General features: G+C 31.3%; 7 protein-coding genes and 3 long non-coding RNA genes across 10 annotated transcripts in view; 7 read left to right on the top strand and 3 right to left on the bottom strand.

Moving 5' to 3' along the window:
• The window catches only part of LOC139487171 (uncharacterized), a 27,056-nt gene extending 2,616 nt beyond the window's left edge, over positions 1–24,440 (top strand). The window contains exons 2-5 of the long non-coding RNA XR_011655778.1: positions 21,415–21,464; positions 22,691–22,773; positions 23,792–23,823; positions 24,382–24,440. This is a non-coding gene — a long non-coding RNA (uncharacterized lncRNA). The remainder of the gene's footprint in view (positions 1–21,414; positions 21,465–22,690; positions 22,774–23,791; positions 23,824–24,381) is intronic.
• Positions 24,441–31,051: 6,611 nt separating this feature from the next.
• LOC139484483 (transient receptor potential cation channel trpm-like) lies at positions 31,052–70,940 on the top strand. Its single transcript, XM_071268215.1, has 14 exons — positions 31,052–31,097; positions 32,901–33,078; positions 38,187–38,329; positions 38,750–38,960; positions 41,646–41,823; positions 42,887–43,031; positions 49,334–49,412; positions 51,061–51,230; positions 57,729–57,887; positions 59,483–59,623; positions 66,055–66,198; positions 67,776–67,916; positions 69,972–70,112; positions 70,881–70,940. Exons 2-14 carry the CDS (start codon positions 32,970–32,972, stop codon positions 70,938–70,940), a joined length of 1,821 nt encoding a protein of 606 aa, XP_071124316.1. The 5' UTR covers positions 31,052–31,097; positions 32,901–32,969.
• Positions 70,941–74,076: 3,136 nt separating this feature from the next.
• Positions 74,077–75,619, top strand: LOC139487170 (uncharacterized). The gene is made up of 3 exons (XR_011655777.1): positions 74,077–74,112; positions 74,449–74,481; positions 75,479–75,619. It is a non-coding gene; the product is annotated as an uncharacterized lncRNA (long non-coding RNA).
• Positions 75,620–80,833: 5,214 nt separating this feature from the next.
• On the top strand, positions 80,834–85,035 carry LOC139484482 (transient receptor potential cation channel subfamily M member-like 2). The gene is made up of 4 exons (XM_071268214.1): positions 80,834–80,958; positions 82,321–82,420; positions 84,538–84,760; positions 85,012–85,035. The coding sequence occupies exons 1-4, from the start codon at positions 80,919–80,921 to the stop codon at positions 85,033–85,035; spliced, it is 387 nt and encodes a 128-aa protein (XP_071124315.1). The 5' UTR covers positions 80,834–80,918.
• A 178-nt stretch (positions 85,036–85,213) lies between these two features.
• Positions 85,214–89,802, top strand: LOC139487169 (uncharacterized). Its single transcript, XR_011655776.1, has 3 exons — positions 85,214–85,397; positions 88,722–88,862; positions 89,554–89,802. It is a non-coding gene; the product is annotated as an uncharacterized lncRNA (long non-coding RNA).
• Positions 89,803–91,417: 1,615 nt separating this feature from the next.
• Positions 91,418–97,751, top strand: LOC139487167 (transient receptor potential cation channel subfamily M member-like 2). Its single transcript, XM_071272144.1, has 5 exons — positions 91,418–91,590; positions 92,591–92,747; positions 93,513–93,688; positions 97,040–97,169; positions 97,459–97,751. Exons 1-5 carry the CDS (start codon positions 91,473–91,475, stop codon positions 97,589–97,591), a joined length of 714 nt encoding a protein of 237 aa, XP_071128245.1. The 5' UTR covers positions 91,418–91,472; the 3' UTR covers positions 97,592–97,751.
• Positions 97,752–118,053: 20,302 nt separating this feature from the next.
• On the bottom strand, positions 118,054–192,246 carry LOC139484481 (transient receptor potential cation channel subfamily M member-like 2). Its single transcript, XM_071268213.1, has 28 exons — positions 192,186–192,246; positions 166,018–166,149; positions 164,574–164,640; positions 163,360–163,537; positions 162,021–162,154; positions 160,631–160,847; positions 159,657–159,840; positions 158,165–158,309; positions 156,423–156,501; positions 155,700–155,869; positions 155,185–155,322; positions 153,118–153,306; positions 152,167–152,307; positions 151,736–151,780; positions 151,237–151,278; positions 145,429–145,470; positions 144,048–144,153; positions 142,554–142,676; positions 140,192–140,291; positions 138,579–138,801; positions 135,652–135,870; positions 133,485–133,625; positions 132,909–133,163; positions 132,227–132,404; positions 126,317–126,467; positions 125,349–125,530; positions 122,811–122,940; positions 118,054–118,816 (listed from the first exon to the last, which is right to left on the bottom strand). Exons 2-28 carry the CDS (start codon positions 166,062–166,064, stop codon positions 118,663–118,665), a joined length of 3,780 nt encoding a protein of 1,259 aa, XP_071124314.1. The 5' UTR covers positions 166,065–166,149; positions 192,186–192,246; the 3' UTR covers positions 118,054–118,662.
• A 5,318-nt stretch (positions 192,247–197,564) lies between these two features.
• On the bottom strand, positions 197,565–238,419 carry LOC139484480 (transient receptor potential cation channel subfamily M member 3-like). The gene is made up of 25 exons (XM_071268212.1): positions 238,357–238,419; positions 236,616–236,762; positions 234,293–234,427; positions 226,691–226,813; positions 226,141–226,302; positions 225,415–225,555; positions 225,000–225,044; positions 223,615–223,656; positions 223,167–223,208; positions 221,975–222,016; positions 219,082–219,123; positions 218,214–218,270; positions 216,279–216,329; positions 213,576–213,681; positions 211,715–211,834; positions 210,862–210,961; positions 207,645–207,867; positions 206,833–207,066; positions 205,932–206,072; positions 204,438–204,692; positions 203,708–203,885; positions 202,615–202,771; positions 202,145–202,326; positions 200,582–200,711; positions 197,565–199,985 (listed from the first exon to the last, which is right to left on the bottom strand). Exons 1-25 carry the CDS (start codon positions 238,417–238,419, stop codon positions 199,835–199,837), a joined length of 3,069 nt encoding a protein of 1,022 aa, XP_071124313.1. The 3' UTR covers positions 197,565–199,834.
• Positions 238,420–246,166: 7,747 nt separating this feature from the next.
• Positions 246,167–261,940, bottom strand: LOC139484479 (transient receptor potential cation channel subfamily M member-like 2). Its single transcript, XM_071268210.1, has 6 exons — positions 261,862–261,940; positions 250,520–250,653; positions 249,805–250,015; positions 248,793–249,021; positions 246,912–247,053; positions 246,167–246,244 (listed from the first exon to the last, which is right to left on the bottom strand). Exons 1-6 carry the CDS (start codon positions 261,938–261,940, stop codon positions 246,167–246,169), a joined length of 873 nt encoding a protein of 290 aa, XP_071124311.1.
• A 14,786-nt stretch (positions 261,941–276,726) lies between these two features.
• LOC139484478 (uncharacterized) lies at positions 276,727–281,377 on the top strand. Its single transcript, XM_071268209.1, has 4 exons — positions 276,727–276,830; positions 278,533–278,753; positions 280,675–280,959; positions 281,315–281,377. Exons 1-4 carry the CDS (start codon positions 276,727–276,729, stop codon positions 281,347–281,349), a joined length of 645 nt encoding a protein of 214 aa, XP_071124310.1. The 3' UTR covers positions 281,350–281,377.
• Positions 281,378–288,358: the final 6,981 nt, after the last annotated feature.

The raw sequence follows: 288,358 nt of genomic DNA, 5'->3' as shown, positions 1-288,358 counted from the left end.
TAACCGATAGATGTAGGTTTAACTGATTCTCTTACGTTTAAACCAGTATGTGTTATACATTATATAGTTCTAAATGAAAGATACCAATAACAAGTTACATCAACGCCATACATATATCATTCACAGAAATCAGCAGAAATTTGAACAATATAAAACAAACCGATTTAAATTATAAAGGAATACATATTAAACAAAAACATCTTCGACGAGTTGATGCGTTTATAACATGTATAATGAGGTTTAAGAATGAGACGACCATAACTTCTGATTCTGATTAACAGTACCCATTTAATACTTTATTAGGTCTTTCCACTTTTCTGTGGAAAGACCTATTGTTTTTCTTCTGATTATTTTTTTTCCGCCTAATTTTGTTCTTGCGATAAACATTTGTTTCGCAATATGTCGCTTTGATATTTGGTATATGATATCGAACAGTTTATGCGCTTTTGAAATTTACCCTGCGTAACCGAATACTTTTTTTTGTAGGAGTTATCTCCCCAAACACTGTTTTCCTTGTGCTCACAACTCCTTTGCAACCGTAAAAGATAACGACAAATTTATTTTACAAAATTGCTCGTTATATCCTTTGCATGATTTGTCCTATTATGACCGAAGCAATATGAATTTGGCTTATTTTCACTTATATCCAAAGACCGTATAAGATATCAACAAATTATTTTTACTAAATTGTTAGTTGCGACATGTCGTAACACATAAATTTTTATTGCAAGGGCACGTTGAACGTAAAAGGGAGTTTTCTCCCCTCTTGTATTTAAAAATACGCGTTTGGTGATATAAGTCATTAACCAAATATAATTAAGACCTATGGTCTTTTGATTTGAGGTCCTTAGTTCATGACCTTGAAATTGATCTCAAGGTCATAGCTTAATTTGACGTTCTAGATTTTGACCTTTGCTTTTATTTTATATGTATACATGATAAAGCGATGAAACTTTTGGAAAAAGGTATCAAACCATTTAACCTTGAAAGAAACAACCGGAAGTGACCTTTTGTAAACCGGAAGTAGCTATTTTTTGTACTTTATTAATATAAAAGTATATAGAACCAGATATTTTTGGAATCAGTGTCAAGTAAATATTCAAATATAATCGTAAGTAACATTTTTCAAACCGGAAGTAACAAATTATCTCCCTTATTTAAAAAAAATGTATGGAAACCAAATATTTTTGGAATCAGCGTACTAGAAGCTATCATTTGACGATTGAAATGACATTTTAAACTTAGTTCACAACTTTCAGATTTGATTTCGTTCAAAGTAATCAGTACGATATTTTATGTTTGAAGTTAGATTCATAACAAACCTGACATAGTTTTATAATATAGTTAATTGCTACCTCAGTTTTATATTAATAAGAATTAAAATGTGCTTTGTTATTTAAATGCAATATCAGTATTTAGTTCAAATATATAATCTTAAATTAATCCTAATTCTATCTTATTCATTCTTATGTGACGTCATTTTTCATTTTTTGATGCTCTGTTTTACTAATTCAAATGACGTCATTTTTTCGTCATTTTTCGGTTTCAAATAGGACGTCACTTGGCGTAGAGGTTTAAACGTATTCGGATGTGTCTACTTTTGTGTTTCAAATGTCTGGTTATGTAAATGTATTTCAGTTGTTTCCTGTAATTAGTTAATACTTCAGCTTTATCATGTACATTTTTTGAATATTCATTTTATTAAATTTACTCTTTGCTAAAGTATAAATTACTCTAAATTATAGGGATTTTCTGGTTACTTAACAGAAAACCCTTGCCGTTTTTGGCACAACCTTTTTGATCTTTTGGTCCTCGATGCTGTTCAACTTTGTACTCGTTTCGGCTTTCAAACTTTTGTATCTGTGCGTCACACATAGGTCTTGTGTGGACAAAATACACTTCTGGCGTATTAAAATTTTGAACTTGTTGCCTTTTGTTGGCTGTTGTTCGTGTGATTCTTTGTCAATTGTGTTCTCCAATTTATTTATATTGTAGTCCTGTGTTGTCATTTTGATGTTATATTTCACATGGCCATAAAAGTGCGAGGTTTGGCATGCCACAAAACCAGGTTCAACCCACCATTTTTTTCCTTTAAAAATGCCCTGTACCAAGTCAGGAATATGGTCATTGTTATATTATAGTTCGTTTCTGTGTGTATTACATTATAACGTTGTGTCGTTTGCTTTCTCTTATTTTTGAGTGTAAATTCACATTGCGATAAGACGTGTCACGGTACTTGTCTATCCCAAATTCATGTATTTGGTTTTGATGTTATATATATATGTTATATTTGTTATTCTCGTGGGATTTTGTCTATGTGTGTTACATTTTAGTGTTATGTCGTTGTTCTCCTCTTATATTTAATGCGTTTCCCTCGGTTTTAGTTTGTTATCCCGATTTTGTTTTTTGTCCATGGATTTATGAGTTTTGAACAGCGGTATACTACTGTTGCCTTTATTCATATCAAAATACATTGTATTGTTTTAATGGAAAGACCTTCAATTGTTCTCTGAACAATTGGTTTTTAATTAGGTCTTTCCACTTTTCCGTGGAAAGACCTATTGGATTTCTTCTGATTATTAGGTCTTTCACCTTTCGGATGAAAGACCTATTGTTTTTGTTCTGATTATTATTATTATTTTTTTTCTTCCGCCAACTTTTTTTTCCTTCGCTGTTTTTTTGTTTCGCAAGATGTCGCTTAGATAAATGAAATATGATATCGAACAGTTTATGCGCTTTTGAGACTAACCCTGCTTAACCGAACACTTTCCCATATAAGAGTTATCTCCCCGAACACTGTTTTTCTTGTTATCGCTTAATCTTCACAACCGTATAAGAAACTGACAAATTTATTTTTCCAAATGGCGCGTTACATCCTCAGAATGTTCTGTTTTATTTTGACCGAAGCCGTATGGAGATTCCATATGAGAGTTATTTCCCCTTTTGTTTTTGAAATTTTGAAATGTATTTTAAACTGGAAAACCATAAGTGATAGAGACCTAGGGTATTTTGATTTTAGATCCTTGGTCCAAAAAAATGAAAATAAGGTGAAGGTCAAAGGTCAAGGTCGTATTTTAGATTTTTATTGGTCTTTGATTTCCCTATAACTTTGGAATGGTTATAGATACAGAAAATTTACATAGTGAAAAATGTTTGGTACCTCAAGGGGCAACTTTGTTACATTTCGACTGTATCGGTTTTACCATTGTGTAAGGGACATAATCCCCATTGATGGTTTATATAAAGCCATTATAAGACAAAACTCTTAAACCAAATGACCTTGACCCATAGGGTCTTTTGAAATGACATTGTGAAGCAATGACCTTGACAAAGGTCACAAGGTCAAAGGTCAAGGTCATGTACATATGTGATTTGGGGCACTACTTGAAGAGTTTTATGTGTGTTTGCCAACCAACCAACCAATCAATCATGATCATGATTAATCAACCAATAATGATCATGATCAATCAATCAATCAATCAATCAATCAATCAATCAATCAATCATGTTTCCCAATCAATCAATCATGTTTCCGTCTCATGTGTTTATCATAGGGTTCAAGATCTTTGTTTCTTTTTCGCTGTTTCAATTGACCCTATCCAACGTGTTTAACCAACCAACCAACCAACTAATCAATCAATCAATCAATCAATCAATCAATCAATCAATCAATCAATCAATCAATCAATCAATCAATCATGATCATGATCAATCAATCATGTTTCAGTCTCATGTGTTTAATATAGGGTCCAAGATCTTTGTTTCTTTTTCACTGTTTCAATTGACCCTATCCAACGTGTTTAACCGTTTAACCAACCAACCAACCAACCAACTAATCAATCAATCAATCAATCAATCATGATCATGATCAATCAATCATGTTTCAGTCTCATGTGTTTAATATAGGGTCCAAGATCTTTGTTTCTTTTTCGCTGTTTCGATTGACCCTATCCAACGTGTTTAACCGTTTAACCAACCAACCAACCAACCAACCAACCAACCAACCAACCAACCAACCAACTAATCAATCAATCAATCAATCAATCAATCAATCAATCATGATCAATCAATCGATCAATCAATCATGATCAATCAATCATGTTTCAGTCTCATGTGTTTAATATAGGGTCCAAGATCTTTGTTTCTTTTTCGCTGTTTCAATTGACCCTATCCAACGTGTTTAACCGTTTAACCAACCAACCAACCAATCAATCAATCAATCAATCAATCAATCATGATCAATCAATCATGTTTCATGAAACATTGAAATTTAATATTGTTCTTGCGTCACTTCTGAAAAAAAATCCACATGAACTCTGAAACTACTAGTACAATCGACCTCAAAATTTGCAGTCAGCAGGGCATACATGTACTTAAAGTTTATAAAAAAACTTGGTGCAGATATCTCTCAAAGCTTTTCCTAGAGAAAAAAAATGGCAATGCCGTAAAAATCGCTTGCTAGGTCCGTAAATCTCAGTGAAATCCTACAATAAAAATGTCCGCTCCTGGATTGAAAAACTTATCTGTTACAAACTGGTGCTGAAAAATGTACATTTTAAGAAAATAATCCTTAAACGTGTTTTAAAGTTACACCGAATCAATTAAATCCAAATCATGCACTGCTGGTGAACTGTGATCAAAATGTCAATTTCCTACAATGACAAAAGAAATTACATTGTGTACATTCCATCTCTATAGATGTTGTCTGTTTAACGTCCCCACCTAAAAAGAAATAAAAAGACTAAGTTTTCGTTATTATATACCCGCGTCACGTGATGTCTCCTCAATCTGGCGCGCGCGCTGGTCCTAAAATAAAAGAAAAACTTTCCAAACTAAACATGAAACTTCTCCGGTAACACAATACTATAGACCCCTTACAGAAACAAACAAACAAACAAACAAACAAACAAACAAACCCCCCCCCCCAATCAATCTATGTTTCAAAGGGGGAAAGACCGTTTACAATTGCTTTTTAAAAGCAATTGATTTATATTTATTATTATTATTATTTTTTTTCTTCCGCCAACTTTTTTTTCCTTCGCAGTTTTTTTGTTTCGCAAGATGTCGCTTAGACATTTGGTACATGATATCGAACAGTTATTACGCTTTTGTAACTGACACCGCGTAACCAAAATCTTATCAATGTAAGAGTTATCTCCCCGAACACTGTTTTTCTTGTGATTGCTTAATATTCGCAACCGTATAAGAAACCGACAAATTAATTTTACAAAATTGCTCGATATATCCTCAGGATGATTTGATTTATTTTGACCGAAGCTATCCGGAGACTCCATATGAGAGTTATTTCCCCTTTTATATTTGATATAAGTGATATGCATTTTTAACTGGAAAACCATAAGTGTTAGAGGCCTAGGGTCTTTTGTTTTGAAGTCCTTGGTCCAAAAAAATGAAAATGAGGTCAAGGTCAAAGGTCAAGGTCATGATTAAAATTTTGATTTTGGCTTGTGATCTCTTATTTCAGAAATCATATAAGATATTGACAAAATATTTTCATAAAATTGTTAGTTACAACATGTAGTAACACATAAATTTTAGTCGAAAGGGTACGTAGACATTTGACGCGAGTTTTCCCCCTTTTTATATCTAATATCATACGTATGGTAATATAACTCATGAACAATATAAATTAGAGGACTAGAGTCTTTTAATTTGAAGTCCTTGGTTTATGACCTTGAAATTGAGCTCCAGGTCATATGCTAATTAAACGTTCTAGATTTTGACCTTTGCTTTTACCTCATATGTACACATGATAAAGCCATGGGACTGTTTGCATTAAGTTGTAAGCATAGTGACCTTAAAAAACACAACCGGAAGTGACCTTTTGTAAACCGGAAGTAGCTAATTTTCGCACTAAATCAATGTAAAAGTATATAGAACCATATATTTTTGGAATCAGTGTCAAGTAAACTATCAAACAATACCGGAAGTAAATTTTTTAAACCGGAAGTAAAAGATTATCTCCCTTTTTTTTTTTATATATAAACCATATATTTTTAGATAAGCGTTCAATAAGCTGTCATTTGACGCTAAAATTGACATTTAAAACCAAATTTTAATATTTTCATATTAAAAAAAAGGTCTTAACTGGTGGAAAGACCATCAATGGTTCTCTGAACGATTGGTTTTTAATTATTATTTTTTTTCTTCCGCCAACTTTTTGTTCCTTCGCAATTTTTTTGTTTCGCAAGATGTCGCTAAGACATATGGTATATGATATCGAACAGTTATTACGCTTTTATAACTGACTCCGCGTAACCAAAATCTTTCCCATATAAGAGTTATCTCCCCGAACACTGTTTTTCTTGTTATCTCGTAATCTTCACAACCGTATAAGAAACCGACAAATTTATTTTTGCAAATTGCTCATTATATCCTCAGGATGTGCTGTTTTATTTTGACCGAAGCCGTATAGAGATTCCATATGAGAGTTATTTCCCCTTTTGTATTTGAAATTTTGAAATGTATTTTAAACTGGAAAACCATAAGTGATAGAGACCTACGGTATTTTGATTTGAGATCCTTGGTCCAAAAAAATGAAAATGAGGTCAAGGTCAAAGGTCAAGGTCAAAGTCAAATTCTAAATTTTGATTTTGGCTTATTTTCACTTATTTTCATTAACCTTATAAGATATCGACAAATTATTTTTACTAAATTGTTAGTTGCGACATGTCCTAACTTATGAATTTTGGTTGCAAGGGTGCGTAGACAATAAATGGGAGTTTTCGCCCCTCTTATATTTAGAATTATGCGTAAAGTGATATTACTCATGAACCATACATAATACAGACCAAGGGTCTTTTGATTTGGGATCCTTGGTTTATGATCTTGACATTGAGGTCAAGGTCATAGGTTAATTGGACGTTCTAGATTTTGACCTTTGCTTGAAATTCATATTTATACATCATTAAGCCATAGGAACTGACATTTTCAACTGAATTTTAATATTTTCATATCTTAATAAATCCTTATTGGTTGAAAGACCTTCAATTGTTCTCTGAACAATTGGTTTTTAATTGACTTTATATTTCGTTTAACTAAAGGTTAAGTAACAAAGAGTTAGATAAAAATACAATATGATATGATCTTCCCATTTAAATTACTTGTTTATACTTTATTATGTTTGATCTTATATCATTTTATAACATTATACGAAAAGAAATGAAACATTTCTATTTTTCAATTAGTTGACGAAAGTAAAATATAATTTTACACACATCGTATATCTTATTGTTCTTAATCAAAGATTGAATTTTACTTAATAGTTTGAATAACTAAGGCTTTTCTGCCTCAGGACTAGACTACCTTAGCTGTATTTGGCTAAACACAATGGAATTTAAGGTCCTCAATGCTCTTCAACTACGTACTTTATTTGGCTTTTTTAAACATTCGAGCGTCACTGATCCGTATTTGTAGACGAAACGCGGTCTGGCGTTAATATAAATTTTCCATCCTGGTATCTATGATGAGTTTATTGTATAGGTTTACAAATATTGCCGTGTAAGCAGTCTCATATTTCTATTTAAGATTTACGAAACGATTGATAAATCTGTAATGTAGGGGATACAAATGTATCATTATAAATTAAGGACTTGTGATTTAAGACAATACATACAATTTTACACTAGTAATTTTGGAGCCCTTTATAGCTTGTTGTTAGGTGTGAGCCAGTCTCTGTGTTGAAGACCGTACATTGACCTATAATAGTTATCAAAGGTACCAGGATTATAATTTAGTACGCCAGACGCGCGTTTCGTCTACATAAGACTCATCAGTGACGCTCATATAAAAAAATAATAGTTTCCTTTGTTAAAATTGTTAATTGGATGGAGAATTGTCTCATTGGCACTCACACCACATCTGCCGATATCTAATAACTTTTTAATTGTTAATTGATATCTTTGCGAAGCCATGCCTCCGATTATCATAAGCTTGTTTAAGGTATATATTTAATGAATATTTCGGTTCAGTTCGTATGACTAAGGATAATTAGGAACTCTTCGAAGATTTATGAATAGCTAGACACATATGATAGGTTTAACATACTACCAGGTACATATTGTTCAGGTTCAACATAATACAAATTATACAACTACTTCAAGTGTAGATTTATATGAAATGCATTCTTATAGATCTTAAAATCAGAATGTAAGTCCTATTTTATGTAAAAGTTAAAGTCAGAGATCAGGGAGAGGTCGATGCTGATATACTCTGAATTGCTGTTTTGGGGTATGCAAACATATGTTCAATTTCGAAATAAATTTCTGTAAAAATTACAAAACATTTTGATATTTTTTTTTATTTTTTTTTTACTCAAAATTCAGTTTTGATGACATTTTGTTGAAACTTTCCCCATTGACTTTTTAAAGGCTACAGCTACTGAACCACTCAAGTTTCCCGTTTTCGCTTCGTTCTTCATTCGTTCCGTCTGCGTGTTTCGTTCATTCCGTTTGCGTGTCATTCATTCCATTCATTTCGTTCATTTTGTTTAAGTTCGTTCCGTGTTCCATTCTGTGTTCCATTCCGTTTATACACGACATAGAATGAGAACAAGCGTGTTGTTCGGTAAACGCGTGAACTAATCATTTCGTTTTAGAACGTTTACAGCGTGTGTGAACGATTATATCATTCTTAAACGAAATGTAATTTGGTTCGTTTTACAGATAAATTTCGTATTTTATAATCACATCATCACATGTATTTTTCTTTATAAAATAAACCGACAACCACATGATGGTCACTGGCTCAGGTCTAAATAGACCGTCTTTATTAATTAAATGATGTGAAATTTAGTTAAAACTTTTTGGTTCGCAGTATAGTCATTAAAAACTTGTTGAGACATGGAAATAGAATATTCTACTTCCATATTAAGATTAAATGTATTCAAAGGTTTATTAATTTTTTTTTTGTAAAAAGGATGTTTAAAATTATCACTATATTAAAGTGTATTATACACATGGCTTACTGGATATGACGAGTTGCAGATATGGTTGAGTAACTAATTTACAATAATCAATCCAAATAACCAGCGGGCGAACTCTGCAGGACATCTTTTGAAAAATGGCCAGACATTTTACACTTAGTTGTTCAATAGATAATTATTCTACTGCCAATCATCCAAAATTTATCAAATGGAAGTTTTATTTTTGTCATTTTTAGCAAATGAGACTGATAAAAATATGTATATATTTACATGGATCTTGATTTTTTTGGTGTTTAAAATTTGTTCTGAAATATGATTCAGTATTTTTATTTCCTTTATTTGAAATGTTTTAGCTTTCAGCGAAACTGACAATAACAGTGAAGTTATAACGTTATACCTGTTATGGTTGGTAAACGGGAAAAAGTCACAGGAAAAAAGTCACAGGAAAAAAGTCACAGGAAAAAAAAACCTACAAGAATAAAGATCACAAGAAAATAACCAAAGGGAGCTCAATGCGGTATGGGCTTTGCTCACTGTTGAAGGCCGTACGGTGACCTATATATATAAAAAAATGTTAATTTCTGTGTCATTTGATCTCTTGTGGAGAGTTCTCTCATTGGCAATCATACCACATCTTCTTTTTTTTATATATGCGTTGTGCCAAAAAAAAACCCACCACAAAACCAGTACAAGTTGTCGATTTATTCAATGACAGTTGCTTTTTCAGTTACCGAAACCTTTACTAAAAACTGATACCGTAATTTGACGTTTAAAACTAATTTGAATAAGCATGATAGCATACCTATAGATACATGTATGTAAGGGCTGTATAGCCAGTCAAGTTCTTTAAAAACTTCCATCATCATCAATGGCTTAATTTGTTTTATTTTTGTTGGGGGGGGGGGGGAGAGGGGGTTGTAAAATTATAGATTATGATGATGTTTCTAAAAACTTGTAATCTTTTAACAAATTTCCATAAACTAGAAATTAATTTTCAGCCCTAAACGTTGCCGATGAAAGCATTTTAGAAAACCATAAATAATATAGTGTAGATATTTCAGCTTTGTCTTTAAATTTGCAATAAAAAAAGTACCAACAAATATTGAATCAAAACTCTTTTGAAACAAAGAAATTTGCCCAGATATATATATATAGAGAATATTTTTTCCGTATTCCATTCCATTTATATACGACATATAATTTTCCTTCCTAATCAATTGTACTCATGACTTAAACAGTAATGTGAAATTTTACAACAAATCATCTAAAAAATTGTACTTTAGTGTCAGTAAGGACAAACAGTCATATTTCGTGTTAAGTGTAAAGTCCCAAAAATGTAGTTAGAGTTTTGAATTTTCGTTAATTCACATAAATATCCCATTTTATAAGAATTATTAATATTAAACCGGGATAAAAAAAATCACAATTATACTAAGAAAAGAATATTCAATGAATATTATACAATATGCTTCGTCGCAAATTTGTGTAAAACCTTAGACAAATAATACAGTTGCATTTTATCGACTGGTCATTGTTCGGAACTTATGATAAATAGCAAATAGGTAAAGCGTATTGAGGACGAGAAACGAATAAAAAAACTATATTTCGCAAGAAACAGCTACCCATCAGAGACAAAATGACTTATAGATGTTAAACTGGTCCGCCGTTCCATCTATACATGTACATCTATACATGTAGCTTCGCACTTCGAAGTGAACACAACAGGGGTCCAGTTTGTATAGATGTGAATTATTTAAGGTCACCGTCTCGAAATCCTCTGCAAGTTTGAGTTTACATTCCGCGATAATTACAAGGGTACATCAAAATGACATATAATTTATATTCGTTAATTTTATATACTAATGGTCACTTACCCGCATTTTACCTAAAAACTATGTGGTATGATTGCAAACGAGACAACTATCAACCAGAGTAAATGACGGATGAAAGCAACCATAAGTCTCTATATCGAAAATCCATACGCAATAGTAAGCTCTAAGGAGGTCCCGACACAAAACAATTCAAACCAGAAAAAAGTCACCCCGTTGCTGTAAAGTCTTCATAACAGTTGTGTTTATCAAGGAGGTTATAGTATGAACATCGTAAAAGTGACTTTCTGTTATGACTGTTGATATTAACATTGACGGCAATGAGACGGATATTCGTTTTATTTCTATTGGTAATAAGTTTACTTTTAACATAAATTTTTAATTACTTAATAAAAGATATCACAAAAAATCTGATTAACATTTCAATAATTGTATATCCGGTCAGTTTATGTTTCCGTTCTTACTCGGGTATGTAATTAGGACAAAATCTCCCTCTGTGACAATCGCAAGCCTCAATTGATTTTTTTTTACAAAAATGTTTTTAAGGAGAATGAAAATTATGAACCCGCACGTATGCATAAATGCTTAAAACATAGAAAATATAACTGTTTAGTGTCTTTATATATCAGCTGTATGTGTACGAGGCTAAGACGCAGGTGTAATGCGGGCTTTAGCGAGCTATTACTCCTGTTTCTAGCCGCGTACAAATACAGCTAATATTTAAAGACACTTAATTGTTATTGTTTTTATCCTGCATTTAATTCTGTAATTTGTTCGTGTTTTGAAAGACACAAAACATCACATTTTGTGCATTTATTTTCGATTTGAAATCCCTTGCGTCCCGCGTAGAAATATTAAAATAAAAAATTCAGCTGAAGACTGATTTTGAAAAATAAGAATCTCGAATGGTCAACAATAATACATCGATTAAGGTAAATAATTATTTATTTTAATATAACAACTAATTTCAATAGCAAAAACAATTAATAAAACATTGTCTTAATTGAAACAGAAGTGTATGAGTTGTAAGGATATATAAACAAAATACGATGTTCATACAAAACAACTTAATGGAATTCTCCATGGCTGGTCATTTTGTAATCAGTTATAGGACAAACGCCAAATTTCATCCTAAAATTTATGAGATATCAAATTGCACAATTTATTGATGTTAATTAATCCATTCAACATATTACAACCTCTTATCAATTCTCCCTGCTGGTAGAGATTAGAATGTCAGATGAATGGGAATGAAACTTTTATCTTTGACCATGGTAATCAGACCTCTGACCATGGTGACAAATAGATTAAATAGAAACAATATATTAGAAAAAAATGAGAAAGGAAATGGGGAATGTGTCAAAGCGACAACAACCCGACCATAGAGCAGACAACAGCCAAAGACCAACAATGGGTCTTCAATGTAGCGAGCATTCCCGCACCCGTAGGTGTATACTTCAGAATTTGTAGAACGCTATTGTATAGAACCTTATAGCATGTATAGAGTGAAATCTGTTCCAGGAATAAAACATATTTGTATTAATATAAATATTTTTTAACGAGTTCTTTGTATAAATATATTTGAAAGGATTTTTAAAGAAATGAATTACTAAGTTAATAAAGGATTTCGAAAAGGGGATCCAACAAGGCACTGTTAGGAGTAACTACATTTGAATATGACCCTGTTTTAGTCTTTAATTTTTTTTTATAAATATCAATAACGGTAGTTAGAAAATAATTCAAAATTATCAAAAAAACCTCAGGGTTCAAACTCTTGATTATGTAGAAGCATGTATAAAAGCATAGATATATAGTTATCAAGGGTACCAGGATTATAATTAAGTACGCCAGACGCTCGTTTCGTCTACATAAGACTCATCAGTGACGCTCATATCAAAATGTTTATAAAGCCAAACAAGTACAAAGTTGAAGAGCACAATAGCTAAATCTATGATCAAAGTTTTTAAAATTTCATGATCGAAGGTTTAGCAAAGTTATTCAAAATCTTTCACAACAGGGGCCTCGGTGGCTGTCAGATTGGTCTAAGTATAACTGTAATGGTATCTCGTCAAATTGCGAGCTATGATTTTCTTCAACTCTATTTTTGTTAACCATGTTAACCATTTGTCATATCTTAAAATCCTTTTCAAAATGTATTTCAAAAAATAATGGAAAATTATTGCATTTATTAGTTTATTAGTTTTTATATTTTTTTCTGAAAATACATGTATTGGGTTAAGAAGATTTTGATTGTGTGGATAAATATTTTTTTCTTTTAAAATTCTCAATTTTTTTTAAAACAAATGTATGCTAAAATGTTTAAAACAACATTCTTCTCACCTCTTGAGTCTCTTTTTCACATTCTAATGGAATATTTTCCCAAGGTCAGATCTAGGTAAGGGCGTGCAAATATTATAATTTCACCGAGGGGAGCAAGACGAAACACACTGTAGCTTTTGTTTATGCCAAAAAAAAACGATACCTCCTGCTTTTCATTTAATCTTTTAAATGTTACAACATTGTATAGTTATGCAAGAATATAAGTGTGTAGGAGTGTACCATCTTTCAATGTATATTAACCTTCTCTATATACTACGTTACAGTAGAGGATTTTTTTTTATCGTAGGCAAATGTTGTACTCTCAAAATGTATGCCCCTTATAAGGTTTCTTCATTAATTGTTCAGTAGCTGTCAAAATTCGTATTCTGTTTTGATGAACACATTTAAGTATTATAGTTGTATTTCTTCGTTATTACTACTATTTCGTCCGGAATATAAGTGAAATATTTACCACTGTACGTGAGAAAACGTAACAAAATAAGCTAAGAATCAATTTACAAAGCTATCATACATTATAAAATAAAAAAGAATATATGATAATTTGTTGCTATTTTAAGTATTTTTTTCGAAGTAATTTGTCGTAAATATAACGTCGTCGTTCAGCTCTTATTTAGGTGCGGGGGGTTGGGGGTTACGGGGTTAGAACCAACTTTTTTTTGACGATCAATGCTTTTGGATGGGTAATATGATTGGAACTTCCCTTTATCCTGGGATGGAACCCCCTTTTTTTACAAAATGGCTAAATCCGCCAATGAATATTTCCTAATTTCATCATAGATATGACCATGATTTAAATATCCTGGACATTTCCAACTTAACATCACACAAAATTGAGAATGAAAATGAGGAATGTGTCAAAGAGACTACAACCCAATAAAGAATAAAACCAGCCAAAGGCCACCAATGGGTCTTCAACACATCGAGAAAATCCCGCACCCGGACACTTGCTTTAGTTTGCCTCTAAACAAAAATATGTACTAGTTCAGTGACCTCGGACACCAAGCTAAACTCCGAAAATTATAAATAAACATATGAACATTTTGGCAATTAATAAGTTTGCTATAACAACTATACCAACGAGTAAATCTTATTGAAACAAGTGTACAACAATTATCAATTTTCTGATTTATTACAATTTAAAATAAATCGTAAATTATCGATGATAAACGTGATTAAACTGTTAAATTATCACGATTTTATTTTGACTGTTTAAACACCATGAAAGTTCCCAATTGTGAAATATATAACGACTTGTTAACTTATTTTAATCCCCAGATGTGAAACTTCAAAGAGTGAAAAAGTAATAGACGGATGCTAAAAATCAACATGTAAATTATATGGACGAGAAATAAAAAGTGAGATTCCGATCAAAGCTTTGTATTTGCAGTCTTCGGAGAACGCAAAAAAAGGGACAAACAAAGAGTGATGTTATAAATGTAAAAGTTCATAAAGTTTATTTTAACATATTTCTATTTCCAAGCTAATGGTCACTTACCCGCATTTTACTTAAAAACAAATATTTTTTAGATATTTTTTTAAGAATATATTGTGTTTCATATTTGGTTTTTTTTCTACTGTCCAAGACAATTTTAATATTTGCATAAGTAAATATATATTTTTTTTAAATATTCAAGGCAGTTTTATTTCTTTTTCAATAACTTTTAGAATGACTCTCTTCTCTTGTTTTGAGCTGATTTTCTGTATTTTATAAACATCTTTTTTATTTGCGTTAGATCTATTTTCTAATTATATCAACCGTTTAATTGTGTTGAGCCATTTAGGTAAACAGAAAACACATTTATTGTCAAAATATAATAAATGATTATTTTCTTCACTGAATATTCTTGCTAAGTATATCAGTGAGCGTAGTTCATCCTGACCATGCATGATATATTTGCCACTGGACTTTAAGAAATGAACAACCAATCATTACTAGTGTTTGCACTTGAATAAAAACAAATACAATGTACATGCATATGATACTGGACTATGCCTGCTCTTGCAGATATATTGACAGATCTTGGAAGTATTTAGTTTGAAAAAGGTTAAATATACCGACCATACGCTAATATAAAAGACGGGAAATGATTACACTGAAGGCATCGTAAAAAATGTTTTCCCTACACGAAACAAAATAAGAAGATTTTTGATCTTTTTTTTTGGAAAAACTTAACGGGCGTTAGTTTAATATTCTAATATGACGTTCTTCTTTAGCTTAGGGTACAGAGCCATGTTCTTATTCGAATAGAACATGGGCTGCACGTGATTGACGTCACAATTGAAATTGCAACGTCAGATGAATTTTGAACAACGCCAGAGATCAAAATGGACATTTGTCTTGTAGTTGCTCGCTACGAAATTAAATAAAAACATTCTAAAAGTTTAAATGTTTCTGTTCTTTTTTTATTGATAAACTGTTGATTTTTTTCTATAACGTTTTTGTTCATCAAATCAAAATGACGACATTTCGAGCGTCTACTATACGTCCGCTTCAAAGTACAAAAGTTCAAAATATTCCTATTAGAATGGAAATAATTCTACCATGCCATGCTCTATGCTCATTTTAACATGGGTAGGCATTATATTTGTAAACATTTAATACCTCGCTATCGCTCGGTATTAAGATATTAACAAATATATTGGCATGAAAGAATTATTTCTTAATTATTTACAAACACGAATAAGGTCATTCATTTCTTTAATAAAGAAAACTATGCAAATCGTTTGGCTTGGATAACGAAAAAGATTGACACACACATGTTTTGAAAGCTTAATATGATATATTCTTTTATTCGCGTCTTTTCCGATATACATCGTACTAACTAATATAAAGATCCCTTAGAAAATAAATAGAAAAAAATGACAACTTTGATAATAATATGGACAATAAATAAAGAATGTACGTGTCCAATTTTTTTTTACAAGTAATATATATATTTTTGAAACTCGTATGACTAGCAGACAAAAGAAGAGAAGGTATTTTGATACTTAGATTAATCTTGTTAGCCTTTCATAATATTTTTTTATGTTACTATTTATCTATTCAATTCAGACTTAACGTTTTTAATTTAAATGCAATAACGAAATTATGTTATGAATTAAACTATTCATAAATAAATAATGAGTGATATCATATACCGATTAACTTAAGTTCATTTATTCGTTTCATTTAGATCTCTGAAAATTAGCATAATCGCCAAACAACCAATCAGGTGAGATAGTATCGTTTCTGAACGGAACATGTTTGTTTACACGGAATATTCTGATCGTTTCGTTCGTTTCGTTCACACACGACTTTGAGCGGCAAAACACGATTTGGCTTCAATAAATGAGTGGAGATACACGATTCTGACTCATTTAACTCGTTCGTTCTCATTTCATTCCATTCGCGTGTTCGTTCCGTGTTCGTTCCGTGTAAGAGGGAACGTTGAATGGTTTAGTAGCTGTAGCTATATCAATAATGACATGAAGTTTATATTGTCTTGCATACTAATGTTTTTCTGTTTGTCTTTTTCTTATAAGCCATGCCATTGTCAGTTTTTTTCCGATCTTTGAGTTCGACTGTTCCTCTGACATCTTTCGTCCTTTTTTTTTAAAGCATAGGACAATGCCAATTTGCTTTAAAATACAGAGAGACAAATATCACGAGATCTCTTTTCACGATGTTTTAGTTGTTGAAAAAGTTTGCGATATTAAACAAATTAATCATGTGCACTTCATGATATACTTACAATATATGCTCGTCGAATTTAATTTGACAAAGGTATGTAGCCATAGGGGTCGTACATAACAGTTTTAAATGCTAATATTATAGACAAAATTAATTTTACCTGACTACTTCTAAAATAATCAATAAATTCTTAATTTACAATCAATACTAGTAGTTGTTTTGTAATATTTATAACGTTTAAATTGATTGGTATAATAAAAAGTTAAAAATATTTTGTATGTATTTTTGCGAACTTCTATGTATACTTTACTGCACAATTATTGTGTTTATTATTTTCTTTGGCGGCATTATGTCCACAGTAGTGGTTGTCTATCTTATATTGTTTTAGATCCCACCCCCTTGTTTTATTTATTTTGTAGGTACACTGAATCGAAATTTATCCGTTCATTGAATTTTCACTTGCTTTTGTGAATATGTATTTTGAATTTGATTGTACTGTCATGCAAGTGAGAGGTAAAGCTAGCTATAAAACAAGGTTTAATCCACCATTTTCTGCATTCGAATTACCTATAACAAGTCAGCAATATTACAGTCATTTTACATTCATTTGATCTGTTTCAGGTTTGATTTAGCCATATATTCTTTTTAAATTTTCCTCGGAGTTCATTCTTTTTGTGATTTTACTTTTGAGTGATTTAAGCCATTTCAAGTACTATTTTATAGTGGATCATTCTTTGCGTTGATGTTATATTACTGTTTTAAGTTTGGTGAAGATTGGAAGGATGTACAGCAGACAACATATCTATATTTTTTGCATCCAAATATCAAAACCTGTTTAATCATAGTTATGTTTGTGTGTGTTGTTAGGAGTTTCCGTCTCCTATTTAGTTTGTTTTCATTACGGTCCTTACATGTTGTTTCTTAAATTTGTAATGCCTATCAAACCTCAACAATCAGACAATATATGAACTTTTGAAAAATAAATATATTTCTGCTATCGTAGGCCTCAAAGAATATCTGTATTTTTCTTTCTTTTTCAACAGTTTTACATTGTCATGAACGATTGCACTGATAGTCAACAAACAATAATCCAAATCATTGAACAGATATTCAATTAGTTTGAAATAAAATCTATTAAGCTGAAATGATGGAAGAAATGTTTAAACTGGCAAAATGGGTTTTTCTCTTTATGATACATCTTGTTAGTTTCTTAAGGGGTACCTAACATTATACCCCAAACACAGCCTGTCTTTTAATTGTTCTTGTTTTCTCGAATTGATAAACTAGGCCAAGCTTAATACCTTGTAAAAATTTTCAAAGATTTGAACCATAGATTTACCATAGGTTTGAAAGATTTTGCAACTCAAATATGGCATCTTTTAAAACTGATATTATCAGGATGCTTGATTTCTTGATTGACAACATATTCGTTACGTTCGGAGGACTGTCGGCATTCCAATGCGAACAAACTGTGGCCCTCTACTTGCCGACTTGTTTCTTTATTATTATGAGGCTGACTTCATGTAGGAGCTTCTTAGGAAGAAAGATAAGAAGTTAGCAATATTCTTTAACTCTAATTTCCGCTATATAGATGATGTTCTTTCACTTAATAATTCAAAATTTGGTGACTATGTGGAACGCATCTATCCCATCGAACTAGAAATAAGGGATACTACAGATACAGTTAAGTGGGCATCATATATTGACTTCCATCTAGAAATTGATAATGAGGGGCGGTAGAAAACAAAACTTTACGAAAAAAGAGATGATTTAAACTTTCCAATTGTGAACTTTGTAGTTTTAAGTAGCAACATTCCAGCAACACCTGCATACGTGGTATATATCTCCCAATTGATACGATATTCCCGTGCTTGTATTTCCTATCATGATTTTCTTGATAGAGGGTTGCTGTTCACAAGGAAGCTATTAAACCAAGAGTTCCAAATTGTGATGTTGAAATCATCCCTTCGTAAATTTTACGGACGTCATCACGAGTTGGTTGACCGATATTGAATAACCGTTTCACAAATGATATCGGATATGTTCCTTACGTCGTAACTACAATCCCCTTCCCTTTCATGAATGTGACTTACCGGATTTTTAATCACATAAGCAACACCACGGGTGCCACATGTGGAGCAGGATCTGCTTACCCTTCCTGAACACCTGAGATCACCCCTAGTTTTTGGTGGGGTTTGTGTTGTTTATTCCTCAATTTTCTATGTTGTGTCATGTGTAATTTTGTTTGTCTGTTTGTCTTTTTCATTTTTAGCCATGGCGTTGTCAGTTTGTTTTAGATTTATGAGTTTGACTGTCCCTTTGGTATCTTTCGTCCCTCTTTTACATGCTACTATCGACCAAATTTGAAAGTTTTCTGAAAAATGGGTATAAGGGTATATATGTTGATATTTATAAAGATTACTCGTTAATTGCAATATCATAGTTAATTATGATAACTGTGGCGAATATTTGTTCACTGATAAAGCCCCACTTAAAAATTAGCTTAATTTCAGAGCAAAATTCATTCTGATAGTACATAATGGCCATGTCTTTTGAACTAGGCCTTACATATCTGGCATGTGGATGTATTTTATAGGACTACGTGTATTGCATCATGATGACCTTCAGATGACCTTCAAATATTACCTCAAGGTCAACTTAACGTTGTTATTTATCCGTTATAAACACAACCAGGCCGCAACTTCTTTGTCTTTTAACCTAGACCTTATATCTTTTGTATGTGGGTCATCACGAGGTGGTATGCCCCTTTAAATTGTTTCCTTCATGTGACGTTTAAGTTTGACCTCAAGGATGATACACGTATTTTTGGTGAGAAACACTTGTGAGCGTCACTATTGAGTCTTATGTAGACGAAACACGCGACTGGCGTACTAAATTATAATGCTGGTACCTTTGATAACTTATTGTGCTGGCCTTGACCTTTTATGCAGTTATGAATTAATATATAGATAAAGAATACATATATCTTAAGCTTTAATCCCCCATGCAACAATACAGACATACATTATGACATCAATACATGCCATGCACGTGGAATACGTAATGGACATGTTGTTACATACGCAGTGTACGTACTGAACCACTGAACAGAATGTTTTATTTTCTTATTTCATACATGGGTTCTGCTGGTAAAAGTACACAATATATTTAAATTATATGTGGTGTAACCGATTTTTGTATTTGCGATTCAAGCTGAGACCTCTTTTTAAATATGAGACGCCAAAAGTACCTAGGATACATAGGGAACAGCTTAAAAATCGGCATATATTTTATATGAGCAAGAAATTTCAATCTATTGGTCTACATATTCAAAAATATATAATTCAAAATTGTACGACAATATCAGTTGTAACCATATTTCTTAATTTAGACTCTACTTTCCCAAAAGTTTGCGGACGGAATAGAAGACACCTGTTCATTTTCTACAACTGTCAGGATAAAGATTGAAAAGTGAGACTAGAAAGATATATGTTTTGTCTTATTCAGATATATGTATTAGATTATGTGTAGTGAGTTGTGTACTAAATTTGATATACATATTTTCGTCTTGAAGTCCTTTTTCCTCGACATTTAAATGATACACTTCAACTTGTGGTTGATTACTCCCTCAGTATCTTCTAACCTCTAACATGTCTTTTGATTTTAAATCATGTAATTAAATTTTTAATTGCAATTACAACTATGCCAGCGTTTTTTTTTTTCAACAGACAAATGCACATGTCATTATAAATTATTCGTAACCTATAATTTTACATTACTATTACCAAGCACACGGTGTATTTTATTCAAAACTACTGTTTCCCCAAAAAAATGGCATGGAGTCAATTCCATTTTAATCGATTTGGTACGAAGATCTACAATCAGCTAGAAGCCTTTATCTTTATAATTGTCTAAGTTTTTTTTATTTATTTGTTTAAAAATTAAAGTGAAGGAGCTATCATTTGAGGAGTGGGACATTGATGAAATTTGAAAAAAAAAACAAGTGAAGAGTTTTGATTTAAAAAAAATAACAGTATATGCAACCTGACAAAAGGAAAGCATGATGACAATTGATGCAGGAGAAAATTATTCATTCTAGTCTCCAACCCCACTTAAATCAAAAAGAAGCTCCATTAGACCTTTGCCTTTCTAAATTTTAATTTATCATAAAGGTAAGGTCTGGGTCAAAAATTGAAAACAGGTATGGTCCTTTTCCGTCTTTCCTGACCTCCTGATTTTTTTTTTGTGAATCTATTTCACTTTCCTATTATGTTTCTTTGAATATAAATAGATGGAAAATGTGTAACTATAAATGGATTAAAGGATTGAATGAATAACAATAGGTGTATAGCTGCTCTTAACAACAATGTTAACATTCGGATCATCATTTTTTAAAAGCTTGCATATTGCTTGTGATTTATAATTTTTGAATCAGACTATGAGTAAAAGTTATCTTTTCTAAGGTGTTATTTTCCCCCTTAAAGGTTGTTTTCATAATCAATTGATTACCAAAATTTGCAATTCATACACTTGTGGCTTTCATTGATCGTGTTAAAACATTGTGATTTACATTGTTGCTGCGTTATTCCTGTTAAATATTGCCACACACATTATAATTTCGTTTTTTTTTTCAGGAAATGACGGAACAAAGTACAAACCATAAGTCACAAGACTCTGAACATGGGTAATGACATTTTGTTTGCTACTGGTACAATATATACATAACACAAAGAATTAAGTATTTGTTTTAACATACTTATTTTTATCAAATGTGTACGGGTAATTGATGGCATTATAATGAGAAATGTGTCAAAAAGACACAAAAATAAACAAAAAATGGTCTTCATCCATGAAGAAAATTTTGCACCTGGTGGTGGACTTAAACTCGCCCCTCAACAACAATGTGTACTAGTTCAGTGGAAATGGACTTCATATTTGAATATAAAACATACAAAGGAACTGAATTCGGCACAACCATGCAGTGTGGTTAAGCATGTTTTGTGAGATCCCAGCCCTCTTCCTATACCTCTAGCCAATGTAGAAAAAACTAACACATAGCAATACGCACAGTAAAACTCTGTTTAAATGACGTTCGCGTCCGATGTCAGAAAAGGTAACAAAATAAACTTGGCAAAATGACAATGATACACAGATTAACACTTGACTACTAAAAGTTACATTATACTGACATGCTAGCTCTATACTTCAATTAAACTAATTGAAGCACTATGTCTTCATCATATTTTGAGAAAAAAAAAACACACTACCTCCATTATAAAGGGTTTATTATCACACCTACCATATTGAAACATGTAAGAAGAACATAACCCATATCATGCAAATAACTGGTTTTGGCACTAATACAATTTATTCTTATATCTATTAAAATAAATGTGTTTATTTCCGATGTATTTGGGTCTAATTTATCAAATACTAATACCAAATACCATATGACATAAAGCAGTATCGGAACTATATCCCTTCTGAATAAGTCTGTTAAAAGGTTTGTTTACTTTTAAGGTAAATCTCGGCATTTTTGTGATTTTTTGTGGTCATGAGATGAGACATGACATATTTGGTATAACGGTTATTAGTTACTTCGTCACTCTTTACAACTTATTCGTTATTATATTGTGTTGTCTACTTGCTTATGTTAACATTTCCATGAAATATATTTTAAACTCTTGTTCCTTGCAAACATATTAATTTGTTGAAAACGTATATTCTATTTGGTTGTCTGCGACAGTGAATATCATTTGTAATTTTTTGAGGATCTTTTTTTTTCCACACCATTAAACAGCTACTGTTTATTATGACTATCTCATGACTTATTGTTGTCGGCATCGACATAAGTGTTAACATCATCATAACATAGAAAAAAAACTCAACTATCGTTTTTTATAATTACAGATGTTTTCCTTTGCCGAGGAAGGAAGAAAAACCGATGAGTTATGAATATATATTTGTGAAAAACTTATTATTATTATAAAATGGTATGTTTTACATACAAAAGATAGACTGATAGACAGTATTGACAACAAAATGTTATATTTCGCATTGTATGATTATATTTGAAATACGCATAAATGGATTTATTTAAAATTGAAACGTTAGCTATGTTTTATTCAGTGTTCATGTCTCTCTGTTTCGATATCTTGTAATATAATATATATATATATATATATATATATATATATATATATATATATATATATATATATATATATATACGGATATACACAGTCTGACTCTTTATTAATTTATATTTAATGTTCGTGTCCATGTGCCCACAGAATTGGTTTCTCATATTTGCTAGAAATTATCAATTAAAGTAGGAATGGAAACCTTAATAAAAATGTCAGAGAGACAACATCAAGAAACTTGAGGAATGAATCAATATTGATTAAAACAGTGTCATCTTTAATGGACAAAACTACAGTATCGTAACTATAATCCTTCTGAATAAGTCTTCCTAAGGATTTTAGGCGAATGACAACATGTTTGTGCTTTGTATTATATTTATCAATACAGATTAATGCAAAATACTTGAACGTATAAGATGTCTGCTTAATGATTTATATTTACAAAAAAAGTCCTTGTATCGATGATATAATTTACTAAATGTTATGACAAGCTTGTGATGTCGAATATTAACCCTGGTGTTAAAGTTTCCCAGCAAAATAGATGTTTCTGTCGTTCAACATGTTCAAGTCAACTACTTTGTTACATATACGTGCAAATCAAGCATAAGTGTTCGCTTTTCACTTGAACGAGAAGATTTTGTTTCTCACATAATATGGTTGGATACATGTTATATCTCATGAACATTGCTAATAAGATAGTTGACGTCAAGTTAAAAACACTGATGAACAATTAAGACAATACCAGACGTCCGTACTACAAACCACCAACATTCTCAGTACTAGCAAGATAAAAATAATTGTTGAGTTATTAATGGAAAATTTTGCAAAACAAAGATTGTTTCTCAAATTTGTAGTTTTTATATTATAGAAAAATACTGACGAAAAGAAGGAGAGATTCGGGTAATATACTTTCGCTTATAATCAGTACAGTGTATTATGCAAATCAAAATAGTGTATGTTAGAACTAGCTTGAGACTATAGTATATAGACTTCTACACGCTTTTTCTTTCGTTTTGCACAGGGTTCGGTATGTATGTTATCCTTCTTTTAACATAATATATGAAATCAATTAAGGAAATGGTATAGATATGAATCCTATGTCAGTATTGAAAATATACTTCCGTTATAATAACATTAAGCAAAGCTTTGTTTTATCATATACATCAATAACTGGCGGTCAACATATTCTGGAACTAAGTTGGATAACTTTTACGACGCTTCTTAAATAATGTGTATTGTCTTCATAAATAGATAGTACTATAAAGTGTTATCAATCAAATATCCAATATTTGCATGTTAGTCACAGCTGTCGAGGCATACATACTCTGTAATTTATTGTTTAAGAGTTATAGTATTTTATAGCGATCTTATGTTTATAATTGTTATTAGCGGAATTGCTCTAATCATTATCCTAAAGATACAACACGAATACTTGATTTATTATCTTTATAATTTCAGAAATCTTCTCCCTCGGTCCTTCTTAGAAGGGAAACCAGAAGCTAAGGAAGTGTTGGTAAGTTTCGATCTTTTCTTCAATTCAATATAACTGTGCTAATCTATATACGCACAGTACTTTATGTGTACGATACATTAACAATAGTATATACATGAACAGAAGAATTGTAAACATAATGCAAAACAGATTAATATCGTTTGCATGTTATGTTTAGATTTCAAGTACAGCTCTTTGTAAGAACCAGACAGAGTGCGATATATGATGGTTTTAGATCTTTTCGATCGATTGCCTGGTAGAAGCATTACTTGAATACTGCTCAAACAATAAATTTGAGTTGGAAAATATGAGTGGCTGCTATGATAACGAACAATCTATTTTTTGGTAGTTAAGCGTGGTAAAATCTTTTAAAAACCAGCTAAATCACTACAATTCAGAGCCTTATTATGAATAAAATCAAACTGTTTTCATTAATTTCATATAGAACATTGATAAAACTTCATATTGCATGCCAACCTAATTTGTATTTTTTTTACTTTTCTGAATTGTGCATTTTTGCAAAATTGTCAAATATGTTTGTTTGTTTTTCAGAAAAGTGCAAATGTGTATAACATACTGTATTTACTAAGTTTGGGTACTACTTTACCGAATTAAGTAGAAAAATGCATGGGAAGTTTTTTATTTTGATCACCATAGCCACCGATTTTTTGCTTGGAAACGGAGTTATTATTTGCAGAACATTACAGTTTAAGAACTTTTAAATGTCCTTGATCTTGTCATAACCGATCGGAAAATACATAAAAGCTAACGCTAACTTAATATTACAATGGTCAAGTGTTGTTGACTTTAATAGTCACCATGGAAACAAATATTATCTGTTGCAACATCTATTTGAAATCTGTATAAATGAAAATATATGTAAAAAATACATATATATATATATATATATATATATATATATATATATATATATTAAAAATTAAATACACAAAAAGAGTTTTAAAAGCAGCATTGTCTAGCGCTTTCATCCATCTTGGGACTTTTCAAGACTATGAACGTCGTTATGGGGAACACATTAGTATTATGACGTAACGTCATTGTTCGTAACATATTAGTAGTATGACGCGACGTTATTGTTCATGTAACTACTAAGCATTAAGCTTGGCGTCAAACACTTTTATGAATTTTCTCTCTAGTTCTTTACGGTATTCTTCTGTTGGTTCCGTACATTTGAAGAACGGGAAAATTTTGAATTTTCCTCCCGCACAAATGTCTAAATGTTCGCTCAACGGAATTTATCTGTACTCTGGTTGCCGTATTTGCTATTTATGGATCCTGACCCGTTCACACACACTATTTCCTGTTTGACCTATGTAATTTTCTTTACAGTTGACACATGTTATACAATATATATATATATAAAGGGTGTTTTCGAATTGGAATATGACTTCATTCTTTGCTTCACTCACAGTCTTGTCTGTTTTTTTTTATCAGAAGGTTCAACAAATGTAATATATACTGTGTATCATTGGGGTTAGAGGATTTGGGGAAAAAAAGGGTTATGTTTTTTTGTTTTTTTTAAATGTTTCATATAGTTGATACCTGATAATTGCGTTTGGTCTGATTTTGTTTAGAATTCACCTGATAATCACTTTTTGAAAGTTGACAGATGACCAATGGATTGCAATACTAAAATCGAAAGACAATTTTTAATATCTTAGGGCACACACAAGTCTGAAATGTTATCCCACCAGCAAAAATCACAAACTTGACCTGTAACAAAATAATAATCTTGCACACCTAAATCATAATAATTTGGTCAAAGCATTTTTAAACTGAAACGGAAGTGTAATATCTGATGGATGGACGGACGGATCAATTGAACACACATAAAATTGCTGAATAGTTAATTGAAGGTCGTTGATATCAGAAGTCCAGTATAATGGTGTCCTCTTAATATATAGATATGGACATATCATTGATAACTCCTGTGTTGTTCTAATTGGAATTCTGGATCTCAGAGATAGACGAATAGTAACTTCTGCTATGTTGAAAATGTGCTAGTCCCGGTAACAAAAATATGCTATTACCGGCAAAATTATATCCAAAAAAATTATTGTACACAATAATTGTATTTTTATTAAATTATGAATCCTTCCATAATATTCACCGTACTACATTTATCTCAATATTTCTTGATTCCAGTAACATAAACAAAAATGTTGGAGGGGGAGGGGGGTTAGCTGAAGTACAAATCCTGCTGAAATCCTTTTCCTCTATTTTAAGATAACAAACTGTATATTGTTTTAGTTTGAATCTTCAAAAAAATCATTGATGATTATTGTAATGTTTCGTTGAATTTCGCCCTGTAGTTTCAATGTGGAAGATTTTTTAGGTAAAAGTTAACAGAAGACATTGGACGACTACGACCGACACCAGGTGATGCGATAAGTTCACTTTGTGCCAGATGAGCTGAACAGGGGAAGATATTGCAGTTTTCAGATAATACTTTGAGCAGTTATTATGAAATTTTGGTTATCTATTAAAATACAACATCCCTTTAGTTTTTCATGAAATTGTGATATGACATTGAAAAGTGTACACTGTTGCTGTGCATTATCCTAATAATAGCACAGTAATAGCAAGGACATTTTACCTATCATGACTTTATATGGTTTTTGTTTGGTCTGTCCGTCCATCTGTCTGTCCTGGTCTCTTCAGTTTCAATTTTGAAATGCCTAAACTAAATTGTGTCTATTATTAATTGTACATATATATAATGAGATGTGGTATGAGTGCCAATGAGACAACTCTCCATCCAAGTTATAATTTATAAAAGTAAACCAATATGCAAGGTACGACTTTCAGCATGGAGTTTTGACTCACTCCGAACAACGGGACAACAAACGGCCGAATCTATATAAAAACGAGAAATAAGAAACGCGTATGAAGTACATAAACAGACGTGAGAGTTTTTGAGCTAGGAAATTGGGAATTATATTCTCAGAGCAATTCTTTAAATAATTATATGAACCCTGACAAAAGCTAGAATGGTCTATTGCAATCCCCACTAAGTCCATCATCTGTTGATTACCAGATTGAAAACTTTGAACAAAACTTGACCGAATGTTGTACCAAAGAGTACAATAACAAATATACCAACTCTTAGCGGAAAGTTCTTAAGCAAATGGCAAAATCCAAAGCTCAAACACATCAAGCTAATGGATAATAAACGGCTTCGCTGAGCGCACCCGGAAACTCTCGCTGAGGTCTAACTTTGAACAGTTCGGGCAAAAAGGGACACACTATTGAAGCTTGATACAGGTCTGAATTAGGATTGCTATTGAATATTATAGGTTTCTGAATAAATGTAGTCAAAGAACCTAAAATTGGTTATATGAATTGAATTTATATTCAATTTAAGGAGCACTAGCTACGAGATATATACAAAATCTAATGTATTATTTATTTCAGTCAGTCATAATAGAAATGCAAATAATGAAATAATAATTCGATTTTAGCAGCCAGTATGGTTCCATTTTGTCAAAATTAGCTAAAAAACATTTATAATGAATCATTCACTTGCAAGTAAATAACTTGACCTCATTGAATCTGTTTTCATGCGAATTTCAATTGAACCCCTATGTGTAAAGTTATTTAAAGGAAAAGAATGTCAACATTGAAAGTGAAAAAAATGTAATTAAACCAATTGATTGACTGATTCGATCCCCAACAAATCATTCTTCTACAGGTAAAAACGATGATAAACATTTAGTTTTCATCTAAAATATGAAATTAAATAGACAATCCAACAGCACGAGTTTGCTTAATCTTCTTATATCTATATTTTTGTTTACATCGCTTATATGGTCTTTGGATGACTTTGAAAGTCAACTCGATATTTAATTTGAAGGCGTATAGACTAAAGAACACACGAAACGAAGCCACGTATTTTCATGCCCGTGCCCCGTTAATTGTTTATTTAAGACTTTAAATAGTTTGTATAAATGTTTTACATTGCTATAAATCAAATATTAGACTTTGATTAAAATCGGTGAACATGAATTGAACAGCTACATGTAGTGCCCCTTTAAATAATGCCTGCTTTTGTGCAATACACTGTGCTGTTGCACAATACTCAGTCCGACTTTAAAAAAAATTAAATCATCTTATAACTCGGAACCGTAAATTCCAAAATTCTTAAAAATCAAAAGTGAGCTTACAAAAATAGATATAAATAATTTACCAAAGTTTCATAAAAAAAATATTGTCCAAAAACTGGTCCCCCTTTTTTAATGAATAAAACCCCATAAATAGGCTACATATTATCTAAAATTTATATAAATCAAAAGGGATCTCATGACTATAGAAATAAATAATTCACCGAAGTTTTTCGCATATTGGTGAAATTGTTTTTGAGTTATTGTTTCGAAAAATGTCCCCCTTTTCTTAATGATAATACAAAAAGAAAAGCAGCTCACGTCATGCACATTGGTGAAATTGTTTTTGAGTTATTGTCCGAAAACTGGAAAATCAACTTCTTTTTAGTGAATAAAACACCAAAACTCAGAAACGGTAAATCCAATATTTATTTTAAAAAAAAATGGAGGCTCACGTTAATAGATATAAACAATTCACCAAAGTTAAACTGCAAGCTTAAGTAAGCTCTGAAGCTTAAACAAAGTTATATCAATGTTATATATGAACATTTCTCAGAAAAAGCTTAATAATACCGAAAAAATAGAGTGTTCATTTCCATGACAACCACTCATAACTAATTATCAGCTGATGAACTCGGAACAAAATCCGACCAAACGTTGCAGCACCTATTTTTTCAAGGATCTACATGTATTCTTATTTGCAAATAAACACCCTCTATATATGTATTTTCTCCATAAATTTCCATTGATGCTTTTAAAATATGATGTTGCTATGAATTATATGTGTTTCCATGGTAACTAACGATTTCAACAACACTTTACGATGGTAATCTATCGTTAGCAAATATGTAGCTTTAATGTATTTCCACAATTTAGAAAAGTTGGAAATTTGCGTTATTTGACATTTTTTTTTCAAAATTTTCAAATTTGCTTGACATGCATTTTTAACTAAAGTGAAGTTTTATCAATGTAATATATAAAGATTAATGAGAACAGCTTGATTCTATTTATCATCAGGCTCTAAACTGTAGTAATTTATCTGATTTTTGAAAGATTTAACCACGCTTAACAACCAAAGAAAAGAGTATACGTTACCATGACAACCACTTATATTTTCCCCAGTCAATTGTTTTTTAATAGTATTCAGTTACTGCTTCTTTAAGGCCATTTATAGTTAAAATCTGAATCCTTCATATATCACATGTATATGGTTCTTATAAAGAGCTGTACTTATATGATGGTTACAATAAATACACACACATAAAAGTTCTGAATAAATTGTCTACCAGCATGGATGTCTAAGGTGAGCGTTGTTATGTTTAACGAGCAGAAAAAAATACAAAAGATACAATTAGCTAGTTTTAAACACACTTTAGGCGTAAAATGTATTTCCTTCTGTGTTTTTGTTAATACTTTATTTATATTGAAAAGATACATTTTTTAGTCTGTACCAGATGTTTTGGAAATTAAAAGTTCTTCGCAGGAAAAACTACTTGAAAGCTGACTAATCTAATTATAAGGTAAGGTATGTCCCAGAGGAATATTTTGTTAATTGTTATCCCTTTAATTTGTATATCAGGAAAAGAAGAAAAGAAAGAAAAACGAAGAGAGACAGGAAAATAGAATCAAGTAATGCACATGTATTTTTAATAAACACACTAGATTTTAAGATAGTATGCAGTACTACCTTGGACACATTTGTATTAGTCTATTATAATGTAACATAGATATTCAATTGGAATTTTTAAGCATAAGTAAACCGAACAGTTATACAAATGAAAAATATTTTTTTTTGTAAATCAAAGACAAATGATCCCACACATATATATAACGTTTTACCTTTTTTAACAATAGTGCAATTAAGTGCAAAAGACACTGCATTTACGTCCTATGTCGTTTGCATATTGATAGAAGACAAAATTGACTATGCATCAATGCTTATACCAGACTTTGCGGGCGACTGGAAATTGATTTGTAATTTAAAAAAAATGATACAGGTAACACTACATGTTCGACCAATCCATTTTAACTCTAATGTTTGTAGGTTTTTTTTTCAATTTAACATGAAATAGTTGTTATTAAGTAATATGAAAACATTAAATGTTCAGGTAAAATGTTGTTGCACGATTTCATAAACCTACCCAATTAATAATAATAAAGATCTACGCACACCTCTTGGTAACATAAATAGAGGTAAAGATCAATGTTAGTACCCCAATACTTGGCTAACATCCAATGTGTTATGTTTCTCAAGAAAGTGTCACATTTTGTTGAACACACTAGAGATTCATCACAATACGTCAGGGGTTTATCTTTACAATATCAAGTATTTTACAATCAATGTGTATAAGTAATTTAAAATGAATACACCATTGCCTTATCATTTACCAGTTACTGTACATCATACTTATTGAAATTGTATTATATTAGAAATATGATTATTATCATCATCATTGCATTAAAACAAAACGAAAAACTAACATGTTTATGTTTACGATTACAGACGTATTCCAAATCCCTCCTTTATATTTGAGAAGAAACCGAATTTCACGGAAGTTTTTGTAAGTAACTTGGTTTTACATTCATTTCAATTCTTTATTCATATATTTTTTACTGTAATTGTTATTTTAGATGCAATATAATTGAATTGAATGTCAACATATTTGTAAAGTATACTAGTCAACAAAAGAAACGGTAAAAGGCAAAGTATTTCAATAAATGATGAAATTGGAAGCACTGAATAAAGGTAGCTAATGCCCAAACAATCTAATATTTACAAAGTGTTAATTTCGTATCAAAACAATTGATTTAAGTCAAAAACTTGAATTGATTTTTTTTTGGGGGGGGGGGGAATTTTAGTTAACAAAAATCTTACTTTTACCCAAAAATTCGATTAAACGTTACACTTAAACATGGTCTAAAGAAAACATCTGAAGGCCTTTGCAGATTTGAAAACTTAATTTTCATTTTAGAAATTAAATCATCTATTTCCGCAAAATAAATTTGACCCTTGTGTAAATAACTCGATATTTTTTAACTATTCAAATTGATTAGATTTTTTTAATCATATGCATTTGCTTTGTAAATGTATATTTTTCATTGGATAATTTAACAGTTGATTCCTATTTTTTTTTAATATGTTTTGCACTTGTACATAGTGTTTTTGTTGTTTTCTAGTACATGAAGTATGCATTGATACACTGGTTAATTAATAAGTCAGAGATTTGGTTTCAGCCATTTTACATAAATGAAGAATGTGGAACTACATAGCTACTATTTATGTACCAAAAAACTATAGTACTGGAAATCTTCTCTTTAAATTCAGTCCTATTTTGTTACTTAATAATTATTGTGATATTGAGATACCTGTATTTTACAGTACTTGATTTGTACTTGAAATTTAAGTACTACAGATTTTTGGTTGCACCGTTACATTTTCATCATTTGAAAAGTTTGTCTTTTTTCAAATCTCATAAAGGTATGATGTTCAAACATGGAATACTGTGAACAATTTGTATTATTTTTGTACTGATATTTTGAATACAAATCAAGTATTGGAAAATACAAATACCTAATGATAAGTACAATAATTCTTAAATAAAGAAATAGTACTAAGAATTAAAAGTAAATTTCATGTACTACAGATTTTCAGTAAAGGAACAGTACCTTTGCAAAAGTAGCTGTGTAGAACAGTTGCAATCAGGAATTATAGATCTGAAGTCGCCGATACGTGTTTGTAGCTGAAAGTTTTAGTTGGAATTAGTTTAGTATGAGTATGAGAAATGATTGGTAAAGACTTATCTTTGAAATAAGGAGGTATTTTCGGTTGAACTAATTTGTGATGAATGATAATACCCAAGTTGATGGCATTCATATCTATATTGGCAATTAAAAATTTAAGAGAGGATCATAATTGTTTTTTTGAATTGAATTTTGGGGCTCCTTATAACTTGCTGTGTGTATTGAAACAAGGCTGCATGTTTAAGGGCGTACTTTGACCAATAGTTTTGTTACCTTTAACACACCATGTCTTTGGTGTATAGTTGTCTGTTGTTCACTAATACAACATCTTCTTATTTATACTCATGATATATATAAAAAATCGACTCTGAGAGCAAAGTCTATATGTCGTTGTCTAATGTAACACTGCAAATGAATATCTGATTGTAATCTTATATCTTGTTCATAACGTTTTATGCATTATACATTATCATATATTTTAAATGTCGTCTGGGAGACATTCTTGCTCTCATGCTTTTGAATGACGATAATTTCGTAAAATGATTGTTTTTTTCTCAGTTTATGTATACCTTGTTTATTGTTTAATCATCTATCAATGCACTGTAAAACAAGTTGTGTTTCAGTATAAAAACATTCCTGACAATAATTGGGGTAAAGAACTCTTGTTACACGATCTGCCTATAGAATGGTCAATGCCTGAACCTGAGGCAGTGATATCAATCACAGGAATAGAGCATCAGTTCAATATAAAAGACAACAGTAAATTAAAGAGAGATTTGATCGAGGCAGTCATTAGTACTGGTAAGCTATTCTATTTAAATAAACGTTTTTTTTATTTCATTCAGTACTTCATATGTCAATTCCCTTGCATGATATGCTATTTTTTCATTGAAAACACAATTTAGAAAGAATTGTAATAGTACTAACATAAAAACTGACACTTTTTACTATGTTTACATTCATTCTCACCTTTAAAATTCAGGATTAAAACAAAAATAATCATCTAGTTAATGTTTTTTTATGTACATTGAATCTTTATATCCTTTAGTCATGATAGTTATATGTTATACATTATTACACATATACACATACATCAATATCAGTTGATTGTTTTGCTGATTCTTGTACCGCTTGACAAATTTTAAAATGATTTTTTTCTCCGTAAAAAAAGGAACGGACAGTTAAGAAGCCCTAAAAGAAAGTAAATGTTATATGTTTAAAACATGAATGTTTTGTAAGTTTTAGTCTAACGAAACATAATTTGAAACAGACAAATTTTCAAAAGCCATGATATTCATTAGTCGCTAAGTTTTTAAATGAAAAGCATTCTTAAGAAACCTGTTTAACCTGTTTTATATAAACAACTGAAATAGTTAAAATGTTCAAACTAAAGCTTTATTACATTATCGTGTTAATAAAAAATTTGGGTAACAAAGTACATTTATTTTTACATGCAAAGTATTAATATTTCTATGGGAAACCATGTTTTACAGTGGTAAATATTAAAATTCCTTTAGAAATAGAATTAACTATTAGAAGTTAGACATTTTTCATGGAGAAATTAAACTTTCCAATGGGAACATACATTTTAGAATTATCTCTTCAAACGTTTTTTTTTTTATCATTGGAACGCTAGCTTTTATCATTATCAGATATGAAATTCCCATAGAAATTTTTTTTTTATTTGTAATCCATTTTTGAACTCTACATGCTCTAAGGTGACAATTTTGAGAAGTGTATAAAGCCATTTCTTCTTTCTTATTATCATTACCATACACATGTGATACACTTGTTGAAAGAATTTTTTTTCTATTAGAAAGTCAGATTGGCCAATACTGGAATAGCAAGATTGTCATGCACAGTAGCAAAGTATACATTTTAGATAAATCGTTTTCAATAAAATCAATAGGATTCATCTCAAATATTATGTACTTTTTCTAGTTTGAAAATACTTATTTTTCTGGAAAACTTTTTCTATGACCTTGTTTGAGTAAACACAATTGGTAACTAAATTTCTTTCATATGACCTACATGTATTTAATAATCATTTGACTTTTCGGTGTTTGCGTATGCGCGAAATTTAACAAAATTCACACATAAAGATTTAAACTAGTTACAATTTACTTGGTGCTTTCGGATTTATAATGATATTATGAATTGGTACGATAACATTTGTAAGGTTATGAAAGAAATGCGTTGATCAGTTTTTGCGCATTTGCAAACTATTCATAGACATACAGTGTGATTTGCACCCACTACCAGTGCACAATGATGTAAATCGTTGTTCATCTAACAGACGAGAATTTGAAAATCGTAAACATATCTGGGACGTCTATGCTCTTCCATACAAGTAAGTGTAACTTCTATGATGTCATTGTTCGAAAACACGCCCAGTTGAACCGATCAAGCATTCGATGGATAAGGTGAAAAAAGTGGTTAACTTTCTAAATCCCGGCCAAATACTACTATAGCTGCAGATCACCAATTTTTGGTATTTGCTCAGCAAATTCAGTGAGAATGGCCAGATATTTACGGAGAAGATAAGTTTATCGTTAAGTTTTGTGGATAGTACAATGAAATGGCTTGTTAAAAAAAGGTGATAAAATGCATGAAGCCAATAATGCAACAACTAGAATGTCTTATTCTTTTCAGGTATATTCAAATGTACCTAGGATTACACGTGCGCATCAGTGATTTGCTTCAATAAATAATGTCAAAACGCAGAAAATATAGCTCTTGACTCATGTGTCTTTCAATTATTTGATATTCTGGCGTAAGGAAAGAGAGTCATCTCGTCCACAGTTTAATGTATGGCGTTCAATTAGGAATCTATAAGAACTTAATGTGCTGTCGGTCGTAAGCACATTTTATGAGACAAATATCGTACCTCACAATCAGCGATATCAAGCTTGTCACCGCATTTTTTGGGTCCAGATCGTTCGTATTATGCTCGGTAGTTACTGATCCATCTCTGAGATATGACTTCCCTTCACGAACATCACCCACAAGGTGGCAACGAAATTTGCAATTTCCCGGTACGTAAGACCAGCAAGTTGTTTTCTTATATCACTATTGATCGTGCACAAAAGCAGAATAATGCAATTGTGAAGGGCAATGTTGGTGACACTACAGACCCCTGTGAGACGATGTATGGATGGAAGTCAGTAGACTGGTAGATGAATTTGAAAAATCTAGTGATTTGAGTCATTATAAAACAGATGAACGACATCATGAAGACTCTCCGAAACACAAACGTTTTTTTGAACGAGTTTGGACGTCCATTTTTTTCTAGAACAGTCGTCATATTTGTACAAAACTGATGCTTTTAAAGAAATTATTGAACCGAAGGCAGGTGAGATATGTATAAACCTCCAAGATATTGGGTCCAAACAATACGAAGATCTTTTGCAGCAAATGCAAAACGACGGAGAATCTGTGTTTTATAACCAGATAAAAAAGAACTAATTCCTATTAAAGCTGTAAAATGAAACTGGAATCGTCTTTGCCAAAAACAAAACTGAGGAACATTTCTTGTCAAAGTAGACAGTCTGACTTGGAAGATTGCTGTATCCGCGAAAAAGGAAATTACTCCTCCTTTTTTTTGTCTACGGATATCACTTTAAACAGTGTTATTAGATCACAGCAAATTGATATATTGGAAACATTGTGCGATTTGCCTTCAACTGATTCAAATTTTGACGCATTTATCGTTGGTTGGCCAGCAATGGTTATTTCCAGGCCACCACGTGCAAAAATATTTGATGATTATGCAAAAAATTTCTTACTGCCTTAGTTAAAATCTTGCACCGATAAGTATTTAAGAGTAGACATTGTGTTTGATGTTTACTAAATTAATAATTTAAAGGCTGGACCAAGAAAAAGCAAGTGCATGTGCTAGACGGGAAGTTGTTGTTTCTTGTAGAACGCCAAGGGTTTGGAGTAGTCTCTTGAAGATGACAACACAACTGAATTGTTCAAGTTTCTTGCCGACATAATTGCTTTTTAGAGATTTATACAAATGTTATGTTACTGAAGGTGAAATATTCTTTGCTATTCCAATACGTGTATTTCCCAGCTATTTCGTTTTAAATAACCATGAACAAGCAGATGATGATACACGTATATTTGTCTCATGATAAGCTTGCTGCTGAAAATAGTTGATAGAAGTAGTTTTTAGTAGTACTGACAAATATTTAGAAGTATTAGGGATTGCAGCTCTCGCAGTATTAGATATGGACACATTTTGGATAGGTTTTTGAAGAAATAAAGACTTCGATGGCTTCATATATATGACATATCAAATGTTTTAGGTTCTCGTGCAGCTGCTATTCTTTCATTCCATGTGTTCTGTGAATGTGACACTGTGTCAACATTTGGTGGGAAAATGCAGAGGTCAGCTTGGCAGACATGGGAAGGATTTTCAGATGTAAAGGATCTTTTTGCTCGTATTCATTCCGAATGAAGACACAGACATGGACATCATAGAAGCATTTGTGTGCATCCTGTATGGCAAAATCAACATTTGCTGTTTACAAGGCATAATTTGAATCATTTGCCAGAAATCAGCACCCTTATGATGTTATCCCACCTACTGTACTAGAGGTTCTCATCCGGAGCACACCAAAAGAGACGCATATCAAGTTTGACTCCACCGGATTTATGCATTCAACAGGTACACGTACCAAGTCATGACCACTGGGTTTGGATGAAAGAAAAAAACCCAATGACAGTTCGAAACCAAAATGGATTTCTTTGAACTGCGGATGCAAAACATCAAGCGATGTTGATAAATGTAAACGCTAGTGTTCTGGTTTTTAATGTACTGGTTTCTATATTTGACATTGTCAGACAATTATAAGAAATGCAAGTTGACTTTTGGAAACAAACAAGGTATTTGAGCTTATTAAAGTGAGTGATATCTCTTGTAAATTAGAAAAAAGTGAGAAAAAAGAGAAAAGTGTATTTTTCAACGTTCTTGTAGCCATTTCGGAACGGGAAATCAATTTATCGTCATGTAATTATTGTATCATCGTACTTTTTGAACAGATATCTACATTTAATCAAAACTTACATTGGATTCTACGACATAGCTTTAAAAGGATTTAGGAAGTGTAGCCATTTTTAACGTTTTTGTCAGCATTTTAGAACCGGAATTCACTTATTTGTCAGTTTTGTTTTGTTTCATAGTAGTTGAGGAACTATAGTGTACGTTTAATCAAACGTTTTCAACGTTTTTGCCGACATTTTGGAACCGGAAGTAACTTTTTAATCATATATTTGTTGTTTAATCGTACTTTTGGAACTGTAATTTACGTTTTATCAAAACTCAATTTTGAATGTATCTATAACACAGCTTTCAAAGGATTTACGAAATATAGCCTATGGGATACCACACCATTTGCAAAATGAGCGGTGCCAATCTTGTAAAAATGATTTTTTTTTGGCCAACAGCTGATTCTTTTTTAGTTATCGTTTAGTCAACCTTCATACCTAATTTCATGCTTCTATCACGATTTGCACAACTATACATAATATCCCCAATATCATGATCCTCTTTTCTTTAAATAAAAATGACTTGAGTACGATTTACCATCCCACTTGTTTTTGTTTATAAACCAAGCTCGATTCATATTAATGTAACTGTTTCAGTTCTGAACGTAAATAGTTTATCGAAGGACGTTATTTTTGTACCACATTCTACAATGTTCAACTACATATTAAATGACTATTTTCATTTTATGTATATCATAGATAGAAAAGTATGTATTACATGCGGTAAGGGTTTACTTATATCATAATTAAACAATTCCAAGGGTATGAAAATCTTAAGATGCTAGTAAACATCTCGAAAAGCATGGAAACGAATATCTCTTCAAAAATGTAAAGAGTGTACTTGTCTTTTTTTTTAGAATCTTGGATTGTTACGTGTGGTACGGAATCAGGAACAGTACAGTTTATTGAGGAAGCAGTAAATGCGCATATAGCTATAAAAAACTGCCACATTCCAATAGTTGGAATACTGCCACAACAATTTTATGATGAGAATCGAAAAGTAAGCGCCCATTAATTCATATCATACATGAACAAAGAAACTGCATGTTCCTTATAAAAATTTCTCAATTTAGTAAATAAAGTCATATCAATGATTAAAAGCCATTGACCGATTGAAAGGGTAAAAAATCAAGGTTACAAACCTAAACCGATAGAAATACGTCATGTATAATAGGAAAACTCAAATGCAAAAAAAAAGCAACATACACATGATACGTGTTATTTGATAACAAGTGTCATATTCCTGACTTGGTACAAGAAATTTAAAGAACAATCGGTGAGTTAAATATTATCTTGTAAACCTGATATAATTCTTCGTGTGTATTCTCAAGTATTGCTTGTCGATTTGAGTTACTGTTAAAAGAGAGCTTAACCAGGAACATAATAATACGGAAATAATTTTTAATTCAATTTTTATAAGGAAAACAAACACCACGAAGTTATTTCGATTAAGAGACTTAAAAAGGACAATTGGGTTAAAATCCCATGCATATCTATGCCAGAGGAATTAGATCCAATTCATACCCAGTTTATCTTCACCAATAACGGCAAAAGAAGTAAAAACGGAAGAGAGACTACATGTAGAGAAGCTTTCGAACATTTCTTATTGAACATCAATATCAAAGAAAGAGGTATTATAAATTAATGTTAATTTGCAACGAACTAAAACAATACACGTAAAACTGACGAGAAGTGAGAAAGAGAGCAGGAGTATTTGAAGAATACATTAGTACTTATTCATTTGATTCTTCTCAAACAGGTACAATTGCAGCATTGAATACTGTCAAATCTGTAAAATTGAAAACACAAGTTTGTAAGTTTATGTTTCTGGTCAAGTTGTACACGTAGGGATAATAAAGTTAAATAGAACATTGAGATAAGTAATACAACACTTCTATAACATTGCGATAATTAATAAAACACTTTTATACTCAACCAATTTAAACAATTCATGACTACAGAAAATCGGTTTTATACATAATGTCGATGTACATTATATGTTTTCTGCAACAATTCTTGAGACAAGAATATATCAATGTAAGGGAATCGTAATTATAAGATCAGTAGTTTGTTTATTCACTGGAAGAACAAAACCATCGTTAGCATGATCCTTTCAAAAAGTTGTTTAACAGGAATCTCAAGAAAATATTTAAAAGACCGTTTAGTAATAGGACTTTACCAATATGTATAATTAGGAGAAATATGTTCATAGATAATGTTACTCTTGTTTTGTTTGTGTAATTTAAAACACAAATTAGCTGACAATTGTGCAGAGTACGTAAGCAGTTAAATTCCAATTGTCTGTGAAAACTACATGCAACATGTTATCATACTACATCTCAAAATTATTAATAAGTTTCACATAAATCAGTTGGTATTCAAGTGACTAGTGATGCCTTAAACATCAACCAGGTTAGATGTCCGCCAACTTATTATGCGGTACTTAAGCCAGTCAAGCGCACAAATCGAACAACACTGACACTTACATAAAATATAAACAACACACACAGTCTTAATTGAAAAAAACGAGGTTTTTTTTCTGAAACAATGCTAGTATGTAAGTTGAATTGACCAACTTCAGCAACAACAAATTATATTTCTCATCCAAAACTAAAATATCCAATGATTAATGATAACCTGATAAGATTAGTTTACAGGCGCGTAGCTACGTTTACGTCAAAACGCCCGGGCGTACACTTGAATTTTGCACAAAAATTATTTTACACAAACTAAATAGAACTGGTTGGAAGCACATGATCTTGAATTAGGAAGATCTTGAAGATAAAAGTGACGAAATTTACTTTTTAATCAAATGGTATCATATGGTATATGTATTCATTTTCGGTTATAGTCCAGGCGCGTATGCAGAAAGCTACTTAAGTTAAGATTTGTTCCGAACGGACTACATGTCCTACGATGAATTAATACTACTATTGGATATCTTAACTTGAGTGGTTTTACGGATATCAGCTCTGAGTCTACTGCGAGATTTAAATGTTTGGCTTTGAGCGTTCCTGATGAAGGTAAAGCCAGAAAAGGGCTTCGGACGCACTAAATTATTTAACGTGTTGTTTTCCATTTTTTAATCATTTCCCTTTGTTTAAAGCTATTCATTCATTATCTACTTATATTTGATGTGTGGTTTGTATTTTTGTCAAGCCTGTAACATTTATGTCGCGAAAACGAGATGGAGCGATCCTAAATTTCGTCGTCGTCGGCTTCAATACTTACGACTCAGTATTAAAAACACTTTAAACACCAATAACTTTGTCAAACCTTCATGAAAATAGAAGTTCGACAGAAGCTTTTTATGATCATAAGAGTATGTAGAGCTTTATGATGAAAAGAAAATATATGTTTTTTTTAATTTTACTAATAAAAGTGTTTAAAGCAATATAAGTATAGAAACAGTCTGGGGATACAGTTTGTTTCGAATCAATTTCTTTTCATACCTTCAACCAATTTTACGGAACCTTTTTGCAAAAGCTTTTTTCACGACTTATTTATAAAGCTAAATTTTGATAGTATATAAATAAAGGCAACAATAGTATACCGCTGTTCAAAACTCGTAAATCAAAATCGGGGTAACAAACTAAAACTGAGGGAAACGCATTGAATAGGAGAGGAGAACAACGAAACAACATTAAAATGTAACACACACAGAAACGGACTAAGTATAATTTTATTTGTTCATTTTTTTAGTATAATACTGACAGATCGATTTGTCTTTTTTTTTAAATTACAATTCTCAGAGGTCTGGGATTATATTTTTTTTCATATGATAAATATAAACGTTCACAGATTGTCATGAAATTTGGGCAGTAGCTGATATTCAAGTAATCAAGAAAAAAAATCTAAAGAAAACGTTTGATTTTTTTTATCCTGTATTTTACTGATGAATGGGATTCACTTTATGCAGTTAACGATTACACTTTTTGACTGAAAGCAATAATTACTGGCGAAACTTAGGGTCCCACAGGATTCTTCATGAATTAGACTGTTAAGTATATATACAATCATATGTTGCTATTGAGTTCTTAATGACAGAAATAATATAATATTCTCAATAACTCGTTATATTCCTCGGGGCTTTGCCCAATCAAACCCATTAACCACACACACCTGTCGAATTTCGGGCGTACACGTAGAAATGGCTTAGCTACGCCACTATTTTGAACTTACACGACCATGTATAATGCATATATAACACTGTTACAACAACCTATGCACTTGCTTTGAATTGCATTTTGGTAGTCTCTGACAAAAAATATTGTCAAATTAACTCTTCGTAATATTTTACTTGTTTGTACATGCAGATCTCGAAACACAAGAAATACTGCCGGTTATTTTAGTGCTAATTGAGGGAGGAATCAATGCACTTAAAACAGCCAAAAGGATACTGAGCCAAGACAATCATGTGGTAGTAATTGGTGGATCGGGAGGAGCTGCAGATTTTCTTGTAACTTATTACTGTCGTAAATCTAGCATGTGTAGGTTAGTTGATCTTACTTTTTCTTTTTTCCATGATAAAAAAACCCTTAATATTCAAATACAGCATATTAACTAAACTGCACTGCTTCATATCGTGAAGACATTTGTACTCTTTAATACTCAAATCGCACTGTTGCTACTTAATCAACCAGATAACTTAAATGCGATGCTTTGAAATAATCACTCAAACAAGTAGAAATGCATGAATAAACAGTTTTTCATCTGATGTTCAGAGATTATCGTCTGTTTGTGTATTTCACGTTTTTATATAAATTAGACCGTTGTTTTTTCCGTTTGAACTGTTTTACACTAGTAATTTGGGAGGGGGAGCTTTTAAAGCTTTTTGTTCGGCGTTAGTCAAGGCTCCGTGTTGATGAATGTACCTTGACCGATAATGGTTTACTTTTATTAATTTTTATTTGGATGGAGAGTTGTCTCATTGGAAGTCACACCACATTTTCCTATATCCATTTTATAAAATATAGATACAACAAAACAAAAAATAGGGCAAAACCTTTCTATTTTCTATCAATCATATTGAAAATAAAGAGTAAACAGTATATCTTCATCAGAGTTATTTTATTGTTAAAGGTGAATCCGATAACAAATGATCCTCAACCAAAGAATAAACTATTATACATAAAATGCGCATAGGGAGCATTGATCTTGAATAAAATGGAGACCAAGTTAATATCAAGAAATAGAAATGTACATATACATGTAACTGTTATCAGTAAATAAAAGTAGTTATTCATAGCCCGTTTAGGTACACAAAAAGCACATGCAATATGTACTGAGAGCCAGTTCTAAGGTCAATGAATCAGAAACAAGGAGAAGTTAAAAAGAAAAAGTAACCTACGAAATTATTTTTTTCATAAAACTAAGACTATTATCAGCAACTTTTTTAGTTTTCCTAAACATATTTGTATGATAAATTGGATCATCGTGCACCCATACATCGTCCCCTTTGTTAACAGGCGGCATGCATAGGTTGGAGGCTTCTTGTTCACGATCTACTGAATATTCATTGAATTGAAACCATTTTTTTTAAATTTTTTTTTCAAAGAGAGGGCAATGGTCTTGATGGTGAGATGACCAAAAAAGATATCACTGATAAAATCAAGGATTATTTTGAAGAGGTCTCCGAAATGTTACTAAAAGACATAGAAGAACTGTCGGAATGGTTTCTGAAGAAAGACAAACAAGAAAAGGTAATGTTCTCGAAAGAGACTTTGACTTGTAAATCAAATCATAAAATGTTTTGTTTGTATATACCGTGGATTCATTTATTTGCTTGTGGTTTCAATTTACGTGGATTGACGAAAACTTGCATATTCGTGGATATTAAATTTCGTTGTTTGACACATTCTGGATACATTCTTTTAGAAAATCTGTATTTCGTTGATCATTTAAATTCGTGGTTTCCATGTTCCAACGAAATACACAAAAATTAGTATCCAACGTATATTACTGAATCCACAGTAAATCTTTCTCATGATTAACATAGATAACACAACAAACAATAACACAACATCCTAATCATGTCACTCAATGTTATATTTCTTATTATTTTCTACATTTAGGACAACTGTATCAAAAATTTCAATACTTGTTATGACATTATAGTATATCATTCGTGTGTTTTCTTTCATAATTTCGATGAATTAAGGAACAAATATACCCCAAACATTACCTTTTTAATAAGTTTTAAATTTCTTTCCAACAAAAATTTTGGAAACGTTTTGTAGCGTTTTTTATCGTTTGCAAAACTCTTCAAATGTTGAAACAAATACATCGTTTAATCAGTGTTTACTGACCCGGTTTGAACCTCCGATAATACATGCACATGTTGTTGGAAAAACATACTTATTACAAAAGTAGAAACAATAACATCGTGTAATCAGGTTGAAGATAGAAACAAATAGATTTTTTACAAACAAACGAAGAATGACAAACTGTAAACGCATGTTTAGGGCGTGTATAGTTTGTCAAAATGTATGTATACTTTGCAAAACATTTGCATGCTGTTTGCATCGTGTGTGGTATAAAGAAATGCACTCATAATAGTCATATTATACATCATTCCTTTTATTATCCCTATATGTGTAGGGACTCTGTGGGATTGCGACGCCAAAGACTTTGTATCTGCTACTGTACAAAATATGGAAAAATGAACTTCCTAAAACATTCCGAATCAATGTTTTGGAGACAGAAAAGTCAGATAAAAGTAGATATCTCTGAAGCAAAGATTGTATTTTGTTTCAAATTGTAATATATGTGCACGAAATATATTTGTCTTACCTTTATTTACGATTACGGAAGCGTGTTGATCGCAACGTTCCAGAAAGACGACCGTTTTTTAGCAGCACTAAGCATATTTCGTCTGGGATCGCTTTAAATATAGCCATCAGAAATACACCAGAGATGACTAAAATGAAAGTCTTTTAACTCATTAAGATTTCTAGGCAGCTATTAAGCTTTAATTTAACCATTAACTACCGTATTTTTGTTAACAGTATGTTATATTTTCTTATCTTCCCGAAGCTTATACTTAGTTCACTCAATTGTATGATTTTTTTGTATTAGAAACCGGTCTTTAACTGCCAAACATTTTTAAAAGATAAAAGCGATTTCTGTTTGAAGTAACAAATGTCACTCTAAAAAATATGAACTTTTTCGCTTTTAACTTCGTCCTGATGCAAACGTAAAAGTTGAAATAAAAATTACGCACTGGGATTACAATATCGAGTTGTTTACGATAGCTAGGCAACCAACAGGCAAACTAAATCTTGCTTTCCCGATCAAGACTATTTATAGACACGGAATACTAAATTGTGTGAACATTGACATTATGAAATAAATAAAAATAAGGAAATTATGGCATGTAAGATTGGTTAAAAACACATTTACCAACATGAAGCAGCTGTTTCTAGACTGAACTGGTCAGTGGTAATTATACCAAACCCATCACGAAGAAAAAGAAAAACACATTTAAAACAAGATCCTGTATTAATGATTATGAAAATTAACATGTTTGCTTTATCCTACATATTGGTCTTTTGATGTTCTCCCTAAAACCTTAAAATTTTAAATTACAATTAATCTATATATATTGTCGAAAAATATAGCAAAATTACTGCGTTTAAGAGAAATAAAGAGTCTGGAAAATGCTCATAATGCACGAGTTTGCGTCATTTATCACAGCTTCTGGAAGCCCTGAGCGACCGCCAGACCCCTTGTCATTTTTTATTTTTCGCGTCGCTCTTGCTTTGCTCGTCTAATATAGTTTGCCTCTTTGCCTCACTTTTAAAAGTGGCGAGTTACGGCTTTGATTGGATTTAATGCTGACAAACATGAAGCATTAGCACTGAATTGAATACATTTTATTCCGATTAAAATCAACTTATTTACAAATGGGGTTTAGTTTAACTAAATTAGTCACGCATGGAGCGTCACTTATCTATCTCCTTAAAAGGTCATTCCAACTTATGTCGATTAAAGACGGAGCTTAACTTTGATTTGCGTAAACTTTACAACGAAAAAATGAACATGTCCAAAACTAGAAACTGTAATTACCATAACAGAAAATAAACAGAGTGAACGTGACCGGGTACATCACAACAACACTTGAAAATACACTAGTAAGTAAAGATCTGAGAGTACTTGCAGTTACTGACAACAAGTTTACCCTTATACGTCTTAAGTCTTCCTGTCATTCATCCCGCAATCGTTTATTTTCTAAGACCATAAGTTAATGAATAATTTGATTTTCTATCTCAGAACCTGCGCATATATGAAATACTTGCCACTAAATTTGAACCAGGTAAAATCAATACCACACATCGATTCATATAAGAAAAATCAATCTACAGATAATTAAGCATTTCTTAGTTGGTTATACTCCCTTGTGTGATAGTTGACGTTTTCATCCACCACCAAACAGATATATTTAAATACAAAATGTGCATGCATTGAATTATTTCACTTGAAATAAAAAAAATAACATCCTTTTTTTTCAACAAGTGTATTTCACTTGAAGGTTACAAATCCGAAGTATTTTAGAGTCTAAATTAATACTTAACTTTTTTAAAATAGTTCACAAACAAATGTACATATTGCATTGTTGGTAACAGCTTTAAAACAATATCCGCGGCAAAATATTATAAAAAGATATTAAAAATTTTCCATTGAAAGATCTATCCTTATAATATGTATCTGAAAATCTAAACGAAGCTTTGCTTTCGGTGTTCATTAAAGGAGTCCAGTTCAAAGAACAAGTACTAATATACATTATTCGTCTTATTTCTGCTATTTAGTCGGATTGTTGTCTCTTCGTCAATTCTCTGTTTTCATTTAATTAGTTTTGGTAAAGTGTGTTATTCTGCTTTATTGTTGTGGTACATGTGAATACCTTTAACAATTTACCCGAGTAGCTGTTATGACCCATAAATAGGTGAAATATCTTTTTAAGAAATGTCATAATGTTGTGGTTAGACCTATAACGTATACTTTAGAAGCTATCATACTTTTTATTTTGTTAATGATGAAGACTCTTTGGAAATAGTCTGGAAGATATTCAGGGAAATTAAGCTCTACCGTTTTCAGAAAAAGATACCGACATCATATTATCTTAACATGGCCATATCAAATAGATTGTAATTCATGACATATAATTGCTCATATTTTGTTCATATTTTGAAATGAATGTAAAAGTGGCTGTGCAGGATGTATGAATATGCAGCCATGTCCGGTCACAATAGGGAAGAGTCAGGGGTCTCGAGAAGAAAGAGTTTCACTCTTACTGCACGTTAAAAACAACTTTTTTTGTGTGGGTCCATGCGTGGTATGTTTGTTTGATGCAAGGGAGACAAATTATATAAGTATTCCTTATACACATGTACTGTCCCTATTCCTTATAGCTGGTGGCTGTTGAAATTCTTCTACTTTTCTCCGACCAATCCATAAAATACCTTTTGAATCTATTGATATTTTGTTCTCCCCTTGAATGTTTTTGAAGTATTTGTCCAACACACCGACCAATGGTAGCCTTACTTATTACTTGGTGCACTTCTTAAAGGAGGAACTGGTATGTGTTTGAGTCATTTGGTTAAGAAGAACATGTAAATAAAAAAGAAATTAAAATTTTAAAAAATCGTTTTTCAATGTTTTGTGCTAACTTGTTCAATTTCTCATATTTCCCTAAGATTTGTATGGACAATGTCATACGCCATAAAAAAGAGTTAATTTTTGAAATCTTTCTGCTCCTTCTGTGTATTACGTGTGCTGTGGTATTTATATTACTAAGTCTTTAAGTATTTTTAATGGTAAATTGAAATGTAAGCAGACGAAATTTATATATTCATGAATACCATGCTTGGGATCAAATGTCAAACATATACATGCAAACTTTGGTCCTTTTATATTTCTACCATCTATATATGTTAAATAATACATGCTTTTTGTGTAATTATTTCACTTAAAAAATCCCACAGAGTCCCTAATATGTGTACAAAGAGCAACCACCTACAGGTATCCGTTGCTTGTTAATGTTTTATAGATATTTTGTTAAATTTTGTTGACGGTCTGATATTACTGAAACATTTTATATCTGACAGAATAAGTAAGTTAAATAAGGTTGGACAAGTAGATGACGATTTGTTTCCATAATTTAAGAATGAATTGTACGATATCTTTAAGGTGAGATTGCCACATATTTTCTGATGGTCTGTTGAATATGAATATTATGTTTACTTATTGCGAGGTTTTAGTCTAAGCTTTTAATATGACCTTGTGTCTTGGTGACATATTGAGAAAAATGTTCGATTGTCTAATATTAGTAAAGAGATCACGTAGAATCATTTTACTAAATACTAGGCTCATTTAAAAAAAATGTATGTTTTTATAGTATATCTTAAGAAAATAAAAAGAAAAAATGGCTTGTTTTCTTGCTTCAAGTAAAAAAAAATCCATATATATGTCCAGTTTAAATTGTCTACTAAAAGAGTTATCACCCTTTAAACAGCTTGAATAGCTAAGTTTTTCTTTACATAAATAAACAGTGTTACTAATATCGCAAATCTGTCTCAAAATATGAAAATTTGGGTCAAGACCTAGACCGATTATTTATTGTGACTGTTCAATTCAAGATGGTGATTTACCCCTGAACAAAACTAACGCTGTTTCATATAGCACGCTTGGCAGTACATCATCTTGTTGTGATATGTCGTGTTCTCATGCTATTTTTTTTTTGTATTTGTTTGAAACAAATGACATAATTGATATGTTACATTGTAATACACACGCCTATGGTATAATTTTAAGATTTGTAGGAGAGTCTTCAATCAGGAACATTGTGAAGTTTATTTTAAGGTCTCAGAATATAATAGTCACTGCTTTTTCATACTTTTTTAGATGCTTTATTAGTCTAGTCGATATTCATGATGACCTTCAAATGATCTGAGTTTTTCAAATCAATGTTAGTTGTCCTACGGAATATTTTGTTGATCGACACATGTAATAATGCTACTGAGAAGTATATGATCTAATAACCTATACAAATTGTATTATAGCAAATTAGACGGTAATATGCTGCCAGGCGAGTATCCCCTTTCGTTTTTGGGGGAAGAATGTTATGATAAGTATTTGTTCGATCTTGTGACGAAAAGAAATTCTTCCGATTAGACCCAAGACCACAATAAATGACATCGCTTTTCGTTTTCCACGAATAAAGTTCCCTTCAATTATAGTGTATTTCTTTTCTGTTTGTTTTTCCTTTCTCATACATTTCTTAGTTTCTATGGAATGGAAATGAAAGAAGAAAGCAAAAATAAACATTTTGACGTCTTATTTGAACTGATTTTGATACGGAAAGAGTGATAAGGTCAAGTAAAAGAGGTTATATTTACACTTTTCGGAACATCTCTGGACTTGCCTATAGGGGTATAGAGGTGTTTTTTTCTAATTATAATAGGTTTTTATGTAAAATAATTTAGGAGGTTCATTTCTATATTTGATGTCTGATCTGTTTTGGGATTTATACATGTAGTATGATGCTACATAGATTTTCTTTTAATTGTCTATCTCCACTTATTATCTATATATATACATATCTCCGTTAATGTAAAGTTTGTCACCAGAAATATATCGTTTACAATTACACAAAATGTAGTTCGCCCAATGCTGGTTGGTAGGTATTTTATTAGTATTCAAATTCATTTACGAATATTTTTTTTAAAGAATTGGGCGATGATTGTCTACTCCATTGTTAGGTGATCAGAAGAATATCACAAAAATACTGAACTCAGAGGGAAACTCAATCGGAAAATTCCTAACCACAGGTGGTTAGGAATTTTTTAATTGAACATTCCTCTGTGTTCAGAATTTTTGTGATTTTACTTCACTTATCACCAAACAACGAAGTCGAAAATCAAATGACAAAACTCATAAAAAACGAATGGAAAGTTTGCAAGTAAAGCCAGGAATTTAAGATCATTATTTATTCTGAATTTTGTAGATTCATATATATTCCCTGAACAAAGACACTAATGGTGTAGACGAGATTATTCAGGATGTTATGTTCGAAATAAACAAAGGTAACTACAATTAGAAACCAATAGATTTAGAAAAGACTCCGTACCCCCTTGCATCTGTTTACTTCCAAAATTAGCGAAACGGGATAAAGATAAAAGTAAAAAAAACGTCACGAATCGTATTCGGTCTATATTCCATTTGACCCTTTTTATATGCAAAACTTAAATCTAAACAAATCACATCCTCGCAAGAATTAATGGTTAACTGTCTCAACATGTCTTAATGCCGCTTAACTGTCATCAATTGAATTGAAATATAAAATCAAAATGATATATTACTCAAGGTTTAATTGTATGATTCATAGATCAGCGATGATTCCGTTTGCATGCTGAAGTTGTTTTTACCATGTAAGTCTAATAGATATATATGTGTGTTTCAAAAAAATAGGTCTAGTTTTCTTTTCTTAATTTTTATTTTGGATTGTCAAATTCGGAAGAAATCGTGTGTTAATATAGGGAGATTTCGGTATAACACAGTTATTACCGGAAGTTCACTTTTTGTCATATAATTGATTGAGATTAATATAGAACTGGTGTGTCGTCTCAGCATACAAATGTAATTTTTTCATTTTTTCGAACAAATGTCTATATCTAATATGTCGTATACCATTTCAATGGTATTCACCATTTACCGTGTCTCTCTCAAATGTTACCATAGAGCCATTGGACGAGTTTTACCATTAAAAATCTAGGATGCAAATTGAGAATCGAATGGCGAATATGTCAAAGCGTAAACAATTCGATCAGACAGCAGATAACAGCCGAAAGCCACTAATGGGTCTTCAAACAGAAAAAAAAAATCCACTGCCGCAGGCGGGCTTCAGTTGACCCCTACATTAATATGTGAACAAGCTCAGTGAAGATGGGCGTTAAACACTGCGAAAAAAAAAAAATAAATGCACTAAAAAAAAAATACAAAACATGCAAGACTAACAAAGGTCAAAGTCACAAAAAAATGCGAAGGGCTTAAATATTTTATTGTGATCTCATATAACATATAAAACATTTAATATGTCAACCCAACAGTGTCGACGTTTAAAAAAAATAGTTCAAAGTCAGATAGAATTGATGTGACAATTCCGCCGTTCTGGACAAACGTCGATTGGTATCACAAAATACGACATACGTTAAGTGAACACAGCATTACGTAACGTCATAACACTTTGAATGCAAAAAGTAAATTCACTAAGAAAAAGAAGTATAAAGGAAAATTCAAAACGAATAGTTCCTAATCAAATATAACAATCACAATGTAAGATGCAACACACGAATATAAACAACTGTCTCATTCCTATCGTGGAGCAAACCATTTGTTATGTAGAACATTGTGGATTTAATCTGATTGTATAGCTAACTCAACGCTTTACTTGTATGACAGCTGCATACATTTCCATTATATTGACTTCGATGTGTGAACGTAGACAACAGACATGATCAGTACAAATGTATAAATACAGACAGTCAGCATTATGTTATATTCTTGTTCACTATGACACAAACAATTATGTTACATTTTAGATATTATTTATTTTGATATTAAAAATCAGTATAAAACCATTTCAATGTATTATATCTAGATTTATTTTGAATGACCATACGTCAGATGTTCAGTATTACTGTGTCCAATATATTTATGTTTTTTGTTTGTTAGAATACCATGAAAATAAAATAAAAAAGAAAACAGGAATAGAAAATGAAAATGCTTTGAAAACCAGTGCAGTCAAGGAACAATTAAAACTTGTGGAAAAATGGAAAAGATGTGACATTGCAAAGAACGAGATTTTTTTAGCAAAAAATAGAAAGCATCTTATCTGGTTACAGGTACACTTAATTGATTGAAAACATGATCATAAAGTTGGTATAAAGTAAGATCACAAAAATACTGAACTGAGAGGAAAATCACATGCCAAAATCAAATAAAAAAACGCATCAAAAACGAATGGACAAGAACTGTAATATTCCTGACTTGGTACAGCCATTTTCAAATGTAGAAAATGGTGGATTAAACCTGGTTTTATAGAGCTAACCCTCTCACTTTGATGACAGTCTCGTCAAATTTCGTTTTATTTACATTGATGCGTAAACTAAACAGACACAATAAATAAAATAGTCAAAATATGGGTACATCAGTCATCATCGTATGACAGTTTTAAAAGAGACAATTATCTAGGGTTGATTCACGAATTTAAAAACCAACGAACATGAAAATGTTGCTCAAACCACGAAAATTGATACCCACGAAATAAAGTACTTTCATAGTATACAATAGATCAATCCATTGGATCACCAATGAATGTAATACACGACTGAAACCGCATTTAATATTCATAAATGTTCTAAATATCAGCACAAAAATGTGAAGCCTGTGAAAATTTACGGAAGCACACTTTTGTTCGTCCTCGTCAGAATTCAGACTCATGCTAACGGGATATAGGGAAAACACCTTCTGTACTGTGTCCAGTGCTCTAGACCAATCGGCCAACTAGACTTATAATATTCACAGTTCGGTTGATTATACACTTTTTTCCGTCAGTAGAATCTATAATTGTATAAATGATATATTAGGTATAAGCAAGGAATTGATTGTAGAATACCTAAATATCTATCGCAATGGATAGTGACATGCAGTCATAGTATGATATAGTTTACATGCCATCTGGACTGATCTGATAGTTTTTAGTGACCTCGTGTTACATTTCTTCGTCAGTAGAATCTACAGTTATATATATATCCTTTGCATTGGTATAAGTGTAACAATTAATTTATTATTCTTTATTTTTGAATCAAACTATTGTGCATTTTGTAAGTGTGAATTTAAATGTTTTTTAACAAAAAACATGAATTGATGGTCGTAAATATTTGTTTTCTTATTTCATATATCAAATAAACATGATTGGGATCCCGCTAACATGTTTAACCCCGCCACATTATTTATGTATGTGCCTGTCCCAAGTCAGGAGCCTGTAGCTTAGTGGTTGTTGTTTGTTTATGTGTTACATATTTGTGTTTCGTTCATTTTGTTACATAAATAAGGCCGTTAGTTTTCTCGTTTGAATTGTTTTACATTGTCTTATCGGGGCCTTTTATAGCTGACTATGCGGTATGGGCTTTGCTCATTGCTGAAGCCGTACGGTGACATATAATTGTTAATGTATGTGTCATTTTGGTCTTTTGTGGATAGTTGTCTCATTGGCAATCATACCACATCTTCTGTTTTATATGAAGGGTTTTGCAGGATTCTTTAAACATTTGATCACTGCTCGAAAAGAAGTCTTTACGTTTTGGTATCATATTTGCAAAAGATCAAACAAAAACATCATATCACTCGAAAAAACTCGATCCCATCTTGAAAATTTATTGCTTTATATCACTACAAACTGCTCAGAGTCTGAATTGACCAGTTTTTGTGCTCGACCAGTAAAATCGAGCACACATTTTACTCGACTAGTCTCGACATTGTCTCGACTGTACTTAACTGTACTTAAGTGTACTCGACCAGGTTTCAACTTTACTTAATTAGTCTGATTCAGTACTTGATGATCTTTGTGTAATCTGAAATGGTCTTGACCAGGGCTCGACCTGTCTCGACCTGTCTTGACTAGTCTCGACCTGTCTCGACTAGACTCGACTCAGTCTCAACCAGTCCCGACCTGTCTCGACTAGTCTTGACCTTCAAATTTAGTTTTGACTGGTGTAAATCAGCCCATCTAACTAAATTAAATATTGATCTTACAAAATTCAAGCTTATTAGGTAGTTTGTTTTATTGCTGTGATATGAAAGAATTTAATTTTACAATATGTAAAAAAAAACAACTTAAAGTGTACTATCTCTATTTTGTTCGAACTGCAAATTCTAGCTTTTTTAACCAAGATTACTTTAATTCTTAGATTTTACAGCAATACAACAAAAAAACTAAATGAAATGAGATTCAGTAAGCTCGATATATATGTAAGATAGCTGTATAGTTTGATGAAAATCCAAGTTGATTTGAAAAAGTTATTAAAAAAATTAAAGTGTACTATCTCTATTTTGTCCGAATTGGAAATCCTAGCTTTTTTTTTAAGAAGATTACTTTAATTCTTAAATTTTACAGCAATACAACAAAAAACTAAAGGAAATGGGATTCAGTCAGCTTGATATATATCTAAGATAGCTGCATAGTTTGATGAAAATCCAAGTTGATTTGAAAAAGTTATTAAAAAAATTAAAGTGTACTATCTCTATTTTGTCTGAATTGCAAATCCTAGCTTTTTTTTTACCAAGATTACTTTAATTCTTAAATTTTACAGCAATAAAACAAAAAACTAAATGAAATGGGATTCAGTAAGCTTGATATATATGTAAGATAGCTGCATAGTTTGATGAAAATCCAAGTTGATTTGAAAAAGTTATTAAACAAATTAAAGTGTACTATCTCTATTTTGTCCGAATTGCAAATCCTAGCTTTTTTTACCAAAATTACTTTAATTCTTAAATTTTACAGCAATACAACAAAAAACTAAAGGAAATAGGATTCAGTCAGCTTGATATATATCTAAGATATCTGCATAGTTTGATAAAATCCAAGTTGATTTGAAAAAGTTATAAAAAAAATTAAAGTGTACTATCTCTATTTTGTCCGAATTGCAAATCCTAGTTTTTTTTACCAAGATTATTTTAATTCTTAAATTTTACAGCAATACAACAAAAACCCAAATGAAATGGGATTCAGTAAGCTTGATATATATCTAAGATATCTGCATAGTTTGATAAAAATCCAAGTTGATTTGAAAAAGTTATAAAAAAAATTAAAGTGTACTATCTCTATTTTGTCCGAATTGCTAATCCTAGCTTTTTTTACCAAGATTACTTTAATTCTTAAATTTTACAGCAATACAACAAAAAACTAAATGAAATGGGATTCAGTAGGCTTGATATATATCTAAGATAGCTGCATAGTTTGATGAAAATCCCATTTGATTTGAAAAAGTTATTAAAAAAATTAAAGTGTACTATCTCTATTTTGTCTGAATTGCAAATCCTAGCTTTTTTTACCAAGATTACTTTAATTCTTAAATTTTACAGCAATAAAACAAAAAACTAAATGAAATGGGATTCAGTAAGCTTGATATATATGTAAGATAGCTGCATAGTTTGATGAAAATCCAAGTTGATTTGAAAAAGTTATTAAATAAATTAAAGTGTACTATCTCTATTTTGTCCGAATTGCAAATCCTAGCTTTTTTTACCAAAATTACTTTAATTCTTAAATTTTACAGCAATACAACAAAAAACTAAAGGAAATGGGATTCAGTAAGCTTGATATATATGTAAGATAGCTGCATAGTTTGATGAAAATCCAAGTTGATTTGAAAAAGTTATTAAAAAAATTAAAGTGTACTATCTCTATTTTGTCCGAATTGCAAATCCTATCTTTTTTTACCAAAATTACTTTAATTCTTAAATTTTACAGCAATACAACAAAAAACTAAAGGAAATTATATTCAGTAAGCTTGATATATATGTAAGATATCTGCATAGTTTGATAAAAATCCAAGTTGATTTGAAAAAGTTATAAAAAAATTAAAGTGTACTATCTCTATTTTGTCCGAATTGCTAATCCTAGCTTTTTTTACCAAGATTATTTTAATTCTTAAATTTTACAGCAATACAACAAAAAACTAAATGAAATAGGATTCAGTAAGCTTGATATATATCTAAGATAGCTGCATAGTTTGATGAAAATCCAAGTTGATTTGAAAAAGTTATTAAAAAAATTAAAGTGTACTATCTCTATTTTGTCCGAATTGGAAATCCTAGCTTTTTTTTTAAGAAGATTACTTTAATTCTTAAATTTTACAGCAATACAACAAAAAACTAAATGAAATGGGATTCAGTAAGCTTGATATATATCTAAGATAGCTGCATAGTTTGATGAAAATCCCATTTGATTTGAAAAAGTTATAAAAAAAATTAAAGTTTACTATCTCTATTTTGTCGGAATTGCAAATCCTAGCTTTTTTTACCAAGATTACTTTAATTCTTAACATTTACAGCAATAAAACAAAAAACTAAATGAAATGGGATTCAGTAAGCATGATATATATGTAAGATAGCTGCATAGTTTGATGAAAATCCAAGTTGATTTGAAAAAGTTATTAAATAAATTAAAGTGTACTATCTCTATTTTGTCCGAATTGCAAATCCTAGCTTTTTTTACCAAAATTACTTTAATTCTTAAATTTTACAGCAATACATCAAAAAACTAAAGGAAATGGGATTCAGTCAGCTTGATATATATCTAAGATAGCTGCATAGTTTGATGAAAATCCAAGTTGATTTGAAAAAGTTATTAAACAAATTAAAGTGTACTATCTCTATTTTGTCCGAATTGCAAATCCTAGCTTTTTTTACCAAGATTATTTTAATTCTTAAATTTTGCAGCAATAAAACAAAAAACTAAATGAAATGGGATTCAGTAAGCTTGATATATATGTAAGATAGCTGCATAGTTTGATGAAAATCCAAGTTGATTTGAAAAAGTTATTAAACAAATTAAAGTGTACTATCTCTATTTTGTCCGAATTGCAAATCCTAGCTTTTTTTACCAAAATTACTTTAATTCTTAAATTTTACAGCAATACAACAAAAAACTAAAGGAAATTGGATTCAGTAAGCTTGATATATATCTAAGATATCTGCATAGTTTGATAAAAATCCAAGTTGATTTGAAAAAGTTATAAAAAAATTAAAGTGTACTATCTCTATTTTGTCCGAATTGCTAATCCTAGCTTTTTTTACCAAGATTATTTTAAATCTTAAATTTTACAGCAATACAACAAAAAACTAAATGAAATAGGATTCAGTAAGCTTGATATATATCTAAGATAGCTGCATAGTTTGATGAAAATCCAAGTTGATTTGAAAAAGTTATTAAAAAAATTAAAGTGTACTATCTCTATTTTGTCCGAATTGGAAATCCTAGCTTTTTTTTTTAAGAAGATTACTTTAATTCTTAAATTTTACAGCAATACAACAAAAAACTAAATGAAATGGGATTCAGTAAGCTTGATATATATCTAAGATAGCTGCATAGTTTGATGAAAATCCCATTTGATTTGAAAAAGTTAAAAAAAAAATTAAAGTTTACTATCTCTATTTTGTCTGAATTGCAAATCCTAGCTTTTTTTACCAAGATTACTTTAATTCTTAAATTTTACAGCAATAAAACAAAAAACTAAATGAAATGGGATTCAGTAAGCTTGATATATATGTAAGATAGCTGCATAGTTTGATGAAAATCCAAGTTGATTTGAAAAAGTTATCAAACAAATTAAAGTGTACTATCTCTATTTTGTCCTAATTGCAAATCCTAGCTTTTTTTACCAAAATTACTTTAATTCTTAAATTTTACAGCAATACAACAAAAAACTAAAGGAAATGGGATTCAGTAAGCTTGATATATATCTAAGATAGCTGCATAGTTTGATTAAAATCCAAGTTGATTTGAAAAAGTTATAAAAAAAATTAAAGTGTACTATCTCTATTTTGTCGGAATTGCTAATCCTAGCTTTTTTTACCAAGATTATTTTAATTCTTAAATTTTACAGCAATACAACAAAAAACTAAATGAAATAGGATTCAGTAAGCTTGATATTTATCTAAGATAGCTGCATAGTTTGATGAAAATCCAAGTTGATTTGAAAAAGTTATAAAAAAATTTAAAGATGCCTATCTGAATTTTTATATAATAATTTTTTTTTTACATATTGTAAAATTAAATTCTTTCATATCACAGCAATAAATCAAACTACTTAATAAGCTTGAATTTTGTAAGATCAATATTCAATTTAGTTAGATGGGCTGATTTACACCAGTCAAAACTAAATTTGAAGGTCAAGACTAGTCGAGACAGGTCGAGACTTGTTGAGACTGAGTCGAAACTAGTCGAGACAGGTCGAGACTAGTCAAGACAGGTCGAGACAGGTCGAGCCTTGGTCAAGACCATTTCAGATTACACAAAGATCATCAAGTACTGAATCAGAATAATTAAGTAAAGTCGAAACCTGGTCGAGTACACTTAAGTACAGTTAAGTACAGTCGAGACAATGTCGAGACTAGTCGAGTAAAATGTGTGCTCGATTTTACTGGTCGAGCACAAAAACTGGTCAATTCAGACTTTGAGCAGTTTGTAGTGTATGTAACCTTCTTATTATTAGCAACAATCTTGTGACGACGACTTTTCTCCGGAGATTATGACTTGATTTCATATTATTTATTTCTATATGTAAACAAATGAAAGAAGATGTTTTTTTTTCGTGTTTTTTTGCAACTTCCAGAGACTTGATAAAAGAAGGATGATCGAATTGCAATCTGAAGTCAGAAAAGAAATTGATATAGTCAAGAAGAGATTAAACGATTTGAATTATCCGAAATATTATAAGACATTCCAAGAGAAAACAAAACCATTTAAGGGGAACAGAAAGCCACACGAGGAGGTATTTATTGTTTAATGTCATACTTATAATATATTTTCTCTAAATCTTCGTCAAATTATCCCTTTCTGCACCCATTGTATAAACAAAAATTAATCAACGTGTGGTTCGTTTGATCTCAGTACTTTATTGGTTAAAATCCGATAATGACGTCGAATTTTCTTGTTTTCCTCTGAATTTTCTATTGTGACGGCATGAAAAAAGGCGACCATGCCTGATGACGTCACATAAAAATAACACATCTGTTTGCAGATCTTTCGAAAAGAAGGAATAAGTTTGCCTTCATAATGTTAGAAAATCATTAGAGAAACAGATTCCACCACCAAATCTCGTGTAATACGATATTTATCCACTCTCGACAGTTAAATTTTAAATATTTAAAACGCTCGGGCAAGCTTCGCGCTTTAAATTTGAAAATTCAACTGTCTCGAGTGGATACACTCGATGCAGTGGTAGAATATATATATATATATATATATATATATATATATATATATATTATAATATCAGAACATTCAAATATGTCACAACCGCCGTTATCGTTGGAATATAGACAAGGCAGAATCAGTGTTTTCATATATTCTTGCCGACTTCCTCATATTTGCATATGAATCGGAGTTCTTTCAGACATTTGTCAAAACTATAAGATAAAAGAAGCCATGTTATTTAATTTCACATTCAGAAACATTGATGATTTTCTTTCCATCAACTATTCGAACTTTTCTGAGTGGATTACTTTAAGATATCCCTAAACCAGAACTTAAAGAAACAATAGAAACGCCTTTCATCGTCCGGCTTCTATCGACTCATTTTAGACTTTTACCTCGAATTTGACATACACAGTCATCTTAGTACCAAAATCAACGGCAAATGAGCCGTGTTTAATTCTAAGATTATCGATTTGACAGAATAGTTATTTCTTAGTTAAGTGCCAGTCTGCCTAAGAATCAGGCAGTGTTGAAAACATGACAAAAAAAAACCCACCCAATTTGACATTGATTTCAGTTCATAAAATGTAGTTATGCACCAAAATAACATTCATTTCTGTTTTCCGTTCTGGTAATAGAAGATACAATTTGGTTGAAATGCACTAGAAATTAACGAATAAGGGGAGATAACTCTGTAATTTGCTATCATTCTAACCAATTTTCTGACCAAGTTGTTTGATATTACCAGACACACACAAACGAAAGACTAATTATTTTTAACTCAGGATGATGATAAGTATTAAATAGCATGATTAGCTCAGTGGGTTTTTTTCTGATCATGTTTTGATTTTTACCTAAATTGCCTGATTCTTACAAAGACTGGCACTTAAACAAGTAAAACAAAGAAAAGTTATTTTAATTGTCAGATATTAGTTATACATATCTTTTAGTGGACTTTGCTCGTGCTCTGTCTGTTCTTTTTTCAACATTCATTATAATTGCAAATATTCTTGTTAAAACAGCACAATGTCAAATAATCGATTCTCTGTGAAAACAATATTTATAGTCATCAAAAGTATCAAAAAGTATATCTGTACCAATTGCATACATAATGACTATAACTGTACAAATGTTGCGGTTTTTATATCAAGCAAAACATTTTCTTTTCAGTCAAACAATGAAATCAAGATACAATACCTGTCATTGTTATCAACTTCCTTTAATGAGCTATTTGACCATCTTCCAATTGGTTATCTTAGAGACAATAATAACGAAGTAAAGGATATCAGATACAAACTAGATGTCTATAGTGTAAGTTCGATACTAAACATTATGTTATTGTATAAATGATTTAAATAGTCTACTGTTAACTTACTTCTTGTTTAACACTTTGCTTTTATGAAATGATATATCTTTTCATATACTTTTATTTAATATATGGAACATAATTTACTTCATCCGGCTTACAGACAATCACATTCAATACCATACGATTGCTTACATTTAACTGAAATTTAAAATCCACGGTTTCTATGAACTTTTCTTTCATAACATTTGGATCCAATAAGTTAGAGGACCTATAACGTCAGTAAACCCTTTTTATATTACAATATTTGTTTATAATTCTTGTACTTTATTTTTAAAATTATTAATTTCATTTTGTCACTGATGAGTTTTTGATCATGTTGATATGCTTTATCATTAAATAAATTACACACTTTTCTACATTAGATCAAAAAACTTATACGTCTAGTCTCACCTGATATTTAGTGTGGTCTTATTTAAGAGTGTGAACGTGATTCTATTCGGGGAGACTGCGCGACAATCTCACTATGACCATCACGTTCTCACCGCGTCCCAACTACGCTTCCACTACGACTATACCACGCTGTTCACGACCATAGTACGATTCTTGCACGCCCGTACCGTCCTCATCACGTTCTTCTTACGACATGACTACGTTAACGTTCATACTACGACTTTCAATCTCATTGTCATTTTCACATAACATATATTAAATCTCTCCAGGTTTTGTCTGTCTGCATGTACTTAGGACTTATTGTCCATTTTCTCCAACCGCTCAAACATGCTTCTCGTTTTTATATATTTAGACCGTTGGTTTTCTCGTTTGAATGGTTTTACACGAGTAATTCTTATGGCCCTGTATAGGTTGTTGTTCGGTGTGGGCCAATTCTTCTTGTTGAAGCTCGTTCCTTGGCCTATAATGGTTTACTCTTATAAATTGTTTCTTGGAAGGCGAGTTGTATCATTGGCACTCATACCACATCTTCCTATATCTATTGACACATCTGTGTCATACCTGCTATCGTTCACTTAAATCTCGCATTTGTGTTTTATGGACCAGCACACAAAAGGTTGTAATTTATGTTGAATTGGTCAGTCCGACATCTCTGCTTGATCAGGTTTCGTTACTATCAGAGCTCCCTCTGTTCTGCCTCTACAATGTCTACACCAATCCCTTCCACCACGCCCGCGTTTTCTAATATATTTTGGTGGCATGACTCTATTGTTTCCGAGAAATCTACGTATTAAGGGCATATGATACAGTTTTGATCCCGTATTTAAATTTTGATTAAAATTTCCATGTAGACTATTCTTACCTGATTAAATCAGATGTGTAATTCAAAATATACCTTCATGTGATACTTTTTGAGTTAAATGTGTTCTAAATTTTGTATATTTGCTCAAAATTCGGATTTGTGGCCGTATTTTCTCTTTCGAAAGAAAGACATACCATTGTTGTTTTACAAGATAAACACAGATTGTTTAATATAAATAATTTGTAATTTCTGTATTTTATAAGTATCCTAAAAAATTATAGATTTTTTATTCAGAAATAACTCATATTTATCAAATGTTCATGAATCTAGAAAAATAACATCTTTTTGTTTTATATTAAAAAAAATGCACTATTTACGTTTTCATGAAAATAGGTGCACATAATCAAACCAAATGGCATTTTGAAAAAGAGGGGTTCATGAACTCGTTTTCAAGTGAAGTTAGTTTGAATGATAAAAACCAGTCGAAAACTAGCAACGTCATAACCTCCCCTGTAACTATATCGTGTGCCCTTATCAGACATAACAAAATGGAACTATATTGATATAAAGCACGATGTTGACGTTATTGCTGAGAAAGTAGTAAGATCGCGGTATGAACGTAGTAGGGTCGCGGTATGAACGTGGTATACTCGTAGTAAGAACGTGCTATAATCGCAGTAGAAGGGTGGTAAGATCGTGTTACAATCGGATAACTCGTGATATAGTCGTAGTGGCAACGTGATGAGCGTAGACAGATCTTGATAAGTCGCATAATAAGCGCGATGAGAACGTAGACGCGTCATGCGGACGTAGCAGCATCGTGAAGGCATACAAAATTTACATTTTCATGCCGCTCCTAACACGACTTCACCACGATCTGAATTTATTTTAGATCGCGGTGAGCGTGACGCGATCGTGGTCTAATGGGACTGGGGCTTTAGAAAACATTTGTAGAATTTATAACTTTTGATAATTGTTCAAATAATTACCATTTCCCGGTTGTTATATCAACGCTTGATATTTTTTAATGTGTAAATCATAACTGATCCCTTTCGTAGTCTTGCCTTCACGTCAAATATATCAAGGGAGAACTAACTAATGAAAACATATTCAACCGTCGGATTGATTAAACACCTTTTTTCTCAACATCCTAAATATTTTGAACGAGTTCTTACGATTTAGTTTTGTCGAGCTCGACATAGGGATAGTTATCCGGAGGAGGCGGCGGCAGTGTTAGCTAACGTCTTTAAAGCTTTATATTTTAAAAGGTGTAAGACCTGGATGCTTCATAGTCTGTATATATATGCCTCATGTTACGAAGTTTTCGTCAGTCACATGTCCAATATCCTTGACCTCATTTTCATGGTTTAGTGAATACTTAAGAAAAGTTTAGATTTTTTGTAATATTAAATTTTCTCTTATCATAAGTTATAGGATAACTATATTTTGTATGTGCGTACCTTGCAAGGTCTTCATGCCCCTCAGACAGTTTTCACTTGACCTCGACCTCATTTTATGGATCAGAGAACAAGGTTACGTTTTGTTGGTCAAGTCCATATCTCAGATACGGTAAACAATTGGTCGTGTATATTTGGTGTATAAAAGGACTGTACGGTGTACATGGCCAACTGGCAGATGTCATCTGACCTTGACTTCATGTTCATGATTCAGTGGTTATAGCTAAGTTTTTGTGTGTTGGTCTGTTTTTATATACTGTATGCAATATGTCTACTATATTTGGTGTATGTAATGATTGTAAGGTGTACATGTCCAACTGGCAGGTGTCATCTGACCTTGTTCCCATTTTCATGGTACAGTGGTTTTTGAATTTTGGCCTTTTCTTTTTTCTAATAATTTATGCAATAGGTCAACTATATTTGGTGTATTGAAATATTTTATTTTCCTTATGTCATTCGTGCAGATTTTATTTGACCGTGCCCTCATTTTCATGGTTCATTGCTCAGTGTTAAGTTTTTGTGTTTTGGTTATTTTTCTTAAACTATAAGCAATAGGTCAATTATTTTGTTGAAGGGTAGAATTGTAAGTCTTAGACATTAATAAGTCTCTAATATAATAATTCCTTTCAATTATACCGAGATTATAGCACTTCAAATAAGGTTTCATACGATATTGTATCTATACAAAATGTACTCTTTAACAAATGTCTTGAAGTAGGACTTAACTATGATTATTAGCAGACTAAGCCAGCTATACTCAAATATCTTGATGCGGCTTGCAATAATAATGTCATTTTTTTCAAAATATTTTGCTCGAATAGCTGTCGTTTTATAACATAAAATACTTGTCCTAAGCTACTTAAAAGATTCTGTCAAAACTTTACAGTAATGATTGCATAACCAGTGTTAAAGATAAATAATATAACTTTCTTCCACACAAAGGTTTTCTTTTTTACCTTATTACATAGTATCAACAAATGAACAACGGAATGTAATGTATATTGATATGTTTTTTCTCTATCATTGTCTATGTCTGTGTTCAACTAAGGTGATACACAAAATATACTCTCATTATATTTATGTTGTTTTAAAGCATATTTTTTTTTATTTGATGTTTGTATAGAATATTTTGGAAATTTGAGGTTACACAGTTATTAAAGCTTGTACTGAGAACAGACGAGACAAAATTTTGATTGATTAACTTCTTGTGACAAAAATTATTTTATATGGAATGGCAAGTTATCTGAAATAATGTTACTATACAGGATAGAACTGTACTCATGCCATTTATTAAATTTGATATGAAACAAAGACGAATTATCCAAATAATATTTTGAAAAGCGCAAATTTATCACAGACTAAGAGGGGAAAACAACGGTTGCATGTTTAACATATGTTTTTGGAGGACCAATACATCAAATCAAAACTCCTAATTTGCTGTTTATCAATTCTGATTTTCACAGATAAGATTTATAAAGACAAAAAAAAGCAGATCATATTTCAGTTTTTCGATGGATATAGCTGTTATTTTCACATCATTCTGATAATGTGAGGAACAATTTAAATAAAAAGAATTTATTTCCACTAAATCTTTTACGGTTACATGCACATGTATGTAATAGTAGAGCTCAATATAAAAACAGTTTTCAAGAAAGAACAGTATTAGGTTTAGTAGTTTTAGTTTTAAAGGATATGAACTGCTTAATTTGTTTTTATCAAATATCGTATCTTACAAATATACATTGTATGTACAATTATACAATAGAAGAACACAAAAAAATGTATAGACAAAATAACATTAATAATAATTAAAAACCAATTGTTCAGAGAACAATTGAAGGTCTTTCCACCACTTACAATATATTTTGATATGAAACATTGAAATTCAGTTTGAATGTCAATTCCTATGGCTTCATGATGTATAAATATGAATTTCAAGCAATGGTCAAAATCTAGAACGTCTAATTTGCCTATGACCTTGACCTCAATTTCAAGGTCGTAAAGTGAGGACCTAAAATCAAAAGACCCTAGGTCCATGATATGTAAGGATAATGAGTTATATCACTTAACGCATTATTCTAAATATAAAAGGGGAGAAAACTCCCATTTACAGTCAATGTCCCATCGCAATTAAAATTTAAATGTGACGACATGTCACAACTAACAATTTAGTAAAGATAATTTGTCGATATCTTTTACGGTTATTGAAAATAAGTGAAAATTAGCCAAAGTCATAATTTAAAATATGACCTTGACATTTGACCTTGACCTAAATTTCACTTTTTTTTTTACTAAGGACCTCAAATCTAACGACTCTACGTCTCTATTACGTATGATTTACCAGTTAAAAATGAATATCACTTGAATCAAATAAAAAAGGTGGAATAAATCTCATATGGAGTCTCCGTTATAGCTTCGGTCCAAATGAATATCCTTATCCTGAAGATGTAGCAAGCAGTTTGGTAAAATAAATTTGTCGTAATATTTTACGGTTGCGAAGGAGTAGTGACCACAAGATAAACAGTGTTTGGGGTGATAACTCTTACAACGTAAAGTACTTTGTTACGCAGTTGTCAGTTTTAAAACTGTATAAACTATACGATATCATATTCCAAATATCTAAGCAACATCTTTTGAAACATCACTACTACGCAAGAAAAAAAATTAGGCGGAAGAAAAAAAATAATAATAATCAGAACACAACCAAAAGGTCTTTCCACGGAAAGGTAAAAAGACCTTATAAACAAAATTTAAACAACGACAAGGTCCAAAATAGGTAATTAGAACACACTCGAAATGACATTTTAATGAATTATGGAAAGACTAAATTGATATCCAATAGTTCACAGAACATTTGTAGATCTTTCCACACTTTTTAATGAAAACAAAGTCACATTGGGTTGACCCAATCTTTTTATTTGCTTTAAACCCTCCTGATTGTAAACATCTATAAAGTTGACACATGGTTACTTCCGGTTTTAAAAAGAAAAAAAAGCAGGTCATTTACGGAAAGGTTGAGAGACAAAATTAAACGAAAAGATCGAATAAATGATGAAACATATTAAAGCAAAACAGAAACGCACATTCAGAACATAAAGACTACAGGCACAGGCAAATATTGAACTAGAAATACATATTAAGGATGAGAAACAAAGAAGCTAGTCTCAATCAAATTTGCATCTAAGCAAACATTGTTGACCTTTATACCTTGACATATTATTTTTTAATTGCTTACTGTATTTGACTGCATATTAAGTATAACATGTCGAAAATGAATTAAAAGGGCGTCATGTGCACTTCATGCCAACGTAAATGCTGAAAAACGTTTTACATTTATTCTGTGTTAGCGTGAAATTTCAACGAGTTTGTTTTGTCATTAGTAAAAGCATGCTGGTACGGAACGTGAATTAATTTAGTTCTACCCCAGGCCTCCTATATCAGTTCACTTCAAATGATCAGTATGATATGATAAATTAATATATTCAGAATAAATAGTTATGAAAGGTACCAAAAACAAAATCATAAGTTATCCAAAAGTAAACATGTAAAACAACCGCTGCATACCTTTGAATTGTTTTCAAACGCATTTGTTTCACACTGCATTTTAAATGTATTTTTTGCCATGCGTTATATCTCAAACAGTAGTGTGATAATTTTTGTCTTGCTTCTATTATATATATTTATTACGTAATTTGGTTTATTATGACAATTATCACGATTGCAGACAAGAAAGAAAAAGACAATGACGGAATTGTATGAATTGGAGATGCAAATAGGAATAGTTATGGTAGATGTTCGGAACAAATATAAATCCATTGGCACAGATTTACCAGACCTTCATCGGCAATTCAACAATTATGTATCAGAGGTAATTGATACTTATTACTTCTAAGAGAAAACACACGTACAGATATGCCAAAACTGATATGATTTTTGGAATTAACCCCAGGCAGAACAATTGTTTACATTTAAAATGCAATATTGACATGATCTGGACCCGAATAATTATGTGATAAAAAAATTGAAAGCCAAAAAAAAAAAAACGACAACGTCCTTAAATAAATTTTAAGATTATTGTTATGCAAGAGGGTCAAAAGATATCAGCGGGGTAGTCAGACAAAAAGATTGAAAATAAACTAACAAAGACAAAAAACAAATAATAGTACACATACCACAACATAGAAAACTAAATAGTAAGCAACACGAACCAAATCTCTGGTGCTCTGGAATAGGTAGATCCTAATCAACATGTGGCATTCGTCGTGTTCTTCATGTTGTAACAAACCCGGTAAAAAGTCTGACTAGGTTGATCAAATTTATGGATAGGAAAGGTGAATGTAGTTATGATGTCAGAAAAATATCCGTTATCATCTGTGAAGCGGTTATTCCATAACGGTCAACCAACTCGACTTTACGGATTACTTAACGAGAGAGCATCATCTGTATAGCGAAAAGTAAAGTGAAAGGATATTACCTTACCTCTTTAGAAGATCATATAGGAAGCCTTACAATAATAAAGTAACACATCTGCAAGAAGAGACACTTTGTTCCTATAGGAATGAAGACCGATTTTTGAAAAACACGTCCTCCAAACATAAAAAAAAAATATGTTGTCAGTAAAAAAAAACAATCATCTTATCAGTTTCATGGATTGTTTTGATTGAATCAGAGTTATCATTTATAAAGTAGGATTTATTTTTCCCTTATACGAAATTGTTCATTCTTCTTTATGCAACAGATTAATTATTGAAGCAATACCACCTCTTTAAAAGTTTGACTTTTAGTTTAGAATAGAAAATACTTGTGTAAAGTGTAGAAAAGTCAAAAGTTTTGATACTAATGCAAAATAAAAGAGCCTTAGATTGTATGTACTCTAAAAGATCTTTGGAATTTTCTGGAATCCACCTCTGATTCACGCTACCTCTAAAATACGCATTTCACAATATCTTTGAAACCCGGCTTTGATAACTGATAATATAAATGTAGATAATTTAGAAAGAGGTTTTGTGGAGCACTTTGAAGACCCATCATTATACCAATATTTGTTAGGACACTTATGTAGTTGAGATATCCAATACAGTGATGGAAAATCCAGTTATTCAACTTTGATGGAAATAATTAAGCTAGGTGTTTTCTTATATGTTCAGGTATAAACTGATAGTAGAAGAAATGTCGTAATAAGATTACAATTTGCTGCCGTATTAGTCAACTACGTAAGAATTTCAAGTAACACTCGACAACCAAGCAATTATTTAAGGGTTAAATTCGCGACAGTTTAGGTCGTGTTTGTCTTTTGTCTATCAATATGTTCAAGTACATTAACATATTGTCAAATTTTCATTTGTGTGTACAACTTCTAGTATCCAAATTCAGCTATGTTTCATGACTATAAATGTGATTAAGTTGCGATTTGTGTTAATTCCAAATTATTTTTTTCTTTTGCAGTTCGGGGAAGTAAATAACAACAAGGCAAAATACTTCTCAAATCTATCACAGTCTTTTGAAAAAATGATTAACCATATAACTGTTCAGGATTTACAAAGACACACACATAAGTTAAAGAAGATAGTAAAAGATATCGTTGATGTAAGTTCAATATTACGCACATTTTATTTATAAGGATTATCTTCTGTTTTATATTTTAATCACATTTTTTGTGCATACAATAAGGCATACGTAATGATAAACAAATACCTGTTCCGTGATGCCAAACAATGAATTAATTGTAAAACGGAAAACAAATTCTCGTTGGTGTGATTTATATATAAAGTCTCTAAATGATTGTAAAATGAAAGGTATAACACAAATTCCCATACGTTTCGAATGATGTAATCTTCCTCCATTTATCTCCAGTTCTAGTGCAAACTCTAAGACCTTCATAAAAAATGTCCCATCTCCTTACACATAATTCATCTGTAAGTGTCGTTGTATATCTTTTATTTCGTTCTCTTTGTTGACAATATTGTCGCTGCTTTGTGCCGGTTTTGTTACCTTTACTCCATCTAAATGAAGAACTGATCATTATAAGATTCGTTAAGTATGAGATCCCAATACTTGCAGTGTCTCATCAAAATTGACTGTGGAATCCCTTTTTTACTTCCCAGATCCACAGTCAGTTTTGTCGGGTGTATATAAAAAAACCTTTCAAATTCGCTGAAACCTTCACGCGATGATGTTTGGTTTCTGACGTTATTTCATTTAAAGTCCTTGTATAGGCTGAGTTGTAACCGATTTGTTTTGCCCAATGGGTCTCTAATCCTCTTTTTGGTAGACTCAGGGGCTATTGCTCATTATTCAGCTGTACTAATTGTTATCATGAACATAATTTTGATTCATTTTTTTAAATGATTTTTCTAGGATGTGTCAATATACTGTTGTCTGATTTAGATGTACAATTACACGTTGTATTCATGCCTTGTTTCAAAACCTTGTTCCATATTAGTTTCTCCTTCACCTTAAAATATGTGTTATATAAAAAGTGTACGCTAATATGAAAAGTGTTGTCAGTTTAGGGGTGAATTACATATTTTCACAATCTAGTAATCATTTATAATTTGGATTACCCTAGCTGTATTTGCCAAAATTTTTACAAATTGTTGGTCCTCAATGCTCTTCAACTTCGTACTCTATTTAGCCTTTGTTCTTTTATTGGAGCGTCACTGATGAGTCTTTTGTAGACGAAACGCGTGTCTGGCGTAAATATAAAATTGTAATTCTGGTATCTATGATGAGTTTATCATCAATACAGTAGAAGTTTTTTCGACGATTTCAATTAAAAATACTTTTTTTTCTTAACGTACATGTATACCCCTTTCTGAATTTTCCCAATTAAATGTATATCGATACTAGCATTTTTTTTAAATGTATCGGCTTCTCATATCATGGTTATAATTGGACGTATTATAATTGGATTAAATGTATCCCGGATTAATGAAAATATTTCGAGAAAGACTAGCTTCTTTAATTTGAATAAACTATGTTTCAGTAAAAATACGTTTTTGATCCATTTATTTCACGCTCAGTTTATAATTCGTCTTGGGTGTCGCGGTGTGCTGTCGATACTCATTGTAGGTGTCTGTTGTCATGGAGGTCGGATATGTGTTTAGCAACATGTTGGGTCTTTAAAGATTGACGTAGCATGGGCATTGATGGACCCATTCAGTTTTTTAATTATGATTTGTATCAACGACCTCACTGCCTTAATCCATTCGAAAAGAGTGTCTTCCTTCTCGCGCTTAGTCCATTGCCTGGCATAATCCTCGACTGAATCCATCAAAATTTTAAAGTTGTATTTCCAATTCATGGAGTTAGGCTCACGATATGTCGGACCTTTCGATAACACATTTCGTAGAGAAGTGTTATTAACAATGTTGAGGTCACCGGTAATAACGTGGCCAGCGGGATTATATGTGAATTGGAAACTAGCACAAGTGCAATCAGGAGGTTTAGACTTGAAGTCGTCAATATCGAGATCCTGCAAAACATTGTGTAATTGAAATTGTAGTTGCAATATGTTTGGTATAGGTATAAGAAATGATTGGTACAGACCGGTCTTTGTAATAAGGAGGTATAACTTTGACAAAAAACAAAATCACAAACATATACATTTACAGAATTTTAATACAGAATTTTAAAATATAGGAATACAAAAAAGACACGGTTTCACAGCTATTCCTGACATCGATTACATCAAACAGAAAAGATTTAGTAGAGTTGACTATGGATAGATTAGAAAATATTGAAGCTTTTGTTTTCGATAAAATAGCAAACATATACTGGAGGGTAAGACACATGCATTTATTTTTAGCATTTATATATAAGTTTTTTTTTATAAGGAAAACGTAATTCAAATTCCAATCTTTACTTTACTAAAGGTATTTCAGAATGGATATTTGTAATGAATATTTAATAGCAGACACACATTTTGAGGCTTGTGGAGCATATATTTTAGCGTTTGATATTGCATATTCAAAGATACACATTGAAGCATCACACATTTTATTTTTGTTGCAGTCCGGTTACAATTTAAATAGAAATTGAATATATTAATAATAATGTTGCAGCTATTTCTTTAAAAACGATTTTTCCTACTGGTGGCCTGATCGTGAAGTACAAGATTCTAGTCAGAAAGCAGTAGTGATTTTTTTATTAATTTAAAATTAAAAATCATGTATATGCTTAAGAGGGTGTCCATGGAAAAAACAGGCAGTGGATGGCACATGACATATTTTGTTTTCAAAATTTGTTCAATATTTCATTTCACAAATTCATTCTTTCTGAAAGTTAAATTTTGGTTTTTTATTAACTGCAACAAATTAAGAGAAAACAAATACATAGAATGCACTAAATATTCAATGAAAAGGGGAGATAACTCTTCATTTTGTAAAAAAAATTGTTGCATCGTTAGTGAACTTTCAAAGTGTTGATTCAAAAATATTTTGACATGTGTATCCTTTGTATGATATAAACCGATATTTACTTGGACAGTCTCTTAATTGTCATCCCGTTGTGAATTGATATTTGAAAAAAATATATAAACACGTATTTCAGTGCATAAAGGAAAGCCCAGAAGATTTACCAATTAAGCTTATTGAACAGGTACATTTATAATGAAAGATATTTCAACTATCCTACTGTTTAATTATTTAACGATTTTTTCTGTATAAAAAGGCATCAAATTTAGTCGTTCAGAGTATAATTTGTTTGTTTGTTTATATGTTTTTCGATTGAGTTATAAAACAGAAGATGTGGTATGATTGCCAATGAAACAACTGTCAACAAAAGACCAAAATGACACAGGCATTAACAACTATAGGTCACAGTGCGGCCTTCAACAATGAGCAAGGCCCATACCGTATAGTCAATTATAAAACGCCTCGATATGACACTGTATCACAATTCAAACGAGAAAACTAACGGGCTAAGTTATATAAAAAAATTAACGAAAAAAAATATGTAACACGTAAACAGAAGACAACCACTGAATAACAGGCTCCTGAATTGGGACAGGCACATATATAAATAACGTGGCAATAATAAAACAATTTCAATTGACATTTCAAAGAATCTCTTTTTGTGTTGTGATGTTACAATATTGTTTAAGTTAAACGTAATACTGGTACACATTAAACCGTTTAATCCCGCGGCTTTCGTTTGTACCTGTCCTAAGTCAGAAACCTGATGTTTAGTGTTTTTTGTTTGTTAATGTGGTTCATAAATATTTCTCGATTTGTGTTTATATATATATGTTTCGGACCATATGAGTATTTGAACCATACGCGTATGATCATCATGACCATATGGGTATTTACTCATATGGTCGGGGTAATTAACATTCTCTGAAAGCTTACTTTTAATACTTCTAAACTCTTCATAGGATATGAACGTTCAGTAAAAAGACAGTATAATATAGGTAATTTTATCATTTTATTATGATAAAAAAAAATTGTCTAAATAAAAGTTAGAAGTTTCACAAAGTTTATTTTACTTACTTGTCAAAACTAAAATAAATACATTTTATACTGATGGTCATTACCGATGATCATTGCCGATTTGTTATTACGGTGTAATTACAACATGTCGACGTAAATAATTAAATAATGATATGTCCGAACATTGTTACTTCTATGCATAAAAATCTTCTTTGTGTGACAAATATGTTATTCACCTTGATATGCATTATTTACTTAGCCTGTTAGTTTTTAAATTTGTGTATTTTCTTTATTACATTACAGGCGTTATATGAGTCATTCTATACCTATTTGTATGTTTTTATCATAACATCCTTTATTTATATACTTTAGGTTCCACATATTGCAGTGAGTAAGAATTATTTAACGTACAAATGTTTAGGTATATTCAATGTCTGTTTGTTTTTGTACTTGCTTTTTGGTGGCTTTTTTAATGGTGAGGTTTTTTTATTTAACTTAGCTGAAAATTTTTCATATTTTTGTCAGTTTTATGTTTCTTTACCATTTGGTTGTGTCATTTAATTTGTTCTTTCTTAATTTATTTAGTTAATTATAAAGATAATTTAGAGTGTCTCATAAACATGATAAGTCACAATGTTTCTGTTATATTGAGGACATACTTATTTCTATATAATTTACGTGTTCATAACATATAAATTATGAAAAGTATGAAATAAAGATGTACACAAAAGCTAACATCAAATTACCACTTAACTTAAATGTAGACTAATATGGAACCATATTTTGAGTTTTTTCAATTGAAATACACTGCACATGTTCAAGATGTAAATATATTCATGTATTTCTATAGTTCATTCCCTCAACTTATGTTCGTTTGTAGTATTGTATAATGTCTATGTTCTTCTGTGTACATGCACCTCAGTATTTACAGCGGGTAATCAAAATAAAGTACATAAACTGTATACAAAACCTAATGAAAAATAACATATTTTAAGTGCAAGTATATATCTTTACATACATGTAATATAACTATTCTTATAGAAAGGGAATATATTGGTAATACTGTATAATTTCTATAATCGTCTTTCATTAAAAAAAAACAGTCGAGGAAATGTTGTCCTCTTTCAAAAAAACCCTGGTAAAACATTTAAGAACAAGAATGTGTCCCCAGTACACGAATGCCCCACTCGCACTATCATTTTCTATGTTCAGTGGACCGTGAAATTGGGGTAAACCCTCTAATTTGGCATTAAAATTAAAAAGATCATATCATAGGGAACATGTATACTAAGTTTGAAGTCGATTGGACTTCAACTTCATCAAAAACTACCTCGACCAAAAACTTTAACCTGAAGCAGGACAGACGGACGGACGGACGAACGAACGGACAGACGGACGAACGGACGAACGGACGCACAGACCAGAAAACATAATGCCCCTCTACTATCGTAGGTGGGGCATAATAAAAAGAAACTAAGTAAAAATACTACACAAATAACCCCCGTTCAATGTATTTGTCTGGTTTGTTTTTAAAGTAAAATCACAAAAGAACTGAACTCCTAGGAAAATCAAATCGGATAGTCCAAGTAGTCAGCACTTCTGTGTTGACTTTAGTTATGTTCATATTTATAAATTCACGGTTAACAAAACTTTAAATTTTGAGAAACTAAATTTTTTTTAACGTCAGGAATAGATTACCTTAGCAAACTTTAAGGAATTGTTGGTCTTCAATGCTCTTTAACATCGTACTCTATTTGACTTTATAAATATTTTTGATTCGAGCGTTACAGATGAGTCTTTTGCAGACGAAACGCGCTTCTGGCGTAAATATAAAATTGTAATCCTGGTATCTATGATGAGTATATTTCCCTAATCTAAAGGCAAAACTTAAAGCTCACAACTGTCATAATTCTGATTTGGTACAGGCAATTTCGAATGTAGAAAATGGTGGATTAATCCTGATTTTATAGCTAGTGAAACCTCTCTCTTGTTTAAAAGTTTTGAAAATTCATACTAGTAACCATCATTTTTACATTTTTTTGTAAATATGTTATCTCTACATGCGACACAAAAAAAGTGGCAAGTGACATATACATTTTGACTTCATTGCTGGGCAATGTTTGAATATAACTGTAAGATTAAAATTAGCACATATTTGCGTTTCTCAGATTATCAAAATGTGGGTTGTGTCCCGCGCTAATGTATTTAGCAACGATACAGCATTACAACATTTGTACAACATTCGTGTGATTATTGTTTGGTACTAGTTTGCAATAAACTTCTAAATTCAACTTGTCTTCTTCTTTATCTTGTAGAAAATTGAGAAAGTGGACGAAAAAGCAGAGAACACGGTTAGTTGTTGGTTTATTATTGTATGTTCCGAGATGAAATGAACTGTGTATTGCGTGCAATTACTCTTGAGAGGATCTATGTGTATAAATCACATGTTGGTTACTTCAAATAAGTTAAAAGCTAAAAATAGCTTGGAGTATGCAATACATGATACAATCTTTTTTGACAAAAGTTAATGTAACTTTCAAACTTTGAGGAAACCAGAATGTATTTGTAAAGTTTAAATACACATATGCTCAAACCATGAATAAACCATCGTCTTTAAACAGGGCTTAAACATGTACTAGACGTCTTAAACCAGTTTCTAATGATGTTTTTCCTTTTTCATATTTCAGAAACAGATAGAAAAGGAACTCTTTAAGCACGAAGTAAGATTTAAAGAATTGTCATCATTTGAACTAATCGAGTTAAAGTAATCGATTTCCGCCGTCTACATTCTTTCGTCTTTGTGTGCTTTCAAAAAAAACATATTCTCATCTTGAACCAAATTTATTCAAGGCTGGACTATGATATTCAGAGTGTGTTAAATACAATTTTGGTCAATCTTGAAAACCAAAACTGATAATGAAAATATAACATCAACTGTAAAGCTAAAAATGTCATTGTCAGTATCTCTTACTCGTTAAAAAAGGATGAGCAGTATGTAGAGAATATACCTTTTATAGCTGACTATGCGGTATGGGCTTTGCTCATTGTTGAAGGCCGTATGGTGACCTATAGTTGTAAAAATCTGTGTCATTTTGGTCTTTAGTGGACAGTTGTCTCATTTGCAATCACACCACAGCTTATTTTTTTATACATTATCACCAATAGAAGATTACAAAATGGTAATATGATATACTATGCAAGATCTTCATTAATGTTGTATTTTCAATACTAGTATGTCACTGACTTTGCACTCGATCTACTAAAAGAAATCACTAAGAAAGATTTAAAAACGAGTGAAGAAAACAAACTGCGATACAAATGAAAAAAAGGTAGTAATTTCAAAAGAAAAATTATTTTAGAGTTTTTGTTCTGCAATGTTCTGCGTGTGTACATATGTTTCATTAAAGCTTTGTTATAGAAAATATAATGCCATATGCTCTGTTGGCAGTTTTTCAATGTCCTTTGTGAACGCGTCCTAATTCCTATTTTTGAATTCAAATTGATGGCATATATGTTTTGTCACAGTTTAACTAGAAGTTAAACGAATTGAAATGATTGTTGGTAAAAAGTTAAAATGATAATTCCCAAGAACATTGGGTGACTGCTAAAAAGAGGTTGATAATACGACCGTTAAGTGGTATAAGTGACCGTTTAGCAATCAAATCGCTGAAACGGGTTGCTGTTAAAATAATTTTTACTCGACAAATGTAATTGCAGATAGAGATAGAAATAGAGACACAGGCAGACATTAGAAATAGACGAAAATCTAACAGAATACTTTGTTGTATTGACAAGTTTATCAGAGACTTGTTTGGAGATACAAAATTCGAGCTCTACAATCTAAAAGACAATACAGAATCTGAAGGTAATAATCATGAATATGGTAGGGTGTTTCTAACCTAACGGTACCCAAATTGCGCCTATTTGGGCAGTTTTAGCACCATCATTTTCTTATAAACTAAGACAAAAAATTTCATTCTGATTTTAATTTTGTAGCGGTATTCTTCTTTATTATATATGATTTTTAATCCATATTGAGTCTTTGCATTTTTATCTTCTATGATGTCGTTGTGCTATATATACATGTACTTGCAACCTTAGGCGTTACTGTTTGACGTGAACTTGACTGATCGGTGAATGATCGGTGACGGATGTTTGACTGATCGATGAGTGATCGGTGATCGGTGACCCTTGGGATTCGTCAGATAAGTCAAATAACCTATATGAGAGTTACCGTTACAACGGTCATCGATCAATCAGTAAATTCATGCACGGATCGGACGGATACGTATATATTTGAAATTCTTATGTAAACCGAATTAAACAGTGTTTACAATCCATGAACGCAGACCTAGACGAAGACACCATAATTTACTCGTTGATTTGTAATAAAATTGGTTGCTTTAAAATAGTAAAAATAGTAAAACAGTAGAAGATGAATAATTAAAGCGTTAATTGTCAAAACATCAGAGACAGATATAACACATAATTGTATTACATGTGTCAGTTAACATGAACTTTTTCCTATTTCTTCTTCTCTGGATCTTTACACCCTTTATATGGTAACCATACTTTCGTATGTCGAACAGTTCCACCACCAAAAGAATAAAATAATGAAGAATAAATTAACAATCATAACACAACAACATTATATACATTATTTACATTTCTTAAATCTTTATGTGTTTTTACAAGGGAGGTTTACAGGTTTTATTTTGACTTTTACATGGGAAGTTTACAGTTTTTAAGACTTTTAACATGCAATTAAAGGAAAATTATGATTTTTACTTTTAGCAGTTATTTTTCATATATTTTTTTTTTATTTTTGGTTTACTGTTCAATATTTAATATGATAACATTTACAGATTAGGTCACATATTCACTTTTTAGATAATTAACAAAATGAAAAAAGACAAGATTTTGGTCTTTGACCTTTAATAATTCGCCTTTATATCTTTAAAGTTAATTTGACACTAATTTATTCACTGTGTATTATGAGAACAATTAGAAAGATGATGTTTTACAACTATTTACAGTTAATTCACAGAATATTTATGAACTGAAACTCTTAAGATATAATGAGAAGGATTATACTGTTAAAAATAGTATTAAGTAGACTAAATTTTTAAAATGTTTTGTTTAAATTTTGCATTGCTGTCCTTCCATCCTTGCCCCCACTCTCAGGCAGCCTTTTTCTTTGCTTGGTCTTTCATCACCAGTTGATATCGTGCGTTGTGTATGAGAAACACTAGTCTTCTTGATTGGAATTCTATTTGAGATATCAGGTTAGATGTGATTCTGTATATCTTTTGTATTTTTGTAATGTCCATTAATACTTGAATTGTCATTGCACATGTGAGATCTTCTCCTCGCACATTCCCATTTGTGGTTAGCAGGTTCTTAATTGTTTGTAATATTGGATCTCGCAGGTAATTCCACGCGTCACATTCTATAAGCAAATGTTCTAATGTCTCTTCTTTAAAGTCACAGGCTATACAATGATCTTCAGTTTCTTCTTTGTATATCTTATATCTTAAAGGTTGTAGAATATAGGTTCCAGTTAATAGTTTGATCTTGGTAGGTACTCTCTTGCTGTCTCTTGGAGATTGGTGCTTGATTCGCAATATTGGATGTATTTTTCCTGGCATGAATATATCACTGTTAAGGTATCGAAGGCCGGTATAGAGCTTAGCTAGAGATGTTGTTCGTTCAATCCAGTAGGCATTGATACCCTTTTTAGCTTTATTTAACAGTTCATCCTTTTTCATCTGAATATCTAGCCACTCACTTGCATTTCCTAGGTCGTATTTTAGCATGATTGTCTTTACTTGAATAAACCAGCTGTTACTATTCATTGACTTGATGCACAATTGCCTCCTTGCTAGTTGTTTTTCTAAACTTTCGTTGGGTTGGGTACATACATTTATGAATAGGGTCATGACCTTTAAGTGTATTTGTGTTTCTACTGGTAGTATTCCCGTCAAGATGTTAATTGCCGGATCTGGTGTATTAGTTGGAAGTGACATCAGTTGCTTGAGCATTTTCTTTTGAAAGTTTTCCAATTTCTCTAGATCCAGAGATTGTGGTGTTAGTAGATCCATTCCATATAATAACACCGGCAAGATGTAGATTTTAAACAGGTGTATTATAGTTTCCATATCCAGTCCATTTTCACCATGGAAGCCACTGCCAAGTAGAGCATAAGCACTTCTTCTTGATTTTTTTTATATTCTCCTCAATATTTGCTATGATATTTTGCTTCAAAGAGCTCGTTCGGATTATTCCTAAATGCATAGCTGAGTCAACTCTTGGCATAATAGCTTCATTCAATGTATATTCTTCCAGTAGCGTTTCTTTCTTTGTTGGAGTAGGTTTGATGTTAATAGCGACGCGTTTTTTTTTTTTTTGGCTGTAGTTTATATCCTTCCATGCCAGCAAAGGTGTTTGCCATATTGATTTGTACTTGCATATCGGTTGTCTTTTTGCTCATGAGTGCGACATCATCTGCACATGCGCTAGTATTGCAGAGTATATTTTCAATTCTACATCCTAAATTTGATGTTTCCAGCATGTTAAGTAGAGGATTGATGTAAAGCTTGTATAGATCCGTATTTAGGATCCCTCCCTGGCGTACTATTTGTAGTACATTAAATAGCTCTGAAGTTTTGCCATTCCATTTAACTGCACTTGTTGTATTTGTGTGCATACTCTGAATGATTGTCCAGTGTTTATCATCAATTCCAGCATGATAGAGCCGCTTCATTAGATGGGAATGTATAACTCCATCAAAGGCTGATTTTGCGTCCAGCAGTACAAGTTCATATTCTTGATTGTTGTCTTTGGCTTCACGGTATATTTCTTTAACCGGTAATGCTGCATTACCTGTATTAAACAAAGTGATAGAAACAATTGTGAAATTAAGGATCAACCCAGCAGTACTTATAACAAAAAATGTAACTCAACGAGGATTTACAGCAGGCCCAGGACCGGCAAATGCAGCATTACCGGTCGAAGACATTTATGCGTATACTGTATATGTGAAACTATAGGTGTACTGATGTACTATAAATATTACCTTACATTGGAGTGACATCTAACAGTTCATGTCAATGATGACAAAATCTTACAGTATATATTCTTTTTAAACAAGAATTTGACAGACAATTGTTTTTATTTTATTTTCACTCATTCACTTTCATTTGTCTCCTCTGAATTATGGTAACGGTTGACAATAAGAGAAACACTTTCAGTCCTCAAATGAGAATTAATTCTAAATACAATCTATAAGTTACCAATTCCAAGCCTGAATAATGTGATTGATTTTTGTATAAGAGTACGTTTTGATTCAATATTTTAATCCCTTCCGAAACAACATATATGTATTTTGTCAGTTTTTTCTTTATTATAAAGACGTGGATAGTACTCTTAGAATTGATAGTTTATTAAAATTTCACTTTATTTATAGTGTATATATTTATATATATTTATTTATGTATGTGCCTGTCCCCACTCAGGAGCCTGTAATTCAGTTGTTGTCTTCTGTTTAAGTGTTACATTTTTTGTCGTTAATTTTTTTATATAACTTAGGCCGTTACTTTTCTCGTTTGAATTGTGTTACAGTGTCATATCGGGGCGTTTTATAGCTGATTATGCGGTATGGGCTTTGCTCATTGTTGAAGGCCGTACGGTGACCTATAGTTGTTACATGTAATGTCTGTGTTATTTTTGGTCTCTTGTGGACAGTTGTCTCATTGGCAATCATACCACATCTTCTTTGTATATTGTCCATAAGTATCTACATCTTAATTACGACTTGATATCTTTTCTGAAATTTTCCAGTCAAAATATTCATCCTTCAACAGTTAACATACTTTCAACCATGCCCTAAATGCCTGCGATTAAGTAGGTGTATTCCGGTATAATTTAATATAACAAATTGGGAAAGAGCAAATGACGAACGCGATAATACGGAGTTGATTTGAGTGTCCAATAAAGTGTTCCTAATTTCTTGATGAAATTTCAAAGACAAACGAGAATACACATGATTCTATATAATTCCCATATTTGTTAATATTTGTAAGACTCATTTGACAATATTGTTATTGTTTTTTAATGAATACTTACACATCAACGATCCACCTAAACAATTGATTACAGCTTTAGTGTGTATTTTTTCTTGGCTCCGTGGTTATCACATTTTGTAAATCAGATTCTATGAAGGTCATCTGCTAGAAGTAGACGTCCATGAAGTCTTTTGTCAAAATGTTCAACATAAGTCAATAAGAATATAATCCCATCAGCGTAAATCTTAAGAACATATCGATCTAGTTATATTCATTGAATAAAACTAAAATAAATAAATATGAAAAAAACTGACAACTACACTAAAATCGTGTATTTGAAGGAGGAAATAATTTATTTATTGCATTGTTATCTCGCTGTTTCAACGAATATTGCAGTTTTAAATATTTGTTTTCTTCGTATTATTTTTTCGATTTGAAATTAAAAGGGAGATAACACATTCAATCATACTATAAAATCTTCCTTTATTTCAAAACTCATAAGTAGATTTTTTTCACAAGTCAAGGTTTGTTCATGAACGTCGATTTAAAATTGCGTAATTGTGCACGACTTGCAGGTGGAGATGGAGCCTGTTAAACCAAATATTTAAAGTGCACACAAATGAAACCGTTTCGAAAATAAAAAGATCTGATAACAAATCGACTGCATACCACATGACATTGATTGCATATAAAAAATTGAAAACAACACGTTTAATATGCGTCCAAAGAGAGTTTCTGGATTTACCTTCATCAGGAACGAAGCCAAACACTTAAAATTAGAGGATGTATTAATACCGAAACCGTTGAAGAGCTATATGTCAAAAATACCTAAAATAAATAGCCAAAATCATCTAAAGGTAACTTTGCCTGAGGTTGTTGAAACCTTAGTTTATTAATAATTTATACTGTGCAGTATTTTCAAATTCGACAACCTTAAATACAGAGACGGGCCGGGCCGTATCTAGAACTGTATAAATATAAATAATAAACCTCATTTTATTTTAGGTAAAATAAACGAAGAGATAAACATAGAGTATAGGGACAAACCTTTCTATCATCTATTTATTTTGGCGGTTCTGGCAAATTGGAAAGAAATGGCTATTACTTTCTGGAAGCGAGACACTGACCATACGTGTAAGTCATTTTTTACATTTTTCGTACATTATCAATTTGACGATGAACAAAACTTCTAGAACTACAAGGAAAACCATTCTACTTCATATGAAAAGAAGATGTTGTATGCTATTGTCAATAAGACAACTCTTTAAAAGAGACCAAATGTCACAGAAATTAACATCCATGATTCAGGTTATGTGCTGCAATTCTAGGTGACACCGATAAAGAAATGCAATAACTAGACTTACGAAAGCTTTATTTGTATATCGCATATAGCTAGTTTAAATACCGCTAGGGAAGAACACATATTTTTTAGACAAACTTGGTTTTATGTTGTACATGATGCAACGTCGCCTAGCATTTTCAGGCGCCTCGTGATGGGATTTTCAGAGGACAAAATGTACCACAAAGTGTGAATTAAATTTGATGCAGCTTTTAGAATGTAAATAAAATCGGAATTGAAGCGATTCTTAAACGACTGTTTTGTATGTTTGTTTTCCTAAACAAAAGTCATCATTTAGAGAAACGTCAAAATCAGTCTCTAAATGATGACTTTTGTTTAGGAAAACAAAACAGTCGTTTAAGAATCTTTGAAAAAAATATATGCATTAGTCTAGTAAAATAAAGGAAGGAACCCAATACCAATCTATTTTTTAATAGTTGTTTGATATGAAAAAAAAAGTTACCTGATGTCAGCGTATCTTTATCTACATTTAATATGACGTCATAACTTAAATAACGTCACAACTAAAATCCATAACTACAGAACCGTAATCAGAAACATTACGGTATTTCTGCTTTTTTTTTAATATGTTTGATCTAACAATAAATAATCGTCCCCTTTCACATGTAATGCCTGCCTCATATTACAGATACAAAGTACTTGGGATTCGTCAATCATTCGAAGCTTTTTTCCACCTTTAACGTTTTAAACTGGTATTCTCATTTTTCTGTAAATATATAAGCTAAAGCGATATGCTAAATCAGTATGATTGAGCACTTAAACAAATTTTTTTTAAGGCGTTGTTTTCCGGTTAAACTGTTAATGTGGATTTTCAAATTGGCTATGTTGTGTTGGTTTATAAGTTTCGGATAAAGCTCATAACTGACCTTGTTCAAATCCTTTTCTGTTGAACATAGATACATTTGTTTCTCAAATTTTGTAAACGTCTTCTCTTTTAAGGAAGCAGTTTTTGGTCGAACGTAAACAATATAATTGTTATGACCTATCGTATGAATAGAGTTATCTCAATCAGCAGACACAAATCTTATAATATACGTTTTCACTGATACGGATAACTTATATTTTTGATGTCAGAAACTTAATAAACAAGACTGTTGTTTATGTACAAATATTTAAAAATCGTGTAACGTTTGCAGGTTCTGCTTTATTTGCAAGTGCAGTGCTGAAGGAATTGGCTGAGAGGGCACACTTTTCGAATCTTATGGATCTCACAGCATCCTTAAACGAAAACGCTAGGTGAGACACTTTACTCTTTAAACTGAAATGCATGTACTACACGCCGAAAAAAAAATGCAAAATCGCAATAAGTTTATTAAGAGATCATTAATGGAAGCCATGTATTTGTTTCAAATTTACACACGGCCCAGGCCATGTCTTTATTTTCAACCAATCAATATCTTCCGTGCATTATTTCAAATTCAAAAGGAGAAATACGAAGATTTCAAAACCGAAGCTAGTTTGGATAAGCCTTGTGTGTTACTGTTCTAATGTACTCTCTGTAAAGCTGAACAATTCCAATCATTGTACAGCTTACACGAACTATTTTTAAAACAACCGCTAGAAATAATGTTTATACTTTAAAATTTGCCAATTTTCTGTTGAACTTACTTTAAATAAAGCTAATACTAACAATGACCACTGCCCTTTTCTCGATCTTGATATCTATATCACTAATGGAAAGCTGAATACTAAAATTTATGATAAAAGGGATGATTTTTCATTTCCTATCGTTAATTATCCGTTTTTAGATGGTGACGTTCCCTTGTCACCATCTTACGGTGTTTATATATCTCAACTTGTACGATTCGCTCGTGTATGTAACAATGTTTTAGATTTTAACGAGAGAAATTTATGTATTACTGAAAAATTATTACACCAGGGTTTTCGATATCACAAACTAGTCAAAACATTTACTAAATTTTATCATCGGTATAAAGACATCATTCGTAAATATAGCTCAACATGCAGACTTCTAATACGTTCAGGTATTTCACATCCAATTTTTTATGGTAATATTCTTTATAAAGCACAAAGGTGTCAGTATTCACCTCAGAAACTTGCAAAACCTTTGAATAGACTTATTAAGAAGGGATATAATCACGATACTGTTGTCAAGTCATTAAAGATTGCATATTTTGGCGTTAATATTGAGTCACTGATAAGGTCTTTGCATCGGAACTAAACACATTATTTTTTAAAAACAGTTGTTGGCATGACACGGGTTATGTTCTTCTCATATATGTTATGATGGTATGATACTAAACCCCTAACGGGAAGGATTGTGCCTGATGTTCATATGATGAAATCATAATCTTTCAGTCAGTTTAATTGAAGTCTGGAGCTGGCATGTCAGTTAACTGCTAGTAGTCTGTTGTTATTTATGTATTATTGTCATTTTGTTTATTTTCTTTGGTTACATCTTCTGACATCAGACTCGGATTTCTCTTGAACTGAATTTTAATGTGCGTATTGTTATGCGTTTACTTTACTACATTGGTTAGAGGTATAGGGGGAGGGTTGAGATCTCACAAACATGTTTAACCCCGCCGCATTTTTGCGCCTGTCCCAAGTCAGGAGCCTCTGGCCTTTGTTAGTCTTGTATTATTTTAATTTTAGTTTCTTGTGTACAATTTGGAAATTAGTATGGCGTTCATTATCACTGGACTAGTATATATTTGTTTAGGGGCCAGCTGAAGGACGACTTCGGGTGCGGGAATTTCTCGCTACATTGAAGACCTGTTGGTGACCCTCTGCTGTTGTTTTTTATTTGGTCGGGTTGTTGTCTCTTTGACACATTCCCCATTTCCATTCTTAATTTTATTCTTATGTTTTTTTTTTTTTATTAAGCTAGCGTAATCGGCATAGCGTTTGCAAATATATTACGATACATGTTGATTTACTAGGGAGGTTTATTGTAACAGTCATTATTATGTATAGCTCTGAATCTGTGCTAAGTATAAATATATCGATAATGTTATCACAGTGTTGTTTCCAAAGCGAAATAAGTAAGTCATATTACAATAAAGCATCAAACCTCAGTCTGTCATACATGATTTTTGCTGCCCTTGTATTATTTGTATACCAAAGCTTAACCTAGATAGGCGACACATCTTTTGTTACCTTATTTGCAACCATTTAAAGAAAAAAAAACACAAATGGACTAATCAGAATAAAAACGAACTAAATTGAATCATTACCACTTGTTTCCCTTAACTAATTAAGGGTGTTGTTGCTTAACAGGGAAATATTGTCAATCAAATTAAGAGTTTTTGTTTTTTTACTTACTCGCTGGTTACACTATAAATATTTGTATTACTCCCCAAGTATTTTCACACCTTTTGTTATAACTTCAGATTCTTTGAAGATCAAGCGTGTGCTGTGATAACAGAATTATATAATATCGATCGGGAAAAGGCTCTTACAATACTTGTCACAAAGGTTAATCGGTACAATTCTACACCTTTAGAAATTGCATACTCGCAAAAATTGACCAAATTTATGGCGCACACAGCCTGTCAAGCAAAGCTCAACAGTATATGGTATGGAGATATTGCATTATATACACCACCTTGGAGGGTAAGTTGCTTTTATATATGTATGCGCAATTGCGTGTGTTATCAGATTGTCGAAACATGTTTATCACGTTTAAAGAGATGATTTAACAGATGCTAAACTATCATAGCCGGATAATCTTTATAATTATGAAAATACTTCGCAAATTCAAAACTTTAGGCCAGGCACATAACATTCGGTTACAACAGTTGTTTTGATTTACACTTAAAAATTACTCTGTTCACATAGCATCATTTTGGCAGTTTTTAAAATAGGATCATATGTTAGAAATTCATTAATGTAATTATCGAAACACGACTTATTCTTTTTACTTTCAATATAGTTATCACCTAGTACATGTATTTATGTCAATCGCTTGGCATGTTAAACTATAGTATGTTTATATATGACATGTCGTAATGTACATGATGTAGTGCGAAATCTTTTGAATATTATGTTTTAGATTGGCATAGCAGTTTTCCTACCTATATTGATCATTCAAAAATTCGGATTCATTCCTATTCCAAAAAAAGATCCCTGTCAACCTAGACTACAGACTCAGAAACCGAAAAGTACCAATACAATTACTTCATGCCAATGGATATTCTACTATCTCTACATATTTTACAGTGCGCCAGCAACAAAATTCTTTATCTATATGGTATGTTTTTGTTTCACTTAAACATTTTGTTGTATAACATATGCACACAATGGAGAAATGCAGATTGTATTTGTATGAGCTTTAAAAACCAAAATCAAATACATAACTTATTTCCTAAAATGTCCATATATTGTTTTATCTTACAAAGTACAGTCCGTCCTGTAAGCTTTAGCAGTATACACGAAAAAGTGTCTCTGATTTTTCTACAAAATCGACATAGATTCAACACAGACTGCGAAGAGGACAAACATTTAAAGGAACTGTCACACAAATAAACTTTGCTTTCTAAGCCAGGTTATTTAATTTCACTTTCAGATATATTGATGATGTTCTTTCCATTAACAATCCGAACTTTTCTGATTGGATTCCATTAATATACCCACCAGAACTAGAAATTAAAGAGACCACAGACACGGCTTCCTCTGCCTCATTTTTAGACTTATACCTCGAATTTGACATACACAGTCATCTCAGTACCAGAATCTATGACAAACGAGACGATTTTAATTTTGAAATTATCAATTTCCCCCACCTTAGTAGTAATATACCAACTTCACCTGCATATGGAATATACATTTCCCAACTTATTAGGTATTCAAGAGCTTGCAGCTCCTATTCAGACTTTGTAAAACGTCACCAGTGTCTGAGCAGAAAATTGATGAACCAGGGATATGTCAAAGAACGTCTCGTCCTTTTTCTAAAAAAGTTCATCGGAAGATACCCAGAACTTGTTGATAAATATTCCGTATCAACTTCACAAATAATACAAGATGGTCTTGAAGTATAGATTTTGCGTACTGACGTTTGTTATCATCTTAATTACGTATTATAGTATTCTTTTATATGTCTTTTTAAATATTCATTTGAAGTGACTCTGTGGTTATGTAAAACCACATACTTTGAACGGCAAAATTATTTCATTTATTGATATTACTTTTACTTAAGGATCTTGACATACTATGAATGACAAAACTATTTTATTCAATAAGACTACTTTTTCTGTTTAGTCTGTTTTTTATGATATACATTTGACGTGAAACTGTACTTATGTATCCCGTCATACTTTGAACCACACCATTGTTTTATTTATTATTATTACTTTTACTGTTAAATCTGGTTTTTGTTATATCTACTTTACGTGAGTCTGCATTTATGTATGCCGTCATACGACAAAATTATTTTTATGTCTACCTGTGCGAATTTCAAACGCGCAATTTTACACCAGTAATGAAAACCTTCTATCATTTATGGGACGACTTTACATAGATAAATTCAGCCGTATTTGACGTGAAACTGTACTTATGTATCCCGTCATACTTTGAACCACACCATTATAAAATTATTTATTATTTTTACTGTAAGTCGGGTTTTTTTTGTTATATCTACTGTGCGTGAGTCTGCATTTATGTATGCCGTCATACGACAAAATTATTTTTATGTCTACCTGTGCGAATTTCAAACGCGCAATTTTACACCAGTAATGAAAACCTTCTTTCATTTATGGGTAGACTTTACATAGAATTCAGCCGTATAGGAAAAGCAAAATGAGAATGTTGAATTTGATGTATGCCTTTTTGTGCTACTTTGTTACATTTGTTGTTTATGTAGTGATATTAAGATGATAACACAGTATTGACTGTTGTACCCCTATTTTTGACATTTTTACTCTTTGAGTATGTTTGTTTTGTTCATGCATCGTTGACAATGTAATGGAATTTGATGCGACTGTCATACAAGTGAGAGGTTTAGCTAGCTATAAAACCAGGTTCAATCCACCATTTTCTACATTAGAAAATGCCTGTACCAAGTCAGGAATATGACAGTTGTTATCCATTCGTTTGATGTGCTTGGACTTTTGATTTTGCCTTTCGATTTTTGATTTTCCTTTTTGAATTTTCCTCGGAGTTCAGTATTTTTGTGTTTTTACTTTTTTCTAAACAAATAAGGTTGCAAAGGTGAAGCCAAAACGTATATGTGAACCTCAGATAAGTACAATGTTGTATTGATTTAAGTTTTAAGTTTTTCATGACTTGTCAACTTACATCCTAACATCATTGTATTGAACAAAATATTTTCCATTGACTCAAATGATTGATTCATATCTACAGATGTGTCAAACCAAACTTTTCACTATGCGTAAAATATCCATAGTTAGATTATCATAATCTTACAACGCCTATTCTAATTTCTTACGTTAACATACATATAAAAAGTCACACCATGCTTACTGATTTATTTTTCAAGCAAAAAATATACTGCATGATTTACCTGTTGATCTCAAATTAATAGTTTGGTCAAGTTGAAAATGATTACAAAAGTACAATGAAAAGATGTTATTCTGATTATTTTTCACAATCAACTTAATAGGACTGTATAAATTTAATATATTCGTGTACAATAACCATGATAACTGTATTATAAAAAAAACAATCATATGTTACGCTCCAATAAAAAAAAGTTAGCTGAAAATATACTCATGATAGATAGCTAGATAAAAGTTATGTACACAAGATGCGCGTTTCGTATTAAAAAATCTTCATTGTTTTCATAATTTCTAATGGAAAAATAAAGAATAAGGTGCAACACGAATGATTCAGCACACATATATGTAATGGTAAAGAGTGGCACGACAGTAAATTTGTCAGCAAAAATTCTGTTCAGCATTATGGCGTCACAAATACTTTTTACTTATAAAGCAATGAAAGAACTCACATTTAAACTGAGACAATTGACATTGAAAAAAATGATTTCTTTAAATAATCAACACATTATTGCAAATAATAAAAAAAATCATAATACAAATATGACTCAATGATACAAGCAAATAGTATTGTTGAAATACATAAAGGCAGCAGTAGTATACTACTGTTCAAAACTCGTAAATCTATGAACAAAAATCAAAATGGGAGTAACAAACTTTAACTGAGGGACACGCATTAAATATAGGAGGAGAACAACGACACAACATTAAAATGTAACACACACAGAAATGGACTAAGCCTTAGACAAAATCCGATGATAGTAACAAATATAACATCAAAGCCAAATATATAAATTTGTGATAGAAAAGTACCGTGACACGTCTTATAGTTATGTGAATTCACTCACAATCGTAATATGTCAAATTAGTGATTTAAGTCATTAAGTGATATTCTGTGAGTTTAAACTATCGATCAAAGATCGATCTCAATACTAAAACTATACATTAGCTTTCGATATTATATGCCCGCATACAATGTAAAACTTATATCATCCAGTTTAAATGAATATGATTGCTAATGTAATGATTGTTTATAGCAAGTCAAGTACCGATTCTTGTTTCAGGTGTCTTACTTCGCTTTTTTGGTGATGTTTGCATTATTTGTGTTGACTGATTTGTACCCTCTGTCGGAAAGATCGCCTTCAACGCTTGAATATTTGACATGGTTGTGGACTTTATCACTCTTATTAGAGGAAATAAGACAGGTATGTTTAAAAACAAATTGATATACGAACGTTTTGCAATAGGGCAAAGAATACGAACATCTTAAGATTTGTTAACAGTATACGTTATTAATCATGAATAACACAGTTTTCCTTAAAGATGAAGAGTTGTTTTAGAAGTTGGAATCGTGCTCTCAAATAGTCTGTTGACCTCGCGTTATAGAACCTAAATTGAAAAAAAATTCATTGACTGACATGTAACAACACATACTTCATCCGTGAATAACAACACCAGCTTACATTATAGACGAATTGTGCAGGCACCTTATGTACTCGTGTATCTAAATTCCATTTAAAAATGAACAATACACGTAGCATTATAACTATACTAGGCTTTTGACTACACTTAATTTGATTTTTAATTGTATTGCTTGATATATACTCATCATAGTTTATCAATAAAGAAATTATAACATTTCTATGTGCATTTTTATATTCATAGTATTTAGAAAATAATTAAAAAACTGTAAATCAGAAAGTAAAAATAGTTGCCTATTTGATATATTAAAATATATAAGTTTCCTATTTAAAAATTCGATACTGCATAGACTGAGTTTTCTAAATGCATTCAAATACAAAAAACACACATAACAATACAATCTAAATTGTTTATTATCAAATATTTGAAATGTTTTTTTTCTTATTCAATGAAATGCACACATTCTTTTAACAGATTGTGCAGACAAACAGAGGATCAGTACCACACAATCTTCAGTACTGGGCTAAAAATGTTTGGAATGTATTCGATATAATCATGTATCTCCTATTCCTCGTGTCTGTGTTTCTCAGATGTTTGCTGAATTCAGACCAATTTTACTTTGCCAGAATGGCATATGCAATTACCTTATCGATGTTTATCTTGCGCTGCATGCATTTCTTCTTCGTCGATAGGTATATTGGACCTAAGGTAGTAATGATAGGAAGAATGGTACGTCTAATTTTACATAAATCGAATCTCCATCACATGCATATATCTATATGGTTACTCCAACACATCTTACAATTATAACCCTCCCAGAACGCATTCAAAGTACCAGGTTTGTAAATGCAGACAAGCGTGTTGTCTACTTTTCAATCATCTGAGGTCATCTACACAGTTTGAACATCAAAGGGAAAAATAATGTGTCAAACATCACAAAGCAGACTATGTGCTAGAACGGATTATGGCGTTTTATGCCTGGTAATCAAATGTTTCGAAAAGAAACTACATCCTCAATTACCGTAATAAAGAAGTGTTCCTGTAAAGAGTGGTCCGCTTCCATATTCAGCTTATCAACTAAATTAATACAAAATGTATTTAGCGGCAAGCTGATGACCATAACCGGATTAGAATTGACTCCCTGCGTAGAATGTGTTTCCGAATAAAATAAATTTGGTTCCGATTTTTGATACATTTTGTAACCTTAAATTCAAATATTTTTAATGCTTCATAATTACTGTGGAAAAGACACATTATGTGTTTTGTGCGCCCCATGTATGGGCATTATGTCTGTTCGTCCGTTCGTCTGCCCGTTCGTCCGTCTGTTCGTCCGTTCGTTCGATCGTCGTACCGTTCGTCGTACCGTTCGTCCGTCCGTTTGTTAGCTTTGTCCATCTGTTCAGTCTTAGGTTAAAGTTTTTGGTGGATGTTGTTATTGATGAAGATAAATTCCAATCAACTTGAAGCTTTGTTCACATGTTCCCTATGATATTATCTTTCTAATTGTAATGCCAAATTAGAGATTTTCCCCAAATCAGGGTCCACTTAACATAGAAAATGATAGTGTGGATGTGCATCCGTGTTCTGGTGACAAATTCTTGTTCATAATTTACAACATGTGATTATACAGGTATCACGCAATTATCATGTTTGTAAAAAACATAAGTGATATACGTAAACTATTTATGCCTATTTCTAATATTATTTTGTTAAGTAATTAAGTTATTTTAGTAAAAAGTTTTTCACTGACAGAACCATATATTCTAATAATACTTAGTGTTTAATGACATTTTCCACCTTTTAATCCGCATGTACCGTTCTATTTTACTTCAGCAGATCTACATTCCGAACAATTTATTTTCAGTCATGTTGAAGGCTAAGTTATTATACATTGATACAAAAATATAAAGGAACAGTAAAAACTCACGGGACAATATGTCAAAGCTGTATATGACATTTGCGTATATATAAATGTACATAAAATTTATTTACTTGTTTATATTTCGGCATTAAATACCTGATGCACCTTAATCAGTAGAAAAAAAACCCATTACATATCAAATACTGCTGCCAATCATTGCAAGCTATTTCCTTTTTCCAAAAGTGACAAATAACAAAATAAGATTTGCGTGATTGTAAACAAATTAAATATGGTCATACAATTAGACGAACGCAATAGTTTTTCCAAACTGTTTGATATCTTGTACACAATTATACTTGTTTTAGTTATGCATTTTTTGGGTATTTAGAAATAACTCATTTACCATGTTTACAACCCTTGCAATACAAGCTGTCGTAAAAAAGTAAAGTGATATATATTTTTTTTTGTACAGCTTTCAGATCTTGCCTTTTTCATTTCTCTGTTTGCACTGTTCGTGTTCAGTTTCGGCATCATGTACCAAGCTGTTTTGTTTCCAAATTCAGTGTTGTCCCCTTGGGCGCTATTAAAAGATCTTGTGTATTTTCCATACTGGCAGTTGTACGGCGAGCTCTATTTGGATCACATTGAAGGTATTCACTGTGTTGATACTTATAGGAATTTAAATATGATACAGTTTTGTTTATTCATCCTAAATAACTGCTTAATCGTGTAAACAAGTTTAGCCTTCAAGTTTTGATTTCCTTTGCCAAATTGCTTTTTTTCATTTAAACTCCGCATTTGCAGGTTTACACCTAAGTACTGTTATACTTCATGATGAATTAAGACATTCAAGTGAACAAATTGAATTTAAAAATTTATTGTCTCACCAACAAAAAGTTTAAAAAAAAAAATACCGAAATTCGATGAAATTTTGAAACAGACTTAGTAAAGATTTTTGTTGTTGTTGCATCTATATAAGTTGTCAGTATCTTCTATCGAAAAAAAAATTATGACAGCATTCAAGTCATTTTTTTAAATAAATAATGAGGAACATTTTCATACCAAATGAGAGGTTTATAAATCTTCGTTAAAAAATATCTATGTCGATAACAATACAAAATGAAATTACTTATTTGTTATTATTATTCTCTCATCACTTGGAGTCCATCGTCCGTCGTCGTCGTCGTCTGGTGTCGTCTCTTCATTTTTACAAAATTATTTTCCTCTAAAACTAATGGGCCAAATACATGTAAAGAACGTTTACTATTTACTAGATGGACCCAGAGTAAACGCTTATCCACTCGAGTAGACATTTGCAATTTTCATTTTTACCACTTTAACGCAGTCGTGATAAACGCACGTTTCCTGGTAAACGCAAATGTTTAAGTTAAAAAAAAAGATATGCAAGCACAGCGTGCTTTCCTTGATGTTATGCCTGGTCTACACCCAACTGTAGGAACAGCACCGTCGGAATGATTAGGAATTAAACATTACCGGGACAATGGATCGATGTTCACAAAACAACTAATTAAAGTTGACTATGTTGGATGTTTATCACTGACAAATCTTGACATGTTCTTTAATTTTTCTCAACCAATCTTATTGTAGATGATTACTTTCAACCTTGTGGTCTTACTTTATATTACATAGGGACAGAACCGTCGGAATGTACAAATGAGTATGAGTTATACATTAACGGAACAATGGAACGATGTGCAGAGAGCAACCAATTTAATTCGACTATGTTGGCTGTGTATCTGATTCTGACAAATATTCTTTTAGTCAATATTCTTATAGCTATGTTTTCGTAAGTATCTAGTACTCAAATTTCGGATAAATACAGAAAGTATGTTATATGAAAAAAGAAATTCTCAGTTACGAATAGGGGCAATACGTCTCATATTTTGGAAATAATATAAGTGCAAACATAAATATTTGAGTACATTTTATTGTGATAATTCTAAGGTAGTTTGACAATAGAACATCACGTTCAACGAGTTGCATTAGCAACAAACCACAATACCATTTTTATATTTTGAAAAAAAAAGGATAGATCTTACTTGTTTTACATCAATGGGTTATGTATATATTAAATTGAAGAGTAAGTGCCCAACAAAAACAACTTTTTTTATGTTTTGAGATAATGTCAATAGTGATGAGAAAGCTTCTCTGAAATTTTGTTGACATTTTTACAATGTTCACGAAGTTCCAGTATCCGCTATAGTATATACAGACAGATATGTATTGAATTTGTTCGTACGTTACAATATGTCAAAACTATGCGGTTTAACATTCAATTTTTTACCATATGATATTTACAAAACTGCCTTTATATCAAATGTATTGAAAAGAAAATGAAGAAAAGTAGAAACCACATAACAAGTTATTGCTAGAATTATTTTATGACAAAGCAATGCAAAAAATAAACGACACCAACACTGTTCACAAAATAACAAAAACCATTTACTTTCATATTGTTTTATTCAATAATAAATCTTTATATGTTTCATTTTTGTGCTATGAAGTTTATTTCTAATAACGATCACTGTGTTTTACATATTTCTTTTCACAGGTATACCTTCCAAAAAGTACAAGATAATTCTGAAATGATTTGGAAATTCAACATGTATGCACTGATACACGAATACTATGACAAGCCAATGTTCCCAATTCCAATACTTTTACACTTATTAAGAGTAATAGTATTTTGTTATTACAAATTGGGATATTTGTATGAAAGTGATTTTGGTAAATTATGTTTTCTATAGTCTTTTATGAAGTCTGATTTGACAATTTTTGATAGAACATCATTACAACAAATACTGCAGGCCTTCCCATATGTCAGTCAAGCTTCAAATCCAGTATTTGTAAAGATGTATGATGCGATTTCCCCTTATAGTTGATGTGTTCCCTCAGTTATGCTTCTGTTAAATCGATTGATGTCTATTGAACAGCGATATACTGATATTGCCTTTATTAAATTATATTAAAATGGATTATATATCATTCCAGTTGTTAAGCATGAGCGTAGCTACGTTTACGTCAAAACGCCCGGGCGTACACTTGAATTTTGGTTAATTCGATGAATGCTTTGAATTTTATCCGAGCCTGTGACATCTATGTCGCGAAATCAAGAAATAGCGATCCTAGATTTTATAGATGGCGTCAACATTAAAGTTCAGTCTGAGGTCAACTTTTTATTTAAACATCATAAAATTTTACGAAAGTTGGACAGGAGCGTTTCATTCTCAAAAGAGTATCCAGAGCATAATGATGAATTCATATTTTTAATTTCCCCCTATTTTACTGATAAAAAAATTTCTTTTTACAGTTAACAAGTAGATACATTATGTGGTTCAAGTTTGTTACACTTCAATTAGTTTGTCAAACCTTTATCAATTTTTATGAAACCTTGCAGCAGCGTTTTTGTGATAAAAGTCTTAAGCAAAATATTGAAAGTACATTTTTTTTAATTTGGCATACGGACTTATCTTTTGGCAATTAACAGATGGCCTCACGCCCTGTGATTAATATTTTCTACATGACCAATTTGAAAACCTTCAGATATTGACGTGAAACAAAGACAGAGGTTAATATTCCTGATCAAGAAAAAAAAACTGAAGAAAATGTCTAATTATTTAAAATCCTGTAATTGGATGATAAACGGACTAAAATTTCGCATGAAGCGGCAATCCCAGCCTCGAGAACCACGATTAATCGGAACTCTTTACGAATTTTTATATGCACCTAAACATTTGTTCCGAGAACACAGTTATGTCGTAGTGCATTTCTTTTATATAATAATTGAAAATTAAAAAAATCCAACCTGCCCTTGCGCGCTTTCTCAATATTTTTTTACAGTGTGTAGTACTATTTTTGGACAAATTATATCCAAAACCATAATAAGCTTCGTCGGCTCTAAAATATGGTTGAAATCTTTTGACAGCTTCTGAAATGTTACATTTTAACCTTTTTTAGCTGAACCAAATCATTACTTTGCTTTGAAATGCATGAAACAATTTGTTTTACAGTGTAATTTCATCCTCCTTCTTGTTATTTAGTCATTAAACTTGAAGAATAAAATTTGAAAGTAGTATAAAAAGATTGTCAAGTAACCAGGTAACACATTGTTCACACTATGGTCTATTTTCAAAGGACGATAACTGTGTTCCCGGACCATCTATGCAAATTAATCATTGCATATCCATTAACTACATATTACCTTAAAAGGGGTTTTGGTTAGGTAATAACTTTACCCCAGGTTTCATTTGAAAAATACTAGTATTTTAAAGTAACTGGTTTACACGATGAATAAATTAAACATTAAAGATTAAAAACATCTTCTATGTTCAACGTGCTATTGACTATTTTTTTAAAGACTGAAACGAGCCCCCCATCTCGAACCCACTTCTAGTAGGTGTTATAATCTGGATCCGATTGAGGCCTTCAACCAACTCGCCGAGGTTAGGGCGTACACTTAAAAACAGTCTAGCTACGCCACTGTTAAGTATAAAGATATATACTTTCTTTACACATCGGAAGTTCTTAAAAAAGAAAATATAAATCTTTCAGTCAGTTGATTTGCATGAGTACTGACCAAATATATAAAAAAAAAGAAAAAAAAATACATGTCGTAAAACAGAAGCCTTTACTTTAGTGTGAATAAATTAAAGCTGTATGAAGTATTAGTCGTGTTTTGCATTTTTGTGATACTTAAGGTAGCACAATACAAAGATTTTATAACTCCAACTCCCAAGTTTTAAAATGCTGTAACTTTCTTAATAATGCTTGAAAATTTATAAAAGTGGTAGTTTTGGATAGCTAACAGATTACTCTTTCAAATAAATGCAATGTTAGTATTATGTAACAATTATATAACCAATTATAATGTTTACTGTGTCTAAAATATTTTTCACCAAATTTCCACTTTCAAATGAAATTAGCTTCTGCATAGGTATCCCTAGAGGGTTGATTTTATTATATGTTGTTCCTATGGCCATCATCTACAAAAGGGTGTCTCAGATTTCAGATAGAATGTATAGAACAAATTTTACACCTAATTGAACATTATCTTCTTTTATGTGGTTAGGATGTTTACACTAATTAGAGATTTATGAGAGAATGGAACACCATAGAGACAATCTGAGACACCCTTTTGAAGCCCATGATGTGTTGATTAAGATTCCGTTAAAATTTTCTGTATAGTTAAAGAGATGATAGAGCTAAATTCATTCAAGTGAACTTACCCAGGTTTTGCCACTAATTACATAATAATTGATTACATAATGATTGCATAATAAAAAAATTGCATTCATTTAAAAGATTAATCTTTTATCTATCTATATATACATCTTTTATTATTTTCTATGCATTAATAAGAAAGTTACAGCATTTCAAAGGTTAGTGATTGGAAGTAAAAAAATCTTTGTATTGTGCTACCATAAATACCGACAATAAAACATATGACGTATACATTTGGTCCTCAATGCTCTTCAACTTCGTACTTTATTTGGCCTTTTATAACATGTTTGATTCAAGCGTCAATAATGAGTCTTTTGTAGACGAAACGCGCGTCTGGCGTATATATTAAATTTTATTCCTGGTATCTATGTTGAGTTTATTTGTATAATAATTATATACTACATATTTATATTCAAAAAGAATATTTGCAATTTATTCATAATAAATGCTGAAACGGTTGACGACAAGTTATATAAATAATTTTACCAACATAATGAAAAGATAAGAAAACTCCCATGTAGCAGCAATAACAAAACGAATCTTGTAAAATATGTCCAAAAAAAATGTTATGTATTATGTATCAAAAAGTAAATTCACAAAAATACTGAACTCAGAGGAAAATCTAATCGGAAAGTTCATAATTTCAATCAACTGTAACTAGAAATTCGTTGTCGAAAAGATGTAAGCAAACCACTGTCATCTTCTATATTTCTTTCTGTTCTTATTAAAAGGTTTATTCTTTTTCATTTGATAAAATATTTAACTTTTTATATAAATTAAATGTTGCATTAATATACTGATACACATGTGACCCATTTGTTATACATTGTCCATCAATGAATAAAATTGTATTTGTAGAATTGCTAGTGAAAATCGAAGAAATGGATAATCTAAACATTGTAGAACACTTCGCTTTACAAAATTGTCAAAATGGACCTTCCCGTGCAGGCAGTAGATATAATGCTAGAAACATGATGACCGATGAAAGGTAAAATATTATTTGTATTGCAAACAAGACCAAATAATAAAACAATTTGCTGATTTGTTAATGCTTTGATTTCTGTCGATTTATTTCAATCACACATATTACATTTTTTTTAAGGAAATAAAAAAAGTTGATACCATTTCAATTTAATGAATCGTTTGTACCATCGAAACAACTCACTCAACTGGAATTGTAAATAAACATATTTGGTTTTATATTTCAACATATCATTCAGCGTTGTCTCACAAACTAACGCATTTGCATTTCTTGAATTGACTTGTACATTTTTCAGGGATATGAATACAGAAACCGATTCAACCCCTACCCAGAAAGACATACAGGATTTACGAGAATCTATGACTGAGGAGATACGTCAAATTGCTTTACGACAGCCAATTGTACTAATAGATTTGCCACAGCGATAACTTACCATTGAAAATTATCGAATACAAGTTGATTGGCACCGTACAGTAGTTTTGCTTAAAAAGCACTGTCAACGTTCATTTCTGTGAACCAAGTTAACAATTGAGGTTTTAACATACATTTTTGTGTTGTTTCTTGCGGTATTGTAATGTACTGATGCATTTACCCCACTAACATTGTTAATTTGACGATGATTTTGTTTAAAGTTTTGATCTTTTACGAGTTGCTTATTATAGTCGTTTGATTTGAATGTGTTTTCCTATACATATAAAATTTGATGACATGTGAATAACATACTTCTAGTTGATTAAGTGTAATGTAATGCACACTTATACTTAATAGCTGCAATTATAGAAATGGCTGCATCAAAATAGAAGTGATTTGCCCGTTATCTGCAATGTTATATCAAATGAAAAGGTTTGTGTGTTGTCGAACATTCCCTTTTTACAATATCCTTGAGATGTTATGTCAAATTAGAAAAAGAAGGACAAAAATAAACGTTGACATTTTAATTCAGTAGTTGCATTTCTGTATAATGGTATCTTCTTACTTGGTTAAGTCAACTTCCGTTTTTCCAAATGTTTTCTTGGTTAAATTAAAACATTTTTTGTACTATTGCATGTGCGTCATTTGAACAAAATTCCTTGATCTTCTTTGAAACATTGTGAATTTGAAACTATTTGTCTTTATCCTATTATTAATATTACTTTTACTGTTTTATCTGCAGTTTTCGGTGATATCCATTTGACATAGTTCGGTACAATATGTTGTTTGTATTGTCTTTAATTTTTGTAGTGTTTTGTACTTGTTAATTTTTGTGGTTTTTTTGGTACATATGACGGGGTTCTGTACTTTAAAACATCCCGCCATTATATTTTTGCTCTATTATAATTTTGAAATTACTTTGAAAGAAAATTATTTTGTATCTCGTCCTGTGTGACGTTTACATTCTAACGTCAAACACGCGACTCTACAAAGAGTTGATGTGAACCTTGCACTTCAGGCACAGGACTTCACATATTTCAAACCTTTTTGGGATGAATATATAAGTAAGCAATGATTGCCAATGAATGTGTTTGTTACATTTGAAAGATGATTTTGTGTGCTACTTTGTTTATTATTTGTCTGTTTTTGTTCTTATTGAGATTGTGACACGGTGATGACTGCTGTTCACATATTTTAACAATTTTACCTTTTTTGTCTGTTTTGTTAACGCATCGTTGTAAATATAATGGAATTTGATGCGAATGTCATTTGCCATTTGGTTAGGGACTTTACGTTTTGAATTTCCTTCAGTATTTTTGTGATTTTACTTTTTACCTTCTTTTTTATTTTTTTTTTATTTTGTACGAGTTGTTTTTCGTAATAAATAAATGACATCTTTATTAGCGTCAATTAACATCATTGCCTGAAATTCTTTTGAAAAATTATATTCCAACTGCAGAATCGGTAGTGCCGTTATCGGAAAATGTTGTAACAGCTGGTAATGTCTTTTGTTAAAGATCTCACACTGTTGGCGACATCTTTGCAAGCTTAATATTATTCATACAATTAGAAAACAAAACAAAAATAAAATTGTTTGTACTCTCACTCAGTACATGCCACTTTCTTGATGGACATTCAACATTTATTGGTATTTCTTTCATTGAACAAGTCAAACTCTTTTTAACAGATTTTGCTTTGTATTTTCAAACTTCATTTTTAACAGAAATCATGAGTCGTTAATAGAAGAGGGACCAAAGATACCAGAGCGATATTCATAGTGACACCAATAAAATTGAGAATGGAAATGGGGAATGTGCCAAAGAGACAACAACCCGACCATAGAAAAAAACAACAGCAGAAGGTCACCAACAGGTCTTCAATGTAGCGAAAAATTCCCGCACCCGGAGGCGTCCTTCAGCTGGCCCCTAAACAAATATATACTAGTTCAGTGATAATGAACGCCATACTAATTTCCAAATTGTACACAAGAAACTAAAATTAAAATACTACAAGACTAGGGAGTTAGGAATGTAATATATTGTTAAAAGATCAAATTAAAGTTTATCTTTTTTTTTAAATTGTTGGAAATAGAGTCATTTGATTCTTACCATATATAGTTGTTCCAAACCATATGAGTATTTGTACCGTACGCGTACGGTCTGGACCGTATACGTATACTCGTACGATGCAGTACGAGATGACCATACATGTTGTTGGATAACCTGGGTTAAATTTAAACAAACATTTATTACACTCTTTATTTTAGTTTTACAAATTGTTATTTTTACAATTAGATGGATAAAATGAACAAACGAACAATTAAAATTAAATATTTGTTTAATTGTATATCTGAACCTTATTTTGGTCCTCTCGCACAAGGTGGCACTTGCTATCACAAGTAACGTGATATTTTTTACATTTACATGTTTGCAGTTCATGTATGAACCTTTGCATTTGTATTTTTTTTTATAAAGTTGCTAAATATTCTAAAACAGTTGACCTCCCACACGTCATGTTTACTTCCGATATCTTTAAATTTCAGTGAATGCTGATCGACATGACTAAATAAAATATTGATTTGAATGGAATTGAATGGCTAAATAAAAGAAATTAACTGGTTTTATTAACGTGGATTTTGTTAATAGTTAGAATATAAAGTTTTAATTTCAATTACAAAACTTTTTAAATTTGAGAGTTAAGTTATGTTGATCTGTTATATGCATTTGTATCTAATAAACTTGACAACCTTCTTTCTATAAGTATACGTATGGTCCAAATACTCATACTGTCTGGAATATAGTCATTCATGTTTTATCTTCGGATTTCAAATGTTTGGCTTTGAGCGTTCCTGATGAAGGTAAATCCAGAAAAGCGCTTCGGACGCAATAAATGATTAAACGTGTTGTTTTATATTTTTACATCACTGAGTCGATACCTCTGCTGGTGGACTATCAGTCCCCGAGGGTATCATCAGCTCAGTAGTCAGTGCTTCGGTACTGACATGATTAAACAAACTTTACTAAAATTGTCCGTTTATAAATTTTGAAATTATTATGAAACTAAGGTTTCAACTCCCTCAGGCAAAGTTGGCTTTAGATGAATTTGGCTATTTATTTTAGGTATTTTTAACATATAGCTCTTCAACGATTCTCGGTACTTATACATCTTCGGATTTCAAATGTTTGGCTTTGAGCGTTCCTGATGAAGGTAAATCCAGAAAAGCGCTTCGGACGCAATAAATGATTAAACGTGTTGTTTTATATTTTTATTGAATCAATAATGAAGTGGTAACATCTGGTGATAGGGTCCAGTGTTTTAAAACACTGCTAAAGGTATTTCATTCAATCATAATCATAAGAATATACAACTGATTTCTCAATATCATCAATTCTTAAAAAAAAACATTTTTTTCTGTAACGTACGAATTCTGATAATACAGAAACTTCTAAATGCATATCATATTGCAATTGTTAAAAATAAAATACAATGTCGGAATTTGCTATTGCAAATTTAGGAATTGCGTCATTCATGTATATAACGAAAATACTAAATGCGAGGATTTTTTCACAAATGTAATCCATTGCAGTCAAATGTATGAATTCACAGGCAATACCCTCGATAATAAGGATATGTTTTATAGTCTATCAGTCATCAATGTATTGAACATTTACGAAAACTTGGCAATAAGAAGATAAACACAAAGATTATTAGTTAGAATGACTATACACAGCAAAAAATGTAAATTAAATTTCTTGGATTCCGCACACCTTTCCATTGTCTTGTTTGTGTATAACTAAGGACCGTTTGTACATTCAGACGATTCTGTTCCTAATAGAAATTGTAAAGACGATTACAAGTGTTTATCTTAATTGGAACGTTAACACAAATTGAAATGAAATTAAATAGAAGAAACGAATAGCTAGATTATCTTTCGAAAATAATCAAATTTACTATGTTAAAGAAATACAAACGCTTAATTGTGTGTCACTGAATGATCCATTGGTCGCAATAAAAAAGATATTGATTTTATTACATTTTGCATGTTTAAAACAAATCACTTGTGTCCTGTAAATTTTAATAAGACCTACAACACTCTTAATTGAAAACACTGAAATCGAAGTAAGTACAAGTACGTATATATTTTCAGATGAAGTACATTATGCAAATGTATGAATTTTGTTTTCAAATTGAAACAGAAGGCAGTGGTTATGTAATTGTGTTATATTTAGTTTGCCATATATCTGACAGTATGGTAATAAGTAATAAGTATATATGATCTTTGAACAGCTCTCAAGAGGATAACACAGATTTTAGTAACCGAACTGATTTGTACATGATGCCAAAGCCTAATAAAATCAATACGTATCATGCAATGAAAAACACAAGGTCTGCAACAGTGAAGAGAGACGTCATTATAAGATAAAAGGATTTGCGCTGGAATTTATGTTTACTTTTGCAAAATAAACGACCGTTACTTTTTTAGCGCAAAAGATTTGAAAAACTATAGAAGTACATATTCAATTTCACTGAAATATATATATGTTACAGTGAATTTACGAAATCAGTGATTTTGTAAAATCCCTGGAATAATTCACTGGCTGTTTCAGTGATTTGTAAAATCCCTGAAATTTCAGTGAAGAGAGAAAATTTGGTAAAATCCCTTAGTCCAAGTTTAAACTTGATATTAGTAATGTGTTTTTTTATAATACAAATTAAATATTAAATCAATGATTTCGAAATAGTTTGTTTAATTAAAAATAGTAGTTGAAACTATTATACAGTGGTTTAAAATAATAGGAATATGAACTGATTTTATGACTACTATTTACTTATTTTTGCTTAGTATTGGGTGATATCAACTGTTACAAAATAAGCCAGGCATTTTCGACAGACAAATCCATCACATCCACATCTCCATTTAAAAAAAACATTGTCCATCACAAATACAGTCCGTGTAACGTAAAAGTTAACAATACGAACGATACTCGAACGAACCATGTACGGACGATGCCCGAACGATGTACGTACGCTTCCCGAACGGTGTAAAAATAAAACGAAACGCTGACAGAACGTTGTACGGACGCTGAACTAATGATGTACGAACGAAACCATGTACCATAAACCATACCATAAACGATAACATAAGCGCCCTTTTATCGTATATCCTATGGTTTTGCGTAAATCGTTTCGTTTAGCGTATATCGTATCGTTTAGCGTACATCGTTTCTTGGCGTGCATAGTTTCGTTTAGCGTTTATGTTTTTTTTAATATAAAACATGAATTGTGTTCTGTTAAATCTTTGTATATAGGTGATAATATGCGTAAAGTTCTGATCAATCAACATTTTTTTTTAAAATAGCCTAAGGTATCACCTTTTTTTAAATGAACAATTCAAGTTATTTTAGATGGAAGTCGGAATTAATATGATGTTCTTACAAAACTATATTCCGGGTCTTAAGGTTGACTTTTTGTTCAAAAAGATTGTTAAATATTTTTTATGTATTCTCTTTTATAGCATGTATTTTAAAATGTCGTAATTAAACCATTTAGTTTTGTATTATAGATTTTTTTATTCCTTTTAAAATCAGACGAAAAAAAACAAAATATTCGAGAAATTTTAAACAAAAACAATTACTGATTATGTGCCTCATCAACTCCAAACATAAATCCCTACCAATGTACAAACGATTGTGTATTATTTTACCTATAAATGCACTTTACTTTAAACAATCATCTACAATTGTCTGGCAAAAAACTAGACCATTTCCCTCTATTCCTGATTTTTCTTATACCATTTTCCTTAATTTTCTTTTACCATTTTCCTCAGTCTGTTCATTATTTTGCCCGTTATACTCTTAGAATATTCTAATTTTGTATTCCCCCCCTTATTTTCCTGTATGTATACCTCCTTCATTCGGAGCAACCCACCCTAAATATACATATGATACACACGGTCTATAGGTCATCGCGTGTGCCGAAATACACATGTTTGCATAACACAGGATGCCCTTGTTCATATTTATTTTAAGTATTGAATGTTTTTTTTGTAACTTCATTTGGGGTGTAAAAGCGTTGACCGAAGTACATTTTGTAAGAAGCGCTTCATTCTAAAAATATGCGCACGGTCAACGCTTTTACAACCCTATTAAGTTACAAAAAGAAGCATTCAATACTTATAAATACATGCTTTAGCTAGGATTATGAAAACACGATTTTTATCAAGTTTTTATTTAATTTACCTGTGCACTCTATTGTGGGACCTCGTGTCATCTTGAATGATACTCTTTATTGTGTAATGAAATTGATTTAGAAATAACGCAAGATTGCAGTGTAGCCAATCAGAATAACGTATTATAATTCAATTCAAATCTTTATTGCCATGAAACTACATATGTATATGTATGTGACACAACATATAATGAAACATACATCTAATGTTATTATATCATTGTAAATGTCCTCCTCATGATACATCTAATAGTTGCCACTGGACATTAAACAGCTAACTATAAATTCATCCGTCATATTCTTAGTTTTGTTATAATGTGAAAATCAAGCAACATGATGATACAACAATTTTTGCAGATTTTCAATAGGAATAATTGGAAATAATTGTAAACAAAACCACTCAATCACATCCCTACGACACAAATTAAAATCTAGCCTTTTACACATTAAAATACGTTATTTTTATCTTTTTCAATCTATTCTGAATAATTTTAAACAATTTCAAATCAAACAGTCATTTTTCTTATTTGCCATAAAAAAAAACAACAATTATTTTCATTTCTTATTTTAAACAGATCGATTGTTTTTCAATGGTCGGTGCCTGTCAGGATTTATAAAACCGCCAGAAAAAAAGCTACATAGAACAGGAAAATAACAATGTACATGATGTATTATTACTTCGAGGCCTTATACATGTATTTTCTAATTTCTGTTGTAATGTGGTGTAATGCAAAGTGGTAATTCCTGAATACTGATTTGTACCCATCAAGCATCTGGGGTTAATAACAAATCTATGGACAGTAGTCTCTTTTTCTTTACTCGCAAAGTATTCACCTAAATCATGTTTTATTTATGAAAAATGTTCATTGCTGGCGAATTTTAAACATTGATCTCTAGGTTTTCAATTGTTTAGTTGTAAGGTTACTTTCTGACCTCGCAAATCTGACATTTTATGGTCATTATTGTTTGCATCCAATTGCACCAATATATTCAAAAGATATAAGGGTCATTATCACAAAAACATGCAAAACTATGTTATTGGGTCTTTTTAAGTCAAAGACATGAAAATATATCAAAATAACACTTGCATATGTTAGATATGAATGTTTTGTGATACACAATATACTGTTTACAGTATAAAATGTTATAAATAAAGGCAACAGTAGTATGCCGCTGTTCAAACTCATAAATCCATGGACAAAAAACAAAAACGGGGTAACAAACTAAAACTGGCGGAAACGCAAAAATATAAGAGGAGAACAACGACACAACACTACAATGTAACTAACACACACAGAAACGGACCAAGCATCAGACAAAATCCAACGAGAATAACAAATATAACATCAAAACCAAATACATGAATTTGGGATAGATAAGTACCGTGACGCGTCTTATCGCAATGTCAATTTACACTCAAAAATAAGAGAAAAAACAAACGACGCAACGTTAAATTGTAACACACACAGAAACTAACTATAAGATAACAATGGCCATATTCCTGACTTGGTACAGGACATTTTTAAAGGAAAAAATGGTGGGTTGAACCTGGTTTTGTGGCATGCCAAACCTCGCACTTTAATGGCAATGTTACATATAACATAGAAATGACAACATAACATTACAGGACTACAATACAAATAAATAGGAAAACGTATTAGACAAAGAAACACATGATTAATGAATAACAAAAAACATCAGGTTTAAAATTTAATACGCCAAAAACGCGCCTCGTCCACACAAGACTCACCAGGGACGCCCAGATATAAAAGATCGAAAGCGAAAAAAAGTACAAAGTTGTACAGCACTGAAGATCAAAAGTTGAAAAAGGTTGTGTCAAATACGGCTTAGTTTGTATGCTTGGGATAAGAACATCCTAATTATTTAGAACAATTAATGCTATTGCAAACAGTAAATTTTATCAAATGAATATAACAGATATACATAATGAAACTGAAGTATTAACTCATTACATAAAACAAACACGAATACATAATGAATGACCAACATAGAATAGACACACCCGACTCAGTCCAGGCCTCCTTAATGTTTTCTTAAAACCTTGAAGATAGCCAGAATTAACTGTTATTTTTTTGCTATAAATCCTTTCATACTTGAAATAGGACTATTATTCATATCATTTGTTATTATGATTTATTACTTTTTATTGCATTTCGATACATACAAACATTTTTTAATGATTTTTTGAGGTGTATGTTGGTTTTATAATAAAAAAAAAATCACCAAAAGGAAATGTAACATTTTTTAAGTCAATGGTGTTACCAAAGGACAAATTAGTAGGAGAAGAGTTATCTTTCGCAAGATTTGGGCATTTACAACAGTTTCTCCCTTAGCAATGATACCTGTAAGCATGTTATGCAAAAGAAAACAAACAATTATGTTGAAGATTAAGTGAAAAATTCGTAAAAGTAAGTAAAGGTTATATCGTAATTGGAAATAGTGTCCATGGTGTACCCTTTATAAAAATCATTTTTTGAAAACATTTCCTTAACTTTGAACATGTTGAATAATGAAACATATTGATTATAGAAACATGTACCAGTACAAACATATAGAATAAGGGAATGGAGCACTTATTTCGTAACTGAATCTTAAAATACACCTTAAATCATTGGTGTTACTGTCAATGGTGAAACCATTTTGATAAAATAACACCATTGACCAGTTAAGTAACACCACTGAATATATCATGACAATCAGCATTGTTTTGTGTTTCTTTCATGTTTTACAAGCGAAACATCATATTATTTATGAAAAACAATACTTATTTAACAATTTTTTAACAATATCATGTATTACATATACACAGTTTTCACAAACTGATGTATGCTGGTAACACCAATGACACTATTTAGTAACACTATTGACATTTTTAGTTATGGTTGTTATGTTATATAATTTGAGATGTTTTAGCCTAAGAATTATTTTTTATCTTTTTCTTTTGCTCGGTGATCTTGACTTTGTGTTCAGTACTTGATAAAGGTAAAATTTTAAATGTGATGTCATTTGTGATACCTTTGTGTCGTTTGAGTTACTGAAGGGTCAGTGGTGTTACTATATAAAAGTGCGACATTTTTTTTATCTTTATTCATAAATGAAAGTGTTTTTAGCTATTGTACGAAGGATTAGGTATATTATTATCTTTTAATCTTATACAATTCACATATATTCAGTTTAAGTGTATTTTTTTAGTATTTACAACGGTCATAATTAGGACAGCCAAATTTTTTACGATAATGTATTCTGAAATTTATGTTTAAATATAATGCACAGCTATATGAATAATGTCAATAAGTCGTAATTTAAACCTAAACAACAAATTGGAACAGTTGTTTGATGTTAAACAATAATATTTAGTACCTACATGTATGCTTTAAATTGGTAACACCATTGACACGATTCTTTCAATGGATGACCTAAAATTGTTAAAATTGAAGAAACTCTTCATTTTTCCCATTGCATATTTCTAAATATCGTTGCTACCATACTATAGAATAGCGGGACACGTTAAAAAGTTTTAAACAATGACATCATTTTTCAAAATATTACCTCTTCGAAATTTGCACTTTTTTATAATAACCCAATAAACGCGACACCGTACAAGAGTCGTTATTTTACATATTATTAAACTATTAGTCTTTAACGAAAACGAAATACGAAACCACTTCTCGCAATTCGCTTTGGGGTTATTGTGCTTGTCTTTTGACAAAATATAGCATTGTTTCAAAAACAAAACGTATAAGAGTAATATATAAAACTGAACTAGAGTGAAGAGTTGAGAAGTAGGAATTCCGAATTTTAATTGAATGTTCTAAATCTTAGTGTATTTCTGATATGTCACCGTCACCAGCTAATAAAAGCAAAATGGATATACATTATTTATGTATGTGCCTGTCCCAAGTTAGGAGCCTGTAATTCAGTGGTTGTCGTTTTCTTATGTGTTGCATATTTGTTTTTCTTTAAAAAAAAAATGACATAAATAAGGCCGTTATTTTTCTCGTTTGAATTGTTTTACATGGTCTTATCGGGGCCTTTTATAGCTGACTATGCGGTATGAGCTTCGCTCATTGTTGAAGGCCGTACGGTGACCTATAGTTGTTATGTCTGTGTCATTTTGGTCTTTTGTGGATAGTTGTCTCATTGGCAATCATACCATATCTTCTTTTTTATATAGTAGATCTTTCTAATTTTGAAAACAATATTTCTCTTGCTTCGTTGATAAAAGGACACTTACAAAATAGTGAATACTATTCTCACCAGGATGACCATAGCTGCTTGTGGTATTGGGTTTAATATTGATATTGTTTAAATCTGCATTTGAACAACTGCACCATATTACTCAACTGCACTGGTATTAAACTGATAACCGTAACTGGAATTGCGACTATCCCAATATCGCGACGGCAGATATATGTAAAATCTTTACAGCCATTTTTCTCAAATGAAGCATGTTTTTTGTCAATAGTTAGTCAGCTGCAAGGTTTTTATTTACCATTAAATCGTATTTGAATCGTATCGGTACACTGTAATAGTCTAAGCGCTTTGAAAATTGCCGTTGAAAAATTCTGCCAAGATCTGTTACAGAATAAGGTTGTCAAGTTGAGAAAAAGCGTGGTACTTTTATACATTTTGTGGAAAGATAGAAAAAACACTATAATTTTCGTCAGAACTTAAAAATTCTTCGATATGTCCCATTGTCTTCTGAATATTTTTTAAGATGAACAATTTTAATTTTTTATACCAAACATTTAAAATTTTACTAGGCGTTTATAAATAGCATTGAAAGTACAACATCTTATAAACGATAATCATTGATAAAATTAATGTAAATGAGCCACTCTTTCTCAGGTTGGGATGGACTATGTTCGTTATTTGATTTAACGAGTTTAACAATCGAAACCCCTGAAATATCGTCTTATGACAAGCACGAAAAATGGCAAAACTAAACTTCCAACAGCGGACAATGATTTCTAATTATACGATATTCTTTCAATGGATGTTTTAAATGCAATGCAGAACTTATCAAGTAAGACATTTCTTATCCCTTTTCACATATGAAGTCACATGCACGAAAAAGTTTGTCTGACAGCATATTTCATCCTGGCCACAACTCCCCCACCACTACCCTGTACAAATTTAATGGTATCTCCCAAGTGTTGATTTCGACCTCGAGCTTTAGTTGTAACCGCAGAGAAATAGTCACTTGTAAGTCGATGTGCCTCTATCCACCACCAACACATAACCACAAGCTGAGTGAGGAGACTTTCTTGCTATAAGACGTCTAGAACTATTTTCAACATTGTCGTCAATCTGATCACTACAACGCTTTCACAAAATATTCGTTCTCGTGAAAACTAAGATTTGTTTAACTTTCAAATTTTATCGTGGTCTCTTCTCATGATATAGCGGCTATTTGTATGTTGGCTTTACAGCTAAGTTCCTTATGCATGTAAAGCGATACTTTGGTTAGCTTGCTTGCTTAGTTTGTATATTTTACAATTGTAATTGGGATAATGTCCAATCAAATTTAAATATAATATATATAGATTAAAATATGCCTCTATATTGTTTGAAGATGTCAATGTTATTTACAAAGCTAGAATCCATGTTTATACAAACAGAGCAAGGAAGCCTATAAAAGCTTTACTCTACAAGCATTAGGAAATTAGCTGTAAAGTTGACAAGATAACAGGTTACTGTATTCAAGATAATTTAAAATCGGTTGCAATTACAATGGTTTAATCAATCTTATCTTTGATGTGCCATATTGGCATCCCTATAAAATAAGACAGTCCATGCGTGACCCATGGCATTAAATATTATGCATGTCAGTGGATATTTTCTTTGTGAAGCTAGCACTAATAAGTAAGTAAGTAAGTAAGTAAGTAAGTAAGTAAGTAAGTAGGTAAGTAAATTATTTATTATAGTGACATGTGTTTTTCACAAAATATTATATAATACAGTGACCCATGGCATTAAATATTATGCATGTCAGTGGATATTTTGTTTTGTGAAGCTAGCACTAATAAGTAAGTAAGTAAGTAAGTAAGTAAGTAAGTAAGTAAGTAAGTAAGTAAGTAAGTAAGTAATTTATTATAGTGACATGTGTTTTTCACAATATATTATATAATACAGTGAGATATAAAAACAATAATTAAAACACCCGATCCTTTGAGTCTATAAGTCACTTTAAACATAAATTACAATGGTACGACGAACAAAAATAAATAAATGTTATCAAAAATTTTCATATTTTTTTTTTTCTATTACTAATAACATATATTATTAATGTGTCTGAAATATTTTGAAAGGTGAAATTAAACTCTTGAACATACCATTTATGAACGTTGTTTGTGTGAATTCGGGATTTACACGTATTAAAAACTCTTCACTTTTCGGGATTCGAGGAAAAAAATATTTACACTGTTGAGGAACACAAATAAAAAAATAATTCTGTATCATAAATTTAATTTCTTAATATTTGCAACTCTTAAAACCAGCTGATTTTTTTTTTTTTATTTCTTCATGTTGAATAACCTAACAAATCGGGATGCATGCATACACGACTTCCCAAATTTAATCTAAAATTCAACTACGTTACTCAATACTTTTAATATTGAAACAATACAAGATATAAATATATTTATTTTTTTTATCAAATTTAAATACTGGGAGCTCTCTGAAGTATGTTCATAGGATCTCAGTTTTAATATAGGCGTGGCAATCCATCACTTTTATCCAATCAACTGTCCTTAATAATAAAGAGTGACGTGCAATTGTGTCTGTGTCAAGTTAGATAAATATAATTATTCATATTTCTGGACGTACATATGTCGGAGTTTAGACTATTTCATTCGATAGTAGTAGATGAAAAAAAAAGATTTTCTGATATTCTATCTATAACTAAAAAATTGGCATTAAATCGTAGAGGCAGTCCCACTTCATGTGAAGAATAGAACGTATTCAGCTTTTTAGATGTTCTTCTGTCCACTAGCAAATGTCTGCCTGTACCACTGAATAGATATATAACTTCCGGACTAGCAAACAAAGGCAACCCAGTAACTAATCTTCCTGCTTCCAACTGTACGACATGTTCCAGATTGTTGGAATCTTGTTCTATTTTAATTTCACATGGAGAAGGATTACAGGAGAATAGCATAGTAATAGTCTTATTCCGATTAAAATCAATCAACCAAATGAAGCCTTAGACCATACTAGAATTTGTTCTAAATCGCTATTTAAGACATTCGCTAATTTGTTAGGACTAGTACTTGAATAAGAAAAGGATTTTTCATCAGCACACAATCGAGTTAGACTTATCAAATTACCAGCTTTGTCACATACATGAATAAGGAATAGTAGGGAACCTAATACAGAGCCTTGTGGAACTCCTGCATTAGTATTCTCAAAAGGCAAATAAGAACTTGAAACAGAAACGCATTTTGTATATTTCAAATACAGTGTATAACTAATTAAGTGATTAAATACGTTTTTAAATACAACTTTTTTCAAATACTTTGCCCACTACTGATGATAATGAGATTGGTCTAAAATTGGAAATCAGTGATTTATACCCGGTTTTGAAAATAAATAAATGCTTAAAGTCAACTCATTTTAAAGAAGTTTTGAAAATAAAATGGTCAAATGCATTTTTTTTTACATAAAGCACAAATAAATTTACATGTTATATTATGAGATCAAAATACCTTAAATATCCCAGTCCAGATATATCGTGTATATTCGACTGAATATACCATATCGAGAATTTTACATTCATACTTGTTACGTAACAAGATCTGGGCCCAGGTAAAAAGTTCCAGCAGGTGGTGTATATTCTAAAGTGTTTATCGCCTTCCATTATACATGCTGACGATGACATTTAGCTTTAGGGCCATTTTGTTTTCGCAAAGACAAAAAAAAATTTAAATAATTTTATATATATAAAATATTCTGTTGAAAATGTGTTTAATCTTTTTTTTTTAAATTAAAGGGAAACAGATAAGCAAAACGTTTTCCCAATTTCTTGTTCAGATCCATGGACACAGATGTTAGATTGAATAAGAAAACACCCAATTCTTAAACAAATATATTGTAAAATGGGCACCAAACACATTTTGATAGAATAGTGTACTGATAAATTTTCTTGTGTATTTTCTATGTTCTGGAAGAGGGATGAAAGATACCAAAGGGACTTCAACATCCAATCAACAATACTTAAATTAAAGTCCTAAGTTTAATAAAGTAAATATATATTTTTTTTAAATATCATTTGCAAGGCTGCATGCCCATCTATCGTTTTCATATATTTCTTTTCCGCCATGCATAAGTTTAATCTTTACTTTTACTTTATTCTATATATATATATATAATTTGTTTCAGAGATCGATTTATGAACTTTATTCTTAAAATAATTAACCCACAATATATGTACATGTATATGGTATACGGCATGTATATACATGTACATGCATAATAGTAATCCCTTAAATATATTTTAGTGGATTGATTGTAAGTTGTTTTATGTCCAGGGTAAACTATGTCAAACATTTTTATGAAGAAAAGAGTGTCTAATTCGTAGGAAGATTTTACGACATATTTTGCACAATGTCATTTAAAGTATTATTTCCTTGTTTCAAAGTAAAAAAAAATATTTTTTTTTTTTTCATTTAAAAAAAAAAAAACGTGGATTTGTTTTGTGATCAATAGAACTTACTGCGACCACTTAAATTGTATTGATAATGAGGTTTATATTTAGGTGTGTGCCAAATAGGGAAACAATAAACTGGTAAGTTGGTGACCATTTAGACTTCGTTTAGATAAACACGTCTTCAAAATTAATAGTTTAAAATAGAGTTTTGGGGAGTGAAACGCTAAAATGTATATACAAACCTATTCTATCACTTTTCTCTGAGCAAAGTCTTAAGTGAAATATATATTGAAACTGTAGAAGATCATAGTGGGTTCAACGAAAACGAGCCAGCAATCAAACAACAAAAACACAAAAAAGGACAGCTAGTGGATAACATATATAGTGTTCACCAATAGATAGGTGTACACACAACATGCCAATTTCTAAATCATCCCTTATTTCTTTATCATTGTGAATAATTTATCCCGAAAAAAAGAATACATGTACTACATGTCTTTGATTTAACAAAAGGTAAAAGATCTGGCGTAAAAACGTGATTCTTAATATAATTTAAAAATTGAGGAGAAAGCCAGAATAAGAAAGTTATACAATTTTAAGAATAACAATCTTAAAGTTTTACTACTTAGAGGTATATTGTCCCCGTTCTATTAAGGCAGTGGCTATTCGTCCGGCTAGCCGGACAAATAGTCAAGAATGTCTATTCATCCGGCAAGCCGGACAAATAGCATTTTTAAGGTTTTTCGCTATTTGTCCGGCCAAAAATCATAATGATGAAGACATAGCATCGTGTTTTGAAGGTTTTAAATAAAACACGAGTTGTTTTAGAATAATTATATTGTATAACATCGTTTTATGAAAAAGAACTCATTCTAATAAAAAAAAAAAAACAAAAAAACTATACATTTGATTCAGATTTTTTTTATTCTTATATTCTAAAGGAATTTGGATAGGAGGGGAATGATTATCTCTTTTGTAGTTCTGCCTATGAATGTCATGTAAGGTAAATAGTCGGGCCAATCATTGTTGACTTTATCTATGATTCAAAAAAATCCTGAATTTATTGTTTCTGTGAAGTTTGGTTAAAGTAAGGTCCCCATATGATTATGCATGATTCTGAATTAGCGTAAGCGTCAATTAATGGACAAGCAACCCAACGAGAAAAATATAATTTAAGAGGTATCTATATGTACATGACTGTATAACTAGTTTTGAGTTAGAGAAATCATTCAATGCCATATGATTCTATTCAGATTTGTGCGTTTTTTTATTTACGAATAAGTCAATAAGATAAAAAAAATTAATTGAAGCAAAAAAAAAAGATACATGAAATTACGAATTTACATAAATTTACAAATACATACCTAGGTGTATTTAATAAAACATTATTTGAACTTATTAATACATTTTTTTCATATCATTGTAATTTATGTTTATGTTCCCGATATGGAGTTCTTCTAAAATTAAAAATCACTTGAATGGGTAATTCTGGTGTATATACATGTATCACACGTGCTATTTAGATGTACAATATACGGAAATGACACGGCTGGGTATTGTAAAGTTACTGAATGAAGATTACTGTCAGGTGTATATCCCCGGGCGAAGAATATACTGGTTTGTCAAAACGGTTAGGTGTTATTTGTCATATTGTAATTGTTTGAATCGCGCTAATCTCTTCTTTTTTATAATATGAAACGCACCAATAAATGGAACTTGACACATTCCCCATTTCCATTCTCAATTTTATTAATTGTGTCATATTTACCTCGAAACGGTTAACCTATTTACACGTACATGTTATATTAGAATACTGACTTCAACTGTTAAATAACTTTATAATTACTAAAATTACTAAAATTTGAAATTATGTACTTCTCCTCCCGTATGCCATGTTTTTTGTGTCAATTCTATCTTTCCATCAGGTGCCTAGTGCACTATTTTGTTCTCAGCGCACTAAGGAGGCTCTTTAAGTTTGCGGTATATGTACCTGTAAATACTGGAAAGGACCTCCTTAGTGCACCAAGAAGAAACATTTGAAAACAAGTCTATAATAGTTGCGCAATTAAATGATTGTTTTATTGGCGCAAATGAATGTTGCAGTTTTTACAATAAAGTGATGCAAAAAAAGAATTGGCGTAATTAACTTGTGGCGCAAATTAATTCTTTTGAGCGAAACTGGATATCGGCCTTCAAAACATTGTGTGTACACAAACAATCGTATTTATCTTTTACGCAGTCTAGCCGGAGAAAAAAAGTTTTTGCAATTTGTGTAGGATTTTAATTTTAGAATTTAATGAACAAGTAAGAAATATGTTAGAAACCTTAAGTGAATCGGAAAATGAGCTATGCACGATGAAAGGGAAAAGTTTGGTGCGTCGATAAAAATTTCATTGATGCATGTGATAATTGTAAAATGTCAAGTCTTTAAATAACAACCATTAGTAGAACTGATTATTTCGATCCTTTAAATATGTGTAGAATAATAATAAAAGAATACATTATTTAGTCTCTTTCATATAAATACTGTAGATTTGTATTTGATCATCGATTGCAAACATAACGTCCAGTGAGAAATATTTCATGTATTCGTACAAAGAACAAATCAACTTCTTTTAGAATACAATTGAATGGTTATTTTGGTAAATGATTTGCGACAGAACAAGTGAAACTTGGCCAGAAGCTTACCTCTAAAATAAAGAAATATCAAAAAGGTAGAGTTATTTGTTAATTCTGTATTTTACTCATAATGGACTTAAGCACTTTTTACAGTAAAAAAAACAGTTTTAACATCGACAACAGGAATCACAAGCGACGCTGGTTCTATAGATATCTCCAACGAATTTGTATATACCCCTAGCAGTTTTCGGTTTATATCAGACTCTCACATTGAGGAGAACAAATACAATGGATGTGTTGTCTTTTTTATTAATTCATTTAGATATGAAACATGTACTTCATATAATGCCTCATTTATCATGTTTATAGAACATTCTTTATAATTCATTGTGTCAAGGAAATATTTGGATTTGAGAAATGTTTGGCGGAGGAGAGAGAGAGACATAGAGAACCTGACTTATATCACGGTATTTGGTCTCATGTTATTCATGTCAAAATGTGATTGGAGGAAACGTTTCCCATTCGTTTTATATATATTCCATAATGATATTAGTTAGAGATTTAATCCAATCCAAACCAATAGTTTTATTTTATCCCGCATCTTTTTATATTAAATCACTTTAACTCATAACTATAATAATTGAAATAACTTTCTGAAATAAAACCCTAACATACGTGTATATCAGACGCTAAGCTAAACGATATACCATACGATTGATGAAACGCTACACGATATCACATACCATACGATAAACGAAACGCTTAACGCTAAACCATACCATAAACCATACCATAAACCATACGACAAATAAAACGATTAACCCTCTCCCTTTCACACCGGTACAGCTTACCGGTGAAACAGATTTCAAGATTTTTTTGGGACATTTAGACTTGTTTAATCGCCATTTACTGACGTACAGATGAGGTTAAGGGCTCAAATTAATCCTCAGATAACCAGCAATGCGATTTAATGTGCATCAAACCTCTATCATTATTAGTTAATAAACAAGTCGCCCCTTACTGATGTGTAATTTTTCTGTAAACACCATTTATTTTTCTTCGAATTTTGAGGAATATTCTCAAAAAGAAGTGCAAAGAAAACTGCTCTTTTAAGAGGATTAGTGACTTTTTTCAATAACTGTGCAGTGAGTTTTTGAAGAATAGTATTAAACTAATAGTTCTAACTTGTACACTAGTTGCACATGTAATTTTTAGTGTAGAAGCGCAATCACAAACTTAAAATATCTAAAAAAAAAAAAGATATTATGAGAAAAGAGACAAAAACCGCTTAAATATTCTGAATTTTTTTGCAAAGTTGAAATAGATGTAACAAAACATGGTTTCGTAAGTGTTGCGGTATACTAAAGTTGAAAACTTTTTTGTTTGAATAAAGGAACATGTATATTTCAATGATAAAATGACAGTCTTAAGAGTGAATTCCTCCTAGATTTGCGTAAAAATCATGCATTTGGCAACAAAAAATTATCATCTGAACACATAATTCCAAAAAGAAAAGAAACTGGGTGAGAATCTTTATATCATTTTTTTTTTATTTCTCTCGTAGTATAAGACTTAAGTACTTACATTTCAATTAATTCACTACAATGCCAGTGGCGCAGGCGTACGCTGATCTATCCCAAGGCGCTAAGATTGAGAGTTCAAATCCCACTGCCGGAGTTGGAAAAATCATTTCCTATATTAAATGTAACTTAACTCAAGTTTACTTTCAATTTCAAAAAGGAAACCTACGAAATTTTTTTAAAGAATGTGTGTGCAAAATTGCCCGCCCCCCTTGTTTACCCCCTTTGCGCCATCGGCTCGGTCAAGGGTGTCCCAGATCAAGCTAGCATTGGTAATTCAATGAATTTTCCCTTGTAAAAACAAAGTTTAGGTTGCTGATTGATTGAAAACGAATTAGACAAACTACTAGGGTCTAAGTTTGAAATCAGACAAAAAGAGCGTCTAAACTCAATTATTTTGAATGTTACGGACATCGATATTTCAAGGCCTATAGCACTTTATGCGTCTATTTATACCACTATGATAACTTATATGGCTTCAACAGACTCGAGGCATTGTGTTTTCACCAAAACCTGACCCTATTAGCCCACCAATATGTCTCTGCACGACTTTTTGCCCAAGGATTTCGTATTTTTTCACTTTTTTTCCAACAGTCACATGACTTTTAGGAATATACCACGTGACCAAAAAATGACGAATTATCTTCAAACTTAATTTTTTTAAATATTTGACCAATTATCTTCCATTTGAGACCAACATGACATGTGTATGACCATTGATGCGAATGCTGTATTCATTTAAACTTCGATAATGTATTTTCGATAAGTAAAGGTCTAAAATGCATGAAAGGGAAAGGGTTAATATAACATGTATAATGTTGTTAACGCGGTCAAAAAAGAAATGTCAAATGCTTACCCGAGTAAGCCCATGTTTATTCTGACTCCGTTCAGTAAGTAGTAAATAGGTGTTTACACAAGTGTAGTTTACCGTGCACTTAAAAAAAAAAACGCGCGTTTATTTTTCGCGTTAACTGATTTTGTAAAAATGAAATAGATTTCGTGTACATTTGTACATTGATTTTTTTTATTTTGCTAAAACGATTTTTATCTCAATTATTTACGTGAATGTGTTTGAACCAGTAACAATTCATAACAACTTTTAATTTGAAATAATGACTTGAACTAATTGCAACACATCAGTTTCAATAACTTTAAATGGCGGATTTTAAATATTTTCTTTTCAAAAATTGACAACGCGTTAACGCAAAAAAAAAAACACAAAGCAAACGCCCGTTTACTTTCTATGACTTCTGAAATGTCCGAGTGATCGCAGAGTTTACTTTTCCGCCCTTCTACATGTAATACTTGGTCAGCCCCCAACTGTATTTATCAAACGCTTGCAATCTGCTTTTTTCTATATGACTGAAAAAACTTAACTGTAATATCTTAAACATTTATTATAAAGAAACATACTAAAAAACGGTAGTACATGTAGATATATGTACAACATATTGATTAAGTTTTCTTGTTTACTGATTATTCAAGATTCACTGAGAACGAAAACTGTTTTACCGCATACGCGAATCATGCTATTTTGATGTATATACGTGAAATACATTAATAGTTACTTTAAATCAGTTTTATAATATGTATACAACATCTTTAGATGCTCATGACCCCGAAGGAAACCTTTTACACATTTAATAAAGTCAACATATTTTAAAGCAAAACTTGTGGCAAAACATAATCTTGATCTTTTACAACACAATCAATACCAACTTAGAAATTAAACAAACAAACACACCAAAATTCAATAATGATCTACTACTCTACGTAAATAAAACTTATGTGTGAATATATGTGAATATATGTGTTTTCAACGCGATGCACTATTACTTTTACTGTTTGTTTCGAACGAATTGTCAAAAAGTCGATATATATCTCAAACGTGATCGCAGTTCAAAACAGTACTTAGTTATATATACAAAAATATGAGTAGTAAGAGCCGACATTATGTTATGCAAACTGTATTGAAGCATCTATTAATGCCATATTATCGCCTTGTATAAACTGATGCTACAACTGGTTGTCGATAATCTAAATGTCGTATCTCCTGTATCAAAGTGTCTCTCATTTGATGCATTTCCTCTCGTAAATCCTTGATGTTTTGCTGGGTAGGTGTTGAATCCATTTCTTTGTTTATATCCCTGAAATTTTTTTACACGTCATTAAAAACCAAATGATAAGTTTGAAGTATTTGAGGCAATGCCAATATAACTATTATCACATGATGAGATGAACATGTCAACAATGTTTATCGATAATTTGAAGTTTTCGGATGTTAAATTATGGATACAGAGCATAAATCTTAGAAACACTTGTCGGATCTTTATTGTTCATGTGAGTATTCAAGCCTTGGGCCAAAGTAAAATAAGCACCAATGTCAAATTTGAAGCTTGAGTTTTGAAAGTATATACAAACGTAATTGATTTGAACGAAAGCAATGTCTGTATCATTTAGAAATAATTACACCAGGGTTTTTGATATCACAACTAATCAAAGCATATACTAAATTTTATCACCAGTACAAGGATAGCATTTGTTAATCATCAAGCAGACATCATGTTGTTTCATGTATTTCACATTCAATCGTCAATGATACGCTTAACAAAGCACTAACATGTCGGGTTTCACCTCAAAAGCTAATCAAACATTTACACAGACTAATTAAGAAAGGATATAGTTACAATACTGCGGTTTGGTTATTAAGGACAGCATATTTTGGTATTAATTCACTCATAGGGTCTTTACATTGGAAATATTCGAAAATCAGTTATGGGCATAATACGGGTAGTGCGTTTCTAAAATTGTTTATGATAGTATGATCCTTGACCCTTTACGGAAGAGATTGTTCTGGATTTTCATTACATGAAGACATACTATTTCAATCAGTTAAATAAAGGTCTGGAGCTGACATGATGTAACTGCTAGAAGTCCTTTGCTTATTTATGTAACATTGTCATTTGTTCAGTATCTTTTGAAACCTATTTGGACATCGAACTAGTAAACTTAGTTTGACTGTGCATATTGATGTTAGTTTATCTTGTATTTGCTAAAGGTATTATGTGAGGGTTGAGATTTCCCAAAAAATGTTTAAAAACCCCTTGCGCTCTTGTGTCCCAATTCAGAAGTCTCCAGGCTTTATTAGTCTTGTATGTTTTTTCTCTGTAATTTTAGCTCATTTATATGTTTTGTTTGACAGTCATTTTCTCTGAACTTAAATATTTTTTTTAATTAGCCGCCAGCGAAATTTCCGCCCTGTGGTGTCGCTCTTTACAATTGGACGTGTTGTTTTCTCTGAAATATTTTCCATTCCCATTTTTAATTTTAAAAGTATAGAATCAGAACAATTCCCGCATTACCAACGACTAGACACATATTCTAATCATTTAAAATTTATTTAGGTTATTGTCACTGAAATATTGTGTCAATGATACAGAACGAAGATCCCTTAGTCAAACAATCAAATACGTCATCTTCTAATCTTTCTACATATATTCACCTCCTTGACTTTCTTCTTTGTTGATCTAAACATTACTGATTTATTCTATCAGCTCTTTAGATGCATTGAATATAATAAGTGCTTATTTATTTACAAACAACCCAGACAGTAAATTTTCACTTATTCTAAATTTCGAAATGATACATAAATGATACATTTGTATGAACTTTGTTATGAAAAGTAAAATAAAAGAAATCAATAAAAAAAAGCAAATGGCAAAATAATTAAAAGAGAGACGACATATACCAGAGGGACAGTCAAACTCATAAATGGAAAATAAACTAACAACGCCATGGCTAAATATGAAAAGGTCAAGCTGACAAATTACAGTAAACATACAAAACTAGGGATGATCTCATTTGCTCCGGAAGGGTAAGCAGATCCAGCTACACATGTCGAAACCCGTCGTGATGCTCATGTTATAACAAATCCGGTAAATAGTCTAATTCGGGAGGTCACATTCACGAAAGGGAAGGACATTGTAGTTACTACATAAGGAACATATCCGATATCATCTGTGAAACGGTTATTCCAGAACGGTCAACTAACTCGTGATGCCGTCCGTAAAATTTACGAAACGATGATTTCAACTTCACCATTTGGAACTATCGGTCTAATAGCTTCCTTGTGCGCAGCATCCCTCTTTCAAGAAAATCTTGATATGAAATGCAAGCACGGGAATATCATTTCAATTAGGAGAGATATACACCGTATGCAGGTGCTGCTGGACTGTTGCTACTTAGAAATGGAACGTTTACAATTGGAAAGCTGAAATCATCTCTTTTGTCGTAAAGTTTTGTTTTCAATCGACCCTCATTGTCAATTTCTGTATGTAAGTCAAGATATGAGGCCGACTTAACTGAATCTGTTGTATCCTTTATCTCTAATTTGATGGGATAGTTTCGATCAACAAAGGCAGTAAATTTTGAACTATTGTGTGAGAGAACATCATCTATATATCGGAAAGTAAATTAAGTAATGAAGTCTTAATTAATTTTGATGGTAGTTGTACAAAATGTACCCGAAATGAATGTCCTATATTGCAATAATGCAGAAGTCATGAGAGTTAATAATTTTAAAAAGATACATTTGTGTTCATGTTCATGCTAATAACAACAAAGCGCAAATATGAAGTAGAAATAAGAATCCGTTAACCTCTGCCGGAATGGATATGAATTGTTCCGGATCTTTAAACATCGGGCTCAGCGTGTAAGGTTTAAGGAACCGGTGCTGATATTATAGGATGTTTTTATGGTTTGGCGGGGCTAATGGAAGTCATTAGGAATGAATAGAATAGGAAATTTGCATTAAGTTTAATGATTTGTGTCGAGCGGGTGATATTGTACGATATCTTTACGAAGAAAACCCGATTATCTATTTATCGTTCTATTAGTGGTCTTTTTCCCTCTCACTAAGACAGTTTTACGATTGACGAAAGCAAGCTTGATAACGTCTCCTCTCGCATTGTAACGTCGCTGATAACTTCTCCTCTCACATTGTGACGTCGCTGATAATGCCTCGTCTCGTTTTGAAGTCTTGATACGAGATTTACTGAACGACAGAACAGTGGGATATAGGCGTAGGGAAAGACGATAAATACACAATTACATATTAATACTTCTTAGTTTACTGTTTACATTCAATAGATGATTTTTATCTCATTATACTTTACAATTCGTTTATAAACTGAATCTGAGCAATATATGGTACGTAAACATGTACAAATCATGCATTACCAGAAGATGCACTATTTGTAATGTTTAACCTAAATATGAATATTTAATATTATAGTTTATTTTGTTTGTTGTTGTTGTCAAATTGTAAATGGGTAGAGTAATAAATCTTTAAAACAGTATAAACAAAGACTTAACATACGTTTCATTATTGAAAGCAATGTCTTAAACATGTTAAAAGAACTGACTGTGATTTTTACTAATGTTAGTAAGTCTAAACTTATAAGGACTGTCAAAACAAAACAATAGCTGCTTTAAAAAAAAACGGTCATTCCAATTAAATAATGGTTTTTCTCTAACTATAATATATTACAATTTATAACATGTATAAGTATACTTTTTTAATCGTTTGTGCAACGTGGATACATACTATCCAAAAGAGGCCAAACAAAAATTCCCCAAAAACAACCAGTATACGGTAAGAATGGAAAGAGTCTTAATTAAGCAGATATGTAAAAATAACGAATACAGGGAAAAACATCAACAATCTGTTTTATTATACTTCACGTTAAAATGCCATATTTTGATTGGCTAATACGAGGGTGTTAATTTACTCTATCACATGGCTGAAAGGATGACCATTTTTTTTAATGTTACCCTCTCTTCTAGACCAATCAAAATCGACAATTTAAAGGAAAATAAATATAATGCTCAAGTTCTACGTTTTTTCAATCAGAGTTTATAATTTGACTGTCAAAAAAATAATAACCTTTTGCTTAACTTTTGCCGTTTTTTATTATACCTGAATGTAACGTTGATATGTACGTGACGTCATTGAATATACTTTTAATATACAATTAATCTGTAAAAGACAATAATGATAGGACATTCAGTATAATAAATTAAATAACAGCTATGTGTTATTTATATAATGTTATCTGTTTCGAATCAATAATAATATTTTACCTTTCGTCAGTCATCATGTTCTTCGCATCATATCTACTACGAGCATAATCAGGACCGTCTTGATAATTTTCGAATGCTTTTTTTTCAACGACATGTAGTCTTTCAATTTCGGCAGCCTGAACATCACGTACTACAACAGCATGAGCATTAGTTGATAACAAATAACAAAATGTATAATTGTACTAAGTTCTTATCAGTTATTTACCTTTTTTTTTTAGATAATATAGTAAATGTTATGTTTTGATAATAACCACAGGAAGAGTGATATGATGACAAAAAGAATTGCAAATTAAATTTCGTTAACTAGAGAAAAAATCACATTGTGGTGTGATTCTTTTTTTGCTACGGCCCTTTGAAAGTACCCAATTTTGATGATTCCACCATTTTTCATCAATTTTTACCCTTTTTTGGGCTATCATCGTGAAAAAAATCACAGTTCCACAATTAAACTTTTGTTCATACTCTTAATAAAGATGAAGTAGACCAATCTGTATAAATTCAACTAAAATAACCTGTAGGTTGGTGTTAATATAAGAAAGTTTTATCATATTTTGATGCTTTTTTGTGTCAAAAAAAAACATGTTGTCAATTTTATAACTTTGTGATTTATCTCTGTTTAAAGAACCAAATGCATAAATTGAATTCCTTGTTATACATGATTTCAAAAATAGATATCTAAGAAATTTGAAAAGAAAAAGTTATATGGGATGTTTATGTTGATGGTCATATCATTTTTTGGACTGAATGAGACTGAAACGTCACAAGAATACATCATTAATGAAATGCTTTACCAAATCTAAGCTACGCCCAACATTTTTAGTTTCCACGAAAATATGCAGATTTTTCGACCAAGAGACAGTTTGAAGATACAATTAAGTGAAAAAGACTGAGTTGACATGTAAGTTTTGACTTTGAATTTTTCGAAAAACTAAGGATTTTCTTATCCCAGGCCTAGATTATCTTAGCCGTATTTGGCACAACTATTTGAAATTTTGGATTATCAATGCTCTTCAATTTTCTATTTGTTTGGCATTATAAATATTTTGATATGAGCGTCCCTGATGAGTCTTATGAAGACGAAACGCGCGTCTGGCGTACTCAATTATAATCATGGTACCTTTGATAACTTTTACACCACTGGGTCGATGACACTGCTGATGGACGTTTCGTCCCCGAGGGTATCACCAGACCAGTAGTCAACACTTCGGTGTTGACATGAATATCAATAATGTGGTCAATTTTATAAATTTCCTGTTTACAAAACTTTGAATTTTTCGAAAAACTAAGGATTTTCTTATCCAGTGCATAGATTATCTTAGCCGTATTTGGCACAACTATTTGGAATTTTGGATCCTCACTGCTCTTCAACTTTCTGTTTGTTTGGCATTATAAATATTTTGATATGAGCGTCACTGATGAGTCTTATGAAGACGAAACGCGCGTCTGGCTTACTAAATTATAATCCTGGTACCTTTGGTAACTATTGACGAGTTAAAACTATGCATATCAAAGATTCTTTTGAGTAACAAGTTTTTATCCTGTCAGTGGTATTATAGTGAGTACAATGAGGTTTGTCGCAAGTATAGTTTAACTGATTTTTTACAATCACGTGACTCTATTGTTGCTGATAGATCTGTGACCTGCTATTTTTTGTTAGATATTTCAACTCAGACGTCACATCCTCAATATCAGTCGTTGTGGTGTTTTTCAATGAGGATATTTCAAAATAGCTGTTGAAAACGTTACAAATTCTCGAAATTTTCTTTTTTTTTTTGTTGCTTAAAAAATATTACGAAACATTTGCTATAGAAGCATTAAGCTTTCGCAAATCTTTGTTATACTGATTAACGCAAAACAGATAAATGCAAGGGCTTATTACACTATGATAGGTTACAGTTTGTAAAAAAAAAACATTTTCAGCATTCAATACTATTTCAGAACTAGTTTATTATATCAGAAACTATTTAATATTTATAATGTATCATTCATTGATTAAAATTGTCATATTGCCGGTATCACTTTCTTCCGAAAATAAATAACAAAACAAAACAAAAGAATCGTAACAAAATTACAAAAAAAAATGTGTTTACGTTGTATTTAATGAAAGGTTCTTTAAAGGTATCTGTTAAAACATTTTGAAACTTAATAAATTGTTTGTTCATTTTTCAGAACGAAAATATTCGATATATACTATCGGTAATTGTTAAAATACAAGTGTTAGGGTCTTTGTTTGTATGACTTTTGTTTTTTAAAAAACTTTTTTTTGTTAATTTTTCAAAATTGAATAATACCGTTAGTTTTGTTCTTTGAATTATTTTGTATTTGTAACTTCGGCAGCTATTGTAACTGACTCTGCGGTATCGACTTTGTTCAGTTTGAAAGGTAGTGTTACAAATAGTTTTCAATCTCTGTGTCATTTGGTGGTCTCTAGTGCAAAGTTGTATAATTTGCTTTTACACATCTTCTTTTTATACAGCATAATGTATGTGTAGTAAATACAGAATTACAATGCTTTTCGACATAAATAGTTGTATTTACCAAAGGCGCTTCCGTACTTCTTAGGAGTCCGTTTATGGTCGCGATAAAACACAATTAATCTCCATACGTGTATAACTAGCGGTATGGGAAACATTGGTCTGTCATAGTATTCATGCACCAATGCATACATGTGGAATTTATAAATCATTTCAGAGTTGTCCTGTACTGTGTCGAATGTTCGCCTGTGAAAAAAACAAATGATTACGACATACTGTGGATTCATTTATTTTCGTGGGTACCAATTTTCGTGGGTAAGAGAAAACTTGCATGTTCACGGATATTTAATTTCACGGTTTTGACGAAGCATACATACAAGCATATAGAAAATTTGTTATTCGTTGAACATTTAATTTCATGGTTAGACTCTACCCAAAAAAGCCACGAAAATTAGTATCCAACGCATATTAATGAATCCACAGTATATCACTTGTTGTTGTAATAAATCTATAGTATGAAATAAAGATGTATCTCCGCATTAGATAAAAATAAACACTTTGAACGTTATTATGATGAATTTTGCAATTGCTTATCCTTAATTGTTTTTTTACAATGTAACAAAGGCAAAGAGAAAAATGAAACAAATGCTTTTTTTTATTTCATTGTTTGTTCGAGCATGTAATCATCTGATGCAGGCTTTTTTTGTAAAATATTGAATAGAACTAATGCTTTTAAATTCTGTGTAATGGTCTCTTGTTGAGAGTTGTTTAATTGGCAATGATAACACATTTTCGTTTTCATACTAACACCTTACATTTAGAAAAAAGGAAATTACCTGTTTCGAATATTGAACGGGAGAAATATTGCGATATATGTTATTGCGAAGACATAAAGATGTAGATCAAGTGTACACATCGAACAGTACAATTCCAGTTTATTTTGTCACTATTCTGTAATAATTAAAAGTGAAAGCCTTTGAATATCCAAAATATTTTCTCAGGTCAAGCCATATATATGTATTTAATACTTACGAAAACATCGCAATAATAATATTCACCAACAGAATATTTGTCAAAATTAGATACACAGCCGGCAATAGCGCATTGAACTGGTTTTTTATTGGACATCGTGTTCCACTCGTGTAGATCTGACGATTAGTCGTACAGTTCGTAGGTTTGTCGCCTAGAAGATTAACAGTACTAGTAATACTTTTCAATTGAGTTAAACAAGTTATATAAACAGTAAAATCTATTACATAATGATGTGAATGATTATCTAACGTAGGTACTCAAACAAATGGTGGTCATGCGTGTACTAAGAAAGATTTTTTATACACAATTGAGGAGATGTTGTATGATTTCCATTGATCACTAGAGGCTCCAGGAGCCTGTTTCCCTAACCTGATATTCTTATTTACAATCAGATATATGTCAAAAACTGCATTGTCCCGCTATGATCTATTTTTAGCCATGTCTGTCATGTTGGTTGACAGGCAGGGTCATTGGACACTATATATTCTAATGCTGATTGTGGCCAAGTTTCGTTACATTTTTTGCAGTTGTTTCAGAAGACTTTTGTAAAAGATAACAAAAATTTATGAAAAATTGTTCAAATTTGGTCATGTGGACTTATTTGTAGATCTTATTTTGTTGAACATTTTTGCTGTTTACAGTTTATCTCTATCTTAGATAATATTCAAGAAAACAAAACCAAAAAATGCAAAATTTCCATAACTTTTCTAAATAAGAAACAGAAACCCGACAATGGCTTGTTTGATTCGTCTTACAATTTCGGAACAGACAGATATCACTCTGATAAACATTTTAACATTGTCAAGTTTGCTTTAAATACTTTAGTTTCATATATATAAGAGAACAACTGTTTTTTACAACTATGTTCTATTTTTAGTCATGTCGGCCATGCAGGTTTGCAGGCGGGGTCATCAGACACATGTTAAAAACTGCATAATAATGGTTTTGATCGAGTATGTTTAAATTTGTCTAAGTACAAATGTAGTTTCAGAAGAGAAGACTTGTAAGATTACAAAAATTTACAAAAATGGTTAAAAATTTACTTTTAAGGGCAATAAATCCTTAAGGGGTCAACTGACAATTTTGGTCATGGTGACTTATTTGTAGATCTTTCTTTGCTGAACATTAATCAGTTTATCTCTATCTTTAATAATATTCATGATAATAACCAAAAAACTGACAAAACTTCCTTAAAATTACCATTGAAGGAACAACAACCCAACAACCGATTGTCCGGTTCGTCTGAAAATTTCAGGGCATGTATATCAAGACCTTATCAACCATTTTTACCATCATATTTGCTGTAAATGCTTTGGTTTCAGAGATATAAGCCAAAATCTACATTAACCTATATGTTCTTTTTTAAGCCATGGCGGCCATCTTGGTTGGTTGGCCGGTTCATCGCATACATTTTGCATACTACATACCTGAATGATGATTGTGGCTAAGTTTGGTTAAATTTGGCCAAGTTGTTTCAGAGGAGAATTTTTGTTAAATTTAACGACGGACGACATACGACAGACAACAGACGACTTAATACGGACGACAGACGAAGTATGACGGAACACGGACTACGGAAGACGCCGGACGCCAAGTGATGAGGAAAGATCAATTGGCTTTTTGGGCAAGATGAGCTGCAAATGTGGTAGTCCATCGATCGAAAAGAAATTTGGACTTTTATTTAATAATTTTTCAATTAAAAAAAAACTATTTTTTCACAAAACATAATTAATTGTTAAAAAACGCCCATAAATTCAAATTTTCATTCAAATGTATAGATATTCCAAAATCATGTTTTAGAGATTTTTAGACATGCACATTGTGCGAAACAAGAACATATACTTCTATCTTTGACAATTAGGTTTTAGCTGTAATTTGTATCTAAATGCATTGTTCTTTTATTGTTTTGACCTCAGTGGTTGAAATACCGAAACGAATGGTCCAAAAAGTTAAATTACTGTTATCACTAGTCAGTTAACACGGTGGTTCGGAGTTCAAACTCCGCTCATGCTGGATACTCGTATAGAATCTCATTTGACATGGATTGTCAGTTTTCAACGATTAGTGGTTTTCGCTTGCGAATACGACTTTCTCCACTAATACAATTTGACCGCCATGAAATAGCAAAACAGTGTTGAAATTGAATGCACACACGAATCAATTAATCAATGTATCATTTATTATTTACTGTTTGCAAAAGTATAAATTATTCTAAATAATAGGGATGTTCTGGTGACTAACCCTGGCCGTTTTTGGCACAACTTTTTTGATCTTCTAGTCCTTGATGCTGTTCGACTTTGTGCTTGTTTCGGCTTTCAAACTTTTGTATCTGAGCATCACTAGTAGATCTTGTGTGGATAAAATGCACTTCTTTCGTATTAAAATTTTCAACTTGTTGCCTTTTGTTGGCTGTTGTTCGTGTGTTTCTTTGTCAATTGTATTCTCCAATTTATATATATTGTAGTCCTGTGGTGTTGAGTTGTCATTTTAATGTTATATTACACATGGCTATAAAAGGGGAGGTGTGGCATGCCACAAAACCAGGTTCAACCCGACATTTTTGCCATTAAAAATTTCTTGTACCAAGTCAGGAATATGGCCATTGTTATATTATAGTTCGTTTCTGTGTGTGTTACATTTTAACGTTGCGTCGTTTCTTTTCTCTTATTTTTGAGTGCAAATTCACATTGCGATAATAGTTATCAAAAGTACCAGGATAAGACGTGTCACGGTACTTGTCTATCCCAAATTCATGTATTTGGTTTTGATGTTATATTTGTTATTCTCGTGTTATTCTCGTAGGATGTTGATGCTTGGTCCGTATGTGTTACATTGTAGTTTTGTGTCGTTGTTCTCCTCTTATATTTAATGCGTTTCCCTAAGTTTTAGTTTGTTACCCCGATTTTGTTTTTTGTCCATGGATTTATGAGTTTGAACAGCGGTATACTACTGTTGCCTTTATTTATTACATTTCTGCTGGAAATAATTTTTGCTTTAATTCATATTATAAGGTTAGCCGGATACTTTGCCATGTAACAATTATCTCCAAAAACACTGTTTTTTTTTTGTTATTTCTTATACTTCACAAACGTATGAGAAACCGACAAAGTTGTAGGTTCGGTTCATCTGATGAAAGATTTTGGAAACCTTTTAAACACTTAAGTGTCTACTTTTGTAGATTTAATTAGTTAATTCGAAATATTTGAACCGATCAAGTCATCAAAGACGCTCAAAATCAAGCATACATATTATCAAACTATCGAAAATACAACATTACGTCACTTTTCAAATGATTTATTTTGGACAAAAATGAAAGTGACCGCATCCGTGTTGATACTCAATCTTCATATATGTTATGTTTAATCATAAAATACAATTTTTATTTAAATATTATGAACGAACACAAATATGGCCACTTCCATATACGACGGGAGCCGTCTAAAAATTAAATCAAATGCTAAAATTGTGAAGATTTCTGTTATTTAGTATGTTTTAATGATGTTTGTGTCCGATACATGTGCCGTCTTCTTTCCATTAGATAGCTAAAAGTCTACATTTTGATAATTTTATAAAACTGCTATCTTTTGGGCCAATATGTTTTATTTAATTTTTTGACAGAAGCTGTATAGAGCGTCCATATAAGATATATGTCCCGTTTTGTATTTTATATAACTGAAATGTATTTGTGATTGGTGCTTGAGGATTAGGGTCTTTTGATTTGAGGTGTTTGGTCCATACAAATATAAATGTGGTTATGGTCAATGGCATGTTGAGAAATTTGTGGTGGCTTGATGTCACTATTTTTCTAAAATCTTATAAGGAATCGACAAAACATTTTTACCTAAGTGTTAGTTGCGACATGTATGTCTTAACACGTAAATCTTTGTTGAAAGGGTACATATACATTACATAGATGTTTGCTCGCCTCTTTTAATTTATTTAGCTGTATAGTGATATAATTCATTAACCATATATACCAAAGATCTTGGATATTTTTAATTTGTGATCCTTGGGTAATGACCTTAAATTGAGTTCAAGTTCATCGTTAAATTTGATTTTCTAGATTTTGACCTTTGCTTTAACTTCATATCTATATATGATATATTCATGAGAATTTTTTACGGTTAGGTTGCGAGCCATATAACCTTGAAAATTCCAAGCGAAAATTACCTTGTGTGAACCGGAAGTAACTTTTTTGCTGTGCTATATTTATGTAAAAGTACATAGAACTATATCAAGTATATATTTTTAGAATCAGTGTCAAGTAAACTATTGCAAAATACCTGAAGTGATTGATTTTCGGACCGTAAGTAACCAATTACAGTCCTTATTTCAAACAAAAGGTTTTTTTTTTTTCAATCAGTATACACAAAATTTCATCTTAGTCTCAATGAGAGATATATCACAAAGTTGTTTATTTTATATAAATGCTAGAAAAACATAGAATTTGTACTGCTAGCAAGAAAAGAAAGGTATTTGACAGCGTTTCGTTTTTAGTTCCTTAAAGCTAATTCTTAAACCTATATTTCCCTGTCTATTTTATAGATTTCTTTTTATTAAACTTAAAAGTTGTTTATCGATAAACCATCTATGGAAAAATTTTGCAATTGTGCACGACTAATCTTGAAGAATAGGACAGTAACCAATGCGTGTAATCATATTTATGAAAAAAGCATGCAAACATCTTCATTCTGGCAAATTAAAAAGAAATGAGAGAATATGCATTTATCCACGTTATTTGGTTGAAGAGATAGGGATAGTTCTCAGTTATCGTAAACTATTATCATTTTTTACTTGTGTTTTGTTGATTTTTTTTATTACTGTTATATCTACGGGTTAAATTTGTTTTTGCATCATTCAATTTTCTTTTTCTTTTGTTTTCTTCTAGATAAGCTTGTAAAATATCTAAAACGTTATTATATTTCAAAAACTAGGTTATAAATTCATATATTTATTCACTTATTTAAATGACACGAACAAGGTCAGTAGTGATCGACGTATATCTTCTGGTTTCTGTAGTTTTTGTGTTATACCGTACACCGGGTAATTTTCGTGGGTGTTAAATTTTGCGATTTTCATTCAATACGGAATTAATGTTGGCGATTTTGTTCTATCTGCGTGAAAATTTACACCCCGCGCAAATAACCCGAAATTCGGTATTTGTCGCTTCATTGATTTTTTTATAATGTATGTAGCCCGTATTTTTGTGCATGTGATTTGTCTAATCTGAGGTGTTTTATTGATAAGCGTTGGTCATTTTGTTTTTTATCTATATGAGTCTATTTGGGAAGGATTTAGGAAGGATTTAGGAAGGATTAAGCATTGGAAAAGGAAACTCAATACATGTGCCCATGGGAGAGAAAAAAAAACACTGATCGATACTTAAGGATGTCCGCTAATAATGTTTTGGGATTTTTCTCAGATTTTCAGAATCTTCTGGCATTGTCCGTTTGAATGCCTTAAGAAAATTTCCCATTGACCCCCATTTCTTTTTATAAATCTGTCTCGAAAATTATCTCGAAAACAAGCATACTGACCTATATATTGGTTTTGCCTTTTTGGTTCCTTAATAAATCCCCTAACAATATATACTATATAAAGCTTGTTATTTTGAAACTGAACAGTGAACTTCCTTGAAGCAGTCATAATATTCATTTTCTTAGAGCTTGTTACACTTGTAAATGTTTGCATTTATATGAAAATTGAAATTGTTTGTGTTTTAGAAGTTCAGTAATTCTTAGTCATGTAAGTTATACCTCCGAATTTTTCGACTTACTTTTTTAAATGCACATTTAAATACACAGAAACAAATAAAGAAGATACACGCAATAGTCCAGTCGATAATGACAAAGGCAACAACAACGTCTAAAACTTAAAAGTAGTAACACGTATTATTATCATAATGGATACCTTCAATCTGTTCTAAATTTAGCTCGCCGTACACTTGCCAGTACGGTAAATAAACAACATCTTTTATCAGCTGCCAAGGTGATGACGTCGAATTCGGAAACAAAATAGCTTGGTACATGATTCCAAAACTTATTAGAAACAGTGCATATAGAGCAATGAAGAAACCAAGGTCTCCAAGCTGTGGAAATAAAATGAGATTCATTTTGTGCTCGTCCGCTTTTACTGTTAGCAAAACCATGCAAACGAGTTCGATTATATTTTTTTTTATTATCCTTCTATAATATATTAAGCTTTTATTGTACTCTTATTACAGTGTATGCAAAAATCAAAATCTAACATGATCAGTATTTGTTGTGGCCTACTTAACTCGTATTTCTATGAATTGTTTTTAGACTTTTATTGCCATGCCCGTCTCATTTTTTCCAATGCTAATTAGTATCTGCAGCTTTTTTTTCTTTTTTTTTTTAGACAGTTTACTTACGGATGACTTCAATTTAATTTTACTATGTCATAAAATACTTGTAATGAAGAAAAACGACATGCATGCACAAATATATAAAAAAGTACACAACAAAACAAAAATGTCTAAGCTGTACGAATGTGAATTGCAAGTAGGGAGAATTAACTTCTAGAAATGCGCAATATATACTTCGATAACGTAGTCATTGACTTGTATGCTTACCATTCTTCCTATCATTACGACTTTAGGTCCAATATACCTTTGGATGAAGAAGAAATGCATGCTGCGTAAGATAAACATCGACAAAGTGACAGCATAAGACATTCTGGCAAAGTAAAACTGGTCCGAATTCAGCAAACATCGTAGCACAACAGACAACAAGAACAGGAGATACATTATGATATCGAATATATTCCAGACATCGTTAGCCCAATACTTTAGATTTTTTGAAAATGATCCCTTGTTTGTTTGATATATCTGTAAATACATTGTTTAAAATTAGGTAAACGAAAAATCAATAAAAAAACATGATAACTTTTAATTGTTTTATCTATCTTTAGAAAGTTTTCCTAGTCTGAAATAAAATACTAGTTTTTGCTGAATTCAAATTCGTAATAAGTTTCTAATGAAAAATAAAATGTCTTGCACGATATCCATTGCTTCTGATTGTAAACAAAAACAACAATTAAAGATTCCATTCGTGAACAATGGTTGCACTGATTAATTATTCCAAAAAATATAACGAATATGGATCTCGTTCGCATTACGCATAGACATAAGTAATTGTATAAGACAAACCTGTCTAATTTCATCTATTGCTATTGACAAAGTCCATACCCAAGTTAAATATTCAAGTATAGATGGCGGATTCTTTGACAATGGGTACAAATCAGTCAAAACAAATATCGCAAATATCACCACGAATGTCATGTATGTTATCTTCAAGAGAAATATATATCTGTAAAACAACTTGATATAACAACTATCTCAATAAATTTCTTCTTAAATTGATATTACAAAAAGGTGTCAGTGCGCTTATGGCTTTTACGGTGTGAGATTCCAATACAAATCACGATTACGTGAGGAGTTTTGAGTGGCTTATTTCACTGAGATATTTAACTGACAAAATTTTAATTGTGTGTTATCGAAAAATTGTTAGCTATGTTTCAATCAGTTGAATTTATGCATGTTCATGTAGTAGACATTGTTTGAATACAAAAATGTGTTATTTGTTTAACTTAATTGTAAAAGTGTCTTTAACTGCCATTTTATAGAACACTACATACTCTCTGCATTTTTACAAATCCGTGATTTTATGTATTTGATACATTCACCATACTCATGCACTTTGTCAAATATAATACATATTGTCTTAAAAAAAAGCCTGTTTGTTTGAAATAAGTATGTTGTCCGAATACATTCGCCGTACGTTTTATTTTACAGATATATTATTTAATACTGGTTAGTATTTAAATCATTGCTTATACATGATATACTTTTAAAATATATACTATTTATAGGTGCATTGATCGCTTTAATAAGTAACCTGTTAAACTCTTAAATTCTGAACAAGTTACACATATTTGACAATTTGTGTTAAACAAATTAAATCAAACAGTAATGACAGTTGGTTTGAAGTGTAAATTTTCGTTTAAAAGTAACCTTTTTCAAATCATGCACACATAACACACATTTTACTTTTTTTCTTACAAATAAAGAATGGGAACACATAATAATGGTTGTTAGTTTGATGAGTGAGTTTTCGTTTATAACAAACCCAATTTATCGAACGAATATCAAAATATGGCGTTTTATATTACTTTATTTTCATGTTAACATGTTAATTAATTTATTGATTCCTGGTTGCAAACTGTCCTACGATTGATATTCAGGGGGAAAATGTGCAATTATGAAACACAAATATTTGATAGCATAAAATACATTTATCACGAGTTATTAGTTAGTTATTCGACATATTTTAAGTAAACCATAAATTATGTAAAGTTATTTTCTTGATCTATACCTCATATATGCTAGCTTGTGTAAGACAGACAGTTGATATAACATTAGACGTCACATTGGATAACGCGTCTGCTTTAAGGAGAAGGGAACCCATAAAACTGACCTTCGAAATTTGTCTAACAATCAGATATAAGATTAACAGTATTTAGGAATTGAATGCTTCTGTTTGTTACCTCATTGGGGTGTAAAAGTGTTGACCACAGTACATTTTGTAGGAAGGACGGGATCCCTTCATTCTGAAAATGTGCGCGCGGTCATCACATTTATTTAAATATACATCTAATGTAAATTGAAAGTTTTGGAATACATCTAGGTCATCTAAACATCATGAACATGCTTCTTTCTTATTCTTACATACACAGGCAAAATTTGCTCACGTGAATTTCACATGAATCTCACATGAAATTCACATGAAAAATTTCACGTTAGATTCACCTCAAACGAGCTTATACATGAAACTCACGTGAAAATTTTCATGTGAATTCCACGTGAATTGAGATTCACATGATTCTCACGTGAAAAATTTCACATGAATTTCACGTGAACTTTTTAAAAAAAATTGGTATTTTTTTATGATTTTACTTGAATTTTAAAATTTAGATGTTGTTTGAATAACTTTATTTTGAAAATTCACGTGATTTTCACGTGAACAAATTTCATGTAATTTTCATGTGAATTTCACGTGAATTTAACATGAGATTTATGTGAAACTCACATAAACTGATTTCACGTGAGTTTCACGTATAAGCTCGTTTGAGGTGAAATTCACGTGAATTTCACGTGAGATTCACATGAATTTAAATTCACGTGAAATTGATGTGAATAAAATTTGCCTGTGTACGTAAGCTTTTGCTTGATAAAGATGTGTTGGAAATTAGATTGATTTTAAACTTCATAAAATATTATATAAGAGAGGAAGAATACTATTAATAGAAAAACCTACCATATAGACAAAAAATTTTGTAACTGGTGCATTGTAAAAGCGGTGTATGAATTTAAGTCTGGTCTCATAGGGTTCTGTTTTTCTTTTGTCACCTTGATATGGGTCCTCATCTGGATATTGATATGGGCTTATTTGCTGTGATTTCGTTTCTTTCGTTTTAAAAGTTATGAATCCTAATGCTTGAATTAATAACATAGGAAGGAATAATGCCATACCAATCTACAATATAATATTTTGAGAAAAGACACCACCATATCAAACTTGTTTCAAATCTTGAAAATAGAATGATAGAAAACTATACTGAAAGTAAAATGCAGGTTATCAAATTCTGACAGTGAGTCACATGCAAATAATTCTAGTTTCATAATCTATACTATTAAACGAGAAGACCTCATTTTGTGTGTCGCTCCTCTTCCTTCCACCATAAATTAATCATCATGCCTCTGTGTTCTTTAGGTAACATGCATAGTCGCATTTGTCATCCATTCTTATGATTATTCAGATTGAGTTATTTTAGGAGAAAAAACGACAAAATAGGTGTCCAGATATTGTTTCCGTTATCAGACTGACTTTTAGTCATAGATAGACTTCCGGTTTAAAACATGCACAAGAACAACCAATCGTATGATAGATTACAAAAATGAAAAATAAATAAGCCAATCAGAGCGTTCTCCATATCATGGTTTTTAGATCACAAGAACCACAACTATTTTACCTCCTTAGAGACAATTATTTTTCGCGTTTATCCACATGTAAACTACGATTATACTATAATATACAGAGACTCTCGGTATTCTGTCTACTTTTTCTGACATATTTACTATCAAAGGGGTCATACCGGTTGCAGATATATTGAAATAAGTAAAACATTTGGAAACAAGAATGTGTCCATAGTATACGGATGCCACATCGGCACTATCATTAACTATGTTTAGTGGACCGTGAAATGGGGTAAAATCTCTAATTTGGCATTAAAATTAGAAAGATCATATCATAGGGAACATAAGTTTCGAGTTAGTTGGACTTCAACTTCATCAAATACTACCTCGACAAAAACTTCAACCTGAAGCGGGACAGACGGACGGACGAACGAACGAACGGACGAAGTGATTTGGCCAAAATGAAAGTAGGGTAGAGATTAGAGGGAGACATGACTTATTCGGGACGTCCGGATCGGGTGTTTTTAAGCTCGGGATTTCGAGATTGATCTTTACGGGATGCGGAAATATTTTTTTTAAATTTCGGGATGTCGGGATATGAATTTCGTTAAAATACGCACCTCGGGATTTCATGTTTTTAAGCCCGGGATTTCGGGATCAGGGCCCCTCAGACCACCCCTCAAATGAACCTTAGTCATTTATACGAGATTCAATTCCTACCAGTGGCATGTTAATAGGGCTCTTAAAAGGAAAAGTACTGATGGATTGTCCTAGAAGCACATTTTATTAGAATAATAATGGTCTATAAGCAGTTTTATTTATTTCATTTTGAAGCGGTGCAAATTTTTAATTTAATTTGACTTTTACCAAAAAATGCATTGCAGCAAAGGGGAAGAATAATTTAACAGAAAGGAAACCCATAACTAACTTTGGAAAAAGGGAGAGGGCTTTTGATACCTTATATGAAATTCTCCAGTCATAATATCTTTTACAAAAATTCATCCTACAACAGTTTACAAGCTGTATATGCCCGCGATTTCGCGGGTGTGTTCTAGTGTATATTTAAACTAAGGGTCTTCTTATCCCAGGAATATATTACCTTAGCCGTATTTGGCACAATTTTTTTTTGTATTTTGGTCCCTGAAGGCTCTTCAACTTTGTTCTTGTTTGACTTTTATATTACTTTTTTAACTGCGCATCACTGATGAGTCTTATGTAGACGAAATGCGCGTCTGGCGTATTTATTTACAATCCGTGTACATAGGATTACTATTAACACTACTAAGTAGAGGCCACTGCTGGTGGAAGTTTCGCCCCCTGGTTTTTTTACATAAATATCAGTACTGTTATAAGGTAGTTTTTATACATTTCCTGTTACAAAACTTTAAATCTTTAAAAAAAAACTAAGGATTTTTTCATCCCAGTTATAGATTACTTAGCCGTATTTGGCACAACATTTTGGAATTTTTGAATGCTCTTCAACTTTGCACTTGTTTGGCTTTATAACTATTTTGCTCTGATCGTCACTGATGAGTCTTATGTATCATCCTGGTACCTTTGATTACTATTTACACAACTGGATCGATGCCACTGCTGTTGGACGTTTCGTCCCCGAGGATATCACCAGCCCAGTAGTCATCATTTCGGTGTTGACATGCATATCAATTATATGGCATTTTTTTTATAAATTCCCTGTTACAAACCTTTAAATATTTAAAAAAAAAATTATTTCAGTAATAGATTGCTTAGCTGTATTTGATTTTAGCTTTCAATAAATATATTGATATTTACGATGTGTGTGGCATTTGAAAAGCACATTTCGCGTACTATTGTGACCGATTAATATGAATGGGAACTAGCGCATATGTGATCAGATAGTCTAGTCTTACAGTCGTCAATACTTATATCACACATTTTTGTTATTGAATGTTTGAATTAGTACGTTGACAGAGAAGTATAACAGATTATGTAATCGAAATTATACCTATTATTCCTTTGCCGAGTTAGACTTCGAATAATTTCTTGACAAAAATGAAAGAAGAATTTAAACCACTGCTATCTCGCCATTGATAATAAATTAAACTTAGTAATCTCTTGTAAGTAAGGGAGAAACATTTTTTGTTCTGGAAAATACTTGCAAAACGTGTAAATATTTGAGATCAACGAATTGCAAATTCTCAATTCAAACTTATTTCAGCATTATAATGCTTTATCACGCTCATAACCGCTGAACGCATAAATCAATACTTTAAATATAATTCAACATACCCTCCAGAATGGTGTGTATTCTTCAATATATCCATTCCATATACTATTGAGCTTTGCTTGACAGGCTGTATGTGCCATAAACTTCTCCAGTTTTTGCGAAACAGCAATTTCTAAAGGTGTAGATTTATATCTGCCAACCTCTGTAACCAGCGTGGTAAGAGCGTTTTCTCTATCATTGCTGTACAATTCTGTCATCACATTGCAGGCTAGATTTTCAAAGTGTCTGAAATAGATTTCAAAAATGGTAAACACCAACACTGGTAAGATGAAATATAAAACATAATCGATACAATACAAAAGGTTCAGACCCTAAAAAAAACGAAAGAACACAAACTGTTTACAAAACAAATCCCAAGAGAAAAAAAATAATAATTTGTTAACTAATCTAATAATCTCCGACCAAATGACGTTTCGATTGAACATAGATGTGAATTTGTGTTTTTTGTTTGTCGTATATGAAATGAAGTCACTGCTTGGATATCCCAGCTTAATTAAGGGACTTCTCTGTGACAGTAGTAAGTCTTTTTCATTGATAGACACAAACCGTCGTTTAGAAACAATTTGTAAGAAGTAAACATGTGAGTTTAGGAAAAGGCCCAGGGAGGGTAGTTGTTAATTATTATTCATGATTGATATTTCATAATGGAAAGAAAAATAACAAAAAACTCTGAACTCAGAGATAAAATTCCAGACGGAAAGTTCCATCATTGTCAATAAGTACGATACAATATGCTCGTGAAATGTTTGGAACATTACGTATACTATACATGGCGAAAACGGGAAAGGACGAATTCCTGTTAAGTTTGGGGATGATGTTTAGTCTATAAATAATACAGATGTCTATATTGAAGCATAATGTGAAATGGGCATTGCAAATTATATATTACGTGTCTGTAATAACTAAAATCTGAGTATCAACATGTATATGTTAATGTGCATTTAGCTGTATTTAGCAAAACTTTTAGGAATTTTGGTCCTCAATGCTCTTTAACTTCGTACTTTATTTGGCCTTTTAACTTTTTTGGATTCGAGCGTCACTGATGAGTCTTTTGTAGACGAAACGCGCGTCTGGCGTATATACAAAATTAAGTCCTGGTATCTATGATGATTTTATTTAGTATAGTTGAAAACAAACAAATAACAAAACAGCAAATAATTAGTATTTGTAAGTTCGTTTGTGTTTTTATGATATTAGTATAATTAACGTAACTGTCCAACTAGGCAGTTTCCCCGTAATAGGGACTGGGCTGATTCAATAACTTTTCACGATAAGATGTCTTTGGTAGAGTTTAAAACGAGCAATCTTTAAAAGCAGAATACTTGGTATGGTTAACCTTTTTTATAGTAATTCCGATTTAGTTCTAGTTAAGTATGTGACAAAATAATGATATAATGCCCGTTAAAGAAATTATTGTTGTCACTAATCATTGATTTCAGACAGTTCAACAAACGAACGATTGAATGTAATGCGACAATTTGAAGAAATGGAAACTAAAACTATACTAATCATAAATTACGCAACTACATATTTTTCCTTCTGCTTGCTTTATAAAAATAAGAAAATATATGTCTAGTTAAACTTTAATATTATTGTGTTCCACTCAAAGGCTTACCTAGAATTTTTTTTTAATGTTTGACTGAGGTGCATATGTTTAGAAAAGTGTGCCTTCTCAGACAATTCTTTAAGCACTGCACTTGCAAATAAAGCAGAACCTGCAATTAAAATATAATTAATTAACACTATGAAATATTTCGAACCGAAAAATGATAATATTAAGAACGTTTCAAATGTTTTAAATATAAATTAAGCGTCGATGCCAGTATCCTCTAACAGATGGATAGGGCTCTAATCAAATGAAAATCCATTTAAAACTGCTTGCGTTTGAAGCTTTTTCTTGATTTATCCTCAACGGGTACTTTCAAAACCGAATAGAAATATAAGCCAAGGATGTATAAGAATTGAAACAGATTCTGTATGACCATAAAGAGCGTTGTTTGGTGACCCTCTGCTGTTGTTTTTTATTTAGTCGGGTTGTTGTCTCTTTGACACATTCCTCATTTCCATTCTCAATTTTATTAAGTCATATGATATTCGGCAGTGTATGATCCGCTGCAACTGTTTGTGTAAAAGGTTTTTTTTAATGTTCATCATACAAAAATTCATTGACGACCTACGGTCAAGTAACAAAAGGAGAAACAATCGATATCTTGTAAGCTGTTAAACTTACCAAAATGACAAAACTTGTCATTTAAAAGAGAAACCGATGGTATTATTCAAACATGAACTTTGGATCAGAACCAGGCATGAGGTAATGCAAATTTGTAATTGTAATGCATGGTATTGCATTTATACCTATTCCCAAGTAATTGCATGGAATGTGTTATGCAGCAATTGTTGCATTACATGTAATTGTAATATAATGCATTACTTAAGCAAAACGTTGTGTAATTTCATGCATTACATTGCATTACATGGCATTACTTTTTTTTCACATACTATATATCTTTAACAGATTGTTGGAAAGTTAACTAATGCAGAAATGAGGTTTTCCGGATTAACTAAGAACATAATAATTCGAATAATCATTTTCTGTTTTCTATTCATATTTCACCCTTTACATAAATCTCTAAAGGACATTTGGAGATTAATCCTTGTCCCAGTTAGAATGTGAACAAAAATGGTATGAATACTGGATTGACCAAATTGCAATTCTAAATGAATAACAAAACCCTGTAATGGCTGTATGTCATAGGTGTTTTAAAATTCATTTTATTTCATTTATTTGCATTTATTTTCCTGTATAAAAAGATTGATATTTGAAAAGCTTTACTGTATTTGATTGTTGTCAAAAGATCAATGAATACTTTTTTATGATATTTTAACAATGTTATATTCGTATCACATATTGAATACATATTCTTCATGTACAAATATACTAGGCATGGGTTTTTTTCATTGTTGAAGACCGTTCGGTGACCTATAGTTGTTAATTTCTGTATCATTTTTGTTTCTTGTAGAAACTTGTCTCAATTCACGAATGTGACATACTGAATTACACTTCTTAACGGGCTTGTTCTTACTTGAGCAACACGACGGTTTTGTTAATAAATGTTTACTTACTATTTTCTTTTATTTTTTATCTCACTATTTTTAACATATACCACCATAAGTATTAAGTATGACAATAAATTTTCATTTCTGTTCTCCTACTATGAAAAACAAATTTCTTTATTTTTTAAAAGTATTGCCGTACTCCATGTACTCCTTACAACACCTTATTATTATTATTATTAACCTTATCTTTTCTCTGGCATTTTGCCTCATGCAAATGCAGGTCATAGTTGTCTTTTTGATATTGTTTTTACCACATTTTTTATTAGTTTTGTATTAACTTTTTGTCATAGATCAATTAAATTCGTTAAGTATTTGCTTACAATTTAATGATTGTTAAGGGCATAGGCAGCTATCTTGAAAAACAGACATAACATCGGAAAACATTGCATTGGTATTAAAGTACAAATGCACTAATTACAATCTTATTAAAAACGGGATAGTACGTTATTGTTACCATGGGTAAATTGTTCACATGCTCGAAAAAAAACATTAACAAAATAAAATTTACCAAATAATAGATCGTTTCGATCAACTCATTCATAGTTGATATCAATAAAAAAAAATGCACATACAGAAATTCTGATATAGATCTCAATACATATGTTTGAGTATTTGTCTTGTCGTATAAGACAACGAGGGGTTTGAAATTGCTGAAATATATGACCAAATATGGGAACCTTGTTTACTTCCAAAGCTATCTAAACACCCCAAAAATCTTGAAAATATGTTATATTGGATATGTATTATTTTCACAACGTATTTTTGATATTGAATACCTACATTACAATAAAAAAAAATACTCAAGCAAATATTAAAGTCTGTAAATGATGTTATTGTATTTCATGAGTAAAACCTCTTACACGTAAGGTCGGTTTCTTGCTCCCAAAATATCATCGCCATTTCTCTCCGATTTACCAGAACTGCCCAAACAAACAGATGATGAAAAGGTTTGTCTTTATGGATTAAATCTAGCTCTTCTTCACCTGATAAAGGAAAAGGAAAATCTGCACTGTAAATATCCATCACAATGTTAAACATAAACTACCTATCAACAAAATGCTAAGATTGAAAGATTTGATATACTGTTGGTGTCTTTTAAATTAGGATAATCATGAAATTACGAATCACTAATCTATATATTTTATGAGTCAATATTGAGTTTGTAACAATTAAATTTATACATGCACAAATACCGGCAATATAATATTGCTTTTGTTGCATTACGGACCAAGGAATATATTTCTAAATATACAGTTGGTATTTTACTACAATCAGATGTGTTAAGATAACTCGTTCTATAATTCTAAGTGTGTATTTATAACAACGTTAATTATATGGACAATGCTTGGCATGATTTCACTATCGAATAGAATACATTTCAGACATTCAATGATTGGAATGCAAATTCTACAGTGAAATAATTAAACACATATTATTTCACAAAGAGTACAAAATCAAAATGTTACTGTGATTGCTAATCAAAAAGTAAAATCACAAAAATACTGAACTTAGAGGAAAATAAATTCGGAAATTCCATAATCACATGGCAAAATCAAATAACAAAACGCTTAAAAAACGACTTGGTACAAGCATTTTCAAATGTAGAAAATGGTGGATTAAACCTGGTTTTATAGTGCCAACCCTCTCACTTTGATGACAGTCTCATCAAATTCCGTTATACTTACAATGATGCGTTAAATAAACACACACAATAAATAAAATAGTCAAAATATGGATACTGCAGTCATCATCGTGTAATAATTTTAAAAGGAATAATTTAACAGAACACAAAAACATCCATCTACAAACACATTCATTGATTTCATTGTCTGACGTCAGAACATTTTATACGCCACATATAATTGTTGCTCAATGTACATACACACAATTTAAAAATTTCACATAGGCAATGTTAGCATACAGGGTTAGAAACTCAAAAGAATGTAAGAATAGATTTCGGAAATAGACCGAGATTTAAAACAGTCAAAGAATTATGTAGAATTTATGATTTATCAATATAGTTTAACGGTTGTGTGCATGACTTATTAATTATATTGAGAATCCAACTTGTTAAAAACTACAAAAAAAAATTAAATAAATCATCTACGTGTCGTGTCCAATTAGTCAATGCAGTCACAATGCCACTTTTGGCATCTGCTCATGATATTACTTTAAATCATCTAGATGTAGTTGCGTCCATGAGGAACATGTTTTTACCACTTTTGGAGTTCATATGACTCATCGTTTTCCCTACTGGTTGTACTAAGTTATACATCTAAGTTACTGTAGAATAATTTCTTATCTGACACTGAACTTCGTGCCTGTTTCGAGATGACAAAATGGAAACAACTGACCTTTGAACTCGTACAGCTTAAATTCTGGATTTTCAAACAAATCTATGATGAAACTGTTGACAGCTAAGAGCACTTTGTTGTTCTTTTTTTCCTTCTTTATCTTGATCTGCAATGTTAAATTTAAGGAACGTAAGAGTGATATCAAAACTCCTTTTACAATTAAAGATCATTTTGACATTCTACAATCACGTAAAAGAAAATGACTAGTTATAACAATGTTCACTGCCTACGAACCATAAATGTAATGCAACTGAATAAAACATTTGAGACACGTGTCAATTCTTAAACATAAAACTTCCACATCAACATAGAAAACCACACAATAATGTTATAATGATACGTTCACCAAGTAAAATATACCATTTCTATATTAATTGTCAACTGTATTGCAATTTTTAATATTTTCTTATGTTGTAATGCTTTCTAGTGGCATTTTATTCAGATCTTGCAACGTCAAAAATACTTTTTTTTCTTTACTTTTGTCGTTGTTTATCAGATAATAGACATTGATGTAAGTAAAAACCAAATTTACGCAAAATATAGTCAAAATACAGAATAAATTAGCGATACATTTTAATATAAGTCAAGAAACATTCTGTGTATAGATATAGGAAGATGTGGTGTGAGTGCCAATGAGACAACTCTCCATACAAATAACAATTTAAAAAATGTGTGTTTGTTACTGAAAAATTACCTATACTCATTTTGATTTTCACAATAACGAAAACTTTAGCAATATAACAAAAGAATCTGTTTCGTTTTGGGGCTTAAATGAGTAAAAATACTACAGGTGCTTGAAAAGTAAGATGAAAGCGAAGACTACAAGCAATACTAATAGATATAGGAAGATGAGGTATGAGTGCAAATGAGACACCTCTCCATCAAATAAACAATTTATAAAAGTAAACCATTATAGGTCAATGTACGGCCATCAACACGGACTTTGGCTCACACAGAACATCAAGCTATGAAGGGCCCGAAAAATACTGGTGTAAAGCCATTCAAACAGGAAAATCAACGATCTAATCTATATATAAAAACGAGAAACGAGAAACACGTAGCCATTTCATAAACAAACGACAACTACTGTACATCAGATTCCTGACTTAGGGCAGGTGCAAACATTTGCAGTGGGGTTGAAAGTTTTAATGGTACTAAACCTTCTCCCTTTTTCTGAAACAGTAGTATAACATCACAACATAGAAAAACACAAGATAAAAAATCAATTGGAAGACTTAACTCAATCATATTATATTATTTGGTAAACAAAACTCACACATATTCAGATATGAATAACAATATACACGTATACAAGTAATCGCTCAATAACAAACACATATAAGAGATATACAAAATAACACTAAAATGACACATATCCTACCTTTTCCTTCTTTTTATCCAATTCACTCTGTGATGCACTTGTCTAAAAAAAATAATAAAATAAAACAAATATATCTAACAATATACACATAATAAAGATGAGGTTTGTTTTTAAATGAAAATAGATCCTAAAGGTCTTAAAGTAGTTTAGTAAAGAGCATAACAAACACTTAAAAAAACATTATGCAGAAACTTATTAGGTAAAAAGTTAGCAATATTCTTTCCGCTATATACATGATATAGATATTCGCTCATAAACTATTTCAAAGTTTGGTCACTATTTTGAATGTATCTATTCCATCGAACTAGATACACTAGTTACAGTTATGTTTGCCTCATATCGTGATTGAAATCTAAAAATTGACAATGAGGGTCGGTTTATAGCAAACGTTTGAACTTTTCATTACTATCACTACAAAAGTCAAAAAGTCTGAAAAGACCAGTTTTTGTCTGAATTTGCATGAATTTTTACTCGACATTCTTAATTTGTCTCTGTATCATCTGATAAGAGTCTGGATTAGTCTCGACCAATTCTTGACTGTCTTAAATTTGTCTCGATCTGTCTTGACATATTCGTGACATTCTTAATAATGTCTCGATCTGTCTTGACATATTCTTGACATTCTTAATAATGTCTGAATATGTCTTGACATATTCTTGACATTCTAAATAATGTCTGAATATGTCTCGACACATTCTTGACAGTCTTAAATATGTTTACACTATCTCAACAGTATAAATTTTGCCTTAAAATGTGAACAGACTTATTCTGCACGGTTTGTGACACTCTTTTGCTGTTATATACTTATTATGGCTAAACTTTTACGTTTATTTTTTTTTACATAAATAAGGCCGTTAGTTTTTTCGTTTGAATTGTTTTACATTGTCTTATCGGGGCCTATTATAGCTGACTGTGCGGTATGAGCTTTGCTCATTGTTTAAGGCCGTACGGTGACCTATAGTTGTTGATGTCTGTGTCATTTTGATCTTTTGTGGATAGTTGTCTCATTGGCAATCATACCACATCTTCTTTTTTCTATAAACTTTGAAGAATCAAGGATTAATTTTGTGAAGTAAGATACCCTTTTGGTGCAACTTAGTTGGAATACCCTGAATAATCCCCCATGTAGTTTAATTTTGATTTATTTTTATTAAACATTTAATTAATTGTTTTCACTTGGAATATAAGTTGCTGACAACCAGCATTTAGATTTTTGCCGTTCGCAAAACTGCCAGTCAAATTTGCTTGACTAAAATAGGAGTCTATAAGGCAGTTTTTAAATGTGACCATGCGTCTCTTTTGGACCCCAAAATTCATCTTTTGGGTTCGTGTGGCTAAAATAGGAGGGGGGGGGGGGTTCGTGAAGGTCAAAGAATTTGTTCCCATCTTGATTTAAAAACTTTATTCATGTTTTAGGACAACCAAAAAATATTATTTATTCCAATTTGAGTGTTGAATTTTATAATTTTTTTTGATAACTCCTTCCGGAAAAGAAAAAATGTTTAGATCTATATTATGCATATCTGTTTGGGATCCATTTCATAAGACCAATGATTTTTATAGAAAATTGACCCATTATAAATACATTTTTTTTTTTATTATTCCTGGGGTAGACAATACTTTTCTTTTAATCTTTCGGAAATATTCAATTTTCAATTAATTTTTTTCATCAAAATGATGATTTTCATTTTCGTCTATGAACAAACTTTTTAAATTGTAGTGGCATGGTCGGTCAACTTATAAGTTGTATGGCTTATTACAGGTAAAGCAGTAATTTCTATTTGACAGTTGCGTGGACTCTGGGGGTGTGGAATACCATAATTTTATGGGGAACATCCTGTCCATGTGTAATACTTAATATATATTCCAACAGATAACATTACACAATTTTCCTTCTGTTAAATGAATGATTTGTATATCATCATAATTTGCTATTAATGTATAAACCAAATTTTTGTACAATAATTATTTACCCTATTAACATTGAATTTTATAAATGTAGAATGAAATATGTCTACAGTATGATTGGTTTTAATCATTTAATTTATAAGATTTAGGAATCAAAATTTGTAATTATTTAAAAACTCAATTTTATATTGTTTTATATCAACACATCCACATTTAAATTATTTTAAACATTAGATTTAAACTCAGAACTATCAAGTAAATTTAAGACACAATTCAAAATGTTCAGAATATGTCAAGTCATACTGAGAAAAAATAAGAATGTCGAGAACATGTCGAGAAATTTCAAGACAGTATTTAAATGTCAAAAATTTGTCAAGAAATTTCAAGACCATATTCAGAATGTCAAGAATATGTCAAGTAAATTTCATACAAATTTGATATAAATGAGAATTTGTCAAGAACAATTAAGACACAATTCATACTTTTGGAGAATGTCGAGTAAAAGTTCATGCAAATTAAGTCAAAAACTGGTCTTTTCAGACTTTTAGACTTTTGTAGTGTATGAAGCAACATTTCAGCAGATCCGGCATACAGGGTATATTTCTCCCAGTTGATACGATATTCGGGCTAGTATTTCCTATCATGATTTTCTGGTGTAAGGTTGCTTCTCACAAGAAAGCTAATAAACTAAGAGTTCTAAACGCTGGAATGGAAATCATCTTTTCGTAAATATTGTATGAACGGCATCATGCGTTGGTTGACCGTTATGTAATAAGTCTATTACAGACGATATCGGATATATTCCGTGTGTCGTATTTACAATTCCGTTCCAATTTCACGAATATGAACAAACTGTGCCCCTCTACTCGCCGACTTGTTTCTTTATTATTATGAGGCTGACTTCATGCAGGAACTTCTTAGGAAGAAAGATAAGAAGTTAGCAATATCCTTTAACTCTACCCTCCGCTATATAGATGATGTTCTTTCACTAAACAATTCAAAATTTGGTGACTATGTGGAACGCATCTATCCAATCGAACTAGAGATAAAGGATACTACAGATACAGTTAAGTCGGCTTCATATCTTGACTTACATCTAGAAATTGACAATGAAGGTCGGTTGAAAACAAAACTTTACGACAAAAGAGATGATTTCAGCTTTCCAATTGTGAACTTTCCATTTCTAAGTAGCAACATTCCAGCAGCACCTGCATACGGGGTATATATTTCCCAATTGATACGATATTCCCGTGCTTGCATTTCCTATCATGATTTTCTTGATAGAGGTTTGCTGCTCACAAGGAAGTTATTAAACCAAGAATTCCAAATGGTGAAGTTGAAATCATCCCTTCGTAAATTTTACGGACGCCATCACGAGTTGGTTGACCGTTATGGAATAACCGTTTCACAAATGATATCGGATATGTTCCTTACGTCGTAACTACAATCCCCTTCCCTTTCATGAATATGACCTACCGAATTAGACTATTTACCGGATTTGTAATCACATAAGCAACACGACGGGTGCCACATGTGGAGCAGGATCTGCTTACCCTTCCGGAGCACCTGAGATCACCCCTAGTTTTTGGTGGGGTTCGTGTTGTTTATTCTTTAGTTTTATATGTTGTGTCGTGTGTACTATTGTTTTTCTGTTTGTCTTTTTTATTTTTAGCCATGGCGTTGTCAGTTTGTTTTAGATTTATGAGTTTGACCGTCCCTTTGGTATCTTTCGTCCCTCTCTTATATGACCTACCCAAGATTTACCGGGTTTGTAATTACATCAGCAATACAAATGGTTCCACAGTTTTTGTTGGTGTTCTTGATGCTAAGATATGTAATTTCCCATCCACCCCATCCCCCTCTTAAATTTAAGACAAACAAAAAAAACACATCCGAATTTAATGATGTAATAGTGTTGAATTTGTAACCTTAGTTATTTAAAGGATAGCTAGTATTCCTGTAATGTTTCAAACTTCTGTCTTTATTTGAAGATAGTTTATCATTTTTAAGTATTGTATATTTATAATACAAAATTGTAGCAGCGCCAAAACGTGAGAGAAAGATAAAGGTATTTTGCATAAACATATAAAAATACACAAACAGATACATACACACAAGAACTATCAAATACATCATTAATAATTATGGCATACCATGCCTGGTACATGTGGTAGCTTAATTCTTTTTTTTTTTCTTACAATAATCATCAGTTTTCCTTAACGTAAGAATGTTAGAAAGTGTATAAAATGTGAAACTTTTGTAATATGTCTCAGATGTTTTCGTACACGTTGCTCTTCAAATACAGTTGATTGGTTGCAATAAAGGTATGTTTGATCAATCTGCGCTGTATCACTTAACATTTTCTTATCAAGTCATAGAGAATAATACATGGCAAAATCCGTATAATATGTCGTATCATCCCGAGACATCAATATCAGCCCAAGGGCCTTTAGGCCCGAGGGATGATATTGGTCGAGGGTGATACGGCATGTGATACGGATTTTGCCATGTATTATACGCTTTATCATATATTTCAACAGAAGAGTATTATATTATATGAACTGTTTTCTGATCCCGATAGATTAGCACTGGGTTACCTTCAGTTCTGCTTTTGTCTTGGTTCAAAGCCTTAAAATAACTGCTTATACAAAGCACCTGGGTTATCTTACCATTTGCCTGCTGCTGTTTTAAAAATATTTTGTTTATTATTGTATTTATTTGAGTGTTTTGTATTTTTTATAGTTGCATTTAGTGTGCCAAAAAATATGCAAACTTGATGTTCGTGACGTCACATACAATATGAAAACTTGACGTTCGTGACGTTACATACCAAACAATGACGTCATTAAAAAAAATGACCTATTTTGAGGAAACTTTTTCTTAAGCAAAAAAAAAACAAAAAACTTTATGTAAAAAAAAAAAAAAAAAAAAAAAGGTATGCGATACGGGTTTTACCATGCGATACGGGGTATGCGATACGGGTTTAGCTATGCGATACGGGGTATGCGATACAGGGTAGGTGATACAGACTGGAAAAACAACCTTTATTAGATATACAAAATAGCTGTATTTTGTACTAAATATATGATAAATAGAGAATAATACATGGCATAATCCGTATCATATGTCGTATCATCCCGAGACATCAATATCAGCCCAAGGGCCTTTAGGCCCGAGGGATGATATTGGTCGAGGGTGATACGGCATGTGATACGGATTTTGCCATGTATTATACGCTTTATCATATATTTCAACAGAAGAGTATTATTTTATATGAACTGTTTTCTGATCCATAGCACTGGGTTACCTTCAGTTCTACTTTTGTCTTGTTTCAAAGGCCTTAAAAGAACTGCTCAATTACTTATCCGAAGCACCTGGGTTAGCTTACAATTTGCGTGCTGTTGTTTTAAAAATATTTTGTTTATTAATGTATTAATTTGTGTGTTTTGTATTTTTCATAGTTGCATTTAGTGTGCCAAAAAATATGAAAACTTGACGTTCGTGACGTCACATACAATATGAAAACTCGACGTTCGTGACGTCACATACCAAACAATGACGTCATTCAAAAAATTTACCTATTTTGAGGAAAATTTTTCTTAAGCAAAAAAAAAACCAAAACTGACTATGTAAAAAAAAAAAAAAAAAAAAAAAGTAGGGGTGTGATAAAGGGTATGCGATAAAGGGTAGGGGTGTGATAAAGGGTATGCGATAAAGGGTGCGCATCAAAGTTGCGTGATATGGATTAAACAGCAGGCTATTTATCACATATGCAAAACTACTGTATTTACTACTAAACATATGATAAATAAATATATTAGATTATGTGAACGAATTAACAAAGCCAATTACACATATGCAATCACTATTCACAATATGATAACATGGTTAACTACTTACCAAATAACTCTCCATTTCTTTGTCATGATTTCCTTCCCAATGCTAAAGGAATACAAATAAATATTTGCCGAAACGCTTTTGTATGCAATAATGTTGAGAAGAAATTGGTACAAAAGATCTGAAATGCATTCCTAATAAACCCGTTTTGTTGATGTCAAAATAGTTAATGAATTAAATTTAATGAATTAAATTCAAGGTAATCAAACATGCGAAATTTGGAATAAACTGTTGAATAACTTGTTATAACAAAAATAATATCTTATACTTTAAAGTCAAGTTCACACATTCCAACAGAGGTGCAATCGTGTGTGTACTATCGATATATGATGTACATCTTATCATCTAAATGAGTTTACTAAAACAGAAGAGTGTCGTGTATATTGATATACTTTCAAACTTTTTAGTTATGAGACAATTGCAAAAAAATCATTGTACCATTATTATCTTATATCTTATATTTAAGATTTTTAAATATATTTTAAAATGATTATGAATTTACCTGTTGAATAAGCAAAATTGCTGAAAAATCTTTGATTTTAATGCTCTGAAATTAATAATTATGTTTGCATGTAAACATATCACTTTATTAAGGCAGCACTAGCAAAAGTATATGGCTTATAAATTGCAACAATTAATATTGATTTATAATCCTGGTACCTTTGATAACTATTAATACATTTGGGCGTTAGACTTTCCGGTAATGTATGTTGTAAGTATTTAAAATTTAATCGTTAATCATATTTTAAGTTTCAACAAAGATATGCATTGTAGCGTCAGTTCCAAAACTTTATAGTGCATATTTAATAAATTTGATAAAAAAGTTTATTTAAATACAATTCTTGTATCAGCCTCAAAAGTTTAAAGAAGTTAAAGTAAACATTACGGGTGTACATGTATAGTATACGAGAAATAAAGATTCGTTCTACTTACCAGCCTAAATATATTTGATAAGTTATCGAGTACAAATGAGCTCATGCTTTCTATCTTCTGCATTACCAGCATAACCAAGTCCGTTTTGTTGGCTAAAAGAGACGACTGGAAGAGTTCTGAAACACTGTCTTTTTCGTATTCCTATTTTCATAATGTATAAACTTTTGTATTATTTTTGAAACGCCTTCAAAGTTTGAATTTGTCTCTAGCGTTACTTTTTTCAACTGATGTAAATATTGATATTGTAAGAACTTATTGTTGTGTTGGTTCTCTGTTAAACTGTTTATCACGTCACACAAGACGATATTGTCATGTTTTCACGGTGTAAAATATATGGTTCTAGAAAGGAAATGAAGGTAACAAAAGTAAACCGAAGTTATAAATGCATTGAGAGAGAAAAATACGGGTCACAGACTAGAACCGAAGGAAACGCATCAACTACGAGATAAAAACAAACAAAACAACAGGAGCACTGTAGTTCAACAAAAACAAACCCCAACATACATATAAACGAACTATTTGATAACAAATAGTGTTAAAAAACAACTAATATCGGGTTCAAATTGTATACATAGTCTGTTTTAAATATTGACTTACCATTAAATATTGCCTTAAACATAATACAGATTAACGATTCGATGATGTTTTATTATGGATAAAAATCCATAATTCCGAAACGTAGAAACTAAAATATATAAAAATAGGTTGGGAACATATCCCAATAGATATAAAAAATTCTCCAAAGTTTAATGCAATTTAGTTTAAGCATTTGTTATAGTTATTGTTCGTCCGTTTGACAGAGGGGTGGATGGACAACTATATACAACAATAAGACCCGTACACGGGCGTATATAAAAAACAACTAAAAAATACTAACACAAGAACACACAAACAATTACGTGCACAAAGTTATCCTTTTGATCAAAAAGATAATTTTCTTATCGAACTCACATCAACGAATCCTTGTACTATTCTCCGTAAGTCACCTTCGTGTGTTAAGAAAGACTTATCCTTCATGTTCTTTATCATCTCTGCAAACGATTTTGATACATTCGTAAAGTATGTAGCCTTGTTAATGATCGTAAAATAGTTTGGATTGTTCTTGTCCATTGCGTAGTTTGTCCTCTTTATGTCTTCAAACTGTAAGTAGAAATCTTCTGGCTTTATATAAATGATGTCTTTTCACTACATAATTCGATGCTCGGTAAATATGTAAACGCATCTTTTCCAACGAGTTTGAACGTATAATATAACATATATTGTTTATACCGTCAAGTTCGCTTCTACAATATTTCCATTTTGTGGAATTTAAACCATGATTTTGTAACCTCGATGGACGCAATCTTAAATTGGTTTACCGTTATAAATTATTTGCCTTAGCCTTACAGAGGACGACGGATATGTTCCAATTGTAGTAACCACAATCCCCTTTTCGCCTTATTTGACCAACTAAATACTGATTGCCAGTTATTAGTAATATTAGCAACATAGTGGGTGTTACATTTGGTCAGGAAATACGAACATCCCCGGAATATAAGGCTTCTTTCGGCTTAATGATCTCGAAAAAATGGAGAAATATATTTTCTATTTTATCAAAAAGAACGCTTAAGATAATTTGTGTTTACAATTAACAACTACTGACACTTATGTTCAGCCAAAATTTCGATGATTACAAAGAGTACATAATCTAAGTTGACATGTTTTGATATCTTTATATTTAGTTTTTGAAAAAACTTAACGCTTGATCATCGCTAATGTTCTGTGAATATTATTTTTGACAATAAGAATAATTGCGGAAAGGAAAAAAATGTGAAAAGACAGAAATTAGATATACACTATGAAACATCTGGTAATCAATATGAACAGATAGTGCATGACAATTGACAGTTGTGTGCTGCTTGCTAACTACAAGACAATTTTCTGTTCGACGAGTTAAAGGAGTTCTGATACTTCTAACAGAAAAGGCATTAATTTATTTTATAGGAGGACAATCTTGCCTAATACAGTAAGTGTGTCGAATCATAACATATGTCATCATTTGAAGGCTGACTTTGATTTTTTATTTCAAAATTTAAATTGCGTTTTCAACGACAATATTTTGTCAAAGGAGAAAATTTAAGATAGTTTCTGTTTTAAACCTATCGAAAATGGAAAATTAAAATTTATTGTCATTCTTATATGACGTCCTTCAAACGCTTTGAGTACACACCCGTGGTAAAATATGAATATATTGTTTGAGCTGTCCCGATCGTACTCCCAGGTCCTATGTTTTTTAAGAATGAGCTACGCGACGTCATAGAACTTTGACGTCAGAATATAAGCATTTTATGGGGAAATTCACGATTGTGAAAACGAAAATCATCACAAAAAAGGAAACGTAAACAAACGATGCTTAATGTTTTATATAAGCAATTTGGTATATACGGATTAGACATGTAAGTTCACTAGTCATTTAGACTCATCCAAACCTACCTGAATATTTTATTGTAAATAGTGCATGTCACTTATTCAGTTTGCTCCGTTCTTTTACGTTGATTTAATAGTGGGCTTATTTATGGGAACGGCAAAAACTGCCTTCACCTAGAGAGCTTCGATGCAAAACAATTGTCGTATTCGTCCTATTAGAATCGAAATAATTCAAGTGGGCTTGAATATATCGTGATTTTTCCACGGGCTGTCCCTTAAGGCCGATATGTTACCCCTCGCTATCACTTAGGGTAAAATATTTGTCATAAAGTGCCAACCCGTGGTAAAATCACGATATATACAAGCCCTCATGAATTATTTCATAAATAGCATCAATAACATACGATACCTATCAAATGAATTGAGTGTTCTGCATGTTCAAGTACATTAAAGATTACAATATGTACCAGATAACGATAATGACCATAAACGGGTCTTTTTTATTTTTATATTTTTCTTGAATTAAGTGTCATTGAAACTTGGTATCGTCTGGGTGGTTTTTTCATAGTTAAATGCTTATTTATCAATAATATAATATATAAGAATAAGTACATGTAATACATCCTGTTCGAATTCCGTATAATAGTCCAATAATGTCTTTTCATTCTTCTGATTGAATTGGTTAATAATAGATTTTATCACTTTTCGGGTTTCATTTTTCAAATTGTGCATCCTTTTTTCGTTTAGTTCCTGCAATTTTAAACAATAAATATAAAGAATTATATCAGCATTGGTATGAAGAACAACATACCACAGTAGAAAACAATCAAACATATAAATAAACAAACAGAATATGTCATGATGATTTTGTAAGAGAAAAACATTGCAGAACAATTACAAAAAGGCACCAATAAGACATTATTATTTTAACAATACTATTGGTTATATTAGAATGAATTATAATAATTCTTACCCAAATATAAATTTATGGATATTAAATATTTCCTTGTTTACCTCTTTTTAATAGTATAAACCTTTTAACACGTGTATATATAACACAACTATTGATTGACACACATATCATACATAATTATTATATGACAATTTCTCGAACATGTAGATTTTACTTGTAAACAGGTAAGGTGGTTTCTGTTTTCAGCTATAAAGATTTCTTCCTTTGCAATATCATAATTTTTCCATTTTGCAACAAGTTTAAGTTGTTTCTGTACGGCATTGATTTTTGGAGTATATCCGCTTGTCAACCCTCTTGGAATACTGCCTTCCGCATTAAAGTATTCTAAGAAAAGATGAAATGACACCAATGTTACTAAATTTATAATACCGTCAGCTGATACAGTTACATAACTGATAAAATGTATGATGCTCACTTTAGATAAACAATTACAGTTCTATATTATACATCTGCATTTATGGATATAATGCTGAAACTGTCATTCAATTTTCCCCACCTAGTTAGAAAGTCATGTGTACTATTGTTTGTCTGTTTGTCTTTTTCGTTTTTAGCCATGACGTTGTCAGTTTATTTTAGATTTATGGGGTTGACTGTCCCTTTGGGATCTTCTTTAATTAGTTCCTTTCGAATACAGAAATACAGAAAGTAAGATTGCGAAATCGATAGCCAAATGATATATATTTTTTATAATTGCATCAAAGGTTTGAATGCTAATTTGTAGACGGCTAGTCATGTGCAAATTGTTATAGTCATATCATTATAAACTTATGTATTATTGTAAACTGAGTAAAATAGATATTTGTTGAAGATAACGGATTTAAAGTAATTTATAGCAAAATGTGAAAGTGTTAGTTGCAAAACTTTTATCTATGGTTACCTGTATATATGCCAAAAATTGCCTTCTGAATCAGATCGTCTAACTTAGTTGTGTGTTCCTCCAGTGAATATACACGAATCTACAAAGTTTTAAAAAAGACTGACTTAAATTCCGGGATAAAGCGGATCTTATAACTACACAAACGAGAAAACACATGATCCCTTCGTTCAATAATGATCCAGTTGTTATAAAAATTGTTAAATAATGATTTGTATTTAACTTTGTCTTCATTACATCCCGGGTGAAATAATGACCATAAATAAAAAAAAAACACTATATTTATGTCACTTCGCGTGTGTGTTTCAGTTGGATGATCGCAATGTGATTTCCAATATCATTTGTTAAAAAACGAACTGACAATGCAATGTCGAAAGTTAATTTGACAATTCTACAAAGCACAATATATAAGACAAATACTTTGCTGGCAACACAACATGTCACTTCCGGTTTGATTTTTCAAGGTCGTTCGGCTTTCAATCTAGTGCATAACGTCCTATAATTTAAAGCAAAATTTTATCAATATTTTGATCTGAGCGTCATTGGTGAGTCTTATATTGATGAAACGAGTGTCTGGCGTATTAAGTTATGATACTTTTGATAAATATTCGGTTATGCGGTGTCAGAAAAATATCTAAGCGACAACTTTTGAAATAACAATACAGCGCATGAAACAAAATAGTGGAAGAAAAAAAAAGATGTTCAAAACAAAAGCAAAAGGTCTTTCCAGGGAAAATTGGAAATACCTTATAATCTGAACAAAAACAAAAGGTCTTTCAAAAGAAAAGTGAAAGCCCTAATAATCAGAACAAAAGCATAATGTTTTTTCCACGAAAAAATATTGAAGGACTTATTATTCGTATTACATTTTACTAAACAGCTATGTAACACATTCAACGGACATATTTAGTATAAAGGATATTTTTAGAAAAAGACTTTACGCGATGACGTTTGCGCTTTTTGATGGATCATTCAATATGGATAAGTTTTCGGTTACATAGGGTGCGATTTCGAAACACATTTACTGTACACCAAATATATTATCGTAATGTTGCGAAAAAGAGTAACATTTATAAACAGAATCAGTGAAATGAAAAATATAACAAGAACTAAATCTGCGGACAAGTGGAAAAAAATCAACACGTGCACTCGTTTCATTTTGGATATTATACACGTTTCTCTTTTGTGTGACTTTTTGCACGGTGACACCAAACCGTATGCAAAAGATCAAATGACTTTCTTATGAAACCAGTTCGAAGATATTTCATTAAACAATTTACCTACTTATGGAATCAAGAATGGAAGTATTTTAGAAGTTTACTCTTTTACTTACAATGGTCAGTTAAAATGTGTCTTTGTTAAGACGTATTTACATGTACTGGTTGTTGTTGAATATGCCAAATAATAGCACAACAAAATGCAGGGGAAATAGATGCTTTATTTGACTCAAACATTCGGAAATAAGATTACTTTTAAAAACGTATAAGCTCATATAAACCGAGAATATTATCGCAAAAAGCAAATTAACAACCATGATTTCTAAGTTTGTAGTCACCAAATATGTTTGCAACAGTGTTCAGTTAAATAAAACTACTTGCCACACTTGGATACTTCTTATAAATAGCAAGCAAAAAACTGGTACAGGACCAGATTTACACGTCGCTGTCTAAAAATGCGTTTGGATGTAATTTAAAGAAGGTCGCAACCATACATTCTCTACTGTTTATCTACAAATAAATGCATACCAATTCATGTTTCGTCAGACATTTCGTTGCCCACTTGGTTGCCTCTATATTCATCTCATAGGATTTATCTTCAAAGCATTTCCTTATCAATTCTTGTAAATTGTCGACGTATTCTGACAGCTTTACTTGTTCACTGTCAGTCTTCCTATTTAAATTAGACATCAAATCAAAATGCTAAACGTTAAGTGAAAGAAACTCTCATACTTTAGATTTTTCAATTTGTTTTGTTTCCAGGTAACAACTTAAAAACTATATGTACCATACAAACCGTAGAATTTGCAATTATTGCATGTTGGTATTAAAAAGTACATGATAGAAAGAAAGGATAACTGATGAATGCACATATCGAAAATAATCAACTCCCGACTAGAAATAAACTACTGCACATTCGTAAATGAGTAAAACGTCAAGAATATCTCATACTCATGTGTTCTACATTTCATATAATGCAATCATTCCAGAGGTGTCTCATTAACATATGTTATTACATTTTGATTTGAAATCAATCATTAGCAGTATATAATCTGCTCTAAATTCGTCACTATTTGTTTTTAGATGATTATCAACTGTTTGGATTAAAAGTTTAATTGAATGTGTAAAATGGCATAGTTTATTATTTGAATGCACGATGAGCAACCCAAAAGTAGCATGACCCTACTTGTTCCCTTTCTCGTGAAATGATAATTTGGAAATTTGTCTTTCTATTAACCAATACCAGAAAGTATCATTTCAAACGATTGAAATGCCTAATTTAGCTTAAAATACGACAATATGTAAAGAAAAACATAAACCATGTTCTGCTCATAGCAAAACAAATATTAACCAAAAAACAGTGTATTGAAGGTGTTTTGTTGATTGAAATGAAAATATGTATCCTGCTATCATGATTTAACAAAATTTAGTTTAGTCTTTTCACTTATTTTTGTGCTATTTTCACATTACCTGATCGATGTAAGAAACATAATTCTCATCACTGGTTCAAAATCTGTGCTCGGCAAATAATTGGTTGAAATTTAATTGTGACGTTAAATTTTCTTGTTTTCTTCTGAATTTTCTTATTGTGTAGTCATGAAAAAAGGCGACCATGTTTGATGACGTCTCATCAAAAGTAAACAACTTTCCTCCAAACTTTGATAAGGAAGGATAAAAATCATAAGAGAAACAGATCCCACCACTGTAACTCGTGTATTACGATATTTCGCCACTCTAAACAGTTAAATTTCAATTATTTAAAAAGCTCGGCAAGCCCCGAGCTCGCGCTTTGGATAATAAAATGTAAATACCGTAATACACGTGTTGCAGTTGTGGAATCGATATATCTCGTATGGTTTTTGTAAGAAGAACAACTGCCTGCAAGGAATATAATTTAGTGTATGATGCAAGATATTAACACGAAGATATAATTAGTTAAAAAAATATCTGAATAAATTATGAAAACTAGAATTTGGAAAAACGATTTAGAAAAGCACACATGTACTGAGAGAATGAAAACCTATTGTGTCCTTGATGACAAATTGAGAGAAAATCTGCTGCTCCTCCAGAACCATTAATTACTACAACAGGGTTGTTATTTTTCAGTACACTCCAGGTTGTTTTCAGTGCGTCAATGCCTCCTTCAAGTAGTACCAAGACAACAGGCAATATTCCATTTGTGTCATACTGAGCATGTTTGCAATCTACATTAAAATAACAAGCAACAAATTTAATATAGTTTCTTAACAATTAGCATCTTTTTGAAAGACATAACATTAAGCGATATATAAGTTTAAGAAGTCATTTGTGTTGTTTATTCTTTAGTTTTCTATGTTGTGTCGTGTGTACTATTGTTTTTCTGTTTGTCTTTTTTCATTTTTAGCCATGGCGTTGTCAGTTTGTTTTAGATTTATGAGTTTGACTGTCCCTTTGGTATCTTTCGTCCCTCTTTTATGGAAGTCATATATTTGTTGGCAATTTACACATGGTATGGCCGTGATATTAGAATTTAATCCTGAGCATAAGCGATATTTTATGTAAGGTCAATACTATAGAAAAAACGATATTCAGCGGATCGGATAGAAAAAACGAACATTTATGATGTGATTATGGACTTTCCGAATTGATTTTCCTCTAAGTTCAGTATTTTTGTGATTTTACTTTTTATGGTTATTAGATAATATAAGTTTTTCCTTTATATTACTGACTCTTTATAGTTAATTTTTACACTACTTGCAATTTCAGAATCTTCGGTAATGTAATGATATTTGCATAGCAATGATACTCAAATGTAATGTAATGATATTTGCATAGCAGTGATACTCAAATGTATAGTCCTCACTTCACCATAAATCAATGTGGTGCTAATAAAAATTTGAATCATTGTTCAATTTCAATTGTTTTAATCTGACCAACTTTTTCGATTATAAGTATAAATGACTGAATCAATATTCATGTTTATATGGCTCGATCTTTATACTATCAAATTCTTACCTGTATCTCTAATATTTGACAAGAAACTTTCAAAAGCCTTTCTACATTCATATGAAGAACTACGGTTGGCGTTTTTTTTATTGGAATCTTTCACGACAATAAACTGGGTATGGTTTGGATCTAATGTCTCCTTTGTTGAACAAACAGGAGTTTTAACACTTTTGACTTTTCCATCAATGATCTTTTCAACCTCGACATGTCCCGGGAGAGGTTTAATCTTACAAAACAAAATCATTCAATAAAAGTATTTTGCTATAGTCTAAGATAAAGGCAACAGTAGTATACCGATGTTCAAAACTCATAAATCGATAGAAAAAAGAAAAAAATCAAATCCAGGTCACACACCAAAGCCAAAGAGATTTAGTAAGAACAAGACTTTTAGGAAGGGAAATCATTTTTTACACAGAAAAAAGATGTTATGTTCATTTGACATCGGAGTGATGTTATCTAAAGCAATGACATCTTATTCCGGGTAATTTAAAAGAAATAGACCTAGTATTTAACCATGTTAACTTAAATCTGAAACAGACTCTGCTCTCTAAATAACAAATAAACGGCTTCACAATATTTCACTACGTAATTGTCCGTATTTTTTCGGATACAATTTAGATTTATCCACCGTGTTAGATTGCGTACTGTTTACGCAATTCACTCCCAGTCAACTAATACCTGTTCAGTCGTTTTTGCATACATCAACAGCATATTAAAGTTACTGATCAGTTCTCAATTGACTGCAAGCCGACTGACTGGGAATATATATTTTACCACATTGAATAAGTCTGAACATTTTATTTAATGACGGATCGAAAACGTACTAGTGCCATGCAGGTACAAGTGAAATATGGACTATAGAAGTAATTTTTAAGTTGAAATACATTGAATGTTAGTTTAAAATGAAATAGTCTTTACTTACTTATATTTATAAAACCTATTTTCATTTTGAAAAGGAAAACGCGAACATACACATGTTTTGCTATCTTGTATGCTTTATGGACGAACGTTATGAGTTTTATTTGGTGTATGCTTTTTTGTGCTTCCTTGCTACATTATTTTTTTTAATGTGATTAAGATGACTGTTGTATCCCTATTTTTTACATTTTCCCTATTGTGTCTGTTTGTTATGTTCACCTATCAATGTCTATATAATGGAATTTGAAGCCCCTGTCATACAAGTGAGAGGTTTAGCAAGCTACAAAACAGGTTGGATCTATTATTTTCTACATAGGAAAATGCCTGTACCAAGTAAAGAATATGATAGTTGAGCTTTTTATTTTGCCATTTGATTATGGACTTTCTTTTTCGAATTTGCCTCGGAGTTCAGTATTTTTATGATTTGACTTTTTATTGGAACTTTAATCAATTTCACAACATGACATTAACAGTTAATTACCTCATTTATTACTCTCTCTGACATAAGTCCAACTATTGGGATGTTGTATTCTTTTAGAGTTGAATGCACGTTTACCGCTTCCTCGATGAAGTTGACTACTCCTGATTCTGTACCACAAGTAACAATCCAAGATCCTACAACACACAAGACTAACATGACATACCAGTCTTTCCTATATATGTGTATAGCTGAAATGTGTTATATTTGCAAAAGTGGTCTACCAATTCTCGGAACTCATATCTGCTTTTCAAATCAAAGCACAGTCACAAGATTAAAGATCATATTTCCTCTTAATAGAGCTAACGAGTAAGTCAATAGGATGCACGATTTATACTTCTGTTCGTTAATCATCTGCGATCTGGATGAAGATTTAGTACAAAATATACGATAGGCTATAAACAAAACTGATGTCTGGAGATCCCAAAAAACCTGTTGCATTTCAACCACGTTTTATCTATCAACTTCTTTATGATGGTGATATATTACCCGAATTTTTGGTAAGGACACGGTGATTGATTTGTATTTAACCAGTGTACGACTAGTCTATCAAAATTATTGTCGTGAACTAGATAGGTTTTTTAGTTTTCCATCTGAAGGTTGTTGGGTTTTTATCGGTCATTCAGGCATACTCCATCAACAAAAACTTACCACCACGAAAAAACTAACATTGTTGAAAGTGACGTTTAAACTTACATTCCATTATTCAATTGTTTTTAATCACATCACTGTTCCTTAGGTTCGTTATTCGTGAAAATTTGCGCTGTTTTTAGAAAAACTGTTAAATGGTATTTCATACAGGAAACGTGAAATGAGAAATTAAAAATGGCAAACTTGCTACCGTCACTTCTTTCATAGGTTCTGATATTAAGTCGTCCTTTGGTGTGTTTTGATAATTGAACAAATGTCATCAGAATATTATGGACATTTAATTTTCATGCAAAGCCCTTACTTAAAGCTGGGCACATCGAGTGTGTAAGACTAATTTCCCAGGTATAAATGTCAAAAAATTGTTATTGATTGTATTGTTAAATCTTCTAACATGTAAGAAAAAAACTAACACTTACATATAAAACTGAAAAAAATTACTTGTCTTCATCAAGGGAAGATAATGGAGAGATACACTTCGTCATAAAAAAATAGAAACAAAAAATTAAATATAACGATTCTCATGAATACTATCAATTTGAATACGTTTCTTTATTTCAAATATTCGTATTAGAAAGAGTGTGTTACCGTATTTCATAAAGCCACAATAACAGAAAAATTGTATATTGTACACGAGTTATTTAATGGAAAAAGAAAACAAAGAATATTGTAAACATTTTGTTTTATATTTTACCAGTGCTTATGACAGCATCGATCAACATTTTTTTCAAATTTCGCTTGTCTTTTATGTTGAACTGATGATGTATTCCCGTTATCGCTATAATTGCCTCCGGTGTAGGTACACACCATCGTCTCGGTAGTTTTCTTCGCAGTAGATCTGCCTGGTCTACAGTGTCAGTAATTAGTGTATACTGTAATAAAAATAAATTATTATTATTTCAAAACTTTTATGGTGTAAATAAATCATTTTCCTTGTTCAAAGTTATTTAAAAAGGTAAGGCTTCCAGCAGTCACCTTCGGTTGTCGTGGTTTACTAAAAACAAGGTTGCGCTATCATTTTTTTAATTTAAGCAAAACATTGCAAACATTTGTTTTCATTTGTTTGAAGATGAAATAAGATATTTATAACAGTATGAGGCTACAAGGCTATTTTTATTATATTATTCCAAGGTTGTAACGTGTCTCAATATAAGGGCTATTTTCGCTTAATGTCTTATCATTTCATCTAACGTGAATTATTAGCCATTCAAACATAATGCGATACATACTTGAAAAAACAACTGTTCTATCCATAAAGTGAAAGCACAAAAATTTGAATTAAACTCTTCGATCAGATTGCAAAAAGTTCATTTCATATGACTTCATTTGTAACATATAAGATCTTATCACATTGTTGTTTTTTTTTTCGGATGTTTGATACTAAATATCGATCAAAAATTCTTCAGATTTGGACTTGAATTATTGACACAGTGTAGAACATGCATACTATATGCAATGTTGCATACATACATGTTATGTTGCAGTGCATAATATCTTTTGAAATGTAAATTTATATGTGTATTAAACCTATACAGTAACATGTTCGTCTCGTACTAGTTTTAATTCAATTGTGTTTGTTGTTTTCACACTATGACGTTAAAACACGTTAAAAACACTCAATGCAAATTTGCCTTATGTGAAAAGAAAACATAGGCGAACGTTGCCAAAGGGATAGTCGAGATAATCGACCAAAAGACAACTAGGGAAAAAATATGTACGACCAATAAACAGGAACTCCATCTTAAAGTACCGCCACTTTGATGTGTGATGTTTCAATTTCTTGGAAGCACAAATATGTTCAAAATGAGGAGTTTAATCATACTTAAAAATGTAACTAATCCCTGACTTAGTGATGACATACAAAAGAATCTCCCTCCATTATAAGACAATTAAAAACATATTACTTACCAACACTTTCCTGTATTTTGATTTCCTCTGAAGATACATTGCATAATCGGTATTAGGCCGTATAGATCTGCAACCATAAATAAATCTATCAAAATACATTCGTGTAATGATGATATACTATTGAAAGGACATTTATAGTAACCACAATAATGGTTAACTTTTTATAAATATTGAATTTTGAATTTTATTATAACTATAGTAATTTTTGATGAAGTTGAAGTCCAATCAACTTTAAACTTTATACACAACATATAGGGGAACTATTAAAGGAATAATGACATTACTCTCAACCGAGAAGTGACCATTATTTCGAGGTGAAAATTGCAAGATATAAGCGTTAATTACAATGTAACCCATAGTTATAGTCCGCAACAATTTTCTTTATCAAATAAACATGATAAACATTATGTTTTCTCTACTGAATAATATGGCTTTTTTTTTAAATCATGGATTATACTAATTCTATCTGTTCGTTAAAGATGGTAACGTACTTGTTTAAAATATACATTTGTTAATTTGTCCATTTATACGGTGTAATTATAACTTTTATTTTAGAGTAGAAAAGTTTCAAAAGATACGTTTTTACACCTTCATTTATAACAGTTTAATTGAAAAAAAAATTATTAAAGCAAAAACACCAATTTTCGAGAAAAATTGAACACGGAAAGTCCTCAGGCAAATAGGAAAATCAAAAGCACTAACACACTAAATAAATGGATAACAACTGTTATAAACAAACAGAGATAAGAGTTAAAATGTGAGGAATAGGAGCACAGTGGTCAACATTTTGTTATAATCTTAAACACTACAACACAACATATATGCCAAAAAAGTAACAGAAAAGTCATACAGAAAAAGTACATTTAGTAACACCAAAAATACAAAACATCACCATGCACATTGGCAAGTACCGAGCCATGTCAAAAAGATGTTTACATTCTTTGACTATTTTTTTTTTGTTTTGGTTTTGAGGAGGATTAGGCAACCACTAAGATGTTTCACTGCGCCCCATTATGTACGTGCATTTCGAAATAAAATTAACGGTACCAATTTTGTTGCACCAGATGCGCATTTCGACAATACATGTCTCTTCAGTGATGCTCGTGGCCAAAATATTTGAAATCCAAAGCTTATATAAAAGATGAAGAACTTTTATCCAAAAGGTCCAAACAGTATAGCCAAATCCGTGAAAGGAATCAGAGCTTTGCATGAGGGAGATACATTCCTTAATTTCTAATAATTTCAATCATTTCCATCGAAAGTTAGGAGCCTTTAATTCAGTAGTTGTCACTAGTTGCTGTGTTACATATTTGTTTTTCATTCATTGTTTTATCTATAACTTAGGCAGTTATTTCTTCTTGTTTGAAAAGCTTTTTACGTGTCAGATTGGAGCCGTTCACATGGTATTGTCTTTTACTCAAAAAAGTAAATACATGTGCATTACCTGAATTTGTCTTTCTGTGCATAATTGTTTAAACTGTATTTATCCATTGCTTTGAATTTAAATTGGAATTCAGTAGTTATTCTGGATTAATTTCTATTCTTCTGGTCACAGCGATGTTTCTTCTTTTTTGATCTACAATGAAAATAAATATATTAGCTATATGCATATATCAAGAATCTATGACAGCAGAGAAAATTGTGTCTATATAATTTTAAACAACACATCGTTTTAATTGCTATACAGGTACTGACTTAATATTTGTGTTGCTGTCGTATGTTTTAAATATTCATACACAGTTGAAATTTTCATTGATTTGTGTCTCTTGATGAGACTTTTCTTCCATTACATACTCTTATTTTGGACACTTGCAACGTTTGTCACCTTTTTGGGGGCATTAATTGGCGAGATTAAGTCGACATCAAAGAAAATTAAACCAGACTATTTAACAAAAGAATTGTAATTGCCATTGAAAATGACAACATTGTATTCCATCTAAAATTGTCAAATACAGAAAAGTATTTGATATCGTGATCTTTACAGCTAAATGACGAAACCCTCCGATACATATTTTTATCGTCCTAATACAAACATTGTCCATCTTAGTGTGTTGTTCCTTAAAGTTTGAAAATATTTTGGAAGAAATAAGTGCATTAATGTACAGGGGACTAAACTAGGTTTAAATTCCCGACATCAACAAAACCAAGTGTGAACAATAAGCTATTTGGTTATGTTTAAAAATAAGTTTGAAGATTTTTACACGGTGGTAAATTAAATACTATTCATATTTGTTCAAACATCTATAATCGATTTATTATAATAATCATATCAAATCAAACGAGGGAATTGTTTCTAAGATCTAAGTACTAATTAAGAATTAATTCCTGCATTCATGATTTGCATTTTTGATGACTTGACAAAAATATATACGTATAACTCCAACACTCTCAAATCAAATTATAACAGTGTGAGCAGGCTTCACTCACTTACACATTTATTTATATTTCATACTTTAATGTTTTCCAGTCAAATTAGCAGACGAGTAATTACTAGTTTTTAAATTATAAAAACAAACCAAAAAAAATGTACTTTTTTTTTGAAAGAACAAAAATAGAAAAGTAAAATACATATACCATATTTCAGGTCATAATGAATACAAATATACCTAAGACGAATGGTATATATGGTATATTTATTTTGTTTTGATTGATGAATATTTGATTTAACAGTCTTTTCATAATCAGTACTTATTGTGCACCATGCCGACCGACTGTTTTGTATTCACGGATGTTACACACAAAAATCGACTTAAAAATAGAAATTGAAATCTCTTCTCTTGTCCTGTTTTTTTTTTCCTTTAAATTGGCTATGTTTCTGGTGTCTTGTTACTGAATAACCCACATTTCAATGAGTGCATATTTTTCTAACCTAAAAGTTAACTTGAACTTGTAAATACTACCGGAAAAACATTAATCTTCGTGTTTCCGCTGATTTTGAACCAACTAGAAGAACAACTTCAATAAATTCTTAGTTGTATATCGCTACTCTTTTTTTTTCTAAAAACATTGTAACAACCATTTAAAAAGACTGTAAAAATTGAAAATATTTAAATGAAAGATAATACAATATCGGAAAAAAAGGTCCGTACACTCGTTTTGAGATATTAGTTGCAGAAAATTTGGCGGGAATTATTTCTCTAGATTATTTATACAGTTCACACTAACTTCCTGATATAAGTATTTGTGTGTCGCATTAGTTGTCCTGCATAAATATAATAGTCCTGTTTTACTGTGAGTGTTATAGTCCTATCACTTCTTCTAGTTATATCTCACTAATGAGAGTTAGAGTTTTCCTCGAGACAATCAACAATATAGTAGATAACACTTTTATAATCATATCAAAGTGGTCATAATTATTAATTGACAGTTTACAATACCTTGATTTTGATTAAAAAGTTATAGAGTGTTCTTTTCATAGGAAGTAATTACTTATCTGTATGTTGGCAACATTTGTGAATTTTGATTACATACTGCATTTGGTCTTTAAATTTTCTTTATTGTAAAAAAAAAACCAATCGTACATATTGACACTTTCTTTTTCTTTTAAAATATGTTTCATAAATTTTGTTATAAGATGTTATTGAACATCTTCAATAAAATAACGGAAGACAATAGTACGGGTTACAGGGTGAAATGTGTAATGGAAATAGATAAAATCAGAGGATTCCAAACATCTGGCTAATTATCAAAATCAAGAGTAGCAAAGATCCTTAAAGATAGAATTAAGAATATTAGTAGTGTCATTACTATAATGTATATCACTAGCAATATGTGTTTCGGCCTTTTATATCTTATATTCTGATAGATCTTATAACTATATTGATGTTTCTAAATATACTGATCGTCTAGTTTGTATTATTGAAATATTTTTTTGGGGGGTTTTGTTTCGAATGAATGACATCCCATTGGCGTGTATTATATCGACGCATTCTATATCTTGGGTTTTGGTATTATTTTTTTCCTTTTTGGTTTACACCATTCGAAATAGACATTTTGTAATTGAGCATTGACAAAATACGATAAAGAAAAATATGCACTGTCAGATGTGAGGCTATGTGCCACACAGAATTAAAGGATTTTTAAAAGTGACAAAATATATGTTGTGCTATTGCACCCATCAAGTCATGCTTGATACGTTCAATGATATATAATTACAAATGTGCATTCACTTAAATAGCCTCGGAGGGTTCTATTTTAAAAATTATAAAAGGTTTACAAATATATGTCTTAATTTAAACAGTAATCATCAATGAAAAATTATAACAATCAAATCTTACAATTTTTCATGAAATTCAATTATTGGAATTGAAAACAAGTTTTAATAAATTATATAAATATGTCTTCCCAGGGATATCATATATTTATATGGATTTTAAATTAGGACAATTGTTTATTTTAGAATACATTTAATTTGCGGTTTTGTCCACCGCATGTCAATTGATTGTAATTAGGATGTTATCTTTTTGTACAGAGAGGAAATTTAAATGTTATCTTCTAGTGATTTATATTATCAAACATCTTTTCTTTTGTTAGCTTATGTGAATGCTTACAAGGCAGTATATATGAATGGTAACCCTATACATTTTGTATCTCTTCTTTTTAAAAGGAATTATTTGAAAATATAATTCAATGTTCGATAAAGTAATATGCAGATTAATACTGAAAAGTGTAAACGACAAGACTTTTTTTTATACCAAGGTGGAAAATAAACAATACAAAGCAGAAACTACATCATTTACTTTGATTATTCATCTTTGGAGTGAAACAAATAGTTCACAAATAATATAATTATATATTCAAATTATAGTCATATAGTAAGTAGCTTCAGCATCTTTAGGTCTATTTTATAGTCTATTTATCTGATCAACGTTTATTCAAGATTTGATTTTTTTAGATTTAGTGGACCGAGCGTCACCAATGAGATGTTCACTTGTGATGAAATGTTTATATAGCGGAAATAGAATAACTATATTTTCCCACGATTCGAGCGTATAGTAGAAAGTTATTGTAATAACGGTACTAGTGAATACTACCCATACGAGTTCTTCGTATATAAACGTATGATTAGTAAAAGAGGGACGAAAGATACCAAAGGGACAGTGAAACTCATAAATCGAAAATAAACTGACAACGCCATGGCCGAAAATGAAAAAGACAAACAGACAACAATAGCACACACAACATAGAAAACTAAAGAATAAGCAACACGAACCCCATAAAACTAGGGTGGAATCACGTGATATACATGTACATATTCAGCAGGAATATTGTCCCTTATTGGTCACATCTAGCAAAGCATCAGACTGAACAATAGTGAGATAAAGTCCTCTTTCAATTGAATTATTCTAATCTGTATTGCATCTAGTTGGACATATATCTAACTAAAGAGAATTTGAAGATATCACAAAAAGGGTCACAAGCTGTGAAATATAACAAAAATAAATTATGACTCTGTTTGGTTCAATCACCAATTAAATACTGTATGTAACGTGTTTTCTGATTGTTTGACAGTGTGTTGTCTATCAGCTTATATATACAATTTTGTCATGTGACCGTGACGTCAGCAACGTTTTTCATAATTTATTCCTTTTTAAAATGTAATTTAGAATTAAGTTATAAACAATGACTTTAATATTTTTCTATCTATTAGAAATCGGGTGCACACTTTATAAGGCATATGTTTTTTATTAAAAAAAATACCTGTAAATCATTTTGTCATACATTCTGTGGATTTATTCATTTTCGTGGGAATCAATTTTTGAGGATTGATGGTTACTTGCATCATCGTTGTTAATTGATTTCATGATTCGCAAATCTGTGCATACGTTAAATGTTTGATTTTTATCTTTCCTCTTCTTACAATCTAAAAAATTCTTTCATAAACAAGATTGATTTTCAAGTTTCTTATTCACTAAATGTTGTGACATATATCATACTTCAGCATAACTATAGCGGAATATTTAGGTTTTTTTTGTTTTTAGCAAAAATAGTGTGTTAATAACGTTTGCCTTAATTATCAAAATGATCAACGGTAAATGACTGGAAAAAACTATATTCACATCTATTATTTCAATTATTTAGGAGTGTGTCTAGGTAACATCCCCTCCCCCCCCCCCCCCCCCCCCCCCCATTTTGGGTTCATGTACTGGTATTTTAGTTTTGTAATCACCATGTCCGTTTTGAAATCAGATTCAGAAGATAATTTGGCAATATTTTTAAATGTTTGGAGAGAAGAGAACACATTATACCATCTTTTAATGGGATCAACTTTTTAAACGTTTAATCGTTCGAGCTCTGCATTGCAGTAGTATACAATGATATTTCAACACTCAAGTTTTCTTGTTCAAATTTGTTTGTATTTTTGTATTTGATCACCTTGATAGAATGCAAGTATAGTTTCAGAGAAAATGATTATAAACACGCGAATGTATACTCAACAAATACATTTAATACATTTAACTGGGGTGGTTCATAAGAACAACATGTTATTTACTAGTATATATGATTTCAAAAACAAAAGGAAACATGCTTTCATGTGAATTGAACTCTTTGTTCGAAGAAGTGCACTATTGATATGAAAATCAAAAGCAAAAGATGAATGATATTAAAATATAAGAAACAGGGATGATTCAATAAAAGATAAGAGTGTTAAACTGTTCAAGAGGATTGCAGAGTTAGCTTACTTATGATTTCAAATTGACATAATTCTGCTGCTTTTTTTTCGTTCATGCACACGCATCATAGATTTTAGTATATAAAAATTACAAAAATTATTTGAAAAAACAACAGGTTTTGGAATCTTAAGGCGAACGAATTATATAGAAAGTTAAAACAATTAGATTTTAAACCTTTTTTTTATCTCGAAATCGAATCATCTATTTTTCGATTAGTGATTTAAAAAACAAAAATTATTAAGAACTTCATCATATGTCAGTAACACGAGACAACAATTGAATGTGAGACTGTATCGAGTCCTCGCAAATCAATAAAAAAGGTACGACTTAAAAGGGTTAATTATGATATACTCACTTGAATATTTAATAATAATGCTGGTTTGAAATATCCCCACTTTCAGTAGTTATTGTATGTGTGAAATAATTTACCTTGACAACTTGTACTGATTTGCTATACCAAATAAGATGAGTATGAATGAGTTATCAAGTAATCTCGTTAGTCCGTTTCAAGCCGTTTAATGCTAACAGGATTATTTAATTTCCTTACTATATGTGGTAATTATAATTAGAACCACACAATTAAAATATATATACTATTGACAATGTCATGTACATTATAATCGGGATTCATGCGTTATAGCAAAGATAATAATTAATTAAGTATTTTCAAACATCAAATTTTAATTGGTTATTAAATGAAGGAAATGTATTTGTACAGAACCGATTTTGAACTGATGATATACATTTTTTTTAAATCGTTTAGTAGACATATTAGAATGCTTACAAGGCATTATCTGTACGCGGTAATTTAAAGCATTTATAACATATTACAGTATAATACGACTTGTTCATTGGATATCTGCACTGACATATACTTTTGTCAATTTTAGTTCAACAAATTAACCTGCTGATCTTTTGATTATTGACTAACATTGCAATTATAAAAATCAAGTAATTGAAATGACATTGCTGGAGAGTTTATGATGTTTGTTTTTCATTCTTTGAATTGCATTGCTGTACAGATAAACGTTATATTATTGATTCTTCAGCTATCACGTCAATATACGTCACATTTCAAATCATTGAGAAAAATCAAAATTAGGATACACAAGGAAGACAAAAGAGAGAGATTTTGGATGCACCAGTTACGAACTCTTGAACCTGGTGGACTCAATGAGAGAGACGAAAAAAGATTTAAAAGCAAATCAAAACCATAATTATCTTAAATCATACAAATTAATTTATAGAAATTCATACAATTAATCGAACATCTATAACTGTGTTAAACTTTTATTTATTCCAACTTCATGTAGTTGTAGCTACAAACATATTTTATGCAACATCAATAACTATGTTACACTTTTCCTCAAATCTTGTATAGATTAAGCTACAAAAATATTTGTTTGTCATGCATCCGATTGCACCTCGAGAGATGCACACGCCTGATGAAGCTAATTTGTGTAGCGAAATATTGCGTATTTCTATTTAAAATCTAATAGAACTTTTTAATGTATTAATAAGCGTATTTAAGTTATATTCTTAGACATTTATATAATTTTAATTCAGTAACTGTATCAGTTTATTTTCACAAACTGATCCACGCTTAAATAGATTGAATGCTGATTGTTGCTATATTTAGACATTATATATATATATATATATAAATATATACAATGTATGTATTTTATTGTGTTAAACAATTACTTTTTACGTATAACAAAGTCAGCAGATAAGTCAAGTAAGGGCTATGTGTATCATAAGAAATGGGTATCATGTTGTACTACCCGTTACTTATGACAGTGATATTAGTCAGTGTATTAAAACAAGCTCTAAGCAGATTATTGGTGATCAGAAAATAAAAAGATAAAATAAAGAATGCCAAAGGGAATCCGAATTTTGCAATATAAATGTTCTAAACAAGAAAATACAAGATCCGTCTCAAAACAAGTACAAAAATATTTTTGTAAATGTAAAGGCATGCTTAATGTTTGGTGTCGTATTCTTAATCCTTTGCTATTTTTACTGTTCAAAGTGTGACCTTGGTTATTTCCAAGCACGAAGTCTATATATATTAGGACTTGATCAACCAAAAATGGACAGCTTCTTAAATGCGCGGATTCTAGTTTTTGAAATTCTTTCAGTTATCTGTCCTGTTTTTACTGTTAATTGCATTTTTGTCTGGACGTTTTTATGCTCACCATTTTAATACAAATCAACCTTTTAGAAAAAGAAACACAACCTAACTTTTCATCTATAAATGTACAGGTATAATTGTGAATTGGTTGTTACGATAAAGACATTGAAGTAATTAAGAAAATAAAAATTGTGCTTGTAATTGTGGGTCTCTGGATTGTCAATTGAAATGTAGACAAGAACAAAAAACAGTATTGAAATGAATACGTTAAGTGTTTTAAATTTGAATCATCAACTCACATTTTCTAAAAAAAACATGCAGACATATGTAGAAACTAGTCGTTAATTACAACTCGAGCAAAGAAATTTAAACATATATTTTTTTTTTCATGATTAAAACTACAACAAAAAAGTTTGTATTTTTTTTTTATCTTAGAACAAAAACAAGTTTACATTATTAAAAATTGATAGCCAGAACTCATTTTTGAATCGGACATGTTGTCTATTTCATTGCGTATTCCAAAATTAAAGATCTAACATTATATATATAAAGGAGTTATTTAAATAACTGTGTAATCAGCAATAATCATCATTGGTTGATATTATCAATTTAGTTTATATATATTTGGTTTCCTATGTTGTCACGTGTCCTATTAGTATAACCCGACTTATGTCTTTATGTAAAGGAACCATTTGTTGTTATATTACTAATGTAACATACTTCTTCATCTTTTTTGTTATAATAAAACAAACCAAGGTTTATAATTCAAACATTATATTCAAAATATACCTGTCACTTGGACATGTTGGATGAAACATAATTCTATGCTCGAGAGACAATAACAATCAAAACCAAGGAGTAAACAAAGACTAAAAAAATAAAGGACATTTGCATCAAAATCTCAATTGGCCACACAAGATGTATTAAGTCCTTACCTATACAGCAAGTTAACTTGAGAACCAGTAATTTGAACTGGTCAAATTTAATCTGTGACATATTTTATGACAAGTCTGACCAGTCCTAGGATCACAATCAAATTAACTTGAAAAGCGGACTTGGTCCTAGGACTTTTTTTATGTCTGCCGTAAAACTTATTTTGAAAACAGGGTCGCTACTGATATAATAATGAATAAGTAAACTTCGAACCAGTCCGGTCATTAGTTAACAGCATTTTGACAACTCCGATGGAACCGGACCTGATCTCAAATCAACTTATGGCTTGTTTGTTGAAAATACTTTTTTATGTCTTTGATCCTTGGTATCAACATTTGCTAAATCGTATAAACCACATTTGCACTTATTTATGTAAGGGAGCTACCAATGTTATTGTTATGGTAGAGACTAGAATGAACACTGTCCTACGGCGTATTTTTTTTTGTAATCTATCTCCTGCCTTTTTACTAATTAGTTTATCCTGACTTCTTGTACAATAATTGTAATCTAATTTTTTTTGGCAAAGTATATCATTATATTAAAAACAAAGTGTGAACAAGACAAACTGACGTAATCGGTAAATTTGTCAACTACAGGCACCAATATTGTATCGCTATTTGAAAGTCATATATCGACTGGTAGAAAACAAATCCGGGTTACAAACTAAAACTGAGGGTAACACATCAATTTTAAAATGAAAACAACGGAAAAACAGGAACACTAAGGTGCAACAAAAGACAAAACGACAATGCAACACACACAGAAAAGAACTATAAAATAACAACTGCCATTTTCCTGACTTGTTACAGGACATTTTCTGTAAAACGTTCAATAAATGTTAGAACATTTCGGACAGAGAAATACACACATAAATAATACAATAGAACATTTCCACATGTTAATAGTAAACAAAGGTATGAGGCTTATGATTAAATACGGCAGATGCATATTTCGTCTATATAAGACTCATCAGTAACCCTCATATCAAAAAAGTAAAGAAATCCAAACAAAATCGAAGAGAATTGATGGCCCAAAATTCCAAAAAAACGTCCCAAAAACGGGTAAGGTTATCTATACTTGCCAGTGGGATAAGAAAATCATTAGTATTTAGAATAATTCATACTGTTGCAAAAAGTAAATTTGTAAATATTTCAAAAAAATGACCATATAAATGATATCCTGCTGTATGGAAACATTTAAAGCACTGAGGGGATAAAATGTCTGTTACGGAATCGAATGTTCCGTCGGTAAGTACATACAATGGCAAATTCAAACATCTTGAGAATTTCGAAACTAATTAAAAGTGAAACTACCTGTAAAGCTGATGAGCTTGAGGCTGATAATACCGGGATCAAGTTAATAAACGATAATTAAACAACGGTACCCTTAGGTTTTCTTTTTTTTAAATTCGGAATATGAACTTTTGTTGCAAATTTCAAAGACAATTGATTCGGTAATTCCAAAACATAGAAAAATTAGCGTAGAAATGGATAGGAGAAAATTTACATTTTTTCTGTCCAAAAATGATTATACATCCACTGACACAACCTTTAACTATGATACATTTTCAATAATTAGTATAGATATTACCTGCTAAAAATAAAACAGAAAAACTGCATGCAAATTATTTGACGGCATAAGTCTATACATTTCTGCCTACCTGTAAACCAACAAACTGGACGGTCGTTAGAATATACTTATGACTGGCCGATTTATGCAGGTTTTACTGAAAATGTCATACATAATTTGTGTTCATGTTTACTTTAATTTGACGATTAAAGTTATTATCAGTTCCTTGATCATGTGAGAAAAAGTTCAGACTATATATATATTGGGTATTTAACATGTCCAATGCTCTTTAACTTTTACTTGTTTGATACGGTCACCTATAATTGCACACATGCACATTATGTAAACTTTGGTTGATATTTGCGGCATTTTCATAAATATTTCTTAAAATGTCCTTAATAAGTCAGGAATTTGTCAGATGAAATCAAATAGCTCGTATGTATGTATGTTGTATTGTCATTTGTTTTGTTGGACTTCAGTGTTTGTGTTCTTCCGTGGGTTTCTCTTATTAGTTGATGAGTTTACCTTGGTTTTAGTGTATATCCCGGATCTGTAATGAATCAATCGAGTTAGGACTTTTGAATAGCGGTACACTACTATTGCCTTTTTTCATCTTCTTATTTTTATATAAGTATACCTGATTGTGGGAATCTTTTGTAGGACCACTTAATTTATATAGTTTTTCTAATAGTCATGTATTTAAACACCTTTTACTTAACTTTAATTTTTGATAATATTACAATATGTGCAGAAAATGTAAATTTATGACATGATTACTTTCAATGGAGATTGAAAAAGTACCAAATGGATATGGAAAACATAAAAAAACAAAAATGGAAATTAATAAATTGGACGCGGTTTGTGTTTGTCAGTATTATAGTTAAATGTATTCGTGATTTATTGGTTCTATATGTTTTAAGTTTATCATGCAATTGTTTTCATAACACAGCGTAATTTCAGAAAATGTTTAAACAGGACTAAAATGTTTTCCATATTTTCACCAATGCACGAGTATCAATAATTGTATTGGTAATTTTGTTGCTTTGATGCAATTGATTCCCGAACAATACTGAATTTGCTATAATAGTTTTGTCAATATAGGTTTCCAATGAAAATGATATAATGCAATTAATTCATTTTGATACTATGGAATACGGACAGGAGTTTAGACATTTCCTTGTCCATTACGTTTGTTTTTATAGATTAATGGAAATATATTTAACAACACGTAGCTGTCTTTGACAATTGAGAGTAAAAGCTTTGATATTTTCTTTAAACTACATTTCTGTACATTTCTATTGAACAAAAAAAACAAAGTCCAAATCGATTTTCCTTGATGTATTTGAGATAAATGATATAAATGTGTTGCAAGGGAACTATACTTGATTTTTTATTTCAGTTTCTTGGTCCATTTATTATAATACACCTCAAGGCGCATACATGATTAATTAGGTCTTTCAACTTTTTTGTGGAAAGACCTATTGCATTTGTTATGATTATGCGCTTTTAAATTTCACCCTGCTTAAACGAAAAACTTCCTTTGTAAGAGTTATCTCCCTATTCACCGTTAAACAAATGTGTGCATCTCCTTCGTCACAAAAAAAAATCGACAAAATTCTTTTTACAAATTATTTGTTACATCCTCAGGAATTTTTGGCTCATTTGGATCGAAGCGATTTGATTATATTTTATTGGAGTTATCTACCTTTACGAAATACATTTATTGGTATGTTTGTTTTACTTATAAACCTTTAATCGTATAACCATGTAACCTTTTTATTTGAGGTACCTAGGTCCTTACTTAGAAAATGAGGTCAAGGTCAAAGGTCAAGGTCAAGTTCTCAACTTTGACTTTTTCTTGTTTTTGTATTTTCTCCAACACTTCAAAAAATATGAACAAGTGCCAAATGATTGTTTTATGATAATAAACGTATGTTACATTTCGTCTGAAACAATCTAATGTCATCTTATAGGAGTAATTGCCCCCGAAATTTCTAATAATAAGATTTATTGATTATCACTTCAAATTGTTCATTATAAAGCCATGTGACATTTACAAAAGGCTTGGTCACATATGGCCTTGAAAAATGACAACCGTAAGTGACCTTGAAAAAAAATGGCAGAACCTTTGTGTGCACTTTTTACATAAAAAAGTACTCGGAATCCATATATTTTGTAATTTAGATACATAAACTTATCACTAAATACTAGAAGTGACTTTCGATATATCGGATATGGCCAATTATCCCCTCGTTTACAGGTAAAAGTATATAGAAACTATATAAGCTATCAGATGAGACCTAAAGTTACATTTACTTCACCGGAAGTAGTTAATTATCTTCCTTATTTCACTCAAAAGTAAATAAAAATCACTTATATATATCGTACCAGGATGAAGAAATTTATGATTGGATGCCAATTTTAACTTTGAGTAAACCGGAAGTAGCTTCTCTTCAATACTTTTGAAAATTGTTGTGTCAAGACCTTCATTAATTTATTCATTTGTTCTTCCTCCTTATTTAGTTCTTGTGATGAATATTTGTTTTGCAATATGTCGCTTACATATTTCTCATATGATATTGTATAGGTCATGCGCTTTTAAATTTCATACTGCTAAGACTAAAAAAAAATGTTCTTTTCAATAGTTATCTCCCCGAAGATTTTGTCCTTGTGATAACATCTCCTCCGTAACTGTAGAAGAAAGCGAAAAATATATTTTATAAAATTTCTCGTTATATCCATCGCATGCATTGTCCTATTTTGACTGAAGCGATATGAACACACCATAGTAACTGTCCACTCGAGAGTTATTTCCCCTTATGCATGTGATATCGGTACAATTTATTTGTAACTGCTAAACCATAAGTGATAGAGACTTCGGGTCTTTTGATTTGAGGTCCTTGGTCCAAAAAAAAATTAAAATAAGCTCAAGGTCAAAGGTCAAGGTCATATTCTAAATTTTGATTTTGGATTATTTTCAATTACTTCCAAAAACCGTATACGATATCGACAACATATTTGTTTACTAAATTGTAAGTTGCGAGATGTCGTAACATATGAATATTTGTTCAAAGTTTAGGTTGACCGTAAAAAGAAGTTTTCTCCCTTTTTATATTCAAAATTACATGTATGTTGGTATAATTCATATATCAAATATAATAACGCCCTAGGGTAATTTGATCAGAGGTCTTTTGGTGAAGGACTTTGAAATTGAGCTTAAGGTCAAAGTAAGACTTGATGTTCTAGATTTTGACCTTTTTTAACTTCATATCAAAACACGATAAAGTAAGGGGACTTTTTTTATTAGGTTGCAATTTACATGACCTTGAAAATCCATCCGGAAATTTCTTTATGTTAACCGGAAGTAGCTTTGTTTTGAACCTATTTGATGTAAAAGTGTATAGGAACATATACTTTCGGACTCAGTGTCAAGTACGCTATCAAATAATACCAAAAAGGACATTTTTCATACCGAAAGTAACAAATCATCTCCATTAATTTAAAAAAATTGTTAAGAAACCATATATGTTGGGACTCAGCGTACATTAAAGAAGTTCGCGGGTATAAGATTTTCAGATAAGAATTAAACATTTATTTTTCATTACAAATTTTATTTACTTCCTTAAATAGTTTTTTCTTTATCATATGGTACAAAACTCATTCCAAAAAATCAATTCGTGTTAGTCCCAGGTGACCTATAAAATGTAGAGATCATTGAAAAAGCTCCAAATTATCTGCCTTTGGTGAAAAAATGCCATTTTGTGGCATTAAAATTGAAATATCTTGTTTAACTCATCGGTGACCTATATTTTTTATTGTTGTTTTCGAATAAGCTGTACATAAACTAAATAATTGTAAAATTAAAGCAATTTGTGTAATTTAGTTCTTTTTTTATTTCGATATTACCGCTATTTCTCCTATTAGTTCAACAGAAAAAAGGACATTAACAAAAATGTATGCTTCTTTTGAAGGCAGATTTTGAGCGTACATTTTATTTCATTTTTCTATTAAGTATAAGAAAAAATTCATTTATAGAAAAATTAACGAAATCCTATATTAAATATAAAAAAATGATTTAGACCCGTGAGCCCCCTTAAGTTATCATTTGACACTGTATTTGACATTTTAAACTGTATTTTAATATTTTCATATCCATATGAATCGTAAGAAGTGGGTAAACCTGAAACTGTTCTCTGAACAATTGGTTTTTAATTTTGATTATACTTTGCTACTCGCAACAAGAAATTGACTCAATGTATTTACTAAATTGTTAGTGGAGTCATATCGTACTACATGAATATACACTTTGGATAAAAGTGTCATTAAATAGTAGTTTATCCTCTTATGACACAATTATTATCTTTTAATGTTGTTTTCGAATAAGCTGTACAAAAACTAAATAATTGTAAAATTAAAGCGATTTCTGTAAAGCAGTACATAAACTAAATAATTGTAAAATTAAAGCGTTTTCTGTAATTATTTATTTTTTTAAATTGATACTTGTTTATTCCAAATATTTCCTGTTTACAATTTCCTCAGTTGCCCAGGATGCAAACTGTGGATTCCTGTTTACATTTAAACCAAATGTCCGGCAAGCAGGAGGCTGAAAAGGTGCACTGTATTATCAGAAAAAATAGTATACATGTAATAATACTTATATTCTTTTATATGACAATGAGTGAAAAAAATATATCTTTCTAGAATGCAATACTAGTGATAAATAATATAACATTATAACATAAAGGAATGCACCTATAAACCAGATTCACATAACATTATAACATAATCGAGTGCATCTTTAAACCAAGGATTACCGTAATCAATATAAACTAAAGAGATATAAAAAGAAACAGACCACATAACATCGTGACTGTTATCTCCTGCGAGATATGTTCTTATAGTATAAAATTAATTAATGTGTTTATTTTCTCTTTGTCTAATGTGTTATTCGATAAGTAACAGGGTACAGATTTCAGATGTGTTATCCAAAGATTCTAAATGTATGTAGAGGACATTTTTATCCCATCATAATTGATTTTGTTTCTTATTTTCCACAAGGACCATTTTATCAAAATAAAAAAAGAGATTTACATGTAAAGTTTGGTTCGATTGACCACTGCTATCTCCCAAAAGCATAAAATGTTTTTAATTTTTTATCATCTAATTGAACATGCCATAATGTAAAAATATCTTTGATTTTACTATTGATTAATTTTGTTGTATTGCAATCGAAAAATAAATGTTGCAGATTTTGAGTTTTATTAGCAGTTCGGCAAATATGACATTTTCCGTTTGACAGTTGCATTTTTTTTAAGTCTACTATCCGTATATATGATAGTGTGTATGCATTTCCATTGAAATTCTTTCATTTTATTGGTGACATTAACTTTTTTCAAATTGCCCCATACTATTTTCCAAATAATTTCGTGGCCATAAAATTTTTGCCATTTTAGTTGACATTTTGGATTAATCATGTCTCGAATATATTTGAGTTTTAATTCTTTAGGTTTGAATTTTTTTCCATTTCTGTCTAAAATAACCATTTCATTACAAAGTTTCAATTCTATGTTTGTTTTTTCATTCATTTCATTATCAATTTCTAAAATTTGTAAGAAGTCAATTGGTATTGAACTTTTAACTCTTGAAAATTCCGATATACAGTTTCTTTTAATCTACAAGTTTTTCAAATATAGAACAACAACTGTAAAATTTGTTGGTTTCTTCGTTCCATATGTCTTTGATATATTTCATGTTACTTTTTAGAAAGGAAGAAAAAAACAATGGCTTATTTTGAAATGAAATTTTTGAATTACCAAAAAGACTCATGTTAAGTACCTCTTTCTTAGTTTTGGGATTATCTCCCATTTTAAGAAAATACAAAATGTAAAATTCAGATATAATGCCATCCTCACCTGTCGATTTGTTAGTCTTGAGATCTTTGAGCCCTTTTCTAATTCTTCCATATTTATATTTCTATCAAGCATCTCCTTGTCGTCCGAACTTACCTGACCCTTCAGCAGTAAAAAGTGTGGAAAATAATTGTACTAAATTGTTCTTTTAATATCGAATCAATATCATATTTATACTCACCCGTTTTTTGTTTTTTATACGATTCCATAACTTGTTTTGGCCATTTTTCTTTTCTAAACTGAAAAAATATTTCGTAGATTTTTCACCTTCTTCTGACCATTTACTTTTTGCCTTAATTTTCGCAGATTCTGTTAAATTTGTATAAATATCCTTAATTTCGCTTTCAATTTCGGTTATTCTAGAATTGGTGATACTTATTTTTTTCTCTACTAATTTTAATGCTTCAAGTCATTTTTCAAGTTTTATAATGTGATTGTAATAATATATATTCGATTTAGTGTTTTACTTACATCAATTGTTAGACATTTTATTTTACTTTTGGTAATATCCTACCATTCTTGTATATCATTATATTTGTCTTTACTATTTTTCCATCCTTCCCAAAAGATTTTAAAAGCATTTGAAAACTGTTCAGATTTAATTGTATTCAAATTCATAATCCACATACCCGGCCCTCTTTCTATATCATCTAGCTTACTTTTTGATGTAACTATTTCGTGATCACTAAATGGGAAATGAGATATACGAGTGTTAAATATTTTACTATTCAAAGATTTGCTACAGAAAATAAAATCAATACGAGACTTTGAGTTTTCTCTTTGAAACGTATAACGTTTTGTATCTGGAAATCGAGATCTCCATACATCATCTAATTCATATCTCAAGAAAAGATTTTTTAATTCAATTGTACCGACGTCATTATGTTGATGTGATGGCTTTTTTTTTATGTAAAGTACAATTAAAGTCTCCTAATAATACGGTGTAGTGTTCAACGCTATCATCGTCATACACTTTATTTAAGTTACGCAAATTTTCGTAAAAAGTCTTTCTATCGGAACCGATGTTCAGTGTATATACATTAATACATTAATAATATGATATACAGCATTATCTGTTTTTATGTCACACATTTGACATCTTCCGTTTTCACCGTGTTTAATAAAAGTTACATTCTCGGAAAAAAATCTTTTGCAAAAGGAATCCTCCCCCCCCCTTGAATCAGAAGTTCCGCAATTCCAAACTGATTCACCTCCCCTAAATTTTTTCCAATCATTACCCCAGTTATCCATATCAGATTTTGAACAATGTGTTTCTTGAAGACAAATAATATCAAATTTTTTTTAAACTAACCAATTAAAAATCATATCTCGTTTTTTATTATTTCGTAAACCATTTACGTTTATAGAAGCAATTGACATATTAAGTTCGAATAGTTTGGTTTTTTTTTTTCTTTCTTTCGTCATTTAAATGTTTCACTTGAATGCTTTGAACCTGATTATGTCTATTCGGTAAAATAAACTTAATGGATCGTTTATGTATATACCTTTGTGTAAACAAATCAGGTTAAACTTAATTATGAAACATCGTTTAAATACCGTATAAGGTGTAATAAACAGATACTTATTCATGTTCTCCACATATAACATTATTAAGCGTCGTTTTAAAACCGTAAAAGGTCTAATAAACCGATACTTATTCATCTTTTCCATATATAACATTACAGTTTGGTATATCTTAGCGATTTCTGTAATTCAGTTCTTTTTTTTTATTTCGATATTACCGCTATTTCTCCTATTAGTTCAACAGAAAAAAGGACATTAACAAAAACTTTTTGGTAAAATAACTTTTTTATAGGTTTATTAGCATACAGGACTGTTGTATGGTGTATTTCAACGTATACAAGATAGTTTTTTTGAAATATCTCACAATTTGATTTTGAAAAAAAAAAAATGTTGACACTTTCACAAATGAGTATTTTTTTCACCAATTGATTATTACCGAAATGAATCTGAACAAAGGCAACAATAGTATACTGCTGCTCGAAATTCCTCACACCGAGGGAAACACATCAAACATAAAAGGAGAACTACAACACAACAGAAACAAAACACTAAAATGTAACACACACAGAAACGAACTATAATATAACAATGGCCATTTTCCTGACTCGCTAAAAGACAATTCCAGAAACAAATAGTGGGTTGAATGATATGTGAAATGTACATTGGCCTCCATATATCAAAATTATTTCCTCCAGTGACACAAATACATGTACCGAGTGCTCTGGTCAAGATATTTTTTATAAAGGTTCTAAACGGTGTGTTAAATATTGTAAACAAATATATTATTATACACATTGTATGATACAGTTGACATTTATGATTCTATGATGGTGTTTAATAAGGATTTGTAACTGTATATATGTGTTTTCAACAGTATTTAGTTAAACAGATACTTCTGCATTCTTGCAATGACGACATGAATAAATAGAAACATAAAATAGATGATTTGCCTATTCACCATTGTTAATGGTATTTAACAATATTTAACTTTATTTACAAATATTGCTGTGTAAGCGGTTCCGTATTTCCACTAGAGAAACGAAAGGGATAATGTTATTTAATGAATAGCAACAGCTTATAACTACTTCTACAGAAATTATTTTCTTTAATTAAACAACTTGTGATCATTTGATATTTAAGAATAATGAACTAAGTTATCTTTGGTGAGGCATGTCTTCCGTTATTATCGTAACGTAATGATTTTTTGCGACGGCAAAAATATCGGATTTTATCAGCTTCAGTTGCTTCGAAAAAGGTGAAAAACATATTGTATGAGCCAAAAATGAAATATGTAATTAAAGTTCAGATATTTATCTTTCTAAATATATAGGTTTAATAGGTATTTCATTGATTTGGTACGAAAAAAAATATTTGAAGTGGGGATGTATTGAAAAAAGCGCCGCCGAAAAAATCTATGTGTCAACGTTACTATTGATTTTGAAATTCATTCCGCCATCTGTTACTTCCTTGATGGCTTGAAATTTTGGAAATATAGTCATACTCATGATGTTTCATGATCCGGTTCTCAATCATATTTAGACGTCGATTTACAGTATACATATGCAAAATCTTTGAAATAGATGTGGAAAAAAATCGTTTACGACTTTGTAAACAACACTGACACTCGGATTCATAAATTCCAAAATTTTCTCCTTCCACATGTATCCATGGTTTCTTTGGAATAGGGGTTTGTGGAATTGATTAAAATTTTTTATGAGCAAGGCGTGGATTACACGCAAAAAATCTGCGAAAAGAGTTATCTGTTCTTAACTTCCTCAAGTGACGTATTCGCCATTGTTGCTGACATGACATTTGAAACTTGTAACACAATGAATTTTACCGTCTATTTTTTAGACGGACTGCTTACTGCGAAAGTAGACAAAGTTGGAACTGGGCAAAGGATGCCAATCGAGTATGGTAAATACCTTTATAGTGCGGTGACTGAAGGTAGATTTTTTTGAATTTAATCTCCCCACCGAACACACACCTATATAATATATCATTGGAAAGAGGAAACCTTGTACAATAACAATAAGCCTGTTGTCAGCACTTGATATGGTAAATTTTTTTTTCAAATTGAGGTCAAAGGTCATCTGTACAAATCTGAAAATTTTTTGATGGGTTTCAATTTTGACATTTTTCCTATTTCAATCTATAGTCGACATTAGTACAAACGATACTGCTTTGGCTTTAGTAATATTTGTTTTTATACATAAACCTGAATCATTAAGATTTTTTCATCCAAAAAATTCCTAAAACGAAGTTTTATAAACAAAACTTCAAAAATCCAGTTTTCCAACCATAAAATGTTTAGAGCACCTTATAAATAATTTCAATTTCAGGTAAAAATCAAGTGTAATGAAGGACAATACTTTATTTTTTAAACGTTCATATTTGGTGAGGTATCAAACCAAAGCAATAGAACACTACGGTCAAATGTGAACTCAAATTAAATTTGAGGATACTTCTAATTATTTTATTGACTACTCGATGCTTTTGTTTTTAATATTTATAATTATTGCTGCTTCCATAGTATAATCCGTTGTTGTACAAATTTTACTCATGGACACAGGTCTGTACATGAAAGCTTCTGATCAAAGCAATTACGTTCTTTTGAGCACACAGATTTTCCGTTACATGTACAGACAAGGTGTCTTAGGAAGTCCAAAGACATTTGTCCCTCGAAAAAAAAAACGCCTTCAAACCGTTCCTATCAATTCATCCAAGATTTAACGGAGATCTTTCATATGCGTGTCTGCAAAGATGCTGGGGAAACCTAATACGTGACGTACACACCATCTTAAATTCGCTTAATGTCATGGTTGGCAACACTAAGATAGCGTCGCACTTCACTGTATGAGGCAAAAAAACAATTGACATTCAACAACGTGTTTTGAACCAAACTCATGGTACATTTGTAAATCTAATCCTAAACATAACCGATTGACTCTACACTTGCCAAGCATTTACACAATTCAGTTTCTTTTGTGTCATTTCCTGAGAACAGACTATAGCTTGTTGTTCGGTGTGAGCAAAGGCTCCGTGTTGAAGGCCGTACATTAACCTGTAATGATTTACTTTTATAAATTGTTATTTGGATGGAGAGTTGTCTCATTGGCACTCATACCACATCTTCTTATATTTATTGGCTGTATGCAGTATCAGCGATTACCCATCAAAGGAATTGCAATGAAAACGAAGATATTGATTGAATTGAAGAAGCAAGAGACAATTTGAAGTTTGGTATTTTTCTATAGGAATTTGTAGAGTTTCTTTGTCTTTTCTAAGTATACTTGCAGCGGAATGTCCGTTATTTGTGTCTATTACTGTTGACATTGAGATTTTGAGGTCAGTTTTCAATTGACTTGTCGCTGATATTGCTTCGCCAATAGTTATGCTGCTACTATATATTATGTTATATTTGCCTTGAATTTTTTTAAGTTGTATGATACATGAATTATATACGTACAGTCAATGACTTTAGACTGAATTTTACAAGTATACTATTTTAAAAGAGGGACGAAAGATACCAAAGGGACAGTCAAACTCATAAATCTAAAACAAACTGACAACACCATGGCTAAAAATGAAAAAAACAAACAGAAAAATAATAGTACACATGACACAACATAGAAAACTAAAGAATAAACAACACGAACCCCACCAAAAACTAGGGGTGATCTCAGGTGCTCCGGGAGGGTAAGCAGATCCTGCTCTACATGTGGCACCCGTCGTGTTGCTTATGTGATTACAAATCTGGTAAATAGTTTAATTCGGTAGGTCACATTCATGAAAGGGAAGGGGATTGTAGTTACGACGTAAGGAACATATCCGATATCATTTGTGAAACGGTTATTCCATAACGGTCAACCAACTCGTGATGGCGTCCGTAAAATTTACCATTTGGAACTCTTGGTTTAATAGCTTCCTTGTGAGCAGTAACCCTCTATCAAGAAAATCATGATAGGAAATGCAAGCACGGAAATATCGTATTAATTGGGAGATATATACCCCGTATGCAGGTGCTGCTGGAATGATGCTAATTATAAATGGAAAGTTCACAATTGGAAAGCTGAAATCATCTCTTTTGTCGTAAAGTTTTGTTTTCAACCGACCCTCATTGTCAATTTCTAGATGTAAGTCAAGATATGAAGCCAGGCAATGGTAATTGTTTCTTCGAAGCTATTTCTTCACAGCTAGATTAAATTAGAATCATTAGGAAGACAAGATCTATATTTATCGAGTAAAGTTGTCATGAGAAACCGTTTTTTTCACCATTTAATCGGTGTCAATATCCCAATTATTTTTTAGTAAAAGCAGTACTAGAAACTATTTCAACTTTAACTTTATCAGCAACAGATGAAACATTCTCAATACGCTCATCTATTTAAACTTGCGTAGATTTCGATCTTTCTAAAATCCAAGTTTTGTTGCAACAAAATATACAAGTACTCCGATTGAACGACTGCATTCTAGAACGCGGAACAAACACCCGAAACTGAGGGACAACAGTCCGATAATTGTATGTCGTCATTAAATGTTAGGTTAGAAGCTTCCTCACTCTTAAAGGGGAGGCACTTCTGTTTACTTGTGTAACTTTTGTAGCATAAACGATGGTAAACTGCCTGCAATTCTTCAAATTCACAGCTATCGCATGAAACACCTTGATGTTCACCTAATCCAATCTTTTAGGGCTTTTTTATATTTAGGTTCCGAAATTGTTATCAGTAACTAGTTTTATGAAAGACTATATGTTTAAAATATCATTACTATACTAAAGTTTTGGTTACAGTTTTTGGTCAAGGTAGTTTTTGATGAAGTTAAAGTCCAATCAACTTGACACTTAGTAAGCATGTTTCCAATGATATTGTCTTTCTCATTTTAATGCCAAATTAAAGTATTCACCCCAATTTCACGGTCCACTGAACAAAGAAAAAGATAGTGCGAAGCTCAGGTTTAAGTGGTGGTTGAAGTTTTTGGTCAAGGTAGTTTTTGATGAAGTTGAAGCCCAATCAACCTGAAACTTAGTACACATGTTCCCTATAATATGATCTGTATAATTGTAATGCCAAATTAAAGTATTGACCCCAATTTCACGGTCCATTGAACACGTAAAATGGTAGTGCGAGTGGGGCATCCGTGTACTGTGGACACATTCTTGTTCCAAGTATATTAAACTCATAAATTGAAAGGGTCTTCATACCAGCAATTATTTTTATCAAGTCATGCATATGCAATGAATTATATTCTCCTAACGTTGGAATGTGATCCGTTCGGAATTTGTGGGTTTTATTCTGTTGATGATAGTTGGTATAATTCGAACACATTACATTTCTATTTTTCATTTGGAGACAGACATATGTTGTTTTAAACCATACATGTAGATTAGCATTTTATCAACTATATACTTATTCTTAACTTATGGATTAGGCATAATGAACTAAAATTTTCTTTTTGATAAATGTTTTCTAAAATGTGTATGACAGTCTGTAAGAATATTTGAAAAAAAATAATACATGTACATTTATATTTATGATTTTAACAGTATGTTATTTAAATTAATTGGTCATAATAAACACTACCGTAGTTATTTTCTTAAATATGAACACTATCTAAAAAGAATGTTAGTTGATATTTGCATCTTTTATCCATATTTATATTCATGTTTATTCAAATTTTTGATTGTATTCCTTGACTTTTACTTTATTATGTGATATAAACTGACAGTTATGTTTAAAGAGAATTGCAGATACTGTTTTTATGTATAACCCATAAACCTTATGACTACCTAAATATATGATCAGGATTAAATATCTTTTTTCCTTTGAACAATTTTTGTATTAAAAATTCACATTAGTTAACATTTGATTGAATTTTTTAGTCAACAAATGTAGTTCAATGAATATTATCACTTTAAAGATGTATTCCTTTACAAATAAATGGTTTGCATCTCACAACTGTTGAACGGTGGATGTTTGACGATTTAAAAGTCATTGTTATCCTCGTTAAAAGATGCTTCGCGATTATAATAAACTTGAATTTGTTCATTGTATATATGTTTGAATAACGTGGTTCAGTTATATTAAAACTGAAGAGGAGAGGTAACACCCAGCCTCCGAAAGCTTTATTTTTGTGAGGCTAATGTGGTCGTGTGGTCTAGCGCACCGGATACAGTGCAGGCGATTTGGTGTAACGGTATCTCAGTAGCATGGGTTCGAATCCCGGCGAGGGAAGAACAAAAAATTTGTGAAAGCAAATTTACAGATTTAACATTGTTGGGTTGATCTTTAGACGAGTTGTATATACATAATGTACACAGCCATGTATCACCATCATTGCTGGTGATCCGATGGAAAAATCTGTTGTAGAGTTGTCACTGACTCAGACGTACGTATAAATATAATTATTTTCTGTAAATGTATCTTGCTTTAATTTGTAGGATTCTTTTTTATAGTTAATTGAGCTGATCTGTAACAATAACATCTACATGCCTTATATATCATGTACTGTATTACGACGCTATATTCAAACTGACGATGAAAAGTAACACCCGGCCACCGAAAGCTTTATTTTTGTGAAGCCAAGGTGGTCGTGTGGTCTAGCGAACCGGATAGAGTGCAGAAGATTTGGTGTCACGATATCTCAGTAGCGTGGGTTCGAATCCCGGCGAGGAAAGTACAAAAAATGTGAAAGCAAATTTACAGATTTAACATTGTTGGGTTGATGTTTAGACGATTTGCATATACATAATGTACACAGCCATGTATCACCATCATTGCTGGTACCGAAGGATAAGTCTGTTGTAGAGTTGTAACTGACTCAGACGTACGTATAAATATAATTATTGTCTGTGACTGTTCCTTGCATTAATTTGTAGGATCCTTCACTATAGATAATTGAGCTGATCTGTAACAATAACATCTCCATGCCTTATATATCATGTACACGACATTTGATTTAGAAGCAGGACAATTTTGACAATAATATACATGTTTTATAAGAAAAGAATTCTTCAAGACTTAGTATTTAAACTCAATGACATAAATTGTTCAATGTTGACGCTTCATTTTAATAACCTGAATGTTTTCAAACATCACATTAAAATGTAGATAAAATCTTTTAATTCAGGCTGGAGAATTCAGGAAACAACAAGAAAAAAGTAAGGACAAATGATTAAACAAAATATGGATGTTTTCAAGAAAGTATGTGAATTATAAGCACTGGCTTCCCATGTCTAATAATTGCTACAAAAGATGCAAATTTATGTTCATTTTGCATCATATTTTCGGAAACAAATATAGTAAAACTCTTATAACACCAATATTTGATGAAGGTAAATCCAGTAGAGCGCATCGGACGCATATTAATTATAAATATTTAGTGTAGTTTCTTATTATTACGCTACTTTAAAATTGAAACATAATTATTATTTGGTAATCATGAACGAATTTTAATTAGTGGTCTGCAATTATTTATGATTATAATTTTAAAAAAACAACAATCGTAAAAACAGCTATTTATATGTCTATAAACTATGTTAATAATTTACATGCATCACTGAGCACGTCAATTTTAAATCAACGGTTGTAGTTTGAGTTTGTGTGTTAAATGTCTAATAATTGGGATCCATTGTGTTATGAAAGAAGTTATTTTAAAACGATTTTATCAAAAGACTTTTTATGAAATCCCATTTGAATTGTAAATAAATAAGACTGTTGACATGGCGATCTTTATGAACGGGATTTTACTTGCAACTTGAAGTGAAGTCTTAACACGTTATTCGGTATTCTTACACATTTGAATTTACTGGGATAACGAGTTCATAAAGTATTTTACATTAACCGGTCCTTATTTTTATGAGAAAAAGAGCCAAAATGTGACAACTTTTAACCAAATATATCGCAAATAAGACAACCTCTTACCGAACGAGAAATTAAACAGCTTGAGTTTAATACGCAGTTGTCAGTAGACAATTGGTTGTGTTCCTTTTTTACTCTCTCGACCTCGATCTCGATCTCGATCGATCGCGATCAAGATCATGATCAAGATCGAGATCTAGATTGATCGATCGATGTTAACTGTTATCTGTCTGTGTAACCCGATCATTATGTTTTGATCTTAAACTTTTCCCGTTTTTTTAATTTTTTTTAATCCTTTGATTTTAACATACACACTAACGTAACATTTACCAAGGCAAATTTTGCTGAGGACATTCACGTGTAACATTGAGCAAGTAGAATTCAATTTGATTTTACTATATTTTAATGTATATCAAATAGTAAAAGAGATAGATCATTGTATGTGCATACTGTCAAAAATTATGTACTCAAAAACAATTTTTTAATCACTTCTATTGTGCAATAATACATTGTTATCAAAATATTTGAAAGCAAATGTTTTTTATTGGACAACATACTTTAAAGAGTTACATTTTATTTTATTGCCGTTGAAATCTAAATACCTGTTGAAAAATTCCTTAGCCTCTGATAAACAAACGTTTATTTTTTCTCAAAATTTACAATTGCTTTGTAGTCTTCATTTCTATTGAATTTTGCATTTGTTAATGAATAACGAAATAACATAATTTTTTTTCTTTTGGAATTTACTTTTTTTAATCACTAATGCATTGTTATTTTTAACCTTTAAGCAAATACTAATTACCCAAGTATACTTATTTGAGAGTCGATTTTACGTCTTTATAGTCGATAAGTAATTCTGATCTCTATTGGCTTCTCGCAGAAATTGATTTGGTGGAAATGGGCAAAATTTTGAATCCTTTCAATTGTTAACTATTTTTAAAAAAATAAGAATTGTAAAATATATAAAACAAGACAAATATTAGACAAATATAAATTATTTAAAGTCTTACCTAATTCAGGAGCATCATTTTTGCAGAAACCAACAATTTGAATCTGATTCAGCGTATTGAGATATTTAGAATTTGTAAATTTAAATGTCTTTTAATTGGCGTACATCATGCATTGAAACATTGATTTTGTAAAGAAGTAGTTTTAAATAAAATTTTCAAATGACTTGTATAATGTATAACAGTTTAAATTGTTCATAAATGAGAAAGCTAACAAAGCGATTTTCGTGAACGGGATTTTACTTGCAATCTGATTCGAAGAATAAACACGTGTGGTACGGTAACACATTGGATTTTGTTGAGTTTTCTCGTTCAAAAGATCTTTAAAACTAACTGAGCATAAATAAATGCAACAGTAGTATACCGCTGTTTAAAACTCATAAATCCATGGACAAAAAAACAAAATCGGGGTAACAAACTAAAACTGAGGGAAACGCATTAAATATAAGAGGAGAACAACGACACAACACTACAATGTAACACACACAGAAACTGACCAAGCATTAGACAAAATCCCACGAGAAAAACAAATATAACATCAAAACCAAATACATGAATTTGGGATAGACAAGTACCGTGACACGTCCTATCGCAATGTGAATTTACACGCAAAATTAAGAGAAAACAAACGACGCAACGTTAAAATGTAACAATTACAGAAACGAACTATAATATAACAGTGGCCATATTCCCGACTTGGTACAGGACATTTTCAAAGAAAAAAATGGCGGGTTGAACCTGGTTTTGTGGCATGCCAAACCTCCCCTTTTATAGCTATGTGAAAAAAGTTAAATCACAAAAATACTGAACTTAGTGAAATATAACATTAAAAGGACAACGTAACACCACAGGACTACAATATAAATAAATTGGAGAATACAATTGACAAAGAAACACACGAACAACAGCCAACAAAAGGCAACAAGTTGAAAATTTTAATACGTCAGAAGTGCATTTTATCCACACAAGATCCACCAGTGACGCCCAGATACAAAAGTTTGAAAGCCGAAACAAGCACAAAGTCGAACAACAGCGAGAACCAAAAGATCAAAAAAGTTGTGCCAAAAACGGCAAGGGTTTTCTGTTAGTTACCAGAACATCCTTATTATTTAGAATAATTTAAACTTTTGCAAACAGTAAATTTATAAAATTACTAAACAAAAGCAGTACATGATAGAACTGAAATATTAACTAATTACAGGAAACAACTGAAATACATTACATAACCAGACATTTGCAACACAAAATGTAGACACATCCGAACAAGCCCAAACCCCTACGCCAAGTGACGTCATATTTGAATTGTAAAAAATGACAAAAAAATGATGACGTCATTTGAATGAATAAGATAGAATTAAAATAGAAAACGATGGGCTATACATTAATGATTTTATTCTATACTAAATATAACGCTTGAAAGTCATAGTGTACATATAACTAATTGTCGATTTTGTAAAATCAAAATAAAGACAAGACCTGTCGGAACAAAGTATTGATTAAACAAATTCGTAGCACGAGTTCAATCTTTCGCAGCGTCCAGGTACAACTAGTATTTAGAAAAATATATTACAAACAAATAACTGATGAGTTTTAAATATAATAATACGACTATTTGATTTTGCATTATATTTTAACTCACAAAATCAATCGCTTTCAAACATTGCTGTTGTTGCTTCTGAAGTTTAAAACAAACAATAATTGATACAGTTTGTGATACTGGATACACCAAAGCGTATACTCCTATTATGTACATGTTGTAGATATTGTTGACGTTATACAATTAATTAAAAACGTAATTAAACTTATGTAACTTTGTAGGATGCTTCATGTGTAGCAGGATCTATTTGCCTTCTTTGAGCCCTTGGAATCAATTGCACGATGTTTATTGCAAAGTGGTCGTTTTTCTATGTTGAGTGTTGTGTACTCTGGGGTGTCTGTATTTTTTTCAGATAAAACATTGTCAGTTGTTTGGCTTGTTTTTTAGTCATGACTTTAAATAACTTTTTTGGTTACTTTTGCCTCTTTGTGACTGATATCATGAACAAGCTGTAACATATATTAAGGCTTCGATACTGCCTGCGCTACTAAATATATCATCGCGATGACTTATACTGACGATTGTAATTGGTTGTACTATACACACAATTTACTCATATTATATTGACTTAATAAATTATTAAAAATAAGAATGTCACACATTTACATTCTCAGTCACAAATCTTAATGGTATTATTCCATGTATTCATTAAAATCCGATATTACTACAAATTTAAAATTAACGGATTAATAAGTACATGAATGCGTTACGAGCTTTTATACTACAACGGACCTACAAAGAAATACCTTGTTGCAAATACTAAATGAATTTTATGTAATAGAGTTGAAACCCTAATTTCTTATCCCTGCTTTTTCAAATCTCTTATGTACAAAGTAAAAATACTGAACTCCGAGGAAAATTCACTCGGAAAGTCCCTAATCACATGGCAAAATCAAATGACAAAACATATCAAACGAATGGACAACAACTGTCATATTCCTAACTTGGTACAGGCATTTTCAAATGAAGAAAATAGTGGATTGTATGTTCATACATTTGTGTAGTCAATTTAAGTAAGGTATGATAAAATACTACCTAGTAAATGAATAGAAGTCTTAAACCGTCAATAAAATGTTCTAAATATCAGGAAAAGGTGAACACCTGATTAATGCGTATACCAAAGAATTTGTATAAATATTGTTGTCAAGGGCCAAAGTATTGAATACAATTAACCGAGTTGTAGGACTAAATTAAAAAATCACCTAAATCACGATGCATATCACTACCAATGAGAAAATTAAATATGTTAAAATCAACTTTTTAAAATGTTGTTACATTTAAATTTCCTATGTATATTACCAATGTACGAGATATGAGATATCGTATTTTCAGAAAAAAAACATTGATATTTTTGTTTCTATACATAAAACGAAATCAATTGTAAAATATCGATTATTGTGTAAGCAATTTTAAAGGACAAATGCTTTTTTTGTTTAATTTTCCTTAGTTCAAAACTGAAAGAATCGGTTTTGTAAAGAAATCTTTAAAAACAATATTTTACAAGGACTTTAACATCATTAACTGCTTGTTTTCTCAACTCAACAATAAGGTTTACAAGACAAACGTTTTATACAGAAATTCACTTCGCATTTTTGTGAAAAGAATTTAAATAATTACATCTTATGAACCTTTTATTTAGATAAACAGTGTGTTTTCTGTATTAAGTGAGAGCTAACAAATGCGCACAATGCATAAGAAACATTCATCAAACTATCACACATATGAACGACTCTGCTTTTATACGAAATAATATTTATAAAGAATAGTCAAACTAGTTCAGCAATTTGTTTGGTGTATCATATGTTTGAATGTTTTAGAAGAACTTGATATGAGCCTTGTCATTCTTAACATATATGCATGAACTATAATTGATAATTTTAACAGTATTGGATTTTTCAGTTTTCTGACCACATCTCGAAGTAAATGTCTAATCTCGAGACATTCGGATTACTAAAAAATAATAGACCGTGTTTGATAATATAAGGATATGTATATATCTTTAATGTTTTGGTTTGCTGTCACAATCTATTTTTTCATGGCATTGCTGTTAATCAGTCGGATTGCATGTGAAATTCGAAATACTTCTAATTAGGTATCTTGTTTGTTTCTTTCTATGAAAACTTTTTTTTATAAATAGTACCGTCTTTTGTGGATTTTTTTTATCTTTCTTATTTCAGGGAAAACGTAAACAAATAACTTATAACCATTTTAAGGGTTCACTGAAAATACCTAAGTTATCAAGGTTTCTCTAATATTCGACACATAGATCAAGTCAAAAAGTTATAACCTTTAGCTCGAGTTGAAGTTTCAAAACTTATCAAACTGCACGATGTTTGGTCTAGTGGCGCAAAGATACTTTACTGAAATTTTCTCTTGATAATGAGACATTCCGAGGATGTTGTTACTATTAGAAACATTGTCTGCTTGTGTATATTTAAAGGTAAATTGTTTATTTACAGGTCGATTGTACATTACAGGTCAATTGAATGTTATCCTGATTTCAAACAATAGGGTAATCCGAGGAAAAGGTTTATTGCTTGAAATTTCACATAAATGTTGTATACAATTTATATTCCCAAGATACATTATATCTGTTAAAATAATTGATCAGCGCTGTTAACGGCGTTTTCCATAGTCTTGCTTATTTTAAATTGAATTTTAAATTGCAATTTGGAGATGTGTACCTGTGAATAGTCTCACAAGACTTAACGAAACGACGCTTTTAACAAACATTACTATCTGCGTGTGGTAAATAATTTTAAATGGTTTAAAGAGACCGTCACTCACACTATCAGTAGATAATGTTTCCTATTTAAATCAACAATACACTACATTGATGTTCGAATATCACAGCAATTATCAAATAATACATTAACAATTTTATGCATGGTTGCCTCTAAAAAGTCTTTTCTATGAAGATTTATTATAATAAAGTTGTGTTTTATTACTCCACAGTGTTATTTTATGTTAATATGAGTGAATGTATTTTATTCAGAAAATGTGTCAGAAATCCCGTTGATAATTTTTTTTCAAACTTTAACACAGAGTTAAGTATGATGTGCACTATACTATACTGCCGACTTGTAAAAAGAAAAACTCTATTTTAAAGATTTTTTAATGTAATATTGTATCATTCTGGCCTCTTTGATTTGGAGATCAAATTTTCATATTTTAATAAATAAACGAAGAAATATTTAAACTGTCAAACCTTTAAATGCGTTTTGTGGAGCTAAAGTGTTGCATAGTAAATACGCTTTTTTAGGTTGAAACCAAGATGCAGGAAAGTTAGATAATTCTTTTTTCACACTAAAAAGTGGTATGTGGGTCAGATTTCACATCAAAACAACAATTGCTCCTTGTATGAAGCTATTGTCATCTGGATCACATTTTTGACATCATATTACCATCTTATGCGTTTGAACTTGGGTATTTTTCCATATTTTTCATCAAATAACATTTTAATTATTGAAGTTAAATATTAAAGATTTTTGGGCAAATATGGACCCTTTGTGAACCAATTTCTTTGATAAAATTGATGTGGTTTCCATGGCAAATTTTAGGTCACGAAATAACGCACTTAACGTGTAAGAAATACTATAAGCTATACTACTGTTCCATATACCCTTGCAATAGATATTTAATTTCCTACAATCTTACATTTCCTGTAAATGTTATCAAAATGAACAAAAGATTGTACAGGTTTTTTAAAAATGTTTTATGTTTTAACATCGGTACAAGTATGTGTTTTAGACAATTTGGTTAAGTTAGTTTTGTGTATACTTGTTTATTAATTAAGTGAGTTCCTTTCAGACATTTAATAACAGTACAAACGTTGGTAATCAAATATGCTTTATACATGTACAAAAGTAAAACTATAAAAATAAAAAGATGTGATACGATTGCAAACGAGACAACGCCACACTAGTTAACAAAATAACATAGAAATTAACAACTATAGGTTACCGTAAAGTCTTTTTGCAAAGATCATTCCATTATGCATAATCAGCAATAAAAGGCATCTAAATGGCAAATAAAAAAAAATAAAATTGAAGAAAGAAAACTAACTGCCTGATTTATTTAGGACTGAACATTTCTGTTTTCGTATTAGCTACAAACTCAGTCGTACTTATAATCAGATTAATCACTGCAAATTGTTTTAAAAGAATGCATTCAAAAATGGATTATCATTGACATGGTCAAATTTATAAATCAACTGTTTACAAAACTGAGATTTTCTAACGAAATACTATACAAATATTAAAATTCCTGTACCAAGTCAGGAATACAACTATTGTTATGATTTGTTTTTATTTTGCCATTTGATTTTTGAATTTTGATCGGAATTAGGTATTTTTGTTATTTTACCTTTTATGTTAACTGCATTTAGCAAAACCTTATGACTTTTTAATTTTGCCTGCCCTTCAAGTTCGTACTTTATTTGCCTTTTCTAAATTGTTTGATTCAACCGTCTGGAGTACGAAATTGTTTGTCTGGTTTCTATGGTGTACTCATTTACCCATCTTTAATTTTGTGTTAATAGAAGAACTTTAAGTGACAGCTTCAACGTTCCTATCTATTATTGTTTTCAGGACACAAGACACAAATTGAATTTTATCATCATGTTCATTTTTAGTTAAAGGTTGATTGGAAGTAACAAATATACCAACTGATGATAAATGGCATGAAATGGGCAAAAGATACCACATAAACATTGAGAAGAATCATCCAGCTAAAGTTTGAGGGAATTCAGACATGTTAGAGCAGAAGGTTTTATAGACGACAATGTTTGATAGCAAGTAATGGCAATAATTGACGTAGATTACTCAATCAATTATCACCCGTTTTTTGGGGGTAGAATGTCTATCAGTATCGATTATATCCGGTCGTCAATATGTGGATTGTACAATGCAATCACATGCTGAGCAGCATGTACGATGATGAAAAGATTTATATCCTATCTTGAAAAATATTACGTCATGCTGATATAGTAACTTATATTTTTCTGTACTCCATTGACATATTTTTTGTTCCGAATTTAACTACAAATTACACGAGACATGAATGACTCGAATAACTGCTGAATAAAATTTGAAATCGTTTAGCTAAAAATGATGTTTGCATATCTATAATAAATGATTTACAAAGAAAAGAGAATTGCCAGTCCTTTTATCCAAAATTGATGGTATTGAGGATGATAGAAGTGATTGTAGTATACTGTATAAAAAGATTTCATGAATATACGCTTGCTCATTAAAATATGTTTTATTTAGTTTTTATCTTTTTATTTTATTTTTTTAAAATTATAAGCATTGCTTTGTACAAAACGCGTGCAATCAGTGTTTTAGAAATCACTGATAAAGATAAATGGTAAATTAAAAAACACTTTATTATAATCTTTTTATGAATTATATAGATGTTAGTTAAGTCGCAATCTGTTGTTGTTTTTTTTTTTTTTGTGTAGCTTCCATATGCCTTGCTATAATTGTAACAGAAGTGAAATAAAACAACTAGAAAAACAGAAAAAGAAGTAAACAACTTCATATCTAATATACCGGTCTGTCTCTCATTGTTTTGAATTCTACTTAACATTGCTGAAATACACTTACAATGCACTTTTGAACTCGTTAATTTGATTTGGTTAAATCAAGAGATAGTAAAATATATGTTGATCTTTTTATCATTTTCTAATATACATTCTAAGGTGTTTCTTTCTACCAACCAGTGTCATAATATTTATAGCAAATCGTAGTGTGCCCATTATCCCAAAAGGAAACAGGTTAAATCTTGATCTTTTAAACACACACGATACAATACATTAGAAATAAAACAAACAAATACACAAAACTAAAGAAATGATTTGCAAATCTACGGTAAATAATGTGTTAATAATTTTTGTTTAAATTATACAATGTTACTTATATTGTTCAGATTAATTATCAAAGATGTTTGTAAACCTAACACGTCATCTAGGTTCAAAAAGGCAATTAGTTGCAATGATATGATAAACAAAATTCTTTTCTACGTTGTGTCATGTTCAATCGTTTTGAGTTCCAATCTACCGCCTTGGATTATTGGCTACAACTGGTCGTCGGTAATCTAAAAGACGTATGTCTTGAGTCAAAGATTCTCTCATTCGGTGTATTTCCTCTCGTAATTCCTTAATGTCATGCTGGGTAGGTGTCGAATCGATTTCCTTATTCATATCCCTGAATATATACATAAATGGATTTCAAAGTATTTGAGGTAAAATGAATATTTATCGAATATAATATTAATTATGTATGGACTTCTGCTTTGCTGATTAAAACTTTTTTTACTTACTATAATTGTGTTTTTCATGTTCAAAACAAAATTTCATTGATTTTAAATTGCAAGAATCTATATTTCAAATCATCGTTTAATCCATCTTTTTTTCAAAATATTTGTTTATCTAAAATAGCAGGACATAGACAAAAACAGAAATAATTCAGTATAGATTATGATTCCTCTTTAAGCACACACAAAAGATAAAACAAAGACAGATAAACAGCGAACATCAGTCCACTTTAATTTGATACGTTTCGAAAACTTCAATTAAAATTTAGAATGAGAATGAGGATTTTATCAAAGAGACAACAAAATGAAGACCGCCAAGATGTCTCCACCACCGCGAAAAAAAACCCGACTCGGGGGTAGGTCTCAGCTGGCTCCTGAATAAACAAAAAGTGTACTAGTTCAATGAAGATGGACGTCAAACTAAACTCCAAAACATGTAAACGAACTAAAATTCAAAAATAAAATACTAGGCTAATAGTATTTTTACCTTTCATCGGTCATCATGTTCCGTGCATCATATCTATTACGAACAAATGAAGGTCCGCTCTGAAAGGTTTCATATGCAATTTTTTCCACAATATGAAGTCTTTCAATTTCTTCAGACTTAACATCGTACACTACAAAAAAATGTTTATTAATTAAAACAGATAGTTACATATGTACTCATATGTGGAATTTTTCCACGGAGACGTCACACCAACATTATTGCTAAATGTTCATTTTGGTTTGTTCCTTTAAAGATATTTTGAATATATGATGAATAAACATTATTAATTCCCAAAAGGAGTAGGTTCAGTAAGACCCCTTTTTGGCCCCAAAATAAAGCAGTTTTACAAAATTGTGAAAATGTAATCTTTTAATCAATATTTTGGAAAGTAAATTGCTTCTGCTACATAAATATGAGCTGTTTTTTGACAATACAATGCACAAATATTGCGTTCTAGCATCATTAAGTCATGCTAAATAACTGAAATCTTCGAAATTTTAGCATTTTGGTTAATTTTTAGACGGTTTCCGTTTAAAATGAAATTGACCGCATTCGTGTTCATTCATAATATTGAAATGGAAGTTGTATTTGATGATAATACAAAACATATATGAAGGTTGAGGATGAACACGGATGCGGCCACTTTCATTTTTGAAAAAAAACATCTGAAAAATGACGTTTTTTGGCAGATTTGAAAGATTTTTCATATTTAAGCTTGGATCAGAGCGTTTTTAACGACTTAATCAGTTAAAATCTTGCACATAAACTAATCGAATCAATTGAAATAGTCACATAAGTGTTTAAAAAGTGTCCAAAAACTTTCGTTAGATGAACCTGAAATTTGAGGCTAAAATCGGCCCTTACCGGACCTACTCCTTTTATTTATCTGATGAATCAAAAATACGTTTGCAAAAGTTTTTTTGTCACCATTTAAGATTTTCTCATAACAAGATTGTCATTACAGAAAATATAACTGAATTAATTATGCATGATTTTAAATGTGATAATTGGTTCAAATTTGTATGCTGTTGGTATCACAATGTATCAATTTCAAATAAACGAAAATTAAAATATCCGTTTCATGCAAGAAAATGTTAATCACTTGTATTTGATATTTCATTTTGATAGTTAGTCAATTGTTTCTGCATTTCTACTTTTAGAATGAGAATACATATTGTCATTCAATTTACAATTTCAGTAGTTGTTGAAAACAATATTTATTCTGATTAAGCCATTTCGGCATATTCGATTAACAGGCTTATTATACAAATTAGATGTGGTACATGTGGTATGCTTACCAATTAAACAACAATTCACCAAATTAAAAAAAAAAGAATGTGAGAAAATGGAAGGAACTGTACGGCCTTTATCAATGAAACAAAACCTATACAGTATGAAACGAAAAATATGACACAAATCAATTGAGAAAACGAAAGATCTGATTAACAACAAAACCATTATTCCCATGATATTCTATCATAAAGGAGCTTATTACAAAAAGTTGTATTATTAAGACAGCATTATAATGCTTTTCAACCCAATTATATCTTGTAAAATAATTACCAAAGGCGCCTCCAAACTTCTTAGGAGACTGTAAGGTGTTATAACAAAATACAGCAGTTCTCCATAAGTGTATAACTATTGGTATGGGGAACATTGGTCTTTCATAGTATTCAGATACCAATGCATATCTGTGGAATTTCCATATGATTTCAGAATTGTCTTGTACTGTTTGAAATGTTTGACTGTAAAAATAAATGATAAACGTAATGTAAGAAAAAGAGTTTACCTACTATGAATATTGAACGAAATACAGTATTGCAAAATTTCTTATTGCACAGCACTGTTAGTGCAAATAATACTATCTAACATTTAATGCACATGTTTCTTCCAACGTACTATTCTTGTGTGAGTCTTACAATAATACAAATACAGGTAAACAAGTAAGAATTAACAGTTTAAACCTTCGATAATGCAATATAATTTCACAGTTTATATATGGAATTTATTTGTACATTAAATCAATTACTTACGAAAACATCGCAATAAGAATGTTAACTAAGAGAATATTAGTCAGAACTAGATAAACAGCCAACATAAGCGCATTGTACTGGTTGTTTACCGCACATCGTTCCATTGTTCCGTTTGTGTATAACTGAGGATTATTTGTACATTCCGAAGGTTCTTTCCCTGCGTAATTAAACATATGTGTAAGGAAAGAAGCATTAAATTAAAACAATCAAGACATATTAACAGTATACTTTATGAGATGTAAGAGGTTATCCAAAATTAGGATGATAACAAATCAGAGTTGCGCTTGTCATGTGTATGATTAATAAATATATAATCAGAAAATAAAATGAAATGGGATGAAATGGACAACGTGAAAACAAATTTAGTCAGATAACGGAGATATCGAAAGTAGAATTACTAATTTAGTAATGCCAGTTTTCAACAGAAACACTTTTTTTTTCTTTTTGAAAAATAAATCACAGCTTTCTTTCTAAAGTTGTTATCATAGAAAAATAATATGATGAATACGATTTCTAATATTGGTATTGATATGTTAGTATTTAATAACTGTTGATGAAAGAAATGTAAGAATATACGACAATTCGCTTATTTCTAGATCAAAGTTATACTAGTGCTTGCCAATATCTTCAACTTTGCGACATTATACGAGTCAATAGCATGTGAAAATTCTTGTATATAGAATAGTATTTCATGTATTGACCTATTATTTTGTATTTGTTTTGTGTGTGTTTTTTTTTTTTTTTCTGTTTAAATACATTGATTAAAAATGTTGATAAATATTTATCTCATTGCAACAAAATCCACATCTTCTTATTTCTTTGTTGTCAGGAGGAATGCACTATGTTAGTTGTATATTTTCATATGTGTTGGTAGGTAATGAGCAGACAATTGTATATGTTGTTGTTTTTACAGCATTTACATCCGAATTCATTAAATTGCCATTGTAAAGAAGGAACAAACAGCTCAAATCTTATAGAAAACAGGAAGGCATACACTCGGTTATCCAGTCAATTATAATATATATGGAAACAAATATATCAAACTATATTAGAAGGAAACAAGTACACCAAAAAGTATAAACATAACAGATACCTTCAATGCGATTCAGATGTAGCTTGCCATACAACTGCCAGTATGGTAAATACACAATATCTTTAAGCAGCTCCCAAGGGGAAGACACCGAATTTGGAAACAATACAGCTTGGTACATGATTCCAAAACTGAATACGAACAGTGCATAAAGAGCAATGAAAAAACCAAGGTCTCCAAACTGTAAAAAATGTCATGATTCGGCTTATGTACTAATCGCATTTTAATTGTAGACGATTTGAATTTAAATAACTATAGGTAAAAATAAGCAGAAAAACTATGATAACCCTACGCAATACTATTATGTTTGATTAAGTTTATTTAACCATCTCAAACATATTAAGCGTTGCAATGTACTGTATAGTATATTGAGATATTTGTTGGTTCTAATATGACTTCTATGTTGTGTTTTATCGTGCCCAGACCTGTTCAATTTCATGTAATTCCTTATTGGTTTCTTCAAATTTTTTTTTTTTTGGGGGGGAGGGGGGGGAGGGTAATTGACATTTTACTTGAAAATATAAAGTTTATGTCATTAGATACTAGTATCGTAAATAGGCAGTGAGGCACAAAAACATAATAAAAATATATATGAAAAATGAAGTGTCTACATTATACATAATATGGAATCCCAAATATGAAGTCATGTACCTTTGATACATTATTTGATCAGTAAAAAGACTGTTGTGTCGTCCATCCATGCTAAGAATCGTGCTTATAAATATGTGCTTACCATTCTTCCTATCATTACGACTTTAGGTCCAATAAATCTTTCGATGAAAAAGAAATGCATGCTGCGTAAAATAAACATCGATAAAGTAACTGCATACGCCATTCGTGCAAAGTAAAACTGGTCCGATCTCAGTAAACATCTTAGCACAACAGACATCAGGAACATGAGATACATTGTTATGTCGAATATATTCCAGACATCTTTCGCCCAAAACGTCAGATTTTTTAGTAAGGAGCCCTTATTCGTCTGCAATATCTGTAAATTGAATTTGTAAAATATGTAAAATAAGTTTCAGTATTGATTGTTTATATTATTTTTACACATCTTGATATGTTGTACAAAAATCTGTATCAGTAATATTATTTGATCAATAATGTTATTTAGTGAAGGGAACCTTAAGTATCATTTTGAATTTCAAAATGACAAAAATGTGAAACAAAAATCATTTCACGTAAAGTGTTTAATCCAAACTCCTGATTTGTAGTCGTACAACTGCATTGCTAGCCTGTCGTCAAATAGTTTTAAATATGTGTGTTGTAAAGGTTACTTTCTTATTAATGTGTAAACCTGATCATTTATGCATATCATTGATCTGGCAAGAATATGAACGAATATATAGTTATTTCTTGATAAACTAGTCGAAACTTAAATTATCTTTGATGACTAATCGTCTGTAAGTTATTATGGTTGAGACATGGAATACCGAACAATGAGCCACAACTTACGATCTGTCTCTAATAATGATCTTTTTGTTCCAAGACCAAATACAAATTTTTATAAAAAATCTTTTCATTATTCTGCAACCAAAGTATGGAATAATTTACCACTCGAAATAAAAAAATGTCCTAATGTGGAAGTATTCAAGAAACATAGTTATAATCATTTTCTTGAAAATTATATGCAAGTCAAATAATTTGTTTTCCTCTAACAAAACTATATCAAATATTGTCATTTATTACCCTTTGTATATTTCAATGATTGAATTGTGTATATACTGGTAATATATATTGTAATTTAATGTATGAATGTTAACTGTATGCATGTATTTTGTTTGAGGGCCTCAATGAAAATTAGACTATTTCTAATTGAGTTACCCTCTTTAAATAAAGAATTTATTATTATTATTATTATTATTATTATTATTATTATTATTATTATTATTATTATTATTATTATAGCTATTAGTTGAGATCAGGTTCTGACTGAAATAAGAAGGTGCGCTTTGAGTGTCAATGAGATCCTTTTTAATCCAAGTGATAGTATGTAAAAGGTAAACAATTATAGGTCAAATTGTACACTGTTTTATTGCATTTATACCATCTGTTTGACTATTTGACTTATATCAAAAACCGTGCCATCACGAAAACAATCGCTTTCGTTTGAAACCACAAAAGTCATATATTGTATTCGTGATCAGTGGTTGTTATCGCCAAGTTTGAACATATGTTAAGATCATTCGACACGCGCTAAGACACAACATATATATAATACAACCTGTCTGATTTCCTCTATTGCTAGTGACAAAGTCCACACCCAAGTAGCTAATTCAAGTAAAGATGGCGGACTCTCTGACAAAGGGTACAAATCAGTTAAAACAAATATCGCAAAGATAACCACGAATGTCATGTATGCAATCTAAAACAAAATATTGTGAACTAGATATGAGGTAACAACTCTTTCATGGAAGCTCTTCTATTAAGTCTTATACCATTTAAAGCTTGTTCTTCGGTGTGAGCCAAGGCTCCGTGTTGAAGGTCGTACATTGACCTATAATGGTTTTCTTTTTTTTAATTGTTATTTGGATGGAGAGTTGTCTCACTGGCAATCACACCACATCTTCCTCTATCTATTTATACACTTGATTTTGTTTTTTGATCAAACTTCTTGTCTCAAAATCTTTCCTGGACATTTTATATTACTTTATGATATTTAAAATTTTGAATATCGCTTTATCTCTTATATATGTTTAGGAGCAATGATTTTGTTTATGTGTAATCTGATACATTGTTGATTGTATCAATGTAACATATATTTCACATTTTCCCTGAAAAGATACCTACTTAAGGCAAAGCATTTTATCTCATATTGTCCAAAGACAATAACAATCAAAACCAAGGAGTAAACAAGGCCTTATAAAACCAAAAGACATTAACATCAACAGTTACAAAAAAAAATATAGAAACTACACGAACTCCACTAAAAACCGGTATTTGAACAGGTGCGTTCGGAAGGGTAAGCATTTCCTGCACCGTATACGGCACCCGTCGTTATTATGACTGGGGAAGAATATCAGATATCTGACATGGATGTGTTAGAATGTTGATTTATTTAAATTTTCATTAAATAAATTTTGCATACTATTGGAAAACATCTAGGAAGAAGAAAACAAACTTACCATATAAACAAAGAATTTTGTTACGGGTGCACAGTAAAAACGGTAAACACAGTATAACACGTTAAATATTCGGAGAAATAATCCTGTCTTATTATTGGAGTTGTCGTTTTGGTTTTGGTCTGCATGTTGATCTAGACGAGGACCTATTTGCTTTGACGTCAAGTATTTTCTCTTCATAGTTATGAATCCTATGCTTTGAATTAATAAGATTGGAAAGAATGTTGCCATACCAATCTGAAATATGATATCTTTAATAGATTACCTTAGCTGTAATTGGCACAACTTTTTGGAATTTTGGATCCTCAATGCTCTTCAACTTTGTATTTGTTTGGCTTTATGACTATTTTGATATGAGCGTCACAGATGAGTCTTATGTAGACAAAACGCACGTCTGGCGTTCTAAATTATAATCCTGGTACCTTTGATAACTTATTCAATCAAACTACGCCGTAAACAAGTGAACTACAAAATGTATACTCTTTTTAAATGATGAAAGATAACCAAATTTAAAAAAATAATTAATAGTGAATCTTCAATGGTGTCAAGGAGAGACATACATGGTATCCTTATCATACCATGTTTTCAGAAACAATTGTTAACCTTTTACGGTTTAAATCGTCAAATTCATAATTTTTATCTTAGATTTTAAAATTAGCATTTATTTTATCCAAGAAATGTTTGCTAGATTTACAAAAATGGTACGTTTGTTTTTTTACATTCATATGTCTTTCTGACAAGAGCTAAGGTTTCACTTTCAATATAGTCAATATAATTCTTCATATTGCTGTATTCTTCAATATCATTGAACGTACCCTCCAAAATGGCGTATATACCGCAACATCTCCACTCCATATACTGTTGAGCTGTGCTTGACAGGCTGTGTGTGCCATAAACTTATTCAACTTTTGCGAGACAGCAATCTTTAAAGGTGTAGAATTATATCGGCCAACTTTTGTAACCAAGGTTTTAAGAGCACTTTCTCTATTAGTGCTATACAATTCTGTCATCACATTACAAGCTAGTGTTTCAAAGTGTCTACAATTGTTTTAAAATAAGAAACGTAAATACCGACCATTAGGTAATGAAAAAAAGAAACATACAATAATTTACAAACACAGTCAACCAAAGTATAAATGAAAAAAAACCTTCGAGTTTCACTTGATCTAATATACTAAGTTGCATAAAGATGTCAGACTATCAATTAAAAATCCCTATCTGTTTAACCAAATTTTGCAATTTTCACAGCTTTCTAAATATTTTACCCTAAGTTTAACTTCATAGAAACCAGGTATATCCTTAATTGTACATGTATCAGCTTTCTACATGCCAATTTTCACCATACCTTTAAAGCCTTCTAACAAAATAACTGACCCTCAAACAGAGGTACTCCAAAAACAAAACCTGGTTTTCTGGAAATCTAAAATTTGTATACTATGGAGCGCATTAATCCTCAATTGTTAATGCAAACTCATAGACAAGTAAATTTTGGCTCAAAATGATCTAAATATATTTCTCTTTCACCAAAAGTTTCATTTCTGCAAATTTGTTGGTTAGTTTAAGTAAACAAGGACATGAAAAGCACTATTTTGTGTCAGAGTAGGGCTAATTTTACATACGTTCTAAATTGGAGGGAGTAATTGGTGGTCTGACACCTAAAGATGCGCCGGAATGATTACCAGTTCCGGAATCACATGCATCATTTTTCGTTTGCTTCATTTGTTCAAAGATCTAAAATCTTAAATAAATTATTTCGACAATTTCAACATATGATTTGTCATCTTTGGCACAGATACTGTTCGCGAATACCTTTTTTGGGGTATCACCCTTATTAGTTCTTTCGAGGGGATTTTATTTCGCGAATTTTCAATCCGTAAAGGTATGACCTCAATCAGGTCAATATAAGAGTAGGTTTTAAACTCTTGGTATAGTGGTAAACAGCTTTTGGAGATAAGAAAATCTAGAAATGGGTAATAACATCGTGTGTTAAATTATTCTATGCGCCACTGGAATGATGCTTCACATATTGTATTTCTTAATGTTCATATTGTGAAGGCAAAAAGTAAGTGAGTTATTTATTTTGTCTTCAGTTAGATTAGTTTTGTAAATAATAGCGTATATATACAATATATCAACCTTATTTATAATTAAGAAAACAATTGTTGCTTTAACTTGCAAATTTGTTAAACATTGGGTACACTGTATACGTAGTACTATTATAACTATACACATGGAAAAAAAGTATTGCAACACCAATATAATTTGTTAAAATAGAACTAGTTAAACATTATTTAGATATCACCTGGGTTTAATCAATAAATATCGACTCGATAAGTTTTTATCTGCACATGCAGCTACTGTACTCGTAAACAGTAAAACAGATGTTTTTATCCTCATTGTTTTCAACACTTTAAATACCCAAGTTTAAAAGTTATGTGTTTGACACCTTGTAATTGGTCATCCACAACTCATACTTGCAGCAAGATGGCGGATAATCACCATGAGAGAAGCAGGTACGTCGCTGTGACAATTGCACGTATTGTTAGTAATCACCATTCCACTATAAGTCGTCTTGAGAATAAAAATCAGGCAACAAACGATGTTAAAGACCTTCCGAGATCAAGAAGACCCTTTATAACATATGCTAGGAAAAATCAAGCATAATGAAGGTTGGTAAGAAGGGAACCCATTGCAAACAATACAATCCCAAAAGAGAGTGATGAATATACAGGAGCTTTTAAATAAGGAACTGTTCGACATCGGCTCAGCGCTACCGGTTATCCTGTGATTAGACCATTTCGGGGACATTTGCATACGAACAGACACACAGTTACCCGTATCCAATATAGTGCAGAGCTCGCCAAAGTTGGAAATTAGCATCGTGGAGGAAGATCCATTGTTCCAATGGAATTCGGATTATCTTCCGTGACCCGATCGTAGCCCGATTGTGAACCATATCGAGCATGTATGGGACACTATTGGGCGTAAAGTGCACGAAAGGACACCCCAGTTCAAACACGTCATGAATATCCAATACCCTTCGTCAGGAATGGTTGCTGCTACTTTAACAAAAAATTAGTCGAATTATTGTAGGAATCAGAAGACGTTAATATGCGGTTATCCGTTTGAATGGAGGCTGCGCACAAAGTGCTAATTCTTTGGCGTATAACGATCAACCATGATGTAAACAATCATCTAAAGACTAATTCTAAAATGTCTGATATTGTAAAGTTCGACTAGAGTAAAAGTTGTAAAATGCATTTTTTTTTTTGTACAAAAACACTTAATTTTGTTATAAAAATTTTGGTTAGATAAAACATTTTTTTGTTCATACATTTTTTGTTCGTTTTAATGCCAATGTTATCATTAACTACGTTTCAATATTACTTTACAAATACTTTATCATATTCCGTCCAAAATGACAGGCTGATTTTTCAAGTTTCAAAAAATCAAGGTGTTGCAATACTTTTTTCCATGTGTATATTTGTCTGAAATCCTTTTACGTTATCTTTTTCACATTTTTTAGAAGAAAAATCAAAATATTTATTCATAATTAGTTAAAGTATCAATCAAACATACAAATTACAATAGTTTTACTCCTCCGTAACATGTGTGTGCCTTTCCAATGTAACATCCATGTGATTCGGTGGTAGCTGATTGTTTTTGTTTTGCTGTTTGTTTGTCTTTCATTGTTTCTGACATTAACCCGGCTGTTAATTTCCCCAATATGACAATTTATCACCCTGATTAGTATTATTGTTTTTGATTGTTTCATTGGTAGGAATGTGTAGGATTCAGTTAGTCCTAGTATTAAACATGTTAAAGTCATTTTAATTGTAACCAACAGTCGATTTTATTGAGGAAATCATCAAGATTATGATGTTTGAAATAAGTCATAGTTATTTGATTTTGAAGAATAGATACATTTTGTCATGCATTTGAATATTTTATTTGAGCAAGAAGAAGGATATTTTTTTTAATCATCATATGAAGATGATACCAAAATCATTTTTCTGTTATTCCTATACTTACCTAGCGTTTTCTTTTAATGATACACTAAGATGCATATGTTTGGAAAACAATGCTTTGTCAGCCAATTCATTTAGTATTGCACTTGCAAATAGAGCAGAACCTAAAATAAGAAAAAAAGCATAATGACATTAGATAATAATTTGTAGTGATTAAATTTCATGTTAAGGACGTTATAAAATGTTTAACATATACATAGAAATGCATTGAAAATCAATTTAATTTTACTTATAAAAATATTTATAGCAAAACAATAATATCATTTTAAAATGTTTGCAACCCCATCACTATTCTTTGGTTTCCTTTAACAGTTACGCTGAAAGACATGTGTTTGAAGTCTAGAATGTTTAAGATTTTAGAATAACATAATTTTGGTCCGTTTGCAAGCAAAACTACAGTTTAAACGGGAGACGAAGCACAAATTCATAAATGATCAACACACAGAGAAATGAACAACTGGAGTTAATCGGAAGGCTTTCACCAAAAGGAAATATCGTAATATAGTAGACAATTAAACATCCCAAAATAACGACTTTTTGCATTTAATGAATGACTAATGATTAAGACATGGACTAATGCATAGAACTGGATTACACAGCCAAAAAGGTTAAACAAATCATTAATTGTTTAAGCTCAATAACTTAAATATGATTCATAACAAACCTTCTGTCTTTGATGAAAAATTTAAAAAAAAACGAACGTAGAGGAAATCCTAACATCAGGGCTGTAGTGTACGACAATAGAAACCGTTCTGCCTTATATTCTTTCAAAATTATCATGACAATCAGTACTTAAATTGTATCAATTACAGTTTTTTATCAATATAAAATGCATGTCTTTCAATTTTGAGTCTTACACGTATGGTCGGTTTCCAGTTCCCAAAAAATCATAGCCATTTCTCTCCAATTGACCAGAACCGCCCAAACAAACAGGTGATGAAAAGGTTTATCTTTATAAATTACATCCAGCTCGCTACCTGATGAAAAAAATATATGTTTCGTAAAATTCATTACGCGACCTGTGAAAAATATTTTTAAAATACTAGAATTTTTTTATTTAGGGTAACATCTACTCAATCATTGTGTCAATGTACATATTTGTTTCGGCTTTTGATTTATCATTTGATTCGGGACTTTCTGTTTTAAATTTTCCTCGGAGTTTAGTATTTTTGTGATTTTACTTTCTACTGGTACATGATTATCGTCACACATAAAATGTAAATATGGTCTCGTTGGCCGGTTGGTTTGAGTACTTCAATTATTGTTCCACTAGCTTGTAAACACAGTTGGTGTGTGATAACACCTTGTACGTTGTAGGTTTGCTCAACTCTTAGATGACACAGAAGTTGGTTTTTCATACAAATACATAATCATCCTTAATAGGTGCGATATTCACTCAATGTGTTATGTGTTGAAGAATTCTGCAGATATTGTTAAAAAAGGGGGGACGAAAGATACCAAAGGGACAGTCAAACTCATAAATCTAAAACAAACTGACAACGTCATGGCTAAAAATGAAAAAGACAAACACAAAAACAATAGAACACATGACACAACATAGAATTAATTGAGGCTACGACATCCGAAACTAATACATGTACCATAATGATACTTTTTCGAATTAAAACGCTATGAAATATTTAACAGATATTGGTGCCATTTATCTTATACTTTTTATACAATCTACTAAGATACTACGTTGAAAAAAACATCGTAACTGAAGAGATTAAAGTGCATTGCAATCCTAAGTTTAAGAATTTTATCTTTATTTTTGCTATGAAAAATGCATTTTTGTTAAGTATTGTCACACACACATAAAATTCAGCTTTCCCAAATAATGAATATCTTATTACAACTCAATTAAATAGATAACTGACTCAAATATTTTTGATTATTTTTATGCATTTTTATGCGTGGGAAAGTGACATTTCCTTAATCAACTGATTATGTATTAGGTTGGAAATCTATCTTGTACATATTGTGCATTTGAATTAAAAACATACAAGGCGAGAACAAATTAGTTGCTTAGCGTCAAGGTCAATAAAGAGTATCACAATAAAAAAAATACACGAACTCGCAAGTTTTGTAATGTAAGCTCAAATTCATCAGTCCTGACTTGAATTTATCTATATAACATATAGAAAGAAGACACATATCTGCAACTTCTGAAATGTATGATAAGCAACAAGTGTAAAATTAAGAAAAAAAACATATTCCATAACCTGAACTTTGTAATGCAAAATTGACAAACGAATAAAATGTTCGACGTAGTAGTGTAAAGTTCCTTTGGTAGCCTACAGCCTTTTGGTCGAAGAAATTATTGCCGTTTCAGATCTTTGTAAAATAAAGAACATTTCCTTATAAAAGAAATGGTCAGAAATGCCAAATTACAATTTCATGAAATGACTACACTTCATCAAAAGGTTACTAAAAATGTATGAATCAGTTATTAATCCTGACTGATTTTTTACTGCCGTGTTTGTTCAGTTTCTGGTGATGACATGCACCCCTGATTTCGACAAGAATCACATGACTAGTTTTGCATTCGTAGATAAATATTGTTATCATGACAACGCACACATGTTATTTCAAATGGAGTACACGTTCTCGTACTGATAAATCCCGTTATCTGTTTAAGATACTGAAGTAATGTTTCGTTTCACATCAAATGAAATGTTTTAATACCTCGGTCACAATAACACTATACAAACATCTTACCTTTAAAATCGTATAGCTTAAATTCTGTATCTTCAAACAAATCTATGATAAAATTGTTAACAGCTGAAAGTATCTTGTTGTTTTTTCTGTCTTTTTTTTCCAGTAGCTGAAATAAAAATATGACAGTCAGAGTGAAGTATACTTTTCTATAATTTAATTACTCTCTTAAACAGAAGGTGAATAGTTGCATTACTGATTTGTGTTTACGATGAAATGAACATGGACAATATAGAACACGTGTCTGATTCAAAATAAAAACAAATCATGCCAAAACTCAACAAAAAAGAGTACACTCGTGAAGTAGTGTATCATCAATAAGGTAAAATGTAACATCTAATTAAAAATCAAGGTATTGCAATCTGTGATGTCTCTTCTTTGAAGTTTTGATTTAGTTGCATTTATTTTAGATCGTAAATATCACAATGTATCAAATATATTTTTTATCTCTTTAATATCTGTCATATGATTTTTTTTTGTTCAGATGGTAAGAAAAATATAAATGACGAGTTCATGTAGTTCATATCGTCATCCATTGATTTGCCTGGTCTTTGCTGGTCTTTTTTTTTCTGGTAACAATTTTTACCTTTCTAGCTAGATCTTTCTATTATTTTAATAACGATTACAGGAAAAAAGAGAGAGTTTTCAAAAAAAAACGCAGTTGAAGACCAAGAGCAACTAAATGTTTTATATAATGTACCATCAAGTTTAAAAATTGTTTTAAGGACATATATTTATCAGATTTGAAAGAATACTTTGTATGCTCATTGTCCAATTACGAAAAGTTGATCAAAAAAGTTTGCAAAAATCTAAGGAACGAGTATCAGATCTACATATAGATTAAAAGTAACTACAAACAAAAACATCAAAACAAAAGAAATAATTGTAAGTAAAGGTGAAATATAATGCTTATTGTATCTGTATCAGATCAATCATTGGGTTTTACTATGTCCGACTGTTTCACCATATGGCGGTTGATTGAAATACAAATTTATCATAACGTGAGTACATCTAATATAAACTGTAAGTTGTAATAACAAATTCCGCTAACAATAATTTAAACATTGTACTGAACCCTCATTTTATGTTTAGTTTTTTCCTACCTTTGATCATGATGCATTTATTTAGAACTGTTTCCTAACATATTGACGTTTTTCAGAAATTACACAAAGCAATGCAAATGCATTTAAGCGCAGAAACTATCATTTTGGAGATAGAGTCTCATTGTGAGTCACCAAAGGTTATACTATAATGTTCGTGGTTCCTATGTATAGGGAATATTTTGCTGTTCGTTGTTTCCGCTTATCTTTAACACATAATAAAGTTTCAAAATTACATGAAAAAAATAACTCATTTTTAGGAATATTTCATATCTGATTGCACAATTTCAACAATTTGGACATTGTGTCGTTAGTCTTGGTAAAAGAGGCTCGAGGGTACAAAAATTTTAAACATTTTTTTTTTTCATAACAAATTTTATTTATTACTTTATTCGTTGTTTACGTTATCATATGGTACCCAAAAAAAATGTATATATCATCCAAATTACTCCAAATTATCTCCCTTTGGTGCAAACATTCAATTTTTTGGCATTAACATTGAAAACTCCTTTTTAACGCATAGGTGACCTACATTTTTTTATTGTTTCTTTCATATAAGCTATACTTCAACTAAACGATTTTAAAATTTAATCGATTTTAGTAATTTAGTTCTTTTTTTTTATTTCGATAATACCTCTATTTCTCCTATTAGTTCAACAGAAAAGATACCTTTTACAAAAATGTCTGCTTGTTTTGAAGGCAGATAGTGAACTTAAATGGTGACCCAATGTTTAATTTTATATTTCTATTAAGTATATGATAAAGTTCTTTTTATAGAAAACTATAGCGAAATTCAATATTTAAAAAACATGATTTATTCCCGCGGGACCCCTTAAGTGGCAATATTACAATTTACAGTCTATACCTTTTAGTTATTTGTTCTGAAAATAAAAACAGGCAAATACAATGAAATCAGTCCCAAAATTGATGAAAATCTTCATTTCACCCAATAACTCTTAGATCTTGTATATATACAGTGAACAGGTGAAATTAGAATTACATGTAGTTCAGTAATTGCCTGTAATTACTAATTACAATTAATTTATTTGATGTAAAGTTCATTTTACAGGTATTTACTAACCTGATATTTTTGTTTCAAAATTTAGGACGTAATACAGGAAACTCAATAACCTAGCAAGGGGTATGGATTGTAGTACTTACTTGAGGGTTAAGGTATCAAAGGTCCTCCAACAGTGCATGCTCTTTGTGTATTAAAAATTGTTTAAGTAATTACGTATAGTACCTAATTTTCACCTTTTTACTGTAAAATACACATTGCAGCTTGATATATGCAAAACATAAGGCCTATTAAAACAAATTGTCTACTGTCGGTTTTTATCCTTGCATGAGTTTTAAATGTTCCTATCGTATTGACCTATCAGTAGATCGTGTTCTACCGACTCATTTTCTGCGCATCTATTACAGGTTTTGTATCAACAGGAAAATGCCAGAGACATTTGTGAAACATTTTCAATTGAATAAAAATAGTCCAACATGGCTTTTTTTTCAATTATTTCAGCGATATTCAAAACCACACTGACACACAGACACACACATACAACATGTACAAGAGATTGAAAAAATTGAATAACGTCGTATGTCTTACCCTAGCTGTTATTTTTTTCTTTTCTATCTGATTCTCAATTGTCTCTTTGAGCTAAAAAAAAAATAAGGTAGACAATAATATAATTATTGTTTACTGTTTTTATATTTCTGTAATGTTTCAAAAGCATTTTATCATATACAGATTCGTATATCCATTGTACACACTTCAAGCAATGCATAACCATAACAAAATTATAAATGTATATTGCACACTTACAAATACGAATAACACACATAAAATTTAACACACAACACTAACAATTGTACAAAATCATACCTTGGCGTTTACTTTCACAACTTCGTTTAGTTTCTTCTCCTGTTAGAAATGTCGAAAAAAATTTAAATGAAATTTGTATAGTTTTAGAAATTCTGCCTTCTTTCAAAGACAGTTTATAAGTTACAGCGATTTATATTCATGGTATACAGAAAAAGAAAATGATAAATGTATTATGCAAACAACGTCTATTTATGTACGTAACAGAATGAAGATCGTAGACAATTGTCTATAATCATACCGTGTGGCTAGTACTTTTTGCATTAATTATCTTTTTTGAAGGTATTTTATATTTAGTTTCAACGAAAATTAATCTGTTTTCATATATGCCTCTGAATTTTTCGAACATCGTGCGCCTTTCAAAAACTGTGTACAGTTGGAGTAACGCTATGTGCAAGACTTAATACGTATGCTTTACTTATATAAATTTTTGCATTGTAAAAACAAACCCAGCTTACAATATTTTTAGCAATGAATTTAAAAACCATGATTAATCCACCATATTTTACATAAGAAAATGCCTGTATTAAGTAAGAAATATGACAGATGTTATCCATCCGTTTAATGTGTTTGAGTTTTTAAGTTTGACTCTTGGGTTAATTTTGACTAACTCGTATATCCATTGTACACATTTCTAACAATGGAATTGAGATTTGAAATAGGGAATATGTCAAAGAGAAAACAACCCGACAAAGGAGCAGATAACAGCCGGAAACCACAAATGATAGAAATGCCTACTTGTTCAGAATAAATGAACGTCCTACTAAACTTCGAAACCTATAAATGAACTAAAATTAAAAAACATACTAGCAGTCACTGAAATGCTAGCTCTAGATTACAATTAAACTGTTTGAAAGGTAACGTCTTTGTCATATCAAAATCAAGCACAACCACTTCCGTTTGGGGTTTAGTATCATATCATCATAAAATATATTAGATGCCTTAACATAAGAAAATAATTTATGTATTTTGCACACACTAAAACACCGATGAACAACACACATCAAATATTGAACATGACATTAACAATTGTCAAATATCATGCCTTGGCGTTTAGTTCATCCTTTTCATTCTGCAATTCCTCTTGCTAGAAATGGTGAAGATAGAAGAAAACATTAAAGTTGTAAATATTCAATATTGGTGATATTTGAGATGTTATATATCCGTTTGATGTGTTTGCGATTTTGATTTTGCCAATTAGGTTAATTTTTATTCTATCATTTAGATCTTGTATACATTGTAGCTGGTTATATGCAAAACATAAATAAAATAGTGGAAGGAATAGTCTTCTTCCGGATATTATCATTGCACGAGTTTTGGAATGTTTCTATCATATTGACCTTTTTATAGATCCTGTACCACTAACTAGTTTGCATGCGTTTATATTACATATTTACATACAGAAAAACGCCGGTATCATTAGTAAAACATTGTCAATTGTACGTAAAATAATAAATAAGGTTCGATTATTTCAGCGAAGAATTTGATTTAAAAAGTATATAAGACGTAATATAGATGATGGACGGGAATACAACAAAGAAATGACAATAGCTTATTGTTGTGACAAGAAATGCTCACACACAGACACACTTATACACATACACACACCCACACACTTACAAGAAATATACAACAAAATATAAATAACGTCATATCTCTTACCCTAGCTGTTATTTCTTCAAATTCATTCTGCTTCTCATTTATCTTCTTTCGTTTAGACTATCGAAATTAGATAAATAAATAATGTTATCTGATGAAACGTTTCTGTTATGTTTCAAAGAAATGTTATCCCTTACGGACTCGTATATCCATTGTTCACATTTCAAACAATAGAATTGAGAATTGAAATAGGGAATATGGCAAAGAGACAACAAGCCGACAAAAGAGCAAAAAACAGCCGGCGGCAACCAATTGTATTGGTTTTCAGCGCAAGAAGAAAATCAAGCACAAGCAGAAGGGTTACGGGGCTGGTCTTTAGATAAAATTGCCTACTTGTTCAGGGGAAATGGACGTCCAATTTAACTTCGAAACATATAAATGAACTAAAATTAAAAAAAACATACAAGACATGGGACAAATGCCAGAGGCTCCTGACTTGAAACTGGCGTAAACATGCAGCGGGGTTATGTATGTTTTGTGAGATCTCAATCCTCCCCTATACCTCTAGGCAATGTATAATAAAGAAACACATAGCAAAACGTACCGTGAAACTGAGTTCAAAAGAAGTCAAAGTCCGATGTCAGAATAGGTAACAACAGAAAAGGCAATGATACATCAATTAATCAAGGACTACTAGCAGTCACTGACATGCTAGCTCTAGATCACAATTAAACTGTTTGAAAGATAATGTCTTCATCATACACAAATTAAGCACAATCCCTGCAGTTTGGCGTTTAGTATCATACCATATGAAATATATTAGATGCCTTAACATAAGAAAATAATTTATGTATTTTGCACACACTAAAACACCGATGAACAACACACATCAAATATTGAACATGACATTAACAATTGTCAAATATCATACCTTGGCGTTTAGTTCATCCTTTTCATTCTGCAATTCCTCTTGCTAGAAATGGTAAAGATAGAAGAAAAAATTAAAGTTGTAAAATATTTAACATTGGTAATATTTGAGATCTTCTGTCTTCTTTCGAGGACAGTTTATCAGAATCAGTCATGTCTATTTATGGTAAACAATTATGGCAAAGGCTTCACATACAAACATATTAAATGTATAATGCAAATACACAGATGCATCTATATATGTTTGTTAACAGATAGAATTAAGAACAAATTATAGACAAATGTCTTAAATCATTTCGGGTCAAAGATAGTTTATCAATAAAGAAATGGTTTTTAATATGAGTCTGATTTGTCGTACTCAGAGCACCTTTCAAAAACAGTTTATAGTTGGAGTAACGGTGTGTGTACAACTCATTTATAATTGTCTAAAAATCTTTTAATCTCCAAATGCAATCCATAAATGTCTGTAATATTTCAAAGAGAGTTTATCATTTACGGCTTCGTATATTTAATGTATAAAATAAATGTATATTGTACACAGAAACACATGGACGACACAAATTCACATGAAAATAGAAAATGACATTAAAAATTGTCAAGAAACATACCATGGCTGTTAATTCCTTTGTTACATTATGTAATTTCTTTTGCTGGAAATGTCGAAGAAAAAGAAGATTTGTAAAATATTTAACATTGGTGATATTTGAGAACTTCTGACAGTATATCAGTTACAGTCATGTCTTTTTATGGTAAACAGTTGTAGCAAAGGCTTCATATACAAAATAATAAAGATATAATGCAAACACCGACATATGTATATATATATATGTGTATATATATAGAAGTCTATAAAAAGGACCAACCAGCAAATTTACTATGTACCAGATCGTCTAGAATAGGCGATACTATGCAGATAAGGAAAAAATTATATCAGTCTAAAATTTTGCACAACGGTACACTCACACAACGGTACTGAGTGTACCATTGTGTAATTTTTTGGACTGATATATATATATATATATATATATATATAACTCGTCTAAACATAAACCCAACAATGTTTGATCTGTAAATTTGCTTTCGAACCCATGCTACTGAGTTATCGTGACACCCAATCGCCTGCACTGCGATACATAAATATATATATATGTAAACAGGGGCTCTCTATAATGACGACTTCAGTATGTATACTAATGAAATTTATCCTGTTGAACTTACTTTAAATAAAGCTAATACTAACAATGACCACTGCCCTTTCCTCGATCTTGATATCTATATCACTAACGGAAAGCTAAATACTAAAATTTATGATAAAAGAGATGATTTTTCATTTCCTATTGTTAATTACCCATTTTTTTCATGGTGACGTTCTCTTGTCACCATCTTACGGTGTTTATATATCTCAACTTGTACGATTCGCTCGTGTATGTAACAATGTTTTAGATTTGAACGAGAGAAATTTATGTATTACTGAAAAATTATTACACCAGGGTTTTCGATATCACAAACTAGTCAAAACATTTACTAAATTTTATCATCGGTATTAGGACATCATTCGTAAATATAGCTCAACATGCAGACTTCTTATACGTTCAGGTATTTCACATCCAATTTTTTATGTAAATATTCTTTATAAAGCACTAAAATGTCAGTAATCACCTCAAAAACTAACAAAACCTTTAAATAGACTTATCAAGAAGGGATATAGTTACGATACTGTTGTCAGGTCATTAAAGATTGCTTATTTTGGCGTTAATATTGATTCACATATAGGGTCTTTGCATCGGAGCTAAACACATTTATTCAAAAAACAGTTGTTGGCATGACACGGGTTATGTTTTTCTCATATATGTTATGATGGTATGATACTAAACCCCTAACGGGAAGGATTGTGCCTGATATTCATATGATGAAATCATAATCTTTCAATCAGTTTAACTGAAGTCTGGAGCTGACATGTCAGTTAACTGCTAGTAGTCTGTTGTTATGTATGTATTATTGTCATTTTGTTTATTTTCTTTGGTTACATCTTCTGACATCAGACTCGGACTTCTCTTGAATTGAATTTTAAATGTGCGTATTGTTATGCATTTACTTTTCTACATTGGCTAGAGTTATAGGGGGAGGGTTGAGATCTCATAAACATGTTTAACCCCGCCGCATTTTTGCGCCTGTCCCAAGTCAGGAGCCTCTGGCCTTTGTTAGTCTTGTATTTTTTTAATTTTAGTTTCTTGTGTACAATTTGGAAATTAGTATGGCGTTCATTATCACTGAACTAGTATATATTTGTTTAGGGGACAGCTGAAGGACGCCTTCGGGTGCGGGAATTTCTCGCTACATTGAAGACCTGTTGGTGACCTTCTGCTGTTACTATTGTTTTTTATATGGTCGGGTTGCTGTCTCTTTGACACATTCCCCATTTCCATTCTTAATTTTATGTAATATAGAACAAATAATTGTCTACAATCATACCAGGTCAAAGACAGTTTACAAAAAAAGAGTTATTTTAATATGAGTCTTATATTTCGATCTTTGAGCGACTTTCATATTCATAGTTGGAGTAGCGATCTGTGTAAAACTCATATATGTTTGTCTGAATGTCATATAATCTTCAATTGCACATTATGCTCTTCAACGGTTTCGGTACTTATACATCTTTGAATTTCAAATGTTTGGCTTTGAGCGTTGATGATGAAGGTAAATCCAGAAAAGCGCTTCGGACGCAAGAAATTATTAATCGTGTTGTTTTCAATTTTTTCATGATCTCTTTACGTATATTCATTTTACACATTTCAAGAAATGCCTGATCATAAGAAAGTGATAGATGTATATGGCACACACACGTACATAACACATCAAATATATAAAACGACATTAACAATTGTCATGAATCGTACCGTTTCTTTTAATTCATCCTCTGCGTTCTGTAAATCTTTTTGCTAGAAATGTCAACAAAAATAAAAGTTGTAAAATATTTAACATTAGATTAATGTGAGAACTTCTGTCTTCTTTCCACGAAAGTTTATCAGTTACAGCCATGTTTTTTTCATGGTAAACAATTGTAGCAAAGGCTTATCATATAAAAATAATAAATATTTACTGCAAACACAATGACATATCTCTTTATATATATGTGTGTAAACAGAGGAAATATAGAACAGATTACAAACAATTGTCTAACATCATACCAGGTCAAAGACAGTTTACAATAAAAGAAATTATTTTAATATTATTTTTCGTTCTTCGAGTGACTCTCAAACACATTCATAGTAGGAGTAACGATGCGTGTAAAACTCGTTTATGTTTATCTTAATATCATTTGATCTCCAATTGCAAAGCATAATCTCTGTAAATTTTCAAAGACATCGCATCCTTTACGGCTTTGTATATTTATTTTACACATTTCGAGAAATGCATAACATAAGAAAATAATAAATGTTTATGGCACAAACAATCACACCGACGAACATAACACTTCAAATATATAAAAGGACATAAACAATTGACAAAAATCGTACCGTTTCTTTTAAGTTATCCTTTTTTATTTCTGTAACATTTTTTGCTAGAAATGTCGACAAAAATAGAAAAATATTTTAACATAAGTGTAATTTGAGAACTTCCGTCTTCTTTCCACGAAAGTTTATCAGTTACAGCCATGTTTATTCATGCTAAACAGTTGTAGCTAAGGCTTAACATACAAAAACAATACATGTAAATGAAAACACAAATGTTTAAAATCTTACGGTGTCAAATACAGTTTAAATAAAAAAAATCGTTTTAATATAAGTCTGATTTTTCTTACTTTGAGCGAATTGCAAACACAGTTCATAGTTGGAGTAATGCTGTGTGTAAAACTCATTGTCTTTAGTCTCAAAATCATATCATCTCAAATTGCAAATTCATACATTACTATCATTTTTCAAAAACATTTTATCCTTTACAGTTTAGTATATTAATTGTACACATTTCAAGAAATGCTTAAACATAAGAACATTTTAAATGTATATTGCACACACAAACACATGAAACACCGACGAAGAACACGCATGAAATATAGAAAACGACATCAACAATTGTCAAAATCCATACCTTAGCTTTTAATTTCCCCGTTTCGTTCTGTAACTCTTCTTCCTAGAATTGTCGGGAGAAAATAAAAATAAAGTTGTAAACTGTTCGACTTTTGTGTAATGTTTTAACTTCCGTCTTCTTTCAAAGACAATTTATCAGTTACAGTCATAAATGTTCATTCAAATAGTGAATTTGGTCACTGTTTAGTAATAAAAAGTAATCAGTTTAATTTAAGTTTATCAAATGTATTAATACCATAGTTAGTCCTTTCATGTTAGTGTTAACGTATAAGCATCGTACTGATTTCTTTCTATTAAATCTAACCTTTTATTAAACATGTTACTAAACATAAATGCCGTCATAATTATGTACCTTGTTAATCATTAGCGAACTGCATCTGCTTACCATAACCATTGTATTTTGTATTTATATTTAAATTCTCAACATACAAAAATTCCTTACATCTTACCTTCTCAATTTGTTCTTTAGTTTTACGAATCTTCCCCCAATGCTAAAGAAAAATAGAAGTATTGACTTGATATCGTTTTAGCCTTCCAATTTTTCTTTTCAGTAAAAGTAACGTTTTATTCGCCTCAGTGTCACTGTATAGCCACAAAACCAGGTTCAACCCACAATTTTGTTATCAAACTGTCCTGTACTAAGTCAGGAAAATGTCAGTTATTATCTTATAGTTCGTTTCAGTGTGTTGCATTGTCGTATGTTTTTTTGTTCACAATAGTGTTTCTGTTGTTTTATTGTTTTCCTCTTATAGTTGATGTGTTTCATTCGGTTTTAGTTTGTAACCCGGATTTGTTTATGTCTCAATCAATTTATGACCTTCGAATAGACATATATTACTGTTGCCTTTATTCACACATCTGCGTCAAAATAAAAAACATGTATGGGAGATTTGATATGCACTTTTGTATCTGTGTCAAAATCGTTTTAAAATAAATTCTAGCATGTCTAGCTTAATGATGTATATACATATATATGTATACTAGTATATAAATAATTTGGCACGAATAAAATAACTACTATTGAATAATTGATAAGAACAGAAAACAATACGATACAATAAAATAATATTCACACATTCTCAAAAAAGTGTGCGTTATACTAACATGTAAATGAAATAAATGTTTGATCATAAACATCTTCTCACTTCGCATGTTCACACTATACGGAATTCATACAAAGGTGTGTTCTCCATACACTTACACTGAGACTGCTCCAACAGGGTTATGAGGAGGAAAGATCAATATTGACACTCCGTAAATTGTATGTACACAATCATTAATTACATCTATACGATATAAACTAACTAACGACATTTTTAACACACTTAGATTGGGGTTATGTATATATATCGTATGTCTGCTAAGTTCAAAACGTGACATATTCCCGTATATGACTTCTATCATGTGTTTCTGGCGTTATTCCTGTCTCATAATGGTGTAATTTAAGCAATATCTTTTTATATTGTCATAAAAGCGGGAGATTTGGCTAGCCATAAAACCAGGTTCATCCCACAATTTTTTTGTCCTAAAATGTTCTGTACCCAGTCAGGAATATGGCAGTTGTTATCAAAATAGTTCGTTTCTATGAATGTTTGTGTTGGGGTTTTTTAGCACTTAGGTTTCTGTTGCTCCGTTGTTTAGAACAGCGGTATACGACTGTTGCCTGCATTTTGCGTACACAGATGATTTGTATATATTGTGAAAGTATCGAAAGAATTTCACTTAACATAGAACGGTATTTTTTATCGGTATATTTCGTGTATCAATGTCGTTGTCAAGGAAACCAACGTACCAGAGTGAAAGGTTTTTGAAAAATATCGTGTAGTGAATTTACCTGATCAATCAGCTGAATCGCTAACTCATCATCGCTATCAACGCACTGAAAATCATATTAATAATTTCATTTATATAGATTCATTTGCATAACAACAAATAACTAAGGCCATACCTACAAAATTTTAGAAAAAAGAAATTCTAACAAAGATTACTTACTACCATAGGGGTTTATTTAAAAAAAAAGAGTATATAGACGTTCTCATTAATACTTTCACTGTATGTGTACATGATACCGTTAATACCACAATACAAAAGCATATTGAATACATCTTGAAAAAAAAATCCGTGAGTACTATTATATGTCTCCGCTATAGAATACATTTGTAGTTATTAAACATTATTCTTGAAACAAATTACTAAAATTTACCCTGTATGTGCATAAGAAAGTACAGATAAAGTAGCCTTCTACTTACCAACCTAAATACATTAGGTAAGTAACCTTGAACAAATGCACTCATATGTTCTATTTTATCCAGCATCAAAATGACAAAATCCGTTCTGTTGGCAATAAGCGTTGACTGGAACAATTCTGAAACTGTGTCTTTTTCGTATTCCTGTTTTGTCAAAATGAATATATTTTTTTTTAATCACTCGAAAACACGACTTTTAATCATTTAGTCTTTAGATAGATTTGATTTTATGTATGATATTTATTTCATGAAATGTGTTTTCAGCCGTGTTTCACATTCACCATGATCCAATGGTTTGATATGTCGTCGAACACGACATGCTTACCCTTGCTGAGCATCTGAGATCCACACAGTGCTCCTTAAGTTTGCTATGTTGTGTTTTTTGTGTCTGGCTTATTTTAATCACAAATTACACTCTTTTGTTCTTATTTGTAAATAAGGTAATAACTTGTCCTCCTGGACACGTTCACATCTTACCAGACGGTTTTATGTGAGGCTCCATGGTTTAGGCTATATGAGTACAAGTAGTCGTTGACATTCTAGTATTTTTATCTACGAATGCTAGTTGTCTCAGTTAGTTCGTACAATTTCGCCTTAATTTTTAAACATTTTAAGAACAACAAACAACAACAAAACCAATCTTTACAAAAAACAAAAAAAAACACTATCAAAAAATATATAAGATTTGTGATTTACACATGTTAGAACACATGTTTCTTACGAACTAACTTCAGCGAACTTTGTTATTATCATCCTGAATGTCTCTTGTTCATATTTTCCAAATTCACCCTCCATTCTTTCCATTACTTTGGTTAAAGATGTGGACACATTTGTGAAGTATTTTGCCTTGTTTTTGTCCATGCAGTAGTTCTCCTTATTTACTTCCTTGAACTGTAAAGAGAAAAAAGGTTTTACCACCACTCAAAGCGTAGAAAGATCTGTGTCACAGTTTTCAACGTATATGTGTTTTATTGTCGCACTCATCCCTTTCTCTATATAACTTCTTTTTTGTGTGTTTTTTTTTCGAATTTTCAGTGACCACTTTGTCAGTTTATTTTCGATTTATGAGTTTGAATACCACCGTTGTATATATTGACTTTTTTTAGAAAACATTTAATTTTGATAATTAATGAAAAGGATTATACCTTTAAACAGTAGGTACACGACGTATCGAGTGCACTATACTTTTAGTAGAGCATTAGGTAAACACACTTGTTCAGCCTTATTTACATGAAATTATTTCGATCTAATCATCTTAACAATATTAAAGAATAAATACCTTAAAAACATCGTCTTTAAATTGGTTATAAAACGATTCTTCAGAATTGTTTGAATCCTTCATCATTACTTTTTCGATTTTATTTTCCAATTCGGTCATCTCTTTTTCATTAAGTATCTTTTCCTGCAATTCAAAAAAATGTTGGTTCTGTCATTAAATAAGGATTTGCTTAAACATAACAAAATAACAATTAAACAACAAAACATAATAAGTTTTTTTTCTATCTAAAAATGCATTACAAGATACATAAAAGATGTTCTATTGTGGGTCTTTATTTTATTTTAATAAACAAGGTCAGGTTTTTCTCTTACTTTTAATGGCGTCTTCACAATAAACTCATTTGATATTGGATGCATACAGATTGAAGTTCAGTTTTAGATGCCTGATATTTTGAATTAGTTGTTATTGACCTTGGACTAGCTGTCAGGAAATGCGAGTATTATCAATCTGCACTTAATGTCATTTTGTTGTGGGGATGCATACGTACCTTTTCATTTACTCTGAGTTTTGCTAAATGTAATTTGTTTGTGTTTTGTATCAGTCTGATGAAGTCAACCATTGTTAGGGGACAGTTTACATGTTTCACACGGCCACATTGTGGAAGACCCTGTCCCAAGTCAGAAGCCTTTAATTCAGTGTTTATTTTATTTTTTTGACCGTTTACGTAGTATACTTTATCTGCATCCAGCTTCATATGGGTGTAGTCCTTACCTGTAAAAATGATAGCTTGGAGCAGATATCGCTGTTTTACATATTAATTTTTTTTTAAATAAAGCCGATAAGCAAATTAACATTTTCGGTGGTGGACCAGACCTTGCCTTTTTGTAATATTACTGCAGTTTGCTTCAGACAAGAACTGTTATTGACCATTCATTGTGAAAGGCATGCTCTAAACCAGGTCTGTCGACAGTTCTGCTATTGATCAGTTCTGGGAATATACCAGCTCCTGGTCAAACCTAAGGACAGATCGTCTTTTGCTAGGTTGTCGTATCTAAGACATTTCATATCACACATTTTCATACTTGAGTTTTATTCAGGTACACGAGTATGGCTCTGCTTTTTTTTACTTTATATACACATTAATATTTCTTTTTAATTTTTAGTACTTGTTGCATATACTTAATGCTATACAACTTTGCACGTTGTTGGTTGCCATATATATAGCAGGTATCATTCCTGAATGGAAAGTTTATTTAAATTGGAAGACTCATTAGAAAAAATCTATACATGATAGGATCTTATCAACATTGTTTAAGGTGTTTCGTTTCCTATTTTTTCATTCTCCTCATAAATAGATATGTTTTGCATTTCATTGATTTTTAATAGTAGCTCAATAATTTTGCCTTGTATTATAATTTGCGATTATAGTTTCGACATAATGATCAAAAACAATTTGTGCAGTGACTGTATATGTATCATGTTTGTTCAATTTCAAACATTCTCGTCAGGATTGACAGAATTATCTCGTCAGCATTGACAGAATTATCTATTATAATGATCGATGATACCGGTACGTTGGACTTAATTTACTGACAATCAGTCATTGTTCATGATGGTTCAGTATATTGAATGAATAGTGGACATGAAGGCACTTTTTTACAAACGCGGACAAGTTTTGTTTCGATAGTTGTTTCCAATACACCTTTCATTTGTTTTATTTTTTCATTTGGCATAACTTAATGGGTATCACTCTACTATTATTGATTTAAAAGAGGGACGAAAGATACCAAAGGGACGGTCAAACTCATAAATCTAAAACAAACTGACAACGCCATGGCTAAAAATAAAAAAGACAAACAGAAAAACAATAGTACACACGACACAACATAGAAAACTAAAGAATAAACAACACGAACCCCACCAAAAACTAGGGGTGATCTCAGGTGCTCCGGAAGGGTAAGCAGATCCTGCTCCACATGTGGCACCCGTCGTGTTGCTTATGTGATTACAAATCCGGTAAATAGTCTAATTCGGTAGGTCATATTCATGAAAGGGAAGGGGATTGTAGTTACGACGTAAGGAACATATCCGATATCATTTGTGAAACGGTTATTCCATAACGGTCAACCAACTCGTGATGGCGTCCGTAAAATTTACGAAGGGATGATTTCAACTTCACCATTTGGAATTCTTGGTTTAATAACTTCCTTGTGAGCAGCAAACCTCCATCAAGAAAATCATGATAGGAAATGCAAGCACGGGAATATCGTATCAATTGGGAGATATATACCCCGTATGCAGGTGCTGCTGGAATGTTGCTACTTAGAAATGGAAAGTTCACAATTGGAAAGCTGAAATCATCTCTTTTGTCGTAAAGTTTTGTTTTCAACCGACCTTCATTGTCAATTTCTAGATGTAAGTCAAGATATGAAGCCGACTTAACTGTATCTGTAGTATCCTTTATCTCTAGTTCGATTGGATAGATGCGTTCCACATAGTCACCAAATTTTGAATTGTTTAGTGAAAGAACATCATCTATATAGCGGAAAGTAGAGTTAAAGGATATTGCTAACTTCTTATCTTTCTTCCTAAGAAGTTCCTGCATGAAGTCAGCCTCATAATAATAAAGAAACAAGTCGGCGAGTAGAGGGGCACAGTTTGTTCCCATTGGAATGCCGACAGTCTGTTGAAAAACACGTCCTCCGAACGTAACAAATATGTTGTCAATCAAGAAATCAAGCATCTTGATAATATCAGTTTCAGAGAATTTTTTGTTTGAATCAGAGTGATTCTTTACAAAGTAGGATTTATCCCTCCCTAAGACAAGATACTTGTATCTACGTTGGCCATTCTTTTTTATGAAGCAAAGTAATACCAACTCTTTTAATTTGTCTTTTAGTTTGGAATGTGGAATACTTGTGTACAGGGTAGAAAAGTCAAATGTTTTAATACTGTTACAAGATGAAAGAGAGTTAGATTGTATGTACTCTAAAAGATCTTTTGAATTTTTAAGTATCCACATCTGATTCACGCCACCTCTAGAATAGGCAGTTTCACAATAACTTTGAAGCCCGTCTTTGATTGCTGATAAAATAGATGTTAATAATTTAGAAAGAGGTTTCGTGGAGCACTTGGAAGACCCAGCAATATACCTTGCTTGTAAGGACACTTATGTAGTTTAGGTATCCAATACAGTGATGGAAGATCCAGTTCTTCATCCTTGGTTGAAATTCCAAAGGAACATAGAACAGACCTATGATTATCCAGGATTTCCTCTTTGGTAAGTGTCGTGAGGGTATATGTTGAGTTTCCAAGTGAATTGTCAATACCTAATTCGTTTATCAAGCAGTTGATGTAGTGACTTTTACACACAAAAACGATGTTATTTGGGGCTTTATCTGCGGGGACAACAACATATTTGTCATGGAGGTCGGATAGGTGTTTTGCAACATTTGGGTCTTTAAAGATTGACGTAGCATGGGCATTGATGGACCCATTCAGTTTCTTAATTCTGATTTGTATCAACGACCTCACTGCCTTAATCCATTCGGAAAGAGTGTCTACGTCTTCCTTCTCGCGCTTAGCCCATTGCCTGGCATAATCCTCGACTGAATCCATCAAAAATTTAAAGTTGTATTTCCAATTGATGGATTTTGGCTCACGATATTTGGGACCTTTCGATAACACATTTCGTAGAGAAGTGTTATTAACAATGTTAAGGTCACCGGTAATAACGTGGCCAGCAGGATTATATGTGAATTTGGAACTAGCACAAGTGCAATCAGGAGGTTTAGACTTGAAGTCGTCAATATCGAGATCCTGCAAAACGCGTTTGTAATTGAAAATTTTAGTTGCAATAGGTTTGGTATAGGTATAAGAAATTATTGGTACAAACTGGTCTTTGAAATAAGGAGGTATTTTCGATTGCACTAATTTATGATGAAGGATATTGCCTAGGTTGACGCCATCGAGACCTTTGTTGGCAAAGGACAGATTAAGAAAAGATCTTTTCTCTTTTTCATCTTTTCCAATGCGAACTGGCCTGAAAAGTCTGTGACTTGCAATATCCGAAATTATAGCTTCAAGTTTGTATTGGTTTGAATGAGGGTTTGTAACAGTGGATTCCAAACATAAATTAAACAGAGAATGAAGTTTTGAAAGGGGTAATGAATAAAGTTTCGTGCGAATGTGATGAATACCTAACGGCTTTTGTATGAATGGCAGCAAGTCATTAATAGAGACATCATGCAGAGAAGGTGATGTATAATGACGATGACCATGACTGCGTCTACGTCGAGGAGTCGAGTTGAAAATATTCATCACATTCACCGAGTTACACGAAGGACTAGATAGAATACCTATACCATCAATTTTGTCATTGCAGCCATAAGGTGTTGCAGTTCCCAATTGTCTAATCCAATAGTCTTCTTTTTGTCTACGGAGAGTAGTTGAAAGATTAGGATTGTTAGAGCTATGGTATATCTTTTCGATAATGCGAACTGTCATAGAAACGATGGAATGATCGGGCTGATTGAAATGCTGGTATAGAATGTCGTTAGCATTAAGGTTAATGTCTGATCTATGACCGCACATACGTTTGTTTAGCCTTCCTTTCGTTTCACTGACGTATACCAATCCGCAAAGGTTGCACTCTAATCCGTAGACGACATTTATCGATTTACAATTCAGATCATCGTTACTTCTGGTAAAATATGACTTCTTGGTCAAATTGCTAGTGAATTCAGCATCTGTAATTAAAATAGCACAAGTTTTGCAGCCTTTGGTCTCACATTTTGAAATGCGACAGTGTTGTACTGTGTCATCAAACACCAAAATGTCTTTAAGGAGAACTGAACATGGCTGTGTATGTGTAATATTGCTATTGTCACTAGGACGATGATCTGAATGAGTCGTGTTTGAGATATTTGTCATGTCTGGTGATGAGGGGACACCTGCTGTATCAGACGACACCGTGTCCATGGTGACGTCTGCTTCGGACCTTTTTATACTGGGCGACGTCCGAGCCAGTTCCCTGTTTAATCTTCGTAAGTTCATGCAATTGTAGTTTTGCTACTGGGCGGATGATGTCCTCGGGGACAAAATGTCCACCAGCAGAGACATCGACCCAGTGGTAATAAAAGAGGGACGAAAGATACCAAAGGGACGGTCAAACTCATAAATCTAAAACAAACTGACAACGCCATGGCTAAAAATAAAAAAGACAAACAGAAAAACAATAGTACACACGACACAACATAGAAAACTAAAGAATAAACAACACGAACCCCACCAAAAACTAGGGGTGATCTCAGGTGCTCTGGAAGGGTAAGCAGATCCTGCTCCACATGTGGCACCCGTCGTGTTGCTTATGTGATTACAAATCCGGTAAATAGTCTAATTCGGTAGGTCATATTCATGAAAGGGAAGGGGATTGTAGTTACGACGTAAGGAACATATCCGATATCATTTGTGAAACGGTTATTCCATAACGGTCAACCAACTCGTGATGGCGTCCGTAAAATTTACGAAGGGATGATTTCAACTTCACCATTTGGAATTCTTGGTTTAATAACTTCCTTGTGAGCAGCAAACCTCTATCAAGAAAATCATGATAGGAAATGCAAGCACGGGAATATCGTATCAATTGGGAGATATATACCCCGTATGCAGGTGCTGCTGGAATGTTGCTACTTAGAAATGGAAAGTTCACAATTGGAAAGCTGAAATCATCTCTTTTGTCGTAAAGTTTTGTTTTCAACCGACCTTCATTGTCAATTTCTAGATGTAAGTCAAGATATGAAGCCGACTTAACTGTATCTGTAGTATCCTTTATCTCTAGTTCGATTGGATAGATGCGTTCCACATAGTCACCAAATTTTGAATTGTTTAGTGAAAGAACATCATCTATATAGCGGAAAGTAGAGTTAAAGGATATTGCTAACTTCTTATCTTTCTTCCTAAGAAGTTCCTGCATGAAGTCAGCCTCATAATAATAAAGAAACAAGTCGGCGAGTAGAGGGGCACAGTTTGTTCCCATTGGAATGCCGACAGTCTGTTGAAAAACACGTCCTCCGAACGTAACAAATATGTTGTCAATCAAGAAATCAAGCATCTTGATAATATCAGTTTCAGAGAATTTTTTGTTTGAATCAGAGTAATTCTTTACAAAGTAGGATTTATCCCTCCCTAAGACAAGATACTTGTATCTACGTTGGCCATTCTTTTTTATGAAGCAAAGTAATACCAACTCTTTTAATTTGTCTTTTAGTTTGGAATGTGGAATACTTGTGTACAGGGTAGAAAAGTCAAATGTTTTAATACTGTTACAAGATGAAAGAGAGTTAGATTGTATGTACTCTAAAAGATCTTTTGAATTTTTAAGTATCCACATCTGATTCACGCCACCTCTAGAATAGGCAGTTTCACAATAACTTTGAAGCCCGTCTTTGATTGCTGATAAAATAGATGTTAATAATTTAGAAAGAGGTTTCGTGGAGCACTTGGAAGACCCAGCAATATACCGTTGCTTGTAAGGACACTTATGTAGTTTAGGTATCCAATACAGTGATGGAAGATCCAGTTCTTCATCCTTGGTTGAAATTCCAAAGGAACATAGAACAGACCTATTATTATCCAGGATTTCCTCTTTGGTAAGTGTCGTGAGGGTATATGTTGAGTTTCCAAGTGAATTGTCAATACCTAATTCGTTTATCAAGCAGTTGATGTAGTGACTTTTACACACAAAAACGATGTTACTTGGGGCTTTATCTGCGGGGACAACAACATATTTGTCATGGAGGTCGGATAGGTGTTTTGCAACATTTGGGTCTTTAAAGATTGACGTAGCATGGGCATTGATGGACCCATTCAGTTTCTTAATTCTGATTTGTATCAACGACCTCACTGCCTTAATCCATTCGGAAAGAGTGTCTACGTCTTCCTTCTCGCGCTTAGCCCATTGCCTGGCATAATCCTCGACTGAATCCATCAAAATTTTAAAGTTGTATTTCCAATTGATGGATTTTGGCTCACGATATTTGGGACCTTTCGATAACACATTTCGTAGAGAAGTGTTATTAACAATGTTAAGGTCACCGGTAATAACGTGGCCAGCAGGATTATATGTGAATTTGGAACTAGCACAAGTGCAATCAGGAGGTTTAGACTTGAAGTCGTCAATATCGAGATCCTGCAAAACGCGTTTGTAATTGAAAATTTTAGTTGCAATAGGTTTGGTATAGGTATAAGAAATTATTGGTACAGACTGGTCTTTGAAATAAGGAGGTATTTTCGATTGCACTAATTTATGATAAAGGATATTGCCTAGGTTGAAATGGTGAATGGCCTGTAGTCCAGTGACCATTTTTCTGTATTTGTTCATTCAATTTTATCACAAGTCATACTGTCACTATTTTTCGTGTTTTTTGTAATTATTTTATTGGTGTTCATTCCTGAGAATCCCATTGATTCCTAAACAGCATACGATTTGCTAGAATCGATCAGTGATGAAAAGTAAAATCACAAAAATATTGAACGTACGTTGAACAGTAGTTTGCATTGTCATGTGTAAGTCTATATAGGCATACCACATTTTTCAGTTCACGAAAAATTTACAGATAATAATCTTTATTTTTTCTAAAATATATTTACAATTGAACTCACATTATCGAATTCTTTTTCTATCTTCTTAAACTTTTTTCGGATTGTTTCATGATTATCAACAGGCATATGATCCAGAAGCTGATAAAAAGATTGGCTTAAAGCCCAGAAGTATGGTTTCTTGTTTACTTTCTCGAACTGTAAAGAGAATGTGTTTCTTCAATTTACAACTACAATGCTTGTATAGCTATACAGGCTTTAAAATTTATCAGTTTTGTATTTACATTGTGTCAGACATAAATAATTCGTTTAGTGTATGTTGACTTGTCTGTGTTATATGTCTTTTAATTTCGTTAAGCCATTTCAATTTATATTTAATCGTGTGTCTTTCTATGTTTCTATGTGATGTTACACTATTGTGTCAGGTAAGGGTGAAGTTTGAACATACTTTGAAACCCGCTGCATTTGTTTGCAACCTGATGTCCAATGGTTGTCGTCTGTTGAAATGGTTCATCAATGTTTCTCGAGTCTCGTTTGTTTTTTAAAGTTTGGACTGTTGGTTTTCCTGTTTGAATGGTTTGACACTAGTCATTTTGGGGCCCTAACTAGCTTGTTGGTCGGTTTGAGCCAAGGTTTCGTGTTGAAGACCGTACTTTGACCTATATTGGTTTATATTTATGAATTGTTATTTGGATAAGAGCTGTCACATTATGTCTATTAAAGTAAGATGCACGCAATTAGCACATATTAAAGATATTAACTGTGTTTGTTCTCTTACGAATCTGAACTTTCATGATCATAAAAATGAATGTTTGACACTATTGTACTGTGCTTTTGGAAAGATGTTTCCTGATGATCATGATGGCAATAATACGGAAAATGCGAAAAGCACGCGAAATACTGTCAGTGTCTGTGAAGAAATTATATAGGAACACGATAAATGATTCACCTAGAGACAAGGTTTTTACAATGTTACAATGTAGTTCGTTTTGCGTGTATAGTTTAATGAACACTGCTATTTATAAAATCTACTAAAAATTCTACAACATTTAATACGTTACTCCTGAAAGAACTTATCGAGTTTTTATTACATAGTTATGATGCTTATATAAGGTTATGAAACCCGATTAGAATTTACGGTGTTGGTAAAATAAAATGCTCCACGATATCTATATATATAAGTTGAACAGATTTGTTTTTTTTTAATGTCTTGTACTACGTACTTAAATAAAGATGCGATTCTAGTCAACGTGTATGGTTACATAATAGATTGTTTTTCAGTTAAAGACTCAACTTATGATCTTAAAATCCTAATTTTTATAAAGCTAGTCTGTCTGATTACTTGATCAAGTTGTCGTAAACTTGTGGTCTTACCAAGAAATTATTAATAATTTTTTTTTTAATTTTATCAATAAGTACTAGATTACAACGCGCATGTTGTCGAGTCTTAATTCAAACAATAAGTGCAGTGGTAACTAATTCATCCGTATGTAAATCAATAACATAATATCAAAGAATGCATACCTGAAATACACTCTTCTCGAATTTCGCGTACGAGTCTCCTAACTTAATGGTTATTTTATCATACTTCTTCATAAACTTTATCATTATTAGACTGATGTTATCTGTCAGTTTGTTTATCCTTTGAATTTGGTCCAGCCTTTCTAAGTCGTTCATTTTTTTATTTTGAAGTGTCTGCAACTAAAAATAATTATTTCTAACTCATAATTTGTTCGAAGGACTATATTACGTAACGCATAATATTACCATAGCAATTAAATACATTAAATTACAAAATAATCGATAAAAGTATGTTACTGTTGGTTTCCATTTTGCTATTGGTAAACCTATAACGGCGTTCTTCCTTTATTCATCTCACTGATTATCTTTTTTTATTATTATTATTAAGTTGTACGAATTATTGTAGATGTGAACCATAAAACGTATTGTTCGTATGAAAACACTTTTAAGATAAACATGATAAACCTCGTCTTTTAACAGCAATTTGTCTTTAAACGTCGATTTCATTTTTATTACTTTTTACTATCACTAGATATGTCTTGATATTATAATAGTAACACAAATTGTAGGGAACATGTAGTACAGCAACCATGATTAGTTATTTGTGTATTGATCAACAAATATCGTTGATTGGTATCATTTTTTATTGTTGTCATCCCGGGAAATGTCTTGTTTTGCTTAGTTTTGAGCACCATCAGACGACAATATTTTTTAATCCTAATGTGTTTTCAATTCAGGATGGCAACATCTCATTTTATAGAATAAACCAAACTAAAACTTTTAATTATTTTATTACTCTTATTTATAGCATTGTACAGAAGTTTCTCTTAGTCTTTCAGAAAAAAATATTTATTATCGAACTCACATCAGCGTATTCTTTTCTTATCTCCATTAACTGATTTTTGTATTTTACATGTTTAACAAGAGGCATATGGTCAACATGTTCTACTAGATCGTTAAATGATGATATTAATGCCAAGAAATATTCGTCCTTGTTTCCTTCCTCTTCGAACTGTAAATAGAATGTTTGTCAGGAACTAAAGGTTTGCTACAATTGCTTGACATCTTTAATTACGATGCATGCAATTAGTACAAATCATTGACCTGCACTTGTTTTTGTTTTTTTGGAATGTGAATAGTATTTTTTAGAAAGAAATAAACGCTTAATAATATAGTTATATTAGAATGCTCACTGGTGTTAAACTGATCACCGTAATTGCAGTTACGGTAATCCAAACATAGCAGAGAACAGGAAAAAACGTATTTTTGTTATTACTCCGTGTACACGCGTTGTTTTAAAGAGTTTCTCAGCCGCTAAGTTGGTATGTATGGTATTGTTGTATGTGTGACTTCTTAATATCATATGTGACCGAAATAACAGCCATCGAAAATTTACGGAAGATCATCGTAACTCCAAAAGAAGATAGTCGTAACTTTTAGACAAATAACTTGAAAGGTATTCGTAAGTTTATAAAAAAAAATGTCTATAATCATAGTAACTGATTTTGCCAGAACCCTCTGCTAACAGAATATTTAATTAAAACAATTATGTGTAAACAAGATTCGTGGTCGAAATATGTTTTCGACATAAGGTATGCATGGTATGTAAATAATTGCAATTTTTCATGATCATTTATACAAATATTGGTATTCTATTCGGGACAACCTCATGTCAACGATATTAAGGAATATAGGGGGCATGGTAGTATTGCCTGACCCATAAGGGATAATGGTAGCTTTTTGAGAATTTTCACCACTTTCTGACATTGCCAAAAATTCTACATCAACAGTTTACTGAAGTACTTTCATTATACTTTGCAGACGTGATTTTGAATATGTAGTATGACCGTTTAGTGTTTATGATGTCTTTAATCATGCAGTGATACAAAATATAAAAAAAACTCAAAAATTCTAGTTTTACCTGTATGTAAAATTATTTTTTATTTTTCTACACCTGATTCATCCCTCAGTTTGGGAAAGTATGATCAATTGATATGTATCGTCCAATCACACTGTTCAGATACAATGACTTAAGTAGGGTACACAAAAGAGCAACATAAATTCTTGAATGCCAATACTACCGTGCTACCTTTAATGTCTCCTTATGTTAAAACTATACTAAATTATAGTTTCCATCATATCTTTACCTACCATTCCATGCATTCTTAGTAACTTCATTTTTTTTTGTGTATGTTATATGCGCTAGATGTGTTCTTTTATGTCTAGTCCAGACGCAGTATTGGTGCACACCTTATCTACTCACACCGAAGGAACTGATACCACATTCAGTTCACGAAAAAAGTGTTTGAGGAACGATTAGGAATTTACATTTCAGTCACTGCAATTTGCATGGATAATGCAAACTCTTAGAGAATAAGTAGATCGAGGTATTAACCTTCAAAAGTAGAAATCATAGGTCGAATGATGTGAAATATTTTTCAAATACCGAATCAGAAGCATCAACACAAACAAAAAACATTGACATTGTATTGATTAATTCATTTATATATGTATGAGTTGCTCTAAAGAAAATAAATCGATATGAAATTTTTTATCTGTTCTCAAGATTATTTGGTCAAATACTATAACCAATAGCATTGCCTTACCTCTTTAATTGGAAGTGGGTAATGTTTTTCAAATGCCATATCATTGTATAAATGCATAGTCATGGCGATTAACTCAAGTGAATCATGTACAAAAAGGAACGAGTTTCGCAGGAAAACAAGATACTGTGACCTTAAGCATATCTTTACTTGAAAACGAACGTAATTTAAAAATTATAGTTTCCATTTATAATGTGCGAACATCGAAGATGTTTGCCTTTCCTTGTCATCGTCAGTACTATATATACCATAATTCTTACGAGTTAACGTATGTAAACATACGAATCCGAAGGATGAGTTTGTTTAAATATGTTAATGAGTAAGACACATGGTATATAAAATTTGTATTTAAAAAAAAAATGATTGACAGCTTGAACTAATATAAGAAATTGATCACGTTACCGTTTATTCAATTAGATGAAAGCTCGTCAGTTATGCACCTCTTGTATGGACGGCTGGCCGTTCATTTAAAAATTAAAGAAAAATTGCGAAATCAGCATAACGGATATAAAACATTAGTTTTGTTGTATTAATAATTCTCAAGATATCGTTCAAATAAATTATATTGTATTTCAGGTTGTTAATTTCATTGCATAAAGCGCTTAATACCCAAATTTAAAGATTTCGTACAAACTGCTTTGATTAGTTATGTTATAAATTTATTATTAAATCAGTTTTGTAAGCGAATTTTAATCACAATTGTCAAACTCTTAACAGTGGCGGATCCAGGTGCGTAGAGAGTGGACGTCACTCTATTTGAACGCCAAAAAAAAGTCTCATTTTATTTACAATTAATATGAATTTTAGAATAAAATCGTCCAAAAATATGTGTTTGTCTTGCTCCGCTCGGTAATATTTATTCCTTTTACTAGAGTTACTGACAAGAGAGGTGTGTTATGTTTATAAATGATATTTTGAATTTTGTTATAAAATGAAACAAATAAATGTTCATCATCGTTAAAATATTTCAGAGACCGATATCTTTCAAAAAATGGGGCGGAGCTTCAACCATGGAATAAGGAAATGAATATGGTATACCATAGCTAAGCTCCGCCATCTTTCCTTTATATTCTAGTTGAGTTGCATTTATATTAGCAAAGCATGGTACAACATCAAATTGCAGATGATATACCATGGATTTCCCTCAACGCACTTTTTAAGCAAATTATTTCATTAAAACATTTAAAAAAAATACAATTTCTGTTTCAATGAACATTTACCTAAAACAGGATCGCTTATTTAACTGTTTTACAGTTTAGATAGTTATCAAAGGTACCAGGATTATAATTGAGTACGCCAGACGCGCGTTTCATCTACATAAGACGCGTCAGTAACGCTTAGATAAAAAAAGTTATAAACCCAAACAATTACAAAGTTGAAGAGAATTGAGGACCAAAAATTACAAAAAGTTGTGTTAAATACGGCTACGGTAATCTATTCCTGTGATAAAAAAAATCCTTAGTTTTTCGAAAAAGTCAAGGTTTTGTAACAGGAAATTTATAAAAATGACCATCAAATTGATATTCATGTTAACTCCGTAGTCTTAAACAGCATCTATTTTAACGGTCTACAGCAGGGTATACATTTTCTTAGAGTGTCTAGAAGAGGGAGCCACATTATTAAACATTCAAATCAAATTGAGAATGGAAATGAGGGATGTGTCAAAAAAACAACAACCCGACCATAGAACAGACAACAGCCGAAGGTCACCAATGGGTATACAATGCAGCAAGAAACTCCCGCACCCGGAGGCGTTCTTCAGTTGGTCCCTAAAAAAATATGTATACTAGTTCAGTGATAATTGTCGTCATACTAAACTCCGAATGATACACAAGGAACTACACTTAAAACTGATACAAGACTAGCAAAAGCCAGAGGCTCCTGCCTTGGGAAAGGCGCAAAATGCGGCGTGGTTAAACATATTTTTTTAGATCTAAACCCTCCCCTATACCTCTAGCCAATGTAGAAAAAACAAACGCACAACAATACTCAAAGTACAACTCAGTTTAAGAGAAGTCCGAGTCCGATGTCAGAAGAAGTAACAAAAGAAAATAAACAAAATGACAATAATACACAAATAACAACAGACTAACTAGCATTTACTGACATGCCAGCTCTAGACCTCAATTACACTGATTGAAAGATTGTGTCTTCATCATATGAATATCAGGCACAATCCCTCCCGTTAGGGGTTGAGTATTCTGCATCATAAGATATATGAGAAGAACAGAACCCGTGACTATATCCCTTCTTAATTAGTCTGTTTAAAGGTTTTGTTAGCTTTTGAGGTGAATACTGACATTTGTGTGCTTTGTAAAGAAAATTACCATAAAAGATTGGATGTGAAATACCGGAAGGTATTATATGTCCTCATGTTGCGTTATATTTACGAATGATGCCCTTGTACCGATGATAAAATTTAGTAAATGTTTTGACTAGTTTGTGACAAGAGAACGTCACCATCTAAAAATGGATAATTAACGATAGGAAATGAGAAATCATCTCTTTTATCATACATTTTTGTATAAAGCTTTCCGTTAATGATATAGATATCAAGATCGAGGAAAGGGCAGTGGTCATGATTAGTATTAGCTTTATTTAAAGTAAGTTCTAGAGGATAAATTTCTCTGTTATACATACTGAAGTGGTCATTATTAAGAGCAAATATATCATCCAAATATCTAAAAGTATTATGATATTTTTTTATAAGATGCTATTTTGATGGGTCTTTGCTGATTTTAGTCATAAATTGTAACTCAAAGCAATACAAAAACAGGTCCGTAATAAGTGCCCATTTGATTAGGTGTGCGCATTTTTTCTTAAATAAGAATATGAGACAAAGTGGTTTATAGGGTATAAAAATCAAAACTTTGAACAGATTCAAAATTACCAATGTATGCATGCAATTTATCAAGTACATCCAAAGAGTTTTTGACACTCCAACGCTGTACACGGAGAAACACTATTTATATATACAGTCGCCCAACAGCATAAGAGACATAATATACACCTGTATATGTGTTTCTGACAGCATATAGAAAAAGTGACGATCATCACTAAAAAGTGACTATGATAATGTACAAGTTACGACTGATTTATAATAAAGTTACGACTACCATAACACAAAAATTCTTGGAGTGACGATTATCTTCCGTAAATTTTCGATGGCTATTATTTTGGAAACAAGGTCACATATGATAGTAAGAACGCACACATACAACAATACCGTAAATTTCAACATAGCGGCTGAGTAACTCTTTAAAACAACGCGTGGTCACGGAGTAATTACAAAAAGAAGATTTTACCTGTTTTAGGCTCCGCCATGTTGCGATCACCGTAACTGCAATTACGGTGATCAGTTGAACACCAGTGAATGTTATTCATTACATATTCGTAGAAAGAAAAGAATCACAAATTATGCATTTTGAAATAAGATTACAAAATGAAACAACTTTTTTGAATTTTGTGTACTCAATGTTCTTCATCTTTGTTCTTGTTTGGCTTTCTAACTGTTTTAATATAAGCGTAACATAACTTTTATGTTTTATGAAGACGAATTGCACGTCTGGTGTATTAAATTATAAGCCTTGTTCATTTGATAACTACTTATCTACAAATTTGAAACAGAAATTGCTTGATATTGAAATAATAGTGCTACTTTATAATCAGGAAACGCTTACCAATTGGACGAGTATGATTATATATTGTGTGATGTATTATCATTTTTTTTTTTCTTTTAACGAAATCATAGTATTGTAAAAGAAGGAAAACATTCTAGCTTTATAAACACAGTACATTAGAACATTTGATATCGTTATCGTTAAGTGGCTAGCTGATTTAATTAAGTCATTAAAATTCTATTCTTGTAAATCTTGTGTAATCTTGTTTTGACCCTAGTCAATATTCAAACGATATATGCTGAGCTATATTTTCACTGTGTGTTTCGATTGTTTAATATTTAAGACTGTATACCTGTGCTACAACCTCCATGAATTGCTGATAAGAGTTTAAGAAATCTTCCGAAAGGCATTTATACCTCTCCTTAACCTGATCAACTACTTTCTTAATTTTCTTTGGCAATTTGCTTATCCTTTTTTCATCGAGTGTCTGCAATTTAAGAAGAAAATGCTTCTGAACTCTCTCGTCATTGATACAAGGACCATCATAACAAAAAAGATAATAACAAATAAAGCAACGAAAGCATTATATCCTTCATCCCCATACTAATGGTGTTGTTAACCAAATCAAATGAGTAGCAAAAGAATAACAAAATGTGCACGTTTCAAAAGTGCATTATACAATAATATACAAAAGTCTGAATTTATTGTTCGTCGATTAACTTTGGTCAATTTATAATGATACAGGATATTTATTGCCGAAAATTATGATTATCGAATTTTTAAATATGTTTTACTATAGATGTTGCATTAAGTGCTGTTAAAACTAAATATACATGCGGTATGAGCATTGATCGTTGTTGAAGACCGTACGATGACCTATGGTTGTAGATTTCTGTGTCATTATTTGCATCTATAACTTAAAAATTAATTTACGAAATAAACTTCTGCATAATACCTGTAAATCTTTCAGTTGCGTTCGATTTCTGGCAATAAAGATTTCTTTCTCCGCAATGTCACATCTTTTCCATTTTTCAACAAGTTTCAGTTGTTTTTTTACTGCATTGATTTTCAAAAGAGTTTTATCTTTCAATCCCCTTTGGTTTCCGCCTTTAGCATGTTTAGGTTTATAGTATTCTAAGAAAATGTAGAAAACAGAAATGTACTTGTCTGTGTTATTTAATAGGACCTGCTAATAAAACGATAAATAGATTGTTCATGTAAATATATTACTGTGAAAGTACTTTTATTCGTGGGGTACCAATTTTCGTGGTTTTCGTGGATGACTTTATCCACGAATTTAAGTGTCCAACGAAATAAAACAACCATTATCCAAATCAAGACACAGAAAGATCCCCATCGGTAGGCTTGACTACTGATATGATCTATAGCATATATTGAATAACACTAAATCTGAGACTACTTTAATGGCAGTCACAGAACTACAACTGCATGCAGGATTATATCCATTTAATTTTAAATAACCTAAACTGTACAACTTTTGATCTTTTAATTGTCATAACAAATATTTTTTATCGATGAAAGTCAGGTTTCCGGTGTTGATATGCTAGTATGATAAAGTGTTCATTTTATATCCTCATAGTTCTCGTACATATGGGAAATAATAATTTCATGCTGGGCTTGATTTCGATAAGAATTATTTGACAATTCAAGATACTTTTATAGCATTTGTTTATGTTACTGTTTTCTTTAGGTGACATGTTTATGGCCTAATTAACACCTTTGATGGTCATCAATCAGTTGATCACTTTATCATGGGTTAAATAGTGTTATCACTACGATTTACATGGGTCAATGTTTATTTTGCAATTTCCTTCAATTCAGACTATTTGTAACCTTCGTTTCTAAAGGCTTTAATTTTTAAATTGATTTTTTTTTTTTAGAAAACTAAAATCCACGAATTTAAAAACCCACGAACATGTAAACATTGCTCAAACCACGAAAATTGATACCCACGAATTAAAGTACTTTCACAGTATCAGACTTTTTGACAGTGAACAGCACCAGCAATTGTTAAATAATAACTGCTGATTTATGCACTCATGAATTCAATACCGAACGCCTTGTGAAATATGTTGCGGCATAATCAGCTTTGGGACTTACCCGCATAATTCAGGTAAGTCCCCGTAATCGATCTCTCCTTCTTGTGAAGGTAAATACAAACAGACAAATAATAGTACACATGACACAACATGGAAAACTAAAGACTAAGCTACACGAACCCCACCAAAAACTGGGAGACAAACCGTGACAAAAACACTTCACGATTCCTCCTTTGAATTGGTACTCTGTAAAAGAGTTGACAAATCAGCAATCAGATCAATTTTATCGAGATAGAGATTTTTCATTGTTGGCGTACTTTAGCGGAATATAACGACTGAATTACTCAGTTGAATCTGGTACAAGAGGCCTATTTTAAATCTCGTATTTTTCCCCAAAAAAATTGTTACTAGATCATGTAGATCACAGAAAAAAAATCACATAATAATACTGAGTATTACTATCCTTTTCTTTCCACTAGTTTGGTCACAAAATGGTCTTTCAAAATATTCTAGTTTTTACCACTCCAAGTGGTCAATTTCTATTTGTTTTGTAAATTTTATATGAAATAGTTGGTTATTATATTTTATTTTTGATACTATTATCCTTGCGTGAAATTTGGTATAAAAAGTTATTCATGAGACGACGCAATTGCAAAAAAAATAAAACAAATTGACGGCAACCGATAGTCTATATAATACTAAATGTATATCAACAGTCTGATCAACCTGATTTACACTGAAAATTTGGATGTTGGTAAACGTTGTTTGTAAGATGTGCCCTTCATGAATTCCTATTTTTGACAATAGAATACATTATAATTTACTGAACAGTTTAAAAGATGTGTAGTTTTGTAATATACTTTTTATGTTTCATATCAATTAGAATATTTTTGTTTTGATTACTTTAAAAAGTTCATGACTCAGCATTTCTTTTAAATTAAAAATGTCTGTATAAAAACGTATACATTTAAATTCCAATGTTTTCAAAAGTATAAAAGATAAGCAATCAACAATCTATTGATCAAAAGTATATACCTGATAAGTACACATGTGTGTAAAAATTATTTAGTATAGGTAGGTTTAAATAAAAGTTACTCTGCTTCGTCGTTAAAACTGACAAAAAAAGATTTGTATACACACTTAACCAAAAAAAAAATTGTATCTAGTTTATTTTCTCTGATTTTTAACCAAATCAACAAAAATGAGAGTTCAAGCAGCAAAAAATCAAAACTAAACATTGCAAGTTATCAATAATCATTATATTACTATCAAAATAATCTTTTTTCTTCAATCTCGATCCTTTCGGAGTTCAGATAGCTAGATTGAATAAATTAAATTAAAACAACGGCAAACCAATTACATTCAATTCTGGTTTCTGTAATTGTATACGTATGAGCTGCGTTTCCATTGTCAATAATTTGTAAACTGTGTTGAGCAATGTAAGATATGAAAATAGTACTTTGCAAACATTGTTTTCCTATGATTACCTTTGTGTTTGTTGAATATGGCATTCTGAATTAAGTCGGCTACTTTTGTCGTATTTTCGTGCAAAGAATATATATGGATCTACAAAAAAATATGCTGTTATTAATTGTTGATCATGTTCTATGCAAATTACGAAGGGATTAGTTTGGTAACTAATCGTTCTATATTTTAGTTCATCTGTTGATACGGCTATCAATATATAAGCTATGGCAACTAATGTTCAGCATAACCTTAAAGGTGCTAGTTAAAATTAGTATTATTTGTTGGCTTCAGATCACAATTTATTCCTATATTTGTGAATACAAATGTATATAGTTCCATATGGAGTATTTCTCTCACTTTGTTTTTCTTTAAAAGTTTGTTATGTAAGTTGATCTTATAAGTTGCATATATATATATTAGAATAAGTAAACCATTTAGGGATAACATTATTGCAGAAATTGCAAGTATTGATAAGCAAATGGCTTGTTAAATGATTTTTTTTTGCGAACCGTTGTTATAAGGAATAATAACATTAAGAAGGAATGTATTTTTGAAGTTGGTTTTTCTGAAAGATTTCCGTGCAAATATTATGAAATGGCCATGGTCTTAAATGTGATCTTTTGTTGTTTCAATACGAAATTTTCTTCTTAGAAACTAGAATATTCATCACAAAAGTAATATCAAGAAGTAATCTCCCATCAATGATGACTTTGCCTTAATATTTATTGGGAGTAATTTCCATCCCTGTAAAAAGATGACAATGATACAAACATTGACAAATTCCCGTTAATGATGGAGATATCCTCAAGATCGTGGAAAGGGTCGTGATCGTTGCTAGTATTAGCTTTATTTAAAGTTAGTTCAACAGGATAAATTTCTTTAGTATTCATACTGAAGTCGTCATGTTTGAGAGCCAATATATCATCCAAAGATCTAAAAATATTGTTCAATGTTTGTATAAGATGTTGTTTCGATGGGTCCTTGTTGAGTCATTGATTGTAACTCATAACAATACAGAAATAGGTCCGCAATAAGTGGTGCACAGTTAGTCCCCATTAAAATTCCGATAACTTGACGATATACGGAGTCTCCAAAGCGAACAAAAATGTTATTTATATTTCTTTTACGAAACTTCATAGTAAAAGTGGCACAGTTTAAGCCATGGAAAACTGCATTGTCTATAGTGTCTATATTTACAGAAATTAAACCGACAGTAATGCAATATAAAAAAAAAGAATAAATGACAAACCAATCAAAATATTTTTTTTTTTTTTTTAACTTGTAAAACATTAAAAAAAATAATAACAGTATTCGATTCTGACAATCAAACATATTTTGCTATTTACAGGCTGTTATGCAATTAGGCCCAGAACTGCACCTTTTACTTCGGTTATAAGAAATATATGTTTACCAATTTATGTTTCTTCACACATTGCGTTGCCAGATATTTTGCCTTATCTATTAAATCTTCTGAATCATGTTCAAAGCAGTCGTATATCAATTCCTTCAATTCTTCAACAGAATCTGATAGTGTTGCTGGTTCACGGTTATAACTATGAATAAATAAAAAGTATGACAAATTAAAAGATAACATAGAACACATTTCTGCTCTGCTCAGCAAGCCTTAAAATTTTTGCAGGTTGATACACATACATCCCTATTTAGTGTAATATTTTTATGAGAAATACACAACAAAATTTTGAATCCTTTAAAGAATAATGTTAACCCTGAAAATTAACTGCTGTGCTTAACATGTGCATTTTTACAACTATGCTATTAACTGTTTTGTCACATGCCAGATAAAAAGTAAAACGTGAAGGGTCAACATTATATTAGTTTTTTTCAGAAGCTATAACAAAAGGCCAGATTGATAACAAATAGATTTATTTTCATTTTCTTTTCTTTTGTCTTTTGTCAAACAATCATTTCAGATGTGTCTAATACCCAACCACGATTTATTGTTTTCCGAGGTTTTTTTCAGGAATGAATCAATGATTTTATATAAGAATTGTTATACAAAATGCATGTTGTTATTAAAGTTAATAAGTTGAAATAGCGGTAAACAAGTATTAAAGACGTACACCATTATTTTCAAGTAATTCTAGTTAAGGATGTACACCTCTGAAGAGCCAAAAATTTCTAGAATTAAACTGTTTTTCTTAACCTGATTTTTGGGTTTATAAGACTGAAACAAAATAATTGGTGAAGAAAAAATCATATGGTGGTGCACTTCTTTTTTTGCTACGGCCCTTTGAAAATGTCCAATTTTGATGATTTTCCCATTTTTCATCGATTTTTACCTATTTTTGGGCTATTATCATGAAAAAATTCACAGTTCCACAATTAAACTTTTTCTCATACTTTCTATAAAGATGAAGTGGACCAATCTAGAGAAATTTTACTTACAAAAACTATAGGTAGGTGTTAATATAAGAAAGTTTTATCATATTTTGATGCTTTTTTGTGTAAAATTTACCATGCTGTCAATTTTGTATTTTTGTGATTTTTCTCAGTTTTAAGAACAAAACGCATATTATTTCAACTTTTTTGTTATAAATGAATGAAAAAAGACATATCTAAGAAATTTTAAAAGATAAATGATATGGGATGTACATAAGTCTTGTAAAATCATTTTTTGTATCCCTCACCCATTTTCTAAAAATTTTGCTAAAAGTACTGACTTCATTGGTCGTAAAATTTGAAAACTGGATTACGCAAAAACCATTCATTGTAAATACACAATTTTTTCACAGATTTATGTTTGCTTATAATAATTTTAAAATTCATTGATATTTTCCACTTCTATCGCATGTTTTGGAAACAATTCAAGAACGAGATTTCAACGAGACTGAACGAGACTGAAAAGTCAGAAGAATACATCCTTAAGATTTTTTTTCAGAATGGCATATGTTTAAAATATTGCCGTTTCGTTGATAATAAAGAGAATCAGATGCTATGGCAAAAGGTCAGATTGATGCACAATAAACCATCTGCAGTCAATTTAGTATGATTTTAATTGAATAAAGAAAATAATTGGGTAAATTGAATAAAAGTGATCGCATAGACAACATACATCTTGAAGTATCGACGTATCATGACTCAATTAACCTAATTTAACCAAAACAGATAAAACGTTTTGTGTAAAAAAAAACACACCTACCTGCAATGGATAATAAGATAAATGAAAATACTTTATACATAGATGTAAATATTTTCTATAAAAAAAAGAACAGGAACAACATTAACGAAAAACTTAACATTGGACATCAAATGGGAAAATGATTAAGTAAACCTAGTAGCTCGTTGATAAGAAGTTGACAGGAAATTTGCTGCTCCTCCTGAACCATTAATTACAACCACATGGTTGTCATTTTCCAGTACACGCAAAGCTGTTTCCATTGCCTCAATCTCTCCTTCAATTAGTACCAATACAACAGGCAATTTTTCCTTTGTTTCGCTCTTTTTTCTTTTGTCATTATTTATCATTTCAAGCTCGTCGTTATTTTCATCCGTCTTGAAATCTACAAAAGAAAATGAAACAGCATCGGATATTATTCTATGGATGAATATTATTGTTATTGTCTATATAAGTACTATATATACCATGGTTCTTACTAGTTAGCATATTTAAACAAACAAATCCGTAGGATGAGTTTGTTTAAATATGTTAATGAGTAAGACACTTGGTATATAAAATTTGTAATATAAATAAAATGACTGACAGCTTGAAGACCTTGAGCAAATATTGGAAATTTTATGCAATGAAATGGAACCTCGCGCAAGTAGTTTTTGCGCCTCGTTTATGATCTTCTGCGTATTTCATTTAGCCCCAGAATTTGCAGAACAGTAGGGAAAATGTGGAATTGTCCCGATTTTTCAGTTTTGCGCCCCGTGTATTATCGAATGCAGAGGTAATTTCATTATGTCATCAAAAAGTAAACAAAAATGTAGAATTATAGCAACAAGGATCAAATAATTATTCTAATGACGGTAAGAATTGTTTTTGTTGGTTTTCTAGGTATCATACAAATTAATAATATTTTACAGGTTGTACATCTCATTGAAAATATGCAACAGTATTTATACATTTAAAGTTTTCGTTCAAACTGCTTTTCTTCAGTTATTTTATTATTTCGATTATTAGATTATTTATTAAAACACAATTTTAATGATAAAACACTAAACAGTGGCGGATCCAGGGAGCGTATGTCCCCTCTATTTGATCGCAAAAAGAATCATGTTTTTTCACAAATTATTGTAGCCGATTTATTCCTTTTTCTATAGATTAATATTGAACCCCTTACCTGCATCTTCAACTTTTGATAAGAAACTTTGGAAAGCATTTCTACATTCATGAGAAGCACAACTTCTTGGGAGTGTTATGCCTGGATCTTCGACAACAATAAACTGTGTATGATTTGGATCTAATGTTTCCTTTGTTGAGGTGGTATGAATTGTAATCCCTTTTCTTTTATCATTTGTTTTCACTTTAAAAACTCGTTTTAGGGGTTGGATCTACCAAAAACAAAATCAATAATTAAATGATATGAGCATTCTATGCATTTCAAACATTTACTGCTCCGATAATCTTTGAAATGTCTGTTTCAGAGGAAATAGATACAATTTATGGTATGCAGAAATTGTCGATTTGGAAATTAAGAAACGTCAAATTCAATTATTTCTTTTTATTGTAAAAACTAAACTTTTGACCGTCGTTACACTACATTTATATTTAATTCTTCGTTTAAAAACGTTGATTAAGATCCCATTATTAGGAAAGTATAATGATGGTATATTGGATTTACCATGATGTTTTGTAAAAAATGCTTTCCACCTTTAATTGAAACATGGACGTGAAATACTAAGTTAAATATTATTTACAGCAAAAGATCAGAATAAACTCAAACATTTCATCGTTCATACATTTTGTATACTTGGGGGCTGATATTATGATACTTTTGTACAAAATATTGTTCGCATATATCTAATTTCTAAACATGTCATTAAAAGCTTATTCACTTCATCTAATACTCTCTTAGACAAAATTCCAACTATTGGAATGTTGTAAGTTGTCAAGACAACATGGTCATCAATAGCGTCCTCTATAAACTGAACAACTCCAGACTCTGTACCACAAGTAACAATCCAAGATCCTGCAAAATCAGTTTTCAATAAAACGTTATGCAATTCAGTGTTATATATTTTGTATGACATTGTGTGTGTACATAGATTATAGCTATAAAGCAAATGAAAATTTGTAAATTGTAAGAACTCCTTAACGCCTTTGCAATACACGAACAAATGTTAAAGTCCAGATAGGATCATTTGCACTATTAAACAGAATGAAGGAATCCTCAGCAGGGTAGACGTTGAGTTGTACATGAATTTTCCACTACCAAATCATAATTTAGTACAAAATGTCATGACAGGGTATAAGAAATAGTATATGCATGTCCTAAGCAGATGTATATTATAAGGTATGAAGTTCGAAGACTGTTGAAAAGAGACGTTCATGCAAACCCTGCTATCGTCAAATGTGTGATTGGTTCTGATTTAAAGTTGTCTTTTGGTTAATATCTTAATTCAATCAATTTGAATGAGAAAATTATAAAATAAATTTCACTCAGAGCCGGAATACATTGACGAAAAGCATAAGTTGGTTTAACAAAAATAATAGTCATGTACATGTATATTGATAAACGCAGTTCTTCTAAAACTAACATCTCCTCCAAACTCGTTTAAAGTTAAAAGTGGGTAATAGTTGTCTTCCTCAAAGAACACTAAGAAAACTTTCGTAGACTTACATTTACGTCAATGAAAGAATATGAAATGACTGTAAGTCGACAGTCCTCATGCATTACGTTAATTCGAATAAAGTCTTCATTTTAATAATTCTAATTTGAAAGGTTATAATGAAACAAAGGTGATGATTCCCGTTGGAAATTGTTATGAATAGGTAACTGTATTACATAAAGATAAATACATTAAAACTGCATATCATGCAAGAGTTATGAAAATCAAAATTAAGAAAAGAGGTTTTTATATCTTTTGATATACAATGATTTACTTAACCAGTGCTTATGACAGCCTCAATCAAATCTTTTTTCAGATTGCGCTTGTTTTTTATATTGAACTGGTGACTTATTCCTGTAATTGCTATAACTGCCTCAGGTGGAGATACATGCCAATCTTTTTTTAATACTTTTCCCCAGTCAGTTTGGTCAACTGTGTCAGTAATTTCGGTATACTACAATACAACATAAATAAATCATGTGTTGATATCGACGTCAATCAATAATTGACCTTACATCACTCTCTTGACTCGTTCTCAAGTAAATTTCTATTATAGAAGGAAGATACAAAGCCACCAAAAGTCATTTCATGTTTTATTTTAATGCAAGTAACGGTTTTTATTTATTGAATAAAACTAAAAACATTGCAAAACATTGGTCATGTGTTGAAATTAATTCAAACAATATGTTGATTATAACTCAATTTAAACTTACAACAAAATAGAATGCTTGAAGATTCTAACGTAAAAAGCAAGGGGGTGTCAATTAGTGGTGTTATTCCTTCAATAATCGTTTGTACCATTTTATGTGATTTCCTCCTGTTCTTGTCAAATATTATAGTTTAAAAAAATTAAACTATGCGTTAACATTATTGAAAATTATAATCAACTTTCTTTACAAGTTATTACCCTAAAACATGGAAAAGACAGTTTTAATGAAACACATTCTCCAGTCAACCTTCCAATGAACCTGCAAATTGTTTTCAATTGATGACGTTCGGTATATTTCAGGTCTACAGTTAGAAAACATTCTCGTCAAAAGATAGGTTAAGGTAGCTAAGTTGCTTCCCTTGTTAACTTACGCATGTTAGGGTTGATGTAACAGTTGATATTTAATAAAAAATAATATTTAAAATTTATAAACAAAATGTATATTTTTCGTTTTATAGCACACAATTGTGTTTTCCGAGCATTATCTTTACAAAACCTGACAATTTTGTACAAACTATAGCGTGAAAATAATGACATTTGGACAAATTGCTAAAAAAATTCTATGGATTTTGATTTAGACCTCAAGCTTCCTTAAGGTGGTATGGGAATCTAAATTAAAAATGAAAGAATTTGTTTATACTTTGCCAAAACGTAATATACTTTAATATATGTTCATATATACCCATATTTTGACCTTTTTTTTTATTATGTCTGATTAGATCACGCATCATTGTAGATATAACTGAATTTGATGAGACTGTCAACAAAGTGAGAGGTTTAGCGCTATAAAACCAGGTTTAAGCCACCATTTTCTACATTTCAAAATGCCTGTCAAGAACATGACAGTTCTTGTCCGTTCGTTTTTTATGTGTTTTGTCATTTGATTTTGCCATGTGATAAGGGACTTTCCGATTTGATTTTCCTCTGACTTCACTATTTTTGTGATTTTACTTTTTTCATAAATATAATAAAAATGATAGGTCACCGCGCATTTTCTCAAGCTACAGGTTGTGACAAAATGGTACATTTTGTATGGATTATACAAGGAAAAACATCATTATGTGATAAGAAGCTTAACTTAATAATAGAATTGTAAAATAAAATACGAGAAGATAGCTTTTAGAGAATGCTTTGAGAATATTAAAAGAAAAGATAGGGTCACCGTGCGTTTTTCCGGCTAAAGTACAAAATAGGAAAAATCGATGTAGATTTCTTCAGAAAATGCACAATTTTACAGTTACCTCCCCTAAAAATGACAGTTTGAAAATTTTTAAACATCAAGCAAAATTAACCTACACCGGTAAAATTATTAATCATTATAAGTTATAATATCATAAATTTATCCTTTTAAAGGCAAATTCAGATTAGTTATCTGTATTCTTGCATCAAATTTTGCTAGTTTGATTGAAAATCTGGACCTATGAGTCTCTGATTTTTATAATCCAAAATGACAAAAGACACCTATACCACCTTAAGGTTACTGAAACATTATAGTCTGTTTCATCATTCCATTCTAGATTTCATTAAATCTTTACAATTGAATAAAGAAAAACTACTCACGAGCACTTTCCTCAATTTTGATTTCCTCGGAAGAAAAAGGTATTTTGCGGATCTATCTCTACAAGTATAAAACATATAAATAAGTTTCTGGTTATGTATGATGCATTATATGCAAGTTGATTGATACCGTCTAATGCATGCATTCGGTACAACTAACTTGATTATTTTAATGTTCTACAGTTTAAATTGTTTTATGAAGCGAAAATAAGTTTGATTTTCTTTATTTCTTTGAATCCGTTGCGTACATAATCTATTTCTATTTCACTCATGTTTAGAATTATTATAAAGACACATGATGTCAAATAAACGCATTGATACGCACGATCAGCATGTTGTTCGCTGATAAAATCTAGCTACGACAACAGTAATTCTTGATAAAGAGTATGTAGTGGTGATGCACGGAATGGGTAATTTTGGTTAGAAAAACATTTCGTTTCATGAAGCATATGCGCGCCTTACACATCTATATGTTACTGCCTGCGCGATAGTGTTGGCATAACCAAAACGCCTACTTCAATCTCATGACTAATCAAGAAAAGTATACAACTTTTATATGTTGCATTTGCTGGTATTGGTATTGCTTTTGTTATGAATAAATTGAAATGAAACAGATTAATATATATTTTATTAGAAAATGTTCATCCATGCCTCTACAATCTGTTGACAACTTGTATCTTGGCCTTGTACAACGTAATGGTTTTGATCTAACTGTTTATGACGTCTTTTCACTAAATCCGTTGGATGTTAGACATGTGCTGATATTTTTGATTTTTTCGTCTTAAATGCATGAGTTTTTAGTAGCTGTTATTACTTTTAACTATTTGTCAGTAACTACAAGTACTCTCAGATCTGCACTTAGTATAAATGAGAATATGTCATATCAGAGCAAACGAGACAACTCTCCATCCGAGTTACAAATTATAAGAAATTAACCACTATAGGTCAAATTACGGCCTTCAGTGCGGGGCCATGGCTCACACCGAACAACAAGTTATAAAGGGCCCCAATATTACTAGTGTAAACCAAGAAAAGACAATGATCTAATCTATATAAAAAACGAGAAACGAAAAACTTATGAAACACATTAACGAACGACTACCAATGAACAACAGAATTCTGACTTTAGTGATTTTTATGTTGTCGTGGAGATATTTAAGTACCCTTTCAAGTCCGGTCTGGTTTTGTCGATAGACGTGTTTCTGCTTGTACCGATCTCACGAGTAAAGCCCTTTGCAACTAATCGTTATAGTTTGCTGTAATGTTCTACTGTTACCCACTGTCCACGATTTTAATACGGTTGACACCTTCAAACAATTTTAACCCATCACATTTTCTATGCGAATGTCCCACGTTAGGAGCCTGTATTTAGTTGGTTGTGATATTGATGTATAACTTTATTTGTCGTTCATCATTTTCACTTATTATCAACTTGACAAATAAAACACGATGGTCTTGAAGTATAGTTTCTGGATATGACGTTGTTTATCGTTTTAACAACGTGTTATAGTATTCTTTTGTTTGTCTTTAATATTACTTTTACTGTTCTTTTGGTGGTATCCATTTCAAGTGACTCTGTACTTATATATCCCGTCATTGTGTTATTGTTCTATGATAAATTTGTTATTCTTGTTTCTTTTCAATTTTGCTAATATGCTTTTTCTGTATGCTTTTTTTTTGTGTTTCTTGGTTATATATTACTTCTGCGCTAATACATCCTGTCATTGTGTTATTCTGTCATGGTAAATGTTTGTTTATACATCTGTTTTTTTTTTATAGTAATTAAGATATTAACACAGTGTTGACTGCTGTACCCCTATTGTTGACAGTTTTACCTATTATGTCTGTTCGTTTTGTTCACACATCATTTCAATATAATGGAATTTTCAACGACTGTAACACAAGAGTAATGTTTAGATAGCTATAAAACCAGATCTAATCCACCATTTTCTACACAATAAATAGTTATCAAAGGTAACAGGCATATAATTCAATACGCCAGACGCGCATGTCTTCAACATAAGACTCATCAATAACGCTCAGATCAAAATATAAACATGTTTTGTGAGATCTCGATCACCATCCTCCAACTATACCTATACTTCGGACTTTTTTTACTCATTAAGCATACCTACAGTTAATTATTGTGTCATTTGGTCTCTTGTGGAGAATTTTCTCATGGGAAATCATACCACATCATTTTATATACAGTTAAGACTTTAATTTAAGTAGTTTTTTTTTTATATCTAAGACTGTAACCAATTAAACATGTATATTATGACTGGCTTGTGGTATAAATATAGCTTTTTGTCAATTATGTGGTGAGTTTTTATGTTTATTGGGTTTGTGAGTGTATCATTTATTTCAAAGGTAATGGGTGTAACTAATATAGGAATTATATCAAATTTTACTCATTGTCATGCTTCTGTTCAATATTGGTGAAACTTTGTTCCGCCATTGGTTGGAGTTGAAATAGGTAAACTGTTGGTTTCTTTTGTTGTGTCTCTCTGTTTAAATTGACTGTCTGTTGGTTTTAGCGTAGTTTTTCCATTTTCTGATCTACAATAAAAGAAAATAACGAACCATATTTTTGTCATCTGTCAATCTTCAATGGCAGAACAATAATTGTCTTTTTTTTTTAAATCATGCTAGTTTTCTCAAAAAATGATATGTATCTGTCCAGCACTTAAATCAAACAATATTTTATTTCCATCTAAGGTTATGAACAACACACAAATAAATAAAATTTGGGTCCTGAATGATGAATAACGAAACCTCCCGGTATCTTTATTTCACCGTCCCGTAACGAAAATTGTCGATCTTGTCATTATATATAACAGGGTATCTTGGCAATATAGTACATATAATACCTTAGAGTCAAAGTCATTCAACAGTCTAGGAAAGTTCTCGCTATTGAAAAAGCGATTGGCGACCTCAAAATAACAATCTATGTTCAACGTCATCTATCCAACCGTTAACGTCTCATTTACTTACAGGTTATATGTTCCTTACGTCGTAACTACAATCCCCTTCCCTTTCAGGAATGTGACCTACCGAATTAGAGTATTTACCGGATTTGTAATCACATAAGCAACACGACGGGTGCCACATGTGGAGCAGGATCTGCTAACCCTTCCAGAGCACCTGAGATCACCCCTAGTTTTTGGTGGGGTTCGTGTTGTTTATTCTTTAGTTTTCTATGTTGTGTCGTGTGTGCTGTTGTTTGTTTGTCTTTTTCATTTTTAGCGATTTTTCATGATTCGACAAAAATGTGAGACTGATAATTGCGATTTCAGGAAAATCTGTTAATACCATTCATGTATTTGTTTCAGATTTCAGAATGATTGTTTTTATTATTGTTACACTCACGCGATCGCAATAGTCCGAGTAATAATAATTTTATTACTTTGTTCTAACAACAAATATACCGAGGATAATATCGTCGATATACATGATAAAAGAAAACCCTCTTTTTATGTCCTTCATTTTCCATTTCATAAATATTTGTGGTGTTTTGTTACTGAATTAAAATAATTTGTTGGTATATATAACAAACTGGACTAAATCACTCAAAAGTATATCATAAAAGAACGTCTTTTTGTTTGTGAGTGAATAAGTCTAGTTTCTTCAATAATGAATTCCTTATAAATCCTATAATAAAAAATCTGTCAGATATGTGTCGGTATTGTTGTAACCATTGTGTAATTATCAATGATCACTCTACTAAGGTGATATTACAAATATAATAGTTCCGTTCCATACAATAAATCAGATAAACACCGATATTATTATAGTCACTGTTTTTACTTTCTTTCCACTGCAACCTAAAAACATGTGTTAAATGTAAAAAAGATCAATTGATCAAGTGATTTTTAAGGACTTTAACTTCTTTCAAACATTTTTTTACGTCAAAATTACATTTAAAAGGCAAAACTTGTGTTTAATATTGACCTGTCAATTGAATGAAATATAATCTTATGCTGTTGTTCACCATCTACTAGTATCTAAATAGTAGATGAAATCTTTTTTGACTATACAATAGAACCAATTTCACGCAAATGCCAGATTATACATTATATATCAAACTAATTTTTCTGAAAGCTGGTAAAGTGCGTTAATACAGAGTTATTCAAATCGTTATATGTATGCTCATTCTTTTATATATTTATAAAAAGCCTTAACATAAATAGGTCTCTTTTGGATCTATTAATTTTCCAAACGCATATTTTTTCATACTAAAAAAAACAGTACATGACCAATTTTATTTTGAATTTTAAATTTGTATAAGAATGTGGAAAAAAGTAAAAACACAAAAATACTGAACTCCGAGGAAAATTCAAAAAGGAAAGTCCAAAATCAAAAGTACAACAGACTAAGTTTGATCACTTTATTTTTGTTCTATGTTTATTTTTGCAAGAAACTAATTATTCCTGATGCACGCCGTATCCCCATGAAATTTTGTTTTGAAAGTAGAAATCTAATTTATAGAAAAAGAGGGACGAAAGATACCAAAGGGACAGTCAAACTCATAAATCTAAAACAAACTGACAACGAAACTTAGGATGATGTGTGAAAAAAACCGGGTTTTTTTTACAACTATTAAATCGTTTTAATATGGTCGTCAAAAACTCCGCTCGGGCAAAATGGAAAAAGGAATTTTATCTCATGACATTTACGTTCAGTTCGCCTAAAAAATTGTCAAACAAGCCTCTACGTAAAAAAGAATCACGTTAAATATCAGTTCATGCACGTTTCACGTATATCTCATGTGAAAATCACATGAATTTCACGTGAAAGCTTTTGCTTTTATGTAAAATGTACGTGTGATTTCTTAAAATAAGGTTATTAATAGATAGCATTTATTTTTTCATATTTTATACAAATCATGAAAAATAGCATCTTTTTGTAAGGTTCTTTCCGAAACACTTTCGTTTTCTTAAAATATATTTGTTTTTATTCTTTTCTCACTTTTTTGCTGTCTTTGTAGAATGAGTAATTCTTTGTAATTGTCATCAATCTTTTATACAGAAAACTTGAACAGTTATTTGTAAGTAGTATTACTGGACCTCAAAATAGTTCATTTGCAATGATTTTCGTCTTTGATTAAGTTAATATATATAATCATATGTCATTTATCACCCTTCTTTTGCTGAAATGCATACAATAAAGTGCACTGAGAATGAATTGTTTTTAAAAATTAACAAAAAAACGTAATATACTCCGAGCCGACAATCGTCTGAAGTTTTATATAATTATAAATGTAAGTTTATGTAGTGTACTTTATAACTTAATATAATAGTAATTGATTTAGTTAACGTAACGAAATTGTTGATTTAACCCAAAACAAAGTTCCGTAGCTGGTTCTTTAGCATCTATATATCTATATCTTGTAAGCAGGCGGAAATTGTTTTGTATCTGTTTTTTAATTATAGATGCGAAAAAGGTACCAACAAAGGAAAAGATTATTATCCGAAAAAGATATATTTAGAATTATATATGCGACTAGGTGAGTTTCGCAAGTATAAGGACTCGCATTCTGATAACTGAAATATAAACCTGTATGCACTTTTTTTCGACATCGCAATAATAAAGCTGGCAAATGCACGTAATAATTTCTAAATCTAGAGTACCTCAAAGTATTAATATCAGAAGAACGAAAGTTTTGTGACATAAATATAAAAAAAAATAAGTATTCTTCAAGCTGCGATCGCGTATGGTTTTTCTAGTGATCTAAATCATTCAGATTTATTTTTATTTTTCTCTGTGTACATAAGATGCAATTTCAATCATAATTCTGCTATTACTTATTAAAACAACTACCATCAATGCTAATAAAGACTATACAAGACCAGAGTTTCTTAAATTCAAAAATGTACAGACTTACCTGAATGAAGAGGCTCATACCTGCCAAAAAATGTTAAATCAGCGTATTATATAATCAGGCTTTTTGTGTTAAATGTCCAATAATTGGTTTACATTGTGCTATGAAAAAAAGATTTTGTAAAGAAGTTATTTTGAAATGATATTATCCAATAGCAATAATTATTATGTAGCTATGTAATTTTGTTTAAATGAAAATATATAAAAATGTTGACAAGGTAATCCTGTGAACGGTATTTTGCAAAGATTAGGTTCAAGTACGAACAAATTCGATATTCTTACGCATTCGAATGCATTAGATTTACTGATTTGTTCACTCTAACTAGCACTTATACCACACCTTCTTATATTTATCTTAAATTATTTTAAATTGTTGTAAAAAATTAACACAAGTGTTGATAAACTTGAATACATGATTTATGTGGGAAATGTGGAATTAATTTACTGACTAAAACGTTTATTCATTAAATATGACACAAAAAAAATCAATACGTATCATGCTTATGTTTGATATATAAAAACAGATAGACAACATAGGACCAAACAACGGGTGGATTACCTGAGTGTGCAACATAGGTATTTTCACAGCGACGTTCGGTCAATATTGATCTTATTTGGTGTATTAAAAAAACCTGGGACAAGTGGTATTTTTTATAATATAAAAACACGATTTCAACATCATTCTTCCGCTTTAGTTCGATTAACCTTTTTTTTTATTTTTTGTCGATTTCAAATAAAAATTTTCAATTGAAAAGTCAGGTTCCTACAACATGAATAAATAGAGGTAAAAGTCGTGAGAAGTAAACTTACCGAGATTTTTCATATTTAAGAATATCAGCATGTTTAACAATTATCAATTCCTAAAAATCACCATATTTTTCATAGAAACTTATTGAAATCAATAATGTCACACATTTAATCACATAGTTATTATTTTTATTTCATAAAAAGTGCTCATATTCAACATGAAACTAGATGCGTCAAAGTGACACGAATGGCCCCGTCCCAAAAAGTTGAAAAATCTGCAATTTCAATATAAACACATGTGGACACAAACATGATGGTAGCCTCACATATCAAAAATCAGCTCAAAATCTGGAGGGGAATAGAGAAAAAATCCGTATAACTGTGATTTTCAATAATTTATCAAAAATGGAAGAATTCATTGACAGATGAATAAATAAAGGCAACAGCAGTATACCGCTGTTCGAAAATCATAAATAGATAGAAAAAAACAAATCCGGGTAACAAACTAAAACTGAGATTAACGCAAAAGAATATAAGAGGAGAACAACGACACAAAAACAAAATGTGTAACGCCACTGTTAGCACTGTTGTCGTTCATAAGTATAGAAAATACCCGTGGAAATCCCTTAACTTCGGTGGGAAAGCTGATTATCAAAGTCGATTCATAGTTGAACTCGTGTGCAAGAGAGGGACGAAAGATACCAAAGGGACAGTCAAACTCATAAATTAAATTAAACTGACAACGCCTGGCTAAAAATGAAAGAAGACAAACAGACAAACAATAGAACACATGACACAACATAGAAAACTAAAGAATAAGCAACACGAACCCCACCAAAATCTAGGGGTGATCTCAGGTGCTCCGGAAGGGTAAGCAGATCCTGCTCCACATGTGTCAAATCCGGTAAATAGTCTAATTCGGTGGGTCACATTCATGAAAGGAAAGGGGATTGTAGTTACGACGTAAGGAACATATCCGATATCATTTGTGAAACAGTTATTCCATAACGATCAACCGTCTCGTGATGGTGTCCGTAAAATTTAGGAAAGGATGATGTCAACGTTACCATTTGGAAATATTGGTTTAATAGCTTCCTTGTAAGCAGCAACCCTCTAAAAAATCATGATAGGAAATGCAAGCACGGGAATATCGTATCAATTGGGAGATATATACCCTATATACAGGTGCTGCTGGAATGTTGCTACTTAGAAATGGAAAGTTCACAATTTGAAAGCTGAAATCATGCAACTGCCACGTCGGTTGTTCGAACTCACAACTATAGTGTTAACAGGCTAGTGATACAATAATTGGACAACTATGGAAGAGTCGAACAATGCACTGGTTAAGCATATATGCTGTTTCTTGTAAATACCAAAACATGGTCGAGTCCATAAGTGTGTCTTTTAGGTAAATGTATTTATATTGTTTATTCATCACCTGATAGTGTTAAAGGGAATTTATAAGTATTCCTTCAGGCAATATTTTGACATGGAAAACAAAACAGTGAACTATTTTTTATTTAGTGTTGAGATCTCACAAAACATTTTTAACTCGGCCGCAATCTTGCGTCTTTGTCCAAAGTCAGGAGCCATTGGCCTTTCTTAGTCTTGTGTGTTTTTACTCTCGCTGAACGTGTGCAGAATTTCTTTACGGGACAAGCTGAGGACCACTTACGGGTGTGGGATTTTCTCGTTGCGTTGAATACCCATCGGTTGCCTTTCACTCTTTGGTCAGGTTGTTGTCTCTTTGACATTCCGTCATTTCCATTCTCAATTTTACGAAGAATTCAAATGTCTGTTATTGGGTTCACTGTCCATAAGCTTAGTTTTTCAACAGGTTATACTATTTCTGTTTTCCTTTTAATGCCTTTCAGATGTTATTTGGTGTTTTTTTTAAGAAATAAAAAGGTTTTTGATATATTTATTATCAAGCGATTTTGAGAGATGGAGAGTTGTATCATGGGCACTCATACCACATATTCTTATATTTATTGTGGGGAACATTGCATTGATTTGCTGCGGAGTTAAAAGAAAATTCCAGTTTCATATTATCCTTTATAGTGAATTTGATTAGACATGTTGGCTACTTTTCATATTTCTATACTCCTAGATATGTATTTAAACATAGACCATTCGTGTTAAACGTATAAACAAATATTTATCTAATCACCAGTCGAATACGAAAATAATCTTAAGTATTAAAACATACACACAAAAACCAAAATTGTTTGCTCCATTTCAAATATTTAATTTCTTTAAATAAACAAAATAAAGTTTTTTTCATTAAAGTTTATTTACATTTCATTTATTCCAACTGCTATGAAGGACATTCCTAATACTCTGACAGAATTTAATTTCAAATTATCTATAATCAAAAGATCAAGGACATGATAATAACTAACATCGTCAAATAAAAGAAAACAAAAGTCATCACAAAATATTGTTTTACACTTACAGTTACACCTAATCTGCATGGATCGGCGGGATATGTGACTATTTAATGGACTAATTTTGACAGGTTTGCAAATTAGAGAAAAATTATTGACTTGTGGTGTAAAATATTAAAATACAATTGAAAATTTTAACTTTATCTGCACACACTCAAATTTAATTGCATTATAAATTTAGAGATACCGATTCTCTTGAATTTGAAATTTGCAAAAAAAACCTCGAACTTTGACTGTCCCTTTGCTATCTTTCGTCCGTCTTTTAAAGAATATTATAATATCATGAGGATATCTGACTTCTTTTTTATATACTCTTTATAAAAATTGGTCCTTCTATAATCAGATACAATCTCATCATTTTCACCTTTGAATAGCGACTGATTTCGCGCGATAGTTAAATTGACGATCGTAATAATCTATCAATAGTACATCTGATTCAATAGCACACATCGAATCCTGATTGAAGCAAAGTCGTGCATCATTCTTTATGATAGTAAACTATAGTCATCTGGTTCTCCTTGATTGTCGGGAAAAACACCGGTTTCATGATATGATTTCCAAAACGTTTTACAGAGAAAAATGAAATCGCCTTGTTTTCTCTAGTTTTCAAAAGAAATTTACAGTTTACTCAAACTTGACTGTCCTTGGCAACTCTTTAAATAAACTACAATATTCAATGAGATAATGAGCCGTATTTAGCACAATTTTTTTGAATTTTTGATCCTCAATGCTCTTCAACTTTGTACTTGTTTGGCTTTATAAATATTTTGATATGAACGTCACTGATGAGTCTTATGTAGACGAAACGCGCGTCTGGCGTACTTAATTATAATCGTGATACTTTTGATAACTATTTACACCACTGGGTCGATGCCACTGCTGGTAGGCGTTTCGTCCCCGAGGGTATCACCAGCCCAGTAGTCAACACTTCGGTGTTGACATGAATATCAATAATGTGATCATTTTTATTAATTAAGGTAGTTCGGGGGTTTAAATTTTCGCGCCGTTTGTGCATAAAGTTGCGCATTGATATCGTAAGTCATGTACATTGTCATAATTTTCCATAACAATAACATATGATTATTTAGATAATCTTTTTATTCAAATATTTGAGAAAGAGTTGAATAACTTTTAAATGCAATTTATTTTAAAACTTAATAAAGTTTATTGTTACAATTGTCATTGTCGAAATAGTACTTTCGTTCTAAAAATAAGTATGGAGCATGTTTTTGACATAGGAGAAGAATGAAAAGAGAATAACTCATATTAATCGAACACGTGAACTGCTTTTAATGAATACTGTAATGCAGATCGAAATTATAGATCAGGATCTTCATATTGGTAGCTTATGAAGCAGTTTCACCCTTGTCTTACACTAGAAAAGGTCCGACAAACATGCGAAAGATGGATGTAAACAAATCATGAAAAGGGGGGAATTTAAACTGAAAAGTAAGTACTAATGAATTGAATATACATGCTCAAAGAGCGATTCACGACCACTGATGTAAGCTTCAAATTAGCGGAAATAATTTCAAAACAATATCCGTGTCGAACAACAAAACAATGACAACTCCATCCCCCACCCCCCCCCCCCCAACCCCTGCCCGCCCCACACACACACCTTTTTTAAGTCTGAAAATTAATTAAACATGTAACCATAGGCATAGCTCATGGTATTTCTATCATCTAATAGATTTGAAAATTTGTGGACCTGAGAAATATGTCATCTGCATAGGGTTTAGACCATTTGGGTTTCTGGGAGAAAAGGTCATGATTCATGAAAGAAGGCAGCTTATATAATTACATGTACATGCAAACAGAAATTTCTTGTTGTAAACCTTGAATATTCGAATGCGAATTTGAGTTGTACCATTTTTCGTTAAGCATGCACACTTAAAATTTAGAACATATCCCATCTATATAAAAAAGAATGTGTGGTATGATTGCCAATGAGACAACTTCAATGTATCCACAAGAGATCAAAATGACACAGACATTAACAGCTATAGGTCACCGTACGGGCTTCAGCAATGGGCAAAGCCAGCATAGTCAGCAATAAAAGGCCCCAATATGACAATGTTAAACAATTCAAACAAGAAAACAAGAAAACTAACGGCCTTATTAGCATAAAAAATGAACAAAAAACAAATATGTAACACATAAACAAATGACAACCACTGAGTTAGAGGCTCCTGACTTGGGACAGGCACATACAAAAATAATGTAGCGGGGTTAAACATGTTAGCGGGATCTATCATTTCACAAAACTACCTTTCTTACCGATGGTCTGGATGGAGGGTCCTTCATTTCATTTTTATCTTATTCTTTATACCATTTATCTCTATTTATTTTTTTGTTTTTTTTTCCATTTTTCTGTAATTCTTAGACTTTAAAAGCCCTATTTGCTTCATTGTTACATGTATGTCTATTTTCTTTATTTACAAATGTATTGTAAACATTACATGCATTATTCTCTATTCTTTAAAATTTTTATTGACTCTCCTATACTATATTTGATCCTACAGAACCTTCATGAGAGAAAAAAAAAATTTTTTTCTAAATTTAAAAGCTTGTTAGGTCTCTACACAGTTATTTCGAAGTGCATTTCTTTAACATGTTAAATGCAAACTTTTAAAAATTACACCTGTGCTAAGTGGGTGTTATATTCTCTTGATGGCTTCAGACATTTTTTAAGCTTTTTCAGCTGGTCCATTCATCAACAAAAGTTACAGTATAATTTCAACTCTTAAAATATTTCCTCTTTAAGGCATATTTTTTTAAGGTGTATGAAAAAAAATGCAAGATATGTAATGTTCACACAAGAGTCTATATTTTGTAAATAAAGATAAAATCAAAGGATAATAAATTAACTATGTTCCTATCTAATAGGATAGTAGGAATAAACCGATCTTAAACAACTTTGTGTCACCAGAGCTTCCTAACTTAAAAGCCTGTGGACCAAGTTTCATGGCAATTATCAGACATATATCACAGACAAAATGATTTAAAGACTTATTTGATGTACATGTATCAGACATGTCAAATGTAAAAAAAAATAATTCAAAAGTCATAATTGTGCCTTTTAGCATGTTTAATAGGTTTTTGAATAAAAAGGGGGGACTTGTATGCAGATGTGATATTTTCCAGCAATTTAAAACTCGTGAATGTTTTTGTTGAATAAATAATCCCAGTGGCGGATCCAGAATTTTTCATAAGTGGGGGTTCACTGAGGTCATGCTCCAGTGATTCCCTATATTATTAACCACATTTTTCCCAGGGCCGCCTCTGAATCCTCCAATATGTACAAAATATACTTTAAATAGAAAGGAAATAGCAAATTGCATAGTATATTGCATGTAATAATTTAATAGTACATTTATGTACGTTATGTATTAAAAAGTCTTAAAGGCCAAACACACTTGAAATAATTCAGGGTCAATTTAGGCCCTAGCACATACATTGTATTTACATTTAAAAATGCATACTACAGCTGTAGTTATTAAAATTTGCTTTTTTGGGGGCTGATTTCTATTGCATGTAATTTTAGTCTCAAGAGGCAAACGACTTACTATCCTTCAGTAGAAAAGAAAAATAACATGTGAAATACAGCAGTTACAAAAGATATTGTAAAATGCGAATATACTGAAATCTTTAATTTTATGACAGATTTTTATGTACATATAAACCTCGTCACATTTTTCTTGTTTCATAAAGGTTGCAAGACACTTAGGATCCTGACTATTCATACAACTCATTCTGCAAATTTATCTGTGATAATCTACTTTTCGCTAGATTCAGAGTTCACAAATGAATAATACAAATTGATAAAACCCATATATTGTACCAACTTACACCACTGTCCCAGGTTAAGGGGAAGGGTTGTCACCTTCAAACATTAACTCCACCACATTATGTACATGTATGTGCCTGTCCCAAGTCATGGACCTGTAATTCAGACAGTGGTTGTCTTTTGTTGTTGTGTCACATATTTTATTTTGCACATTAATATGCCTTCAGTTTTCTCATTTGAATTGCTTTTCATTAGTAATTGAAGGGTCTTTTACAGCAAACTATGCGATAACGGCTTTTGACCTGTACAAATGTAGCTGTTAACTTCTGTGTCATTTGGTCTATTGCGGAGAGTTGCCTCATTAACAATCAATTATCATACCACATCTTCCTTTTATATTGAAACACAAATATTGACACATAAAAAACTGTCAAATAGAAAGTCAGAATGAGACTTATGGATAAAAACTTAGCAGACTGTTATCTCACACTTTTCATATGTTGTCACAATCATGGTTTAAGCACAATAATAACCAGATGGTCGGCAGGGTGCAGCTTTATACAACCGCAGAGGTCAAACCCTGAACGGTTGGGGCTAGTATGGACACATCATTCAAGCTGGATACAGCTCTGAATTTGGACTGTGATTAAATAGTTGACACAGCATAGGTTTCTGACACAGAATCAATGTGGTCTAATGAACTTAAAATATTTTTTTCTTAAAATTGAGCAATTCACTTTGGCCGTTGAATATTAATCCTCTCAAAAAAAAAAACATTTGAAGAAATTCAGATTTAATTTCTGAAATATGAAAGGGACACAGATGATGCCCCTGCTAGCATTTAACGTTATAAAAGGACATAACTCAAGAACTGTTAAAGTGAAGCTGCAAAAATTGAACTTATACTGAGTTTAGAGGTAATAAACATTATATACACATTTCATTAAATTTAGTTGCGACAAACTTAATTTAAGAGGACAGAAACTAAAATAATCTTCAATTTTTCCATTTGTAAAGGGGCATAACCCTAGAATGGTAATCAAAGTGCTTGTAATCACTGAATGGTAAAGACTGCTTTAATTTATCAGTTGGTAGTAAAGTGAATATTGCATTGTATATTGTATATATAGCGTTGATTTAGGTTGATTCAACTACTTTCCTTGACAAAGAAAGATAACTCCATTTTTCAAAGATTTCGTAAAGCATTGGTTTTAGGTATTTCAACAACCATTCTGGACAAAGAAAAATAATTCCAATTTATTGTCTTGAAACTACAAGAATGCTTGTTTTTGGCCCTTTATTCCTAGACTGTTTGCCCCATAACCCACAAAATATATCCCAACCTTCTACTTATGATATTAAGCATTGTGGTACAATTTCAGAACAATTGAAATACTTATACACAACTTGTACTGACACTAGATAAATGCTTGTGTTGGGCCCCTTTTGGGCCCCTAATTCCTAAACCTGAGGGACCATAACCCCTAAAATCAATCCCAAGCTTCTTTTTGTTGTTATAAACATTGTGTTAAAATCTTATTGATTTCTATTCACTAATACTTAAGCTATTATCCGGAAACCATCCGTCTTCAGACGACACTGACGATGACGTGATACAAATATAGGACCACACAAATTTTGCAGCCGTATGAAAATGTTCGTCATGATTGTATAAACTTTGCAGAATAAATCAAAATTGACAAAGTTATACATTTAACTGTACATGTTTTACTACAGTATAGTTCACTTTTCATGGATAGAATTAATAAAGTCTACAATGTTGATTAATTAAAGTCAGACTATCCTAAAAAAAATAATTCAGATTGACAAATAGTCAGGATAGTTCTAGATCTTGTACCAGTTGTCTTGTACAATAAAAGTTATATATTAACCCTATATCGTATATAGCATTATGTTATTTGGTATAAAAAAATTCTTATTTCATAGACAATGAATTTATTTTTAACTTGAAAAAAGAAAGCCAAATTGAGCATGTACATGTAGCATTAAACAGAGACATAATGTGGCAAACCAGTCAAAAGGGCATTTGGATAAGAATCCCCACTGTTTTAACAACCAGTGATTCTGTCATTTATTTTGCTCTGAAAATTCAATCAAAGAGATTTTATGTCTGTTTTCCCTATATTTAGCCTATTTGCACTCATTTTCAGAGGTCAAAAAATCTCTTGGATGGCAGGAGACCCCAAAATTTTATTCCAATTTTATAAAATAGAGACAATACGCTTTACAGTATGAAATAATGAGCAACTTCTGTCATTTATTTTCGCTTTGAAAATTCAATCAATGTGTTTTTTTGTCCATTTTCCCTATATTTCCATATAACCTATTTGCACTGATTTTCAGAGGTCAAAATATCTCTTAGATGGCCGGTGACCCTCAACTTTTTTTGCATTTTTTCATTTAAATACTTCAAAGTTGAATTTCACAAAGTATAAGAAAATTCTGTCATTTTTTTCTATACCCCTGAACTACCTTAACTGTTTACAAAACTAAGAATTTTCTTATCCCAGGCATAGATTACCTTAGCCGTATTTTGCACAATTTTTTTGGAATTTTGGATCCTCAATGCTCTCCAAGTTTGTACTTGTTTGACTTTATGTTACCTTTGATACCTAGGTATTTCATGTAGAGTTGAAACAGTTTTGGTAACTACTTTTAAGATCACTTTTGTTGTTTGGCTCATTTAGTATTTAAACATCTTTAGGTTTTAATTTAGGGATTTGAATGTTGCTTATGATGGATTAAGTCAAATATTGTTATGTCCTTTTTGTTACACAACCCTCAATTCTTGTACGTCCTTGACTTTCAAATTTTGGTGGTGAGCGTTTCTTGTAAAGGTTAATTCAGAAACGCGTTATTGACGCATTCAAGTTATAACATGTTGTTTTCATTTTTTATGCAGATCAATCGAGAGAGGCGCTCCGAAATAAACATCATCAAAATTAGGGCATACATACATTTGTTAAGTGAATTAAGTTATAGTCGTCACTTACATACAGATCAGGCAAACCTTTTATAGATATATATGTTTAGACTGGTAGCTTCTTTATATAGAATGGAGACATATGACAATTGGTTTGTAGAAAGTAAACTCACAAAAATACTGAACTCCGAGGATATTTCAAAACGAAAAGTCACTAATCAAATGGAGACTGGAAATTGTAACCTCAGCATGTTCCAATTTAAAAAAAAGAAATTTCGGAATGTTATACGAATTTAAGTATAAATTTTCTGGATTGAAATATAAGCATACGATTGAATATTCATTTTAAAGCTACACACTTAAACCTTTTAAAGATAATCATTTTACCGACGAAATTTTATTATCTTTCTTAAAGAAAATATATATATATTCCATACATATACCAAGTTTTAATATTATATAAAAAAAAATCACTCTAATCAAGACGCATTTCACTACAAAGGAGAAAATTTAAATCAAAGTTTTATGCATACCTTTTATTTAGATTTCCTTTATTTGAGATATGAGAAATTGTATTGTTTTGAAAACATTTTAAGTGGTAATTTTGTTTTTAAAAAAGAATGAACCCAGTTGAATTTTCTTTTTTTGTGTATTGATCTAAACAATTGATCTGTCAGCCTTTAAAAGACAATTTGTTTGTCATTTGATTCTGTTTTTTCAATTGTCTTTATTTGTAAACTGAAATAATTGGTTGTAAAAATTCTTTTTAAAATAAAATTTCACAAAGACTTTAATAGTGTTTCTTTGTAACTAAACATAACGTTTAAAAGGCAAACGTTTTTGTACGGAAGTTAACTATACATTCGGTGTATAGGGTATTAATAATAACATGTTATGAAATTTTCTATCTTTAAATTAAACGAAACCTGTTTTATGTAGGGGGTAACACGTTAGATAAGACACACCCGATAATCTATTCAACCTATCTATACAAATGAACGAGTTTGTTTTCATAAAAAAACAGTGTTTATACAGAATATTATATACCTTTTTTAGCAATAGGCTTGGTGTATGATGTGTCTGTGTGTGGTACTTGATGTGAGCTTTTTTTATAATTTTCTAAAACCATAATTATATGAAATATGACAAATCACACTTTGGCCTTTATAAACTGAATTTGTCTTTTCAATTGATAAAACCTTAATATATTTCGAAAAAAACAGACTTGTCTTTTCTCGAAAGATACGGATTAATAAAAAAAGTTTTGTAACGTGTTCTTCAACTTAATGATATGTTTATTCTATTAAAGCATGTATTTTTATCATTGTATTCGTGCATTGAGATGAGGACATGGATTATACTCCTCTTTTGTTATCAAACTAATTTAAGTCTATATGTAAATATAAACGTCACGTTGCTAAATGGTAGAATTTGCATTCCAGAATTCAAGTTGCTTTTTTGTATACCCTACTTAAGTCAATGTTTCTGAACAGTGTGATTGGACAAAAATACAGTATCAACTGAACATACTTTCCAAAACTGGGGAATGAATCAAGTGTAGAAAAATATGAAATTATTTTACATACAGATGAAAAAGAATTTTTTGAGAACTTTTTTAAATTTGGTATTCACTGCTTGATAAAAGAATTAAAAGCACTAGTAGCCTTAGGTTTTTAACGATATCAAAAAAAGTAATCGATCAGGATACATATTCAACATTTTCTGAATAGTAAAATGAAAGAACTTCAGTTAACTGTTTATGTAGAATCTTTGGCAGTGTTGGAAAGTGGTGAAAATTCTGAAAATATAAAAAAGAAGATGGGGTATGATTGCCAATGAAACAACTATCCACAAAGGACCAAAATGACACAGATATTAACAACTATAGGTTACCATAAGGCCTTTAACAATGAGCAAAGCCCATACCACATAGTCAGCTGTAAAAGGTCACGATAAGACAATGTAAAACAATTCAAACGAGAAAACTAACGGCCTTTTTATAAAAATAAAAGCTATCATTATCCCTTATCAGACAGGAAATACTACCGCGCCCCTTTACAGGTCACCACCCCGCTTAATTGAGAATGAGAGATCTTGTCTGCGCAATTTTTGTTGGCAAAAAAATTTGCTAGCTATTACCGACTGTAGTGAATTCTTTAGATTTCATATACTAGTATAAGGATAATTACGGACCACATACTTATGACCATTTCAAGAGCTCACTAAAATATCATTAGTATCTGTTTTCCTCTAATATTCGATACATTGATCGAGTCGCCATTGATTTGTAAGAGACTGAAAATAGTAATTTCTCTTAAATCAAAACGCATTTCACTACAAAGGAGAAAATTTGAATCATAGTTTTATGAATATTTTTTATTCAAATTTGCTATATTTGAGATATGAGAAATTGTATTGTTATAAAAACTTCGTATTAATTTGGTACATTTGTTCCAAAACACAACACAGTTGTAAATTTTTTGAATGTTGTAATCAATTGATCTACCTTCAGAAGACAATTTGTTTATCATTTTTTTTCTTCTTTTTTTCTTCTTTGTCTTTATTTGTAAACTGAAAGAATCGGTTGTAAAACTTCCCTGAAATTATATTTCACAAGGACTTTATTATTGTTGCTTTGTAACTAAAAATAACGTTTAAATGGCAAACGTTTTTGTACGGAAGTTAACTATACATTCGGTGAATAGGGTGTTTATGATTATATGTTATAAAATTTCCCATCAATTAAACGAAACCGTGTTGGCGGTTACACTCACACACGTTTGTTTTCATAAAAAATTCTTTATGCAGAATATTCTATACCTTTTTTTTACAATTGGTTTGGTGCATCCTATGTCTGTGTGTTGTAGTTGATATGGGCTTTTTTCGTTATTTTCTAAAAACATAATTTTATGAACTATGATAGATCATTGACCCAAATGATATACATTTGTCTTTTCAATTGATGAAACCTTAATATATCTCGAAAAAAACCAAAAAGATTCGAATTAATTAATAAACTTTTTGTAACGTGTTTGTTAACTTGCGGATATGTGTATACTATAAAAGCATGTTTTTTTTGTATTATTCCATTCGTGCATTGACGTGTAGATCATGGATTGCACTCTTCTTTCGTTACCGACTTTATTGATTTCTCCAGATTTCATATATAAGGATAATTACGGACCAGTTACTTATAACCATTCGAAGAGCTCACTAAAAATATCATAATTTATCCGTTTTCCTATTATATTCGATACATTGATCTAGTCGCAAAGTTGTTCAAGTTGAAGATACTGCCATAGCTAATCAAACTGCACGATGTTTGGTCAAGTAGAGCATAGATAATTTATTTTAAATTTTCTTTTGAAGAAAGGATATTCTGACAGATAAAAAGTTATTAATTTTTTTGTCTTATGACTTAAAGTGCATAACAATTTTAATGTGTACCCGTTAAAACGCATACAAGTGAGATCTGTATGACGCACGTCAGACACAAAATTCTTTAACCGAAATAGTAGCTCGGAAATTATTTATTTTCGAACTGATCGATATATGTGAACACTCAGTTATATTATTTCAAGTACAAAAAATAACTATTTTTTCAGTTCACAATACGTCATTCGAAGATCATTCCGTGGTTTTGAAGAATACGTCACGTCGCAAATAATGTCAAACACTTTTGAAATATCATTGTTTCTTCTAATACAAATAAACTCATCATAGACACCAGGATCAAAATTTTTGCCAGACACTCGTTTGGTGTTAAAAAGACTCATCAGTGACGCTCGAATCAAAAATTATTCAAAAGGCCAAATAGAGTACAAAGTTGAAGAGCATTGAGGACCAAAAATTCCTAAAAGTTTTGCCAAATACAGCTAAGGTAATCTATTTCTGAGGTAGAAAAGCCTTAGTTTTTTCAAAAATTCAAAGTTTTGTTAACAGTTAATTTATAATTATGAACATATCATTGATAACTCAAGTCAACACAGATGTGCACATACACATGTACACATAGCCTACTTTAAAATCAACGTATACAACGTTAGCGATCGATGTTTTGTATTTGCTCTAATAATAATGGACATGAGAAATAATTACTGATTACAAAAGGAACTAAAGTAATTTGAACTTATTAAATAAACATTTCTGATTCCATGTACTTTATATTGTGTCTCTTTATTCGATTTCTAAATGTATTGGGCATACCATTGCATTTAACTGATAGTGGCTAATGGGGTTGTGTTTGCTGAAACAATCAGTATTCGATATTCTAACTTATTCTTAATATCATTTGATTTAATTTATAATAACCATTGGGATATATTAGTTTTTAATAAAAACAATTCAACTTTTAAAAGGTGACAACCGTTTGTTTTTATTGTTCACACGGTTAGGTAAAATTTAATATTGGCTCAAAATTAACAATTCGAATCTTCGGTTTGTTAGGCAATTAATTGAAATTCGTTTAATTACTGAAAAAAAAGAGTTTTTAGGCGTTGAAGAAGTCTTTGATATAAAATGGGACAGTGGTTTTTAATTCTGACTGCAAGTGAGTACACGCGCTGACAAATAAGAATGTGTTGAGTGATTGGATTGATCAAAGCTTATACACTTGTGTAAACATTTTGGCACAAAAAAGAATTCTAAAATATATATACGTACAAATGTCATACACTCTTCGATTTCGATTTAGAATAAACCGGATTTGAATTGAACGTGATATATGATTTGCCAATGATGTACAGTCATAGCATTTCACGATGATTAAATCAGAAAATAGACTATGCAGCAATAGAAAATAATATTGTTTGTAAATTACGTATAACTTGTATATTTAACAAAAGTTTGTATTTTGTCACATTTATTTGTTGAAAAAAATGCATCATATACATAATGTAAAATATATATATATTATATTTTCCTTTCAGTGATGTTTAATATATACGCTACAACAACAGAAACAGTGTATGGTAAGTCTGTACTCTAAAATCACTCACCATTCGTCTGTTCAGGGACGGATATACTACTTTTCGATGGTAAGTCACTATATGTAACTCTTTTTCTTTTTGTTCTGTTTCTGTTTACAAACACACACGAATACATTACTAACAGAAAAAATGTACAAACAAATAATATAATAGACGACACTGACAATGATGGAATGGAAAGGCAATTTTATATTTTTTTCTTCTACAGACGGTAAGACATTATAGGAGATTATCCAACTTAAACTGTAACAGAAACTTCAAAAATTATGTTGGTTGCATGAAACAAAACCAGGACTAGCCTCACAGCAAAATTCAAATTCGGTATAACAAACTTATTCGGGATATGACAATGAAGGCATTGAAAGGCAATTTTATAATTATTTGGACAACAAACGATACGACATAACAAATAATTCAACCGAAACCATGACAAAATCATCAAAAATAAATACATGAATGTTAGATGTGCAAAATACCGAGAAACGTCGTAAAGCAGTGTAAAGTCACTCTTGGTATAAGAATCATATTTTAGCACACAAACGACACAGATGTTAAACCACAATCTAAGAGGTGGTACAAATGTCATTAATCCATTTTAACACAGACACATATTAGAGATATATCGTATAAAACTTAACCAATCAGGTATATTAAACATCTTCATTTTTGTATAACTAAAATATTCTATTTATTATATTTCTCGTACATTTTTAAATTATTAATTTTGATCAAGACGAAACGGATAATAATTAAGATTATTCATTTTCAAAGATTTATATCAAACAATGTTTGTTAAAACTCAGAGAAAAAATACATCTTATTTTAGTTTTGACATAATCCGTGTCCATGACAACAAAAATAATGACTATTGTAATATATGTTACCCAAATCTATTTCTGCAACTATTGTTATATACAGTCCATATGTCTTTCTTTCTGTCTCATATCTGTGTACCCTCGAATATTCCTAGAACACTTGACGTTATTGAAAGATCATGATAATACTTTGGAATAATGTCGATTGATTGTACACTACAGTGCAAGTTCCTATGTGTTAATATCCACTTATCTTAAACCCGTATCCGGTGTTCATGAAACCGATGCAGAATAAAAATCTAAAAATATGTTTACTTAAATACAGTTTTACTGACATGTGCTTGTGATTTCCTCAACGTAAACAATATTGCATTACCTTGATAAAGGTGTTAATTTAGTTTTTCTTACACTTCTTGGCGATTGTTTTTAATTTTCATAATCGTCTTTTCTTGTCCTAATTCATCTTATTCAATCTGTTTTAATGTCTTCAACCCTTGTTACATAGATATCAAATCGATGCAACTTATTTTGATTATAATATGTAGAATGGTTGGCAATTTAATTTCTAAAATTTAAATCACATTTCTACTATTTAGCTGGAGATGGTTGGAATGAAAATAGTACAGTATTTTACATAAATGAATCGGTCACGTGGTATTCTGCTAAACATGCGCACAATAGGGATTGTTTATTTGGAAAGACTGTGGTCAACCGACAACATCTCATTACGAATGTTGCAATATACCTTGATTCAACAGAACTCAGGTAGGAAAAGAGTTGAGATATCTGCATGAAAATTGTAAAGCACAAAATACTGTCATATAATTTACTTGGTACATGCATTTTGAAATGTAGAAAATAGTGAATTGAACCTGGTTTTATACCGCTTAACTTCTTACTTGTATGACAGTCGCATCAAATTCCACTTAAAAAACAAAACACTTTTAAAGATTTAACGGATTGAGTATAAACTAGAAAATATCACACAAAAACATTTTATCAAAATACTTTTTTTTTATTAATACCGACTTTGACTCGGGAGTTTATAATATTTTATCTACTCTAGTCTAACATTCTGGTACTCTGTCAAGAGCAACGAAAACAAGTAAAATCAATCTTACCATCTGTACAATTTCAATGGATACTTTTTTTCGTTTTATTTCGATTTAATATATAACAGTTAATTTTTCCACTAATTTAATCGAGGGTAAACAGAGGAGTCAAAGTAGTTATTTGAAAACATTCAGATTGCAAGAATGATCAGCACTAAACTATCTTTTTCGACTGACGATATTTGAGATAGAGTTATTTGTCCATGTTGTCTCATGTATAAGAAGCTGTGATATAAGTAGCAATGAGATAAATTTCCATGCATATGTATGCAAAGTGAACCGTTATCGGTCAAAGTACGGTCTTCAATACTGAGCCGTGGCTCACACCGAACAGCAAGCTATAGAGGACATGAAAAATTATTAGAGTAAAAACATGTAAACAGGAAAACTGTTGGCGATCAAGTTTTTGATTACTATATTTCACAATATATGCTAAATATAAGTATGCAACCGAGTGATCCAAAACCTCACCAAATGTGGTACAGAAATGTCTATGATGGATTTGCCAGAGAAAATCTTCTACAGAGATCAATAAATGAATCTAGTTTGTAAACACATTTTTTTGTTACAATCCCCACCTCTTTTCTGCGATTATGATATCAAGGAAAAGTACCCATTATCTAATTCGTGCTTATCATGAACCATCGCAGAGGTTTCACATGTAACTCGAGAACAAAGTAATTTCGAAGTGCATTTAAAAAAAAAAACATAACTTAAAAAATACACCTGGTCTATAAAAAAAAGTTCTTTTGGGACAAATTATTTCAATATTATAATTTATTAATTATTAAATTATTAAGCGATTTCTGTTATTTAGTTCTTTTTTATTTCGATATTACCTTTTTCTCCTATTAGTTCAACAAAAAAAAAGGACATTAACAAAAATGTATGCTTCTTTCGAAGGCAGATTGTGAGCGTAAATGAACGTTGACCCCAATTTTTATTTCATTTTTCTATTAAGTATAAGATAAAGTTCATTTATAGAAAAATATAGAAAAATCCTATATTAAATTTTAAAAAAAATGATTTAGACCCGCGATCCCCCTTAAGGATGTTCTTAGGTGAAATGAAAATAATCTAGAATTTAAAATCGATACTAGAAGTCAGTAAAATATAGGTTCAGAAAGAAAATACGCTTAACATGTTGATATCATATGGAGCTGCTTTTCGAAATCTGTAATTTGAAAAAAACACAATTGGGAGCCATTGAAGTCTTATATAAAAAAAGGGTGTTATGAGGCAAAATATTTTACCCTGTATCGTAGAAAAAAACACAATGAGTCTGAACCTCTGACAAAAGTTCCTTAGCCTCACATTAAGTACATCTTTAAGGGGGCCTACAATTAAGTTTAACAGCTACATGCGTACTAATTTTGACCTTTTCAGACTGAATCAAATCATTGGAACATAATCCGCATTTTCCCCCGCGAGAGGGCGAAATCAGCTCCGCCTTTTATGGTTGATATCGCTTAGTTTTTAGTTTATAATGTAATGTTTGGTAGATTGTTGTTGTGCTTTGCTCACAGATTGTGGGAAAATAGAAGAGAGCAAAATCATTGGTTACTGGAAAATGTTATCATGTTGGACATGGTTTTGGTAAAAGAGTTATAGATTTTCAACATTATGTTTATTAATTTAGTTTCCTACAGTAACTTATCGTCTTTGTCTCAATGTAAATGTAGCTTAGATAGAACAATTTTAGACCTACAATCGAGGAAAGTTGTTCTGAATATTTTGACTTGTATATTACAAATAGGGTTGCGTTTGAAAGGTCAAGACTAGTCGAGACAGGTTGGGACATGTCGAGCCTTGGTCAATATATCAAAAAGAAGATGTGGTATAATTGCCAATGAGCAAAGTCTCCACAAGAGACCAATTGCAAATGCCACAAAAATTTAAAACTATAAGTCACCGTACGGCCTTTACCAATTAACAATGCCAATACCACAAAGTCAGCTATTAAAGGCCCAGAATGACAAATGTGAAACAATTCAAACGAGATAAGTAATGGCTTTATTTATGAACAAAAAAAGAACGAAAAACAAATATGTAACACACATGTAAACATATGTATACGCGAGCATATTTTGTACACTTCATTTCGATACTATTTTTGATTCGATTGTCACTGCGTCTTTTGTCGACGAAACAAGCGTCTGACGTTAATACAAAATTTAAGTCCTTGTATCTATGATGTATGTGTTTATTCGTATTTAAATGTCTGTCGTTGGTATTTTTTTCTGAATTAAGTTTAAAAGATACTGTCATCTGGGTTGGAGCACTTAAATCAGAGCACGATGGTTTGTTGTATTACTCAGACACATGTGAACCGGTGAAGGACTACATTGTAAATAAAATAAATTTACCAACTGTCTCAGGAAACAGAGAATGTCTTTTATATGATATATCGTCAAAAGTCTATTCATATGGGAACTGTTTAGAAAAACATCCATACGTATGCATTTCAAGAGGTAAGTTAAGGTGGTACCTAACACTACAGGAAGATAACTTTTTGTCGTATTCTTCCCCCCCCCCCCCCCCCCCCCCAATTTATCTTGGCAATTAATAAATACAGTGAAAAACACATTGTAAAAAAAACCATGTAAGCAAACAACCTGGCTTGAAATAAGAATGTCCGTCTGTGTATGTTTATTTCCAAATCATGGTTAGGTGCTTTGTAAGGATAAGTTTTCTAGGCTTCTTATTTAACACTATAAATATGCAATAGCCACTTTAAAAACTATGCCTCATAGATATTTTGATTTTATTATGAATTATCAAGATTATTTATTAAATTTTGGCATAATCAAATGATGACTCATAATAAAAAGCTGGGAAAGTTGCTTATAAATTTTCACAAAATGAATTTCTCATATTTTGATATATACCATTGTTATGCATGTTACAAACTTATGTTTAGCTAGTTTATAAATATAAAACAACGATTTTCCAGTTTCAATTCAAAAAACAAAACTACAGAGCATGCAATCTTGACGGACTTTCGATTCCATAATCTTCAAGTAAGCCTTTACTTTCTTATTTGGTTTTTTGAATTATGTCTTAATTAAAAAAGAAACCAAGTTAGTAAATAGCTATCAAATGACCAAAAAGTCATTGTTTAGTATTTACGTGTAATTTCTTATTTCACATATTTATTTACTGCAACGAATACAAAACAAATTGCAAGCAAAACATGTCACCAAGACCCTACATTAATGTAAGTGTACTGAAAAGATACGCATTTATAAACGGGTATTTCAAGATTTACCACTGAATCAATCTCAAAGTATTGTAGAAATGGAAACTGAATTAAGAGAAATTAAAGTCTAACATGCCTTGTTAACGCAATATGTTAAATTTTGTATGTATCTGCATTATAAGTTTTTTAGGTTGTTTTAAATGTAATATTTACGAGCTTCAGTCAAACGACTATAATATTAAGGACAATTGGTTCAATTGCCAGCTTATCAAATCTCGTTTGTTCTTAAACAAAATTACAAAAACAATTCTACGGGAAGGTAAGGCTGTTGGTCTGAATAAACACCTTCTGTAATTCAGAGGCCTGTTTAGTTGTTGTCGTCTGGTGAATAGTTGTCTCATTGGCACTCATACCACATTTTATTTCATCAAACTATGCAGCTATCTTACATATATATCAAGCTTACTGAATCCCATTTCTTTTAGTTTTTTGTTGTATTGCTGTAAAATTTAAGAATTAAAGTAATTAAAGTAAGCAACAGACAATAATCTGGAAATAAGCAAAACACGATATAGAAAACTAACGACTGGGCAACAGACAATAATCTGGAAATAAGCGAAACACGATAAAAATGCAAACTACCTAATAAGCTTGAATTTTGTAAGATCAATATTTAATTTAGTTAGATGGGCTGATTTACACCAGTCAAAACTAAATTTGAAGGTCAAGACTAGTCGAGACAGGTCGAGACTGGTTGAGACTGAGTCGAGACTAGTCGAGACAGGTCGAGACTAGTCAAGACAGGTCGAGACAGGTCGAGCCTTGGTCAAGACCATTTCAGACTACACAAAGATCATCAAGTACTGAATCAGACTAATTAAGTAAAGTCGAGACCTAGTCGAGTACACTTAAGTACAGTTAAGTACAGTCGAGACAATGTTGAGATTAGTCGAGTAAAATGTGTGCTCGATTTTACTGGTCGAGCACAAAAACTGGTCAATTCAGACTCTGAGGAGTTTGTAGTGAATTCAACGGGAAGGTAAGGCTTTTGGCCTGTTTAGTTGTTGTCGTCTGGTGAATAGTTGTCTCATTGGCACTCATACCCACTTGCTCATACCACATTTTCGTATTTCCAATTAGTAAATGTTTTAATTGTATGGACATAAGTATTAACGTTTACTCATTCGTTTTAGAAGGTGATATAGATACAACCACGTTAACAACAGCTAATGTGTCGTCTGTAAACATAAATTCACCGTACGTAAAGTCATCTATTAAACTGCATGCATCCTTTGAGATTTGTATGGAATACTGTGAAGTCAACAGCATGCATTGTTTGGGAGCTCTGTTTAACCACACTGAATCTATTTGCTATCATTATATGGACAAAAACTTTGGTGATATGGAGGCAAAACATGAATTCATGTTTGTTACAGCGGAAGATAAAACTCAGTTCTACTGGAAATCATGGCAAAGAGGTGTGTATTAACAAAAATTGTAATGGTTTACTTGTTCAAAACATAAGCTTCTGAATAATCGATTTCGGGTGTTTTCTCAACCAAAGATATAAATAGAAAAAAATATATTAAGTTTTACATAATCAAGAGGGAGAGTAAAGAAAAAATCACTTAGAAAATAAAGTATAGTGCAAACATAACATTAAAAACGATATAAGCTAGGAAATATGATCTTAACAAAAACAAATATATATATTGTTTAAGAATTTACTATAAATTCATAGAAACATATTACGTATTTTAGCATTTATTTCGTTGTTTTTTTATAAAGCATACAGCGATCTATTTTTTTGTTTGTTTGTTTTTTTAATTTTAGTATACTTTGCTTTCAATCGATTTGGAGCCCAGTGATAGATCAGAACGAAAATGTATTCGATTGTAAGTGTTTATTTTTCATATTCAATATTACCGTCGACTTTAGCCTTTCTTTAAAAGAACTGGAAAAACACCCTGGATATTCAAACTCATATGTCGGAATCTCACAGACAATAATCTGGAAATAAGCGAAACACGATATAGAAAACTAGCGACTGGGCAACAGACAATAATCTGGAAATAAGCGAAACACGATAAAGAAAACTAGCGACTGGGCAACAGACAATAATCTGGAAATAAGCGAAACACGATATAGAAAACTAACGACTGGGCAACAGACAATAATCTGGAAATAGGCGAAACACGATAAAGAAAACTAGCGACTGGGCAACAGACAATAATCTGGAAATAAGCGAAACACGATATAGAAAACTAACGACTGGGCAACAGACAATAATCTGGAAATAAGCGAAACACGATAAAGAAAACTAACGAATGGGCAACAGACAATAATCTGGAAATAAGCGAAACACGATATAGAAAACCAACGACTGGGCAACAGACATTAATCTGGAAATAAGCGAAACACGATATAGAAAACTAACGAATGGGCAACAGACAATAATCTGGAAATAAGCGAAACACGATATAGAAAACCAACGACTGGGCAACAGACAATAATCTGGAAATAAGCGAAACACGATATAGAAAACTAACGACTGGGCAACAGACAATAATCTGGAAATAAGCGAAACACGATATAGAAAACTAACGAATGGGCAACAGACAATAATCTGGAAATAAGCGAAACACGATATAGAAAACTAACGAATGGGCAACAGACAATAATCTGGAAATCAGCGAAACACGATATAGAAAACCAACGACTGGGCAACAGACAATAATCTGGAAATAAGCGAAACACGATATAGAAAACTAACGACTGGGCAGCAGACAATAATCTGGAAATAAGCGAAACACGATATAGAAAACTAACGACTGGGCAACAGACAATAATCTGGAAATAAGCGAAACACGATATAGAAAACTAACGAATGGGCAACAGACAATAATCTCGAAATAAGCGAAACACGATATAAAAAACCAACCACTGGGCAACAGACAATAATCTGGAAATAAGCGAAACACGATATAGAAAACTAACGAATGGGCAACAGACAATAATCTCGAAATAAGCGAAACACGATATAGAAAACTAACGACTGGGCAACAGACAATAATCTGGAAATAAGCGAAACACGATATAGAAAACTAACGAATGGGCAACAGACAATAATCTCGAAATAAGCGAAACACGATATAGAAAACTAACGAATGGGCAACAGACAATAATCTGGAAATAAGCGAAACACGATATAGAAAACCAACGACTGGGCAACAGACAATAATCTGGAAATAAGCGAAACACGATATAGAAAACTAACGAATGGGCAACAGACAATAATCTCGAAATAAGCGAAACACGATATAGAAAACCAACAACTGGGCAACAGACAATAATCTGGAAATAAGCGAAACACGATTTAGAAAACTAACGACTGGGCAACAGACAATAATCTGGAAATAAGCGAAACACGATATAGAAAACTAACGACTGGGCAACAGACAATAATCTGGAAATAAGCGAAACACGATATAGAAAACTAACGAATGGGCAACAGACAATAATCTCGAAATAAGCGAAACACGATATAGAAAACTTACGAATGGGCAACAGACAATAATCTGGAAATAAGCGAAACACGATATAGAAAACCAACGACTGGGCAACAGACAATAATCTGGAAATAAGCGAAACACGATATAGAAAACTAACGAATGGGCAACAGACAATAATCTGGAAATAAGCGAAACACGATATAGAAAACCAACGACTGGGCAACAGACAATAATCTGGAAATAAGCGAAACACGATATAGAAAAACCAACGACTGGGCAACAGACAATAATCTGGAAATAAGCGAAACACGATAAAGAAAACCTATTGACTGTGCAACAGACAATAATCTGGAAATAAGCGAAACACGATATAGAAAACTAACGAATGGGCAACAGACAATAATCTGGAAATAAGCGAAACACGATATAGAAAACTAACGAATGCGCAACAGACAATAATCTGGAAATAAGCGAAACACGATATAGAAAACCAACGACTGGGCAACAGACAATAATCTGGAAATAAGCGAAACACGATATAGAAAACTAACGACTGGGCAACAGACAATAATCTGGAAATAAATGAAACACGATATAGAAAACTAACGAATGGGCAACAGACAATAATCTGGAAATAAGCGAAACACGATATAGAAAACCAACGACTGGGCAACAGACAATAATCTGGAAATAAGCGAAACACGATATAGAAAACCAACGACTGGGCAACAGACAATAATCTGGAAATAAGCGAAACACGATATAGAAAACCAACGACTGGGCAACAGACAATAATCTGGAAATAAGCAAAACACGATATAGAAAACTAACGACTGGGCAACAGACAATAATCTGGAAATAAGCGAAACACGATATAGAAAACTAACGAATGGGCAACAGACAATAATCTGGAAATAAGCGAAACACGATATCGAAAACTAACGACTGGGCAACAGACAATAATCTGGAAATAAGCGAAACACGATATAGAAAACTAACGACTGGGCAACAGACAATAATCTGGAAATAAGCGAAACACGATATAGAAAACCAACAACTGGGCAACAGACAATAATCTGAAAATAAGCGAAACACGATATAGAAAACTAACGACTGGGCAACAGACAATAATCTGGAAATAAGCGAAACACGATATAGAAAACTAACGACTGGGCAACAGACAATAATCTGGAAATAAGCGAAACACGATATAGAAAACTAACGAATGGGCAACAGACAATAATCTGGAAATAAGCGAAACACGATATAGAAAACCAACGACTGGGCAACAGACAATAATCTGGAAATAAGCGAAACACGATATAGAAAACCAACGACTGGGCAACAGACAATAATCTGGAAATAAGCGAAACACGATATAGAAAACTAACGAATGGGCAACAGACAATAATCTGGAAATAAGCGAAACACGATATAGAAAACTAACGAATGGGCAACAAGAACACTAATAAAGAAAACTATTGGTTTGAACTGGTTTAATTCATATCGCTTAGCGTTTTGTTCAATTCTTTTATTTGGGTTTTTAGTGCCACCTATTTTTAAAAAGTCATTGGTTTTTGACATAAATGTTTCAACATAATGTTAATAAAAAAAGACCACGTTTATGGTTCATAAAATGACAACGGATATGTTCCCATCACCGTTATCACAATCCCGTCCGACTTTCCACCGAGCAATACCTACAGAGATAGACTTATTATCAGGTTTGAATTGGCACTCATTCTGCCACATATAGAATAGGATCTACTAAACTTCCCAGAGCACCTGAGATCACCAAATGTAATTAAGCGTGGTTCGTGTTTCTCAGTCTTTATTTTAACTTTGGACTTTTCCTTTTTGCATTGACATTTTCAGTTTACTTTTACTGATACGTTTGAATGTTACTTATTTTTTTTCTGTTTTACTAACGAAGTATACATTTGCCAATTGCTACTTATATTAAAACTTTACAAGATGCTCAACATACAACCATTATATTATAAATGCTATATATAGTCAACACATACATTACGAAACGTCAAACAATTAAAAGTACAACGCAACCGATGCAATATTTTTACTCAAAACAATAAACTAATCGAAAAAGTAGATCTGACCAACAACAAATAACTACAGCCACTGAATTGCGATCTCAAGACTTGCGACAAACATATAAATTTGATACAGAATATATCGTATTAAACATGAATGTGATAGTTCATGACATTAAATTGGTGTTGGTGTATAGTGCCTCTAAGCGGCTATGTTTTGACCGCCAGTATTATTGATGGAGGAAATCGGAGTGCCCGGAGAAAATCAATGACCTTCGATAAGAAAACAGAAAATGCTACACAATTACTATTGAAGTAAAGTGCACCCGGAGGAGCGGTGTTCGAACTCGAAACATCAGTGTTGACTGGCTATCGATTACAGACGTAGAACCACTTAAACTACTTGGCCACCGAAACACCTTGACATGGAACAGTTGTGTAATAATACAAACTGTTACAAATAGTTGGAAAGCAATAGACTCACCAGAAGGCCACAAAGCAAAACCACAACTGACAAAAAGACACAAATTATCGATTTTGGAGTATTCGGAGATTTGAAAAGCTAGTTCTTATACAATATAGCGATTAAACAAATGTTGGCTATAAAACGCGTTCTTTTTCTGTTTTATTGTCAATCCTGGTGAGAAAATAAAATTTGTAAATCATTGTTTACTTATATGATCCTTTATTGTGACATGGCGATGTCTTTCGGTTTTTGTGTCATTGGGTCGCTATCTTAATGACGTTTGTCCTATTTTTCTTCCGCACCAATGAAAACCAATCGCTATGAAAAAAGTGATGACAGTAGCGTTAAACATCTATCAGTTAATCAATCCATCAATAAATCCTACTTAACTGTGTACTGATCAGATGTGTATGTGCTCTCGTCTGTTTCTAAGATAAGGTTATATATACGTTAGTAAATTTATTGTACAGTTGGGTGCAGACCAAGCATTACATAAAGTAAACGCAAGTTAACGCGGCGTGCACATATTTCGTTAGTTAACTTTAAATTTCGCGTTTACTAGTAAACGCCCGTTTACTTCATTAACGTTAACGCGGTCAAAATGGAAATTTCTAATGTCTACTCGAGTAAACGCGCGTTTACTCTGTGTCCGTTTAGTCAGTAGTAAACGGGCGTTTACTTCAGATTTCACAAGTTTAATTTTACGTGCACGTAAAAGTAAACGGGCGTTTACTACAGATTTCTCAATTGTACTTTTACGTGCACTTGAAAGTAAACGCGCGTTTACTTTTCACGTTAACTAATTGTGTATCTTATAAAATAATCATCGTGTGCATTTGTACATTTATTTATGTTGTTAAAATGACTTAATATTTTAAGTATATGTGTTTTGAACCTTAACATTCAAAAACACTTTTTATTAGAAATATAAACATTTATCTAGCGGATATTTCTAGATCATTACGAATTGTTTCGTCAATAAATTCTAGATGTTTTTCCTGTAACATTTTCTGTCTAGTGTTTACTTTAAAGTCAGTAACAGATCCACTCTGACGGAAACGTCGTAGAAATGCACTTATCCCCTGTCTAGAAGCTTGAACATTATCTGATCGTATCAACTCATCTCTAACTTCAGTATGTTTTTGCCAGATCTTCTTATACTTAATATCCTCTCACGAATGGTTTTACAGCTCCAGGACGAATTTCCATTTTGTTCTTATATGCAATGATTAATTTTCAATAAATTGATTAAAGAGGTGTCATTTCATTAAATGCAATCGTCAATATGTTGATCGAAAATGGACAGATGGATATTTTGATGTACCTTATCATGTGATATATTAGGTCAGTGTAGCCAGGATACGAGGTCAATCTGCGTTAACGCGCGTTTACTTTTTTTTTTACAAAAATAGAAGACACGCCTTTTTCGCGTTAACGCGAAGTAAACGCGAAAGTAAACGCCCGTTTACTCTTTATAAAATTAGAAGACACGCGGTTTTCGCGTTAACGCGGAGGTAAACGCGAAAGTAAACGCCCGTTTACTATTTATGTCTACTAAAATTTCGGAGTTAACGCAGAGTTAACGCGGCGTTTACATGAAGTGCACGCGAGTAAACGCCGCGTTAACTTTTTAGGCCCGTTTACATGTAATGCTTGGTCTGTACCCAACTGTAGGCTTTGACGATGGTACTACTGAAAAGCAAAGCAAGTATTTAATTACAAATGGAACGTTTGCTAAAAATAGTATTGCTAACATACACAACTGAGAATAGTCTTTGGAGAAGAGGTCAAGCATCCGAAGAGAAACCATTCATGATGGTATACATGAACTTGTTTTGACTAGTGAGGCAAAATTATGAAAGCTATACACTCAAAAAACGCCGTTTAAAATAAACAAAAAGTTTCTGTCAAGGTGAACAGTCGACCTCCAGATGTGGAGATTAGACCGTACAAACTCTATGGCAGGCTTTAATCGACATAAGTACAATGAAGTCGTAGAACAAGTGAAATGAGATATCCAGTGTAACATGTGTAAACTCAAAAAGCAAAACTCCGATAACAGAAGACAAAGTCATTGTCAAAAATAATAAAATAAGCAGAACGTCTAAAGCTAGATATGAATACGGTTATGATTACAGTTTTACGTATTGTTTAAACCACGAACATGCAGCATAGGTTTAACTTTTTGGTTTTGTACATTTAAAATTATGTTCTCTAAAGAGTTAAAAAGGAATATTATCATTTTACGAATGTTTAAGGTACACCTTTGAATCTCAACTCGTGTACCTGTACTTGTCCTACTCCTAAGTCCAGTACAGTCACTATGGACAACGTTCAGGATACCACAGCCGAGATAAAGAAAAACCTATTAATAGCAAAGGAAAACTTGTCTGCAACAAAAAGAAAACTGACAAGCGCAGAGGATCCACGTCCATCATCGAAAGCTATTGGATCATTTGGAATTTTGCTGTTAGCGACAGTTGTTTCTGTATTGATGTTGACTGACATTCAGACCATTTATGTTTTCTTGATAAAAAAGATAAAAGAATAAACAGAATTTTACTCGTTAAAAATATAAGTATGTAGTAAGATAAACTGGTTCCGGTGGTTTATATACAATATGTATGATGATATGTACATTTTATTTTTCTTACAAATGCTGCATATATATATAATCAAAATTTATCAAATCCCCTAGTGTTCATCATCATTGCAGATATTGTGAATTCAGGCGACATTAGTTTACTAATGTTGATATATCGTAAATCTTGACAACAAGCAAGGTCAGGAACCAGGTTCATTGTTTGTTGATTGTTGGTGTGGTTCATAGGTATTTCTTGTTATTTTA

Source organism: Mytilus edulis, chromosome 8 (assembly GCF_963676685.1).
Source record: "Mytilus edulis chromosome 8, xbMytEdul2.2, whole genome shotgun sequence".
Classification (NCBI taxonomy): Eukaryota; Metazoa; Mollusca; class Bivalvia; order Mytilida; family Mytilidae; genus Mytilus; species Mytilus edulis.
This window is presented reverse-complemented; position numbering and strand designations above follow the sequence as displayed.

What these genes read in the sequence shown, in the direction of transcription:
- LOC139484483 (XM_071268215.1), top strand. Translation starts at nt 32,970, where the DNA reads ATGCCTGAACCTGAGGCAGTGATATCAATCACAGGAATAGAGCATCAG. An exon ending in TTTATGATGAGAATCGAAAA is followed by an intron (nt 38,330 to 38,749) that starts GTAAGCGCCCAT and finishes AATTTTTATAAG; the next exon opens with GAAAACAAACACCACGAAGT. An exon ending in TATGTTCGAAATAAACAAAG is followed by an intron (nt 49,413 to 51,060) that starts GTAACTACAATT and finishes TTTGTTTGTTAG; the next exon opens with AATACCATGAAAATAAAATA.
- LOC139484482 (XM_071268214.1), top strand. Translation starts at nt 80,919, where the DNA reads ATGGCTATTACTTTCTGGAAGCGAGACACTGACCATACGT. An exon ending in TCCTTAAACGAAAACGCTAG is followed by an intron (nt 82,421 to 84,537) that starts GTGAGACACTTT and finishes TTATAACTTCAG; the next exon opens with ATTCTTTGAAGATCAAGCGT. An exon ending in TATATACACCACCTTGGAGG is followed by an intron (nt 84,761 to 85,011) that starts GTAAGTTGCTTT and finishes TTTTTAAAATAG; the next exon opens with GATCATATGTTAGAAATTCA.
- LOC139487167 (XM_071272144.1), top strand. Translation starts at nt 91,473, where the DNA reads ATGTACCAAGCTGTTTTGTTTCCAAATTCAGTGTTGTCCCCTTGGGCG. An exon ending in CTATTTGGATCACATTGAAG is followed by an intron (nt 91,591 to 92,590) that starts GTATTCACTGTG and finishes TATATTACATAG; the next exon opens with GGACAGAACCGTCGGAATGT. An exon ending in TTTGTATGAAAGTGATTTTG is followed by an intron (nt 93,689 to 97,039) that starts GTAAATTATGTT and finishes TTGTATTTGTAG; the next exon opens with AATTGCTAGTGAAAATCGAA.
- LOC139484481 (XM_071268213.1), bottom strand. Translation starts at nt 166,064, where the DNA reads ATGGATAAATACAGTTTAAACAATTATGCACAGAAAGACAAATTCAG. An exon ending in GCAAGAAACCGACCTTACGT is followed by an intron (nt 140,292 to 142,553) that starts GTAAGAGGTTTT and finishes TTTTAATTGCAG; the next exon opens with GTTCTGCTTTATTTGCAAGT. An exon ending in ACATTAAAAAAAAATTCTAG is followed by an intron (nt 138,802 to 140,191) that starts GTAAGCCTTTGA and finishes AATCTATTTCAG; the next exon opens with ACACTTTGAAAATCTAGCCT.
- LOC139484480 (XM_071268212.1), bottom strand. Translation starts at nt 238,419, where the DNA reads ATGACTATGCATTTATACAATGATATGGCATTTGAAAAACATTACCCA. An exon ending in CGATTCAGCTGATTGATCAG is followed by an intron (nt 223,657 to 224,999) that starts GTAAATTCACTA and finishes ATTTTTCTTTAG; the next exon opens with CATTGGGGGAAGATTCGTAA. An exon ending in CTAAAGAACAAATTGAGAAG is followed by an intron (nt 223,209 to 223,614) that starts GTAAGATGTAAG and finishes CGACAATTCTAG; the next exon opens with GAAGAAGAGTTACAGAACGA.
- LOC139484479 (XM_071268210.1), bottom strand. Translation starts at nt 261,940, where the DNA reads ATGTCAAAGAGACAACAACCTGACCAAAGAGTGAAAGGCAACCGATGG. An exon ending in CTAAGAGAGTATTAGATGAA is followed by an intron (nt 250,016 to 250,519) that starts GTGAATAAGCTT and finishes TGTTTTTGGTAG; the next exon opens with ATCCAACCCCTAAAACGAGT. An exon ending in GTGTGAAGAAACATAAATTG is followed by an intron (nt 246,245 to 246,911) that starts GTAAACATATAT and finishes ATCTTTTTACAG; the next exon opens with GGATGGAAATTACTCCCAAT.
- LOC139484478 (XM_071268209.1), top strand. Translation starts at nt 276,727, where the DNA reads ATGCAACCGAGTGATCCAAAACCTCACCAAATGTGGTACAGAAATGTC. An exon ending in TCAATAAATGAATCTAGTTT is followed by an intron (nt 276,831 to 278,532) that starts GTAAACACATTT and finishes TTCTGAATTAAG; the next exon opens with TTTAAAAGATACTGTCATCT. An exon ending in ATACGTATGCATTTCAAGAG is followed by an intron (nt 278,754 to 280,674) that starts GTAAGTTAAGGT and finishes CATTCGTTTTAG; the next exon opens with AAGGTGATATAGATACAACC.